Below are 288,358 nucleotides of genomic sequence, written 5' to 3'. Positions count from 1 at the left end.
TAAAGTTCTCTACTTAAGTCTCTGCATTTAGCTGTTCAGTGAGAAAAAAGATTGCTAAGAAAGACACAACATTTTTAAGGAGACCTGATGAAAGCGGCTTATATTACTTCCACACATATTCCTTTGGCCAGAACTCAGTTATATGGCCAACCCAACTGGCAAAGAAGGCTGGAAATGAAGAGGAACCACAGATATGGAGAACAATCCACTCTGCCAAAATAAGAACAGAAGCCATTTCTAAATATATAATCCAAAATATTCCTACAAGGTGCAAAGGTATATTTACTACAGCATTATTGGAGTAGAAGAAATTTGGAAATAACCTAATAATGCTTGAGCAAGTGAATGAGTAATTAAAATATGATATGTTTACAACATAGAATATTATGTAGAGCTAAAATGAATAAATTAGGGGCCACTAGGTAGCAGAGTCAGTTAAGCGTCCACCTCTTGGTTTCAGCTCAGGTCACTATCTCTTGGAAATAATGGTATTGAGCTCCAAGTGCTCAGTGCAGAGGCTGCTTCCTACTCTTTCTCCCTCCCTCTCTGCCCCTCCCTGCTTACACACTCTCTCAAAATAAATTGATAAAATATTTTTAAAAATGAATAAACTAAACATTTATAATATGGACATTGAAAATAAAACACAATGCAAAGCTAGATTTACTCTGACCCACTTTTTTTTTTTAGGATTTATTTATTTATTCAGAGAGACAGAGAGAGGCAGACACACAGGCAGAGGGAGAAGCAGGTTCCATGCAGGGAGCCCGATGTGGGACTCGATCCCAAGTCACCAGGATCACACCCCGGGCTGCAGGTGGAGCTAAACCGCTGTGCCCGCGGGGCTGCCCTCTGACCCACTTTCAATTAAATCATTTGTAAAAATTTTAAAAGAGAAAGCAATATTGGATTATGAATATTTTTTTTTAATTTTGCAATGATAAATATCAAATCAATTAAATCAAGGGCATCTAGTGAAGGAGAAGGCATTAGATGTTGGGAAGGAATCAAAAGAGGTTACAAATGTATCTGTAATGTCTTATACTTTACATTTAAATTCCTTAGAAGGAAACACGTAAATTCAATAAAACAAAATGAATTTAATATTGTTCAGTTCATTAAAACACAAAATATACCGAAAAGTCATATGTCCCTATAAAATATTTCAATCATTGTTTGCCTGATGAGTGGAACATTTAATTAGACTGTGATTCTACTACATTTTCCAAGTGGAATTACCATGAATTTTTTTTAAAAAGTACTTAAATACTTTTCTTCAATGCTTTGCTTCAAAAAGTATTTAAACATTAAATTGTCAGACACCAATTATTTATGTTTTTTTCAGCTTTGCATATCATCATGTTTAATATGATAAAATGTCAAACTACTTTCTAAATACAATTTATTACTAAAAACAAATTTTTAAAAATCTGACAAGATACAGTTATTTTCAAGAAGTTAAAGATAGAATGCGTAATATACATCAGCTGTTCCCAAAAAGTAACTTTTTCTCTATGGAGTTTGAGTCTTTACCTAAGAATTAAAGGAGTTGCTTCAGAAAAATCCATTTCTCTAATCAAGTATTTATGTTCTTCTGATTAACATCTTAACCTACATTGCTTTAAAGTTTGCTAAGAAGGGAAGAAAATTAAATATGTACTTTTTACTATTTAGCAGAAGCAAACTTTCTTTTAATGTTTGATCAGCATTTAAAAAATTAAGCTAATCTAAACAATTAGTCAAGGATTTCAATATACAGATTATGCTACCTTAAGTGTTTTCTTGAGCACATTTATGCCTCACCTCCCATTTCACTTCCTAGACGTTGAGTGCTGCATCCAAGGACTTTGGGACTGTAAGCCATATGGAGGTGGAGCCTTTCAGAAATAATTATGTGTAGATGAAGTTGTGAGGGTGGAGCATCCCCCCTGATGGAGTTAGTGTCCTTAAAGAAGAGCAAGAGACTAGAGCTCCTTCTCTTGGCCATGTGAGGACACAGCAAGAAGGCAGCCATTCACAAGCCAGGAAGTAGGCTCTCACCACCACCAGATCATGCTGGCACCTGCTTCCAGAGCTGTGAGAAATATATTGTTGTGTAAGCCAATCATTTATGGTATTTTGTTACACCAGCCTGAGCTAAGAAAGGGACCAAAAGTAAATGACTAGAAAAACCACTTTTTTTTTTTTTTTTTGCTAACAAGTAAAACTAATATATTGTAAAACACACTGCTAAAGAAAATGCAATTTGGTGCATTGGCAGAGTCCCAAATACTGTTCTATTTTAAGCAATAACTCAGTGAACCACCTTACCTGCAGGAAAAGAAAGAGACTCAAGTAAATTTTTGTGGTAACCATAATTATAGTATCCTGTTGTTAAAACTCAAAAAAAAAAAAAAAAGAAGAAAAAAAAAAAGAAGAAGAAATGAAGAAAAATAAGTAAACTACAAAATGCTATTACTGTATTCAGTCTCAGAATTTCAGCTACAGATTCAGTAGTGATAAGAGCATAACAGACAATTACTGAATAAAAGCAAATAGATTTCTTCTTAGGTTAATAGAAGTTTCAAATTAAATATAATTTTTTGTCAAGGCACATAAAAAATGTAGGAATTTTTCTTTGAGTAACCACATAAAATATATAACAAATTTTCTCCCTAGAATGAGCACTTATGTTAAGGGTAAGTGAGGGGATTATATGGGACAAAAAATAAGATAAGGCTTAGGAAGAGTAGAGACTCAAAGATGAGGTGATATCAGAAAAAAAAAAAAAAAAAAAGGTGAGAGCCATAAATAGGTGAGTTCCTGAGATAGGACAGAGGTGAGGCTTGGGAGTAACATGGAGTTCCTGAAGGTGAAGTTCAACTGTGATATGAAATTAGGAAAGTGGGGAAAACAAAAGGAAGCAGGAAGCTCAGCTAAGAGGCAGAAGTAGAGTCAGAAACACATTAATCTTTAATAATTGGTAAGGACACTGTGGTGAGTAGGCTTTGGGATGCACTAAGATAGCCCTCAGACCAGCAACCATGTCAAAATAGCTATGTCATGTATACTGCTCTTTGACTTTGCATCCTCACTTGGAGGCAGATTCTAGAATGTAACCTCACAGAGTCGGGGTAAAACAACACTGACTGTGGGTCTGTCTAAAATGGAATAGGCACAATCACTGATTACAATGAAAAATTCTGGAAAGATCACATAATGCAGAATCTAAGAATTCTGAAAAGTAGATAAAAGTACAAATATTTGGAGATTTGGGTACATGGGGAAGAATTCAAACTTGAAGTATCACTGGTAGGATAATGAGTTTCCTGTTTGGTTTTTCTCTCATTACCTCCTGACCTAGACTCTAGAGAGACTTGAATCTGAGAACTGCATACCTGGAAAAGATAGAAAGTTCTCCAAGAAGTAACCCTTATTTCTGGTCAAAGAACCAGAAATAAACTCCCATAGAAATAAGCATGGGAGAAATACTCATTTAATTGTTTTCTCTTTTTACTCTTTTAGACTTGTCCCAAGGCAAAGCTCAGGCATGAAGGTATACTTGTGTGGTGGCAGTGGAGGCTGTTCAGCTTCTTGAAACTGTCAGATAGACTGAGTTCCAGTCTGAATCTGAAGACCTGAGAACCAAGAGAGCCAATGTTGCAATTCCAGTCCAAAGATCAGCAGGTTTGAGACACAGGAAGAGCCAGGTTTCCCTAAAGGGGAAAAAAAAAAAAAAAAAAAAGCTGATGCATCAGTTTGAAATTCTTTAGACAAGAAGAATTCTCTTACTTGGAGGAGAGGCAGCCTTTGTTCTATTTGGGCCGTCAGCTGATTGGATGAGGCCCACTGCCATCATGAAGGACAATCTGCTTTACTCAGTCTATTCAACTTAAATGTTAATCTCAGCCAAAACCTCCCTCACAGAAAAACCAAGAATAATGTTTGACTAGATATCTGGACACACCCTGGCTCAGCCAAACTGACACATAAAATTAACCATCACAATGTAGACCACTGCTCCAGTCCCAGAGGAGCCTAGGAACATACAAATGAAGCAGGTGAGAACAGCACTGTGAAAGGTTTTGTGAACTAAAATGACACAGGTGTGCATAAGACCTGTAGTCTGAACTGAAAGGATTAATTGCCTGCCAAAGAAGGAAACGTTATTTTATAGAAGATTACAAAGGTGTCTGAGTTTCATCACATAATATTCACAATGTCCAACATTAAAACTTTTTAAATTAAAAGTTACTTGACATGTAAAGAACTGGGAAAATATCTCAAGGGAGTAACTGTCAAGGGAAATGGCAATCAGTAGACAGACATCAGGCCCAAAATAGCCCAGAGAGTGGAGTTATCCAACAAAGACTCTGAAGCAGCTGTTATACTCAAGTCCCATGAAGTAAGGGTAAAGCATTCTTCATACAAAGGTAAAAATAGTAGCCCTCAAGAAAGAAATAGAAACTATAGAAAATAACAAAATGGCAATTTATAATTGGAAAAAGATACAACGCTGGAAATTGAAAAAATTCATTGAGGGGGATCTATGGCACAATGGAGTTAACAGAGGAAGGAGTCAGTATCCTTAAAATATAGATCTATCTAAATCATTTAACCTGAAAGAAAAAAAGTTTGGGAACTAAAGGAAGGAGACTCAAAGACTTGAAAAATAATATCAAAAGACCAAACATGTATGCAGGCATCAGAGTCCTAGATGAAGAGAAAGAAATTAGAATGGAAAAATATATTTCATGAAATGACATCTAAAAACTCCCCAAATTTGGTCAAAGCCATAATCCTATGGATACAGGAAGCTTACCAAACCTCAAATAGATTAAATTCAAAGAAACAACACCAAGATATATCATGATTAAACTACCAAAAATCAAATACAAAGAGAAATATTTAAAGCAGACCCAAAACTGACACGTTAGAGAGAGAAATGAAGATTTGGAGACTACAAATTTCTCATTAGTCATCAAGCATGCAGAAGAGAGTGAAATCATATGTTTGAAGTGCTGAAAGGAAATAACTGTCATCCCAAAATGCTATACCCAGTGAGAATATCCTTCAGGAATAAAGGCAAAATAAAGACATCCTAAAACGAAGTAACACTTTGAGAGTTTGTTACCAATAAACTTGATCTGAAAGAAATGCTAATAGAAGTGTTCAAGTGGAAAAAAACTGGTGAAAGATAAAAAGTTGGAACTTCATGAATGAAAGAAACCAAAATGATAAATATGTGGATAAATGTACTAGGCTATTTTTTTCTCTTTGTGCTCTTTAAATTAGATATAGCTATTGAAAAAAAGCATTTCATTGTTTAATAAACTTTTTAATATTTTTAGATGCAGACATATGATAAGTACAACATAAGGATGATGATAAAGGACCCAGTAGTTTGGTAAGCTGCCAACATTTTTTGAAGTGAGAAAATACCTCTCAGCACACTGAAAGAAGTTCGTTCCTAAAACACCACTACAAAATCATACAAAAAGAGCCATAAATGTAGTCAAGTTTTTCAACATTTACTACAAATGTTGTAGTCAAGTTTTTCAACAACCTGATTATGACAAACCCATTAACAAAACAATTCCCAAAACAATGACTCTCAAATTTATGTGAGAAGGCAAAAGAACGAGAAGAGCAAAAACAATTTTGAAAAAGAGCAAAGTTGGGCTACTCACACTACTGAATTTTAGGACTTGATATAAAGTCAGAGTAATCAAAGAAGCATAGGAGTACAAAAGGGCAAATATACTGATCAATGGGGCATAATAGCAAATCCAATAATTCATCCATACAACTAGAGTCCATTGACTTTTGACAAAGTTTCAAAGATGAATCAAAGGAAAAAGGATAGTCTTTGCAAGAAAAACATGCTAGCAAGAAAACATTGGACACTGACAAACCAAACCAAATGAAACCAAACCAAACAAAAATAACAACAATGAAACAAAACCCCAAATCTTTTGACCTGTATACCTCACGCCTTATATAAAAAATTAAACAAATGGCTCATCAAACTAAATATAAAACATACAATGATAAAACCTTTGGAAGAAAACTGGAGAAAAATCACTATTACTATCATTAGGTAAGAGTTCTCAGATGCAAAATCCAAAGCATTACTTATCAACAAAACTTTGAAAAATTGGATTTTAGCATGCTCACAAACTTTTGATCTGTGCATGTCATTGTTAAGAACATGAAAAGACAAGCTACAGACTGAGAGAAATATTTTCAAATTACATTTCTGAAAAGGATATAAATCCAGAGTATGTAGAGAGCTCGTAAAACTCAACAATAAGAAAAAATTCAAACAAAATGTGAAAGTATTTTAACATACACTTCACCACAAGATATAAGTGAATGACAGATAAGTACATGAAAATATATCAGTTTTATTAGTCCTTAAAAAAAACACAGATTAAAATTACACCCAAAAGAAAGATGAAAATTAAAAATGACAATACAAAGTGCAAACAAGGATCTTGAGCAAATGGACTTCCATTTGGCAAATTTAACACATGATCTGTGCATATATATGATCGGGTAACCCCAGTGTTAGTTACTTACATTAAGGAAATGAAAACATGCTTATACAAAACTATATATTCAAGATCATAGCAGCATTACTTATCACCCCATTTGGAAACATCCCAAATATCCTTCAGTGGATTAATGGGTAAACAAAGCTTGGTGCATTCGTAAATGGAGGACTACTCAATAAAGAGAAACAAACTATTGTTCCACACAACAACACAGATGTGAAATAAGCCAGACTTAACAAGTTATATACTGTAGGATTTTATTCTGGAAAAGTAAATATCTAATGATGAAGAGCAGATCAATGGTTTCCAGGAGGTAAGGGATGCAGGTAAAATTTGAAGGCAAAAGACTGCATGAAACAATTTTTTTTATTTGAAAGAACTATTTTGTATCTTTTTTTTTTTTTAACTATTTTGTATCTTGATTGTATTTGTGGTTACCTGACTCTATGCTTTTGTTAAATTTCATAAAACATCAAAAACTCAACAGTATGTGAATTTAAAAAAAACTTAAATAAAATGCTGGTCATTAATAATACATTTCAGCTTTTACCCACTAACCTCATACCAGTGCCATTTTTCACACTTGATTATATATCTGTGGGACTCTAATCTCTTTGGGCGACAATGCTGAGTAAAGAAGTTTTACACACACTAGCATTTCTCTCTACATATTAGAAAATGGAATCATTAAAAACAAAGCTCCCTTATAAGGCTCACATACCTGAGTTTGGAGGAATAAAACCTGACTCTTAAGCATGATAGCACTGTTATTTCCAATCTATTTCTAATCTACTATAATCTAGAGCATGCCAGAATGCAATGCTTATTAACAGGCTGTTGTTAAAATATGTATTTTTTAAAGATTTTATTTATTTATTCATGACACACACACACACAGAGATTAAGAGAGAGAGAGAGAGAGAGAGGCAGAGACACAGGCAGAGGGAGAAGCAGGCTCCATGCAGGGAGCCCAATGAGGGACTCGATCCCAGGTCTCCAGGATCATGCCTGGGCCAAAAGCAGGTGCTAAACCGCAGAGCCACCCTGAGATCCCCCTGTTAAAATATTTAAAACTTTCCTAGCTGTTGGCAAATAGCATCTGCTCCTAACTCTGCAAGTGCCCACCATCACCCTAGTCATCTAGCCACTTCTTCAGATTCTCCCTACAATCCAGCAACTAAGAAGTTAATGTCTGGCAAGGCTCAGTCTACTTTGGTCAGCACCCAAGCCAAGCCAGGTGTTAATTATTCTCATAATGACTCCTGGCTCAGCCTCTGTTACGTGCACCTTAAATGTCCTGAAACATGATGGGTCCTTATATATTCAGCAAACCTCATCCTCTACTGGACACGGTGCAAAACAATGTTAACAGATGAAGCAAGTTGAAGTCAGAATCTGCTCTAACCCTGAAAGAAACACCAACCTCCCTGTAACAGTTTGGTTATGGTGATGTCCTGAGAGACAGGTGCCCAGGAAATTCTCAGGTTACTGCTCTATCAAATTCAATATTATGCTGAGGACGACAGCCTTATTCTTTGTCTCTAACCCACACGCCTGTCAAGTATTCACTATTCAACCAATGCCTATTTGGATGAATTAATTGAAAAACATTGAATAGAAATATTTGTAATTTTGAAAATATAAAAACACTCTAATTGAAACATTAAAAAATAGCAGAAGCACATTGATCATTCAAAATATGCAGATACGAGATGCCTGGGTGGCTCAGTGGTTGAGTGCCTGCCTGCCTGGGGTCTGATCCTGGAGTCCCGGGATGGAGTCCCACATTGGGATCCCTGCATGGAGCCTGCTTCTCTTTCTGCCTATGTCTCTGCCTCTCTCTCTGTGTGTCTCTCATGAATTAATAAATTTTAAAAATCTAAAAAGAATTAAAAATTAAAAAAACAAAATATGAAGACATATAATATTTTATTATGTTAATATTATCTAAAATACCAAGAAATAAGTGTATTTGTTGTGCTACTAATAAAAATTGTAGAATACATTATTTTTAGTCTGTATCTTAAATCTACCTCAGTGGAATAAAAGCTGTGGTATAGGAGAATTTTACAGCTATATTCTCATGTTCACATGTGGTATTTATATATAGAAAATCTATTTGTTGTTTAGGATCTTTTAACAGCTCTGTATAATTGATAGACAAAGAACTGCACATATTTAATATGGATGACTTTGATGAATGTGGACATTTGCAAACATCTATGATACAATCATTAGAATCAAGGTAACGGACATAGCCAACATTTTCCAGAAGTTTCCTTGTATCCTTTTGTATTTTGTTTTGAATTTTATCTCTGTGTGTGGTAAGAATACTTAAGATGAGGGTCTTAAATTTTAAAGTGCACAATATTGTATTGCTAACTATAGGCACTATGTTGTACAGCAGATCTTTGGAACTTATTCATCTAGCATAGCTGAATCTTTATAATCATTAGGATTTTAAATGAATGCTCAATTTATTTGTTATAAATTCAAAAATTTAATTTTCCTTGAGCCTGGAGTATACTATGCAAATAGTATTCAATTTATAAGCCTATTAAATTTGAACAGTTAATTTCAATAGTGTCCTTGCTTAATATTTATCAATTTAAGTTAAATGGGCTAAATTCCCTTAATTAATTGTTTCTACTTATAGCTAATTTACATTTCCTCCAACTTGGCTTTCCAAGCAAAATTTCTCAATATTAAAAAAAAATCACATTAAGTCTCATAAATTAAAAGTAAATCAACTCTAAAATTCCAATTCTTCCATTGTTCCAGTATCACTTACAAATTTAGTACAATTCTTATACACCTTTCAACTAAACGTCACAAACTTAAAGTCAGTCAGAGTTTACATTAGAACTGTAAACCTAATATATTAGACATCTTGTTAAGCCCATTATCTCACCCATTTTAAGTGCCAAATATATGCAAATTATTTCCAGACTTAGAGTAGAATTATTAATGCCACAGATTTTTGAGATTTTTATTAACTGGATTTATTTCTAGTACTTTCCCTGGTTTGACATTCATACACCCACTAAGCAAACATTGTTATCGTTTCAAATAAATTGATGATACCATCCTAACAATTGGGAGTTATCCTCATAATTTGGCTGAATGCATGTAATAGCCATATATTTTCAGGAAAGTAGTGAGGTTAAATAAAGGGGTTTTATCCAGAGTTTCTTATGGCCCATCAATGTTTGCTTCTGTAGTTGCTGTGAAAACATAAGATTTATTTTTTATTTTTTATTTTTATAATAAATTTATTTTTTATTGGTGTTCAACTTACCAACATACAGAATAACACCCAGTGCTCATCCCGTCAAGTGCCCCCCTCAGTGCCCATCACCCATTCACCCCCACCCCCCGCCCTCCTCCCCTTCCACCACCCCTAGTTCATTTCCCAGAGTTAGGGGTCTTTATGTTCTGTCTCCCTTTCTGATATTTCCTACCCATTTCTTCTCCCTTCCCTTCTATTCCCTTTCACTATTATTTATATTCCCCAAATGAATGAGAAAACATAAGATTTAATTTAGGTTCTTCAAAGGGAGTTCTTTTTGTAAATCATCTTCTTGTTCAATTTTTACTATAATCTGATTCTTTTTTCTGACTTTTATAACTAGAAATCTGTGACCTCCTTACTCAGAGTGTTGAAAACTTCTTTCAATCATTCTCTAAGCACACAGCCAAATATGGTGCTGGCATAAAGATAGACATATAGATCAAGAAATAGAATTGAAGGCCAAGAAAAAAGCCATACATCTATGGTCAAGAGAATTTCAACAAGGATGCCAAGACCATGCAATGGGGAGAGTGATCTTTTCAACAAACTGTGTGAGAAAAATTAGACAATCATATCTAAAAGAATGAAGGTAGATTCCCTACTTCACATAGTATTCAAAAACTAGCTCAAATTTATCAATAACCTAAATGAAAACATAGACATAAATCTTCCTGACCTTGGATTATGCAATAGTTTCTTTAAACAACATCAAAAGCACAAGCAACCAAAGGAAAAATAAAGTAGTTTTCATCAAAATGTAAAACTTTTGTGCCTCATGGAATACTATCAAAAAAAGTGAAAAGAAAACTGAATGGGTGACATTTGTAACATTTGTAAGTCATATGCCTCATAAAGTACTTGGATCTAGAATATAGAAAGAATACTTTACAACTCAAAAATAAAAAGACAAATAACCGAACGAAAAAGTGGACAGAGAATCTGAATAGGCATTTTTATTAAAGATATACAAATGGTAATAAGTATATGGAAAGATGCTTGACATTACTAGGCATTAGGGGAATGCAAATTGAAACCACTGTGAGATACCACCTTACATCCACAGCACTGACTTTAATCAAAATGACATACATTAAGTGTTGGTAAGGATATTGAGAAATTGGTAACTTCCTGCATTGTTGATAAGAATGTAAAATTGTACAGCTACCTTGATATGGCACTTCCTCCAAAAGTTAAACATTAGGATTACTGTAGGACCCAGTGACTCCATTTCTAAGTATCTACCCAAGAGACTGAGAATGTATGTCCACACAGAAACGTGTGCACATACATTCTCTGCAAAATTACTTTTAAAAACAAAAAGAGGAGCAGCTGGGTGGCTCGGTGGTTGAGCGTATTCCTTTGGCTCAGGTCATGATCCTGGGGTCCTGGGATCAAGCTCCCATTCAGACTCCCTGCAGGGAGTCTGCTTCTCCCTCTGCCTACGTCTCTGCCTCTCTGTGTGTCTCTCATAAATAAATAAATAAATAAATAAATAAATAAATAAATAAATAAATAAAATCTTTTTTTTTTAAAGCAAAAAGGTGTAAACAACTCAAATGTCCATCAGCATATGAATGGCTAAAACAAAATGTGCTAGACCCATGAAACACAATAATACTTGGCAATAAAGAGAAGTATTGGTGCATGTTACAGCCCAAGTGAACTTTGAAAACTTTATGCTGGTGAAAAAAAATATACAAAAATGTATATATTATATGATTCCATTTATATGAAATGTCCAGAATAGGGAAATCCACAGAGACAGAAAATAGATTTGTGATTGCCAGGGATGTGGGGAGAAGGTGGGGTGTGATTCCTCATGGATACAGAGGGTCTTTTTGGGGTTATAGAATGTTTTGAAATTAAATAGATAGTGGTGTTGGTTGTCAAACATTGTCAATATAAGGAAAAAACATTAAATTGTATACCTTAAAAGGGTGAATTTTATGGAAATGAAAAAGAAAAAGAAACTAGACTGAAGAAGTTTGAAGACAAAAGGATAACAGAAGCCAACACTGCTTGAGTGGATTAAGGTGACCAGGAGCAGAGCTATCCATAGCAGAAGACAACTATTATATCTTCTCTACTTCTTGGAAGTATTGAGCTTCGGTATTATGGAAATGGAAACCTCTAGTTAAATAAGCATCCCTCTGGTTGTCTGTACAAGGAAAACTGAGGTCCAAAGCAAATCTAGGTTCAGCACACTACAGTTAGCAAGTTAGCACTGAATTTTGCCCCTTTAGAATCAAACTGCTGTGACCTTAAAAATATTTGGGTAGGAGTGATTTTTTTAAAAAGATTTTATTTATTTATTCATGACAGACATAGAGAGAAGCAGAGATAGAGATAGAGACAGAGACAAGCAGGCTCCTTGCAGGGAGCCCAATGCAGGACTCCATCCCTGGACCCCAGGATCACGACCTGAGCTGAAGGCAGACGCTCAACTGCTGAGCCATCCAGGCATCCTCGAGTGATTTGGAATTACACCCAAACATATTGTCATCAAGCCAGACAAGAACTATAGCACCTTATATCTTAAATGGTTAAGTTTAAGTTATATGGTAAATATTAAAATAATTGCATTTTTTTTCTGTGCACTAGTGATCTAGTAACTGTAATTGCAGGCTTTACTTATTTCTTGACATTTCAATGGCCCAAAGTATAGTAACTTTTTCTTTTAGTTGTCAAAGATATGCATTAATGTCTATCTTCACTCAAATGTATTCAGACAATAAAGCATTTCTACTAGCCAAGACTTTATTTTTTTTGTAACATCATGTAAATGTGGTTTATAGGCTTTTAATCAACCAGAATATTCTATCCTTGTCTTAAGTCTGGGATGTAAAACTCAGACACTTACAAGAAATAGGGATGTACTAGTAGGGTTAAAAAGAGAGAGAGAGAAAGAGTGACAAAGAGAGTAGGCATATATTAAAGGTAGAGAAAAATGGGGTCTGTGATAGAAGGGAGACTCAGGCCCATCCAGGGGAAACTCCTTTACCCAGGTGCAGCTAAATAAAATAAATGTTGTTTAGTATAACCAGATTTCCAATTTTTTTAAGGAGGGAGGAGAGGAAATCTAGAATTATAGAGTTTTATATAAAAAAATCTTGATTTTTTTAATATTGGATATAGCTTTTGGAAATTGAGCTAAGAACCATAACTGTCACATCTCATTTTTTTTATTTCAAAAAATATTTATTTTATTTAAAGCTCTTATCCTTTCTTGGAGAAAACTGACATTTGTCTCTAGTGCTACAGATTCTAGATTTCCATATTTTCAAGTTAGACTTCAAAGACCTCTGGTCACAGTACACCATTTTTTCAAATCTATGTCATCTAACTCTCTGGATGACTGCTCAGTTGTTTATCAGATCAGGATCAGGCTTTCTATAGCCTGTGTGATTAAATTTATCTGAACCAGATAGTGCCAATTGGTTGTTGTACTTTAAAGTGAATTCCTTTTTAATCAAAACGGCAAGGGTTTAAAATATTTAAGGGGTAAGTTGTTACCATCACTTTGAATTTCCAACTGTTTATTAGTAATTTCCATCTGGATATCTATGAAGTATCCCAAAATCAAAATGTGTCAGGAGTAATTAATGTTTTCATCATCATGTTCCCCATTTTTGTTTGACTCAACACCATCTTCATAACCCCCTTTCACTTGCCTTACCTACAGTGCAACCAGTTAGGTCTCATTTAAGCAGCATGCTGAAATATCTCTCATGTCCACCAACTCTTCTCCATTGTCAGTACTATCACAATCCAAGCCTTTTTACCTTAAATGTCAACAATTATAATAACCTTCACAACCTTCTTTCCAGGCCCGTATCCAACTATTATTTTGGGAAGACTAGTGTTCCTGAATCATCACACTGATTGGTTTACTCCCCTATTCTAAAAATTTAGGGCAGCCTGGGTGGCTCAGCACCTTCAGCCCAGGAAGTGATCCTGGAGACCCAGGATCGAGTCCCATGTCAAGCTCCTTGCAGGGAGCCTGCTTCCTCTCTCTGCCTGTGTCTCTGCCTCTCTGTGTCTTCCATGAATGAATGAATAAATAAAATCTTTAAAAAATATATAAATAAAAAATAAAAAAATAAAATAAAAATCCAAATACTCTTCTTGCTCATAAAACATTCTAAATTCTATAGGGAGGGAAGAAATTGACATTCTGTGGGTGTGGATGATAAAATAACCTCTGGAGTCTAATAGACATGAGTTCAAATTCTGGTTTCACATTTACTAGAATGTGCCGATCGAGTTACATTCTATAATCTCAAACTCCGTAACTATAGATATACTCCACACTTATCTCATAAGAGGTTGTGGTAAGGATCAAATCATGTAACCTTTGTGAATTAATAAACATATCTCAGATTCTTAGGATGGTGCCTCCAGTAAGAAATCAGATATGGAATCTTACCTTGTTCCTTGGCTCAGTAGGGATGAGAGTTGGTTCTTCCTGGTTCTAGAGCACAAAGGTCAGAATTATGAACAAACATCTACTGAAGACCAAGCAACAAGATTGTGGATAAAGTGGAACTCACCAGCACAACAATGTGGATGTCCCTCCTCACCGCATCTGGCAAACTTCAAGAACCACAAAGCAGTGACCTCTTGCTCTGAGCATGCTCGCAATTCATGCTCCAGAGGAGACAGTTCCTTTGTGTAAGCCACTCACCTGGGAAACATACATTTTAAAAGTAGGAATAACTTCATAAGGACACTAACAGGAACAATGAAAACAATAAATATGTCAGTAGAAGATGGAGTCCTGAGATGTTGGCAAGGATTTTTGAGTTTAGCCTTTTCCCAATTTCTTAGTCTTTTATCTCTACTACACATTAAACTTACTACTTCACAACTTTTTCCTTAGTTTGCCCAACATATGGATGGAAAACTAAAATAGCAGTTTATTTTCTGCAGTTTCTATGTTGGAAACTTTCAGTAGGTGTTGGAATCTGCATTTGCATTTGCTGCACCAACAATTTAAGATTACTTTTCCACAGTTCTGTGCTGGCAAACAAATGCAATGTGGTAATAATAATGTCAAATAATGTCTAGTTGTTAATGTCCCTCGTATTATGTTTTGGTGCAAGTAGAAGTTATGTTCTGTTCTCCTGCTCTGAGAAATAGGTGAATAGCCTGTGTGACTTTGGAGAAGATACCATGGCAGAGGAGTTTGCATCTGTCTCAGCTTTCTTATGAAAACTAGCCAAGCTTTTACAGATGTGGCTCGTGGCCATGTGACAATGATCATCAGGTCCAACATGTTGCTTGCCTCAAACTAGGTTTCCTGGAAACAGACCCTGAGACAAGAACTATGCACAAACGGATTATTGGGGGTTGCTCTTGGATGATAGCTACAAGAAAGTAAGAAAGGTAAGACTGGGTAGAGGGTAAAGCTGACTTGAACTTCTGTTGCAACCCAGGCCTTAGCCAATTCTGTGGGGAGATCTGAGGCTGAGATAGAGCCTTAGTATTGACTCAATGTCAATACTAAAAGAAAATCTGGCTGGATCTTTTATATCTTTGCACTGGCCAGTCACTACCAGCAAGCTATCTCCTGAGAGAAACTATAGCTCTGAGACAGCTCTTTATGGCTGAGGGAAACTCCCAGTTAGGGATGGAGCTGCATCAGGTGTTAATATTTCCAGATGTTGGCGGAGGGTAGGTGGGGGGGAGGGAAATGAATGTGTCATCTCTGAAGAAAAAATCTGGTAGTTACTATAAATCTCCAGAGAAATTAAACCGTATGCCATAGACTCATTAGGTCTTTTCTACTGAGCTAACCAGTCATGATACTTGATCATATCATAGAGGGAATGAAGTTAACCAGCTTATTTTAATACTCAGAGCACCACTTAATCTAGTTAAATTATACAATTCAGTAAGAAGAGAAAAACAGGAAGAAAATGAAATTCTTAAAATTTTATGGGCATAAGGTGTTAGGAAGTAACACCTATCTTACTTTAGATACTCTAAACACAGTATCACACAACACAACTTTGTTCGATAAAACAAGCAATCAACATGATTTAATCCAGAGTGCTTAGGCCTCGTTTCAAGTGCTGAAGAGTGACTTCAATACTTTGCTCTCTGGTATTGCAGTATCAACCCTAATTTGAAGCAGGTAAGTAACTAAGATTGCTCTTGAAGACATATCATTATTTCAGATGTTGGTAAGCAGTTTATTTGCATGAAAGAAGCTTCCAGATGAGTGTTCTCAGGAATAGACTGAAGGAAGCTGAATTTCTCACTAGTGGAAGTTATACTTCAGTGCCATTCTAGCAAAGGTTTCGGCTGATCCCAAGGAAGATGAGATGGGGCTCAGACGCTATTCAGAGATGTATTGAATTTGGTCAGAGGAGTAGTCCACAGTGTGGACTGTCCTCAGGGAGAAGAGATAACTTTGGGTGAGGTAGTTCCTTTAAGCCATGGGCAATAGCTGTGAGCCATCAGCAGGCAGTGCTTCTGGCAGCTGAGGGAATGAGTACCTTAGACTTGGAAGAAGAATCTGGATAAAACAGAACAGCATCTGCTATAGTCACACTTGTACCACTCAGATCTACTTGCTTCTTTCACCTCCCTAAGGATTTTTGGTTGGTTTCTTTTCCCAGAGAAACTTATAAGCATGCTAGTGATTCTGGTGCTTCAACTGATACCACTCACTCTCTCTTCTGCCCTTTTTAGGTTCCCCTCAACTTTAGCCAGTACTTCTGGTGCTCTAGGTGGTTTAACTAAGTGAGACAATTCAAACGTTCAATGACATGAGCTCCTGCTCATAATGACTACTGTATAACATTTTACCATCAAAATTTGTTAGGGAATTAACAAGATGTTCAAGTGGAGGACACAGGTGGAAATGGTAACATCTTTCTGTGTCACCTGATCTCTTGGGAAACAGCTCAAATAAACCAGGTGCCAACCATAGCTTGCAATTTGATGAAAGTCTTGTGATGTTCCTTGATGAAATCATTCCAGCTCTGAGAACTAGGACTACTAGACCTGCAAAGCCTAGAATTGAACGAATAGGAAACACAAATTCCTTACTTGGCTCTCTAGCAGTAATGGTAACTGGAATACATTAGGTAATGTCCATTAGGGGATAAAAATCACATAATAATTTAAACAAAAGTAAAAATAACTCTAACTAATAGAGGAGAAACAGACATAGAAAACAATCACTACCTGCAGGCATAATGCCTTTTCTAAAATACTGATGCCTGGAAACCTATCCTGAGGTCACAGAGTCTAAGGAATCTAGAGGTTATTTAAATCTTTAAATAAATATAGCATTTAATTAGTTACAATGTCCTCAAGACTCTGGTTAAATGATATTGCCTTCTACAGCTATTTTCCATATCTACTAAAGATAAGAATAGTAACCCACTTCATGCTACTACTTTAAAATCAGGCTTCTTATATAAGTAGCCTATACAAATCACTTGAAAGTAGAGCCATTCAAATAATACCTTGGGGCTATAGGGAAAAAAATACCTTAAAAAGTCTTTATGGATACTCTAGTTATTCATTGTTGCATAACAAACCATCTTAAAACTTGTTGCATTAAAATGACAATTTATTATTATGTTATGTTTCTGAGGCTTGCCTGGGCTCAGCATGGTGGTTCTCATTTGTGTCTGTCTTTCACACAGCTGTGGTCACATAGCAGATGAAGCTATGGTCAACTTAAAGGTATACTAGGCTGAAGGTCCAAGATGGTGCACTCCCAGATGTCTGCTTTTGCTGAATATCTTCTGTGAGCTTAACTGGAGTGGTTGACCAGAGATCCTACATACTGTCTCTTTATGAACTTGCATTTCTAACAATGGGGCAGATGGGCTCCTAGGGGGGAATGTTCCAAGAGGCAGGTAGCTGAAGTTGCCAGTCTTCATAAGGGCTATGTAAAAACTGCATAGTGTCACTTTATTCAATTCTTTTCCTTAACGAAATTTCAGGGTCTGCCCAGACATCACAGGAGGTAGAGAAGTAAACTCCATCTCTTAATAGGAAACAGCAAGTTCATGTCACTGAAGACCATGTGAATACAATCAGTAACAATCATTTATAATTCAATAAAATCTATGACGAATAATATTCAAATTTCATGATCTAATTTCATGCAAGAAGCAAATTTTATGACATTTTCAATCTGTTTGCTTAGAGAAACACTCTTCTGGTATGGATTTTGACATATTTCACAAGAATCATCAAATTAATTGGCAGTTAAATGGAAGTGTTGCCATCTAAGAATTTAATGAGCTATAGTTTCCTTTAAAATAAGCTTATTTCAATTGGAGTCCCTTATTTAGATTTTCTCCCTAGGAAATGTTCTCTGAAACAAGCTAGGCCCTGAAATGACTCTGAGAGGCAAACGGCTACATAAGCTGAACAAATTGTTCAATGAATAGATGATGGAAGAGTTTTGCCATCTTAGAGAAAGCAGATAGATCATTACAAAAGCAGCACATTGTGGTTAGAGAAGCAGGCTTTGCAGTCATTCAGAATTGGGCTTGATTGTCCTAAGACAATTACCTCTTTTGAAAAATGTGTATATTACTTCAACTTATCCTGGAAAGCAATAAATTACACCATTTTTATTCTTTACATCTTTTATTTGTAGGAGAGAAAAATTCACCACTTCAAAATGTGTCTCTTTGGCATGTGGATTATTTTAGGCTGATTATTTTTAAGAAAAAGAAGGCTGAGGAAGAACCTTTGACCTTCCTCATAATTGCCTAAAAGAATTTAGGTAGAGGATCTGCTCCAGAAAAGGAGATGTCACCACACATTACTATAGTACATCAAGAACTAGGTGTGGTGGATGGAGAGGAACTTAGCAAAGTCTATTTGTAAAAAAATTTATCTTTATGTACCATTGTTTCTGGATGGCCCAGCAAACATTTATTTACCAAACTTTTACTCTTTTGCATCTTTCTATGAATTGCTCTCCTTTTTGAAGTTCTAGGTCCCTACTCCCTTCTCCATAGTTCCAAATAACATTTCATTTTGCCTCTCTTTGGAATCTCTCATGTTTGGATTCCCTGTACACATACAATTACATTTTATTTACTCCAGTTAATCTAATCTATCTCATCCCAATTTAATTCTTAGATTACTCAGAAGAACCTTGAACAGTCTAGGAAATTTTTTCCTCCCAGACACAGTGTAATACTTTTTTTTCAAAAATTACATTATATTTTCCTCACTAAATCATCTTTAGTGAGGAAGTAGTTCATTCATACACAGAGCACCATTTTATCTATGCTCTATGAATCTTTTAAAAGCAGTTTACTTATGAAAACCATTTTCATGATTCTATGGAGAATTTTCATGCTATATTTCTAAAGAGTTTATTTAAAAGTGGAGAGAATAAATCACTGCATTTCTCTAACTAACACTAATATAATTATGAGATAGCATGTCCTACATCCTCTTTATTTCCAACACTGCATACTTTTTTTTTTTTTGGTATTTTTTTTCCTTTATTGGAGTTTGATCTGCCAACATAAGGTATAACAGCCAGTGCTCATCCCATCAAGTGCCCCCTTCAGTCTCCGTCACCCAGTCACCCCATCTCCCCGGCCACCTCCCCTCCCCTTCCACTACCCCTTTTTCTTTTCCCAGAGTTAGGAGTCTCTCATGTTTTGTCACCCTCTCTGATTTTTCCCACTCATCTTCTCTCCTTTCCCCTATAATCCCTTTCACTATTTCTTATATTCCCCATATGAATGAAGCCATTAATGTCTGTCCTTCTCTGATTGACTTACTGCACTCAGGATAATACCCTCCTGTTCCATCCACGTCAAAGCAAATGGTGGGTATTCATCGTTTCTAATGGCTGAGGAATATTCCATTGTATATAACGATAAAGAAGATGTGGTATACATACAATGGAATGTTACTCAATTTTGCATACTTCTTATAGCAGTACTCACAAGTACTTGGTAGGGAGTAGACATTATATAAGTATTTATTAATTTAATAAATTTTTAATACAAAACATTCATCACATCAAATTGTACACTTTAAGTGACCATTTTCTTGCTCCCAGTGAGGGACAGAATTATCCTGCTAAAAGAGTCATTACATCCAAATGATATTAATATCTTCTAATAATTCAAAGTTAATTTCATCTGTCATTAAGTTACTTTAATGGTTTTCAGTCACTAATTGCCTCACCCCTGTTTGGCTGTCATTCCTCAGCATTATCAATCAGGTATCTGACTTTACACTCAGACAGAAATAGCACTTGCTAAAATTGTGAATGGCATATCTTAGTGCTAATGAGGGTTTCATAGCCCTTTGGGGACAGCCAAATTTCAGTTCTTATTTCTGATGAAACTAATCACATGTGGTCTGACAAACTATATTTTGGGTTGAAGTAAGAATCAATGGTTTTATTTATGTAAGTTTTAGCAAAATCTCTTTCAGCGGATGGTAGACTAACGTTTAAGAAAACCCTATCCTAGGAATACTTGGTACAAAATTAATAAGGTGAAATTCAGGTAGCAGTATATGAATAATCCTACATTCAGATTCAAAATAAATCTTATAAGACTGAATGCCAGAGATCCTTTTTAAGATCAACTTATGTGGAAAAGCTATACAAAAACTTAGTTCCAGTCAAGATGATACAGACACATTAAAAACTGAATTTTCAGGCCATATACAAAGAAATATACTCTTGCTTGCCTTAAAAACTTAAGAAAGCTAACGGAACATTATAACATTATAACAATTTCATGAATCTATCTATCATCTATCTATCTATCTATCTATCTATCTATCTATCTATCTATCAACTATCTATCTTTGTTCTCATGCAAATGAGAACAAAATGAGAATGATAGAGCCAGCAGTAGGAGGGCTTCCTTTATGTTTCCGGTTGAATAGCTGATAACTGACCTGCCATGCTGCTATAAACAACTAATATATCTAACTGTACAGTTGACCCTTGAACAACACAGGGATTATGTGTTTTGAATCCTGCAGGGTCAAAAATACACATATAACTTTGACTCCCCAAAATGTAATTACTAATAACTTACTGTTGACCAGAAAGCTTACTGATAACCTAAAGAGTTGATCAACATATATTTTTATCTTATATGGTACTACATATTATATTCTTACAGTAAAGTAAGCTAGAAAAGATAAATCATAAGGAAGAGAAAATACATTTACAGTATTATACTATACTTATTGAAAAAAAACTTGGAACGTGTGGGTGGCCCAGTGGTTGAGCATCTGCCTTCGGCTCAGGGCATGATCCTGGTCTGGAATTGAGTCTCACATTGGGCTCCCTGTGAAGAGTCTGTTTCTCCCTCTGCCTATATCTCTGCCTCTTTCTCTGTGTCTCTCATGAATAATTAAATAATTGTTTTTTTAAAAAAAATTGCACATAAGTGCACCTTTGCAGTTCATACCTATGTTGTTCAAGGGTCAGCTGTATATATTTGTGATACCATTTCAATGTTTGAAGGCGCTGGACACCAATGAACACTGAGGTCCTTGAGAGAAGAGACACGCAACAAGTGATTCACATTCATTCTGCCTTTTTCCTTCAAGATATTTTTCAAAACTATGATGCAAGGAAATAGAACACAAACTAGAACACATACTGAGAATAGAAAAGTCTTTCTAGATTGAGAAAAAAAAAGAGAATAGAGTTTGAGTTGCCAAGGCACCTGCGGGCAGGTTACTAAAGACGGGGGACCTGCAGAAAATGAGCCCTGAATATTTTCCAAAACAGAATTCGCTTAGTTCTTTGGATCACTCCCACCTGCAAATGCACAGGAAAAGACTTCAGAGGGCTTAGTAGGGAAAAACCCCTGGGAAACTGGAGAGATGAAAACAGATTTCAGAGGTCTCAGCAGGATGGCTAGATACTGAAATTTGGATATAGCTCGATGGAGAGACTTTGGTGAACATTCTGGACTTCTAATTGAGACTCCAATGGAACAAGTAATGCCCTGCAAGTAAAGCCATCACCTAGGGGAGTAAAGTCTGTTGTGAACACATTAGGTGGAAAGCAAAAGCTGTAATCTCATACACTGAGCACTGAACATAGCAGCAAAGTGTCCCTGACCACAGGATCTAAGCAGGTTAGGCTGGGGTCCTTTGAAGAAATGCGTTATCATGGCTAGTGTGGTTTATGATACATTATTGGGCTTCCACAAAGGTAAAATAAGATTCAGTGCTGTCAGGCAGTCCACAGGGAACTTACGGTTTGGCAAGTATTTTGATAGAGGAAAGGTTTGAGACGTAAGTGGCTAGGATTTCAGAAAAATAGTACATTACTCTATAGAGTCCATAGGATAGATTAATCAGAGACATTTTTGCAAATCTTCCCTCAAGTTGTCAGTCACCTTAGTCATTTCTCTTCTGGTGGGAAGGGGTTCTGGGATAGGGGGAAGAAAAACTGGAACACCTAATAAAGTTGGGGTTCATTGTCTCCTCGTTCTTTTGGGCTGGGGTGACAAAATCTAAGGCACTGGTGAACTTGGGGGTAGTGGAGGCCAGCCTAGAGGGCGGGCAGCGTGGCCTTTCCAAATGGACACCCATGAAGCACAGGAGTGGATGGATGGTGTTAGATTCTGAGCATATATGCTATAGGCCTGGCTTCAGAATGGAATTACACATATGGGCTTTACTCCTAGTTGTCTGTTACTGGGCTTTGTGGAGACTCCATCCATAATGCATACAAATTCTGGGCACATTGAGGAGTTCATTGTAAGGACATTTCTGTGGATGGCAGTTTTACAATCTTGAGATTGCTTTATTAAAATTATAGTAGAATCATTAGCACACAAACCTGCCAGCCAGATGGGTCTGATTTGGTTACATTGGGAGGGCCATTCTCCCCGGAATATAATTTGAGGCATAATATAAGGAGGGAACAATTTATTTAAGCATCATTCCCATTGGCATCTAATGTAGAAGGAGGTGAGCTCTGGTGCAGTTTCCACACTTGGCGGTACTGTGGCTGAAATCCTTCTAATAGAGCCAGCCAACACTGGGTGCTTAGCCATCCTGCAGTGCACTTATATACCTGGCTGAGCTCCTCCAGCACATCTCCTGGGACTGGGTTAAACCCAAGGGGTCTACTAGCAACCCTATTAGTCCAGGTTGTATATAATAACAGCAGTAGTCCCAACAAAGAATAACATTTGCATTTAACTAACTTGCCAGGGCTACCTTCAGAGCAAGCAGCTGGATACTGACCAGGGGAGAAGTGTGGTCTTCAGAGCAAGAGGACATTTGCTTCCTTGTGTAGGGATCTGGCTACGTCTACTGATGGCAACACTGGATTCTGGGGTTCCTTTATTATATAGGGGAGGAAAAGTTATTTTCCCTCTACCCTTCTAGGCTCTTGGCTGAAACACCTTTGTAATAAAAGACAGATTAATAGAAGAAAAACAAAGTTAATAACATGCATATTTCCTGTATGCAAGGGAGATACTCAGAAAAACTTAGTAATTCCCCAAAATGGCTCAAGCCACCACCTTAAAGACCATCTCCGGCTAGAGGCTAAAGATGTTGGCGTTGGGAGCCAGTGATGGGAGGTTTCCAGGAAAACCACAGTAAATGAGGGTAAAGTTGTACAGATTTAAGTCTTTGCCTTCCCCAGTGATGATAGTTCTAAGAGTTTTAGTCAACTTCTTCTTCCTGGTACTGAGAAGATATACTTACAAATGGAGATTTCCCTCATAAATGTAAATTTCTCTTACAAAAAGGTAACTTCTCAGTTTTCAGAGCTTTTCCTGTGTCTACTATTTCTTGAAAATAATCAGCCTAAAATAACCCTTATGCCAAAGAAGCATATTTTGGGGTGGCAAACTACTTTCCTTCAGTGGATTTCATTTCCTAATGTGATTGGCATCCCTAGGCAGAGAGCTTCTTTCCCTCTCTGAGATCCACACAGTTCCATTAATGGGTCCTGGGGCTAGAATTCCAAACTCCTGCAAAATTTTTGATGAATTTGGTTTAATTAACCAGTCTTTATAACCCAGATAGTGAGGCAAAGCTTGTTGTCTTAGTTGTGCAGCTGGTATTGGGCAATTGTCGGAGCCAATACAATCTGTATACTCATGATTTCTAAGTAATTTGGTAACTGTCCCCTTATAAAGGGGTCATATTGCACGAGGACTCAAGTCATAAAAATCTGTTGAAATAGTTTCCTATTAATGCTATGCTAAATTACAACAAATTTAGTGGCTTAAAAATACACAAATTTCCTATCTTACAATTCTGTGGGTCAGAAGTCCTAAAATCAACAGGGCTAATGTGCTGAGTAGTGAACACAGCAGCAGAAGGTCCCCGACCATGGGATCTAAGCAGGTTCAAAAGCAAAAGCAAAAGCAATGAGCGGGGCTGTGTTCCCTCTGGAATCTCTAGGAGAGAGTCTATTTTCTCACCTTTTCCCAAGTTTGGAGGCTGTCTGCATTCCTTGGCTCATGATCCGTTCCTGTCAATACCAATTTCTGCTTTTACCTTGACATCTTTTACTCTGCCTCTAACTCGATTGCCTTGGTCTTTTAAGGACCCTTGTGATTATGATGGAGACACCTGTATAACCCAAGATCATCACCCTATCTCAGTATTCTGAATTTATTCACACCTGCAAAGTTCCTTTAACTTGTTCACACACCTACAGGTCCTGGAGAGCAGGACATTAAACTTTTATGGTGGGGGCAGGGCATCATTCAGCCTACCATACTTTGTAAGTTGAACAGCCACAAGAGACACAGATGATAGTGTAAAATAACAATCAGCAGGTTCTGAGTGTGGCAACATGGGAGTGTGCCACTAGGGTCTCCCTTCAAGAAAGAACTTGCAAGATGGGCCCTTAGCTGGCAGGCTCTAGTTATAGGTCCTTCTGCAGCCATCATGAGTTAGGGACAAATGGGGCTAGGCAGGGCTAGGTACAGGGGCACAATATCAAGCTCACAAAAATCCAAAAAATATGGAGATGAAAGTAAACCAGACTATCCAGTCCCAGGTGCCAAAGGTGGCGTCTTGTTATAATAGCTACTTGTGACCCACAAAGAATTACTGGACCCTGGTGAGAGAATATGAAAGACTACTAATTCTGGGAAATGAACAGGGGTAGTGGAAGGGGAGGTGGGCAGGGGAATGGCAGGACTGGGTGATGGGCACTGAGGGGGATACGTGACGGGATGAGCACTGGGTGTCATACTATATGCTGGCAAATCGAACTCCAATAAAAAATATATACTCACTAGATAGATAGATGATAGATAGATAGATAGATAGATAGATAGATAGATAGATGATAGAATTACTGGACCCTAAAAAGGAAGTAAGCCATGGAAAGTGTTATCACTAATCCTTACTCAATAATGGATATGTTCAAAGGATTTAGGTTCCCTGATTAGGCTCTCAATACAAGACCCTACAAGCCCTCAGTGGCAACCCTGTCAGGACCCCCCTCACTTCTTAGAGCTTTCTCTGTATGTTTACTTAATAAACTTCTGTCCCTTTACTCACTCTTCCGTGTCCCCGAGATTCATTCTTCGACTCCATGAGACAAGAACCAAGCTCTCCTGCATCAATCACAGCTTTTGAACAAATGTCGGTCTCCTCCTAGGCAACCTCCAGACAATGAGCACAGCAAGGATCCCACAGCCTGGCCCTTTCTGTCCCATTCGAGATTCTTCTACTAGGTAATCTGTCCTTGATTCCCTTTTCCACTGCCTAACCATGCCAGATCTGCACCACAGCCCACATTTCCTTGTCCACTTCTGCTTCCTCCCTCTTTCTTTTCACAGATGTTCAGATTGGCATCACAATCTGACGGCTTTTCCTGCCCCACTTTGCTCTCTTCCTCCATTATCTTTCCCAGACACACCTCCACTCATATATGCCTCACCCCATCCAAGTGTCTTCTTGCTCAGCTGGCACAAGTCCGGATACTAGGAGCCCCCCCTAGTATCATGTGGTTTAGAAGGAGAGTGAAGGAAGAGAAACTTCTAGAATGGAGTCACTTGGTAGATCTTCATGGAGGAACGTGTGTTTGGAGGCTATGTAGGATTTGCATAAGCAGCAGAGAGAAGATAGGGCAATTCTGGTGGAGGAGCACAAGAAAAAGTGGGGAAAACAAGGTATTCTTGGAGGACAGGAGCTAGGTCCTTCCTGACAAGTTCCTTTGCTGAAAGTTAGAAGTGGACAGACTCTCCAATAACCATTTATGTGAGTCCTGGTACCAGGGAGCATCATTGAGGGTTCATCCTAAGGTCTAAATACATTTATGTTATTTGTATTTATTGCAACGTTTTATTTTTTTATTTTTATTTATTTATTTATCTATCTATCTATCTATCTATTTATTATTGGTGTTCAATTTGAAAATTTTGTTAATTCAAAAGAGGAAGCACATCTGTTTGTTTTCAGGCAAAAGTAAGGCAACCTTTTTCTTAGCTGTTACCTTGAATGGAGTACATGATATAGTGTCCTTTGAACTCTCCCCTATAGAATCTTAGAGTGAGACTTCACTGTATAGATACACATTTCACTCTTGTAGGGCACAGGCAAGACATTATTATTTTCATCTCTTGATACCGAAGTAAGATCATGGTCGATCTAACCTCTAGGCTCTTTACCTGTGAGAGAGGAAAAACGTCATTTGGCTAGGAATTCACTTCTTGGATACCCCTTTTAAATTCATGGGTTAGGTTCACAGTTGCTTTATAGATGTGGTGGAAATAGACACTTCTGCTTGAGTCTGGCCTTTCCTATTCATGGATTCTTATGAGGCTATATTTTCAAATCAGTATGTTCCCTGCAGAAAGCATGATACCCTCACTCTTCTTTTTAATTACTTTTACTTTGTATTAGTGTCAAATGTTTGTCTTCTATTGTTCCCCGCAAGCACACCTGACCGCCCCCCCAAGTGTAAAATTATCTTCTCACCCCAGTAATTCCCATTTCTAGTGAAAAAGAGAAGGAACCCAGTGGCAATCAGGAAAAGTCTTGGTGAGTTACAGATTTCATTTTAACCTTAAGAACAAGCCTGAAAATTATTCTCCAAGTGGATAAATTGAGTCCCAAAATAGTAACACACTTGTGCTGACAGATGGAGCTGCGGATAGAGGAATGTGTACAGCAATTGCTGCCTGGAGCACTTCCATCTGTCACCAGGTCTCTGCTCTGTCTGTATATTTAAAACTACTCTGTCCACTAATAGGCAATTGTACATGCCTCCTTCACTCATTCTGCTATGATGCGGACTAAATTGTTCATAAGGATCTCTGAAGCTATAATAATTAAAACAATAGCCAGAGAGTTCTATATCTATGTACTAAAATGTTATCATTTAAAAATACCACCTCTTGTGGTTTCCCCCCAAATAACACATCTAGGAAAAAGGAAGCAGATGAGTGGAATGAGGAAGGGAAGGGGAAAGAGAGGAAAATCTCCCACTCAAGTGCCAACAAACTTGCTTTCTTTCCTAAAAAAAAAAAAAAAGATTATATATATATATATATATATATATATATATATATATGTGTGTGTATATACATATATATTTAAATATATATATATTTTTCCTCTTTCTCTTCCTATCTATAGAATTTCCTCTTTCTCTTCCTATGTATAGAAGAGTAGCCATGTGCATGTTAAGATTGAATTTATTGTTCTAGTTTGTAGGCAGCACAGTAAATATGAACCCAGAGTCTGCATCCAGACTTATCTAAATCCAAGAAGCTCTCCACTACTAGCTCTGAGAACTTGAGAAAATTTCTGAACCTTTCTGTGCCTCGCTTTTCTTACCTGTTAAAATGAAGACTACCAAGAACTATTTCATTGGTTTGATGAAAATTAAGTCAACATACATGATAAGCTCTGACAAACCTAGTCTTTTGCCACTAGTGCAGACCTGACTTGGCCTATAACCTTTACTGGGACATGATATAAGCACAGCAGAGGCTTCTAGTCCCTACAATCTCAGGTAGGCTCTCCTAGACCGCAGTAGGACATCTCTACCCAGCCACTGCCTTTCTGACCATTGGCCCTAAAGTAGCCAGTTAATCAGCAGAGCTCAGTGGCTCTGCTGTAACACAAAAGTTTCATGACGTTCTGGCCTTGAAAGACCTACCTCATTTCTCCCACCCTGAACTTTGTCCCCAGAGTCTAGAACCTCATTCTAGGCTCCAAAGTAAAACTGCTCCACTCAGGACTCAGGCTTTTATCACATAGTATTTATTTACTTGTTTAGAAACTGTAAAATGTATTAGCTCTTATTATTTGAAGATCTAGTGTAAAAAAAAATTACCAGAATCAACAAAATTAAATGTAACTGGAATAGATAGGTTTGAGTTTCTCACCTAGGAAACATGAAACACAAGTAGGTGATAGAGAAAACACTAAAGTATCTATGCAGTTCTCAACTTACTGAATCATATGTAAAGGAATAAACTCTATAGTAGCATTTTGTATTTAAGAAATATTTTTAGAAATAAATTTGATTTATTTATAATGAAGATTGGGTTTATTTCAGGAAAATAGTTTTTTAAAAATGTATTTATTTTAGGGACAGCGTGCACAAGGGGGGTGGGGTGGGACAGGAGGAAGAGAGAATGTCAAGTAGACTCAATGCTGACTGTGGAGCCCACCATAGGGCTCAGTCTCACACCCCTGAGATCACCACCTGAGCTGAAACCAAGAGTTAGATGCTTAACTGACTATGCCACTCCAGAGCCCCAAGAAAATATTTTAAGAGAAACATTTCCACTGATTTCTTCTAATGAATATTAGGTATTTTTTATATTTGAATTTTGATCACCTGGAATTTCTTTTAATGAATGGAATGCAATAGGAATTTTTTATTTTTATAAATGGCTAGTTATACCAATATTAATAGTTGATTAAATTCATGTTTCACCAATTATTTAACATATCAATCATTATATACAAAATTTTAATATATTCATATAATACTGAGAAGTCTTTAGTTACACTGATTTGTTTCTGTTTCTTCTTTCCAAGTGTCTTCATTAATGTAAAATTTTAATACATTTAATATCTAACCAAACCAGGGCCTTGTGTCTATGAATCGTTATTTTTAGAGCAATCCTAGACATTATTGAATGGTTCTTTTCAAAAAATTGTCCACCTTCAGTGTTATTTCCTAAAATCCCACAAAACAAAGTAATCTGTATTAATTGGAATGGCTTGAATTTCTAGGCTGATGTAGGGAAAACTGCATCTATACAGAAGAGAATTTTCTATTCTATGTTTTTCAGTGACTTCCATAATTCAGGTAAAAACGCCACTTAACTGAAGCCAAAGCAGGACCTCCCTGCATCCAATTCTGATTGTGTTTGGAGATGAACTGAGCAACAAGAGCCTGGAAATCTACCCATAGATCCATTCTGTGACGATTAGGTTAGTCAAGGAGTTCTCTAATAATACTTTTGGCCGTAAATGGTTTGCAAAATAATTTGTGAAAGTGTCTTGAGAAATATTTCAAAGACAAATTGTGGCATAGGAAGACATGCTTCTTTCATGTGTAAAGCAGTTACTCATTCCCATCCCTAAAGTGCAGGGAGCTCCTTCCTTCACAGTTGATTTGAATGTCACTGAACCATCCACACTTTGTCACTTGATTCCCATTAAGAACGATAGGCTTTTGTCAAGAGGATGTTTGCAGCTTGTCTGGGCAGGCAGCTGGAGGCCATGGAACTGCTCATAACTAAATGCCACTAAGGAATTAAGCTGATGCCCTGGCTGGCAGTAACTCTAGTCTGTAACTAGCTAAGCCAACCAGCCATAAGTACCTTCTATACAATTTCCTTCTCTAGGTGTTTTAAAACACCTAGAATTTTCTAAAATAAGATGGGTGCTGAACTCCTTTGATCCATATTCATGTTCATTCAGAAATGCAAAGCTCAGTAGATTCCATAGGATGTAGGGAAACATTTTTTTTTTAATGTCAGTCATTGGAATTTGAAAAGTAACACATGATTATTTTAATAATTTAAGCAGTAATTTGAACAATGCCTTAATAATTTGAACAATGAAGAAGCATCCGAATTAATGCAACCTTCTGAAGTAAGCATGGCTATACACTTGATTTAGATGTTTGAATTATATATATATATATATGTATATATATATATACATATATATATATATAAAATTATGGATACATAAATATATTTTCCTAGACCTTATGGGATGACTGCCTAGTTTCTCATCCCTGTGCTCATTTTTGCACAGAACAAAGGCAAGCACCTTCACCCACTACAGTACAGGGCCAGCACTGCACAACACCTTCATTGTGAAATCTTCTACAGTATTTTCAGAGTACTGAAAAAAGGTATGCATTCTCTTCTTTAAAAGAAATGACAAAAAAAAAAAAAAAAAGAAATTACATAGTCAGGGCACCTATAAGGCTCAGTCCGTTGAGCATCTGCCTCTTGATTTTAGCTCAGGTCATAATCTTGGGGCTTCACACTCAGCCTTGAATCTGCTTGTAGATGCTCTTCCTCTGTGCCTCCCCTTGCTCACTCTTTCTCTCAAATAAATAATATTTCTAGAAAGAAAGAAAGAAAGAAAGAAAGAAAGAAAGAAAGAAAGAACACAGTCAATCAACAACAGCTTTTCTTTATTGTAGAATCATACTTCCAAGTTGGGAAAATGCTGCAGAAGAGCAAAGGTGTAATCCCTGCCACTGAGAAACTGAGATTTTCCCACTTGGTTCCTCTCTGAGGAGCCTAGAAGTCCTGATGCAGTATATCTTAAATTTAATCAGCCCGCTTCCAACCCCTCTGTGTTTCCACTCACAGGAACCCATGACATTTATTGTGTCTCCCAATCAGATCATTTGACACTTGTTGGAACTGCTTGCGTTATCAATTTTGATGTTATTTACTATTCTGCATGTTTTGTCTCTTTAACTAGGATGCAAATTCCCTGAGAAAAGGGACTTTGTGTTTTACTTCTTTATATCTGTCAAAATGCCATTATTCTCATAATAAACACTTGATAAAAAGATGCATAAAGATAAGTGGTCTCAAATTTTCACACACACCCACACACACATGCACACACACACACACACAGACACACACATCTGCGTTTGAGTCCAACTTTCGCCAATTACAAAGCTGTGGAATGTCGACAATTTCGTCCTTGATAATATTGGAATAAAATACCCGCTTCACAGAACTGTTGTCAAGGCTAAATATTACCTGTAAACATTTCACTATGTATTATGTAAATGCCAGGCACAAAGATGGTTGATCAATATTTATTGAAAAAAACACAGAGATCTTGTTTTGTAATCATTAATGTAATAGAATGAGATTTGAAAGTGATTTTAGAGATTATCTATCCTAACCTTTTTGTACAGATGAGAAAACACACAGAAGTGATATATTTCAAGACTACACACTAGGGTGCTACTCTACATATTTAATAAAAATTTTGTTTAATAAAACCTCACACCTTCAAGCACAAGTATTGTTAGAATAATTAATATGCTTCAAGGAAATCTTTTATTCAAAATTAACCTGTAGTTAATTTTGTAGTTAATTTTATTCAAAATTAACCTGCAGTTGATGATTGTAATCATTTTAGTAATCTCCCTGGTTAAAAAAAAAAAATTGTCTTTGAGCTGTTACATAAATACATTAGGCTAGGAAATGTGAAGATACCTGATGGTGAGTTGAAAAACTGTGTTCTCATAACATCTAATTTATGCAGATTTAAACATGCATATTGTGAAATCAACCATATCTGCCTGATGTTGAGGTAGAAATACACGAATAGGATTAACAATGCCCTGTAGAATACCCAGCTCCTTGTTATATAATACTTATATAACTAATTAAAATACTGAAATTAAAAAAAAAAAAACAGTAAAGAAAACTAGTCCATTTCTTCTGAATCTGTAGCTGACATCCCTGGACGAGGCATGCAGGCCATGTATGGAGATGCTAAGCCCCTGAGAGGAGGGCAACTGCCCACCCATTTTGACAATTATCTTCGGTCTCTTGCTTACTCTGTATTTAAATCTGTGTGATTAAAGAGCAAGCCTGCCAATGGAAAACGGTGGGCCAGGATTTCTGACAACCCTGCATACAACCAGCCAGCACTGATCCTTTACGCCACCCATGCCTGTCAGCACTTTTGCACTTGCCAGGAGAAAGGCCAAGAAAACTGTACTTTAAATACCAAGCTCAGAAATCATTAGGCCATCAGCCCATTTTAATAAAGAATAAACATGTTTTTTTTTTTTTTTTCCCCCAGGGAAAAACAGAAGCCTCATTTTAGGATTTGTCTTTTAAAACTCCAGTGGAATCTTTACAGGGAATCTGTATTATATACTACCTGGTAATGCTGGCTTCTGAAATCCGTTGGAAAGTAGTTAATGAGAAACACACAACCATTTGAATAACCCTGCATAAACCATTTCTGTTCCCATAGCCAACCTTCCTGGACAGTTAGGCTATATTCTTTTAATTACGGGTTTCAACATTTTGAACACAAAAGAGACAAATGCAGTAAAAACCTCTAAAGGATGACCTTGGGGAAGAGCCTTCTAACTAAAATTTTACTTCCTATCCTAGCTTCCTGCTGCATGGCTACTGCTTTTGGCCTCTTCTCTTCTCTTCTCTTCTCTTCTCTTCTCTCTCTTCTCTCTCTTTTCTTTTTTTCTTTTCTTTTCTTTTCTTTTCTTTTCTTTTCTTTTCTTTTCTTTTCTTTTCTTTTCTTTTCTTTTCAAGATTCTATCTATTTATTCATGAGAGACACATAGACAGAGGGAGAAGCAGGATCCTCACAGGGAGCCCAATGCCGGGACTCAACCCCTGGGCCTGGGATCATGCCCTGAGCTGAAGGCAGATGCTCAGCCGCTTAGCCACCCAGGCATCCCAGCTTTTTTTTCTTCTCAATTCAACTTGAGTATATCTAAGTTATCTTTGGAGAAAAAAACACCCAAATGTTGAAATGAAATTGGATTAAAGGTATGAATAAATGATGCTCCATCCAACTCTCTCCCAGCCCCATTTCTGAAAGACAGTTGAGGCAGGAAAAGGGTGCATGGCATGCAGGTAATGGTTTTCCAGATGAGAGAAACAGCTTCTGAAAAGAGCTGCTGACAACCCCACGGCCTGATGTTGCATTGTCTGGCTCACTGTTTCTCTCAGACCTGTTGATAACATTTATTTTCCTCCCATAGAAAAGCCTTCTTTTCTCTGTTGAACTGAGGCTGAAATAGTCTCCAAAAAAGTGAGTAAAGGCAGCTGTACTTGGTTTCAATGCCATGACTTCACCTTCCCAGACAGGTGGTAGTTACTAACTGCTGCCATCTCTCTTGGCCTAGCCAAAGACGAATTCTAAGTTCAACAGCCAAATTTAATTGAAAAACACAGACTTCATTCTGAATTTGACAGATTTATTACATAAGCAGATGATCTTCCCTGTTGTAGTTAGAGCCATAAATATCCAGATGCTGATATTGTGAGACTTTCAAGTAGAAGCTTAGGGGGTTATTTCGCATGGAAATAGCAGCACACTGCTTCCTTTCTGCATTTTTTCACTGTATATGAATTATTCATAAGTATAAAATACCGAGAATTATTTTTCAGCATGAACACACACAAAAAAAGAGGGAGGAGAACGTATCATAAGCCACTGAATTTACATCTTTACAAATAGCTTGAGATCTCAAAGGATTCTTAAGTGAGAAAAGCAGGACAGTTTTAACATGATTTTTTACGGAATATTTCTACAGAAACTTCTGGGCAGCTCATCGATGTAAACAGACTCACAGAGGAAATTATTTCTTTGTACCAGAAGTAAGATCAGGCAAGTGTCAGAAAGCAAGACATGGCTTTTTATGTTTGTGTGGATGAAAGAAAGAGAAAACAAAAATGCAGCCTCTGAGTCCTGTCACTCATCATCAAAGCCAAATTCTTCTTCCTCTAGTTATTTCTTAAGGTTTTGGTGCCCATGGAAATATTAATATCTGGGAGGTCACATGAAAAATTCTTTCTTACCTGCCGAAGATCCTGCCTTGATACTTCTGGACCTGTGCCTGGCAATGTGTTCCACCGGGGCCTCAGATAATTTTGGGGCAATGGACCCCTGGACCAAATTCTCAACACCTCAAAAGCATAGTAAGAGCTTGAGACTTGAGTGCTGTATGCCACAATCTTTATTTTAACAAGATCTTTCTGGAGGTTAGCATAGATGGCACATTTAGGCAAAAGCCAGGATCAGCTTCAGCTAAAGTGAGGGGTGCTCAGCATCACAAAGTTCTCTGCTGGTTGCAGGGCCAGCAGTGTAATGGTGCTGGTGTGGGCTGGGGGGGAAGGTGTGTCATTGATGACAGCAATTGTGAAGTGAAATGCCACTCCTTTTACCTCTCGATACTCTGTCACTCTAGCCAGTGGCACATGTGGCCTTATGGGTAGAAATGCTTACAGTGGTACAAAAATTCTTTGTGAATGGAATTCGGCATAGCATTGTAAGGCTGTCTTTTACTTGGTGCCTCTGAAGTACGAAGGTCAAGGTCGTCAAGGTCTCAAGCCTTAAAATTTTCAATATTTGACAATTCAGAAGTCAATCAAAAATGAATTAGCATATTAAACACTTGGGAAAGTTATTTTGTAAGGTAGCAGTAAGGAACAGGCAGGGCTAGGTAAGGGGGCATGTGAACAGGTTCAAAGAAATCCCCAAAATGCGGAGGTATAAGGAAATTGGAGATAAGGGAATACTCCAGACCACCCTGCCCTAAGTGTCAGAGGGGGAGGTCTTATTTATGACAATCTCCTGTGGTCAACAGAAAATAACCAGACCCTAAAAAGAAGTAAGCCATAAATGTGTTATCACTAGTCCTTAACCAATGGTGCCACCAGGAGCGGAGTCAAAGAAATTTAAGTTCCCCGGTCAGCTCTCTATAAAAGACCAACCCTAAAAATCCAGAGTGGCAACCCTGTCAGGACCCGCCTCATTCCTGAGAGCTTTTCTGTATCCTTGCTTAATAAAATTCTATCATTTTACTCACTCTCCTTTGTCTTCGAGATTCATTGTTGGACTCCGTGAGACAAGACCTAGCTCTTCCGCTTCAGCAGGACCAACTTTCCTGGAGAGAGTAAAGAGTGGAGATACACTTATTTGTAGGCTTTAAGATTCTCTTTACAGACTTCTATTTGCTGCTCAGGCAGTGAGTATACCTACGAGGAGATGATACTTCCCAATTGCTGTCATCAATGACCACACATAGTACATACCATGCTATGTGAGAACGTGGTAAGTGCTATGGGAAAAATATAGCAGTTATGGAGCCTCCATTCAATCAATAATTGCCATTTGGCATTCTCAGTCAGGTACTGTGTTAATTATAAGGGATTCAATAGACTCTTGATCCCTAAGGAATGAGGGCCCCATGCTGTGACTTTCATACTCCAGGACTGGCCAAGATGAGGACTTGTGTGTTGCCCCTCAACCTTGCTTGGCCATGAAGAGTATTGCTCATAGAACATAGCACTATTTCCCACTGGGCTCCACAGTTTGTCTCAATACAATGTTCCAGGCAGTCTCCACTCATGAATCAGAGCAGGCCCTCAAGAGGAACCATGAATGGTGTAAAATTATAAATGTTACCTAACTACCCACTCAGCCCATCATGTTCCTCTTTATAGGAAGTGAGACTGTTTTGAAAAATTCTTGCTAGTTCTGAAATTTAGCATTTCTCAGGAAGCATATGAAAATATGTACCAAATGAATTGTATAGACACTAATATAGGACATCAGAATGGGGGGGGATACTCATTTGCAGTTTTAAAATTAGATTATCTCCTTTCACTTGTTCCAGTAATGTTTCCTAGAATACTCCTGCAAGATATTCCATGGAAAATGCCTAATTTTTGACTCATAGAGTTCCACCCGGCACTTTAGCATATAAGTGCTCAGGAAAAAACAAAAACAAAACCCCACGGTTATTTCTTGTTCTTCAACTGGGTCTCCTGAATACAACATAGATAAGATATGATTAAGAGGAAGACATCAGGAAAAACCAAAATACAACCCAGAGGTTCTCTAAGGGCATCTGGGAATAAAGACTTAGGAGAATAGCAGAGAAGATGTAATGTTTGGTCCTCTCAGCATTTTTGCCATAGTCTGTCCCTGTTAGGCTAATGTTTTGTTTTGTTTTTTCATGTTTCACTGATGAATTTTTATTAAAGTTGTACCATGTTCTCATACTAAATTTAAAAAATGTTCTTTTCTTAGTATTGTATTGTTACCCTTTAAAATACCTTGAAAAGCTTTCCGAGAATTATTTTGTTATGTATTAAATATTCTCCTAAAATCTCAGTCATTTCTTTCCTATCTCTCTGTCCTAGATTCTTGCCTTGCCATCACTACCACTTCTTTTGCATCTTTAATGCTTTATTCCAGAGAAGCATTAAAGGAACAAAAGGTTTTCCTAGATATACTATTTAAAAAAAATATTTGAAAAGGAAAAGCCACTGGCAATATTTGATATGATATTGAAGATTCTTATTAACAAGGCTTCCCTACAGAGTTACACATTTTTAGGTTAAAAAAATTAGAAAAAAATTTCAGGCCAAGATGTAATAACAGTGACTAGATTTATCCTTCTGCTTGAACCAGCTAAAATACTGGACAAAATATATAAAGCAACAGTTTCAAATATTGGTGTCGGGCAGAGTAGGACAGGGATCATGACAGGAAATGGATATGACCTATGATTGCCCCAGATTACTGTCAGGTCATAGCATGGGGCTGAAGGGCAAAGTGATCTCGGCCTAGTGGTTTCCCTGAGTTGAGCAGGGAAAGGCAGTCAAAGGAGACCAAGGTGCTGAGAAGCTGCCAGTGAGAGTACCTGAAAGAAGAGAACTTCACACAGTGAGAGAGGTCCAGAAGTTTTCCCCTTTAGTTTTCAGCTGAGTATGACCGAGTACATGCATGTGAGTGAAACCTCCTGTGGCCAGAGAAAGAGCCACTGGAGGATTATGGGAAACCAGAGCCAGAGATCACATCTGGTTGGAATAGTTAGCATCCCCATCAGCCAGAGTGGGAAAACTTCACAGTTTTCAGTGCATGAGCTCAGGAAAGTATCCACCAAACAATGGGGCGAAATTAGCTCCCAGATAAAGGCAACTCTAATGCCACTTGACAAAGCCTTTAAAGCAAAAGATTAAGTTATTTTCATGTAGCTTAATTGCAGAAGAGTTAATAAAGATTGAAGAATACTTAGAGAGGTACAAAACTATCCAGCAAACTATAAGGTAAAGTTCACAATGTCTGTGATCCAATAAAAAAGATCCTAGGCATACAGAGTACGAGGAGAAAAATCAATAAAAAATGATCCAAAAATGACACAGGTGAGAGAATTTAAAAAGTACATTAAAAATTATAATTAAGCTCTGACTTCAACTCAGGTCATGATCTCAGGGGCATCAGATGGTGCCCTGGTTGGGCTAACAGCTCAGTGGGGAGTCTGCTTCTTTCTCTCTCTCTCAAAAAATATATATATATATATTTTAAAAAGTTATAATAATTATATTCCATATATTAAAGAAAATAGACAAATTATGAGATGTATTAAATATAGACCTAGAGTATTTTTTGAATGTTTTTTTAATAAATTAATTTTTTATTGGTGTTCAATTTACCAACATACAGAATAACACCCAGTGCTCATCCCGTCAAGTGTCCCCCTCAGTGCCCGTCACCCACTCACCCCCACCTCCCACCCTCCTCCCCTTCCACCACCCCTAGTTCATTTCCCAGACTTAGGAGTCTTTATGCTCTGTCTCCCTTTCTGATATTTCCCACACATTTCTTCTCCCTTCCCTTATATTCCCTTTCACTATTATTTATATTCCCCAAATGAATGAGAACATATAATGTCTGTCCTTCTCCGATTGACTTATTTCACTCATCATAATACCCTCCAGTTCCATCCACGTTGAAGCAAATGGTGGGTATTTGTCCTTTCTAATGGCTGAGGAATATTCCATTGTCTACATAGACCACATCTTCTTTATCCATTCATCTTTTGATGGACACCAAGGCTCCTTCCACAGTTTGGCTATTGTGGACATTGCTGCTATAAACATCGGGGTGCAGGTGTCCCGGCGTTTCATGCATCTGAATCTTTGGGGTAAATCCCCAGCAGTGCAATTGCTGGGTCGTAGGGCAGGTCTATTTTTAACTCTTTGAGGAACCTCCACACAGTTTTCCAGAGTGGCTGCACCAGTTCACATTCCCACCAACAGTGTAAGAGGGTTCCCTTTTCTCCACATCCTCTCCAACATTTGTTGTTTCCTGCCTTGTTAATTTGCCCCATTCTCACTGGTGTGAGGTGGTATCTCATTGTGGTTTTGATTTGTATTTCCCTGATGGCAAGTGATGCAGAGCATTTTCTCATATGCATGTTGGCCATGTCTATGTCTTCCTCTGTGAGATTTCTGTTCATGTCTTTTGCCCATTTCATGATTGGATTGTTTGTTTCTTTGGTGTTGAGTTTAAGAAGTTCTTTATAGATCTTGGAAACTAGCCCTTTATCTGATACGTCATTTGCAAGTATCTTCTCCCATTCTGTAGGTTGTCTTTGAGTTTTGTTGACTGTATCCTTTGCTGTGCAAAAGCTTCTTATCTTGATGAAGTCCCAATAGTTCATTTTTGCTTTTGTTTCTTTTGCCTTTGTGGATGTATCTTGCAAGAAGTTACTGTGGCTGAGTGTTGCCTGTATTCTCCTCTAGGATTTTGATGGAATCTTGTCTCACATTTAGATCTTCCATCCATTTTGAGTTTATCTTTGTGTATGGTGCAAGAGAGTGGTCTAGTTTCATTCTTCTGCATGTGGATGTCCAATTTTCCCAGCACCATTTATTGAAGAGACTGTCTTTCTTCCAATGGATAGTCTTTCCTCCTTTATCGAATATTAGTTGACCATAAAGTTCAGGGTCCACTTCTGGGTTCTCTATTCTGTTCCATTGATCTATGTGTCTGTTTTTGTGCCAGTACCACACTGTCTTGATGACCACAGCTTTGTAGTACAACCTGAAATCTGGCATTGTGATGCCCCCAGATATGGTTTTCTTTTTTAAAATTCCCCTGGCTATTCTGGGTCTTTTCTGATTCCACACAAATCTTAAAATAATTTGTTCTAACTCTCTGAAGAAAGTTTTTATTTTGAGATATTTTGAATGTTTTTATTTTGAGATAATCTTAAATCTACATATAGTTGTAAAAAATAACACAGAAAGATCCCATGTAAACCTTACCAATTTACCCCAATGGTAACATATTCCAAAACTATAGGAAAATATCATAACCAAGACATTGAGACTAATGCAGTAATGATACAGAACATTTCTATCACCACAGGGTTCTGCATGTTGACCTGTTACAAGCCCACCCTCTTCCCTCCCCTAAACACCTTTTTTCAACCTACTAACCTACTAACTACACATGTATTCTTCATATCTATAATCCCATCATTTCAAGAATGTTATATAAACAGAATTATATAATTTTAACCTTTTAGAATTGGCTATTCTCACTAAGCCTAATTCTCTCAAAATTATCCAGGGTGTTGCTTATAGCATTAGTTCATTCCTATTCATTGCTGAGTTGTGTTTGATAGTATGAATGTGGGATGCCTGGGTGGCTCAGCAGTTGAGTGCCTGCCTTAGGTAGTGATACCTTAGGTAGGTACTTAGGTAGTGATTCCGGGATCCGGGATTGAGTCCACATTGGGCTCTGCGAGGAGCCTGCTTCTCCCTCTGCCTGTGTCTCTGCCTGTCTCTCTCTCTCTCTCAGTCTGTGTCTCTCATGAATATTTAAAGAAATCTTAAAAAAAAAAGATAGTATGAATGTTAGAACAGTTTAACCACTCATCACTGAGGAGCATCTTGATTGTTTTCAATGTGAGGTTGTTATGAATAAAACTGCCACAAACATTGATATAAGGATTTTGTATGAATATAAGTTTTAATTTCTCTGAGATAGAGGCCTAGCAGTGCAGTTTCAGAGTCAGATAGCCCAGATGCCTGTTGTATGTTTAGTTATTCTACAAGCTGCCAAACTGCTTCCTGAAGGAGGCAGTGCCATGTTATATTTCTACTAGCAATAGATGAGTGATCTAGTTCTTTCACAACCTTATCAACATTTGGAATTTTCATAGGAATTATATGAAGCCTGTATATCAGTTTGGAAAGAAAATTTTTGCCATGTTGAATCTTCCAATCCATGAATATGGTATGTCTCTTCATTTATTTAGATCTTTGGTTTCTTTCATCATGATTATACAGTTTTTAAGATTAAAATCCTATACATGTTTTCTTTTTAGATGTACACCTATGTATTTCATTTTTGTGTGATTTTAAATGGCTTTTTATATTTAATCTTAGTATCTGATTCACTACTAAAGTTTAGAAAAAATGATTTTTGTACATTCATTTTGAATCCTGTAAATTTGCTGAGCTTACTCAATAGTTGTAGGATATTTTTGAAAATTCCTTGGTATTTTCTATATAGGAAATCATGTCATCTTGAAATAGAAATAGTCTTATTTCTTCCTTTCTGATTTGTTTGCCATTTCCCTCCATCCCTTTTCTTGCTTAGTACAATGTAGGTTATTCATAGATTATCTTTATCAGTTGAGGAAGTCCTCTCTATTCCAATTTTTCTGAGAATATTTATCATGAATGTGTCAAATTTTGTGAAATACCTTTCCTGCATCATTAGATATGTCATGCAGTTTTTCTTCGTATGAGTGGTAAAGTGGCTGATTACACTGATTGACTTCCAAACACTGACTTAGTCTTGCATTACTAGAATAAATCTTAGTTGGCCATGCTGTTTAATTCTTTTTATATATTATTCAGTTCTGACAGCTTAGATTTTGATAAGGATTTTTCTATATTTTATACATGAGGTATATTAGTCCATGGTTGCCTTTTTGTAACATATTTTGTTTTGGAGCTTAATACTGGTTTCATAGAATAAAGAAATATTCACTCCTATTTTCTGGAAAAGATTGTATAGAGCTGACGTTAATTATTCTTTAAAAATTAAAGAGAATTATCCAAAGAAAACTTCAAGGTTTGAGGTTTCTTTTCTAGAAGTTTATTTTTATTGTTAATTCAATTTCTTGAATATTTATAGAGATGCCCAAATTATTTCATATTATTTCATAATAATATTTCATATTATTTCATATCATAGATGCCCAAATATTTCATTATTTCATGCCATATTTCATGAGTTGTGATCATTTGTATTTTTTGAGGAATCACTTAATTTCATCTAAATTATCAAGTTTACATGTACTGAGGTGTTTGTAATACTCCCTTATACTTAGAAAATATAATAACCACAAATAATACTAGAAAAATAAAGAAACTAATAATAATACATCTTCAAAATATCTAAACAAATACTTCACCAAAGAAGATCATTCGGTGGCAAATAAACACATGAAATGATGTTCAACATTCTTAGTCATTAAGGAAATGCAAATTTAAATCACGATGAGATGGCACTTAACCTTTAGTAGGTTGACTAAAATCAGTAACACTCACTACATCGGGGTCAGGTGAGTACAATGTACAATACAGCAAACATTAGTGAGGAGATGGAGGAGCTGAAGGGCTAGAACCCTCATTTACACCTAGTGAAAATGCAAGATGGTACAACTACTTTGGAAAACAGTTTGGAAGTTTCTTATAAATTTAAACTTTCATCTACCCAATGACCCAACCATTTTACTTCTAGTTATTTACCCATGAGAAATGAAAGGATATCTCCACACAAAACGTTGCACATAAATATTCATAGCTGCTTTGTGTGAAGCAACTCAAATATCCATCAGTAGGGGAATGGATAAACATAGTGTGATATGTATCTACACATTAGAATATTAGTCACAAAAAAATCCACTATTGGTCTATACATAAACACAAATGCATTTCAAAATAATTAAGCTGTAAAAGAAGCCAGCCTAAAAAAAAGCCACCCCCCAAAAAGTACATACTGCATTAATATCATTTATACTGTATTCTCTAAAATGCAATTTAATCTCTAGAGATTGAAAGTATATCAATGGTAGCTTGTGGATGGTAGTAGTGGGTAGGGGAGGTTAGGGATGGAGGGATTACAGAAAGATACAAGGAATTTGGGGTGATGACAATGTTCATTAACTTGATTATAATTATTTCCTATGTGTGAAAATATGTCAAACTTTATAAAACTACACTTTTTTTTAGAGGGGGAGAGGGGAAAGGGCAGATGGAGAGGGAGAGAGAGAGTCCCAAGCAGGATCCATGCCCAACACAGAACCCCACATCTGGCTCTCTATCCCAGGATCCTGAGATCATGACCTGAGCCAAAATTAAGAGTCAGACACTCAACAGACTGAACTGCACAGGCATCCCAAACTGTACACTTTCAATATGCATAATTTGTTCCATTTCAGTTATATCTCAATAAAGCTGTAAAAAAAAAAAAAACACTAGGAAAAAAAGAGTACTTCAATAAGTTTACATCAATTTGCCCTAGTAGTCCCTTCATAGCCAGGTTCTTTTCTCCATAGAAAATGTGTGTGAATTTGGAGCTACCAAAAGTTATTAATAAAAACAAAAGCACAAATAAAATGCAAGTGCTCATCTCTAAAGATCAACACCTTAGCCATTCTAAGACATCATGTAAATGACACCTAAAAGAGAGGCTGATCATACTTTTATCTGGTATTGTGATATTTGATTTGTGGGGTTTTTTTTCTTTTTTTTTAACTTGGGTAACAGAAAGAAACAAACATTCGGATGGACGGTCTTGAAGAAAAACTTTTCCTGAAGATGATATTTTTATAGTCTGGCATCATACTTTGACACATGCATTCTCTGTCAGCAACTTAACAAAGTTGGTAACATTCTTAACATGCGAAGAGTGCCCTGTCAATCAGTGCGTTAAAGTGTAGGGAAGCCTGAAAGATTTCAGATTAGATAAAAAAGCAACTGAACTCGTGAAAGCACTATCACATTTTTATTTCAAAGATCAGCCATGAGAAAAATTAATCTTTATCCAAAGAGTTCCTTTAACCAGGACCCGAAATGATATATATGTTTAAATATTCCATAAAACCTCTACATTTAAAGGCTGATGAAGATTCCATCTTACATTTCTATAGAGAATATTTTTCTTTAAAAAGAAAGTTCTTTTGAGATTAGATACCACATAGTTAACTGAAAACATGAATATGCATTTTGAGTACCCTTAAAGTAAATTATAGAATAAAAGCACTGTTAAATTTTCAGCATCAGGGCAGCCCCGGTGGTGCAGCAGTTTAGCGTGGCCTGCAGCCCAGGATGTGATCCTGGAGACCCAGGATCGAGTCCCACATCGGGCTCCCTGCATGGAGCCTGCTTCTCCCTCTGCCTGTGTCTCTGCCCCTCTCTTTCTCTCTGTGTCTCTCATGAATGAATAAATAAAATCTTAAAAATCATTTTTTGCAGCATTATTAGCCAATCTCAATACTATTCATTTATTTGAGGATAGAGTTTAGACTAAACTTCTATGGAATCCATGTATAATAAAGTAATTTTGGCTACTATACTGACCCCATGATCTCCCACAGTGCGTTTTATGCCTTCCCCTCAGTTATTAGCAGCTTTGTTTTCTTCCACAAACATTTTCATAAGTCCCTCCATTATGGCCCTCACGTAATGGCTTATCTCACTCCATATCCGGATGGTCTCCATATTGAGCTGGAGAAATACAATCCTAGCAACTTAAATGAATCTTAGTTCTTGAAGAAATGATTTTATGCATAACAGGGCTCCCATAATCCTTTCTCAAAGTATTAGCCCTATTCGTGTATCAGTGATTCACTGGGATTCTCAGTTTTTTAAATTTGTGTAAACAAAACAAAACAAGAGACTCCCAGCTGGTTCCATTGATAGAACCCTTGATCTTGGGGTTGCAAGTTTGAGCCTATGTCGGGTTTAGAAATGACTTAAACAAACAAACAAAAATAACAAAACAAAAACAAAAAACCCTTCTCTGACTTTTGATAGCTCTTTGCCCTAAGGCAACATTTCTCAAAGTATACTCTAATCATTTACATCAGACTTGATCATTGCTAATCAAAAAATGCTAATTTCTAGGTCTACCACAAGTCTCAAAACCATTGCTTATTTTTAAAATAGGGTATAGGTGATTATAGGGCCTGTTGAAGTCTGTAGTGCTAGGAAGCTGAATTAAGTTCCTCACATTCTCATTCCCACTTCATTCTACTGATGGCCACGTTTTATTAAGAGTATCTCTCGTCAGAGAGATCACTGTGTGTTTTCAGTGCCAAGGATATTAATCCAATTGAAAAATAAAACTTGAGGGGTGCCTGGGTGGCTCAGTCAGTTAAGTGTCTGCCTTTGGCTCAGGTTGTGATTCCAGGGATTGAGCCCCGCACTGGGCTCCTTGCTCAGCCTAGAGCCTGAAGAGCCTGCTTATCTCTTTCCCGCTGCCTGCTGTCCCCACTGCTCGTGTTCTCTCTCTCTCTCTGTCAAATAAATAAAATCTTAAAAAAAAAAGGAAGAAAAGAAAACTTGACAGGTGCCTAGGTGGCTCAGTTAGTTAAGCACCCAATTCTTGATCTCAGCTCAGGTCTTGATCTCAGGGTCATGAGTTCAAGTCCCACACTGGGTGCCATGCTGGGTGTGGAGTCTACTTAAAAAAAAAAAGGTAGGGATCCCTGGGTGGCGCAGGGGTTTGGCGCCTGCCTTTGGCCCAGGTTGCGATCCTGGAGACTCGGGATCGAATCCCATGTCGGGCTCCCGGTGCATGGAGCCTGCTTCTCCCTCTGCCTGTGTCTCTGCCTCTCTCTCTCTCTCTCTCTCTCTCTCTCTCTGTGACCATCATAAATAAAAAAATAAATAAATAAATAAATAAAGTAAAACATGGCAGCAAGGAAGGGAATCTATAGTTCACAACATAATTTTGAATGAAGTAAAACAAGAACATGACTCTTTTATGTCCATTACGTTGTTGACTGTGCCCTAGGTAAGTTGGAAATGATGGTAAACCTGTGCTGGACTATGAGTTGTCTCATGTATACAGTGCATAATGTAGAAAAGAAAAGAAAATGTGATAATGAGTGGAAAGACTTTCAACATTACAAATTTTCTAAGAATGAAATTTAAAAGTCTCCTTTTGGGGCAGCCTGGGTGGTTCAGTGGTATAGGACCACCTTAGGCTCAGGGCGTGATCCTGGAGACCCAGGATCAAGTCCCATGTCAGGCTCCTGGCATGGAGCCTGCTTCTCCCTCTGCCTGTATCTCTGCCTCTCTCTCTCTCTCTCTCTCTCTCTCTATCATGAATAAATAAATAAAATCTTAAAAAAATAAAAGTGTCCTTTTTCCTGTCTTATTCCAAAGATTAATAATTAATCTCCATGTTTTATTAAACACAAATACTAGTTCCTTCATATACATGGCAGATCTCTGCACTCAGCCACTTTAGTTAACTAAAGTTTGGACTATGGACCAAGATTATGACTCAGTCCCACCTCTTCCACTTCAAACCATATGAACTTGGGCTTTTGACTTCAATCGGTCTGGTTCTAACTTTGCACAATAGTAAAATAAGGGTGGATATTGTTTCCTAGACTCATGGTAAAGACAAAGGCAGGTTATTATATAAAAGCCAATCCCACAGCCTTTGGTGCATTGTAGACATCCATTTACTTTTAGTTCCTTGTAGAGTGACTCTGTCCTATGTTTGTGTGGCATCCTGTGATGACAATGGGGAGAACAACTTCATGACTGCTATTTTTATCCTTTATGAAAATCTATAGTTATGAACTAAATTTCAAAAGATAAATTGAGATAATGGATTTTTTTTCTCTCAGTAATGATGTTGAATATGCTACAGATAAATGCGAAGTGACAGCAAAACTGTGCTTGACTATTGGATGCTTCATGAGAATGACCCAGTGAATAATAGTGTCTCCTTAACTTGTGTTATCTATTCCGGGATCACAATTAGAGGTGAGGCTGAATATTTTAGTTGGTGAACTGGGAGCTATTCTGGACTCTTTCTGAGATTTAGTGAGTAAAGACACATTAAGATATGTTGTGGGTTTAATTCATGCTGCTACAGAGCCTAATTTCAAACTCCACCCAGAAATGAGAGTCTATCATTTATACCATAATTCTCATACGTGCTACCTAGAAGTAAAAACTTTTTCTTCTACTGAATAGGGAGAAAAATAACTTTTATTTTAATATCTGTGGTCCAAAATCTTTAAGCTTTGACTAGACATGATAGAAGAATGTACCATCTGGAAAGTGATTATACTAATTCAATTTTGTAAGCACCTAGTAAAATCTATCCTCTGTCTGTGAGGTACATTTATTATGTTTGCAACCTGAACAAACCCTCCCCTCCCTTAAAAAATGTAGAGGAGACAGTAGTCTCCTTTCCAGCTGGAACATGAGAAGGTGTCCTTACACCACCACTTTACAGTATTAACATAACCAGCTTTGCTTTAAAAAAATCTCAAATTCAAACGTACATCATTGGCTTTCATAATACTATCTCCATTGTTCTCAAATACTTTCCTCAAGTTTTGACAACTTCATGCCCCTTTCCTGTTCATGTTTTATTTTTCATCAGTCTCTTAAACACAATGCCTTGCCCAAATGTCATGACCATTACCTCTTTACACTGATGCCAGCTAAAATAATGTCTAAAAAAATAGCAAAATGAATATCACTCCCTAAAGTTAATATATTATTCTAGCTTTTTAAATGCTTCTCTAGTGTCTGATAGAGATTCTAAAGTTTGTCAATGTTTTGTCTTTTTTATCATACAAGTCACAACTCAGTTACTATACAAGTCACATACAGCATCAACCTGAAATCATTACAAAGTAAACTTGAACTCCTTTGACCAACTAAATATGCAACATGTAAGAATCACCCTGGATAGTTTTATTATTTACATTGTAGTCTACTCTGCAGAAAAAAGTTAAAGCAGGCCTGGGGCCGCTATCTTTAGAAGAGGCTGCTTTCAAGGTTGGCTCTTGGCTAACTCTTGGCTAGGCTTCTGGAACTTTCCCTAATTGATAGGGTTATTTTCTTATGACTGTACATACAACATGATTCGTGGTTAATGTTTGCTGGGAGTCTGAAATTTTGCTAGTTGCTAACAGAGAATGTGACATATGTGACCTGCCTCAACCATATATATATATGAATGTGCTCTGTGTGACCACTTATAAGAAAAAGAGGGAAGGGCACCTGGGTGGCTCAGTTGGTCAGGCCTCTGCCTTTAGCTCAGGTCATGATCCTGGAGTCCTAGGAATGGACCCTGCATTGGGTGCCCTGCTCAACAGCAATGGGCAGGGTGGCTGCTTCTCCCTCAGGGCCCCACTCCTCCACCACCACCACCCCAGCTCTCTCTATAAAATAAATACATAAAATCTTAAAAAAAAAAAAAAAAAAAAAGGAAAGAGAGAGCATGGGAAGGTGGATAGCCAGACTACTGTATTCTTTTCCCTTACAGATCCAGCTGTGCCTGTGTGCTGTGGTGTAATTACGACTGCGTGCTGAATCTCTGAGATTTTCTAGCAAATCACTGAACATATGGGTGGTCTTGGAAACCCCCCAAAAGAGTCACCTAATTACATAAAATACTACTTAGTATGAAATAAAGCAGGAAAAGTTGCCTCAATCCCTCAAGAAAGAACCATTAACTTCTTCTCTTTTCTCATAGCACATATGTTACTTCCCTGCTTAAAAATCTGCCATCACTATGCACTGTACTTGAGATCCTAATTCTTCATGAACATCTACCAGTTCCCTCCCTACCTCCTCTCAATTCCCTTGTTCCCTTGCTCACTGGAATTTGGCCATGTTCTCCACCCCAGAGAATCATGCATTATATTCACTCACAAAATGGGCCTGGTTTTCTCCTCCATTCTCCTGATGCCATTACAAATCCACTGTTCTGCCCCTAAAATGGACTTAATCTGAAGCACAATTAGAAAATGTGGGCATTGGATAATCTCCAAACCCGGTACTTTCCTCATAATTATTTATGAGCCAGAGGACGCCTAAAATTAAGTTTAGCTGGCAATTCCTTTATAGTAGTTGGTATGATGTCTGGCAAAAGGTTAATATACACAATTTTTTTTTATCACTTAAGGTGTGTTGACTGAAAATAAGGGTACTTTTGATTACCTATGATTAAAACCATAAGGATATTTATTATAATTTATCTCCCAAGAGCTCTGAGACTGTGGCTTCCAGGTCTGCTCAGGACCTCTGCAGTATCAGACCACTAAGGTGACATTTCCGCATTTCTCTTAGCCTTCTCTTTTTTAGCTGCAATTTGACAGCTGCTATCACAGACATCACACAACTAACTATATTCACACAGAAATCAGAGGTTAGGTGTTGTGTTAGTAATAAAATAGCTTTTTCTTCACAAGCTGGCTCTCTCTTTTATCGGGAAGCAGAATGCTTCCCGCAAGAGAACAGCTGGCTTCTCTTATAATGCATTATAGCCAGAAGTAGTTGGCATGCCATCCCCTGTATCAATCCTGGTGAAAATAAATAGCATTCACAAGACTGGCTCAGAGCAATCATAACTTGACCCCAATGACTGGAGGAAAGACTGGAACATGCGGCTACTAAATGAAGCAGGAATTACGTTAGCAGTAACTGTTGGGTAGGCCAGTGGTTCATCCAGAGTACTAATTAGAACACAGATCCAGAGGCCCAACATCCTGTTTCTGCTTCAGTAGGTCTAATATGGAACCTGAAAACCCACATTTCTAATGACCTCTTTAAAAAAAAAATAAGATTTTATTTATTTATTCATGAGAGACACACAGAGAAAGAGGCAGAGACATAGGCAGAGGGAGAAGCAGGCTCCCTGCGGGGAGCCTGATGCAGGACTTGATCCCAGGACCCCGGGATTATGACCTGAGCCAAAGGCAGATACTCATCAACTGAGCCACCCAGGCATCCATCTAATGACTTCTTAGGTGATACTGCTGCTCCTGTTCCGGGAAGCAAACATCAACCTCTATCACACAACTCCGTGAGTTCTAAGTGAAGTCCAGGGTTATCATGTTATTTACACACCTAGGTAAAGATTAGTGCTGATCTCATATACTGATGTGGACAAGTTTTAGTGCTGGTTTAGTACTCACCTACAACGATAGGCAAGAGTTAGTACTAGCCTCCCAATCAGAGTGGAAACATACACTGCATTGATTCCAGTTTTCAGTTTTAAAATCAGTTTTGTGATGTGCTTCATCATGTCAAACATAAAAGGGAATTACCATAAAATAACACAGCGTTATTTGTGCAAAACGAATCAACTCCTTAAATCGAAATGTGAGCCTGTCCAGATCACTCAAAATAATAGGAATTCTCTTTTGAAATTTAAATGTAACATAGTATTGTATTTTTCTCCAAACACCTGAATGCATAAAAATGGGAAGGATAATAATGTTTTACATTTTCTTTTTTTTTTTTTTAATTTGTATTTATTTATGATAGTCACAGAGAGAGAGGCAGAGACATAGGCAGAAGCAGGCTCCAAGCACCGGGAGACCGACATGGGATTCGACCCCGGGTCTCCAGGATCGTGCCCTGGGCCAAAGGCAGGCGCTAAATCGCTGCGCCACCCAGGGATCCCTGTTTTACATTTTCTAAAAATATTACATCCTAGGAAATAGAATCTTGGCATGGGTTAGTGTCAAACCAAATGGAGGGCTGGAAAATCAGCCTGGTGAATACACTTTTATTGGTAGAGTTTAAGGAAGTTGAGATCTTATGTCTAAGAGACTATAGAACATATGCAAAAAGAAGGATTTGGATACATTATGTAGAATAAGTTTTGTATTACGACAGGCAGATAAGAAGGGAGCAGGTCATATGATGAAGGAATGCCTATTAGTACTGTAAGCTAGCAATATAGACTTGTTGATGATCTATATGTTTCTAGTATGACCATGATGTCCAGTTGTAAGTTTGTAGACAATATATAGAAGCAAAAAGTTTTACCCATGTGAAATGTCTAAGGAATAAAGAAAGGTATAAGGAAAGAGATATTTCAATGGCCATAAGCTCAAATAGTATGGTAATGAGTATCATGCCCTGAAGTAGATGGGGAAGGCTCCACAGAGGAAAGTTATGCTTCAGGTGATTTATAATTAAGGGAAAAGGAAGGAATTTTAAGTTAGGATAACAGTGAGGGATAAGAATATGTTAAAAGAGAGAGAAGAGGAGAGAAAGAGAATAAGGAGGAAGTCTGGCTAATGCTAGGGCGAGAATTATAAACAATTAAGAGCATACTGGCTTTTGAGCTCATTTCCTTATCATGGTGAACTACAAAGCTGAGTAAACAAGCTTATGGCAAGAGCCTATTCAACTAAACTTTTTCACAGGGTAGATTTCTGAGGTTAGGACTTCAAGATTAAAGAGCTATTGAGTGTAAAAATAAGTTCTATATAAAATAGAGAAATGCTTTGCTGTGCCATAAGGGATTATCTTATAAACACACATCACATTTTACATGTGTGAGGAGCCAAAAAGGCCCATCTGTGCTCCAGATATTATTTAACCATCTAGAAAGAACTCAGGCTCTGCCTAAGCCCTATATTTGGATAAACACTCATGATCCCTCATAACTAATTGCTCTTTTGTCATGGATACTTCTATCGTCCTTTTTCTAAACCCCATATTTTTGTTAATTTTTGCTAGCACTTCCTACACATTGCCGGTGTTCTTTACGTAAGAAATCTGCGCTAATACCATAAAATTGCTTTGAGCATTATTTCAAAGATAAAGAATTTGGGGAGGAGTACAAATGAGGGAAGAAAGGCTTTCTCTTTCTACTTCATGCACTTCTGTTTTGTTTGAAGATTTTAACAAGTATTTACTATTTTTGATAAATGTCTAAACTAATAACTTTTTCTTGTGGTAAAATATATATAACATGAATTTATCAAGTAACCATTTTCAGTGTACGATTCACCGGCATTAAGTACATTCACTTTGTTGTGCAATCATCATGACTATGTACATCTAGAACTTTCTCATCATCCCAGACTGAAATCCATCAAACAATAACCCTCATCCCTTCTCTCAACAACTAGACACCATAATTGCATTTTCTGTCTGTATGGATTTGACCACTCTAAGTACCACATACGTGAAATCATACATTATTTGTCTTTTTCTGTCTGGCTTATTTCACTTAACGTAGTATTTTCAAGACTCATCCATGTTGGAGCATGTAACCGAGTTTCATCCTTTTTTTAAGGCTGAATATTCCACCATATGTCTATCCCACATTTTGTTTATCCATTCATCCATCAGTGGACACTTGACTTGCTTCCACTTTTTGACTATTATGAATAACACTGCTATGAACATGGGTATACAAATAAATGTTTATGGTCTTGCTTTTGATTCTTTTAAGTACATATCCAGAGGTAGAATTTCCGGATCATATGATAACTCTATATTTAAGTTTTTGAGGAACGTCTATACTGTTTTCCACATCATTTGACATCCCTACCAGCTAGGCACAGAGTTCCAGTTTTTCCATGCCCTTAATAATTCTTGTTATTTTCTGGTTTTGTTTCTTTGTTTTTAATATTAACCATTCTAATGGATGTGAAGTGGTATCTCATTGTGGTTTTGATTTCTATTTCCTTAGCAATTAGAGATGTTGAGCATCTCTTCATGTGCTCATAGAGCCATTTGTATATCTTCTTTGGAGACTTGTCTATTTAAATTCATTGCATATTTTAAAATTGGATTGTTAGTTATTTTGTTGGTTCTCATCCTTTTGTGTGTGGATATCCAGTTTTCCCAAAACTATTTGTTGGAAAGATTGCCTTTTCTCCTTGGAGTAGTCTTGGCACCCTTGTCAAAAATCATCAGACCTGTATGCAAAAGTTTATTTCTGCGCTCTCTGTCCTATTCCATTGATCTATAGGTATGCCTTTATGCCATTACCACAGTTCTTTTTTTTTTTTAATTTTTTTTTCATTTATTTATGATAGTCACACAGAGTGAGAGAGAGAGGCAGAGACATAGGCAGAGGGAGAAGCAGGCTCCATGCACCGGGAGCCCGACGTGGGATTCGATCCCGGATCTCCAGGATCACGCCCTGGGCCAAAGGCAGGTTCTAAACCGCTGCGCCACCCAGGGATCCCACCACAGTTCTGATTATGATAGCTTTGTTGTAATTTAGTAGTAAAAAACAAGAAATTTGAGTTCTCTTAATTTGTCCTTTTTCAAGACAGTTTTAAAAATTATGTACTTTTGCCACTTTGCTATTTGTTTTCAATATACCCCTATAGTTTTATTGCCCCTCATTTTCTGCATTACTTTCTTCTTAGCAATTATTTGATTTTTTATAGTGAAATTTTTAAATTCCCTTCACATTTTCTTCTTACATATATTCTCTAGCTATCTTCTTTGTGGTCACAACAGGAATTACACTCCTGTTTGAATTTACACCAACTTGATTTCAACCACATACAAAAACTCTGCTTCTTCACAGCTTTGTGACTTAATCCCTTTCAGTAACTAATATCATAAAATTCTACTGTTACACTTTGTATGTCCAAAATATGTAATAATTTTAATGCATCAGTCTCTTAAATCATGTAGAAAACAAAAAGTCAAGTTATAAAAACCAAGATTACAATAACATTAGTTGATCCTAATATTTATGCTGAGGATAAATCTGAGCATCGTTTATACATTTTATAATTTTATCAATTTTATAATTTAGAAAATTTTTGCATGAATATTTATATTAATTAAATACGAGATGGCAGCAGGAGCTTGTAGCTATTTATATATTTAATGTTTCACTTGAAATTATACATGTAATAGAAATAAAATTAAATTTTATTTAGAGTATTTCCATAGGCCATACTTTTATATAAATAATGGTTGGGCAAATCACTCTATTAAAAGAAACTGATATATCTTAGTTTTAAATCTCTTCTCAAAGGATAATTGATTTTTGTGTTTAAATTTCAAGAGCAATATTTAAAACCTGCAAAATGTTTTCAATTCTATGATAAATGTCTTCAATATGTTTTGAGGTCTTAGGAGCAAATAATAGAAAAATATATTAGATAAAAGTCATGAGGAAAATAAAAACACTGAAATACAGATATTAGAATTCAAGGTCAGAAGAGTTCTGCTTCAGGTGAATATATTTCTGCCTAAAAAAAAGTTGTTGTTGTTGTTGTTGTTTTTAATGAAGCTCCAGTTTTAATTATTTTGCACCTGTTAAAAAGCTAAAAACCTTGTTTCACAGTATTTTCACTGTATTTTAAAACAGGACAATATCTATAACTTAAAATGTTTTTATGAGTCTTCTGGTTGGAATATATTTATTTAAGTCATTTTTATTTCAGCAAACTACATGGTCTATGGCAAAATAGAGAACTGAATCCAAATTTTTAATTCAAGCATTCCTTACATAAGTATAATTGGAAGTGGACTAGAAAATAAAATCCTAATCTAAGATGAAAAAATATTTATTTTATATAAATTTATTAATATATATTAATATATTTATTTTTATACAAATTTATTCATATTTTATATAATGAATATTTATTTTTATATATAAAATAAATAGTTTCCTGAAGGGAAGTGCAAATAGAAATGATTCTATCACTGAATCAAAATTTTAAAAGTTAAAAAGCAGCTACCAAAGTTAAATAATTTTCAGATAATATTCTATTACATTAAGATTGTTAATTTAATAGAGTCTTATATTCCAAAAAACATAGAGCAAATATTAACGGCACATAGAAAAGGTTATTATCCAGATCATCATTTAAAGATAGTAGCGGTATGCCAGCCATAACCTCAACTGTTTTCCTTTCCACAGCTGAGGATTATGCGTGCAGGGAGAAATGCCTAAACATGGTTAAGGTTCTGGAACCAAATTACAATATGGGATGGGGAGGTTTCCACACACATCCAAGCAATTCTCTGGACACTAGCTGGAGAGCCTAAAATTCAACTCAATTCTAACAATATGTATTTAAAGATAATATCAGGTCCCAAAGATTAAGTGCTTAGTCCTATAGTACGGCCTCCCTGCTTCAGACACCAGTCAAATATCCAGGTTATCATCTGCACTTTTGTTTTTTTATGGAGGCTTCATTACATAGACATGATTGATTAAATGATTGGCCAATGGTGATTGATTGAAATCCAGCCCCTCTCCCCTCCGAGGAAGTCAGGAGGTGGGACTAAAAATTTCAGCCCTCTAATCAAAAGATTGATTCTCCTGAGAACCAAAAGGTGTGTTACAAAGTCATCATATTAACATCACAATAAGCACTTTTTTTTTTTCTCTCATCACTCAGGAAATTACAAAGATTTTAGGAGCTCTGTGCTGGAAATGGGACAAAGACCAAATATGTATTTCTTATTATAAACCACAATATTACAGTGGTACTGCATAGTACTTAAGAGCAATCACCTGGAGCCATTGCCAGGTGTAGGCCTTTCTTGGTCTAAGACCTCCATCAGATTTTGTAACAGCTATGTGCTTTAGCTTTCTTGTTTGTCAAATAAGCATAAAACTAGCACCTCAAAGGTGCTCAAAAATGGTAAGAATTCATTAGTCAATAAATGTAACATACTTAGAAGCGTGCATAGTATACATATTAATATTTTTAAAATGTAAGTTGTACTGATGATGATGATGCCCAAGGTAGGAGAGAAACATTTAAGAATGGAAGGGTATATACTATAATAGATTGAATTGTGTCCCCTAAAAATTTATATGTTGAAGTCCTAACTCCCACATGTCAGAATGTGACCTCATTTGGAAATAGGATCATTGCAGATAAAATTGATTCATTTGATAACTCGTACTGGTAGGGTTGGATCTACTCCAGTATGACTGTTATAATTTTGAGAAGGAGACACTTAGACAGACATGTATACAGGGAGAATGCCATGTAAAGATGAAGCAAGAGATTGAGTCCTATTCTGCAAGCCAATTTAGGCCAATGATTGCTAGCAAACCACCGGAAGCTAGGAGAGTCATGAAACAGATTCTCTCCCAAAGACCTTAGGTGTCATCAACTCTGACAACACCTTGATCTTAGACTTCTAGCCTCCAAAACAGAGAACAAATTTTTGTTGTTTAAGCCATATAGTTTGTGGTACTTTATTATGGTAGTTTTAGTAAACTAATGTATGGTTATGTTGTTGATAATATATAAATCCATCTATACTCTTGATTTTCTGAAGTAAAGGTACAGAGAAAAAAAGAAAAAATTTCCCTACTGTATTCTCCTATGTTTCACACACCATATTGTTTTGTGAACCTCACACAAGCTAGTGAGAAGGTCTCTAAGTGAACCCTTGAAAGAGACTGTGATTTCCAATAGGAAAGGAAGATTGGCCTTTGTCTATTGGTTGAAATCTATAGGGACTGCAGAAACTCACAGGGACACAGCAGTGGTGTGAGCCCTTCTGAGAAACCAACATAATATTTTCTGGAGGTTGAGGTTGCACATGAGCTCTAGACTGGTGCTTCCTTCTGTGGAGAATCCCATGATGTTTGGCTAGTTTGACTTGTGTTTTAGAGAGGCAGTGTACCACAGAGTTTAAAGGAAGCTGGCTCTGGAGTTGGAGTCCCAGGCCAAAATTAGAGATGTTACTTTCAGCAAGATACTTAACATTATTATATACCACCTTCCACATTGTGTCTCAGTGAGGATTATAATATTATAATATAATTATAATAATACTGCACTTCTTTGATAAGTTTGTTAGAGAAATTAATCATAATGTAAAATGCATATAACAGTGTCTGTGTGTAGGTAGCATTCAATACATGTTAATTATTATTACTATTATTATTATTCTATATTATTCTATATTCTATATATTCTATATATTCTACTATTCTATAATATAATTTTCTAAACAAGTCTTTATTCAAACAAAATGTGCAAGAATCTTGCAGTCAAAACTTGGTCAAATAATTTTCATGTAGATTATTTGTGTTTAATAATATTGGCTGAATAGAGATACAGTCTAATGTCAGAAAATATAGGATCTGCATAGTTTTAAAAGAGGTAAGTAAATACTCCTCAAAACCTCCTTCTCACTTCATCACATACATGTTTTTTTCCTAATATGATCTGGAGTCAGATCAAGGAGTTGGGACCCAACAGTGAACAATCAGGGAAGCAGTGCTATCCTTACAGCGAATGCCAATAGGTAGAGCCGTAAGAGATAGTTTGTAAGGAATTTAAGTCTAAGAATCTCATACTGAGTCACAATAAGGAGGGAGGTGGAAAGAGACACAGATTGAGGATGTTCCTTGGTATTGACAAAGCAGGGGCAAGCCCTTTTTAGATAAAAGCTATCACAATTAAAGCATACAAATCTTCCACAAATGAAGTTCAAGCCGTAAGTCTGCAAACATCAACAAGTACCAACAAAAACAAGCCACTGTACATGAGTGCCAACAGAAATATAAAATGATGCTCTTATTTCTTCAAGGATCATGGATATTGGAATTGCCAAGTTCAGCAATGGGTGCAAGTATTACAGAAATAAATGATTCAAAGATGAGCATGTAACAAGAAATCATCAAAAATAAATAGGAAGAGTTTTTAAAAAATAAAATCTAGTGAAACAAAACATCAAATTTTGAATTGAAGATTCAATAGATAGTACGAATATCAGCTTAGGCTTGAAACATTTAATTAGTTAGAAGATATAGAACTAGAAGATATATCAAAAATTACTCAGAAAGACAAATTCTGTATATTTTCTTTTATATGTGGTACCTAATCATTCTCAAAAAAAATGTTCATAAGAGAGAACAGATTAATGATTGCTAGAAGCAAGGAGTGGATTGGGAGAAATGGTGAAGGGGGAATTAGAGGTAAAAGAAAAAATAAACTCTTAGATGGAATAGATGGAAACTTAGGTACTGGGAACACACAGAAAACATTATACTTAAGGGTATAAAAGTAGATTCCCACCAAGATGGGGAAAAAATGGCTTTTATCTTCTTCCTCTGCTACTATCCTAAGACTATTATAAGACTGCTAAAAGTCTTACTAAATCAATAAATTTGGTACAAAAAAAAGTATAAAGATTTAAAGATTTGGTAGTTTGTGGTTTTCCAGAAATGCGTCCATTTCTTCTAGATTGTCTTATTTATTGGCATATAGCTGTTCACAATATGTTTTTAAAATTTTATTTCCCTGGTGTTGGTGGTGATCTCTCCTTTCTCATTCATGATTTTATTAATTTGAGTCTTCTCTCTCTTCTTTTTAATAAGGCTGGCTAATGGTTTATCTATCTTATTAATTCTTCAAAGAACCAACTCCTGGTTTTGTTAATCTGTTCCATCGTTCTTCTGGTCTCTATTTCATTGAGCTCTGCTCGAATCTTTAACTCTCTTCTGCTGAGTGTAGGAGCCTCGGTGTCCATCAAAAGATGAATGGATAAAGAAGCTGTGGTTTATGTATACAATGGAATATTCCTCAGCCATTAGAAATGACAAATACCCACCATTTGCTTCGACATGGATGGAACTGGAGGGTATTATGCTGAGTGAAATAAGTCATTCGGAGAAGGACAAACATTATATGGTCTCATTCATTTGGGGAATATAAAAAATAGTGAAAGCGAATAAAGGGGAAAGGAGAAAAAATGAGTGGGAAATATCAGAGAGGGAGACAGAACATGAGAGACTCCTAACTCTGGGAAACGAACAAGGGGTGGTGGAAAGGGAGGTGGGTGGAGGGTGGGGGTGACTGGGTGACAGGCACTGAGGGGGGCACTTGATGGGATGAGCACTGGGTGTTATGCTATATGTTGGCAAATTGAACTCCAATAAAATAAAAAAAAAAATTCAACTAAAGTTGAATTGAACTTCCAATCCGAATACAATTATTTGTTAACAATATCATTGTCTAGATAGAAAATGGAAGAAAGTCAAATGAGAAATTATCAGAAAGCATTAGATTCATACGAGATTAAAAAACACCAAAAACACCACCCAGGATCCCATTCATAACTGTCACACACAAAAGTTCTAAAATGCTTAAGCATAAATTTCAAAAACTTACAAGATATAAAGAGAATTATAAAAGTTTATTGAAGAACATAAAAGAAGACTAAAAGAAATGGAAAGACATTTAGCTGCTGAATGAGCTTTGTTACTGTATAAACTCCCTCAAATGAATCCATAAATTCAATTCAATCTTAATCAAAATGTTAGTTGAAATGTTTTTGGTAGAACTTGATAAATTCATTTTAAAGTTCATATGTAAGAACTATTTCTAGAATGGTAAATAAGAAACTGGTAACCTCAGTTGCCTCTCAAGGGAGAACTGAATTATTGACTATATGAGAGGAAGACTTATTTAGTCACTGTTTACCCTTCTGTGTTTTTGTATATAATGTGTATTTATTTCCCAGACAAAGAACTAAAGAAAATTAAAGTATAGGCTTCATGTGGGGCAAATCTATTTTTTAAAAGGATGTTTTTGAAAAAATGTAATAATGGCAAAAAGGAAAATATGTAATAAATAAATCCATAATAAAAGGGTTAATAAAAGCAAGAAATCATCCCCAAAAGTGAATATATCTGACCAGTCTCATTATTCTATATTATGACATAATAATATAAAAATATCAGTGCATTCAGGGAAAAAGTCTTGCCTTCCCAGCAAACCTACTTAAAATGATTTTCCTAGTCATTTGTCTGACTTTCTAATTGGAGGCCACATGGGTTTTGTTTTTTGGTGTTTGTTTGTTTGTTTGTCTTTCTCTTAAAAAAAATGTTTATTTATTTATTTATTTATTTAGTTAGTTAGTTAGTTATTTTATTGGAGTTCAATTTGCCAACATATAGCATATTACCCAGTGCTCATCCCGTCAAGTGCCCCCCTCAGTGCCTGTCACCCAGTCACCCCAAACCCCTGTCCATGTGGAGAAAGGGGAACCCTCTTGCACTGTTGGTGGGAATGTGAACTGGTACAGCCACTCTGGAAAACTCTGTGGTCGTTCCTCAAAGAGTTAAAAATAGAACTGCCCTATGACCCAGCAATTGCACTGCTGGGGAGGCCACATGGTTTTAAATGGCTGTTGGTTTAGTCAAAGTGTGCTGGCTCAAGGCTGGCATTATGAAGGATAACTTGAGGATATGTACATTGGGATGAAAGACAAATAGGTCAGAAAAACATGTGGTGTCTCACTGTGTTGGCCAGAAACATCTGTCACTAAAATAAGATAATGTGGTAAGATGGAGTTCCTCCAAAGTTAAAATTAAAACTTTCTATGATCTTAAACAGGAATGTGTTTGGCATGCAGTTGAAATGTCAGTCTTTTTTTGTTTTTTGAGCAAATTTATTTAATCTATATATCATTTCTGATTCAAGATCAATATTAAAAACTTGGACTGCAGGGAGAGAAAGGGAACAAGAGTCTAAGTATTTATGTTTTGAAGACACTAGTTAATCCACCCTCCTTCTGTTTCTCTCATAGTTGGGATCAATCATTTTTCCTCTGTTATTGCTCAGAAAATCATAGAGGAGTGTCCCTTATCTACTAGGTCTAGAATCATAGTTCTCCCTCTTCCAAAAAATATTTATTTTAATCAATTAGTGAACATCTAGGGAGATATTTTACTAGGCAAATAAAATAATAAAAAATATTATTAGTCTCAAAAAAGTACAAAATTTTGAATAGTCAACAGTAATCTTAATACAGAACAATTTTTTAATATAAATTCCTAAAATTAAGATTAAATTATTATTTAGATACATGATATACACATGTATCTAAATATCATATATATATATTTAAATTTATATATATAATTTTAATCTTTTGTTAATTATTCATGTATTGACTTGTTGAGTTTTTATGTGCTTGATGCTATATTATAAGGTCATCCAGAATCTGTGCTGGAAATCTCTATGGGAAATACATAAATTTCCTAACAGTTTCTTTAAAGGTAACAGATTACAAGCATTTATAAACTTCATAAGACAAAACACACAACCATGAAAATAGGTAACACATTTGAGAAATTATGTATATTTAGCACTCTATAAATGATGTGTTTCTTAAAAATAAAACAACACTTAGAAGTCATCATTATTAATCCCACTTTACAGATAAGTTAACCCAAGCTCAGAAAGATAGACAATTATGCTCACAGAGTTAATGAGTATAAAAATGTGGTTCAAACCAAGAGGGCCTTATTTCAAGGCCCATGGTATTTGCTCCAAAATTTAAAATGGTTGTCAACTTTATACATGCTTACCCAACACAAGTCTCTGGACGACTCATTTCCAACTTTGCTCATTCTCTGTTCCTTTCATTTATTTGTCCCATAAATAATTATTGAGCACTTTCTCTCTGTAGGTCACCATGTCATGGATTGAGAATAGAGAATCAAAAATTATAGAGTTTTTAGGATTAGAGAACATTTCTGGTCAATGGTTAGAAAATTGCTACAGGAGAGAGACACCTATAAATACAATTGCTCAAAGACAAGTGACTGTGGCTGCTCAATAGATGTCAGAGGACTGGTAGCAGGTATTCTCCAGGTAGTACAATCATCTGTGAATAATGGTTGTATATAACAACAAGTAAAAACTAACTGGTAAGAGCAGAAGGATAAGGAAGTTAGAATGGTTGGGTTTGGAATCAGAGCTCTGCCATTCATGAGCTGTGCAAACTTGGACAATTCGCCAAACCTTCTCATGTTTGTTTCCTCAATTGCAAAGGAGGAAAATAATACCCAACTTCTTGCAAAAATCATAAGAAAAAATATAAAGTGCCAGATACACAGAAGATACTCGTACACAACCTTTACTACTGTCATTTTCATTGTCTGTAAATTTTCCCATCACATACACCAAATTTACGCTGATGTAGAAGAGCATCATCTACTCTACTCTAAAGCAAATTATAACATAATAAATAGCAGTTACTAATTCAGAATTTTCATTTTGGAATTTAACTAAAAACGAATGTTTCTTGAAAATTATTTCTCTTTTACAAGCTGAAATGTACAATAAGTACATTCAAAGTTGGTTATCGTCCTTCAAAAAGTGTAAGAGCTCAAGTAAGCTGTCATCAGTCAGGTCCCATACAAGGCTCACCTCCAATCTGATGTGAAGCTGAGGCCTCCCTCTTTCCTCTTGCCAGAAATCTTTGCAATCGGCTTCTCATTTAAATAATCTACATACGTTTAAAACCTACTGTTGTCTGGTTCCTCATTCCCGGAGATTCTAATTAAATTGTCTGAGATGAAGCCTTAACATCAGGATTCTTAAAGCTCCCCAAGCAATTTTATGTTTAGTCAGGGTTGACTGCCACCACCTTGCCCATCCCTAAATAGTTTCATGATACACCTACCAACCATTGATTGATCAAAAATCTACGTGTAGGTTGGGATAGAAGAGAAAATCGATGAACTATATAATATAATTGAGGAAATTACCAGAATGCAGCACAAAGAGAGAAGGAAAAAAATGAATCCAAGATTAATAAACATGAAGGATAAAATAACAAAATCAACATGCTCTGTTTCCGAATAAGAAGGAAAAGATAATATGTAGATATCTATATGGCTAAGAATTGTTCATTCTTGAAAGAAGAATAAAAACCCTCAGTTTGAAGAAGCACATCAAATTGGAAGCAGGAAGATCCTCCAGAGGGCAGGTTGACATTCTGAGATACATTTATATCCAAGAGGGGTCAAGATCTAGATAATAAATGGAATGTATTTGTAATTTAGTTATAAATGCATGACATACCATTAAAATCAGTAATAAAAATGATAACGTCTGTGTCAGATGCTACATTACGCATTTATATTTTCACATCTAATAAAAATCCTATGGTAAAGTCATTATAAATTCCCATTCACATCTGAGAACACTGAGATAAGGAACATTAAATATAGGCTATAGAGGTTAAACATGGCAGAGGCATCATTTAAGCCCAGAAATATCTGGCTCCTGCAGCAAATGAGCCAAAGAATTAACTTTGCTCTGAATCAGAGAATGGACAATGTCCTTTGGGAGACCATCGGTCACATGAAACAAAAAGAAACTTTTTTTCTCATTAAGTCACCTGCGCAACTCTTTGGAAAGCAGTCAGAGAAGCAAGGTGCTACTCTTCTTGTCTCATACATGATTGCTTTAAAGCTTTTTTACAGCAGAACACACATTAGGCAGATAATTTCAGGATAGAGTAAAATTAAGATTGCATATTTTACTCTGCTTATTTACTAGAAGGTTACAGACCATTCAGGAAACACGCGTGTGTTTTATTATGACTTTTTTTATTTATTTTTATTTTATTTATTTTTTTATTATGACTTTTTGACAATTCTTTCAAAGAAAATGGCATGAAATAAAATGTTCTCTTTTTAATATATCAAAAAGAATTGAAAGTAAAGTGTGAACAAATATTCTCAATAACAAAAAAAAAGTAATTCAAAACATTACTAGGAGACTGGTTGTTGGGTTGTAGGAGTGGATCTGGGAATGGTTTTATTTAGTTTTGAGAATCCATTGCATCTAGATTCTTTGCATTTTTGTAGTCCTGAGAACTGGATTGCATGCATAGATGATTTTGTACATGTTGACATTTCCTGTCACTAGCAATTGCTAATAATGCATGCATCCAGAACGGACAAACAGATCAACCACAAGCAATGATAAGTATGAAAACTTTGCCCATAGTAGCCTAGCTATCTGTGAGATATTCCTCACAAAACTCTTTCTCATTTCCTTAGGTATGGAAGCAACCTGGTGCTTTCCCTGCCTCTTCATCACCTGTCCCAGGGCTGCTGCATTACACAGCTCAGTCTGGAGGAAGGAGGGGCATCATTCATAGTTGAGTTGTACTCCAGAAGTGCCATTTATATAGAAACCATAATGAGGAAGGTCCTTCCTGGGATTGTGCCACCTAAGGGCCCTGATCTGGCTACCTGCTTACCTTCCCTGCCTGTTCTGGTACTACACTGGCTCTTCAAACACTTGCCGCATTGGCCTCCTTTTGGTTATCCAAACGTGCCATGCTTACTTTGCCCCACAGGCTCTGCACTTCAGCTCCCTCCCTCATTCATACAACAAACATTTTAAAAGCGATTTCATCATATTCTGTTCTGTGCTGAGCACTATACAATAATCAGACATTGATAAGGTGGAGAAAAATTATTATTCATTTCTTTCTCATTGTCACCATAGAAAAACGGAACAGTTCAAATAAAGCAAACATCAAGCATACCATAAAATGGAATGCTGTGTTCTTTATTATATTTTCGTGTGTATTCACTGAAGAAGAAAAAGTGTGATCATCACACTCTTGATCATCAGAATCTTTAGTAAGAAATCCATCTTAAACTGGGTTAGCTGAAAAATGTAGTGGTGAAATGCTCAGATAATCTTTTGGGAAATCCAAAGATTGTATCTGGGACCCAATAAGACCTAGGAATCCAAATATTGTATCTTGAACTTTCCCCTTCATAGTTCTTTCCTTTTTATTATGAATTCCTCCTTGAGTTGACTGCTCTTTTCTTGTTGTATTATTCTTTTCTGCCTCAGGCAGCCTTTTGTGTTTTGCTTTGTTTTTTGGAGATTATGATCTGCATCTTCAGAGACCATGATCCAGAAAGAAGATAGAGCCAGTCTGTTGGCAAGCGTTTATCAAATGTATGGCTAGACTGCTTGGCTCAATCACTGAATGGAGGGGGATAAGATACCATGTCTAACCATGCCCAGACCATATGTGTACATCCCTAAACTGGAGGAGCCTTAAATCTCTGATTGACAGTTCTTCCAGAATAACTAAGGTAGAAGATAAGTGGCTTCCCTTCAGAAAGTGGATGTTTTATCAACAGTAGGAAAAGAAAAATGTGTACTGGATAATGAAAACTATATCTATCTGTCTTTATTCTGATCACCCTCAAAATGGAACCTAAGACAAGGAACTGGATGTGAATTATACCAGGAAACACAGATCAGGAAGTGTAGAAAATAGGAAAGTCGAGGAGAAAAGCCAGTAAAGAATAAATTAATGACCAGGTCCCTGCTAGAGTGATTGAGACTTCATCCCACTTAGAATCTACAGAAATCAAGTATATCTCAATATATCTGAGTATATCTGAGAATTGGCCACTAGAGGAAAGTGGGGATGATTACTCACTGATGACCATTCATTCCCCTTTGGCTGAAGTTTGTGCTGGTGGAGTGTTAACTCTTCATGTTTTCACTGGAATAAGAAAGCTCTCAAGTAGAGAAACAAGAGACATACTGGCCCTGCAGTAAGCAACTATTACATACCAGGAATGGTGCAGCAGGCAGCCAAGGGGATATGGGACGAGGTATCAATAGTGCTCACTGTGCTACCACAAACCACTACAAAATACAGAAAGAAGCATCCAAAGTAAAGCAGGGTGTGTGAAATTTTTAAATTTCTAATAAGATATAGGAAAAATAAAATGAGAACTTTTTAAATATTTTTCACTTGGTTCCTTCAGAAAAAAAAATAAATTCTCTTCTGTCCATTGTTTAAGAGAATAAGAAATAAACTAGTCTTCTCTAATACTTAATCTATGAACTAACACCGTGCCTTTACTTGGTCTCCTATGGTGAGCAAGGTCTACTGTGGGAGGAGAAAGGAATTACATGGAAATAGTTTGGCAAGGTGCCTGGTTGTTTCCTCCATGGACTGGACATTTGAAGTTATTGCAGTTTACATGTGCCCAGTTAAGAGAATTTACAGATAATATTATTAACTAAGTTGACACTCAAAAAATGGAAAGTGACTTATGGAGTTTGCTTTTTTTAAAAAAGCATCAGATGGATGATAATGATTATAATAATGTAACACAGAAAAACAAGGAAATGCAGAGGTGAGAATTCTCTCAAGTCAGAGAACATATGCTATAATACATATGGTTTCAATACCATGTAATTTATTTAGACATATTAAATGTGTTAGATTTTGAAATATTTTGCATGTGATTGAAAAAAAAGTGTGTATTTCATCTTTGCTCCTGGCCCTATTCTTTTTACATATATTAAATCAAATTTTCAAACCAGTTCAGATCAATTTTAACTTCCTTGGTTTTTTTACCCTTATTTCTGTTGCCACTGAGAGAAAGCTTTTTAAAATCTCCCATTAAGTTTGTGGAAAGATGTGTGCATATGTGTGTGTGTGTGTGTGTGTGTGTGTGTGTATTCAGGTTTTTAGCACATGGTATAAAATATGATTTGATCCCTACCACCTTTGACATGAAACTTAATTCACCTATTTGACTTCAAACATGTTAAATATTATATGAAATACAGTTATATTTATTTTTCATTTAATTCTACTTAAAATGATAGCTGGATAGTAGCTGGATACAGTGAATTCTCATAAAAAAAGAATGTTTCATCTTGGAAAACAAATCTCCTATAAATAGATGTTCTGAATATATTTTTGTATGTAATATAATTGTTGATTCATCAAGTCTCAGGAGCAGGTTTAAAATAATCACCTTCAACAAAATGAAAAATATCAAAGCACTTACATTAAAGAATTATTTGTGCATATTAAGCTTACAATTTGAAAAGTACATATGGATATAGCTTCTAGAAAGAAATGAAAAACACAAGTGAGAAAGAATAGGCTATAGAAAGAAGGAAAATATATTGGAGGATAGATAATTATTTTCTAATTATCCCAAAATATATTCAAAGATATTTAGCTTCAGCATAAAGAAATCAGTTTGCATTTAAATGTGAAAATCTAGGAAAGAAAATATATTTCTCTTTTTATACAAAATATTTGATGATTCCCAAAACAGGTGTATTCATTAACTATGAGACAAGACTAAATAGGCATTTAGTGGAACTGTGATGACACAGAATTGGCACTCAATAAACATTAGTTGAGTAAATGAAGAGCTGAATTGAAAGCAATCTAATGGCTGTGGTAAATAAAAATGCTCATAGGAAAATTGTGAAGGATCTGACTGCATGTAGATGAAAGTTCAAAATTTTAAATGCTGGCCTTCTGGTTTCTTTTTTAAGAAGATATTTTATTTATTTATTTATTTATTTATTTATTTATTTATTTATTTATTTAGAGAAAGCACACTTATACAAGGTAGGGAGGGGCAGAGGGAGAGAGAGAATCCCAAGTAGACTCTGCAGTGAGTAGGAAGCCCAAAATGGGGCTCTATTTCATATCCCTGAGATCATGACTTGAGCTGAAACCAAGAGTCAGATGCTCAACCCACTGAGCTACCCAGGAACTTCAACACTTTTGGTTTCAATACTTTACTCCATCTTCCTCAAATCATTAACATTCTCTGAAATTATTGTATTTGGACATTGCAACTACGCCTTACAAACTATCTTATTGTGTAATAAAAGTATTCAGATACTCCCAATATTTGTTTTTAAAAGGTTAATCGCTGCTTGAATGTCAAGAACAAAATCTTAAGCCCCCTGGTAGAAATATAGATGACTATCTGTTAGATCTCAGATGAGAAATATTTTTTTTATACAGAGACACAAAAAATGTTAGCTAAGTTGAAAAAAGCAATTGCTTATGTTAAAATTAGCTTTTGTTAATCGAAAATGCTTTAAAGAAAATGAAAACACAATTTATAAACTTATGCATACAACCAAGAGAGCAATACCTCCAAGAATATATAAAGAACTCCAAAACTCAATTTAAAAAGCATAAATGGGGGCACCTGGGTGCCTCAGTTGGTTAAGCATCTGCCTTTGGCTCAGATCATTGACCCTATAGTCCAGGGATTGAGCTCCACATCAGGTTCCCTGCTCAGCAGGGAGTCTCCTTCTCCCTCTGCCCCTCTCTCTTCCCATGCTGTCTCTCTTTCTCAAATAAATACATAAAATATTTTAAGAAATAAAAAAAAATAAAAAACATTGATGACCTGATAGAAAAGATTTTTAATGAGTGTTTCTTCAACAAATGGTGTTGGGAAGACTGGACAACCACGAGCAGAAAAATTAAACTGGACTACTTTCTTACACCATACACTAATATACATTCAAAATGGATGAAAGACATGAATGTGAGACAAGAACCCATCAGAATCCTAGAGGAGAACACAGGCAGCAACCTCTTTGACCTTAGCCACAACAACTTCTTGCTAGACACATCTCCGGAGGCAAGAGAAACAAAGGCAAAACTGAACTATTGGGACTTCATCAAGATAAGAAGCTTTTGTGCAGCAAAGGAAACCACCAACAAAACTAAAAGGCAACCCATGGAATGGGAGAAGATATTCACAAATGACATATCAGATAAAGGGCTAGTATCCAAAATCTATAAAGAACCTATCAAACTCAATAACCAAAAAACCCCCAGAAAATCCAGTGAAAAAAATGGGCGGAAGAAATGAACAGACATTTCTCCAAAGAAGACACACAAATGGCCAACAGACACATGAAAAAATGCTCAGCATCACTTGGCATCAGGGAAATACAAATCAAAACCACAATGAGATACCACCTCACACCAGTCAGAATAGCTAAAATTAACAACTCAGGAAACAATAGATGTTGGTGCAGATGTGGAGAAAGGGGAATCCACTTTCACTGTTGGTGGAAATGCAAACTGGGGCAGTCACTCTAGAAAACAGTATGGAGGCTCCTCAAGAAGTTAAAGCTAGAGCTATTCTATGACCCAGCAATTACACTAGGAGGTATTTATCCAAAGAATACAAAAATGTATCCAAAGAATACAAAAATACTGATTCAAAGGGGCACATGCACTCCAAAGTTTTTGGCAGCTATGTCCACAATAGCCAAGCAATGGAAAGAAGCCTTATTAGATATATATATATAATATATATACATATTATATACACAATGGAAATATTGTATATTATATATATACAATATAATATATAATATATTATATTACTATATATTATTATATATTATTATATATGATATACGATATATAAATTATATAAAATATATAAATAATATTTATATAATAATATATTATTATATATAGTTATATATATATATATATTATATATATAATGGAATACCAGTCAGCCACCAAAAAGAATGAAATCTTGCCATTTGCAATGACTTGGTGGAACTAGAGGGTATTATGCTAAGTGAAATAAGGCAGAGAAAGACAAATACCATATGATTTTACTGATCTGTGAAATTTAAGAAACAAAAAAATAGAGAAAGAGAAGGAAAAATAAAATAAAATACTAAAAACAGAGAGAAAAACAAACCAAAAGAGATTCTAAACTATAGGACACAAACTGGGGTTGCTGGAGGGGAAGTGTGTGGGAGCATGGGGTAAGTGGCTGATGGGCATTAAGGAGGGCACTTAATGTAATGAACACTGGGTGTTATACTCAAGTGATGCATCACTAAATTCTACCCCTGAAACTTAAAATACATCAAGTGTTAACTTAATTGAATTTAGATAAATTTTTTAAATGGAAAAAAATAAAATAAAAAATCAATTGAAAAAAAAAAGTCCCATTATGCCAAGAAACAAATGAACGGATGTTTAACATCATTAGTGGAAAAAAATATATAATCGCACTGACTGACTTGTAGTTATTTTACTAGATACAGGTCCATGCTGTTCAACTGGCAAATTTTAAGTCTGAAAAGAAACAAAATTTGAATTCTGTGTTTCAGAATGTACTATGCAATTCTATTAGAATGCTACCTGGTGCAAGCACTTTGGAAAACATTACAGCATCATATCTTGAAGTTGCACATTCATATACCTATGGGCTAGCAATTTCAGTTTTAGGAATATCCCAGAAGAAACTCTTACACAAGAACAAGAGTCAATACAAGAGTATTGATAATAACACTGTTCATAATGGCAAAAAAAAGAATCAGGAAACAACAAAAGTGTTCACCCTAAGATGGTGAGTGAATAAACTATTCACAAAATGGGATGCTATAGAATGGTCAAAATGAATGAACTGTATAACAACATGCAACAACATGAGGAATCTAGGAAAAATAAAAGTGAGTAAAAAAAAATGAATCCCAGAAGATCAAAAGATTTCATACTACATATTATGAAATGTAGTTTTTTAAGGTTAGTTTTTTAAGGAGTGCATATAGATGTAATCAAACTAGACAAAAATGGAAGCAAAAGGATGATGAAAATGACACACAGTCATAACCAGGGGATATATGAGGACCCAATTCTGTGCACCTCATTCCAAAGAAGTAGGAACGAGAAACCAAAGTTACGGTCCCTGTAGGGGCAGAGGGTACTAGGTCTGTAAACAAAGAAATAGAGTAGGCATGCCAAACTGAGGTCACCCGTACAATGCTGAGGATGGCTTTTCCAGATTCTCTGTAGTAATATGACCAGACAGCCTTTTGTTCGGAACCGGTGATGTACCAGGCACGCTGATGCACGTGTGTACACACCCTGTCTCATTTAATCCTTGTTATTAGATACATTTTCCATTGGAAAGGCAAGAAAACTGTTGTTCAAAGAGTTTACTTGTCTAAGGATCCAGAACAAAATGTAGCAGCGTTGGTATTGGAGGGGCAGGCATAATAGCCTGGACAAGCTTAGGCCTGCAGGGCAGGAGTCTTAATAAAGAGATTCCGGGGTGGGGGTGGGGGGGCTCTGCATTAATCAGAGTCCCAGCAAGAGACAGAAGGCATTTTCAGCTAAGACTATGGTTCAAACTTAATGAATGGGATATTAGCAGAGTTATGGGCAAGGTCAAGGGAACTAACAGGGCTACTAAGTTTCTCTGGCACCAACAAGCTCTACCACTGGGGGAAGGAAGGGAAAGAAACTCTGACAAGAGCGGAGCCTTGGAAGCGTGGGGCCACCTGGCTGGTGTTGTAGTCAAAGAGAGACAGCTACTGCCTCAGGCACAGACCTCTCCTGACAGCATCTCCTATTAGCTGAAGCTTCCTATAATATGAAACAAGGTCCAGGGATCTGGATCCAGTAGTATAGAGAGGTCAGTACTCTTGGGGCCCTGGTCTTGAGCTCCTGGAAGTGGATCTCATGAAGAGGGTATAACTAATGGAGAGTAACAGCCCAAGCACCTTTACAAAGCTGCCAGACTGACCATGGTTAGAGATTCCTTATTTGATAATTGTTACACAAACACATAATGTTTGCCCATAAATCAGTCATTGGCCGATCAAGCTTGCTCACTCTCTTTCTCCCAGACACACACCAATAGTATGGCTGGTCTACTGCTAGAAAGTATATACTCAGTTCGTGACACATATTTAAGCAATACTTTTTTCCCTTTCCCTTTTAATCATGACCCTAAAGAGTTCAAAAACTTCTTAAATTCTCTACTTATACTATACAACTACATGATGATTTAATAGCATGGCCCCAAGAATGGGAAGATTAACCTTTGTCTCAACATTATTGACGTATTTTAATTTTGACATTTATTTCTTGCTTTGGGAGGGGAGAGTAACTGATATGAAATTGGAAAAGATTTTGCAACTTGTGTAGCCATTCTATTAAATAATGATCATTTACATGAAAAGACTTCCTATTTTTCCATTCACTGGGTACAATCCTGCTCTGTTCTATCTTTCTTTTCCATCTCTTAATGATATCTCTAGCAGATCCTTAGCTTCTGGTCACATTAGGTTATGGTCATCTTATTTTTGTGATTATGCCAACTTTCAGATACACAAAGGTGCATTTATTCACTTATCTAAGTGAAACTTTCTTTGCACATTGAGTTCAGCCAGGTAATGGGCAGAGGCAGTGAAATACTTTGAGCAAGGAAATGGGAGCAGTCTTCTCAAGATGCAGGCAGTAATAAAACCAATGAAAGGACTATCACCATCGCTAGGCAAATTTAAACAATGTCAGCAGTGAAATAGTTCTCCCCCGCAAAAAAAAAACTTTTATATAATCCAACTTGTAAACAATTGTCAAGGTTACTGTTGAATTTTAATAACACAATCTCAATTTCAAATGAGAACATTTATCTTACTTTCCCCTTAATAAATGTAGTATTCTACATAGAAGCTAATTTGGGGAATTTGCAGTTAATGGACTTGACCCTGAACACACATAGCATCAGCCACACGTTAATTTCAAGAGTAAGTTAGCAAAGTTTTGGAATCATTTCAACTTGAGCACAGTTCATGTTACCAACCCTTACATATTCTTGGATGTAAACAGGCTGTAAGTAGCTGTAAACTTGTAAACAAGCAGGGGTAGCTGTATATAGATTTTCCTTTCTGAGTTATTATTTCTGATGTGATATTTTAGATGAGGCTAACAAATTGAGACACAAATTTGCAAAACAACTAGAATCAAACTTGAGGAATGTATAATGAATGATACACTGGGCTTTGAAACTGTTCCTTGTAGAGAATGTTGTTAACTATGAAAAACAAAGAGTAAAGAAATAGAATTTATATAGTGAAAAAAAGATTGAATTTTAAGGAATACCATGAGAAATGACAAAAGATGATGGCCTTGTAATGCCAGATACCAAAAAGACGGTATTTGAATGCTTTGATCATTTTCACCAAGAACTAGACACTAAATGAATCAAGTAAGGCTATTTAGCCATTTACTCTGAGCTTTGCAGAAGAAAAAAAATTGGAAATTTCTTCCAAATATAACAGAAGTCTGTGTTGAATTTTCTGGTGAAGATATTTTAGTGGAAATGTTTCAACTGTAGAGATATTTCATTGCCACTAGAATCAACTCTGAAGAAGTAAAGATCTAAATAGTATTGCAATTTCTGGAATTTATTATGAAATGGAATTTTTATGAATTTCTGCCAAACTTAACCTTATGTTTAAGACTTTTGTTAACTATTTTTAGATCTGTTGCTACATGTGAAAGAAACATTTCACAATTAAAATGAATAAAATTGTTCATCAATCAGATATGAGCATATTCAAAGAACACCTTTAATTGTAACTGAAATATTTGGAGAAAACTGAAATTATATCATTCATGGTTGTGATAGAACAATATATTGGTACAGGTTTTTTCTTTTAAAAATATAACAATGCAATTGAAAAGTATCAATCCATTACATTTTCCTCTTTTGTACCTTAACATTTGCTTTAATATTTTTAATATTCACTTTATTTTCATTTTAAATGAAAATAAAATCCTTTTATTCTTTTACTGGCATGATTATATATATGAAGTTCAATTAAAATTTTCACTATTTGCATTTCTTATCTTGCCATAATGATTTTTTTTCAAGACTACTACTGAAAATAATCATATATAGAGGATGGTGTTATAAAATGACCTGGCCCAAGTGTTCATATCAATTATATCACAGATAAGCGTATGTCTGTTCTTTCAGGAATTATTCCTCCTTGCTGTTTCTACTTCAATCCTTCTACTTCTAGTTCCTCCAAGGAATGAGAAAGAGGACTAAAGATAAGAACCAAACATTACTGACTGCATACCTGTCCTGCTGTTGGAATCCATGCTTGATGTTTGATGTCCTCTGGAAAATAATGACATTTTATGGTCTCCAGAACTTGGTTTCCTTTGGAGACCCTCTGAGAGCTCTACTAGGGACAATTCCCTGATGTAGCTGATGTGATTTTATCACTATCCATCCCAGCTATCCCAGCTTGTATTTTGAAATACAGCCCACACCCTTCCAGACAGCCATCTCTTTACATTGGCAGATCACTTCCTTGGGGGAAGGGAACATCTGTATTTCATTGTGTCCACCAAACCCAAGGAAAACCCATGAATTCTTGCCATCCCAAACAGCAGGAACAAGGGCTACCTGAATAACATCTGCTCCTTTCCCACTTAGAATTCTCTAGAGCAGCAGTCACCTGTGTTGCTGTTCACGCACACCACAGCTCCAGGATGTGCCCTAAATTCCACACACAGCACTTTGCCCCAGGGAAGCCCCAATGGGAAGAAGTGATTTCCGGTGGCATGAGTTTCTACATGGAGTGCAATGTTGGTCTCCCATTCTTGCTTACAATTCCAGTCTTGCTCGGTGTTTTATCGTTGTTACTGTTGTTGTTTTGGCTTTGGGAACTTAGCACTCAGAAGAGCAGAGAAGGGCTTTCCACAGGGACAAAAGCATCAGTGTGGACTCAGGCAGACTTGCAGGTTTTCTAGGCAGGAATGGAGAAGCCCCAGTTCCATTACTTCTGTTTTCCTCTGTGAAATAAAAAATGAGACTGTCTATGAGAGGTGCAAGAGAAGATGGGAAGGAAAAATAAAGTAAGATGAAAGCAGAGAGGGAGGCAAATCATAAAGGACTCTTAACTTTAGGAAACAAACTGAGTGCTGCTGGAGGGGAGGAGATAGGGGATGGGGTAACTGGGCGATGGGCGTTAAGGTGGGCACTTGATGTAATGAGAACTGGGTGTTATATGCAACTGATGAATCACTGAACTACCCCTGAAACTAATAATACAGTATATGTTAACTAAATTGAATTTAAATAGGATTTTTAAAAAAGAGAGAAAGAAGTTCTGAAAGTTTTTTTGTAAAATGTGTAAAAAGCTGGGAGAACAAGCTAATATAGGAGAGCATCTAATTATATAAATTGTTGAGCACAAAATCCTACCCATCAGGGAAGGGGACACACAGGATGAATGCACAGGACGACAAAGATCAACATCAATTATCCAGCATTGTCTGTGTAGACGGGCTAATCATTCATGTAACCACTTAAGGAATTCCTGAGATTTTTTTTCACTCAAATTATCCCCAGACACTTCATTTTTGAAATTAGAAACATAGGGGATCCCTGGGTGGCTCAGCAGTTTAGCGCCTGCTTTCGGCCCAGGGCGTGATCCTAGAAACTCAGGATTGAGTTCCGCATCGGGTTCCCAGCATGGAGCCTGCTTCTCCCTCTGCCTGTGTCTCTGTGTGTGTGTGTGTATCTCTCTCATAAATAAATAAAATCTTAAAAAAAAAAAAGAAATTAGAAACAGAACATGCTGAGAACAATAAAATGAAGCTATAGTGCACTTTAAACAACACAACATTCTTTTTCTTTCAACAATACTATGGCTTCTTACACATCTCTATATACATATATATGCCTATATGTCTTTATATATTAGACATATATATATATAGGTTTATATTATACATTTCTTTCTGTCTTTTTTTAGAGATTTTATTTATTTATTCATGAGAGACACAGAGAGAGAGGCAGAGACATAAGCAGAGGGAAAAGCAGGCTCCTCACAGGAAGCCTGATGTGAGATCAATCCCAGGATCCTGGGACCATGACCTGAGACAAAGGCAGGTGCTCAACCACTGAGCCATTTAGGTGCCCCCATTTATTTGTTTCTATGTATATATATATATGGTTGTCCTACATTGCATTTAAAAAATAAAGCTTCCAGGGCGCCTGGGTGACTCAGTCAGTTAAACAACTGGCTCTTGATTTCTGCTCAGGTCATGATCTCAGGGTGGTGAGATTGAGCCTTGGGCTCTGAGCTGGGTGTGGAGCCTGCTTGAGATTCTCTCTCTCCCTCTTCCTCTGCCCTTCCCACCCTTCCCGAACCCACTCGTGGGCATGGTCTCTGTCTCTGTCTCTCTCTCTCTCTCTGAAAAAAACTAAAAACCAAAAAATGAAAATTAAAGCCTCCAATATGTTTTAAGGAGCCTATTACATAGTTTAGAAACATTAGTTAAATGGATCTCAGGTAGATAATTGGAAGAAAAGTCTCTAGTTTTTCAATTCCAAGTGATCCATTTTCATGTAAACCTTCCATTCTACTGCCTCAGAGATATTTACAGGACACATGGTGATCTCTTCCTAAAAGCAGCACATCGCCTCTGCTATTTTTAGTTCCCTAATTCTCTTTTCAACTTCTCAGTCCACAGCTTGACACGTCTTTGGAAATGATCCCTTGGTGGGCTTAGTATATTCTATAAAGGAGCAAAAAAGACCTCTTTTCATGCTTCATGTGTGAGCTTCCCACACCTCACTTCGGAGCAACCACTTCGTGTGCTATAAATGCACATGATAGTCAATGTTTTCCTCATTTGCTTTTCATTAACGATCAGCACAGCATGTTTTCAAAAGGAGAGCTATCTTATTTTCACACATAAGGAAGGACACTCAGAACTTTGATGTTGCTTCCTTAAGTGACAAACGCCACTGTTAGAGAGACGTTATTTGTTCCTGGTTGACTTCTTATGGTTTGCAGGGATAATGTTCCTCTGTGAGTCATCTAAAATGCCTCACACATTACTTTCGTTTGACATCTCATGTAAAAGACTGTAATTCCCATTTTTACAGAGGAATAATTTGCAGAACAGCTTCCTAACAGTAGGTCAGCAGTTTCTGTGTAAACCTCCTGCCTATAGGTATGCTTTCTTTTACATTGGGCAGAAGCATCACTGCAATTACCTGTGGTTTCTCTTTCTAAAATTGTCTGTTATATGTGTTTCCAAACAGAAAAAGCTAAAAATGAGAGAACTGATCTTCCTTTAAGCAATGGCCTACAAGAGTTATTCAGTTGAAAGGAACAATGTAATGTGTAGCAGAATGAGGAAGTGTGGTGGGCCAGAAGTGGTGGGGAAAGGCTAAGGAACCCAGAGCAAACACATGGGAGATAGTACAAAAAGAGGTCTTGCTTCCCGGAGGCATTTAGGAGGAAAATGAGTCTTTGCACTTCCACTAGATGGCTTTGTTTTGCCACCTTCCACAAGTACACTTTGAAGCAAGGGGCTGGTCAGTGGACCACTGGACAATTTGAAAGGGGAGTGCCAGAAGAGAATTATGTCAGCCTGGTTCCATTGGGTCAACTATCACCCCAACATCCATGTCTCTATGTGGTCCCCAGAACCTATCTTTCACGTATTGAGCTCTAGTCCAGGAGGGTACAGAAAAAAAAAACTCAAAGATTAAAATCGACTTCTAATATTTTAGACCTTGATTTGAGAGGTGGTTGGATAGCTGTATATATTTGTCAAAACTCTTTGAATTTTACCCTTGAAAGGAGTGTCTAATTATTTGTGTACTCAAACTCAATAAAGGTAATGTTAAAAGTTAACAAAAAACCTATTAGCTATAAAAATAATAGATTTTATGGAATATGCTTGCAATACCATGTTATTTTATGACTTTTTATTAAGATATTATTTTATGTTTAGAGTAGAAAAGAGTTGCTTGGAATAATTATGCCTGAAAAAAAGTGCCATTATACTACTCTAGATTCCCTCACAACACGGAGAGCATACACAAAGTGCTCAATAAATATTTGTTGACTGAATAAATCAAAGAAGTGTAAATGAGTACCAGCTATTGCCAGGCACAAAAGTAAATATATGTAGTCATCAAATAAAGACTCTATGCAAAATAATAATAATAATAATAATAATAATAATAATAATACATGTATGCATAATTTAAAAAGGTAATTAGTCCTCTGAAAGGAATGTCACTTGAAGAACAACAACAAAATTCATTACCATGGAGAGAAACTGGATCTTCTTGGTTCTTGGGTAGAAACATAAGCTTTAGAGGAAATATAAGAGCAATTAAGACTGAGCTGTCCAAAATGAAAATTGATTATAAAGACCAGAAGGATCATTCATTTGTTCAATACTAGAGATAAAAATCTCTCTCTCTCTCTCTCTGTCTCCCCACAAGTACACATACACAAAAAGTTTATTTTCTCTGTATCTCTGAATGACATTGAGGAACACAGACAGGAAAAATCACTTAATCGAGAAAATATTAGTGAATTATTGATTTGAAACTTTTTGATTCCTCAGGGTCTTCAAATCTCATAAATATTGTCAATAGATTCCTTACAAATAAAACCTCTAGGAAAAGTTATCTTTCATTTCCACGAAAACACAAAGCATCTTTTTCTTTCCCGAGGAAAGAAAGAAGAGGCCTTCTGGGATGGAAGGAACAATTCTCTTGTACCTAATTTGTCCCAGTGTTGGGAATCTTGGCTAAGGGAGAACTGTGGGCCTGCTGGCTGTCACTGAATTCATGCCTGTTCTCCAAGTTCAGTTCAGTGGAGACGTTGGATGCAGAGAATGGCTTTCTTGAAGCCACCAGATGAGTTTCCAACAAGGAACTTGTGTAGATCTTGAAGCCACAGAAGAGTATTCTGGCTCACAGTAACAAATTCCAGGGGTCCATAAGCTCTTCTATTCAGTGATATTTCATAAACTTGCAAGAGTGTTACAATCACTCTAAATATTGCTACACCCAGACCAGTCACTCATTATGTCCTATCTTTGGTGCAGCCAATTAGTAGACCTGACTCCTCATGCCCACTGGGGACCCCAGGGCTAAAATGACTTTTCAAAATGTTTGATGAGGTTGCTAGATCTTTTCAATCTTCCTGATTGAAGATTTGTTTTTCTCACTAAAGATAATTTACCTGGTCCCCCTATCTCTTTACTACTGAATACAATTTAGAGGAACCCTTATTTACAGCTGCCTTTAAAAGTACATAAAATTGTGTATTAAAGGTTGCATTATATCAATCAAAAAATGTTTTCACAACCAATGATAACATTTATTCATTTCTTCTGATTTCTTTTTACATACACTAAGAAATTTCCCTATTACCAGAAGATGTAGCAGTGATGTCCATGGTTAGCTGTGATATGAGCAAAATTTTTATGTGGAGTACCAATATTTGCATGCTGGTCTTCTAACAATTGAGTGCAGGGTAAAAAGTTTTATCACTGTTGGCTCAACAGACTACCATCTGTGCTAAAAGCTATTTTATATTGGTCAGCAGGTTGTGTTCCTGAGACAACCTATTTATGTCATCACAAATGTTAGGAATATCACAGACAACTATTGAAAATCTGAAACTGAATGCAAGATGAGGGTATGTCATTTGGCCTATGAATCCACCTGCCTCATGAAAATCAGTTTCCTTTGTCCTCTTGTCCTTTAGCCGTAGAAGACAGTTTGATGCTCTGGTATTATTTCTTTGCCAGAAAAGAAACTAAACCTGGGATTTAACAGGTTGATCTCTGAAGCAAACCTGCATTGTAAATTAGGGGATGAAAGTGGTTTACAAATATGCTAGAGCTGACACTGCCTTTTTGGGTTCCTATCAGGGACACTGGGCCTTCTGTTATTCCATGGATGCATCTGTACATCTTCAGTAAACATAAAAGCCTGAGTTGAAATGTTCCTCAGTCAATGCTTAGACTAATAAGAGTTTCTCCTGGAACACATTAGAGTGACTTCTCCAGACCTTCATTCCCAAGTAACCCTACTTTTCATAGAGATCAACTCTGGTATTTTGTAAAAATCTGGTATGATTAGTCAGAGGACATTTTATAGAGTCAAGTGTGGTGATTTATAAGCAACTATTCACTTAAAGCCTTGTATTCATTCCCCTCCTCCAACAAGAGACAAAGTGGCAAAAACAAATGCTTATTGGCCATGTGTTTATCCTTTGGGAGTACATTTAGTTTGGTTAAATGTTCAAGAAGCTAAAAATGTCACAAAATGAAATGCTTTTACAAATTATGCTGGAAATCTTTCAAGAATAGGGTTTGGGCAAAGGCTTCTTATACTTCTAGATTTGAATGAATTAGGAAAACCTGCATGGGCTCATGAATCACATATAAGAATAGTATATTATACTCTTCTTCCCTGTGAAGTCCAGGTTTCTTTACAGTGGACCATGTGAATTTCAGAGTGGGCAACACAGCCTTCTACCATGAGTGGCTGAGAATAATACTCTCACTCAGGGTTATTCTGATTTTAAAGATTTTATTTATTTATTCATGAGAGACACACAGAAAGAGAGCCAGAGACACAGGCAGAGGGAGAAGCAGGCTCTTTGCAGGGAGCCTGATGAGGGACTTGATCCCAGGATCCCGGGATCATGCTCTGAGCCAAAGACAGACGCTCAACCGCTGAGCCACCCAAGCTTCCCTCCATCTGAACACTTGAGCTGTTTAATAAATAATGCCTCATTAATTTCCTTTGAAGGGAAATCATTTAAAGTAATTTGAGGGGGTGACTATTGTGATAATATTTTTGAGGGGGGAAGAGTTGAAGAATCAGCATTTTGCTGAGTGATTCTTGAGACTCTTTTTGTCTCCATGGTCCTTTCTAGTCATATATGTGCTGCTGAAGTGAGCACACCTTCTAGTCGATTCTTCTTATGTTGGATAGTCTGACAGTAACCAGACTCACCCTCTGCATCACAGGAATGCCTGTGAACTCTTTCACATCATCCTGTCACTGACCACTGAGTTGTAGAGTCCAGTGTCACAGAAACAGCATTACACATAAAGTGACTTATTTTCTTATGTCCACTGTTTCCCAGGTGCCAGAAAGCAGGTATTTCACTTAACCATGCTGATATTCAGTTTTCCTCTTCATTCCTTTTTCCTTTATCTATTAAATGCATATTCATTGAGTCTCTACTCCAGGCCAGGTACAATGCTAGGTACAATTAAACAGTGACCTTAAACAGATTATAGTTGCTGGCCTCCACGTCATCAATTTCTTTCCTCCCCATATGCTCAATCCTTTTTCCTATTGTAAGGAGGAGTTGATTTCCCCTCCCCTTGAATCTAGGTAGGCTCTGTGACCAATCAAATACAATGGACTTGATATGGTTCTAGATTCCAGGCTGGCTTTGAGAGACTACAGGTTTCCACTTCTTGTCTCTTAGTATGCTAGCTTGTGGAATCCTAAGCTCACCATGCAAGAATTCCAACTATCCTGAGGCTGCCATCCATGAAGAAGCCCAGAGCTAGCCATGTGGAGAAGCAATGGGAGGAGAGAGGGAGGGAAGGGAGTGCAGGCTTGGCTGGTCTCTCACTGTTTCAGCCCCAGAACCCTACTGTATAAAATCATGAAATGAGTCCAGTCTCACTTGACATTTAACTTCAACTATGTGAAGGATCCAAGGTGTCAATTTCTCAATGCAACCCATCAATTTTCCAAACTACAGAGAATAGGAAATAAATAGATCTTCTAAGAGACTAAACTTTAGGATGGTATTTACCTGACAATAGATACGGAATACATGCTCACTACCATCCTGGAGCTTAAAGTTTTGTGCAGACAGCAGAAGGCTAAGCAAATGATCACAAAATGAGTATAAAGTTACACTGTGGTGAATGTCATTGAGGGAGGATATAGGGGGCTGTGGACATATAAGAAGAGAACAGAACCACATTTGGGTTCAGGGAAAGCTTCCATGGGCAGTGATGTTTGGATTGCAATCCAAAAATTAGGTACTATTTTTTGGAGAGAAGAGGATCTTATTTGCATAAGGATAGGGCTCCATGCAAAGGGAGTAGTATGTGCAATGGCCCTGAATTGGGGAGGACCATGGTGCATTCAGTGGGCAGAAAGATGGCCAATGCAGCTGGGGGTCAGTGAGTGGCAGATGATAAAGTCAGCAAGAGAAGATGGGCCGATCATGCCACACCGTATATGGAGTTAGGAATGTTTTTACTGAAGTGGCAAGCATCTGAATCATTTTAACTGGGAGAGTAACAAAATTAGTTTGACCCTTCATCCAAAGACATACTTCCCCAACAGAGTTGCTGCTTGCTTCAAGTGTTATAACATGTGGAAGCATTTTAGAAAACCAAAATATATTTATGACAAAAGAGTTTTAGTGAGCTCACAAAGAAAAAGCCAGATATTAAAATCCAGAGGCAAACAGGATATTTTCAAGAAATATTCAAAATGAAGGAAAATCCCAGGATTTATCTATATAATAGAAGATCAGTACTCTACTGGAGAATATGATTAAAATGTAATAAAGGAAAAGAAAAGCAAAACTACAAGTAAAAACAGTTTAAGAATATTTTCTGTTTGGTATAGTATGATCAAAAGCATAAGGAATTAGAAGTCAGAAATTATGATTGGTCATGTTAACAATTATCCAAGTGATCTTGTGCCAGTCCTTAAACTCTACAGACATCATTTTCCCATCTGAAATAAAGAGATTATGATAACTTATCTTTTTCCAGTTCTGATTCAAATTATATCTACTGTCTATAAAATTATTACATATCTAAGAATGTGTGACTATATAAAGGGAAACTCCTTTATCATATTTTTTAGAATTTCTGACAAGTCTTGGGCCAAAGCTGTATATTCATGACATTCTTGTACTAGTTTATCACTCATAAATTATGTTTCTTTCAAAGACTAACTATTCTTAGCAAAGTTACCAGGTACTTGTTCTTTAATTTTCTAGGAAACACCTAAGAACAATTGATCACCCTGAGTCTTAACAGAATAAAATATTTATACTATAAAAGATTGATTTTTTTTTTTCCACTGAAACTAACTCATTGTCACATTCTGGGCTTAATTAAAAAAAACTTAAAGTAATTTATTGTTTCATATCTACTATCTTCTAGTCTCATACAACCTATTTATAGTTCTTTTCTTAAAGAAATATGAAAGTTATCAAGCTACATTATGTAGCTTAACATTTTGTGTGTCTATAATATCTCCACCTAAGGTGAAACTTCAGGCTCCATCCATCATTAGAACTTACATGAATATGTATGAATAAATAGAAATGAATTTCTGTAGCACCTTCTATGTTCAAATCTGCTAGCTAGATGAAAGTGGGATACATATGGATAATACTCGGTCTCTGTCTCAAGCAATTTGTAGTTCACTTCAAAAGCAAAACACCCATGCAAATAAGTATATGGTAAATTTGGTGGTATTAAACCATGAAAAGAATGAAGTGGACTTCCCAGCAAGATAGCATAGTAATGATAGACTTCCGAAGACCATTTCCTATATATCACTTCTAAGAAATATCTTCAGGTTAAAACAGCTGAGATTAAATTAAAGGAAGTCATCAAAGGGTATAAAACAATATATCAGGGTGGTTTTTTTTTTTTTTTTTTTTTTTTAATTTTTATTTATTTCTGATAGTCACAGAGAGAGAGAGAGAGAGGCAGAGACATAGGCAGAGGGAGAAGCAGGCTCCATGCACCGGGAGCCCGACATGGGATTCGATCCTGGGTCTCCAGGATCGCGCCCTGGGCCAAAGGCAGGCGCCAAACCGCTGCGCCACCCAGGGATCCCAACTACCTCGATTTTAAAGGAAAATGCCTTTTCATTTATAAAATATACATTTCTCGTATGTTGCATTATCGTTTGATGTCTTGATGATAAGGTTTCACCTTACTGTATTTTTAAAAGGTCAGGTATGATTTCCTTGTGTCTAGAAACGATGCTAATGTTGATGTTAAGGATCTGCTGCACACTCCTGGTTAACTTTCAGTCCCTTGTTTCTTATCTAATTAAAGATCAGCGTGAAAGCCTTTGGATGACACTTAGCTTTGTTCAAGACAGAGAGCAAGAGCAGTAATTCATAATGTCTCCTCTCAAATAAGACAGCAATTTCAAATATGTCATGTCAAGGTTTTAAATGGTTTTTACTAATGTGGTTTGTTTTGTAATACAATTGACATGTAACATTCTATTCATTCTAGGTATACAACATAATGATCTGATGTATGTATACACCAAAATAATTACCACCATAAGTCTAGTTAACATCTGTCACCACACGTAGTTAACGTTTTGTATGTGTGATGAGAACTCTTAAGATTTACTATCTTAGTAACTTTCAAATATATGATATAGCATTGTTAATCATAGTCATCATGCTGTGATTTCCTCGTGCTCATTTCAGCCCCAGAATTTATCTATCTTATAACTGTAAGTGTCTACCTTTTGCTGGTTGCTACTTCTGAGGCAAGATTGAAAGTGAGACTAAATAAAAATTGAGCGCTGACAGGTGACAGCAGTTTAGCAATGGGATTGCAGTAATGATTGTACAACAAAGCCGGTCTGGGGTAAGACAGTAGGAGTCAATCACAAAGACTCCAAGAAGAGTCCATCATGGCAGTTCAGGGCCACTGCATGACCCATGAGGAGCCATGCTCCCTGTGAACTTTGCAGCTAGCTTTACCTCTGTCTGTCCGGGAGCTTGATTCTTGAGGTGCTATGCTTTCTTCATCAATCCAAGCTGATTTTCACTCTTTCAATCCAGGCTAGGCATTTATCTTTCAATATGGGTTATTCCGATTATTGAGGTTAAGGATCATTTCTATGATCCTTATGAGTTTGAAAGCATATTCCATATTTCATACAATTCCTTTTAAGATCAGAAAAAAATATAGAAAGTCCTTGTGAAGGAATAGTTGACCAGCAGTAATGGCATAAAATCAATTTTCAATCAGCACTCCTGAAAATTAACTGTGTTTGCATTTATTAGTTCACAGTAGTTGCAATTTATTAGTTCCTTAAGTCCCTTGTTTGCATTAGTAAGTAATAAATTTACATTCTAGGTAATATTTGTATAAACTAAATGATTCATATATTTTAATCAAAGCAATTTTCTAAACTATTTTATTCAAAAAATTCAAAATGCTGATGAAAAGAGGAAAGAGTGGGAAACTCATTAGGGATAATGCCTTACTTATTAGCACAGAGATGGTATGACTCAAGAGCCATCATGGTGTATTTTGTCAATAAGCCCAATGTGAAAGACTTCTGAATAGCCCTGCCAATTGTTACTCAAGACGGTACCTTGTGTATTTAGTGGCACTTTCCAAATCTCAGGGGCTGCAGCTACATTTGGGGGAATTCCAGGAGGAGCTATAATCCAAGTTCCTTTCTAAAGGTGTTGAAGGAAAATGGACTGAAGCAAGTCTGTTTTCTGCATCGATGAGTCATAATTGATTTTAAATTCAATTTGGTCTTTTTTAGGTCCAGCACACAGCACTGAAATGTCTAAGGTATCTGGTATGCCCATGTGCTGAGAACTGAAGATTCTGATGGACAGGTCCTCTTGCTGTGTTTGGTGTCAGCTGCCCAAATGTGTACCATGAACTACTTGATGCCACCAACACCATCACTGTTTTAATATCAACAAAAACTAAAGATAGGACCCTGCGTGTTTTCCATCGCAGAGGAAGGCTATGATTGCCCCCTTTTGCTGTGATATGCTCTCACTTTCTTTTCTTTCCATTTTCCCAGATATTTGACGTATAAAATAAATTCTGATTGCAGGGCTTTCAGGAGTTAACAAATGAAACAAATCTTGTTATCAAGATGTCCGTCTAATTGGAAATACATAAGGCCCTAGTTCTTAAACTCCAAGACTTAGGACCAGGAAATGTAATGTAAACTTACGATGTTTTTCTTACAAACTTCAAAGATGGACTCAGGCTTCTTTTTTCCTTATATTGTACTCCTCTTTGTATTTATATGCATACCAATAATGACTTCTTTAGTTCTATTCCATTTTCTTTTGAAAATTTGTTTCAAGAGGTTTATCATTTGGATTACTTGCCTTCCCAAATTTCGTAAGCATGTGTCATGTTTTCTAACAACTAAAGAATGTATACAGAGGTCCCATTATTCTGAAATCTTTTTCTCATTTTGCGTGTTTAGAAACCACTTCTGTTATTAACTTTACAGAAAAAAGGTAATAACATTTGGTGTTCTCATTCTTCCCTTTGTTGCATCTTCACAAGAAGCATAGAGTTTGAATGCATTCTAGAATATTCTAATTCACAGTTGAAAAGCACCTTCATGTATTTGCTATTTCTACTATTGGTTTTGGTCTGTTTTATGTTTTATTCACTATGTATTCTTTCTAGAGGGCGTCTTAGAGTGTTAACTGTATCCTAAGGAATTGCAATTGAGTTCAAGAAAATTTTAAATCAATTGTTTTGGCCATCGACAAGAATTTAACAGTAATTTCCCATTCCTCTCATGGATCACCTTAGACTCCTTCAGCTATAAATAGCAAAAGGATTACTTGTGCTAAGCCAGTCTTTATGCTAGTCTAAGCAACTCACATCTTTCCAATGGCACCTCATCTTCTTTCACTCTCTAGTGCCCTCACCAATAGTTTCAAAACAAGTCAAAATCCTAAAGAAGGAAAACCTTTGAGTTTTTATAGAAGCTATTTCCTTCATTTGAAACTATCCATCGAGACCTCACCTTTTTTCTTTCAACTTAAACCAGTACCTGTTCGCTATTTTAAAAGATATTGTCCTGGTTGTTAATTGGCTGTTTTACAGAAGGGCAATTTGTTCTCCCTTGTTTTCTTGGTTCATCTTTTCCCTTCTTAGACTAGTGTGAGGATAGTATCACCATCTCCCTTGCACCACCCCCATTCTGCAGAGAACTCATTTCCTGCACACCCATCCCCTTATTTGTTGCTTTCATCTTTCAATTTCTAACGTGCCTGACATTCTTGAACATTCCAGGTCCCCCAAACAATTCCTTGTCTTAGCACACGTTGTTGCCTCTAACAAGAATGTTTCCATTGTCCATCCTTCCCACAATGCAATCACCTGGGAACACCCTACTTAATTCCACTTCCTCTGGGATGCTTTATTGTCTCTTTCAAGTAGAATTCATTGGGTTACCTTTCCCTCCTAACTCTTCCCTTTGTAAAATGGTTTGAAGCCTACCACCTTGTATTATGATGCAACTGCTTTCCTGATTTTTCCCCCTTCAGTGGGTGAAGGGTAGTTGGGAAGACATGCATTGAAGGACCCAATACTGTACTCTTGTCTATGTCCACACTGTATTAGTCAGGGTTCTCCTGAGAAACAGAACCAGTAGGATATATATATAAAGAGATTTATTCTAAGGAATTGGTTCCCATAACTGTGGAGGCTTGTAAGTCCCAAATCTTCAGCATGGGCCAGCAGGCTGGAGACCAGAAAGAGCCAATGTTCCAGGTCCAGTCTGGAGGCATCTTGCTAGGAGGAGGTCAATCTTTTCCTATTTAGGTCTTCCAATGATTAGAGGAGATCTACCTACATTATGGAGGGCAATATGCTTTACTCAAAATCCACTGATTTAAATGTTAGTCTCATCCCAAAATACCCTCATAAGAAACATCCAAATGTTTGATCACAATATCTGGGTCCCATGGCCCAACCAAGCTGACACATAAAATTAACCATCACAAAGATTTTTTAAAAAGATTTTATTTATTTATTTGAGAGAGAGAGAGAAAGAGAGGGAGAGAGAGAATAGTGAAGGGGGGAATGGAGGAAGAGAGCCAAGCCTACTCCATGCTGAGCACAATTCCCAGGATCCTGAGATCACGACCTGAGCTGAACTCAAGACTCAGATGATTAACCAACCGACCTCCAAGGTGCCCCCCATCACACAGATTATTTGCCTTTGTGCATGCACACCCTTGACATCTCTCTGTGCCCTGATATCCTCTTCATACAAGGACACCAATCAGACTGGATTAAGATACACCCTAATGACCTTTTTAGCCCTAATGAATTCTTGAACAGTCCTAGATCCTAGTCACCGTGATCCTAAAATGGATAGAAACCATCTAACATACCGAACAATGGCTTCCACATGTTCAAATCATTAAAGAACATTGTAGGTAAGGGGACTTCAAAGTCACTCCAATTTCCTCGTTTTACGTAGAATTAAATTGGAACAGGAAAAACTTAAGAAGAGGTCACCTGAGGCTACCCAGCCTTCTTTACTTACCTTTCCTGACATGACTAAGACACATTATAAAATGTAGTAAACTTCATATTTATCATAAAATCCCCAGACTGTGCATTTAGTTTTCTGGGGAGGAAAAAAAAGGAAAAAGAGAGAAAATTATGTGTAAAATCAAATATAGTTAATGGTGGTCCTCTAGAGTCCAGAACCAAAGAATTTTCTTTTTTTGTTTTGTTTTTACAAATATTCATGAGTTCAACTATGACTGAGCTGATTAACAATTCTAAAACTTTATCAGCTCATTCTTTGTGGGAGGATATAAAAGAAGCTAAGGGCAGAAGCTTATAGAAAAGAAATGCAGAAGAGCAGAATGATGGGAGAAAGAACCAGAACAAGAGAAGAAAAATGGGAAGACCGAATAGGGTTTATTCACTATATGCCTTAGGCTGAATGAAAAGAGTTTATGACAATGATGTACTATGCTATACACATTCATAAAGTAATTAAACCATCAAAACCTTTTCTTTGAGCAGAAAAACAGCCACAGCTCATTCTTCAAGCAATCCCAACCTTTCTGCTGCCATTTATTATACCATTTACTATTTAATCCTAATTCAAATCAGTTGTTCCTGTTCAGGCAGGAGCTCCTACAAGGAGCTTTGAGGGGAAGAGAAATCATACGCAGGCACTTGCTTTGTGGGGTTTTGAGAAAAATGAATGACAGGAAACCCACAGCCAGGGGAAAATACCAATCACAGGAACTTGAAATGTAGGTTGTAAAGAGGTAGTGGGAGGGGTTAAAGAATTCTCCTCTCTGCTCCTACTTGGAAAAAGATTATCTTTAATAATAATTATTGCAGTAGTTAGCATTCACTAAGCCTTTAGTATATGTCAGGCACTGTGGGAAATTCCATGTGGCATCTCACTGAATCTTCACAGAACTCCTATGAAGATGCCACAGGGAAATTAAAACCCATGTCAGGGGGTTGGCAATGGGAAACAGTGTCTCTGAAAAGAAAAGAAAGAGAATAAGCTTGTTACAGCTGAAGCCATATAACCAGCTGATTTGAGAAAAAGAGCTCCATGAACATTATAAAGAAGAAAGGACATTCCATTCTCTACTAAGCAAACGATTCACAAACAATGAGGGTTGCAAGGCATCCTGCTATGGGTCTCTAGGAAGAGACATTTCATGAAAGTCTATTATCCATATTGAGGTGGCCACTCTCAGACTTGTCATGAAATGTCACACTGTCCTGCCAACCCCAATGCACCTGTTAAAAACATGGTATATATTAAGCTTATTTTTTTCTTATCCCTTTTTCATCACAGTTTCTACCTTACAAGAGATCCTCTTTCTTCTGTGTTATTAGATCAAGTTAGTTTCTGAAGTCTGGCTCATTAGTTTTTATGTCCTCAATTCTTTGGTGGGGAGTGGGTTGGAAAACATAGGTTCTATAGATCATTCAAGCTTGTTTTAGTTGTTAGACTGAGAGCAGCATTTCTCTTGCAACTTTCTGCATCAGAAGCAGGAACCCTTTACCCCTCTATCATATCATCTTATAGTATAATTACCACGTATATTAGTATTTACTAAGTTTCTTTCTCTAGGTGGTGTATCATCTTTGCTATGTTTCAAATGTCTAGGAAGTGGGGTTCAGAAAATCTTTTTTTCTCTCTAGTGGAAATATTTGTATTTAAACCCTTATACTATCTTTTAATCTCCTTTTTCTCTTACATAATCTTTTACTATCCGATTTGTCCCTAATATGCTTTGACTCCCATCTATTAACTATCAAATAGTCAATTATCTTATTTTACTTCCCCCTTCAATTAACTTCTACTTCTATTTTTCAGTTGCATTCATTCCACTTCTTCAGAACATGTAAGGTTTATTTGGCTTCTCTCCACTCCTGTTGCCATCTTATTTCAGTCATAATTGTACAGCTAAATGCATTAAGTGTTTGAAGTTTCTCTGGTTTATCTCTTGATAAAAAGAAACCCATCATATAGTGGAACCCTTGAGAAAGGTCGCTGTATTTCATATTCCCTAAGTTATTGTATATTAAAACTGCTCTTCTGTGCCCTCGATATTTAAAGTACAGCTTGCCTGGAAAGTACATTCTTGGCCCACGCTCTTTTTGTGTTTCTTGAGAATGCTGCTCTACAGTCCCCTGGCTCTACATTCAGTTCTTAAGAAGTCAAATGCCAGCCTAATTTTCTGACATTTGTAGTCTTTTTGTTGTTGTTGTTGTTGTTGTTCTTGTTGTTGTTTTTGGTTGTGTGTGTGTGTGTGTGTGTGTGCGATTTATTGCCTGAAGACTCTGGGGTTAAAAAAAAAGGTCCTTGAGAACTAACAGTTTTGCTAAGAAAAGTCAGTTTATTGCCAAGCCAATTTTCTCAAATGAACTCTTTCTAGATCCTATTTCCAAAAATGTTTTGTTGGAGTATAAACTATATTAGAACATATTAGTTATGATGCTTTATATTTGTTTGCTCACTTTTCTTCTTCAAGGACTCCAATTTCATGTATGTTGGAATATCTTTTCCTGGCTTCCCTCATAATCACTTTTTCTCTGGTCTCTTATGTTGCTCCTTTTATCTAATTTTCATTCTCATGGCTCTTTTCCTAGTTTTCCTCAATATGCCTTATGAAATTTTCCTTGGTAGGGCACCTGGGTGGTTCAGTGATTGAGCATCTGCCTTTGGCTCAGGTCAGGATCCCAGGGTCTGGGATCAAGTCCCACATCAGGCTCCTCACAGGGAGCCTGCTTCTCCCTCTGCCTATGTCTCTGCCTCTCTCTGTGTGAATAAATAAATAAAATCTTTAAAATAATAATAAAGTAAATAAATACATTTCTCTGGGAATCTATTTTCCTTTGAGCCTCGTATATTTCTTTTTTAAAAATATTTATTTATTTATTTATTTATTTATTTATTTATTTATTTATGATAGACATAGAGAGAGAGAGAGAGGGAGAGAGACACAGGAGGAGGGAGAAGCAGGCTCCACACCGGGAGCCCGATGTGGGACTCGATTCCAGGACTCCAGGATCATGCCCTGGGCCAAAGGCAGGCGCTAAACTGCTGAGCCACCCAGGGATCCCCAAGCCTCATATATTTCTGAGATTGTTTTCTTTTTTTCTTTTTTCAAGTTCTTCCCAACTGCTGCACTAAGCATACTCTGAAACAAAGGGAAATGTAGAAGAAGGTCATCAGAGTTCAAAGAAATAGAGGACTTCAAAAATTGCACTTAAAATATTTTATTTTCACAATTTTGTCGAAAATCTGACTTAAACACATTACAAAGACCTCTGCAAGGATTCATAAAGGCTTGTCAGTCTGAGAGTTTCCAAAGCCTAAGATTTACTAGCATCACAGTAATTCCACCTCTGGTGACAATTGGACACCAACCTTATACAAAGTGCTTTGCAAATATCATTGCCTCTGATAATTTTATCTAATACCTACAGAGCAGTTCTTTAGGATAAATAGTGCTTTTAACACCCATTTGATGAGGAGGAAAATCAGGGGACAAATGAAAAATTCTGTACTAGAATACAGTCCTCCACCTCTAGAGGGTCTGTGTGTCCTCCTTCAGCCACTCATCTTTGATGTTCTCTGAATTATACACCAAGTGCTCTCGCTATATGCGCTTGCACCTCATCAGTTGTTTCTGCCTACTTTGCTTCCAACTCTACTTCCTTTCCATCAATCTCTTCTTTAAACTCTTTTCTAGACATGTGTGTTGAGCTACCTCTTTGAAGTCTCTAATCCTAGTTCAGTTTCCTACCTACTCATCCTGTTGCAATTCCTTGAAATAAGAGACACATGGGGCTTTTCCTACCTGCATAGCCCTCATAGCCATAGTAAATGTCTCCAGCACACTAACCCCAGAGCTATAAGAAATCATGGACACAGTGTTGGCATTATCAACAGTTTGGCATATCCCCCTCTCCTGAGCCTCCTGGCTCACTGACTACCCCCTATCCGTGAATATAAAGGACAAAGAAGAGAGAGAGTGAGGCTCAGGGATGCCCATTAGGCTGTTATCTTGAATTAGCAGGCTAGTAGGTAACCATGGTATCCTTTTCTGAGAGGTAGAAGGTTGGGAGGAGGTAGCCGTTTGAGGTTTGGGAATCTTTGGTGAAGCAGCCTTCTCTTTAAAATGGAACCATCAAAAATGGAGCTAAAAGTTAAGATAGGTATCTCGCAAGAATGAACACACAGCAAGATTTAATTTCATGCCTATTGGATGAAAAAAATTAAGCGTTGTATTTTAATGCCTTTAATAATCCTAGCAACCTAATTTGTTTTCAACCTGGGAGAGTATGGAAAGAGTTTTAGTAATAGGACTTTTATTAATAGATTTATTTGTATATACAGATGTTTATTGGATTATTGTTTGTTTTGGTTTGTTTGTTTGCACTTCAAACTAGGACACAAGCTCCATAGGGAAATGAATCATGACTTCCTTGTTCACTGGTGTATCCCCCATACCAAGTACAATGTATTTGCACATATTGGGCACTGGTAAACTCATATTGGATGAGAGACTAAAACAATAGCTTTAGCTATCAAATGCTGTAATGAATATAAAATATTATCAAAAAATGGATTGGATTCTGGATTATTTTAATATTGATATCATTAAGCATTTTTATTACTGAAATTAACATTTAAATTAAAAAATTCATCCCCAGCAATAAAGTTATCATTCTTTGCTATGGCTCCCTTTCCGCTTACATACGAATGTGCTATGAGAGAGGCTGCTCTAAGTGCTTAGTGGCTACAGTAATTTTAAAAATTCCTGTTCATTGCACATGGCTTAGAAAGTATGGCAAGGTAACAGGACTGTAGATGTGAAGAACAATAAGACAGCAAATTGTTCTTGCTGAATCTCGATGGCGGCAGCATCTTTGGCTAACATATATTAAACCACCTCTACTCTGCTTGAGGATGTTATTCAAGAAAGAATGAGCTGCATTGAAAAGATGTCACAAATCCACAATATCTGCAGCACCATTATTGTGTTTCTATGGGAAGCACTCGTACCTGGAGGAAATGCAGCCCTTGTAGTACATTAACGCAACAGCTTATGAGTTCTCCCAGGTAACGTAGAAGCTATTGTCGGGTGCCATGTTCTCCCTTTCCAGAACTTCGAGAAATACCTCAAATATGCAAATATGTATTTTAGTTCTATTTTTAAAATTATAATAAATTCTATAGTTATAGTTTTAAGTTTATTTTTATTTTTTCAATTATAATAAATTCTATGTAAATAAACTGTGGCAGAACCTATGACTATGCTGCTGCTGTGGCAAAAGGGACTTTACAGATAGGAGTTAATTAAGGACCTTGAGATGGAAAGATTATTCTGGATTATCTGGGTGGGCTCAAAATGTAATCCCTGGATTCTCAGGAGACAGAGGCAAGAAGGTCAAGGGGAGGAAAAGGTGATGTGACAGCAAAAGCAGACACTGGAGTCACGCGACCACAAACCAGGGAAAGCTGGCAACTTCTAATGTCTGGAAGAGACAGGGAATGGATTCAGATTCTCCCCTGGATCCTTGAGAAAGACAAGCCCTGCTGACATCATGACTTTAGACTCATGAGAATCTTAATCACATTTCTGGCCTTCAAAAGGCATTGAGTCAAAGACCTAACTAATGACAGAAGTAGGACATGCTAATGGGGAGCAAAGGCATGGAGATGCAAGAATTGCCAGAAGCTTCTTATTTTGTGTCATCTTGGTCTGCTGTGGTTGTTGACCAGGCCTCTTCTCAATTTGCTGCTTCCCAGGGGCCTCCTGCTTAGTTAGTTCATCTATAGCAGGAGGACACTGAACCATACACAGGTCATGCTTCCAGGAGGTGGCAACCACTAGTCTTGGGGTAGGGGTCAGACAACTCCTCAGTTTTAGAACTAAACTGTGTGGTTACTTAGCCTGTGTGTCTGAGGAGCAGAACTTGGTCATCCTATAAAGTAGATCCATAGTCTTTTACTTATTATTTTCTTTATGTTTGCATTAAAATGTTTATTGGTCTCTTCTGATTAACAAAGTAATATCAGTTAAGGAAAATGTTTCGAATGCACAGATCAATGCACAGAAGAAAATAGATTTCCTACAGTCCCACCATCCAGGAATAACTATCTTTAACATTTTAATAAAAATCAATTAGTTCTTTTTATCAAGTTCATATTTTTTTTTCTTTAAAAAGTAACAAGTTTTTCTACTTGGGATGTAGCAAGCCGAAAAGATCCTCCTTTTAAGGAGTGTGACTCTAAGGACAGTAAGTTAATGTGTTCAGCTATTTACTGATAAAGTGGAAGGTGGATGGAGATGTGTCTTGTTGAGTTTATCAACATCACCAATGCTGCTGCAGACAACAGGGAGGGATACTAAGAAGCTTTCAGAATAAGTGGCCACAGTGGGGCTCTCTGGGTACTTCTTCCCATTTCTTTGCTGCTTCTGAGTTCATTACTGACCCTTGACTTCCAAACTCCTTAAGCTGCTGGATAAACCTCACATCCCACTTCTCCCTTCCATATCTATATCCTTGAAGCTAAGTAGGTCCCTTGCTTAATGCCAATATGAGCAGATATTGGTCATTTCATGCACTCTTAGGAATCCGGCAGGTCCTGCACAATACCCCTAAAATTCTATGACTACCATTGAATCTTGGATCCGAAACTTCCAAATCCTTACATTCTAGTTCCTCAGACTTGTTCCAGAAATCTGAACCAAACCAACTGATTTCACATTAGAAGTACAGTGTCTGCCCACACCCTTAGGAGTTCAAATTCTGATGGCCACCATCTCAAACCATATGCTAATGGCACCTCCCTCTTGCTGCTCCCATAATTGGTAGAAGCCTACATTTTGGAGAGCCATGCCACAGGTACCAGAGTTGAAAAGCCTGGCAAACCTAAGAAAACGAAAAGGAAAATTTTAGTCAAACTAATATTTTGGAGAGTTCCATGATGCCATATTCTCCATTTGCTTTTTTAAAATCTAAATTTCCCAACTGTTTTACATGATGTACAAAAAGTTTCAAATATCTCACGTTAATTTATTTGAAACTTCATTGCTTCATTGTTTTGAAGGGTGCAGTGATTATTGCAATGGCAAAACACAAGAATGTTCTCTTGTGCTTTGTAAATTAAGACTGAATCTCAGTAATCAAATTTTTAGGGCTTTGAATGCACATAGATATTTTCCTTGTTTCTTTACAAGTACTGTACCCTAATGTGTGATGTGTACGTTATAGACTGAACCACTTCTCTGCAGCAGTGATCTTTTTCTCCTGATCCTTTAACTTTTTCTTTATTTTTAAGTGGGGAATATATATCATGCCTGTCACGTATCTTGGGGAAAAAAAACCCTCAGTGTTAATCAGTGATGGGTACAGTCAGTACAGAGAGTCATGAGGACATGAAGAAACTCACAGGAGAGTGGGAGGAGGAGAAGAAAATATTATGATGCTCACTTCTTAGATTTGGCTTTGCTTTTGTACACAACCTGAGAATGAATTGTGACATGCAAGCTTTAGACGGCCAAGTCCTACATGGGAAAGAGGGATAGCCAGCACAATGATGAAAATGTGCTACAAATTCCAGGAACAATTTCAGTAACTGTTGCTTCTGCCTATTGGCTAAGCTCTTTCCCCTACATCTCTGCACTTCTAGCTCTTTCTGACCTGGCATAAACTTAAATGTTCCCCTTTGAGAAATATGTTCCCCAAACATTCAGTAAAAGGTACCAAATTCATTCATACCCCAATTGCCAAAAAGCCTATGACTCTGTTACCTTACATGGTCAAAACCAGCTGACAGATGTGATGAGGTTGAAGACTTTGAGTTGAGGAAACTTATTCTGGATTATCAGGTGGCCCAGTCTAACCATGTGAGTTCTGGAAAATTGCTAGAATTATGGCCCAGAGAGATGGCATATAATAAGGATATGACCCATCAGCACTGGCTTTAAGATAGAGGGAGAGAGCCATAACCCATGAAATTTGGCAGCCTCTGGAATTGGGAACAGCCTTGAGTTTACAGCTAAAGGGAAAGGAGGCCCTTGGCCCCATGATGATAAAGAACTGAGTTCTACCAACAACCTCAATGGCCAGGAAATAGATTCTCCTCCAGAACCTCCAGAACAGAATGAAGCATGCAGGGCCCTTGATTTTAGCCTGATGAGACCAATATCTAATTCCTTTTTATTTTATTTTATTTATTTATTCATGAGAGACACAGAGAGAAAGAGAGGGGCAGAAACACAGGCAGAGGGAGAAGCGGGCTCCATGTAGGGAGCCCAATGTGGGACTTGATCCCTGGTCTTCAGGATCAAGCCCTAGGCTGAAGGCGGTGCTAAACCGCTGAGCCACCGAGGCTGCCCCAATACCTAATTTCTAACTGCCAGTACTGTAAGATAATATTTTTTAGTTATTGTAAGCCACTAAATTCATAGTAATTTGTTATGGCAGCACGAAAAACTGATCACAAAAGCTAGATCAGAAAAATATAATAGAGTGAAATGCAAGTAAAATTAGAGTACTAATGTGGTGGTGCAGTGTGCACACTTGACCTCTCACTCTGCCTCTCTGATGAGTCTTGTGATCTACAGGTTCATATACAGTGAAGCTGATCTTACAGAGACCTGTTCCAACAAAACAGTCCAAAATTATTTTGTTCAAGACTTACGGTAAAGTGGAAAGCCTTTAAAAGATATTCAAAAATGTTTCATTAGTTGGCAAAGTCATGATAGCACATCTCTTTTTTCCACTATGGCTGAGATGCCTTTGCACCAGTCTCTCTCCTTCCCTCCCCCCGACCCTCCTTCTCTCCCTTTTTCTGCTTCTACTTATCCCTAAATTGCCATTGATTATGATCACTTAGAAGGCAATCATTTTCTTTCTTCAGTGGAAACAGTAAAATCTAGAGAAAAAGCTCTAAATTTGTTTATAGGTTCTATACTAGTTACCCCATGGAATATGCCAGAAGATATTTTTAAAAATTCTTTTTATTTTTTAAATTAAACTTTTTATGTAATTGTCACTTCACATGTTGCTGTAAGAAAGAAAAGAGAGCCCATATACCCTTTATCAAATTGTTCATTCACACCTTAATACCCCATGGAGCTTTTTGGGTGCAATCTGGAACCAGCCAACATATACAGAGGACAAAGAGACTAAAGAAAGTAGCAGGCCATTCCAAATTGGTAGATGACATTTTTAATAAGCAAGGAACTCACTTATGAAGCTTGTCCTGCCTGGCTGCAGAAGGAGTAGATATCCAAACTCATCTCCAGAATCTTAAAAGTTTATATTGGGATCCCTGGGTGGCTCAGCAGTTGGGCATCTATCTGCCTTCTGCACAGGGCGTGATCCTGGAGACCCGGGATCAAGTCCCACATCGGGCTCCCTGCATGGAGCCTGCTTCTCCCTCTGCCTGTGTCTCTGCCTCTCTCTCTCTCTCTCTCTCTCTCTCTGTGTGTGTGTCTCTCATGAATAAATAAATAAAATCTTTAAAAAAAGTTTATATTGAGGTCCTAACAGGGTTCAGCACGTCCATCCAGATGGCCTCAACAACACATTCCAATCTCAAGGCTTGGTCCATGGGGGCACTTTCTAGCACAAGGAAGACAAAGTGCAATACATCGCAAGGGTGTGGAGAGAGTGAGGAGGCTCTTATTGCCTGGGTCCAGCTGGCAGATCAACCAACAGCCATATGCTCTCCATGACTTCCTCCAACGCCAATTTGCCCCAGTAGTAACATGTTGCAAGACCTAGCGTGCAGCATCACAACTAGGATATTCACCTATGTACAGGCAAGCTACACAATACTTCCATAACCACAAGGATCTCTCATGTTGTTGTTTTATATGTACACCCATTTCCCTCCTGCTCCCAGCCCCTCCCTGACAACTCTTCTCCATTTCTTTAATTTTGTTATTTCAAGTATGTCATATAAATACAATCATATGAAGCTGTAACATTGAAATTGCTTTTTTCCACTCAGTGTAATTCTCTGGAGAGTCACCTAGGCTTTGGCCTGTATTAATAGCTTGTTCTTCTTTTTATTTCTGAGTAGCATTCCATGGTATGGATGTACCTACTTGTTTAACCATTCACGCACTGAAGGATGCCTGTGTTGTTTCAAGTTTTTTATTATTATGAACAAACCTGCTATAAACATTCATGTAAGGATGCTGTATGAACATAAAACTTCATCTATCTCTGAGAAAAATACTCAAAGCGAAATTGCTGGGTCATGTGTCTCTAGCATACTTAGTTTTTAAAGAAACTGCCAAACTACTTCCAGAGTGATTTTTACATTTTCCATTCCTACCAGCAATGGATAAATGATGAGCGACTCATTTTCTCTGCAGCCTCACCAGCACTCGGTCTGTCAGTATTTTTTATTTTAGCCATTCTGATAGGTGTACAGTGAAATCTTGTTGTGGTTTTAATTTGCATTTCTCTAATGGATAATAAGGTTGAACATCTTTTCATGTGCTTGTCATCAGTAAATCCTGTTCAGTGAAATGTCTGTTTCTGTCTTTTGCCCAAGTTTTAGCAGAATTTTAGTTTATTTGTTAAGATTTTATTTATTTATATTTTTAAAGATTTTATTTATTTATTCATGAGAGAGAGAGAGAGAGAGAGAGAGAGAGGCAAAGACATAAGCAGTGGGAGAAGCAGGCTCCATGCAGGGAGCCTGATGTGGGACCCCATCCCGGGACTCTAGTATCATGCCCTGGGCCGAAGGCAGGTGCTAAACTGCTGAGCCACCCAGAGATCCCCAAGATTTTATTTATTCATATGAGACAGAGAGAGAGTGAAGGCAGAGGCAGAGGGAGAAGCAGACTCTTCGCTGAGCAGGGAGCCCGCTGACACGGGGCTCCATCCCAGGACCCTGAGATCATGACTTGAGCTGAAGGCAGAAACCTAACCAACTAAGCTACCCAGGCTCCTCTGTTTGTTTGTTTTATAGTTAACATTTGGGGGATTTTAAAAATATATTCTAGGGCAGCCCGGGTGGCTCAGCGGTTTAGCTGCCTTCAGCCCAGGGCTTGATCCTGGAGACCTGGGATCAAGTCCCACATCAGGCTCCCTGCATGGAGCCTGCTTCTTCCTCTGCCTGTGTCTCTGCCCCCCCCCCCCCTTTCTCTGTGTCTCTCATGAATAAATAAATAAAATTTAAAAATATATTCTAGATACTAGTCTTTTGTCAGATATCTGTTTTGCAAATATTTTCTCCCAGTGTATAGCATGTCTTCATTCTCTTACCAGGGTCTTTCTCAGAGCAAAACATTTTAAATTCAATGTGATTTGTCAAATTTTCTCTTTATAGATTGTGCATTTGCCAAGTCTAAGAACTTATCCTTAGCCCTAGATACCAAATGTTTAGTCCTATGTTTTGAACTAAAAGTGTTATGGTTTTAGTTATATTTTACATTTCAGTCTGAGATTCATTATAAGTTAGTTTTTGTATATGGTGTGAGACTTGGTCAAGGTCCATTTCTTTTTTTTTTTTTTTAACATAGGAAAGTTTAAATGTTCCAGCACTATTTGTTGAAAAGACTGTCTTTCTTCCATTGAATTGCTTTTGCAGCCTTGTTAAAAGTCAGTTGCACATACTCTTTCAGGGCTATTTCTGGTTTCTCGATTCTGTCCCATTGATCTATTATTCTTTCACCCATACCACATAGTCTTAATTCATGTAACAACATGCTAAGTCTTGAATTCCAGTGGATTGCTTTCTACTACAATTTTTTAGCCATCCTAGTTCCTTTGCCTTTCCTTGTAAAATTTTACAATAATCTTGTCTATATCTACAAAAAAAAAAAAAAAGAAAGAAAGAAAAAACAGAAAACTTGTTGGGATTTTTACAGGAACTGTGTTAAACCTATATACAAATTTGAGGAGAACTGACATTTTTACCATGTTGAGCCTTCTAATTCAAGAGCACAGTATGTCTCTTAATTTATTTAGAGTTTCTTTGACTTCTTTCTTCTGTATTTTGAATTTTCGGCTACAAGTCCTGTGTATGTTTAGTTAGATTTACAGCTCAGTGTTTCATTTCTTGAATAAATTTAAATGGCATTGTATTTTTAATTTCAATGCTCATATTCTCATAACCAGTGTATAGAAATGCATTTGATTTCTACATGTTGACCTTGTATCTGCAATCTTGTAATTCCTAAGCTCTAGGCTCTACATAGACAATTACATATTCTGAAGGCAGGAGCAGTTTTATTTCTTCCTTTTCACTGTGTATACTTTTTATTTCCTTTTTCTGCTGATTACAACCACCAGAGCTTTTAGCATTTATAGTTGAATAGAGTTGGCATCCTTGCCTTGTTTCTAGCCTTAGGGAGAAGTAATTTAGTCTCTCTCTCTCTCTCTCTCTCTCTCTCTATATATATATATATAATTATAATAAATTATTTATATATTATATATTTATTATAATTTATATATAAATTATAATAAATAATTTAGTCTTTATATATATGTAGCTATATATAGCTAACATATATCATATATATATATATATATACACACACACACACACACACATATATATGTTAGCTATAGGGTTTTGGTAGATGTTTTTAATCAAGTTGAGGAAGCCACCCTCTATTCCTGTTTTTCTAAGAGTTTTCCTTATTGTAAATGTCTGTTCAATTTTATTTGATACTTACCCTGCACTGATGATCTGATCATTTTTTATCTGTTAACATGGTAGTTTACATTGATTTTCCAATACTGAACTACACTTACATCCCTGAAATAAACTCTAGGTGGTCATGAGTATGTAATTCTTCTGTTTATATATGGCTGAGTTATGTTTAATAGTACTTTGGTAAAGATTTTTGCATCTGTATTCATGAGTAATGCTCATACATAGTTTTATTTTGGTCTCTCTAGTTTTGTTATCAAGGAATATGGATCTCAAAAAATAAATTGGGAGGCGCGTCTGGGTAACTCGGTTGATTAAGCCTCCAGTTCTTGATCTCAGCTTCACTCCTAATCTCATCTCAGGTTTTGATCTCAGGGTCAAGCCCCATGTTGGGTGTGGAGCCTACTTAAAATGAAAGAGAGAGAGAGAGAGAGAGAGAGAGAGAGAGAGAGAGAGAGGAAGGAAGGAAGGAAGGAAGGAAGGAAGGAAGGAAGGAAGGAGAAGAAAGAAAGAAAGAAAGAAAGAGAGAAAGAGAGAAAGAGAAAGAGAGAAAGAGAGAAAGAGAGAGAGAGAAAGAAAGAAGGAAGAAAGAAAGAAAGAAAGAAAGAAAGAAAGAAAGAAAGAAAGAAAGAAAGAAAGAAAGAAAGATTCACTTGTCTCCTATTTTCTGGAAGTGATTATGATGAATCAGTGTTAATGCTTTCTTTAAGTATTCACAGAATTCTCCAGTGAAACCATCTGGGCCTGGAGAGTGTTTTAGGAAAGGTTTTCTTTCATTGCAAATGTCCTTAATAATTACAGAGCTGTTCAAATGACTTGTTACCTATTGGGTCAATTTACATAGTGTCTTAGTTTCCTAGAACTTCCGTAACAAAATATCACTAATTGAGTGGCCTTGAACAGAAATGTATCATCTTATAGTTCCGGAAGCCAGAAGTCCAAAATTAAGGTGTGAAGAGTCCCTCTAAAACTTGTTAGAGAAGAATTCTTTCTCTGCTTTTCCAGTCTCTGGTAGCCCCAGGCAGGTCCTTGGTTTAGGGAAGTGTAATTCCAATATTTGCTTCCCTCATCACACAGTTTTCTCCCTGTGTCTCTTCATATCATCATCACTCCATGTGTGTGTGTGTCCAAATTTCCCATTTTGATAAGGACATCTGTCACATTGGATTAGGGCCCACCCCAATGACCTCATCTTAACTTGCTTAAATCTGCAATGGCTCTATTTCTCCATGTATTCACATTCTGAAGTTCTGTGGGCTAGGAATTCAACACATCTTTTTTTGGAGATCCCAACTCAACCCATAACAAGTACTTTGTGTATTTCAAGGAATTGGTTCTTTTAATCTAAGGTATCAAATTTACGTGTGCAGAGTTGTTCATAGCATTCTCTTTTTTGTCTTTTGAGGACTGGAGGATCTGAAGTCTATTTAATGACTAATATTGGTGATTTGTACCTTCTTGGCATTTTGTTCATCTTGTTAAAAGTTTATCAATTTCATTGATCTTTTTAAATATGCATCTCTGGGGATGCCTGGGTGGCTCAGTGGTTAAGAGTCTGACTTTGGCTCAGGGTGTGATCCTGGAGTCCTGGGATCTGTATCCCAGGGCTGTAATGGGCTCCGTGCATGGAGCCTCCTTCTCCCTCTGCCTATGTCTCTGCCTCTCTCTCTCTTTCTCTCTCTCTCTCTCTCTATGTTTCTCATGAATAAATAAATAAAATATTTAAAAAAATAAAAATAATAAATATGCATCTCTGTTTCACTCAATTTTTAATTGTTTTTCTGTTTCAATTTCATTGATTTCTGCTTCTATCTTTATTATTTACACCTTTTTTGATCAAAGTTTATCAAAGTTTATTCATCTCTTTTTTCTGCTAAGTGCTTGAGGTGGGGCCTTAGATTATTAATCTGGGAAATTTTCACTTTTCTGATATGTACATTTAGTGTGATAAATTTCCCCGTCTGATTATGTCCCGCATACTGTGATACGTTGTATTTTCATCTTCATAGAATTCATTGTGTGTTTAAAATTTTTGAGTATTCTTCTTTGACCTGTGGATTATTTATAAGTGTGTAGTTAATTTTTTAGGTTTGGAATATCTTTATTTTTTTTTTCTATTCTTGATTTCTTTTCTATTCTATTGCAGTTGGGGAACACACTGTATCTGATTTCAATTCATTTGAATTTGTTGAGTTTTGCTTTGTGCTTCAGGCTATAGTCTATCTTGTCATGTGTTCCATAGATCCTTAAAAAGTGTGTATTCTGCTATTTTTAGGTACAATATTCTATAAGTTCCATTAGATCCTATTGGTTTATGATGCCAAAGATCCTTCTATAAACTTGATGATTTTCTGTCTACTTTATCACTTGTTAAGAAAGAGTGGTTGTTGGAACACCTGGGTGGCTCAGTGGTTGAGCATCTGCCTTTGGCTCAGGTTGTGATCCCGGGGTCCCATGATCGAGTCCCGCATCAGGCTCCCTGCATTGAGCCTGCTTCTCCCTCTGCCTGTGTCTCTCTTCTCTCTCTATGTGTCTCTCATGAATAAATAAATAAAACCTTTAAAAAAAAAAAAAAGGAAAGAGTGGTTGAAGCTTGCAACTATAATTGTGGATTTGCCTATTTCTCCATTCTTTTTTTTTTTTTTAGTTTGTTGCTTCACATGTTTTGCAGCTCTGTTGTTCGATATGTATGTATTTAGTGTTGCTATGCCTTCTAGTAAGTTGACCTTTTTATCACTATATAATCTCCCTCTCTGTCTCTAGCAATTTTCTTTGCTCTGATGTCTATGGTATCTAATGCTAATATAGTCACTAACATTTTCTCTTGAATAATATTTGCATGATATATCTTTTTCCACATTTTTACTTTCAAACTTCTTATATAGTTATATTTTAATTCCTTGTAGACAGCATGTAATTGGCTGAGTTTTTAATCTACTCTGCCAATTTCTCTTTTAATTGTTGTGTTTAGACCATTTATAGTTAATGTTATCATCAATATACTAGGGCTTAAAATTGACATTATGGTTCTTTGTTTGTTTTATCTTTCTTCTGATTTCTTTTGCCTGCCTTCCTATGGTTACTTAACATCTTATTATTTTAATTTTATTCATACATAATGTTTTGAGCATGTTTATACAGCTTTTCTTAATGATTTCTGTATGTATTGCATGGTATATACATAATAATCATAGTCTCCTGTGTTGTCAATTTTCTAGTTTGAGTAAAATGTAGAAATCTAAGATCTCATGTGTCCCTTTATCTTCCCTCCTTTATAATATAATTGTCTGCAATGTTTTCTCTACATTTAGAAGCACATCTGATAGGCATCTGGGTGGCTTGTGGGTTAAACATCGGACTCCTGATTTTGGCTCAGGTCATGATTTCAGGGTTGCGGGATGGAGCCTCAAGTGAGGAGTCTACTAGAGATTCTCTCTCTCTCTCTGTCCCTCGCCCCACTTGCGCACCCCACCTCTCTCTCTCTCTCAAATAAATATAAATCCTTAAAAAAAAGAAGCACATCTGAAAAAGTTTATAATTTTTGCTTTACCTGTCAAATATAATTTGGAAAATTCAAGAGGAGAAAGAAATCCTTTTGTATTTATCATATTACTACTTATGGTGTTCTTCCTTCCTGGTGTTCTAAGATTCCATCCTTAAAATGTCCCTGCCATTTAGAAACCCCTTTCAGCCCTTCTTTCAGGGTAGGTCTATTGGTGGTGACAAATTATCTTAGTTTTCATTCATCTGAGAACGCTCTGGTTTCATCATAATTCCTGAAAAATATTTTCACTGGATAATGGATATTGTGTTGACAGTTCTTTTCCTCAGTATTTGAAAAATGCTGTGTCACTAACTTCTGGCCTCCATGGTTTCTGATAAGAAATTTGAATTGTTTTCCTCTGTGGGTAAAGTGATATTTCTCTATGACTGCTTTCAGTATTTTGTCTTTGTTTTTAATTTTCAGAAGTTTGAACTGTACCTTTGGGTGGATTTCTTTATGTTTATCATGTTTGGATTTTCCTCAGCTTCATGAACATACAACTTTATATCTCTTGCTAACTATAGGGATTTTTCAGCTGTTTTTCTTCATTCATTCCAGTGGCTCTGTTCTTTTTTTTTTTTTTTTTAAGTCTGCTTTCTGACTTTTGTTCAAATTAGATAATTTATATTTGTTTTACCTTTAGTTCACTAATTTCTCTCCTCTACGTACTTCACTGTGCTGTGAAATCATCCCATTAGTGTTTTATTTTGACTATTATATTTTTAGGTTTTAATATTTCCATTTGGTTTTCCTTTATGTATTTGCTTGCTAAGATTCTTTTTGGCTATCTATTTGCTTGCTAAGATTCTTTTTGGCTGTCCATTTTTTCATTTGTCTCACATGTGTTTGTAGTTGCTCACTGAAGCACTTTTATTTGGATATTTTAAATTATTTGTCAGTTAATTGCAGCATCTCTGTCATCTCAGTGTTGGCATCTATTGATTTTTTTTCATTCGGTTTGAAATCTTCCTGATTCTTAGTATGATGAATAATTTTCTACTAAAATCTGTGCATTTTGTTTTGCTTTGTTTTGTTTTAAAGATTTTATTTATTTATTTATTTATTTATTTATTTATTTATTATTTATTTAAGAGAGAGCACAAGCAGGGAGAGTGGCAGAGGGAGAGGCTCAGTGGGGAGCCTGATGTGGGGCTAGTCCCAGTACCCCAAGCTTATGACTTGAGCCGAAGGCAGACACCCAACTGACTGAGCCACACAGGTGCCCCCAAACCTGTGCATTTTGGATATTATGTTAGGAGACTCTGAATCCCACTTAAGGATTTGTTTTCATTAGGTTCTCTTGTTGTTGTTCTTGTAGGGCAAAGGGGGCTGGGTGGGAAGGTGGTGTGGCCTCATTTCTGCTAGATGGGGAAAGAAGTCTAGGTTCCCCTCTTGACTTTCTTTGACACCTGAGGGAGAGGGGTCTCCTCCTTGATGGAAGGTATGGATGAGGCTTTAGGCTTCTCACAAGCCCTGACCTTCCTTCACTAGACTGCTAGAAATACCTAGTTATTGCTTCCCAAATGGCTTCATTACTTCTGTGCCGTGGCGAAACTTCTGGCTCTCCACTCTGCCTCCTTTTACTCTCCCCTAGTACAGAATGGAAGGTGGTGGCCTCATTGCTGCTGTGCTGTGTGAACACACAGGCTTCACTGACACCAAGGTGGGGAGGGATGGATGTAGACGCCTGGATCCTTACTCAGCCTTCTCTAACACTGCTGGGCTGGGGGATTGGAGTGCTTCATTAGAGACTAGAAATAGTATAGTCTGGGTCTCCCACTTGTCCTTTGACAGAGTAAGTAAGGTGGAACCAGAGGACTTTTTTCTTTGGTGTTCTGCTAGAGCATAGCCATTGCTGTCTGTAAATTTTCTGTCTTGCTAGACTGTCTTTTTTTCTGGTCTTATAGTAGAAAGAGGAGGGTTTTTCTCTCTGCACCCACTGACATTTCCAGTTCACCAGTTATGTCTCACATATCCCAAGGCTGGTTTGCATCTCTCCCCGCCCCCCCCCACCCCATCCCCAGGCTGGGATATGTGAGGCATAAAGAAAACCCTGAAGTCACAACAATGTCAATCCTTGTGTCTCAAGGTCCCTACCTTGCCTGTCTTCTCCTGCTTGCCTTTTTGTCTTCTTATATTTGTTTTTAATCTCCAGTTTTTACTTGCACTTACCAGGAGAAATAGGGCAAAATACACATACTCCTCCTTCCCGTTTATGGAAGTTCTATGCTTTTCTCAAATATATATACATATATATTTCATGTAATGAAAAAGGACCAGAGTCAACAGTACCCTCTTAACAGTCATTTGCTACCCCCAACGTCTTTCTCCTTAAAACAAATGTCATTTTTACTCAAGGAGATACCGAAGCAGGCACTTGGGAATTTTCTGTGACACTTCTTCCTTCCAGGGGCTGGCCCCTGATGGATGGCCACTGTCATGGGTTTTGAGATCTCTGTGTGCACACAGCCTCTCTACCAGGCTAGGAATGAGTGAGTCACAATTAAGCAAAATGAGTTAGATGAATTGTGAGAACCAAACCCAGGAAAGGGAGTCCACGTAAAAGGCGAAGAGCAAGGGGAGCACGGCATTGCTCCGAGTTCTCAGCCATTACATTGCAGAAGGTAACAAAAATAACTCAAATCCAGAGGAGCAGCTGAAGGGCTGGTGCGCGACCAGTGGGGGGTGTGGGCATTGCCAGCAGAGCGCGAATGTGGGAAAGTGGGGGAACAACTTGCGGGCTGAGACCTGCTGCACCCCAGAGGTAGAGGGGAGGAGACGCGACGGCGGGGCGGGGCGGGGCGACAGCCCTGCGGTCCGAGTCCCCCCTGCTGGGCTCGCGGCGAGGCGGGGAGAGCGCAGAGGGAGCCTGGCCCGGGGCTTCGGTGCAGAAGGACGGAGCCGGGCCGGGGTGCAGCGCCGCCCCGGAGGGCGCGACCCGGAGGGGCCCTGCCGGCGGGCGCGGCGCTTCCCGGGCGGGGCGGAGCGAGTCCCGGACCGCGGCCCCCGCCTGCGCGCCTCTGTCCCCGCGCGCGCCCGCCCGTGCGCTCCGGGCCCGGCTCCCGGCGCCTGGGACTTGGTCCTGCGCCCGCCGACGATGGATGGCAACTCCCGGCTCTCCGTGCCCAGGTGAGCGCGCTGCCCCGTGCCCCACGCGGGGGCCCTAAACTCCGCCTTGGGCCTCGGGTCGCCCCCCGAACGGGCCCGCGGGGTGGGCGCAGGGTGTGCGCGAGGGTGGCCCGGGTCCCCTGCCCCGCGGGGCGCGGCCTGCACCCCGGGGCGGCTCGGGGCAGCTCGGGGCGCGGGGCCAGCTCGGGCAGCCTCCGGGGCGGGGGCTGGGGCTGGGGCTGGGGCTGGGATCGGAGCCCGCAGCCGCACTTTCCGCGGACGCAGCCTGCACGGGGTTCGCGCCCTTTGGAGAGACCCGCTCCAAGGTAGGGGTGAGAATGGGGGAGAGCAAGACTAGGGCAAAGTACCCCCGTCCCAGTGCATTGCGATCCGGGCGAGCCCCCGCGGGTGCCGGGGTGACGAGTGGGTGCGCAGGTGGGGGGCAGCGTCCCTAACCCCCGACGACACGGAGGCGGCGCCCCGCTGAGGCAGGGGACAGCGGGACCCGCTCCGCTGCAGCCCCACCCGCCTCAAGCGCCCCCACATCCTGGGCCGGTCTGGGCTGGCCGAGCGCGCCCCGTGCCTGCACCCCAGCCTGGGGTCCCCGCTCGGGGAGGGTCGGGAGCCGCGTGTTGCCCCGGGTGTGCGTCCCTTCCCGTCTCCCCCTGTGCCCCGATTCCGCGCCCTTTCACACTCGAGCCCTTTGCAAATTGGAGACACTGAGATTTTTTTTTATATTTCAGCCCCCATACACCGTTAGGGGGAAGTCGAGGTGGTTGTAGCGCCGGTTGTGCCCCCCCCAGCTGGGCAGGTGGCTTTTGTGCGGAGCGTCCCCGCAGAGGGCCGGCGGACACCCCAGGGCGGCCCGCACATCACCCCCCACACACACACCCAGGCGAGGGGCTTCGTGGTGCTCCTCCTGTCGCCCTCCCTTGCCCCCAGTCCCCTGTCCCCTGTCCCCAGGCACCGATCTAGGCAGCTTCCCGCCGAGATCATCGCGCCCAGGAATAGACATTTTTCAGCTCGCGTTCTTGGAGAGCAGCGAAACCCAACATCCCGGGGCGAGGGCACACATGGAGCTGATACTATAGAGCCAAGGAGCCAGGATGGGGGTGAGAGTGGAGTGGGGGTGGCCCAGGAGGACGAAACTGCTTTTCAAGCGCGTTGAAGGCTGCCATCTAGAGACCTGAAGCATTTATATTCTGTAATGAAAGAGCTTTCCCAGCTCCACAGGCAATTTCCTCTTTAAGCATCCCTTCTCGGTGGGGGTAGCAAAAGGCTCTGAAAAGGCCTGCGGTGGTTTCAAGGCCTGGCCTGAAGCTGCTGTCAAGGGGAAAACCTCTAGCCTTGTGGCCAAACACGGTCAAGCGACCACGAAGTCTTTCCATTCTGCCCTAATGCATGAAAAGGACAAGAGCCCCAGGAAGGTTTTGTTTTGTTTTGTTGTTAAACTTAAAATATATATATCTCCACTGATTTTTAGGTAAAAGTGTGAGGCACCTTGAAAGCATGAAGCCCCCTAGGACTTCACTTGCCATGCCCCCTATTCTACTGCCTAGAATTGAAACGGCAACTGTGATTCCAACATTCCCCTAGAGACACTTTTGATGAGAGATCTCTGGCCTTGCACACAGGTTTGCAGATCAATAGTGATGTGCCTGAATGGGGACTATATTCCTATTCAAAAGCTGGGACCTTTTCTAAAATATTAAAGTTCATGATGCCAGTAATTCCTTAAAATTATTTCTATGGCACTACTGTAAAAATGATTTTACAAAGAGCAAACCAGTTGCGATGGTATTGCTCTGTGTCATGTAGCATCCTACAAAATATTAATATAGGTTTAATATCAGCTGCCGCAAATTAAACGTTGAATTATTCAAATATTATTGTTTATTCACCAGACATCATATCACATCTCCACGAATCAGTGTAGTAATTCAGCTATTTTGTTAGCATCTTTACTCATATAAAACATATTCAGTTCACTCTAATAGAATAGCTAACTTGATCCTCTATTTCATTGAATACAAGAAACATAATATTTAATTGGAGACCATAGGTATTGATATGCAAAAAGTAAACTAGAATTACCAAGCAGTGTCTGGAAATATTATATTAGCCACACTACTTGTCCACAAAAGTTTGAATTTAAGGAATTGATGACTGGAAACTCTTCACAGGTTTTTTTTTTTTTCAAGAAAATGGCAATGATCAGGAAAAAAATCAAGTTGTTGTCAATCAATATGTGTGCTGTTTAAATCTGAAATATTTTCGGTATCTAATGTAATTAAGTGGGTGATTATAAATCACTGTTTCTCTTAAGAATTATAAAGCAATCAAAGACATTCTGTTTAGCACTTGGGTAGGAAGAACAAAATGATTTAGTAATACACTGAGGTAATCACAGAATTTTTGCATGTGTTGGCTTTTACATACAGTTTCTTAAATTTTTCAGGGAATCAAAAATACAAATTAAATTTTGTTCAAGCAATGTTCTGTAGCAGTCTTAAAATTGTTTTTGATTCATACACTTTAGATACTTTAAACCATGTTTTTTTTTTAAAAAAAGAATTGTTTATGCTTTGACTTGTTATACTATATTTCTTTACTTCCGTGAAACCTCCAATTAGTTGTTAATATTTTCATTTTTAAATGTACAAAAGCTATTTGGATGATGTTACAGAGTTCTTTAAATGACTGTTATTAATGTTGGAAGGTGTCTCCAGTAATGGGGCTGACCTATGGAAAGATGAAATGTTCCCATGTTAGTTGTATTATAAATCCAGAAGCCAAGTGTGTCCCGACTAGTAGTCTAGTTCAAGAAAAGAAAATAAATAAAAAAGGGGAAAAATTTTAGATTCTTTAGTCATCTACTTTACAAAAAAGTTTATTTGATTTGCTAAGGTACAAAACTAGATATTGTGAAAATAAGAGAAAATCCAAGGACTCTCACCCAGTGTGTTCCGTGGCTGTAGTGCATTGCACTGTAATATAGAAGCTACACCTGACAGAGTGAAGATCAGTGTCAATTATATTGATCACTAGTGTGTGTAAAATAAGGCTTATATTTTATGAAGTATTAACCTATACATTAACTTTTGTGATCATCACATCCCTGTGAGTTAATATTACAGATATAATTATCTCCACTTTTTAGTTAAAAAATTTGAAGGAAAAAGAAATAAAATGAGGAAAATGGTTAGATTTAGAAAACCACGCAATAGTCTGTAGCAGAGCTGGGTCAACCACAGAGTTCTTCTGGCTTCTGGTGAGGTTCTCTTTCCTGTATTGACGGAAAATCCATACTTTCAAATAGGGGAAGTTTGAACAAACACTGATATCATTAGGACACATGGGGGCAGCCTAAAAGCAAGATCATCTGTTAAAGCCAACCAATACTGAAAATATCATTTTTGTAGACAGAAATAATTTGTCACCTTGACCATAACTAAGGTTTGAATTTGAAGTTTAAGAAAGGGGCCATCTCATTTCCTGAATCACTTGTACTTTTTATACTGTATCACTTTGTTATTTTTGTTTTGCTTACTGGATTTCTATTTCAGTAATGTTTTTATCGGGCACTTTGAATGAGAAAATTATCAAAGATGAACCCTTGGAAAAAATAGGGTATTTTGATTTAGGTTTCCTGTGAGATTATTTTAATCCAACCTAAGGTTACCCTAGCAACATTTCACTAAAACCCACCAAAATCTCAAGGTTTTTCCTCTAAAAATGCTAGTTCTAGGGAAAAAAAAAAAAAACACACAACAGGATTTCCTTTTTTTTTTTTTAAGAAGCAAACCAGCTTATACTGTAAACTAGACTATGATCTTCTGTCAACAAGTTTTTATTGAAAGGTTATGTTTTCAAATTCATACAAAAGGAAAAATTCAAGAGTCCATTACATTTCTGTGTCCTATTTATCTGAAACTCTCAGAAAAGATTAATCTATCACTCTTAACAAATTGAGGAACAGAGACAAATAACAGACTGTCTTAAGTGTAAACTGAAGGCTGTTTTCTATCGTGACAACCATGCTCCCTTCAAGAGCAGTGCTGACATGACCATATTCTCCAACTCATAATTCACAAGGAAATACGGCCCAAGAGGTGCTGTTTCCTACTATAGAGAAAGAAACGGAGAATTAGTCAATCCTGGTGCCAAGGACCCTGAGAGCCACATTGCTGCAGGGTAACAGGATCTGGAGAAGAGATGGAAACTCTGAAGGCAATCAGATCTCTATCCATGTGGTCCCTTTAGTAAAATATGTATCTGATTCAAAATCATCAATGTTTTTAAGATTCATTGATTGATTGATTCATGAGAGACACACAGAGAGAGGCAGAGACACAGGCAGAGGGAGGAGCAGGCTCCATGCAGGGAGCCGGACGCGGGACTGGATCCCAGGACCCCAGGATCACACCCTGGGCTGAAGGCAGCGCTAAACCGCTGAGCCACCTGGGCTGCCCTAAATCATCGATTTTTAAATGAACTATTATATTAGAGCTTGTCTCGTTCACAAGGGGTTGCCTTTGTCTGATACTATTCATTTTCATGGTATTTTATTCTTTGCATGAGAGTAACAGCTACAGAGACTTGTAAAGAGAGAAAGAAGAAATAGTGATGTATTTGATGGCAGGAGACCTGGTGTTTAGTCCTGTTCTGAAGTTGTTGGCTGCGACTGCCTGGGCAGTGTGCTTGACCTGTGACTCCTGTGTCTTCTCCTGGATGTCATGACTTATATCCTGAATGTTCTGCTTTTTTAAGTCCCTTTTACTTCTAACCTGTAGTGCTGCAGACTTTATTGTAGCAGTGACTCTCAGTTGGGCATGATATGAGGATGAACGTCGTCTCATTCTCCTGAAAGAGAGATGAAGTTAAGGCATTTAAAAGAACTGAAGTGGGCACCTGGGTGGCTCAGTAAGTTAAGTGTCTGCCTTCGGCTCAGGTCGTGATCCCAGGGTCCTGGGATCGAGCCCCACATCAGGCTCCCTGCTCAGCAGGAAGTCTCCTTCTCCCTCTGCCTCTCACCCCACTTGTGCTCTCGCTCTCTCTCTCTCTTAAATAAATAAATAAAATCTTTTTTAAAAAGAAGAGAACTGAAGCAGCACTCGCCATCCAAAAGAAAGCACAGCTTAGAGAATGAGTTGGCTTTTTTTAAATGTCTCCCAAGGGGGAAAGCAGCATAATGCTCATAGAAGGCATAATAAAATCTTGTGGGTTTGTTGTTGTTGTTGTTTTTTTGTTTTTTTTTTTGTTTGTTTGTTTTTGTTTTTTAAGAACACAGGACAGTGATTAAGATCCTGGTTCTCCTACTTAGTAGTTATTGGTTATCCACATTGGGGCAAACATTATAAGAATTGAGATGGTATGTGTGAAATACAAGGATCATGAACCTTCATCTATTGCTGTTTATCATACTTAATAGACTCTTCTAAATACAACTGTTTCATGATGGATTTTTAAAAATCAATGCTGGTGAATAGCCCACATAACTCAGACACAAAGCACACTTTAGCTGACACTGGTGTGGCTGCTCCAGCTTTCTCTTGGCTTACCTTTTTCCATCCTTTTGCTCCTAACCTAAATTTTCATTTTGAAAGTTGTTTCTTACAAATGGGCTACTGCATTTTACTGTTTAAAAATCCTATCTGACAATCTCTCTTCATTGATATATTTAGGCGACTCACATTTATCATGATTCTAGACAGTTTGGATTAAAATTTACCAACTAACTAGCTATTCTCTATGCTTTATCTGTCATTTGTTCCTTTTTTCCTCTTTTCTGCCTTCCTTTGGGTTGATAACTTTTTAATGATTCTATTTTATATTTCTTTCAAAAATGTATGATTGCCTTATGGTTTAGAATTTATAGGGGTGCTTGGGTGGCTTAGTTGCTTAAGTATTGGACTCTTGATTTCTACTCAAACCATGATCTCAAGGTCATGGGATTTAGCCCCACATTGGGCTATGTGCTCAGCATGAAGTCTGCTTGGACTCTCTCTTCTTCTATTCTTCCCCTCCCTATGCATGTATGCTCTCTCTCTCTAAAATAAATAAATAAATCTTTTTGAAGAAGAATTTATATATATATATATATCATTATTATTCAGTATTTACCTTCAGATTATAATATGCCACTTCATACCCAGTGTAAGTCCCCCCCCCCTTTTTAAGATATTATTTATCTATTTGACAAAGAGAAAGAGGGCACAAGCAGGGGGAGTAGGAGAAAGAGAAGCAGGTTCCCTGATGAGCAGGGAGCTGGATGCAAGGCTTGATCCCAGAACCCTGGATTCATGACCTGAGCCACAGGCAGCTGATTAACCAACTGAGTCATCCCAGTGCCTCCCCCCACCCCCACAATGTAAGTTTCCTGCAGGTATATATCCAAATTCTCTTCTCTTTTGTGCTATTATCATATATTTTGTTTTTGTGTATTCTATAAACACTATTTATTGCTAATATGTTTGCTTTATAAAGTCAGGTATTTCTTAGAGCAATATAGTATTAAGAAAAAAAATAAATTTTATTTTACCCTCATATATTCATTTCTGACACTTGATCTGTGTAGAGCTAAGCTTCTGTCTAATATTATATTCCTTCTGTCCAAAAAATTTCTTTTAACATTTCCTATAAGGAATGTCTGCTGGCAATGAATTTTCTCAGCTTTTGTTTGCCTGAGAAAGTCTATTTTTCCTGTACTTTTTGAATCATATATTTTTTTTTTACTCTAGCTTTCTGGATTTGCAAGATATTTTTCCCCATTGTTTTAAAGTTGTCACTCCATTGTCTTTTGGCTTTGAAGGTTTGTGCTAGGAAATGGGTTTCATTATTATTTTTGCTCCTTTCTATGTTACATTTCCTTTTTCCCTGCTTATCTTCAAAATTTTCTTTTTATCTTTTATTTAGAGCAATTTAAATATGATATGCCAAGGTGTGTGTGTGTGTGTGTGTGTGTGTGTGTTGTATTTATCCTATACAGTGTTCTCTGAGCTTCTTGGATCTGTGGTTTAGTGTCTGTTATTAATTCTGAAAAAAACTAATCCATGATCTCTTAATATGTTTCCTACTCTGTTCTCATTCTCTCTTTTCCTTCTAGAATTCCAATTGTGCCTATATCAGAATATAGCTCCTGGATACTCTCTTATGGTTTTGTTTGGTTAATTATTTAGGGTTTTTTATTTTAATTTTTTCTCTTTTTGTTTCAATTTAATTAATTTGTATTGGCATACTTCAAGTTCATTGATTCTTTCCTCAGCTGAGTTGATTCTACTGAAGAATTTATTAGAGGCATTCTTCATTCCATTATAGTGCTTTGCATTTCTAACATTTCCTGTTTTTTCTTATAGTTTCACCTCTCTACAGAAATTACCCATGTAAGCATGCATGTAGTGTACCTTTTCCATCAGAGTCACTAAACTAATAATCATTATTTTGAATTCTTTGCCAGATAGTTTGAACATCTATGACACAATCAAGTCTGGTCCAGTTGCTTGTTTTGTCCCTTAGAAGTGTGTTTTTTTTTTTTTTCCTCCTTGCCTTTTCACATGACTTATAATTTTTTATTAAAAGCCTGATATCTTCTATAGGGTAATATAGCTTCCCTGAGTGGAAACTGGAAGTCAGTGAAATTATTTTATTCCTATTTTAAAGATAAAGAAATTTAGGCTTAGTAAGGTTAAATGACCTGCCCAAATCACTCAACTAGTAAGTAACAGAGTCAGAACTTGAACCTGCTTTTTAAATTGCAATGTTTGAATGTTGTTAAAATACATCACTGTCCTTTTCTATTTCCTAATACATGCACATTCCCACTCTTAGCCTCCAAGATATTCTTGAACTCTTCTAACAAAGTTACTGAAACATGTATAATGATGAGTAAGAAATGGTTCTTGTCCTTGATGAGTTTAGTATATAATTTCAACATGCCATTTTTTTTTTCTAAATATTTTGATTCAATCTTTCTCAAACTATGGCCTCTAAATTAGCAGCAACTATGAAGACAGATGCTGTAAGAGATTTTTGACACAACAGGAAAACAGAGGAAACCCAGCACATGGAATCAAGCACATGAATGAAAATGTTTGTGTCTGTTCTGAAAGAGATCTTGGAATCCAGGCACTGGAAGCTCTACTTGCATATCAAGCCACACTCTGAATGAAATGGAAGAGGTGACATATTTGGACCTATGATTTGAGAGAATTTCTCTCTAAAAAAATAATATGCAGACCAGTGTGCTTTTTATTCCTTTAATTTAAAATTAAAATTTATTCCTTTAATTTAAAATTAAAATTAAAATTACATGACCAAATTATTGAAATAGTTAACAGAACCTCTTAGAGTAGCCATGGTTTTAGAAGTATAAGTTAGTTTTAAAAAAACATAAAGGTATTATATTAGTTTTCTATTTTGCTATAACAAATTGCTACAAAATTAGTGACTTAGATCAACACAAATTTACTATCTTACAATCCTCTATGTTGGAAGTCTACCATGGGTCTCACTGGAATAAAATCAAGGTCTTGGCAGGTCTGTGTCCATTTCTGGAGGTTATATGGAGGAATCTGTTTCCTTACCTTTTCCAACTTACACAGAAAGCATTTGCTTGGTGATGCCTTTCCTCCATCTTCAAAGCCAGCAATGGTGGCTTGAGTTCTTCTTACATCACATCCTTCTGACTTCTGACCTCTTTTATTTATTTATTTATTTATTTATTTATTTATTTATTTATTTATTTATTTATGTATTATTTTTAAATTTTTTTCTGACCTCTTTTTATGCCTCCCTTTCGTATTTTTAAAAATTCTCGTGATTACATTGGACCCATCCAGATTATCCAGGATAATCTCCCAACATCAAGGTCAGCTGATTCCATCAGCTTAATTCCATCTTGAAATTGACTCTGCTTTGCCATATACCAACATATGCACAGGTTTGGGGATTTGAAAATGGATATCTTTGGGGGCCCTTTACCCTGTCTGCCACAGGCAGTAATTTAACTAAAAAATTCATCATGCTGGCTCTGAAATGGCACTTGAGATTCTACAAGGAGTACCTTCTCTCTCTCTTTTTCTCTCTTTCTCCTTGTTCTTAAATAAAGGGGAAAATTGACAGAATGATTTGTTTCTCCACTGTGATATGTGAGTTATTCACTGTAGCTGAGCTGACATAATGACCCAGCTCCTGAAGTTTATTTAAGAACATAAGATTGGGGGTGTCTGGGTTGCTCAGTTGGTTTAGTGCTCAACTCTTAGGCTCAGTTCATAATCTCAGGGTGTTAGATCAAGTCCCATGTTGGGCTCCATGCTTAGCAGGGAGTCTACTTGAGATTCTTTCTCTCTTTCTCATTCTCCATATACCCCTCCCCCTGCTCATGCTCTCTTTCTCTCTCTCTTTCAAATAAATAAATCTTAAAAAAAAAAAAAAAAAAAGAACATAAGACCAGTTAAGAGTGGACCTGGAGACCTTACAGAATTCACTCTTTGGCACATCTATTTGTTGTAATGGGCATTAATGATATTCAGCAAATATTTCTAACTGTGTTCCTAAGGATAGGGTAGGATCGAACTTGTTCATCTCTTTGGTACAAGGTGTGGCCATATGACTTGCTTGGGCCAATGCAAAGTGTGTAGAAGGGACATTTGTCTCTTCTAAGTGGAAGTACTAAAGAGGACATTTATGATTTGCTTTATTTCTCCTCTTTCTTACATAGTGAAGAACAGATTTCAAATAGTGGTTGCTCCATCAGCCTGAGTCTTAGAATGAGTACAACCTGAAGCAGAGCTCTCAGCCAATCCATGATGGACACATGATATGAGCAGGACACAGACCTTCATGATTTTAATTCTCTGGCATTTTGGAGCTTGAAACTGCAGTAAAACCTAGCCCAATGTGCCTGATCTCACAGAATTCTCTTTTTGCTCTGAAATTTCCAAAGATCTTCATCACTAACATGCAGGGATATGAAGATGGGGTTGGAAAAAGGGAGAGACGGAACTCACCTTAACCAGTTGAAGCAGTCAGGAAGCAGGCCCTATGTACCAGCTCCAGGTAATAACAATGGATACTGTGGTCTGTAGGTGTCTCCTCCTGAGGACTGGAATGTGAACTGGGAATCACATTCATCCTGACATAAATTCACACTTTCCCCATTTCATAGTCCCACAAAGCTGCTGCTATTTAGTGATATAATAGCATGCCATAAACACATTTAACCCATACATATTCAATGTTCATTTTTCTTTTTTTTATTCTTTCATTCTCCAACTCTCTTTCTCATTGTTAAAGACATGGTAAGAGGGGATCCCTGGATGGCTCAGTGGTTTAGTGCCTGCCTTTGGCCCAAGGCGTGGTCCTGGAGTCTCAGAATTGAGTCCCACATCAGGCTCCCTGCATGGAACCTGCTTCTCTCTTTGCCTCTCTCTCTCTCTGTGTCTCTCATGAATAAATAAATAAAATCTTAAAAAAAAAAAACCAACATGGTAAGCTTATATTTATTTTTATCACATATTATGCATTTCTATATAGTGTATACACATACACACAAATAACGTTATGAGACATTTTTTAAAAAGTCAACATGCTGTAGTTTATAAACTTCTTAAGGGATTTTCAAAAGCTATTTTGACTCCACATCATTTTCAAGATAGGCAATGACATTAGATCTCAAACCCCACATTAGATGCTTCCAATGTTGCATAGTGATTCTGGTAGCATGTCAACATAAGAAGAGGAAGATTGGAGAGTCAGATACCAAACAACAATTAGTGAGCAGACACTCACTCCTGACACCTTCAAGATTTTGGGTTAGAGTAAGACTGAGTTCCTGTCCTCCTTGCATATCACCTTGGGGGCAGGTGGCATTGCAGATGGAAGGAGACATACTAGGAAGTAGATAACCCAGGACATGTTGACTGTAGTTTCTTTTCATTTCCTGAGTGACTTTTCTCAGGTTAACCAACTGATCAGTTCTTTTATTTGATGGACATGATTGATAGATGACCCCTAACTTCTCTAAACAATTTTTAAAAACAACTTTTTGAAACAATTTCTCCCTAGTAAGAAACTTACATATAAAATATGTCTTTTGGAAGATCAAGTGTTTTCTCTCTGTGCTGGAAAAATGGGAACCCATCAAACATGGGATATTAGAGCTACAGGGAAGTTTGGTAAAAGTGATCTTGTTCAACACCCTTCCTTAACAGATAAAGAAATTGAAGTCACAAAAAGTTAAATGAATTACTCAAATCACACAAATATTTAGAGATAGGGCCAAGAATAAAACCCTGACCTCTTGATTCCTGTACTTCCCATTGCATGGGATTTGTTTAAAATAATCCTGACAGTAAGCTCTAAAACATAGAAACTCTTGGTATTTTCTGGTGCAGCAGAACTTGTCTGTTACCCACATCTAAATACCTTCTTTACTTTTCCTCTAGAAGTATACTATCTCTATAACTGCCCATGTCTACATTTTACTTCAGCTGCCAGAAATCGCAGAAACAAATTTGAAGTTCAATTATAACAACCATGTAGGAGTTCATTACCTGAATATCTGTGCTGTTTTTAACAATGATACTGATCTTTTGTTATAATTTCTATTTTACTTATCCCTGAGTTTTTAACTTATGTTCTATTATTTTATTGCATATATCTGTTCCTTTAGTTACACTGTGATTCTTAGTGGAACAGATGGAATATCCATTATTAGATGACTCACACAATCAATCATTTTCTTTATAAGTAATGCAAAAGAATAGTTTTCCTATGTATTGGAGAAATTAAATTGATCTGTGGCAAATTAGAACTCATATAAAATAATGGTCTATTTATATTTAATTAGACTTCTTTTAATGATAGCCTGGTTGTATCTGAAAAATTAGAAGCAGTTCCTTTAAAATGACTCTAACATTATTAATATTAAATTAAAGTCAACTGCTTCAGAAGCTTATAATAAAATAAAATGCTAAGGTTTTGTGAGATGTATTTTTTATTTGTTAAACATGTTATACATACATTTTAAAAATATGTGCATATGTAATGGATATGAATTTGTATCAAGTATTAGTTTCTAAAAGTACCCTGTTTAGTTTGTAATTTTATATTTCAGCATGCTTTGTTTAGGTATTAAAATGCATTAAGTAAAAGGAGAGGAATTTTTAAATATTTAATTTTGCTTCCAAAGATACAAGGAGAATTGATAATTTCTTCTTTATACTTTAGTATTAACATAAGTTAAGTAATACACCCAAATGCTTTTTGTCCTAAAAATCTATAATTTTTAACATAATAATAAGAACATAAGAAAGCAATACACACAATTGCTTTTTGTCCTAAAAATCTATAGTTTTTAACATAATAGTAAGAACATAAAAATTCAAGAAGTAACTTTTGATAGACTATGCCTATGAATAGATTTATTCATTCATTTATAGTTTGAGTAGTCAGTACTTCCACTTAATATATGCAGAGAAATAAAGAATTTATCTCACTAATTTAAACCAAAAATAAAATTCAGGTAAAAAATAAAGGACCAGTTGAAGTCATTTTTTTCTATGTAAAATCTTGGCCTCACATAATGTGCTCTTTGCTGACTCATGCACTCATTATAACCTGAAGATTTTTAATTTCTACTTTTTTTTCCTGAATGAATTAACAGTGCTTCAAAATAGCAATTAAAAAGGTACATACACTTCACCTGTCTAATTATCAACAGGTCAGTGATCTGACCTGGCATTCTGTTAAACCATCAGCCTCCTTTTCTTGCAAAGGTGGAAAAAAAGGTGGTGACTTCATTGGAATCTTGTCATTTACAAAATGAGCTACAGTTGCATCATATGAATCATTATTAAAAACAGTGTCCAAGAAGGCGATTCAGTATCCAGAGAACATGTTATCCAGAGGAGCTGTCATCCCAGACTTAATCAGACCAGCCCTTGTAGATCACCACTACCCTTTGTGAAGGCGAAAGCATATCAACAAAATATTGATGATGGCATTTTTCTTAGTTTTCCCACTGGGTCTAAGATATTTTCCATAGGATGGATGAGGGCATATATAAACAGGGAGGCAAAAGCATGAAGATCTAATCCAAGTTTTAACCTTGAAGATCATATGTGACTTGTATGGTTGTTTGGGAGAGGGGGGAAAAATAGTGGGGAGGACTTACTTGCTTCGTTGAGAGGAGGGAATGAAACTCAGAATGAAACCGAATGACTTGAATGCCATCTTCTCTCTGTGAGGATGAGAGGAACCTGGAAAAGGGAACATGAAGTAAATTCACTACAAAGAAGAATAAATGTCATTAAATAGTGCAGACAATTAATGTATTTGACTGGAAATTTATCTTTAAATGAAATTTATCTTTAAAAATTATAGAATTTTTAAAAATTAGTTTATTTTATCATTATCTGAAAAATAACATGAATTGTGTAATAAATAAATAATAGATTAGGTGTTGACTGGATTGGAGGATCATAATTTTCCCTTCAGAATTGTTAACATGGCACTTTTGGTCACAATATCATAAACAGTGTTAGTACTATATTCGTCAGCCTCATCCATTTTGCCAATGCTCCCTTTAATTCTTTGATTCTCAAATCAACCTCTTGTGAAAATATCTGTCACATCATCACCCTCACTGATTTTCTCTCCTTCCACTGTTAACTGATCTCACTCTGCCAGGTGCTCATTTGGAGTTGGTTTCACTTGTGATGAAGAGTTCTCCAATATCATTTTATTCTTCTTTCTGAATCCCTGCATCTTTTGCAAAATTTATTTCAATCGATTAGCATTTTATTTAGATAAAAGTCACAACCTCTGAAATCATCAACAGAAAACAACCACCAAAAGTTGTTGATGCACTGCACAGAGAAAAACACTCAAGTGGGAAGGATCTTCACTGGAGACTAATTGTTAGTTAGCAGTTGGTCCATTTGCTTTCTTATACAATCTTGAAACTGCAGGGACTGGCTAATGAATAACAAGGACACCTGATCTTTGGGGGGGATAAGCTCCAGTGACTTTAAGTTTACTAGATTTTCTCTAGGGAATGGCACTGCTGGAAACCTTTTCCATTTTCACAAACATTATCTGTAGATGAGCAAATTATCTAATGAAACCATCCAAGTGCAATTGAATATTTCAAAAACTCAATCTTCTGGAAATCTCCACTGTAGTAAAGATTAAAGAAGTCTTTCCGTTTCCAAAATATCTCACAATTGTTAGTTGATTTTTAATGCAGTAGTAATTTAGATCTAATGTATGAGAAAACACCAAGGAAGGTGAATAAATTAAATATACATTTTACCTGATAATCCTTGAGCTAAGTTTATCTGTGAGCACAGGGATCCCTGGGTGGCGCAGTGGTTTAGCGCCTGCCTTTGGCCCAGGGTGCGATCCTGGAGACCCGGGATCGAATCCCACGTCAGGCTCCCGGTGCATGGAGCCTGCTTCTCCCTCTGCCTATGTCTCTGCCTCTCTCTCTCTCTGTGTGACTATCACAAATAAATAAAAATTAAAAAAAAAAGACTAATTTATCTGTGAGCACAGAGAACATAGATGCTAATATCTCATATGCAAGACCAGAAAAGTCCACATAAAGGAAGAGGTACTGAGTCCAGGACACTAGATCCAAACATTTATTTCCTTAGAAATATGCAAAAATTTAGAATATGTAGAAAGGTACAGTTAAAAAACATTTATTGTCCCATCAAGATATCTTTGGTATATAAAAATCTACTCTTAACCAAAAAAATACATCAAAGCGTTTACCTGAGAAGGTTCACATAGTTCTAACTAAAGATGATTTGAATGTCATGGTCACAGAGAAGATGGACGTGATTAATACAACATTCCACATCTCTTGCTTCTTACCCCACAGATTCCACTGACAACATCACCTCTCAGATACATTCAGAACACTAAACTAAGCTGAAATTACTCCTCTTTAATCTGTATTTTGGCTCATTTCTGTCTTCCTCAAAGTGATGAAGGTTTTACAATAAAGCCCTTATCTGGCAGCTGAGGGTAGGAAATGCTGGGTTCCTCTGCTCCCTTCCCTAATGAACTAGATGCTCACAGTTTAGCTCTTAGCACCCAAGATATTCCAAGTAGTAGACAACAAACAATAGATCAGTCTGGAGGGAGATTTTAAAGACACATTTTACAGAAATCGTTTCCACAGATATATAGTGATGATGGCATTGAAGCAAAGTACATGGTTCCCTGTGGTGAGAAATGAAGATGGAGGGGAAGCCAGGGGCTAGATGAGGGAAGCACTCACAGCCCATCCACCAAAATGGCTCTGACATTTCCCTCGTCTCTTATTTTGACTAAACTTTAGAAAACATCATATTCCTGACTTCAGTTGCAGGCTTCCCATTTCTTAGAACATTTTATTTAGAAAACTTGTGCTTGTAAATGATTTCTCTGCTAAGATAGAAATCCTTTGAAAAGACTTTGTGTGTGTGTGTGTGTGTGTGTGTGTGTGTGTTTAACAACCCAGGAATGTCTTTGTTAAGGACCTGGAAACCTCTCTTTGAAATGTTTAGATAGGAGATAGCACCCAGATCTCACAGTTTCTGTAAGAGGAAAAGAGCCTAGCTTCTGTAGGCACCTTTACTCTAAGTTATAAAACTGTCTCCTGCCATGAATATATGACGTTTACTTTTCCTTTGATAAGACCAATTAACACCACCATCACCTCTGCTCTTAAAAACATTCACTCTTTATTGGAAGGGAGTTGAATTTAGACTGCATTCTTGCTCTCTCTGTTTCCTTTTGCCATAGACCTGAATAGTCTTCCTTCCCTGGTTACCTTTGTCTGGTACAGTTTTTGCTTTGACATCATGTTTAGGAATGTGGACCATGTCTAAGTTGGTTAGTAGGACAGTGGTGGAAGAGCTCAAACCTAGGGGTCCCACAACCTAGACTGGAATTCTGACTCCACCGCTCCACAAGGCAGTTAGTGGACAATTTATACAATAAATAGGAAGTTGTTTGATTGGGTGATCAACACTGAACATTAGCACTGATTAAATTCGCTAGATAAGTGCTGGGTTTTCCCTGTTGCTTGGCTTTAGTGCAAAGAAATGCACCTGTGAGCATAGTGTCCATTCTGCTGCATTATTCCTGACTTTTTGCAAGCACATGGGTTATAATTAGCTTCGCTAAGCTTGGCATGCTATTTTGCCCGTGGCATTTCCACGTCAGTCTTGTGCATTCTGAACCAGGTGAATAATTATAGATTAATAAATAACATTATTAAAACTTTGGTTCCTTGTTTTTCTTGGTAACGTTACTTTCAAGAATCATAATTATTCAACCTATACAGAACACTGCTCTTCTGTGGCCATCCAAATAATCTAAATAATCCGCGAAAATATTTCAACCTAAGGGTTTGTTTTTCAAGACTCTCCAAAGAAGGCTTTCCTAGCAATTGTAAAGCAGCCCAACTCTTCCAAATTCCAGTGGTCTCTGGGGGCTATCGCTGCCCTTAAGGACATGTACTGCTCTCTAACTTTCTTCTGTTGCCTTTCTACCAAAATAATGCCTCCTTTACTCCCATATAATAGGCCAAACTAATAGAAACACCTGCAAGGAGGTAAATAGACTCTGAATTCCTCTGAAAGTAATTTCTATAAAAAACAAATAGAAAAGGGGAATAACAGGTGTTCCATTGTTAATTATCCAGCTGCCTTATTCTATTCTCATAGAGTCCTGCTTTCTTTGAGCCTATGAGTAGAGAACTCTAGAATACTCAGATACATATTTAATCTTTCAGATCTTTTGGATATTTCATTTCCATGATATTCAATACACAAGTAGTTGAAAATTTTAATTTACTTTGGGTACTATGTAGACTGCAGTGTAATGGAAAAGAATCCAAGGCATAGAATTGGAAGATGTGGGTGTAAGATGTCCTTCAATGTAATATGTGATTTTGGCCCAATTATTTAACTACCTTGAACTTGTATATTAATGCTTTTTGACCCAATTCTCATCTTGCAGAGAAAACTAAGCAACATATGTGAAAATATTCACTTCATAAGAGTAATATTCAAGTATTATTTTCCTTAATCTTTTATTTATCCTACTTTTATATATTACTTTTTTGTTTCTCTCCATCAATGCAACATAAATGCCATGAAGGCAGGGTTTTTGTTTTATTCACTGCAATGTCTTGAGCACTTCCTACAATGCTTGGTGCTCAGTAGCTATTTGTTGAAGGAAATTAAAAAAAAAAGTGTGCATGCAGATTTCTATTTGGTTTTATGATTGCTTAGGAAGGCTTCTGCTCTTTCTGCTTACAGAGTGGCTATTAGAACTTAACACATTGTTAGAAAGAAATCCCATTTTGATTGAGCATTTCAGGATAAATTAAATGGTGTGTGTTTCTAGAAGATCTTACCTAAGAAAATGAGAAGCTCAGAGGTGAATCTGAATCACTGGCTAAAAGGTTTGGGATCTATGACTATTTATTGATGTTAGCCTTTACACTTGTAACTTTTTTTTTCAGAGGGGTAAACTTCATTCCATCTACAGTGGAAAAGAGCCATTCAGGCAATCCTACAGTACACCTCAAGAACACTGATAGAAGTAAAGCTTCCTTGTTGCTCTTTGTAGGTCTATTGCAATCAAGATGTGGCTACATTTGAGACCTGCACATCAAATTCTCTGAGAAATCATAATGTAGACACTGTGAAGGTATACATAATAGATAGTAATCTTACATTGAAATAGGTCTTGAAGGGGAAATAAAAAGTCTTGTTCTCTTAGTTGGCATATTTTAGCTTAAATCTTTCACAAGGGAAGACCTTTCTAATGGGGATGATCTCCTATCTAGGACACATTCGTTTCCACTTTGCTGAGAAACAGTCTAATAAGCTGGATGGTCTGCTGCATTCTTTCCCTGAGCTACAATTAACAGCAGCTCCTAAACTTTGAGTCTTTGCCTTCCCTGTTTTCCAGTGCCACTCAGATGTTCTATTTCTTGTTTGCAACTATAATTTGCCATTAAATATTAAATTATAGGATTTATCTCAGATATATGTTTATTGTATTTTGAAAACTTTGAAAATAAGAGAGTGAGTGTTGTAAGGCACCAAGCAGCCTGGAAGTCTCTTTACATAATCTCCCTAGCTAGATTTGCTCACTGCTCTCAGTTCACTTTTCTCAGTGGCATCTAATGAGGCAACAGCATCAACCTGCTGTGACAATGGCTATATCATCCTGCTAATGATGAAACACATTCATCTGCTCAGCCTCAGTAAAATTCTGTGCTCCATGTCCCCTAGAAAGGATGAAATGTGATTTCCAAGAAGAAGTCAAAGTGTTTTGAATCTTGACTATTTGGGAATCTGTGGAGTTATACAATCTGAAATGCTTATTTTTATTCATTTTATGGTATTTTTATTAAATGACCTTTTCGGTTGCTATGACTCATATATGACATAAAACTTGAGGTTCTCATTAATAATAGTTGCATATAGATTCTAACTAATCATCTGTGGTCTGATTGCTATATTCTCATGTCTACCTTTAGAAAGCAAAGAATTCTTACCCTTGTCAAATTTTATCTCAGAAATAGCTACCACTGAATGAGTGACAAGAGTGTTCATTGTTAACCTTCCAACAGAGATGCTGGTCTCAGCTCTAAGCCTTAATTTCACCTCCTGAAAGCAGAAGGTTTGGGCATAGTTAGCTTTAAGGATGAAATAAGAAACTGTTTTAAACTTTAGTAATTGAGATTCACCTGTGTGAAAAAAGACAGTTGAACAGTTTGATAATGCCTCATGGTACCTAGGAAAGACATTTGTGATTAGGAATATGATTTACACAAAAAAGGAAGAATGTTGCTATACCATTAAAAAAATGTTTTCTTACGTGGGTTAAATAGATGGGTTTCTCTTTTCATGAGAAAAGAGAAAATAGATGTTTGATTCTTTCCTCCATTTTTGCACTTCATTCTAAAACCTGATCATTTTTAAGTTGCTTTTTTAAAAGAAATTAAACCAGAGTGGAATTATAGAAAAATTGATCATTCTACCTGTCTCTCTAACATATTGGATTGTGCCACTCAACTTCTATTAGGGTAAAAATGCCTTGTGGAGAAAGCAATTTTGATCTGGCAGGGAGAGGTAGCATGCATCCTATCTGAATTCCGTATGTGAATCACTTAAGCTTTTTCTGCAAAATGAAATCTATGAACACAATGACAATATATTGTTATAATGAATTTATAACACAAAAATGTTTTGATGATTATCAGTAAGCTCACATATTATGCTTTCTGTGCCTGGGCATTTTGATATATTTTGTAGAATTAAACTTACTTTATAAAGTATGCTTGCTTTCCAAGAAAAGAGATTGTGTGTTTATATATATCTGTATATAAAGACCATACTTTTCAATCTTGAAAGCAAGACTCTTATCCTGCCAAGTATGTGTTTTTGAAGTACAGTTCTGCAAATGATTTGAAATCAGGTCCTTCTTGAAAAATATGTCATTTTCACTATACATTAATTTCATAAAAAATGAAGATGGTTTTATTTGACTTCTAAGGGGGTGAGATATAATAAGAATTATTGATTGCCATCGTTGTTTCTGTTTTTGCTACAGCATGCTACTACTACATGAAATGTCTGAGTGACTAGATATCTTTAGGCCACTTAATTATCTACTTCGTTCTCCATCTAACTGTTTCTATCCTAATGAAAAGGTTTTCAGGAGATGGGTCAGTTGTTTTTAACCCACACTTTTCTCATCCTTGAAGTCTGTTGGTACTATTTTCCTCTTCTGTGTGACTTTCCCCACATCATCAGATAACTTTTAAAGGCCTATGAGTTTTAATTCCAGGAATATAACAAAGCTATTCATCAATCCTCTTGCTGAAAATGACTGCATTTATTTATTTTAAAGATTTTATTTATTCATAAGAGACACACAGAGAGAAACAGAGACCTAGGCAGAGGGAGAAGCAGACTCCCTATTAGGAGCCCTGTGTGGGACTCGATTCCAGGACTCTGGGATCATGCCCTGAGCTGAAGGCAAATGCTCAACTGCTGAGCCACTCAGGTGTCCCCAAAATTATGCCATTTATAATAAAACATTTTAAAATTTATGAAAAAAAGTGAAGGGTTGATATGATAATAAGGAATTATTAGGTAAATATCAACAGGCCATCAAAGAAAAACAAAATCTTAAGAGTGGCTGGAAAAAGATACATTACCTTTAAAAACTAAAAATTGGATTGACAGCTCATGTCACAAAAGCAACAGTGAGAATCCAAAGATAATGAGGTCGTATCTTCACAGTATAAAGGAAAATAATTGCCAGTTTAGAATTCTGTGCTTTGTGAAAATATCTTGCAAGAAAAAAATAAAGTTGTTTTTTTTTTTACAGCCCCAAACTGGGAATATTACTAAAGAAAATCATAAAAGATTTTAAAGACATCAGTGGTTACATTAAAAGTAATTGTACTAAATGCTTCAAACAAAATGCAAAATTATCTTTTGGATTTTGTAAAATCAAAGAAAGTAAGACATATTTGAAACATAAATTACTAAAAGGCTGGAAAAAATACACAATTCAATAGCTAACTTAAGCTTTGTCTTTATCAGACAAAATGACCTTTAAAACAAAAAAGCATTGCCAGAAGCTAAGCATGTCACTTTATGATGGAAAAGGGTTGAATAATCAGCAAGACATACCTAAATTTTAAATTTGTATGCACATAACAAACTGTCCTTAAAATTAAAACAAAAAATGGACATATAAAAAGAGTTTATCCAAAAATATCAGTATGAATTTAGAAGATCTGACTATCACAACCAACTTAATGTACATACCTGAACTATGACAACCCAAACCTGCAGATTACATACAACACTGACAGAAATTGGCCACATAACTGGGTTATAAAGCAATTCTTAACAAATACCAAAGATCAGTGTTATGCACACCATGGTATGAGTAAAATGCAATTCTATAAGTTGATAATGAAAAGATAAATTGAAATTTTCCATATAAGTAGAAATAAAATCACCAAAATTATAATGAAAATTAGAAAATCTTTGAATTGAAGGATAATAAACATACCACATTTCAAAACTTGTAGAGTGCCAGTAAAGCTATCATAAGAGCTATCATATGACCTTAAAGAAAAAGAAAAAAGTAGGGCTAAAAAAAAAAAAAAGTAGGGATAGAAAAAAAAAAAAGAAAAAGTAGGGATACGTAGGTGGCTCGGTGGTTAAGTGCCTGCCTTCAGCTCAGGGTGTGATCCTGGAGTCCCAGGATCGAGTCCCAGGATTGAGTCCCACGTCGGGCTCCCTGCGTGAAGCCTGTTTCTCCCTCTGCCTGTCTCTGCCTCTCTCTCTCTCCCTCTTTCTCTCTCTGTCGCTGTCTCTCATGAATAAATAAATAAAATTTAAAAAAAATATATATATATACAATGGAAAGTAAACATATTTAAAAGCTAAATCAAAAGATTGTTCTTGGAAAAGACAAAAATCCCTGACATGTTTAACTTCAAAAGGGGATAGATGAAGCAAGAAAAAGCAATTTTAGGGATCACAAAAAATAATTACTATAAATACTATAGACAAAATTATAGTAATAGTATAAAGCATCACATCAAAACATATATATATACATATATATATGCAACTTGTATTAAAATGGTAATTTTGAATGAAAGTAGGACCTACCAAAGTAACTGTAGAAAATAAAAGGAACCATGACAAACATTAAAGATACCGACACTGTAGTCAAAATCCTGCTAACAGGAAAACTACACTACCAGACAAACTCACTGGAATAGTTAATTCCTATAGCAGTCGAACTCTTCCAGCAAGCAGAAGAAGAGAAGTACCCTCAAACTCTTTTATGAAGTTGGCATGACCTTGATACCAATCTGACAAAGGAAGAAAGGAAATACAGTCAATTTCATTCATGATCATAGAGGGACAAATGCTCCCAAACAAAATATTAGCAAGCCTACGTCCCACAACATATAAAAAGGATAATACATTGTCATCAAATTGGGTTGATCTCAGGAATTCACGCCTGATTTAATATTACAAATCAATTATAATTCATAAAATTAACAATCTAGAGGAGGAGAGCAATATAGTTATATCAATAAATGTAAAAAGACATTTGATAAAATGTAATATTCTTTTATGATTAATAGGATAAAAACACTAGAAAAATATAAATAGACAAGAACTTCCTTAATAAAAATGTACCGGAAATATAATACACAGTGGTGTAACTTTAAGGATTTTTGCATTACTCTCTTCAACATTTGACTGAAGATCTTAGCCAATGCAGAAAGACAATAACGAGAAACAAAAAGTAAAAGGTATGACAAAGAAGAAACCAAAACTCTTGGTATTTGCAGTTCATTTGACTGTGTGCACAGAAAACCCCCAAAATATGCAGATAAATTATTAGGATTAATAAATGAGTTTAGCATGTTTGCTGAATATCAATCAAAGCACACACATAAAGTACATTTTTTCATATAAGCCTCAAACAAAGTGAAATTTAAAAAGGAAATTTAGGAATGTCTAGATACCAGTGGTTGAACGTCTGCCTTTGGCTCAGTCATGATCCCAGAGTTTTGGGACGGAGGCCTGCATTGGGTTCCCTGTAGAGAGCTTGCTTCTCCCTCTGCCTATGTCTATGCCTTTCTCTGTGTCTCTCATGAATAAATAAATAAAATCTTTAAAAAATAAAATAAAAAGTAAATTTATATGCTGTCAATAAATATGATGTTTTTAGGACTAAGTCTAAAGAAAGCAGACAAGACCTTTCCAGAGAAAATTATCACCCTTAGAGAATGGAGATTGGAGGTCTCCTTATATGATATTTTACTGCTTTAGTCTTCTCTGGCATCTTTAGCCACACAATAAAATTTTGTTGAATTCTAATCATGTACTGGTAACTATCAGCCATCTATCAGCCATTGAGATGCAAAGATAATTTCACTGACTCCTTACTCTCCTTTTGCTCTTATATATCTACATTTACAGATGTAGATATATTATTACTTTTTCATAGTTAGAGTGACTTTCTAGCTTTTGAGATTTGAAATAATACAATTTGATCTGAATGGAAAAAAAGGACTAGAGTGTAAGCATCACTCAAGCATCGTATAGAAACTTAATTACAAGGCATTCAATTTCCATAAACACTTTTAGCCTGCTTTTCTCTTCATATTGATCTTAATATTAAAGTAGTAAACTTGAGAAGCACCGTGGTTGCCTATAAACTAGGTTGGATGGATCTGAAATTCTTGTCTACAAAATGGCAATTTCTTTTTGATGCATCAAAGATGTGAAGCCCAATCATAGATACACATCCAGCACATTACCTAAGACAGGGGCTATCTGAAAATATGTGTGAACTGTTTTCTGAGTTTTTTGTTTGTTTCATTTTGTGTTTAATTGTTCCAACCTCATCATCTAGCTACTTTTGTTCTTTTTAAAGACAGCCTGCTTGAGTGTGCCTTTTTTCTTGAATGACACTAAAACCTCTGTTTTTTTTCCCCCCACCTTGTTCCTCTCCTGCCTCCTCTCCAAATCTGCTGGTGTTTGTAACTCCTTTATTGTGGGTGTGGTCCTCTCCATCAGCCATGTGGGTAGTTGAACCAAAGTCACCTACCAACCTCTCTGCTGCCTTGTCCACCAGGAGACACTCCCAGGAATCCAGGTTGGTTGTGGGGTGTGGGGTCCAGGGGATGGATGCAGCCAAGTCATAACCAGGGCCTCTTCTTTCATTCCAGCACCCCATAGGTTCCCCTGGGTTCCCAACTCTCAGATTTTGACCCTGACTTTCCAGGCTTTCTGGTTTATGACACTATTTCTGCCAAGCTCCAAGCTGCTGTGCATATTACCTCTTTCTTACCATCAAATTTTACCCTTTCTATTCCCCATCCTTTTGGAGTCCTGCTACCTCTTTTCATTTAAATTACTCTAAGGCATTTGTTGGGACTCCAGCATCAAGATTCAGTGGGTGGTAGAAATTTTTAATTAGGCAGGGGCCTCATTCCTGAAATCACAAGAGGACATTGTTTGTCTATTCCACTTTCATGGAGGCCTGGGGCTGGCAGTGCGTTTGGCTGAAGCTCCCCTCTTTCTCTCAATGGGACTAACCATCCAACCTGGTGCAGCAGTCAGAAACATCCCCTCTTTTGATCCTCACCCCTTGTCTGCAGTCCTCTTCTCTGGGGCCAAAGGTCCCCATAAAATGTGAGCATCCTAAAGAAAATAGTTCTTAAGAAAGTTAGCATGTGACAAGAGCAAGTGGTACTATGTGAAGACAGCAGGGCACCTGGGAGAGCACAGACCAGGGATCTGGCTCACCTGGGTTTGGATCTCAAATTGTGCCTCTTAATTAGCTGTGTAACTCTGAGCAAATTCTAAATTTCTGAGTCTCAGTTTTATGAATATAATAGGCTAACATAACAGCACCTCCCTCATCCTGATGCTGTGAGGCTATGAAGTGACAAAGCTAAAGGTCCTGTCATAACAACTGGGTAGAGTGAATGTCAATCAAGTATACCTGTTAATATTGGCTGAGATTTTCTCCCTTCAATAGCAGCAAATCATGAAAACTAAATAGTACTGGTTCCATTTGACAGATGAAGAAACTGAGGCTCAGGGAGGTTAAATAACTATTCTAAGGTCAAAGTAGTAAAAGTGACATTTGGGACCCAAATTCAGGTCTTCTGACTTCCACCATATAGTCATATTTTCACTATATCACATGACATAAGAAATTTCTTAGTTTTGGCATATTTATATTAACTGCTAGTCTTCTCATCTGGTATATTTAATGTGTGGACGTTGTCTCATCTTTTCATTTATTGTTGTGGTTTAAAATATCGCTATTATAATTTACATGAGTTTCATCCTAACAAAAACCACGACATTTGCCTTATGGTTTATATGGATTATTTCTAGCTATCTGATAGTTTCGCTAACATTTGTATTTCAGGAATGTAGACTATCACAGACAAAAGCATGTAGTGAAAACTTAGAGACTGTCTTACCTTTATCTGACAAAGAAAAACTGCTAATATTTTTAAGTGGTGCCATTTATTGACCCTACCATATTTACTGAGCACTGACCAATTGTCAGGTGTTGTGCTAAGCTTTCTGTGAGGTTCCATAGTGAATTAGATGGTCTTTTTTGCCTCAAGAACTAGATAACAAATTTGGAAAGAAACTCTAGCCATTTTAATTGATCCTGAGCCAGACTGTAAAACCCCTCTTCATTTGATATAAAATACAAATTTGCCTTAAAATGGAAATTGATACATATTAACACTGATAGGCAAAGATCTCTTCCTTGAATTGTGATTTCCACAGGTATTTTGACATGAAAAACCAACCCAGATCCCCGTATTAGTGGAGTTCATTGCCTATGGCTGGGGGTGGGGTGGCAGGGAGGAGAGACACATAACAAATAATAAACAGTAAATAAATACATTCTGTTTTTTTGTTAGATGATAACTGATCCTGAGAAAAACAGAGCAGGATAGAGAGATTGGGAAGCCAGAGATAGCTCTGGGTGGCAATTGTAAACACAATGGTCAGGGGAAGTCGTATCCAGAAGAGGCCTTCAAGAAAGACCTGAAGGAGATAATAAAGTTAAGAGTGCATCTCTCCAAGAAAAGAGCATTCCGGGCTAGGGAAGACATCAAGACAGCAGTGCAAGTGGAGAGAGAGGGAAAGCATAGAAGACAGGAGGTCCCAGAGGTGACAGGGAGTTTAGGCATTAGGGTCTCACAGCCCATGGCAATGACTTACAGCTTTCCTGGAAGTGAAAGGCAAAGCTACTGCAAAGTTTAAGCACAGAAATGACCCAGAATAACATTTTGTGTTCAACTGTGTTCATTTAATGGAGCAACATTTTCCTGCACCATTTTTCTTGGGAGGGAGAAGAGACATTATCTTAATGTCTGCATACTAAACCCATCAGGGTATCTATTGATGAAGATACTACTTATTTTCGGCTTTTTAAATTAATAACATTGAGTTGAATATCTAAGTAAACACTTTATCTTGCTATCTTTGCTCTAGAATAGATTTCTATAAAGGGCATTCTTTATGGGTGTGCAGGTATGCAAGGGTAGAAATCATGAAAAACATACCCAGATTGTTTTCCTTAGCAGTCATTTGAGTTTATATATTCTCAGAAGCAATATGCATTATATCACACATTGGTATTTTTTTAAAAGATTTTATTTATTTGAAAAAGAGAAAGTGGCGGGGGTGAGGGCAGAGGGAGGGAGAAGCAGACTCCCCACTAAGCAGGGAGTTTAATGTGGGGCCTGATCTCAGGACTCTGAGACCATGACCTGAGTTGAAGGCAGGTGTTCAACTAACGGAGCCACCCAGATGCCCTTATATCACACATTGTTTTAATCAACAGAATAATATATCAATTTTCCTAATTTAAGGAAAATTAGTCAAAATTCAATCACTCATTTGTCAAGAGATTCCTTAAAACCTACACTTGACTCAACAATCACTAGACACATCAGAATGACACATACCTGTTCTCCATATACAGTTATATATTTTCTTATCTTTACTATATTAAGCCCCTTTACTTCATTATTCCATTTTCATACACTGACTTTTTCTTAAGATTTGTTCTTTATTTGAGAGAGACAAAGCATTGAGAGGGACATGAAGAGGGAGAGAGAATCTCAAGTGACTCTGCACTCAGTGCAGAGCTCTACAAGGTGTCAGGATCCATCTCATTTCTGAGATCACGAACTGAGCAGAAACCCAGAGTTGGACACTCAACTGGCTGTGCCACCCAGACACTCCTTAATATAACTGACTTTAAATATAAATGACCAGCATACATGGTTCGAGTCAGGATCCCATCCCTCTAGTAATAGTTGTTTAATTCAGTTTCGTGATGTGATGATGTTTGTGATAACTTAAGCAGGGCTCACTCCATTGAAACCTAACTCCCAGTATCTTCAGAAGAAAGGGTTTCCCAAACAAATTAAGAGGGCAAACAGAAATACAGAGGGGAAAATATAAAATGCTAGAAAAATTGCTTTTAATGAATTTATTAAGGTAATATTTTTTTTTCATCTAAAGTAACACTTTAGCAATACAGCTACTTTTCTCTAGAAATGTTTTCAATTCAGATTTTCACCAGTATTAGACTAGTCTTCTCTGAGCTTTTCAGCTTTGTTTCAATTTTCTGGATGTTTTCCCATGTTGGTAGATATAAAACTGCCTGCACGGGTCACATCTTTGTACAGTTTTAGACTACTTGATTGAATTCTGTGTTTTTTTTTTTTTTGATTTGAAAAAGCCTTAATTATTCTTCATTTTATAATCTTGTGATAATAGTTAAAAGTCAACATAAGTATGAAAATCATTACTGTATATATTTTCAAACCCAAGTCTGAGAATAGAAAAGAGAAATGTCACTATAAGGAGTATTTATGCATTTATACAAAAGGCCTGCAGATGTATTTAATTTAATATAAAAAAGTGTATTGAGGGGTGTCTGGGTGGCACGGTTAGTTAAGCCTCCAACTCTTGGTTTTAGCTCAGGTCCTAATCTCAGGATTGTGAGATTGAGCCTTGCATTGGGCTCCCTGCTCAGAGTGGAGTCTGCTTTATTTATTTTTGTTAATATTTTATTTATTTATTCATGAGAGACAGAGAGAGAGAGAGAGAGAGAGAGGCAGAGACACAGGCAGAGGGAGAAGCAGGCCCCCTCGCAGGGAGCCCAATGCAGGACCTGATCCCGGGACCCCAGGATCACACCCTGGGCCGAAGGCAGGCGCTAAACCGCTGAGCCACCCAGGGATCCCCTGGAGTCTGCTTCAGACTCTCTTTCCCTCTCCCTGTGCCCCTGCCTGCTGTGCACAGACACACACTCTCTCTCCCTCTCTCAAATAAATAAATAAATCATTACAAAAAATATACTGGTGACAAAGCTTCTCTTGTAATCTGCATTTTATGAATGAGGAAACCAAGGCTTAGAGAGGTTTCAGTAACATGTCCTATTCTTGTTTCCTTTTTTTAGAGAAGGAGGGGGGAGATGTAGGAGGGGCAGAGAGAATCTTAAGCAGGGTTTCCACCCAGTGCAGAGCCTGATGCAGGGCTCAATGTCACAACCCTGAGATCATGATCAGAACCGAAATAAAAAATCAGACACTCAACCAACTGAGCCATCTAGGCATCCTGCCAATTCCATCTAGCTAGTAAGTGGTAGAGTGGCAGCTGGAATCTGGGTTTCTCAAATGCCAAGGCACTGGGCTTTGGCTGCGTGAAGACTCATTTGGATGTCATGGTCATAGAAGCAAAGGATTAGATAGAATATGAGAGGTCACAGAAGGAAAGAACATGATATACTGCTAAGAGAAGCCAGTGAAATCTCAGATCAGTTATTTACAAGTAAATAACTGGATTCTATTATATTAACCTCTAATCCTTGATTTCTCATCTATAAAAGGGGTATAATTAAAAGACTATGTAAAATATTTCTTAGAGCTCTAAGCACCCATTGTGCATGAAACGATAGTAATTGTTTTTAAAAGCAAAATAGGGAAGATTTTATAATAGCACTTGGCCAGCTGGTTTGGTGGAAGAACAGAAATACTTGAGACCTGGGATGGTTACTGTAGCATATATTCTGAATGTATCTGAAAAGTCTAGATGCAGCAGAATCCAGTGACATATATAAAATGTTTTGACCATGGAAGCAAATAAAATTTAAAACTTTTTTTTAGAAACAAAGCACTTAGGGATAAATACTTCAACAGGAAGCATCTAATAGTCTTTGCATACAAATACATATTCATGAAACACTAACTTAGCAACAGCGATATGTACTTTTTCCGTCACATTAAAATAGTCTTTGCAAACACCATTTGCAGGATATTTGTCTTGCAAAATTTCCCTATAGCCCTCATTAACAAAAGAGAAAAAAAAAAGATTCTAAGCTATCATGCTATTTTATTTGATTCTCTTTTCTGAACAAGAAGATACAGTTTTAAAATGAGTTCTTGGGGTTTTGGTGGAGCTTGAGATTGCGAAGCAGCTTTTTAAGCTTTTTAAGGTCCCAAGCTAAAAACCTCATAGTAGTGATTTAAAATCATGAAGACATTATTTGCTATCACCTCTTTTCTTAGAGACAATATATGGATTTGCAAAGCACAGCATTTGGCACACAGGAAACTTCAGTATATTTATTTTCTGTTACACATATTTATTACCAGTAGCACTATATTGAACAGTATATGCCTTTTCCTATATAAATAAGTTCACTATCTGATTATCTTTTCCACTGTAATTTGCTTATTTTGCACAGTATCCATATATGATGAGGTTTATGTTTCACTGGATATATCTGATAGATTCAAGAGTTGCCTGAATGAAGTCGCTTTTGAGTTATTTTCAATATAATTTCTCAGGATAAAAGATTTCAAGGCAGCCCTGGTGGCACAGCGGTTTAGTGCCGCCTGCAGCCCAGGGCGTGATCGGGAGACCTGGGATCGCGTCCCACGTCAGGCTCCCTACATGGAGCCTGCTTCTCCCTCTGCCTGTGTCTCTGCCTCTCTCTGTGTGTCTCTATGAATAAATACAATAAAAAAATCTTAAAAAAAAAAAGATTTCTTCCCAACTAGTACTGAAAATAGAGAAATCGCTAGCCATTGGTGTTTACGAATTGTATCCCTAATGAATTAGCTATGCTATAATCATATGTCTTTTTTGTTTATTTTTTTTAAAGATTTGATTTATTTATTTGAGAAAGAGAGAGAGAGTGCATGCACAGGTGTGCCTGCAGGTGAGAGGGAGAGAGAGAGAGAGAGATTGAGAATGAGCAGGGGTGAGAAGCATACTTCTGGCTGAGCAGGGGGTTCAATGGGGCTTGATCCTGGAATTCTGGGATCATGACTTGAGCCAAAGGCAGATGCTTAACTGACTGAGTCACCTGGTCACCCCTGTTTATGTTTTTGGGTTTTTTTTTTTTTAAAGATTTTTTTTTTAATTTATTCACGAGAGACACAGAGATAGGCAGAAACATAGGTGGAGGGAGAAGCAGGCTCCATTCAGGGAGCCCGATGTGGGATTTGATCCTAGGATTCCGGGATCATGCCCTGAACCAAAGGCAGATGCTCAACCATGAGCCACCCAGGCATCCCATGTTTTTTTAAATTATGGGATTAAATCAGAGTATAGCTAATTTGAAGCCACTATTTCTGCTAAGAATAAGCTACTTGATTTATGATTAATAATGAATGACTTGTTTATATTCTATTTATTGTCTTTTGATAGTACCCAGACTTAGGTGTGCAACAAGTTTCACTGATCTGAGGACACAAATGATAGTGAAGTGTGTCAATGATCTTATTCCAAAAAGAAGTAATCTCCATTCTTAGATAATCTATCGCAGTTTTTTGTTACATTGTTAAAATGTTCTTTCTTTGAAGAATTATGGTGAAAGCAGAGGTAGGAGTTAGTTTTAAATGTTTTTATTGGGAAAATAAAAGAATGGCCATTTATAATCTTATTTCTGTTTTTATTATTATTTTACTGGTCCAGAAGATGGGAAAGTCTGGAATTCACCATTCTATAGTTACTCAGTTGTCTTTAAATATTGAAACAGGACACTTAACAGTGTTTCTAAATATTTTCAAAATTTGGATAGTTGTTTCCTCTGATTAGCATACTGAAGTCTTACAGAATTAATGAGTGCCATTAGGTCTTTCAGTGACTAATGAACTGTGACATATTTCATTTGTATGAATGGCATGATAAGAAAATCATGCTCTTGTGTCTCCAACCGAGAAAAGAAAAACATGAGTATAGAAACAAAAAAGAAAAGAAAAGAAAAGAAAAGAAAAGAAAAGAAAGGAAAGAAAGAAAGAAAGAAAGAAAGAAAGAAAGAAAGAAAAAGAAAAAAAGGAACTTCATACTTAAGAGATAAAAGCAGAGAAGGAGCAGAAGAGTACACATTATAAACAAAACCTTTTGCACCAAACACTTGCTGAAAATGTGATTTTATTTGAGCTACTGCAGTAGGGGAGAAAGAAATCAGTATAGAACTGAGCTCAATTCCAAATACAACAGGAACAAAGGGGATTTATAGCCAGTAGGCAGAGTGAGGGCCTGGTCAGTATACTAAGTGGACATGACTGAAGACAGGGGATCCTTGCTAAAATGGCCTAACAGTGTTCTTGCTAAGGCCAACCAGCATAGCTATCAAGGGTGAGGGATGAGGATAGATGTCAATGGTGGAGGGATTCCCACTAAATGGACTTAGCAGGATTCTTTGCTAGAAACTGGGCTCGAGGACCAAGGGTAGGGCTGCAGTTCAAGGTCAAGATCTGGTTGAAAGAATGCTTGGAGGCTAACTAAAGATTGGTTAAAGAGAGAGCCTTTGTCAATAGATGAAGACAAGAGAAACGAACACACCATGCGATTTTTAAAAACACATCAGTTTTTGAAAGACTGACCTAAACCTCTGAGCTTCACATAACATGTTAGCCCTTTGGGCTGAGAGTAAAATAAGGACATTCACTTGAGTGCGGTTCCGTTTTGAACCACGTGAAGTTGTTTTTTAACTTCCTCTAAACTCTCAGTTGTGGTATGTCATTAAATTGAACTTAATGAGACCATCTCAATTCCTTCTTAAAGATCTCCTCTGATAGATGTAAGTTTTTATTTTTTTCTCCAGTGTTGAGATGCAAGGATTTAGTATAAAGCTCAAGAGTAAATATCCTTAATAGGATAGAGATAATCCTAGGAATGGTAATTACTCCATTTTACTGAAAACATTCAATAAGTGGGCAGGAGATAAGAATGAATTTTACCTTTTAGAATCTGCTAAGTTTAACTTTACACTTTGTTTACTTGACATTTAAGCAACAATAGCAGCAGGATCCCATTTCATTAGAGCTATCCTGGGAAATTCTTTAAATGATCTCCTCAGATGCAGCTGATCCCACCATCTGTCACCACTGCAGAAAATTTAGCATTGATTTCAAACACTCTTTTGTGCATAATTTTTTGATGTCAACCAGGATGCTCAAAAAGACAAGAACAAACATTAATAAGTACTAATTCAGCATCTACCACTGCCTGGTTCTACATCCTAACAGGTCCCTGTTTTTTCAGTATTTACAAGCTCAAAGGGAAGATAGACAAATATTACAAAATTATTTGCCATTTGCCAAGTGCGGTAATAGGACATGATACAGGGTGCTGTTGAAACACACAGGAAGAGTGTCTGTCCCACTTCTTGCGCTAGGGTAAGATTGGGAATTGGGGAGTGGTGAGAGTGTGAGTGTGTTTGTGTGTGCATGAGGCATTGGAAATACATGGGAGATGAGACGTGGCCTCCTTGGGGGGGAAGGAAGGTGCAAGAAGTGATTTATAAATGGAGACCCAAGAGGTAGAGTAGATATTATTCAGAAGGAAGGAAGGGGACTGGAATGGGTGTTCTTAAAAGAAGAAACACCATGTGCAAGGATTCAAGGGCAAATGGGAATAAGTACTTAATTTAACATGTCAGAGAAATGCTTCTCAAATTTTAATGGGCATGTGAATCCCTCAAGTTGGATGTTAAAATGCAGATTCTGATTCAGTAGCTCTAGGGAGAGACTTGAATTCTGGGACATCTAACAAGCTCCTAAGCAATATCAATGCTGCTGGTTCACAGACCAAACTTTGAGTAGCAACATACAGACAACTTGACTTCCAGTAACTGGACACTTCTCTCTCCAGAGAAGTCACTGAATATTCCCGAAGCCATTGTCACTACTGATGGTGACCTACTTATTCACACTGTGTGAATCCTTAATGATGGCACTGTGGTGGCAACTCAGCACGTCATTCACATACTACATTTTCTGCAAGGGAGCCTACTTCTCTTCCCATAATATTTTTAAAGTCACTACTTCAAATTCTGCTTTTGTACCTTCTTTTCCTTCTGTTCGTTTCTCTTGATCCTCTTGATCTACTTCCTCATTGAAACACGTTTAGCAGTTTCAGCATGAAACCAGCCTGAAAGGATGTGCTTAAGAAATATTGTCAACATTTGTCACAATCAAAGAAAACGTCCCAGGGAAGAACTTACAGCCTTCCCCATTAGGAACAACTTAAAGGCTGTACTGTATCTTGACAGCAGTTCTTTTAATGTCAATTTGAACTCATTTTAATAAACGCATGAGTCTCATGTAACTGTCTCTGCCTCATCCTGTAAGAGCCAATGTTCTGCTTCTCCAGAGACCAGGGACAGCATCTTTGCAGATACTCTAAAAATTCCATCTCCATCCCAAAGGCATGGGAACAGATTGGGCTAGGTTAAAGTCACTTACAGGGAATTCACACCCAGGTCACAAGTTTTAAAAGAGAAGCCTCTCTACATATAGGTTTGTACATTAAGCATCATCAAATTGATTTATAATGTGTTTCTGGGGACTAGAAGTGGCTTTTGCTTTGAATATTGGTGCACTAGAACTGCATCTCCCTTGTCAGGTAATGCACTGATTTTAATGCACTGATTTTACTCCTAGTAATGTGAGTCTAATATATTGTTTAATCCTCATAATAATAAGTAAATACATATATACATACACACATATATATTCACATATATATTTAAGATCAATTTCTGTATTAGTGCTATATAGACTTAGCATTAGGACAAATGGAGTGAACCTTACAGGCAAGCAACACTTTTTTTTTCCAAATTTTTCTTTCAAATTTTTATTTAAATTCTAGTTAGTTAATATACAGTTTAATACTGGTTTCAGGAGTAGAATTTAGTGATTCATCACTTGCATATAACACACAGTGCCCAACCTAACAAGTGCCCTCCTTAATTCCCATCACCCATGTAGCCCCTCCCCTGACTACTTCCCCTCCATCAACCCTCAATTTATTCTCTATTTTTAAGAGTCTTTTATGGTTTGCTTCCCTCTCTCTTTTTGTTTTCCTCCTTCCCACATGTTCATCTGTTTTGTTTCTGAAATTCCACATATGAGTGAAATCATTTGTCTTTCTCTGGCTGACTTATTTTGCTTAGCATAATACATTCCAGCTCTATTCACACTGCTGCAAATGGCAAGATTTTATTCTTTTGATGGCTGAGTAGTAGTCCATTTCAAAATCCTTCTTCACCACCAAAACCACAATGAGATACCACCTCACACCAGTGAGAATGGGGAAAATTAACAAAGCAGGAAACCACAAATGTTGGAGAGGATGTGGAGAAAGGGGAACCCTCCTGCACTGTTGGTGGGAATGTGAACTGGTGCAGCCACTCTGGAAAACTGTGTGGAGGTTCCTCAAAGAGTTAAAAATAGATCTGCCCTATGACCCAGCAATTGCACTTCTGGCGATTTACCCCAAAGATACAGATGCAGTGAAACGTCGGACACCTGCACCCCAATGTTTATAGCAACAATGTCCACAAAAGCCAAACTGTGGAAGGAGCCTCGGTGTCCATAGAAAGATGAATGGATAAAGAAGATGTGGTCTATGTATACAATGGAATATTCCTCAGCCATTAGAAACGACAAATACCCACCATTTGCTTCGACGTGGATGGAACTGGAGGGTATTATGCTGAGTGAAATAAGTCAATGGGAGAAGGACAGACATTATATGGTCTCATTCATTTGGGGAATATAAATAATAGTGAAAGGGAATAAAGGGGAAAGGAGAAAAAATGAGTGGGAAATATCAGAAAGGGAGACAGAGCATGAAAGACTCCTAACTCTGGGAAATGAACTAGGGGTGGTGGAAGGGGAGGTGGGCGGGGGATGGGGGTGACTGGGTGATGGGCACTGAGGTGGGCACTTGATGGGATGAGCATTGGGTGTTATTCTATATGTTGGCAAATTGAACACCAATAAAAAATAAATTTATAAAAGAAATCCTTCTTCACCTTTATCTCCAACTGGGATCTCAAAATCATCTTAAAGGCCGATGGGCTTTCATACCAAAGTATATGTGGGTAGACTTGTCATTTCTTCCTTCCACTAAACCAATTTAGCAGTTCTTAAACTTTTTTTATGCATTAAAAATTACTGTAGCACCTTGTCTATTTGCAGTCATATACAGTGTGCTTTATGGGGAAATGAGGAATTTCCATAGGTGTTCTTTTACTTTTTTCTGTGTTCCTATTAACTCTTACTTTGTACCTAACTAACTCTCCCCAAACAGATGTAATTCCCCTTTAGAGCAATCAGAGATTATCGAAGCCCCTTTTCTACACTGTTTTATATCAGCTATGTCTCAATCTTACTTCTCAACCTGCTTCCTTCTCACTCCTAAGGTTGCTAATCCTGTAAAGAGAAATGGGAGCGGTCCTAACCCTGGAAAATACAATTTCCTTGACTCATGAGCCAAGTTATTGCAGATCCAAGTTAGCTTGGTTTATGGTTTGGAACCTAACAACGATAAATATTTGATATTTGGGTAAAAACCCAATTCTCCTATGGCCAGGAAAGCATTCAGAGGGGCATCTGCAATTGAGTGTAAGGTACAGTTACATTTAAGTGGTAGCTAAAAAGTTGCAGGCCCCACATTGTGAGATACCTATAAAAATAGGGCTGAAACCTCGTGCTTTCCATGATACTATATGAGTAATTTCTAGAGCCAGAAAGGACCACAGACTTTACTGCCAACATTCATTTATAAATTAACTAGGCAGCAGAATAGTGAGGGATCTGGAGCCAAACCTCCTTTCCTTCTTCATTCCTCTATCTTTTCCCAGTTAAACAAAGATAACATGACTGCTCTCCTTTCATTTAAGTTAAGCTCATTCTAGTCCTCAATGTGTCAATTACTCAGAAAATAATACATGAATATTTAAAACAAAACAGATTTTACTTGAATTATTCTGTGTAATTTTTACCTGAATCTGTGATCTGTTACATACACCATTAGCCGTCATTAAAAAAAAGCCATTCATAGTAATTAATAATGGAAATGCTAACAGACTACATTTATGTATTTCCATTTAATTGCAATATAATGGAAGTTGACTAATTTAGAACTTAAAACATGGAGTTATATATTAGTTAAAAAAGCATTAACTGACCTTCTATTTGCTGTTTCTTTGAAGAGATTTTGTTTAAGTGTTGGCTTGATAATTACATAAAGAATTACAAGATCACATTCCAAAAACATGTATTTTGAGGAGTTGTACATATTCTATGTGATCAAGAACAACAAAAATAAAATACATAGACTTCAGATACCCATACATTTTTTTTAAAAGATTTTATTTATTCATGAGAGACATGGAGAGAGACAGAGAGAGGCAGAGACACAGGAAGAGGGAGAAGCAGGCTCCATGCAGGGAGCCTGACATGGGACTCGATCCTGGGTCTCCAGGATCACACCATGGGCTTAAGGTGGTGCTAAACCACTGAGCTACCCAGGCTGCCCCCATACATTTTTTTTAAAAATTCTGAAGTTTTCTTGTTTTCAGAAGAGAAATATTTAGGAATCAATAAGATCCAGAGGGCTTTTTATATTTCAGTTAGGTTGAATTCAAAATCTCCCAGTTATATCATGAAAAGCAAGAGTGATAATGATTTCAATTAGACGTAAGGCTTGGAAGGGAGTTAAGTCTAGAATTTTGGAGACAGAGAAGTTAAGGTAATGCTTCCAGGTACAGAGACAGAAAGAGATGACACCTTTTCTGAAGTCTATGTTCTGTTCTTCCCCGTCACTGTCCTTCCTCCTGATTAAAAGTATGTTTTTTCACTTGTTTTAAGAAATAAGATGAGTATTTTACATTTTTAATTCTGAGCAGAATTAATGTGGCATTCTAAAAGCATTATTTGGGTAAAGCATTATTTGGGTTTTAAAACTGCTTGCTTAAGAAAAACTGGCAGAGCTGGAAGTCAGGCAGATGCACTGTGTCCATGTAAGCACCGTGAGAAGTCACTGGCTTGCAGTTTCCTGTTCCCAAGAGAATAGTTCATAATGACTTCACCAATTGCATGAGTGAAGCCAACAAAGACATGTCATCAGGATTTGCAGAGTTCCGTACCATCAGAAAAGAGGGTTTTGATAAGCCACAACATGTTACTTCTGTTCCATGGAGATGACTCACTGGAATGTGTTTTCTTTTGTATTTTGGGGACAAGCAGCAATTTGGAGTCACCACTGATGTACGAGGTTTCAGCGCCACAGCAGGGCAGCGCCAGCGGCAGCTTGAGAGGCAGCCTGGGTAGCTCCATCACAGCGTGTAAGAAGGTAACCTTGCCTACCACTACTCTCTTTTCCCTGATTGAACTTGAACACTAGTGTCATTTGAGTTTCTAAGTACCTGTTCTAAAGCAGAAAAAACAAAACAGCAAAAACGAACAACGGAATGGCCCACGGTTTGCTTGCCTGGTTAACCTCTGATGCCACTAAAAATGTAATTCATGAAAATGATCAGAAAACTCAAGCAGTTCAGATCGGTATGACTTGAAAATGATAAGCCTGAAGTGCTTTTCCATCAGCGCTTCCACTTCTTCCACTGCCTCTTTGCAAACTTGGCCGTGGGTAATAGCTTCTCGGATCTCCTTTCTTCTGTATCTAAGAAACATTCATGGCTGTTTTCCTTCTGATATTTTCTTAAAAAGGAAGGTGCGCTTGGCTTAATTTATTATGAGAAGCAGAACTGCATTTCCTAGAATGTAGACATTAGAGCTAATAAACAAATTTTGCTTTAACACACTTGCTGAAAGGTGTCATTTGAACAGCATAAATTCATCTACTTCATTTTTCAAACCCATCAACTTAAGGCCCAGAAACTTAAAACAAAATGTCTGATTTCCCACCTAAAGCCTTTGTCACTATTTGCTGCAGAATTCCAGAAGAGAATGTGTTTTCTCTCATCCAATCTTAGAAAATATCACACTGGATTATTTCATTAATTGTTTGAAAAAAAGTTAAATTATAAAAATTACTTATAGGTGTAAATCAAGATAAATTCCATTACTAAATATATTTTTAGTATGTGTATATATAATTTATGTATACATAGTGTTTTTTATGTATGCCTATATGTATTTATTGATTGATTACTACACCCAGTAGTAATTACTACACCCAATTAAGCAGCCTTATTTATTTTCTGCTTGTGTGATATTTATATCATTTTCAAGTACTAATGAAAATGACACATACCTGTGTTAGAGAACATATATTGATTATAGAAAAGTAGCATTAAACATAATTTTATAGGGTGCCTGGGTGGCTCAGTTGGTTGAGTGTCTGCTTTTGGCTCAGGTCATGATCCTGGAGTCCCAGGATCAAGCCCTGAGTTGGGATCCCTGCTCAATGGAGAGCCTGCTTCTCCCTCTCCCTCTGCCTCTCCCCCTGCTCATGCATTCTCTCAAATAAAGAAATAAAATCTTTTTTTAAAAAAGGCATAATTTTACAAAAGTATTTGCATTCATACATTCAAAATCAAACATAAAAATAAACCAGTTGGGGCAGCCAGGGTGGCTCAGCAGTTTAGCACTGCCTTCAGCCCAGGGCCTGATCCTGGAGACCCGGAATTGAGTCCCATGTCAGGCTCCTTGCGTGGAGCCTGCTTCTCCTTCTGCCTGTGTCTCTGCCTCTCTCTCTCTCTCTCTGTGTGTCTCATGAATAAACAAATAAAATCTATAAATAAATAAATAAATAAATAAATAAATAAATAAACCAGTCTAATCAGTTAAAGTCTCTAATTATCCTGTGTTATATGATCTATTATTCTTTCTCCTCCTCTACAATTCTTATAGAAGAGTCAGTGATATGAAGGTCTGTTTTTAATGCAGAAAACTGAGGTTCTATAATTCAAAATAATTTTGAGTTACGTATAAGAGAGGTAAAGCTGCAGATCTTCAGGTCTTGCAGTATGTTCTATTCAACTTTGAAATTCCAAATTATAGTCTTCACTAGATGCTACACATTTCACAAAGCTAAATGATTTTTCATTTATTCTAATTTTTAAATAACTCTATTTCTATTGATTAGAGTCCACATGGTACTTAAGTTAAGGATTGAAACCAGACTGCCGGAATTTGACATCCAGTTCAATCATTACTAGTTGTGTTATCTCCAGCAAATTATCTTACCTCTTCATGCCTCAATTTGCTCATCTGAAAAAAGGTGATAGGTGAGGATCAGTGAGTTAATAGACATGAAATGTTTAAAAAGGTGCCTGGCATACTATAAGCATTTGAAATAAAGATTATCTACGAGTAACATTATTCTACAGAATAATTTTTCAATAAGTACATGGTGCCAGAAAATAATTCAATATATGCATTGCCATGCTGAGAGAGTTAGTACTTTATGATCTCTTATCCCAGCTACATTTTTTTTTTTTTTCTGGGAAAAGAAGTCATCATTTTCATTTCTTAAAAATTGTGTCTGGAAGTTACTGAATAGAGTCTTTGGTGCTCATGTCTACTCAAAAAATTAAGACTCAAACTCAATCATTTATTATAGGTATAAATATATTATATCTGTGTGAATATATATTAATTTAAAATTTTAAACATAATCGTACTCATACTCCAACCATTTCTAAAGCTATTAATAGGTTGAACCATATATAATGTCCTTTTCTACAGATTAAAAATTATTAATTATAGGCAATTTCATATGGTGAAAAAAAGATTTGAATGAGTTAAGAGATTATCCAACCAAATTTAGGAAGGCCTGCTACAAATTAACACAGCAGAATTTAACACCTTTGTGTCCTGGAGTATTTTTCTAATTTTCAGAATGCATTCTTTTCCTTTTTTTTTTTTTAAGATTTTATTTATTTATTCATGAGAGACACAGAGAGGGGTGGTGGTCAGAGACACAGGCAGAGGGAGAAGCAGGCTCGATGCAGGGAGCCCGACGTGGGACTCGATCCTGGGTCTCCAGGATCACGCCCTGGGCTGAAATGAAGGCGGCGCTAAACTGCTGAGCCACCTGGGCTGCCCCATTCTTTTCCTTTTAAATATTCTCTTAAACTTACATAATAATTGCATTTAAAGACAGTTTAGTAGCCATATAGCCAGAAGTTATATTCCAAGTGAGCTCTAATTGTTTTCCTTTTCTTCAAAAGAGTAGCTCACTATTGTTTTCTTTTTTATACTTAGAACATGGGCCCTCATTAAAAAGATACTGAATACTGAATGATTTCATGCCTTCATTTTATCATTATATATTATTGCAAACTGACTTAAGTGATTATTGATCAATTTGAAAACAAAATCTTGTTAATCACAGATAATGGACCTGGGCAAGTGAGAATCTATAAATGCACATATAATGTGTATTCAAAGAGACAAAAAAGACAAGGACAACTCTACCTTAGAGACAAAAAGACAAGGACAACTCTACCTTAGAAACATCAAGGCTGCCCAGCTGAATCACTATGGCTCACAGTCAATCAAACTTCAGTGAGGGTACCATGGATAATTGAAATCTGTTGGTAATTCCCAAAACTGATTTTATGTAATAGTCTCATCTTCTTCCCCATCAAAGCTTCTTATCAGAACTGACATATTGCTAAATTAACTGGTGGAAGAAATAAAACAAGGGTCTAGAAGATAATCAGCCTCTGAAAAATTGTAGATTGACTGAATTTCTCTCATGTGTGTCACATCGAATCTCTAAGGGTTTCAGAAATCCTATCTACATGCAATTGCTTCAGTTCCTCTTTGCTGTTGGGGAAATATAGTCTCTAGGAGCCTCAGCTGTGAGAAAGCCATAGCATCAGGAAAAAAGATTTGAGTGGACTAAATTTGAAGGAGGAACTCCTTAAGGAACTGCCCTTCCCCAGAGCTAAGATGGCCATACCACCCAGTCGTGGTTTACATATATTATCTTCTCATTTTGTCAATAGACCTCCCTTTGCTCTCAAACATATCCCAGTATGCACAGTAATTTATATGATTGTAGAACCAGCTCAAGCTTCAGAATGATCCTTTATCTTTCCTTATCCCCTTCTTCTAAATGCTAGGAAAGTTATCAGATAAATTCTCACTGAGGTATTAGTAATTGTGTACGTTAATATTATTGTAACTTAACTACTACTGCCACTGAACTAGTTCTATCGTCCCCTCCCCTAACTGATGCTGATAATTGAGCCTAATGAACCTGGACTTGAGTTCAGAATTCTACTCATCTGGAAGCTCCAAGCAGACAGTTTATCAATTCATCCAAGTCATAATATGAAATAGCCTCTATGTCACCATAATTTACTGAGTTTTGAACTCAGGGAAATTTTAATATGTACAATGTGATACTTCAAAGTCATGCATTTAAAATGATGGAATTTCAAAATATTAAAGGGAAAAAATGGAACAGAAAGAGTAGCTGATGGAGAGTGAATAATACTAGAGCCCTCCGTGGTACCTCTTGAATCTTATCTCACATAGATCTTATCTAATGTTCCCACTTCTCCTAGAACCAGTTCTTCTTATAAGACAAATGCAACCACCATTATTAAACTGAATTATAGGAATTTTCCATCCAATGAGCTAAATGATTATAAATGTTATCATTTTATATCTGTTAGACACTAACTGAAAAGCCTTTATATTCTCTTCAAAATGCATCAACATTTGTTAACTCTAGGAGGCAGTAGGATGCCATGTAGCAAAGCTGGACTTGGAATCCAAGGATCTGAGTTGGATTCCAGGTTTCTCTTTTACTGTGTGATCTTAGGCCAGTGACATAACGTCTCTGACTCAGATATCTTAGGGTTGGTGTGATGTTTATATGCAAAAAGGTTAGTATAAGTTCTTTATTTTTTTAATATTATTTATTTATTTATTTATTTATTCATTTATTTATTTATTTATTTGAAAGAGTGTGTGTGTAATTGTAGGGGAGGTACAGAGGGAGAGGGAGAGGGAGACCCTTCAAGCAGACTCCCACTGGATACAGAGCCCAATCCAGGACTCGATATCTTGACCCATGCCATGAGATCATAACCTGAGCCAAAACCAAGAGTCCAATGCTTACCTGACTGAGCCACCCAGACACCCTGCTTTATCTAAGTTCTTAGCACACACAGCTGATGCTCAATAAATATTAGTTGATTCCAAATAAGCAATCTTTACACCGGGAAAATTTTATTTAAATAGATTTTAAAAAACTAATCTGAGGTAGCATGCACTGTCCTCTCATTATGTTGAATCTCTGTTAGATTTTTTTCTGCTTTGGAAGCATTATACTCTGTGTCACATATCCACAGTAGCTGGATGTTTCCAGGCCTTGCTTCACTTCATGGGCCTGAAGATCTGTTCTCTGGGGTAGAGTAGAATCAAGACTCTGAATAGGATTTGTATGATGAAAGAATCATGGGGGAAAAAATCAACACCCCAAATATCCTTCTCTTTTTATGTCATGTTAATTAAATCTGCATTAAATCTGGATTTATCAAAGGCAGTGACTGCACAGACTTCAGTTTCCCGGAGATAGAGTTTGATCTTAATATGATATCTGATCATCTCTTTGAAGCTTCAGAGCATTCTTTGCCATGACTAGCCTCCTTTAAACGAGTTAAATTTGTTGTCAACAGTGGCATAGAAACCTCTGAAGAATTGGCAGAATGGATGTCCCTGGATGCTTCATATTATTCTGTAAAATACCCTTTCATCTAAGCTCATATCATTTTGAATTGCATGTAATTAACAAAAGCAATTCAATTAATGTGTGCAGGCACAGACATATAAATTGGGAGGCTTTTTCAGAATCTGATCTATATCTCTAAAGATGTTTTTATTAGTCAGAATTGTATTGCTCTGGGCCAAACACCCTATTAGTACTTCTAGGAAGCATGTGATAGGAAATAGCTGTCATAGTCTGTGTTTATAGAAGCTGATTCCTTACAGGAAGGAAGGGCTTTAAAACATGTAAATATATAAGTAAAATTAAAACAAAATAAGCATAATTGGGTATATTCACCTTTCTATAGAAGGAAAATGCTAGGCTTTCCCCCTGGAATATACAGCGCTCACAGCTTTATAAACACTCTCTTCTGATGAAGCAACCTGGCTGTGGTCTTCAGACCTAGCTCCTTATAACAGAATGGCCAATCTAAATTTTGTCAAATGGCTAGATGTCCTGTTTGATTGCCATTATGCAGGACTAATCAGAAGCATTGAAGAAATAAGGAGATTTTATTTTATTTTATTTTTTAAAAGATTTTAGCTAGTCATTCATGAGACACACAGAGAAAGAGGCAGAGACAAAGGCAGGGGGAGAAGCAGGCTCCCCAGGGGGAGCCTGATGTGGGACTCAATCTCAGGACGCCGGGGATCACGACCTGAGCCAGGCAGACGCTCAACCACTGAAGCTACCCAGGTGCCCTGGAATAGGGAGATTTTAAAGAAAATGGAGAATTGTCTTACTAAAAGTAGTATTTGAAGAAAGCTAATTTAATAGTTCCAAAGAATTCCTTAAAGCAAAGGGAGACTGGAATCTGGGATGCCAAGAGGGGCACACTTGATGTGGACAGGGGAGCAGGGAGAGGAGAGACGGAACCTGCATCCAGGCAGTGGGAGGAGAGACACACACATGTGGAAGTCAAGATCAAGACTCCCTGGCACTGAGAGTTAAACCAGGAACTCTGTCTATTTGAGCCAGAACATCCATGAGAGGTGATACCATTAAGGTCACTGGGAAGAGGAGAAAGGAGATCAAGTAGCAAAAGAAGTCCATCCATTCAGATTCAGCCAGTTGTATCTACAGAGCCAGCCACGAAATTCCCTCTGGGGGTCAATTCCCTGACCACTTAAGGAAACTTATTTATCTGCTGATCATATTGACATCTGGGGGGGGGCGGGTGCATAGTTGCCCTGAGACCAGAATGCAGATAACAAGGGTGTTGGTGGGACTGATTCCCTCTGCCTTCAGCAAAGACGGGTCAGAATCCTGTGCACCTCTTGGCATTCAAGCAGCCTGATCCACACTGAGATAAAGAGGTGGGGCTTCATGTACTACGTGGTGAGTTCATTCTTTGGAAAATGCCAATTCAGTAATCCTATGTGGGAGACTTTGTTTAAAACTATCAATTATGGCTTGTATTGCAGTTCGAATGTGATTTAGCCTCTTATTCCAAAACCAGTATGTTTGAAGACTTCTATTTGGGACTCCACACCACCTGTCTGCCTCTCTACAGTTCCGTTCTGTGAGCATCCTTTTTGCTATGTGTGAAGAACTCCTGGAAGGATCTTGCAGTGCCTTTTCTTTTCCTTCTTCTTCTTCTTCTTCTTCTTTTTTTTTTAACGAAAAAGTAGGACTCTGAAAACCCAAAATAGCTTAGAACATTTTGTGGAGTTGAGGGTGATACTGCATGATGGGAACTAGGCAAGTGATCTTTTTGTCTGAATTCTTGCAATTTCCCCAAACCTTTATATTATGTATTAAATATCTCTATACAAATGGGATGGGTCTAACATTTAAAAAAATATCTAATATGGCAGTAAAAATTCTTCTCCTTTCTATTTTTGAGTGTTTTTTAAATTTTTATTATTTATTTATTTATTTATTTATTTATTTATTTATAGATTTTACTTATTTATTCATGCGAGACAGAGCAGGGGCACTGCAGAGGGAGAAGCAGGCTCCAAACAGGGAGCCCAGTCTGGGACTCCATCCCAGGTCTCCCAGGATCAGGCCCTGGGCTGAAAGTGGCACTAAACCACTGAGCCACCTGGGCTGCCCTATTTTTGAGTGTTTTAAAAACGACCTGACACCCCTGCTCCCTACCACTTACCTTAAGACTTGCTTGCTTTCCTTTCCACCTCCCAAATAAGCAGCCCTCTGGACTTTGGAATCTGGAGGAGACGGTGCATTTCCTACCAGCCCTAAGAGCTTCCACTTTTCCTGTATCATGCCAGGTTTGCCTTCTGATTGAAATGCCCAGTCATCACTTCTGCCAATGTCAGAGCAGGAAGGAAGGATAGGGCTCGGATAAATTTGAACAAACCTTGGAGGGGGCCCTTTGGCTCATGAATCCCTGAGAATGAGCCCCCTCATATGTGTACTCACTTTTAGGAGGCTCATCTCCGTGTTTTGGGGATTAGATCCACCTTGAAAGATTCATACGAGGGCTCATACCTTAAGGCTTGCTCACTTTCCTTTCCACCTCCCAAATAAGCAGCCCTCTGGACTTTGGAATCTGGAGTAGACAGTGCATTCCAACAAGCAGGTGTCTCCCTTAGCAAGTTATGTGTACATCTGCTTACATCTTAAAAGGTAAATGTATCCAGTAGCTTCTTCCAAACAAGAGTCAAGAAATGAGAATTGCCACTTTTTTTATAATTGCCAAAGGCATGCATCAAACCTCAAATAATACTATGGCCACTAAATCCTCTGTCCCTTTGACCACTGGTACATTTTGCATTACCTACACTTGGAAACCTACAAAATAATCCAGAATCAATGGTAAGCCTTGATGCATATCATATATTTTTCGACATGTGTGTTCTTCTTGTATTTTCCTTCTCCTAACATTAAAAATCACATTCCCCTTACTGATCATATCAACATCACAGCATTATACTGCTTCTAAATAGCAATTAAGTAGCAATCAGCTGTCCTCTATTTATATGTCTAATTTTATTCTGTTTAAAACATTGCTGACCATTCATAAATTATACTATATTTGCATTTCCTGAGCATATCTGTTTCTGTAACTCTTGCATTTTATGCTTGAAACTCAAACTCGGTTATCACTTTCATGCAAAAAAAAAAAAAAAAAAAAGCTCTGATCAACTTTCAAAGCATTCTTCAGCCAGCTGACATCTGTGTGATATGATAGAAGTAAACAAGTATGGCTTGATATTTCTGAATTGTCCTCTGTACTCTTATACCATTCTGTGACTCCACTGAAATACAATGTTGTTTCCAGGAAACAAATAATTGTGTGGCCCAAGAAAATCAGAGAGATAACAACAGAAACCATCACTGAAGTTGAGTCTAGTTCATTTCTTGCCACATTAGGATACGCTCTGGCCCAAGTCATTACTGAGTCTCTAAATTACATACACGGGGTTATTAGTTTCAAAGAAGAGATGCCTTTTGCTAATGAAAAATCTCCATTTTATACTCCGGTAGGTGCATTCCTTTGTCAAAGGCCCATGACATTTGTCAGAGACGGATGCTCCATGAATCAGTATGTTCCGTGTTTATTTATCAGAGGCAAGTTTAGTGAGACAGGTACCGATTGCTAAAAGCATTCCATAGATAAGGACTCTCCTGGTGTAAAAATACAGCTTATCTGAAGGCTGGTCATTAATAGGCTTATGATGAGGTATGACAATGTTGCCTTCTTTCTTATATGGGGGGTATTCCTTCCCACCCCAGGCACGGTAAAGACAGAGAATGAGGTACAGACCCTGCGCTTGCCATTTTCTTTTCAAATCTCCTCCAACTAAGCCTCTGATCTGGTGCTTTCTAGGTACTCTTCTTCTCAGTAATGGAGAACTGTTTTGTTCCAGGGCCTTAAAAACTCCCTTATTTTCCAATAGTTTAAAAATAATTGTTGACCAAGAAGAGGCTGTCAGGCAACCAAAAGATTTATTTGGGGTCTTAGTTGGAGAGTGAACTAAAGTTGAAAGTGTGCTCTGAATTGTACGTGGGGAGTACAGACATATAAAGGCAAAACTCACCAAATTACATAACTTATTTTGAAGGAATTATGATTAGTGTTTACAGAGTTAAGCCAACCGACTAATACAGGATTGGCCATGTAGCCACTAGGTGTTTCATTACTTTAGTCCAAAGTAGAAGAATGTATTTCAAGAGGTGGTCCAGTCACAATTGTTCATGATGTTCCCAGAATTGAAACAGGAGATGTACATTGGCCCTACTTACTCAGTGCCTTCCCTATCCTGTTTTGAAATGACACTCTGAACAATGCTTACTTCACTTTGGAATATCCTTTCACATAATCAATTACAAGATTTCCAAATTGGAGCATATGTCAATAGTAAGAGGCAAGAATGCTTCACGTCCAACCAAACAGATAATCATATTACAAAATGTGTCCAATGAATAATCAAACATGCTTTGGATTGCAGTTTCTCCTTTTTTTGTCAAAGGACACTAAATAGACAAGAACTCAGGCAGACAGCCACTAGAATCATTATTAAAAGGAAAATGTTGGGGATCCCTGGGTGGCTCGGCGGTTTAGCACCTGCTTTCAGCCCATGGCGTTATCCTGGAGTCCGGGGGTTGAGTCCCATGTCGGGCTCCCTGCATGGAGCCTGCTTCTCCCTCTGCCTGTGTCTTTGTCTCTCTTTCTCTCTCTCTCTCTCTCTCTCATAAATAAATAAATAAATAAATAAATAAATAAATAAATCAATAAATCTTTAGAAAAATAAATAAAAGAAAAATGTTACCTTAACATTTTTTAAGATTTTATTTACTTATTCATGAAAGACACACAAAGTGAGGCAGAGACATTGGCAGAGGGAAAAGCAGGCTCCCTAGGGTCACCACCTGAGCCAAAGGCAGACACTCAACCACTGAGCCACCCAGGTGCCCTGTTATCTTGATATTTAATTAACATAAATTCCACACACGAGTGAAATCATATGGTATTTGTCTTGGACTGACTTATAAAGTTTCCTATACCACCTATTACCCGCATTCTTAGGTACTTACCCAAGCAAAGCAAAATCTTAATTTCTAACAAAAACCTGTAGGGGTATGTTTATAGCAGCTTTATTCATATTTACCCAAAACTAGAAACAATCCAAACGTTCTTCACCTGATAAATGTTTTTTTTTTTTTAAATCAGTATACATCTATATAGTGGAACACCACTTGACCATAAAAGAAGAAAAAGGGCTAAACACACAACAATGTACATGAACGTCAAACACATTATGCCAAGTGAAAGAAACAGGTCACAAAAGGTTACATGCTAAATGATTCCACATATGACATTCTAGAAAAGGGAACATTTTGGACATAGAAATCAAAGCCATGGTTTCCAGGGGCTAAGACTTAGGAGGCATTTGACTAAAAGTATCAGGAGGGAATTTCTTTCTTTTTTTTGGGGGGGGGGGCGGTGGGTGATGCTGAACAGTTGTTCTACATCTTGACTAGAATGGTGGTTACACAATTATGTGTAGTTTTTTAATTCATAGAACGTTACACAAAAAAGGTAAATTTTATAGGATCATGATATCTCTATGAAGAGTTGCTTGCAGTAGAGATGCCATTAATGACACCATGGAGCACATAGGTGACAGCATCTATGAGTAGCTGCCTTCATCCTAATCAGATGTTTATCATCTCTCCTACTTAATATGCAAATCTGACTGACCTGCTCACATTATGGTCTTCTTGTGTAAGAGACATTGAATTAAGTTTCTTAGAAAGTCTAGAACACCAGTGGGGGCCTGGAGATTCTTCTCTGAATGATGCCCATGGCTCTTCCAGTGAGCTTCCCTTGCTCCCTTTATTTTATAGCTCTTGCTTTTTCTTTCTTTCATGAAAATTGTGTGTCACCTTGAAAGAATGATTTTTTGGACAGTGTTTCCAAACTTTTTTCATATTATGACTCTTTTTAAAAATAATATTTGTTTAAAACTCTTAAGTAAGCAGATGACCAGGGGTGCTCACCCTGGAATGGCCACCCCAGGCCCTGTCCAGCCTGAAGACAGCTGAAAGCATCAATGTCTAAAAATCCCAGCATACTTCACTTCTCTGAGTCTAGTTGTTTGGAGGGGCAGGTAAATCTCTGCTTTTGAAGAAAAATGAGTCCTTTTGTTCTGATGACATTATTCAGTTAATTTTAAGCAGTGTTCCATCATTAATCACAATGCATACATTAAGCAAATACAGCATTCTGTGTGTGAAATTTTCCTCTCCTAAAAGCTTTGGGGCTGCTTTACATCTTTACACTTACAATCATCAGAAAATGAAATTTGATAATGTTTTGATAGCAGAGCACTATAAAAATGCAGATCTTGCTCTAACTTAAGATTCTTTGTTACCTTTGCATAAAATCCTTGAGAGAAATAAAAGTCTTGCAGAAATGTAAAATATCATCATGTGCCCTAGATTTAACTCTTAAATTTTCTTCATATTCAATATATCCCTCACAAGTTTTCTTTATGAAGCACAATCACTGGAAAAGAAAATTACAAATCTACATCACACCAAATACAAAAAGTTTTGGTGCCAAACAACAATCAGTTGCTTCGTACCAACTATATGTCAAGAGATAAGTGTGAAAGATAAATTAAATAAGATACTCATACATTATATCATAATAGGAAGGAAAAGACACGCATGCACATTCTAAAATTCTGAGGTAGAAATATTGTTTTCATTATAGAGATTTCACCAGGAGAGAGACACACTTGCTAGGGGGGAGGGGAGCCGTGATTCAATTAGTTCATGATGGTTAGGGAAGAACATTGATGGGAAAAGTTCAGGGGGCAGATGAAAAGATATCAGGAAAACAACATGCATCATAAATATTTCTCTTTAGTAAACTGGTGGACTGTAGCAGAGTGTACGTGCAGGGAAATAATTGGACACAAAGCTTGGACAACAGTTACGTTGGGCCTAGTGCAATATTTTAAACATTGAAGCTTAATAAATGTCCGTGAAATGATTAACAGGTGGGAGCTGAATTAGCATCTGTCTTGAATGTGAGGCCATAAAATGTTGGGCTCACTGATAGAAATATTGCCCTTCTTTCCTATTTTCCAGGGCCTAACCTAGTGGCTGATAGGACTAGCTGGTAAAACACTGGTATATACTGGCTCAATTAATCGACTACTCTGAAGGTCATGGAATAGAATTACATAACATCAGTAATTTACAGCTATTAACCTTTCTGTGAATACTTAAAAATCAGATGCTGTGTAAATTTATTATTTCTAATGTCTACTAAAAATCCCTCATTGTAAGTGGCAATGTTGACCTTATCTTGTAGATGGGAAAACCGAATCTCAAAGAGGTTAAATGACTTGCCTTAGGTTGCACAGTTAATTAATGGAAAAATTGGAATTTGTAGCCAGGTTTGTCTTGAAATATTGCACATTTATCTTTTGGTTTCATTGAGCTAGGTGGATTTGGGAAGCAAAGAATGAGAGAGTGAGGGAGATAGAAGAGGCAGACAATTAAAATATGAACTGTCCAGGCCCCAGCCTTACCTAAATGCCCGTCCCAAATATCATCCCTGTTCCCTTTATGCTCTGTAAATGTGCCATGTTGAATTGCTCCACACTACCCACTACAATTTATAACGCAATGTGTTTTTCAGTGCTCCTTTATTTACTATTTGGCTCCCATGCTATATTTTAAGTTCCATAAATACGGAGATCAAGTCTATATTATTCACTTTTGTATCACCCAGGGATTAAACTAGTCCATGGTATGCAGTCACATGTGGAGAGAATTAAAGAAAAAAAACCAAACTTCGGAGAGAAGAATATAAGGACAAGAAACAGACAAAACAGTATTCCAGATGGCACCGGCATTCCAAGCCAGGGTAGCTAGGAGAATTGTTCTGCCATCAACTGTAAACAGGGGAGTTAGGGAGGGAGTCAAGTTTCTTTTAGAGACTGAAATTAGGGAAGCAGGTAGCTTGGGCTTAGAAATCAAGAGTTCATGGTGACAGCAGGATACCTAAGAGTAATAACTAACAGAAAAGTGAAAAACCAAGCTCTAGAGAAAGGTCCAAGCTGAAGCTGTCAACCATTGAGTCATCCCTCCAGGTGGAAATTAATGCCCCAGAAGTCAGTAGGTTTTCTGAGGAAAATGACCCAAGGAGGTGGATAGAGCATCACCCTGAGGATAGGACAGAGAGCATATTCCCAGTTAGGGCATCAGAGGAGGAAAAACTATTTAGAAAGAGAGACGTATCCTCCCTCCTACAACTCGCCAAGATCCTCTGACCACATGGAAGTATCTTGAAAACTGTGGTCAAGTGTAGAGTCTCCCGCCAGCCTTGCCACAGGTAAAAGCACCTACTCCTCTTGGGTGATACCCCTCCCTGGACTGCCATTGATCAAAGCACCTGCCTTCTTTATCAGAGTTCTATGAACACTTCTTCTCCCCTATTATAGTTTAATTTCCAAAAGGACAGTGATCATTTTTGTTCATCTTAATATTCCAAGTGTCAAATGAACATTCATTGACCAAAAATTGACTAAAAGAGATTAGAGAAGGAGGAGGAAAACGAGAGTGGTACATCATAAATAATGAATAATAAAAATTGTCAACTGTTGTGCAAAGATCAAGAGAATGCTCGATGGAAAATCTTGTCTAAATTGCACTGCATTCTCTTGACAACAGCTATCCTGTACCACTTGCCTACTCTGAAGAGATTAGCCCTTTACAAACATTTTCTTTTCAGAGTTCACTGATTTATTTATTTTTATTTAAAATCAGTGAGCCAACCTATCGTACATCATTAGTTTCAGATGTAGGGTTCAGTAATTCCTCAGTTGCATACAACACCCAGTGCTCATCACATCACGTGCCCTCCTTAATGCCCGTTACCCAGTTACTTCATCACCCCACCCACCTCCCTTCCAGCCACCCTCAGTTTCTTCCCCATAGTTAAGAGTCTCTCATGGTTCTTATTTGAACCTTAGAATGACTTTCTGAAGGGGCTGCAATTGTTCCCATGTAATAGGTGCAGAAACTAAGTCCCAAAGCAGTTAGAGGACTTGCCCAAGTTTACTCAGTAAGTGATGAGGTGACATAGAATTTCAGTTCTGCCTCTAAACCTCTGTGACTAACCAACTGTAAGGTACTGTCTTCTTCAACCTAGGTTACTTTTTGAAAAAAAAAAAAAAAAAAAAAAAAAGATTTAAGGCATTGCTTAGATGTGTCCAGGTTACTGAGAGTTTATTTCTCCCTCCCCATTCCATGTTGAAAGTATATTTCTGTAACTTGGATCTCTCTATGAAAAAGAGAAATCACTGTAAAATAGAACACACAGATCTTTCTTCATTGTTTAGGACATGCATTTTTTTTTAAGAGAAACTGTGTCATTATTATTTCGAGTTTGTGAACACATAGCACATTCATTATTAGCTCTTCATCTGAAATAAGTAAACCTGCAACTAAAAATAGCAGATAAATAAATGAGCCATTGAGAACCTGGTGAGTTTTTCTCTTTCCCCCCTCAGACAAGTGACTCTCTCAGCAGGGTGATTATATTCATAAGGATTCAAAATCATTAAATTTTCAAGTACATATTCTTCCTTCTAGTATGCCTGTGTCTCTAATGGTTTGTCTAAACCATTAAACCAAAAGCTCTTCACAAGTTAAAATTGCCTAACATGATGCTAAGTGGTTTATTGGAGGCTGAATTTTTATTCTGTTTGCTTATTTGGCTTTTCATGTATTTGGGAGAGAAGAAAGCAGAGGGAGGGCAAGCAGGAGGAGGAGGGGGGAGAGTTACATGCTTCTCAGTGTAAAAGGGGCCTTCAGATCACATGAGTGAATTGTTTACAGAAACTGAGGCTGGAAGCTAATGGGTGACTTGACCACATAGACAGTAGACTCAGGACTGGGACCCAAACCTCTGTATCACTCAGACCGGGCCCTGAGAGAGAGAGAGATGAATCAATGCATGGATTGGGGTTCCTTAGAACCCAAAGACAAGAAATTATGTAATTTTACCAACCTGCAACGGAGTACTGGATAATGGGGGCTTTGGGGTCAGAGAGCCCAGCTCAAATCCTAGTTCTCCACCAACTAGGCAAATTATGGATGCCCCTAAGCCTAGGAAAGGAGAATAATCATTGCTGTGATAACTTAACATAACTGTGATAACTGTGAGAACTTGCTATGAGTTCTCTTGTTTTAAGCACATTACATATATGGGCCTTAAATTCTACCTTGTATGTCTAGAGGTTTAATTCAGATAATATATATTAGAGCATTAGCCCAGAGCATTCAGAGTACCTATAGTATTTTTTGGTCAATAGTTAAAGAATATAGGTATTAATAATCTCTAAATATTAATGAAATGTAAGGGGCAACTTTCTTTTAATTACTAACATAACCAGGTGAACTATTTTTTTCATTATAATGAATAAAATACAAATTTTAAGGTTACATAGTGAGTGAATACTCTCATCAAAATTCTCTTCAAAACATTTCTCCTAAGACATTGAAAGATTTAGGTTTAATTTTAAATTCCACTTCTTTTATCTGTCATTTCTATTTCCTCTGAAACAAATATGTATCATAGAGAAGACACTCATTATCCCAGGGATATGGAATAGCCAAACAGGAAGTCTTTCTAGCATTTTCCACTGAGCAAGCATTTTCCACCAAAAAGCTGTTGACTTTTCTCACTGCTAGGATAGGACAAAACAAGGTCTTTGTATATTTTCAGTTATTATTTACTTTAAAAATAGGTGCAAAAAATACCTCTAAAGTAGAAGACTTGACAGATTCATCATTCTGCCCTCATTTCTCTGTTGGAGAAGTTAAATGTAGGAGAATTCCAGCAAGTTAGCCAGCTCTTATCTCCATCGGCCTCATCATGGTCATGTTTTTCACAGATGTGGGCATCTGATGGTGGGAAGTGTCAGGCTGAGGCTTTGGATGCCTCTGTCTCTGCCTCTCATTATTTCACCAGGAAAACATGCCAACCCAGTCACCATTTTTCGGAAACACCCAAGTGACTTGTGTCTGAACTCTGTCCTCTTCCTAAGGCTGACCTTGGACAAGAATAGTCCATATGCTCTGATAAGTGACAGTTGCTTTCTTTAATTGACATATTTGTTGCAACCATAAATGCTATGTGCTTTGAATATATTAGAAAATAGAAGACATCTATTGGCTACTTTTTGAGGAGTGAGTTTTGCAATGACTAAGAAGTGATTGTAGTCAGTGTTTATTACACACACTGCAAAGTATTATTAATCGTTAAATTCATTTGATGCCTCCATTTTAAATCTCTAATGTTCTTATGGTTCAAAGTGAATGAAAGCTTTACTGATGGGTGTTCTAAATTTTAAAAATCACACAGGCGAGAAGCAGAAGCATGACAATATGAGTTTCAGTGTTAATACAAATAGATATAAAATCATGCTTTCCTTTGAGAAATTAAAATACTGCCATACTTGCCAAATGGATTAATTTCATGATTATAATTTACATCACAAAATGTTTCTTCTCCTTAAAGAAAAATGTCACCTCATAATTTCATTCATGGAAAATAGCTTTAAAATGGAGGTCCTTAGGGTGTGTGGGTGGCTCAGTTGGCTGAGTGTGTGACTTGATTTCAGCTCAGGTCATGATCTCAGGGTCATGAATTGGAGCTCCATATTGCTCCGTGCTGGCCATAGAGCCTGCTTAAGATTTTCTCTGTTCCTCTACCTCTGCCCCTTCTGCTTATGCTCTCTCTCTCTCTCTCTGTCTTAAAAAAAATAATAAAAATAAAAATGAAAGTCTGTAAGAAGGTATAGTTACATTAACAAAAATGAGATGCACATAATTTTTGAGAAACATGCCCCAAATTAGAGTCATTTTGTATGGGTTATGGAAGACAGCATAATTAAATTATTTCACTTAAAGGCCTTGGTAACTCCAAAACCAAATCCTAAGTCAGTTTCTGAGCAGTTTGGGGAAGAAACTCAAATTTTTCTGAGCCTCAAGATCTTCACCTTCAAAATAACAATTTCTGTGAAGATCCTTATCTTTAAAATAACTTCTACCTTAGAGTGTTGCAATAAAGATGAAATTAAAAGGTAAAAAAAGAAAAGAAAAATTTAGCACATTTTCCAGCACATTCTAAGCACACAAAAAATAGTAACTGCAACTATTAATACTACAAAATGCAGAACTAAAATCACACCTCAGATTAGAATATTTGCTAAAGACAATTTGTCTTCACAGATCTGAAATGCTTTCAATTCACTAATTTCAAGTGAAGGCATCCAATTTTCCATTTCCCTTTGTAGTTCATTTCAAATAGTAACAGTGAAAAGCATGTATTAGGAGGATAACCTGCCATCTGCATGCCACAGTGTATGACACGTGTCATCTCCCTGAGTACTCAGTGATCCCACCAGTGAGCTTTATTTTCTCCATCCACAAGTGTGGAAACTGAAACTCGGAATTGAAGTCAGCTGCCCAAGGTTATTCTGCCTCTGATGACTAAGCTAGGATTTCAACTCAGACCACTGATGTCCATGCTCTTGAACTCTATTCCATGCTGGCAGTGGAAGTGATTAGCAGTAAGGAGTAGAGTGGGCCAAGAGCCTTTTTCTACTTTAAATAAAGTGAGTCTAGATGAATAGTTCAACATTGGGCATCAACTGTAAGATGGGGAAAATCTTACACACTGTTTGGGTAGAGTTAAGACACATTAGAATTTGAATTGTTTGGTTATTCATGAGATTGCATCTTCAAAATGTCTTGTCTCAGAAATATAATTTTGGGGGGCTCTGGGGGGCTCAGTGGGTTAAGCATCTGACTTTGGCTTAGGTCATGATCTCAGGGTCCTGGGATTGAGCCCCTGCCTCGGGCTCCCAGCTCAGTGAGGAGCCTACTTCTCCCTCTTGCCTTCCACCCCCACTCCTACAGGTGCGCATTCACTCTCACACCCTTTCTCTCTCAAATAAATAAATAAATAAATAAATTTTTTAAAAGTAAAGAAATTTAAAAGTAAACAAATTTTCTTCCTTGGTTTAAAAACCAAGCCCAGAAGCATGTGATTTATAAATCTTGGTTTTGTTGATTCACATATTCAGATTTGTTCTGCTTTACTGTTTCAACATGGAAAATGTTTATCATGATGAGCTTTACTTATTCCTAATAACTTGGTATAGTACTTTAGATATTTAACAAGAATTGAACCCCATTTCACAGACATGTTAGCAAAACTGAAGCTGAAGGATCGTCATTTCAGTAGCAACATTGCACCAGAGAAAAACATCACATTTTTTAAGATTGAAAATATTCATAGAGTGAGCAAGAGCCCTAGCACTAAAATGCACTTTGATCCCCATTGCCAATTGAACCACACCCCAGAATCATCATTTGAGGTTTCCACACAGACATCATGGAAGTTTCCAGATGTTAGATTTGATAACAGAAGAAACATCAGGATTAATATTAGTGTACTCCTCTAAAACCAACTCCTGGTTGAGTATTTTACACATTCAAGAGGTGTTATTATCATTTCAGTTTTTTTTTTTTTTTCCAGTATTCAGATGCTCTGAGGTAAAGAAAACACCTACAGATTCTTCAGAAAAGAGCTGCTTGTTGAAATAGAAAGCCTGGCCGTGTAACACTGAGAAGGTTTTCTTGATTCCCTTCAGGTTCTTTGCAGCAACAGCCTGCTTGAGTCTACAGACTACTGGTTGCAGAATCAAAGGACACCTTGCCAGATTGGTTTTGTGGAAGACAAGTCTGAAAACTGCGCTTCTGTAAGTAAACATAACTCTCAGGATATAATCTGACAAAGCAGAGACTCCGGCATGTGTGCTCATGCTAAAGATGGAGGTTTCATAATTCTTTAAATACAAGGTTAGGAAAGTATCTTTTTTTTTTTTTTTTTTTTTTTGGAAAGTATCATTTTGAACATGCATAACTGGTTTATATGGACCATTAACAAAATAGCATGCCGAGCTCATGTTTCTACTCTCCCTTTGCTCATTTCAGTGGGTAAATTAACCTGATCAATTCCCTTTAAAGGAAAAATGATGTTTGTATTTTCAAGACTGAGAAAAAGATTCAGAAATAGAACCGTATGATGAAAAAAAAAAAGAATCATATGATGAGAAATAAGAGACCATTCAAGAGCTCTCTTGTATTCTTTTCAATATATTTTATAACTGCTGCTAGTAGGTATTTTCCAACAGGAAAATTGTGTACAAATTTTCTACCATTCTTATAAGTTATGGTCATCATCTGAAAACCTTTCAACCTAAGAAATCCACAGGCATACATTTTAATATACTGGAGCTGAGCTTCACGTACAAAACCTTTTTTAAGGAAGAGATGTTCTTATAAACAAAATTCTTATCTTAATATGTGGATATGTATTACTGATATGAGAAAATCAACAATATGATTTTTCTTCCTGTTGACATATGCTCCATCCTGTATGTTCTACAAAGCGATATGTTTCATTTTAATTGAAATCACCTAGCCCTTTGGGGGTCATAATTACAGAGATTGGGGAAGAGTATTTCCAAAGCGGAGAGAAATGTAATTCTCATGACTAAACTGAGAACTTCAGCTCTGAGCTATTCTTGGCAGTAAGGTGAATGCCAGCGTTTCTGTTAAAAGAAAAAAATAAAACAAAAAAAGAAGGAAGCTGAAAATGGGATGAAGAAGCTTTTTATATATATAATGGGCAGAACCAGAACTGGCAGACAGAGGATATAAAACATTTCACACTGCAGAGTCCCATCGCACAAGGAAAGCAGAGTCCATTCAACAGACTTATTTCAATTTCCTTGTTTAGGCAAATGATTTTAATCCTGCTACTTTTAGGACTTTTAATCCTTTATCCAGATAACTGATTGATGTCTAAAAATCTTTGGGAAAAACAAAAAGGATTAGGTGGCAAGTAATTTAATAGTGATACCTTTTTTCCAAATTCATTTCTGAGGTGAGTTAGAAAATGCAAGCATTTGTGGATAGATATTTCTAATCACATAGCTATCCACTGTGAAAGGGAGAGAAATGCAGCATAAAAGCTCTCTAGCTACATTCTGGAAAAAGTTGTCGTCCAAGCATCTCCTGTATTAAGAAGTCTCCCACTTGGAGGGGCGCCTGGGTGTCTCAGTTGGTTAAGTGACTTTTAATTTCAGCTCTGGAAAAAATTAAAAAAATAAATAAATAAAATAAAAAAAAATAATTTCAGCTCTGGTCATGATCTCAGGGTTTCTGGGATTGAGCCCCACATTGGGCTCTACAGTCAGCAGGGCATCTGCTTGAGATCCTCTCCCTCTGCCCCTCCTCACCTATGCTCTGTCTCTGTCTCTCTCTCTCTCTCTCAAATAAATAAATAAAACCTTAAAAAAAAGTCTTACACTTGGAGAAGGCATGAATGTTGGGGCCCTAAAAATTGTGTGGTGGAGGGCAAAGAGGTCTTCTCTAACCTTTATATTTTTGGAATCTGGATTGCAGATCTGCAATTAGAAATGCTAAATTTATAACCAGATTTAAGATTACCATTGGATCTCCCTAAGTAAAGAGAACTCTCCTCCTACTCCCCACCAATCCCAATAGACTCAAATTTGGACTTAAAACCATATGACTTCTTTCCTTAATTCTTTGTCCCTTTATAGTGTCAGATGACATCATTCAGGTTGATTCATCCTGCCTTTACAGTTCTTTCTATTCTTTCCAAAAGGGGAAAAGCCTAAACACAAATAAAAGGCATACTGGAAGATTTGTTTTCCCACACTGTTTATAAAAATTGTCCATGATTCTAAAGCTAAAGAAATTTCAAAATCCTTATGGCAAAGTATCCTTAATCTCTCAAAAATATAACCTCTAATCCCCTTTTCTTCATGTACGAGTCCTTTCTCTCTTTCTGACTTGGCACGGATTTCTAGGGCGAGAAGAAGAAACAGAGTCCAGTGTTAGGCATTGCTGAAGGGAAGCAATTATTTAGAGAGTAAATAAAGGTGAGCCATGGAGATATCTGACCAGGACCAGGACCTTTTGATCACGTCAACCATACATAAGGAGTGGCCAAAATGGTCAGGATAATACCTATTGTTGTTTGTTTTTTAGGGTTTTATTAATTCATGTACTTAATTGCTTCTTAAAAACAAATTCTCGGGGATCCCTGGGTGGCTCAGTAGTTTAGCACCTGCCTTTGGCCTAGGGTGTGATCCTGGAGTCCCAGAATCCAGTCCCACATCGGGCTCCCTGCATGGAGCTTGCTTCTCCCTCTGCCTGTGTCTCTGCCTCTCTCTCTCTCTCTCTCTCTCTCTCTCTCTCTGTGTGTGTGTGTCTCATGAATAAATAAATAAAATCTTTAAAAAATAAAAATAAAAACAAATTCTCCATAGCAGGATGAACATGAAAGCTGTAATTTAAAGGAAAACTTACTGCATTTTAAAATAGTATCTTCATGCAAGTTTCATTTAAAAATTCAGTGGAGTAAAATCATACCAAATTAAAATCTCTTTTCACATAATCACAACAGAATCCGAGGAACCTGTAGCAATGTTGGCTTATATTTTATTGCTTTGTACTTTTTGTACTCTGTTTATAGGTCTGTGTTAATCATTGGTTCTTTAATGTATTTCTTCCCAGTCAAAATTAGCAGCCAACTTTTACAGATCCAATTTTGATTGGCTTAGTACCCAATATACTGACTCCAAACGTCGAGACTTGCAGTTTCTTAGAACTAAGACCCTTAGAGTACCAACATTTTCTGAATTCAAGAGGTCCACTTAAAATTTTTATTGAGAAACAAACTCAGATTTGGAAAACATTCAGGGTATTGTGCACATGGGTCAGTATGACTGTTGTCAAGCATCAAGAGATGAGTTTTTCTAGTTATTATCTTAATAGAGAATTGCACTCATCTCATAGCTAATATGAAGAGCCTTCATGAAGAGTAGCTTGAAGCAGTCAAATAATATGGGGCACACCAAAGAGGAACATCTTGCCAGGAAGCCTGGCTCAAGGAGCCCCCTAAAAGTTTTCCACCAGGTATCAATTATAAGCAATGTGTTTATGTTTTCTTAGAGTTCTCCTACATAGTTTCATTTTCTTTCTGATTTGTGATTCCAAAAAAAAAAAAAAAAAAAAAATCACTAACCTTGGCTTTCAGGGTTTTTTTTTTTTTAAACTTGATTATTTTTTTAAGATTTATTTATTTATTTGAGAGAGAGAGAGAGCAAGAGGAGAGAGTGGGACAAGCAGACCCTGAGCTGCTTGCAGAGCTCAACCTTGATCTCATGACCTGGAAATCATGACCTGAACCAAAGTCAAGAGCTGGAAGCTAAACCAACTGAGCCACCCAGGTGCCCCTGACCTGATTATTTAAAAGAAAGAAATGTGGAAAGGGATAATGGAATTGGAAGCCAATTTTCAAACCCAACAGCTGAGGCATTATCTTAATAGAGGTCCTTAACACAAGGAATAGAAATTGGATTTTCAAGACTCTTGACTTTTTTTTTTAAGATTTTTTATTTATTTATCCATGAGAAACACAGAGAGAGAGGCAGAGACAAACGCAGAGGGAGAAGCAGGCTTCCTGCTGGGAGCCTGATGTGGCCCACGACCCTGGCATCAGGCCCTTAGCTGAAGGCAGATGCTCAACCACTGAGCCACCCAGGCATCCTGACCCTTGACTTTTTTTAAAATTAAAAATTAATTTAGTTACTTTTTAATCTGCTATTACTCTTTGCTATTTACTCAAAAAAATTTGTTTTTCAAAAATCCACTTTTGTTTTAATGCTTCATTAAAATTACCTTGACAATTCACATTACTTCTATTTACAGCTACTGTCAGACTCTTTTCTTACTAATCATTTTAAGACTTGGCTATCACCCTGCAAATAAATTACATCCTCTAGTATGCATCTTAATTGACAAATCATGGTATTTGAAAATGTGTTACATTTGCCTTAAATTTTTAAATAAACAAATTAAATTCTCAGGCTTCAACATCCCACACATGACACTGCAAAACTAAGAAGAGATCTGACAGCCGTTCAGTGAGTCTCTGACATCAATGCAATTTGGTGGCAACAATGACATGATTTTTTGTATGCTCTTTATTTTATATTCTTTCTCCAAATATTTATATACCTAGTCTATTATGAAATTAAAAAATATAAATTAGAGAACTCTCTGCTTGATATATTGATCTATGGAAAAATCTAGACTTACATGATCAAGGAAAAATACAATTATAGAACAATGAACAATGATCTAGTCCAGATATTGACCAAACTTTCAAGCAACTTTTAATATTTTTTTTCCTTTAAAAATCAAGCTTGGAACTTATTTTTTAAATTCTTTAACTTTGGACTTACAGCAAAATTGCCTGAATTCCTAAAATTCCTAGATTCCCCATATACTAACTTTTTATTGCATTTGCTTATCCTTCCCTGTGTGTGTGTGTGTGCAACTGTGTGTAAGTGTACATATAGGATTTTTTTTCTAAAAGTTTTGAGAATGAGCTGCAGACATGATGCCCCTTTATCTCTGTATACTTCAGTGTGGGAAACAAATATTTAAAACCAGAATTGAACCCAGAGCTGAAACGAAGAGGGAATTTTTATTTTTATTTTTATTTATTTTTATTTTTTATTTTTTTGAAGAGGGAATTTTTAGAGTTTATTTTAATTGAAAATAGAATTCATATTCTATCACTTATGTTGTAGGTAAACTGCTGCATAATAAAAATTAAGATCCTTGACTTTTTTTATTGGCTCAAGGAATTACAGTGTACGTCTAAATATCACTCTAATAAGTGGAATGAAACTTCCAATAATTCATTATATGAAAAGGAATTAAGAGGGAAATCCAGGTGGTTATTTGTATGACTATTTAAGCTTGATGCAACTGCAGAAACCAATTTTTAAATGCTTTTGCTTCAGTGAACATTGAAACAAAATGAAAAGCCAAATAACGACTGTGTAACTGTATATATGTATATAATAGCCTCACAGTATTAATTGCAATGCATAAAGAGTGGCCACAATTCATTATGAAAAAGTGAAATTTCCAATAGCAAAGTTGGCAAAAGGCCAAACATAAGAAATTCATTGAAGGGGTAAATGGGTGGTTCAGTTAAGCCTCTTCCTTTGGTTCAGGTCATAATCCCAGGACTATGGGATGGAGCCCTGAGTCAGGCTCCTCCTCCTCCTTCTGCACCTCTCTCCTACTTGTTCTCTCTCTCTCTCTCTAATAAATAAATAAAATCTTAAAGAAATTCACTGAATAATACAATTTTTAATTTAGACTTGAAAAAATAATTAACTGCTCTGATAATCGAGGAAAATAAATTCCAACTATTACAGAATATTTCCAGTAAAGTGGTTAAGATTGTAAAAATTATGATACCCAGTGTTGGTGTAAGTAAGAAGACACTCTCAAACAGCTGACATTAAGGAGTAGGAATTGACAAGTTAGTATAATCTTTCTGGAGAAAAGCTTTGTAATGTGCATTGTCCAAAACATTTTAAATATTCATGACTGTTGATCCACTTCTGGAAGTATATTCTAAAGAAATGGCCAGAGTTACGAGCAGACTAATATAAAATATAGAGAATGCACAAAATAATGTACACAAGGCAACACATGAGATTGATTTAGAACATGAACTCTGGAGTCAGGCTGCTTCAATTTGAATCCCATCTCTCCTTTCTAACTACATAGTCTTGAGAAGCTGTTTAGTCTCTATGTCTCAAATTTCTCATTTGTCAATTTGTCAATTGTTACAGTATTTATCTCATGGGTTGTAAAGATTAGATGCATTAACATGTCTAAGTTTTTTTTTATGTCTAAGGTTTTAGAACAATGCCTGCACATAGTAAACATTATTAAACATTATTAAGTAACGTTATTAAGTAAACATTATTAAGTATTCTATGAACTTAACTGCATGTGATGGCAAAAAAGAAAGACCTTGCATGGCTCACAATATAATACAGGCATGGTTAAATACATGTTGGACATTTATGCCATGAAGATTAATGCATTCTTTACAAACCAGGTTTGGAAAATAAAAATATTTTGGCACAAGGAAATAAAGGCTCACAATATAATTATGCATAAAAATAGAGTCCAAAATTGTACATAATTTATTTTAAATAGGACAGGTTAATCAGTTGGATGAAGGAAAGAGAGAAATCAAGAATAAGTCCTGTGGTTTGGGCTTAAGCTCCTAGATGGATGGAAGTTTCATTTACTGTGATGGTGAGGACTAAAGGAGAGGGAAGCAAGTTGGAGGTGGGAGGAGGAGGATGGTGTTGAATGTCTTAGTCATCCAAGTGGCAATGTCAAGTTGGCAGATGGATGTACAAATCGGAGTTGTTGGCAAGATCAAGTTGAGAGAGGAGAGATTTAAGGCCCTTCACGGTGACCGTCAGAGTTGGGAAGACCAGCCAAACCAGGGAGGGTGTGTAGGTAGAAAAGAGCGTTTGTTACTGGTCATGGGGTATTCTGATAAGTGCTCATCCGTTGATCTTCATGTCTCAGGCTTTCCCCAAGAGCGTTTGTAACTGGGCATGGGGTATTCTGATAAGTGCTCATCCGTTGATCCTCGTGTCTCAGGCTTGCCCCAAAAGCAAAAGTTTATTATTTAAGCATGTAAACCTGAGTTTCAAATACATAATGGAGCATCTTATGTGTCCTGATATCTTTGCACTTAAAGTACAATCAGAGGAATAGACCTGAGTGTACTTTTAAACCTGGGGTGTTCATACCATTTTTCAACTGTTTTTTAAAAATTCATTTTGACAGAAGAATGCATTATTAAAATAGCTCAGAATAGCTTTTAGTTTCGAATTTCATACAATTCCTGCTATTATAGCAATTTTCCTCTGAGTGGAAAGTCTATCAATAGGGAAAAACTGAAAACAATAAACAATGTTCCTCGTTAAATACCTTTCAGCTTCAGGGATATTGACTACATAATTTCTACTTCCTTTTAGTAGAATTGTTTGTTTGGACCAACATGTCTTTCTTAATCAGTTCTTCCAAAATCCCAAGAAAACTAGTTAGAAGTAATAGTGTGTGTGTGTGTGTGTGTGTGTGTGTGTGTGTATTACAGTTTAGCATCTCAGGTTTTTAAAAAAAATAAAGAAAGAAAAAGAAGAAGTTTTAAAAGTGGACCTGGCTAATGACCACCATAGGATGTCTGGTTTTTAGTTCAGAGCCTCTGGAATACTATTTCTCTCTTTTGTAACAATGACCACAAGCTCAACCTAGAGATTTATTAGGAAATGAGAAAATGCTAAATGAAGAATTTCTGCTCTTCCATACTTGAATATTTCACTCTTATGAAGACCAGAGGCAGCCCTTACTTTACATTTCAGAGAGTACTGAGCACATTGGTTGGTCCATAAAGTCTGTAATGTCAAGATTGAAATGGATTATCTGGAGGCATTCAGTGTACTTGCTGGAACCATCTGAAGTGGAAAGTCTGAAGCCAGAAGGCATGAAGGAAAGTGTGCCCCTGCTAAATTGTGCCTTGGGTTTGTTTAATATGATCATTCAGCAGACAGCCTAAGTCAGTAGTGGCTCAAGTGGTTTTATTAGGCACCCAAGGATGAATTCTTCTAAAGCAGGATCTATCAACCTTTGACTCTATTGTTGAATTAGGCTGGATGATTCTTTATTATAGGGATGCTTTCCTGTGCATTGTAGGGTATTTAGCAGCATCTCTGGCCTCCACCCAGTAGATGCCAGTAGGATCTACTCTCCAGAGCAACCAAAAATGCTTCCAGATGTTGCCAATCTCTCCTGGCCGGGGGTGGTGGGTGAGGGGCAAAACCATACCCAGTTGCAATTGCTGCTCAAGAGTTTCTAAAACTATAACTCCTCATCTCTCCTGAAGTATCTACCATTCATATGCTTCAGCTCAAGCTACCCCTCATGCCTGCACAGACATGGAAGGCAAGCACAGCCTCCACTTCTCCCAAGTGATCCCAGCCCACTTGCTACCTCCATCAGTGACCATACATACTGGAAGGAAGGACTGAAAATAAAAGTTCATGAGACAGTCAAAAGCAGTTCAAAATACCTACCTGTAGGTCAAGGTCAATTAATTTATGGCCACTGCCTCTACCACACATAGAATCCAGTACCTCTGGAACATCCCAGGCAACCAATTTCTAGATTGAGATATATTACATTTATATAAATAAATAAATTTATTTATCAAATTTCTTTTATCAAATATGATGCAGTTATATAACAGATCATTGGAAAGCAACAAGAACGAAAAGCACTCTAATTCTAGTACCTAATGGATCTACTCTTTGTACTCAGGTTATTTCCTTCCACCCTTCCTCCCATAAACCAGAAAGAACAGACATGTGAACTCATCTCAATTCCAAATGAGAATATGGGCCCTGGGCTGAAGGGCTCCTCGTTTTTTAAGAAGAGTCAGAAATTTTGTTTTCTACATGAAATGTGATTTCTAAAAATTGGCCAGTAATAAAATTTTCTTTCAACATTGTATAAACAAAACAGAGCACATCTATGGGATGGAATTAGCTGGTAGGACTTCCAGTTTCTGACATCTGCCCCTTCATCTTGTGCACACCTGGTGTCATTCTTGTTATCTTCCAATTTCTATTTGCATTTTGAATTCAAGACTTCTGTCACTAAACAATCCCTCAAATGCTTTCCAGCTAAAAAATTCTGTTAGTGTAGGGCCAAGTATGTTATTAGAGCCCCCTTTCTCATTACCTGAATAAGCTTGTCCAGATTTTTACTACTCTCCACAAATAGACATCATCTTCCGTGGCTTTACTCTCTGAAGATGATTTGGAAAATAGAGTCTTAACTAACCTGGAAAATAAAGGACATTGGATATAAACTATGCCAACTTCTTTTCCTTTATTCATATGGTGCATATATACATGTGTGTACATATATATTCATGCATACATATAATATATAATACATATTTTATATTTTATATAATATTTTTAATAGTATCATAATGGATATATTTCTGTTGAAAGTGTTGTTCTGGTAAGTAAACAATTCACTTCACAATGAGTCAACCAAAAAGTATTGTCCACAAGATAAAAAACTAACACCATAGGTGTATTTGGGCTGAAGCATCCACTTCAAGACCTTCCACCATCTGTCCTGTCCATATTTGTCTGTTAATCAGCCATTACTCCTTGCTACCACTCTTTCCCCAAGTCCATTGGAATACTTGTTGTTCTTCAAACATCAGTGTGCCTTTGCTCAACTATTTCCTTGTCCCAGGCTACCCTGGAACCAGCTGGCTGCCTCAAGAATTCTTACATACTTGTTTGGTCCAACTATGTTCATACAAAACAGTTGTTTCAACTTTTAAGCATTGCTTATTCATGACAATTCAGGAAAAAATATCATATTCGTTTTTTTCCAATTAATTCCTGAGAAACTCACTGAAATTTCCTGCACTCCTTACTTTATTTGGAACTGATAGCTAATTTGTCAATTACTTCAATGTTGCATTCCTTCAAAATTGCTTTGTCTTAAAGAGAACATGTGGTCATCATTCTTAATAAAAGTACTCTTCACAGCTGTATCCTTAAATACTTAACTTACATATGCTTTTCCATTGTTACATAGTCCTATGTTACTCCACAGCTTCTTTAAAAAGCACATATCAAAACACGTGAAAAACACTTTTCCTTGACCCTCTCTCCCTGTGAAAACATTCATCATATGTTCCTCCTTCTCTTGATCACCAAACTTAAAAACTAATAAAAAGTATGCTGTCTCTGCTACCTGGCTACTATCTGGCTGTCTCACCATTTGCTGAAATTGTTCTTATTAGTGTCACCAAATCCACTATGTGTTTTCACTGTTTATATTGCCTCATTCTTAGTAGAACTAACTGTGCCCATACTCCCACTCAGCTTCTGAAGACTAGCTCTTTTCTCCATGGCTCCAAAACATTATTCTTCTAATTGTTTTCCTGCCTCTGGGATCATTATTTCTTTGTCTTATTCCTGGACTTTTGCTCTCCATGACCCGGCATTTTGTGGTAGCATTTTCCAAAGGTCCATGTAAAAGCCTGGTCCCGTCTTGCTGATTGTGTTCACAGGAACATTCATTCATACCTCATGGCTTTAGCCATATCTACTTGCCAATGGCTGCCATCTCTGTACTGTAGACTTATTTCTAGGTACTTGCTGGATATACCCACCTGAACATCCCAGAAATAACCCAAATTTAATATAGCTGGTGGTAAATATGCAAAAATTTGTCTGACTTCCAAATTTTCAATTTCTGTTGATGGTTTGTAATCTACATATTTCCCCTTGCTATGCTCCTTAGGATCACACTCATTTTATCTTTCCCTTTACTTTTCATCTCTGATGGGTTACCAAAAGCTTTTTTGATTTGTCAATTCTGGCTGTGCATTTCCAGTCTCACTATCCCTATTTTATTGCCTCATGCCCCTATATATTTCTTCTAAAGATTTAATGTACAAAAATCAAAAGCAAACATAGAGAAGGGGGGAAAAAAGCAAGAAGACCCTAAGGTCCTGTTATCTTTTTCTCCAGAAATCTTTTGCAGCAACAGATTCCTAGATTTATTTTAAGGTTCTGACGGTAGGAATAATTACATTCCCAGTCCCCACTACCACCCTCAGCATCACAGAATTCCTCCAGGGGCTGAATCAGTTCAGTGTCTAATTCAAGACCTAGCTCTAGTTTGCAATTGGACTGAATATGAATTCCAAAGGAGCTGATTCACCATGGCTATCCTAATTTTTAAAGTGCTACACTAAACGACAGGCCAGTGAAGAAACACTTTGACATTGGTGCACTTTGACATTGGAAACACTCACAATATTTATTTGCCAGAGCCTCCTGGTAGCACCAAAATATAATATTAACTGGAGAACATGTTTACACCACATGCTAAGCAAACAGAATGATTCTCTGTTCTGTCAAACTAAGTAGCTAAGCTTCCATTTGTGATGTCTAAGAAGCCAAAAGCTGAAATAAAACTAAGAAGATATATTGCCCATCCCTCTCACTTTTCAGGTGAGAAGAAAAAAATGCAATAAAGGGAAGGGATTGCTCGGGGCTAAGGAGTAGATTAGTAGCAAGGCCAGGTCTAAAGCTCAAACCCACCAGCTGTTAAAGCAGAGAGTATACTTTTTCAGTATTCTGGTAGGCCCCCACCTCTGTAAAATATTATGATAATTGTATCAAAATTTCATAAAAAGTACAATTCCTTCATTATAGGATTACGTTTATTTGAGGCATAAGAGCTTTGTATTAGTGATCCAAGCTGAAGACCCTTGGAACTATTGAAAAGTTCCAAGAAGTTTTGGTTGTTTTTAGTAAATTTAGATATTTAGCTTTTTGGCTGTTTTTAGTAAATTTAAGAATGTCACATGTTCGTGGATAAATTATTGTCAGATTATATTTGGTTACATCAACCATAGCTATAAATGACATTAAGATCTGATATGTCTGTACCATCAAGCCAAAACACATAGCCCTTGGTCATCTCAAGTGGCGATGCCTGTACTTACCCATCCAGCTGGCATTTATTAGGTTTACTATGTGCAAACTACCTATCAGAACCTCTGAGGGGTATAAAAATACAAGCAAAGGATCTCTGCATCTTAAGAAGCTCAGAAAAATGGGCATTTTAAACAGTAGAGCAGCTCTGAATACTGATCCCTCCTTTACTCTCCTGGGCTTGTTTGGTTGCTATTTGATTTTTTAAAATTTGATTTTGATTAGGCTAAGTCGTTTTAGTGAAATCTATTTCCCCATTATAGTGTGAAGCCTTTGGTGTCACTCCTCAGAGATTCATAGACGTCGGCCTGTGCACAGTCACCTAGGATGACATTGGTTTTAGCAAGTCTCTCTTTGGCTGTCTTTCTCTGATCTTTCTTTTGAGTTTCCTGGTTCATTTGATATTATACCCCTGCCTGTTTGACTTTACTATTTTACCAGCTGACTGCTCTACTGCTTTTAACAATGCCTTAGAGTAGAAGTTGCTCAGCAGTCTGATCCAATTAAATTTAAGCAGCCACAATTTTTGAGACCAGTTTTGAGTTTTATTTTGACCCCATGAGGGCTCCTCCTAGCTATTTCTCTTTCTGGTTCTCCCTAGTAAACTAGCTGGCCTATGGTTTAACTTGTTGCTCTTAATTAAGAGGAGCTACTGTTTTCAAGAATGCCCTTATCTTGAACTTCCACAGATTCCATTTCAGATAATCTCAGTTCCTTTAGGGAGAGTTTCTGAGCTCTCTTTTTCTATAGAGGACATCTCCTTCAGGGCAAACTCTCTGAGTACTGGATGGGGCAGTAGCCTTTAGAGCTCTTGGTTTGCCTTCTCCACTTGGAACTTCTGCTCCTCCAGCAGGCCCTTGGCTTCTTTTTCCAGCCCCTTACTTTGTAACATGGAATTTGGTGACCCAGGCAGGATCTATAGCTCTAGAGACAGGGGCTTCGTGTCTCCAGTTAAAGGTAGCTTAATGTCCTTCAGCATTCAGACTTGTTGAAGGTAGAGTTGATATTGTCTTTATGAAAGCTAAGGCATTTTAGTTTGTCCCTGGAGAACATCTCATTAATTTTTTTAAAATTTTTATTATTTTGTTATTGAAGTAGAGTTGACACACAATGTTACGTTAGCTTCAGGTGCACAACTTAGTCATTTGACAACTATAAACTTTATGCTGTGTTCACAAGTATAGTGACACCTGAGAGCATCTCATTTTTGTGTAAAGTGAACAAGTGAATTCTTGTCAAGAGAGCCAAGATTTTCTTCAGGGGAAGAAAGAAGTTGGAGTTTCTTGTAATACCTGGAGTCCAACTTCAGACGATGTTTTTGTTAATTTTATTCTGAAAATACCTAACAAAAGTCACTTGAGCAGTCATTAAGAACCTGTTAAACAGCACTGGATTTTTGTTTTGTTTTTAATTTTAGGGAATATAATTTCAAAGTGAACCCACAAAATAAATGTTGCTAAAATGTCCCCCTAGATATTACATGAATTGATTTGCAATCTAGTTGTTGGCTGGAAGGTACTTAAATATTAAAGGAAATCTGGCAAATGGTGATAAATGTCAAATAGCTAAAACTGAGTCATTATTTTTGGTACTAACTGCATAGAAGACCCAATTGCCTACTTTTTTTTTTTTCCCAATTGCCTACTTATGCCATTTCTTCCTATAAAATTGTGTTATCAACCTAAGAGACTTCAGTCATGTGTTCTTGAAACATACTAAAATTTTTGTTTATTTTTAACCAGAAATTCATGGATAGATTTATCTGCAGCAAAGAGAATTCTCTGGTCACTGCAGTTTTTGTCTAAGAGCATTGATAAGTAATATGAGGTAGGTGCAGGCTTAAAAAAAAAAACAAACTGATACGAAAATTAAGGGTTGCACTTCATTTATCACCACGAATTCCCAAGTGACCTGGTCGATGTGAGCTCAAAAGTTTCCTACAGTTTTAAGATTCTTTTCAAATGTTATTCATTGTTCTTGACCGGGAAGTATTGGAAAAAAGTGACATTTTGCTTAATTAATGAGAGCAGCATAATGTTTCTGCCTATTTTACTTTATTTTATTTTTTTACACTGACCTTCAGCATATTTTGTTAACTCAGCAGGTTGCTGTGGCTCTGATGCTTCATCTGTGAAAACACCTTCTGTTTGAATTACCTAAGAGGCAAAAGAAACAGGGGTGTATTTTTGGTTTACCTTAATAACTGCAAAGGGAATTCATCAATCAATGCCACAGGCATAAAGGTATTCTTATGACAACTCAATTTTATTGACTATTTTTCTTCCTTCAGTAAGCCTGTCTGTGAAGATGTCCTTTCTCCTCTGTCCATCATAACCCTTTCTTAGTCATCATCTAGGCAGAAAGCCCTTTGATCTAAAGAGAAGTGATTTGAGAGAAGAAAAGCACAGAACTGAACTCATGCCCTGTTCATGTGCCTGGAAACTGAAGGAGGAATTAATTTGCTTAAGCAAAGTCCACTAGAGTTACAGTTTTTGAAAGCGCTTTTTGAAATTAATCAAGGGTGAACATTTTAGAGATTGCCTAAAACAAAGCTTCACAAGGCATTTAAGTTGGTGCAGAAATAATGGATTCTTGTGGTGCATGAAGGTTTATGTCAGCTCACTTGTTTGAAAACAAAACCATACAAAAACGTGACTAATTTATAATAGACAGTATTTATGTAGGAATATATAAAAATGTGAAATGAATGACCCTAATGTTTTCTTAGTGTGTTGATAATTGTAGGGAAAATTCATGCAAACTTTAAGTTACTTTCTTTTTTAAAAAAGATTTTATTTATTTATTCACGAGAGACACAGAGAGAGAGGCAGAGTCAGAGGCAGAGGGAGAAGCAGGCTCCATGCAGGGAGCCCGATGTGGGACTTGAACCTGGGACTCCAGGATCATGACCTGAGCCAAAGGCAGATGCTCAACCGCTGAGCCACTCAGGGGTCCCTTTAAGCTACTTTCAAATCTATGTAGTCATTTGTTTACTTTTCCATTTATAGGGCTACTCTGTTATGAATATTATGTCTTTTTTTTTTTTTTTAAGAAACAAAATATTTTTTTTACTGTAAATTATTTGCAAATGTTCATGAATATTATGTCTTGTTTAAGCTTTTTCTTTCTTTCTTTTTTTTTTTTTTTTTTTAATTTAATACTGAGGGCACCTGGGTAGCTCGGTCAGTAAAGCGTTTGCCCTTGGCTCAAATCATGATCCTGAGGTCCTGGGATTGAGTCCTGCCTCAGGCTCTCTGCTTGTGGGGAGTCTGGTTTTTTTTTTTTTCCCTTTCCCTCTGCCCCTCCCTCCCATCTCTCTCAAATAAATAAATAAAATCTTAAAAAATTAATACTAACTAGTTAATAACACACACTGCCCTTCAAGATGAAATGGGCAGGGTTTTACCAGCCAATCCTCTGAGAGGCAGGTGAAGGAAGGTTTCCTAGCCGGTGTTGCATTCTATAGGCTACATCTGGTGGGTACCATGTATTAAGGTGACAGGACACTATGTATTGTTTTAGGGCTTAGGCATGTGTAGGAAGAATAAAAAGAAGACAATAAACCCAATTATTATTATTTTTTCCTTTGGAGAGATAAATATCCTATAATAATGATAGAAATATTGAATCTGTTACCTATACTGAGTTCTGTGCAAAGTAATGAGTTTTCTAATAAAAGTATTCCAAAATGGGATGATCGTAGAGCCACCGCACAATAAAGATGATTCAAGCATCTGGTAAATGACCTGTATGCTCTTCCATCCCAGAGTTATATGACTTTGTGAAACTTTTCAATAAAAAAGATCTGATATTTATCGAATACTTCTGGTCTGCCAGGAAGCTCTGCTGAGAACATTAGGTGGATTCATTAATTCATATAACATTTCTACAGAATAGGGAGTATTATTTTCTCCAGGCGAGGCTGACGTGGGTGGTGTCTGTGAGTCACATAGCCAGTAACTGGTAGAGCCAGGAATAAGATACAGGCAATCTAACCAAGAGCCCCGTCTTCCAGCACTTTCTGCATAGTCTCCGTACTGTTTTAAGCCATTCCTAGCCCTCTCATTTCATGGCAACTGAACAATCTGTTCCATTTTATACAGAGACAGAGGGCCTCTAAAAGTGATTGTTTAGTGATTCCATAAATTTGCATCTCTTTTATTGCTACCGTTTTAGGTTCCTATCAAATAATTTTTCTGTTCACTTATCACCTTAGTAATGAGAACTTTATAATTCTTTAGTTTACAAAGTATTTCCACTAGTGATACTATTTCATTGAGTGTTTTCAGAAACCCTACGAAGTAGCTGGAATAGGTATTGTCAGAGAAGAGATGCACATAGGTGTTAAAAAGTTTAATGCTACTCCAGGATGATGGAGTTGGTGCCTGAAGTTAGTTTTTCTAATTACATTTGCCAAGGAACTTCTCCCTGGCCATGTCACTTGCCATTAAAGGATTAATTGGGAAAATAAAGTCCTATGACTTCCTATTTTTTTTTATTTTCTAAAGCAGCAGTTAGCAAAATATAGTCTGACTCACTTCCTGTTTTAGTAAATAAAGTTTTATGGAGACTCAGTCACACCCATGCACTTATTATTCTATGGCTGTTTCTCCACCACAGAAGAGTTGAGTAAATGCAACAAAGACTTTATGGCCTGTATACCTAAAATATTTACTCTGTGGCCTTTTACAGAAAAAGTTTGCCAACCTGTATGCTAGAACAAAGAGCTAACACTTTGAAAGATAAATATGACTTCTCTGTATCATCAGTTTAGTATGGATAAAAACAAGACTATTTCTGTTCTATCTAAAGAAACACCCAGGTCTTTTTTGCATCAGGTATTTGAAGGAATTTCTTTTCCACCATCCAGGCTTTAATTTTTTTTTATCTCTGCTTCCTATTACATAAACCCATGATACGATTTGAAATCTTGATCAACATGATTTTGTCATAATTTCCCACAAACTCTTTTATTCTCGTTTCACATTAATGAAGTCTTTGTTTTGCCTCTTACTTTTTTTCCCCTCTCAGCTTCTTCTAACTTAACTACTCAAAGTGTCCTAAGAAATTACATGTTTCATAGCATTTTCTCCTGACTTGCATCTGAGAATTAGACAGATATACTGAGTTTTCTTTTTTCACTGAAGAGTAATTGGGCATCTTTGGAGAGAACAATATTGCTTCCTGCATAAACCTAGCCTTTGTTTTTCTCAAAGCTGTAATTACTAACAGTATTTTTAGTCCTGTAAACCCTAATTTGCCATCCCATTTTACTGTAGCCTGTTAATCACAACCTACCAAAAATTGCAAAAGCCATGCTCACAGTCATTGAAAAATCTTTGATGTGTGATTTGCAATTCAGAGAGAGGATCAAACACTGGTCAGCTCTTTAGAAAAGGGAAGTAAGTCCTTGGTAATTCAAAGGGGGTGGGGTCAGAGGATAGGTTTCCTCATTTCTGGGCCTCAGATTTCAAGAAGTTAACAGGGGCACATACACATACACCTGGGTTCTAAGTCATTATTAATTTTGAGAAACAGAACATCTTTGTATATCAAAATTCAATGTGCTAAAAAGTTACTACACACATGGCACAAGAGAAAAACATAGGTGTTATAAAAATCCTTTCAAGGATGCCTGGGTGGCTCAGTGGTTGAGTGCCTGCCTTAGGTTCAGGTCATGATCCTGGGTCCAGGAATCGAGTCCCACATCAGGCTCCCTGCAAGTCCATTTCTCTCTCTGCCTGTGTCTCTGCCTCTTTCTCTCTCTCTCTGTGTCTCTCATGAATAAATAAATAAATATAATCTTCGAAAAAAAGCCTTTCATCTTTGAAACCCATTTTTGTGATCATTTTCTGTAATTTTAATTTACTTCCACAATTATGTTCTTCCGGCCTCAATAGGCATCATGCTACTTCCTGGAACTACAATGGGGACTGGACATCAAATTTTGGAGCCAAAATTTTCTTGGCTTTGAAATAGGATGACCTCATATTTTCTGTGATAACATTGGTTATATTCTTATGCTGAACAGAAACTTGATTGGCAGGAATACATGTTGAGAGAGATTGCCTGAAGGGGAGGTAAAGAGAAAGAAGGAGGGAGAGGGGGGGAGAGGGAGGAAAAGAAGAAAAGAAGCCAGATGTGCTCAAAAAATAGTCATATTCTATTGGAGGAATACTTCTGAAGACTTCAGTAATTCAAGATTATTTTTCACATAGGTTTTAATGTAAAGTACACATGATGGTGGGATTATCTCAGTTAACTCCCATTACAGAACAGTTTTGCATTTAAATACACTTTTTAATTACAGTATATATTTACAGTAATTTTTCAAATTGCTTATACCTCTTATCAAATTATCACAAAATACAACCTGCTTTAATGCAGACAATTGCTTGGGTTAAGGTCATAGGAACACATTATGGGAACTTTGACCTTGAGGTTAGTATCTAGAAGTTTATCTTTGCTCACCTGTATGGCAATTTTTCCAAACTGAACATTGAAACAGCTTTGATTTTTTTTTTTTTTATTTTGTCTCATATTTCAGAGTGGTTCTCCTACAATAACCATAGGGAGTCATTGGGAATGATTCTTGGTTTTCCTCATAGCATCATAGCACTGCTAACTTCAGATTCAAAGTCCTTGATTTTATGCTCTTTAAAAAAAAAAAGATTTTAAATGCTAATAGGAGTTACTACTAAAGGAACGTTGAGCAAACTTACTCACAGAGGGCCTGAGACTTGTAAAATTTCAATCTTTAATGGCCTGAGGTCAGTAGTTTTGTCTCTTAACAGAGAGAGTGGAGTGAGCAGGTGGCAGTTAGAGTTCACAGTACACCAGAAATTATGTGATTGCTGATGTGCTGATTTAATTTGGAGAGCATTGTGGTATAGCTGAAAATCTGGGCAATACATTCACATGTGAAGATCTCAGGGGGGGTCAGGCTTTTGTTTCTGTCACCATGTTTTAGTTCTCTCTCTGTGTTGAGCAGTAAATTAATAATGCTTTTTTTTTTTTTTTTCAAGACTACCCATCTAATATTTCTAGGTATGCTCCCTTGGTAGCACTACTTGTGAGTCAGTTGAATCAGAATTGGAAAGATTCCTACATCCCCTTTGCCCCTATGTACCACCTACATACTCATACATATGCACACAATTAGCAGTTATTTTGGACTGGCTCTGCCCAGTATATTAGAAGGCATGTCTAACTTTTAGGAACCTCAGTGCCATTGGTCTTGCTTTATCCACCCTGAGTATCTGGAGCTGTATGAACCAACATTCAGTTAGAGAGAAGGCCTTATCCCAATTCACTAACTCATGTAGAGCATTCCCAACCAGACCAGCACCCTCCTCACATTGCAAGGAAGGAAAGACCATTGCTCTGCCACAAATGATCTCTTAGATGATGAGTTAATTATTCTGCCCCTCTGTATGTAAAGTAAACTTTGACTAGATTTTCCTAAAGTTCTTTTTCATCTCTGAAAGTTCATGATTCTCCAATTATCTGTCAGTTAATATGGATGCACAATCACCCCAGATCTTAGTAGCATAAAACAAATTTTCAATACGCTCATAAATTTGGTTTGTCAAGAATTCAGACAGGGCACAAAAAGGGTGGTTTCTTTCTGCCCTATATAGTCTGGGATTCAGCAGGAAGACTAGAAGCCTGGATCCAGTGGCCATCAAATAAGTTGGCCAGAAGGCTGGAGATCAAAATCATCTAAAACCTCACTCTTTCACATGTCTCACATCTGGGCTGAAAGACTCAAATGGCTAGGATCTCAAATAGCTGGGCTTTGCTATGGTTATCTCTTTATTGAAATGTGGTTTTTAATTTCTTTGTTTGTCCAAGTGCTTTTTCCAGGATGAGGTTTTCAGAGTAGCCAGACTTGTTACATGGTGGTTCATGGTTCTCAAGGCATGTATCCCAGGAGCCAGATGGAAGCAGTAATGCCTTTTTTGGGCTATTTTCAGATATCACTAGGGTTGCTTCTACTGTGAGAAGCAACAAAAAAAGCAGAAAAAAAAAACAAAAAAAAAAAACAAACCGGTGAGAAGAGATTTAAGAAAAAAAGGAAGAAATGACCCCACCATTCACTGGAGGAATATTTGTATTGTGTTGGTATAACCACCTCTGGAAAATACAGTATCATGCCATGGAAAAATATTTTTCAATATGTTTAATCTATTATAGATAGAAATAATATGCTATACTTCTCACCTTCTTGAATTCTAGTATTATGAAAACACTGATATCTAATGATATGCTGCCTACAAATGACTCATTTTAGCTTTAAGGAGATACAAAAGGCTAAGATAGAAGGGATGGAAAAAAGATATTCATAGCAAATGGTAAACAAAGGAAAGAAAAGGTAGCTATACTTAAATACTTAAAAAAAGAATTTAAGCTAAAAATGGTTACAAGAGACAAAGGAGATCATTATATAATGATAAAGGAGTTAAATCATCAAGGACATGTAACAATTTTAAATATTTGTGTATGCAGCATTAGACAGTCTAAATATATAAAGCAAATACTTATCAAATTAAAAGGAGAAATAAACGGCAATACAATAATATATGGAGATTTGATACTCCATTCTTCACAAGGGATGGATCATCCAGACCGAGAATCCATAGGAACAACAGATTTAAAAGCCTACATCACCACACTGAGATGAAAAAGATCTACAATATTGTCCAGGATTACCTCATCAAGGATGGCAAACTGATCAAGAGCAATGCTTCTATTGATTATATCCCTCTGACAAGAGCATCAACCTTTGTGCACTTGGTGAAATGACCAATGTCCTCATCATGCTGAAAGGCTATGTGTTGGAAACCAAGATATAAGTGCTTGCTCTCTGAAAGTCCTTTGCAGGCCCTGGAGAAGGTTGACGTTAAGTTCTTTGACACCACCTCCAAGTTTGGCCATGGCCGATTCCAGACTGTGGAGGGAAAAAAAGTATTCACAGGACAACTTAAGAAAAAATGAATTGCAAAGGAAGAAGGAGCTTCATGTCAGGAGCAAATTGTGCAGCTGGTAAAATCTTAATAAAAATTATTTTCCAGTGGAGAGAAAAAAAAAAGAAAACAACAAATTTTAGAAACATCATAGACCAAATGGGCCTAACAAACATGTACAGAACATTCCATCCGACACCAGTAGAACACACACTTCTTTTTTTTTTTTTAATTTTTTAAATTTTTATTTATTTATGATAGTCACAGAGAGAGAGAGAGAGGCAGAGACATAGGCAGAGGGAGAAGCAGGCTCCATGCACCGGGAGCCCGACGTGGGATTCGATCCCGGGTCTCCAGGATCGCGCCCTGGGCCAAAGGCAGGCGCTAAACCGCTGCGCCACCCAGGGATCCCTGAACACACACTTCTTAAGAACACATGCACCATTTTCTAGGATAGATCATATGTTAGGCCATAAAACAAGTTGCAGCAAGCTCAAGAAGATAGAAATTCTATCAAGTATCTTTTCTGACTATGATGGTATGAAACTAGAAATCGGTAAAAACAAGAAAGCTGAAAAAAATAACAAATACATGGAAATTAAGTAATATATTCCTGAATGACCGATAGATCAAAGAAGAAATCAAGAATGAAATTAAAAAATATATATATTTGGGACAGAAAAACAACATACCAAAACATATAGCATACAGAAAAAAAGAATCCTGAGAAGAAAGTTTATAGTATAGTAATTGCATCAAGAACAAAGAGAGATTTCAAATAAACAGCCTAACATTACATCTCAGCAACTAGAAAAAGAACCAAGTAAGTCCAAAGTTAGCAGAAAGAAGGAAATAATAAAGATTAGAGCAGAAATAAATGATAAGAAAAATAGGAAAGCAACAGAAAAGATTAACAAAACTGAGAGTTCTTTGTAAAGATAGACAAAACTGACAAACATCTAGGTAGAGGCAACCAGGAAAAAAGGAGGAGTCAAATAAAGTTAGAAGTAAAAGAGGAGACATTAAAATGATATCACAGAAATACAAAGGATCATAAGATGCTACTATGAACAACTTTATACCAAGAAATTGGGCAAACTTGAAGAAATGGATAAATTCCTAGAAACATATTACCTATGAAGAGTGAATTATGAAAAAATGGAAAACCTGAACAGACCAGTAATGAGTAAGGAAATTGAATCAGTAGTCAAAAATCACCCAACATAGAAAAGCAAAGGAACAAATGGTTTCACTGGTGAATTCAACTAAGCATTTGAAGATTTAATGCCAACTCTTCTCAAACTTTACCAAAGTTTGGTAAAGTGTTCTCAAACTTTACCAAAAAATTGAAGAGGAGAGAACACTCTCATATTCAATTTATGAGGCTAGCATTCAACTGATACCAAAGCCGAATAAAGACATTACAAGAAAAGAAAACTACAGACCAATTCCCTGATGAATATGGATGCAAAAATTCTCCAAAAACACTAGGATACAAAATTCAGCTCCACACTAAAAAGATCGTACACTCTAATCAAGTGAGATTCATACCTGAGATGCAAATCAATGTTGTGATACATTACATTAATAGAATGAAAGATAAAAATCATATAATTAACTCAATAGATACAGAAAAAGCATTTGAAAAAATTGAAATTCTTTCATGATAAAAAGTCTCAAAAAATTGGGTATAGAGAGAATGTATTTCTATGTAATTAAAGTCATTATGTGACAGGCTCACAGCTAACATCATACTCAACATTGAAAGTTTGGAAGCCTGACTTCTAATATCTAGAACAAATCAAGGGTGCCTACTCTCACCGCTCCTCTTCAACATAGTACTAGAAGTCCTAGCCAGAGTAATCAGACAAGAAAAAGAAATTAAAGGCATTTGATTTAGGGAAAAAAAAGAACAAAATTTGTCTGTTTGCAGATGACATCATATTATACATAGAAAACCCTAAAAACTTCACAAAAAAAAAAAAAAACTGGAAGCACCAATAAACAAATTCAGTAAATTTGAAGAATACAAAATCAACATTCAAAAATCAGTTGCATTTCTATACACTAAGAGTGAACTATCAGAAAAATAAAACAATCCCGTTTACAGTAGCATCGAAAACAACACAGTACTTAGAAATAAATTTCATCAAGGAGGTGAAAGATCTATACAATGAAAGCTATAAGGCATTTATGAAAGAAATTGAAGAAAACAAATAAATGGAAAGATATCCCACATTCATTGATTGGAAGAATTAATATTGTTAAAATATTCATACTACCCAAAGCTATCTATGGATTGAGTGCAATTCCTCTTAAAATCCCAATGGTTTTTTTTTTTTTTTTCACAGAAAAAGGAAGAACAGTCCTAAAATTCAAATGAAACCCTGATTAGAAGGCCCCTAATAGACTAAGCAATTGTGAAAAAGAAGAATAAAACTGGAGGCATCATACATTCTGATCTCAAAAGATACTAAAAAGCTGTAATAATAAAAAAAAGCACGGCATTGGCCCAAATGCATAGACTAATGCAACAGAGTATATAGCCCATAAGTAAGCCCACACATAAGTGGTCAACTAATATTTTACCAAGAAGCCAAGAATATACAATGGGAAAAAGAGAGTCTCTTCAGTAAATGGTGTTGGAAAACTGAGTATCCACATGTAAAAGAATGAAATTGGACCCTTATCTTATACCACTCACAAAAATTACCTCAAAATAGATGAAAAACTTAAACATAAAACCCAAAATTTAAACATAAAACCCAAAACTGGGGATCCCTGGGTGGCTCAGTGGTTTGGCGCCTGCCTTTGGCCAGAGGCACGGTCCTGGAATCCCGGGATCGAGTCCCACATCGGGCTCCCAGCATGGAGCCTGCTTGTCCCTCTGCCTGTGTCTCTGCCTTTCTCTCTCTCTCTCTCTCTCTCTCTCTCTCTGTATCTATCATAAATAAATAAATAAATAAATAAATAAATAAATAAATAAATCTTAAAAAAAAACAAATCTATGTAACTGCTAGAAGAAAACATAGGGAAAAAGCTTCTTGATGTTGACCTTGGAAATGATTTTTTTGGATATCACACCCAAAGCACAAGTAAAAAAAGTAAAAAAAAAAAAAAAAAAAAAAAAAAAAAGTGGTACTGCATCAAACAAAAAAGTGTCCTGCACAACAAAATAAATGACCAACAAAATGAAAAGGCAACCTAAAAAATAAGAGAAAATATTTTCAAATTACATCTAATAAGAGGTTAATAACAAAAATATATTAGGAACTCATACAACTCAATAGCAAAAAACAAAATAATCTGGCTAAAAAATGGTCAAAGACCTAAATAGACAATTATCCAAAGAATACATACAAATGGCCATCAAATATATGAAAAGGTGCTCAATATCATTCATCATCAGTAAAAATCAAAACAGCAAAGAGAAATTAACACATACTTGTCAGAATGTCTATAAATTGAAAAGACAAGACATCGCAAATGTTAGAATAGCAAGAAAGGGAAACTTATGTGCTCTGTTGATAGGAATGTAAATTACCAGTCATTATTGAAAACAGTATGGAGGTTCCTCAAAAATCAAATGTAGAACTACCATATGACTTAATAATCCCACTCTGAATATACATCCAAAGGAAATGAAATCAGTGCCTGGAAAAGACACTTGCACCTCATTTGGTTTTTTGTTGTTTTTGTTTTTAAGATTTTATTTATTTACCTGATAGAGAGCACAAAGGGAGAAGGAGAAGCAGATCCCTGCTGAGCAAGGAGCCCAATGTAGGGCTCCATCCCAGAACCCTGGGATCATGACGCAAGCCAAAGGCAGATGTTTCCCCACCTGAGCCACCCAGGTGCCCCTGCACCTCATGTTCATTGCAACGTTATTGATAATAGTCAAGACACGGAAATAATCTGTGTGTCCATCACAGATGAATGGCTAAAGAAACAATATATCTCTATATATCCATAGCCATATACCACATATATGAATATACACATTGTATATGCATACACACAATAGAATATTACTCAACCAAAAAAAAAGAAATTTTGCCATTTGCAACAAAATAAATGAAATTTGAAGGCATTATGCTAAATAAGTCAGAGAAAGTCAAAAACTGTATGATCTCACTTATATATAGAATCAACAACAACAAATTATGGAAACAGAACACATTGATAGTTGCTAGAGGTAAGTATAGGAATTGGATTAAGGTAGTCAAAGAATACAAACTTTTAGTTACAAGATGAATAAATTCTCAGGATCTATCGTACAGCATGGTGAATATAGTTAGCAATACCGTATTATATAATTGAAAGTTGCTAATCTCTTTTGGAAACACCCTCACAAACACATCCAAAAATAATGTTTAACTAGCTATCATGGCTCAGTCAAGTTGACCATAAATGAACCATCACACTGCTGTTGAAGTTTCTTTGGCTGCTTAGCATATAAAATCCTTTCTTGTATTTAGGGAATTTATTTATGTTTTAATTATTTTAGAAGCTGAAAAAGACAGATAGGTGCTCACCCTCCAGCTAGCACATGGGTTACTGACTTAAGCTTGACCACTCACTGCTCTGACGGGGACAGGAAGTGGGGGTCTTTCAGAACTCATTCCCTGCTGGTGGCACTCAATATTAAGTAGCAGCAGTGCAAGTCACAGCTGACTAATATGACAGTGGCCTTCGCACCTAATCTATCTTCCAGTGGTCTGACCTGGAGTGGATCCAGCCACATAGCTTCTTGTGGCTTCTATATGTTTTCCAGGCTTAAATCATTGGAACTACTTCCCTCTGTTTTGTAAGTCACTCAATATCCATGCAGTAAATTTATCTTCTGTTTTTGTTAGCCAAAATCCATTTCAATTGCTTATACACAAGAATTCCAATAGTTATAATAATGAAACATTAAGAAATTATTTTAAATAAATTTAATAAATGTTAATAGAGCACTTTCTATATACTAGGTACAATACAAGGAGCTGGCAATTTAATGATGAATACAAATCAGAATATTCCTGGAATGGGGTGGCTTCATAAGTCCCACGTCATTTTCTCACCCAGCTCTCTCTCTCCTACCCAACTGCCTTTCTTGAGTAGACTCTGGGGCTCCTAGACTGGGTGGGCTTGGACAGTACAGAGCACTTAAGTAAACCTACTCACAACACAAAAATAAATTCTTTGCACTGAAAACGATTATTTTAAAACTAAAGATTTCAAGAAATAGGTTGAATGGAAGACAGTCACTATAGAGATTCAAATTTGTAATCCAGGAGATAAAGCAAAAGAAACATCTCAAACCACTAGTTTTAGGAAATAAAAGCATTCAATAGTGAGAAGACTGATGTAGGAAATTGAAGGAGAGTAACAACCTTCCAAAGAAGAAAAAGAAATGTTAAGGAAATGAAAGGAAAATGATAATCAAATAATTTAAAAGAAAATGTTTACCTGAACTTAAAAAAGACTTGAGTCTGCAGATTGCAATGGTTCACCAAGTTCCTGGAAAGATTAATGAAAGGCCAAATGGCAAAGTAAATGCATGGGGATTGAATTATTCCATTCAAAACACGGACTGAAAAGAAAAGGAAAACAAAACAAAACAGGGACGACCCATAAGCTTCTTCAAGAAAATAGATTCCAATTTTATGCTTCTTAGTAATAAGAAGGCACTTGTATTACGCATGGATGAAGGAAAATTATGTTCTCCAATATTGCTAATGGCATCTAAATTATTCCAATGTGTTTAGATAAGAAGTGAAAATATTTATTAACATTTAAATGACGTGTGTGTCCTTCAACCCAGATATCTCACTCTTGGTATGAATCCGTTAAAGTAACTGAAAATGAGAATCTCTATATGGCAACAACAGAAATAAACAAACCAACAGACCTGGAAGTAAAGTGACTCCCTTTGATAAGAGAATGTTTGGATAAATTACACTCTGTTGGCCCACACAATAGAATGCAGTTAATATAAAGAAGGCACTGTGGGCAGCCCCGGGGGCTCAGTGGTTTAGCGCCGCCTTCAGCCCAGGGCCTGATCCTGGAGACCCAGGATCGAGTCCCACGTCAAGCTCTCTGCATGGAGCCTGCTTCTTCCTCTCCCTGTGTCTCTGCCTTTCTCTCTCTCTCTCTCTGTGTGTGTGTGTGTGTCTCTCATGAATAAATAAATAAAACCTTTAAAAAAAAATGAAGGCACTGAAGATGTAACACTTGGAAGGATTACCAAAATACACTGATGAATGGGAGAAATCAAATATAAAGAAAGGTAATAAATATAATGAGAATAGGATGTCATTTTTATAAAACGATGTCCAAATCACCTGTATGTATATGTACACACACAAACACATGCACATACACACAAATACATATACCAAGTTCCTACCACAAATTGGGGTGTGGAAGGAATAGGCATTTCACATGAAAAGATGGATAAAGGAGTAGAGCAGATTAAGTAAAAAGGAAAAGAATAAAGACTTCCTTTTTGCTCAGTAATTCCCCCCAAATACATTCTCACATCTTGTGGATAGAAAACCAATCATGTATTATATTATGATCCCATCTCATTGAAAACTATAGTGCATGCACGTAAAATTAGAATGACTATATAATTAGATATACGGGTGTCTATGTGAACAGCATGTTGTAACACATAGTAAATTCTATTACTAGAAAACAAAATCCTTATATCTATATGTACATACATGTATATGTCGATAGAGCTATATATCTACATAGATACAGATTGGTTTGGAGACATGTGAAAGGACATACATTAAGCTGTTAAAATTTATGACTGCACTGAAATAAATATTGGAGTGGGAGATAGTGAGAGGGAGTGTCTTGACTTATTTTTTGTTTCACTTATTATAATGATAGTATTATCTGTAAAAAAATAAATATAAACATTTTTACAACAAATTAAATAAAGCTAGATAAGCCACATCTACAAGTCACTCTGTGGAAATGGGGGGAAGGTTGACATCCTTTCAGCTCCACCTCAGGGTGATGTGTTAGCGGCAAAGATACTAATGAAGGGAGGTGGGATCACAGGTGACGGAAGAGTTATTTCAGGTCAGAGAAGGTGATGGGAAAAAGCTAAACATACAAAGTAGGTTCCAGAAGAGACGTGATTATGTTTTTAAATTGTAGTGTGAAAAATAGGGGAATGTTAACTGGATGAAAAAGATAAGGAAGAGAATTCTAGGCAGGTGCAGAAACATGACCAAAGGCAAATACATATGATTATAAACTAGGTTTAATACTTCTGTTAAAGAAAGATCCTAACGCATCTTTGAAAGAAAGGACTATAAGAGTTACATGGTTTTAAGATCAGAACTCACCACTTCAGAGCTGTTTGGTGATTAATTATCATCAAAAATGAAACTCTGTAATATTAAAATCCAAAGGAATAAAGTATGAAATAAATGCCTAAAGTGAGAGGAAATGTTTGTAACTCCAAATAATAACAAAGATCTTTTAAGGATCACTAAAGAACCCTGGAATGTAAGATTTTAACATGCTCAAAATATTAGTGCTGATCTACTTTAATGTGCTTTAGTTAACACTTTCAAAGTTTATTTTGTCCCAAGGACAAATGCAGATTTCCATCTCCATCTATATTTAACAACTCAAGCTGAAATTTATGACCATGGATGTATACTTGTAAATAATTCATATGAAGTCATTTATGGGCCTGGCATCATGGTCTTTTTTTTTTTTTTTTAAGCAGCAAAAAAAAAAAAAAAAAAAAAAAAATTTCAAGTGAAGTCTCACCTGTCCCCCAGTATATAAACAGAAAAAAAAAAAAAAAAACAGAAATGTAGAAATGGCCACATGAAGTGAAGTCCTGGGGCCCTGACTGGAATCAAATTCACTCACAGCTCTGAACCACAGGCCCCTGAAAACATGACTGAATGACAATCTGTCTCTCTGACCATTTGTCTGTCTGTCTGGTTGACTCAGCCCTCAAGAAGGCCTATCAATCACCAAGTCAAGATGATTGTACTGGAGCATATGAAAGCTCACCTTTCCCAGATTTCTAGCTCCATGTGTGTAGTTCATATATATTTTTATGCTTTGCAGATTTCTAGCTTGATATTGATCTTTTATCAATTTTATTTCATTGGGTGATTTTAAGAATAAATCATTTTTGACTGTGATTGGGAACCCCCACCAGTATTGCCAACAGGTACCAACCAGTGAGTCTCTGAGATTCAAATTACTTAGACTCAGTAATGTACAAACAAAAAAACCAAATGCTCCTGCCATTCAGTTCTTTTACTCCTATGCTGAAAGAGAGAAGCAAAATAGCCTCTTGCTTGACATCCTCACACAATGAAAAAAGCCAAGGCTGTTGAGTCTTTCAACAAAACATTCAGTGGTTTGTGCTTTTCGACTCACATCGATGGTGCTGAATTTTCACATCAGATGAAGGACAATCTTGGATATGTTTTGCAGTAAGGAGTAAACACAATGAAGCAAGATAGATGGATAAAGAAATGAAAAGAAACCTAATAGGACAGTATGTCAAAAACACATTTACGGTCTCTAAAATATTATTTCTTTGGTTTACTGGCTTTTTTATAATGGGTCTAAAAACAATGGGTGAATTTTAAGAGATTATCTGCTCCAGTAAGTTTGTGCTATGAGAATTTATTATGGAAGAGTGAAGCTCCTGTTGCTTCACACAACTCGACTAACTGAGAAATATGTTCCCTCTCTTGTGGACACTGAAATGATTGTGATTCGTCACCATTTGAGCAATTTGCAACCTGAAAATGTGCACTCATCCCAGCGCTGGGCTCTGGCTCCACGGCCCCCATACGGAGCTGTTCTGCTCTCTGTTCTCTCCCGAAGGTGCACCCACAGATTCAAACAGCTTAACTGTAGCTTGAAAGGAGGCAGAAGGTAATTGGATAAGGTTTAAAAAAAAAAAAAAAGGATAAATTTCATAGAGGCACAAATTGCCATTTTATCGAAAATGAATTACTTTGTGTCACATTGAGACCCAAAGGAGAAGAGACAAGAATGGGAGGAGCAGGAAGGGTGTAGCTGTGGCTGACCATGAGGTCAGAGGTGGACCCTGGCATCACCAACCTTTGAAGTTTCTGAACACAAGCGTATTTCAACCATAGAATAGATCATGTTTTACTGGGAAATCAGTTAAAGGCAAAATCCAAGGGAAAACATGAGAAAAATGTTTGCCATTGTAATGTGATTGCCATTGGAGCCTCTCTGGCTCTTATTCATTTGTCTAATTATTAGGAAAAGTTAGGCGTATTCTTTTTTTCTTTTCTTTTTCTTTCTTTTTTTTTTTTCTTTCTGGGACTGCTACAGTTTTGTTCTTGGCCTCTGAGGGCATCTTTAAGTTCCACTGTGAAAGATGCCCTTCCAGCCTGAACCATGGGGGGCCCAGTGGGGTAAAGGATGCCATCTGAAGTGTTACTCCACTCTTCCTTAGCCCCTCGCACGTGAATTGTACCAGCACATGCACAGTTGCACAAAGTCTGCACAAAGTCTGCACATATGATTCTCACTACTCCAAATCCTCTGCTCCCCACTTGGGTGGCTGAGAGCTCTTCATTGTTCATGCCTTCAGTGTGGTCAACAACTATTTCTCCCTGAAAGGTTTCTGGAAGCTTGAGGGCTGAACTGTCTTGTACCCCCATGGACCCTGGTACTACTGTTCCTGGAGATTAGTTAACTCATGACAAAAACTTTGTTGAGTGCAGGCAGGGAAGCCATCTCTATCTACAGCCTCAGGTTGGTTTGCTCAGCCTGAGGTAGCTTTGCCACAGGTCCAAAGAGCACCCCTTCTTCAGATCAACATACTATGTCTCTCCAGAAAACTGTGATAATAACCCTACAATGCTACTGTGAGTAGAAAGTAAATGCTCCCCACCCCAGAGTTATAATGGCACGCACTTGTGCTACCATAAGAAGCAGCCTTACATAGAGTGGGAACCAAAGCCTGGGGCAGAAAGGGGGAGGGAGGGAGACACAATGAAATAAATGAACAGAATTATCTTTTGACCTCATTTCTTTCTTTACCTGTTACCCTTCTCTGTACTTTCATGTCAAAACTTTTTGACATCAGTTAGGCTTTTCTCTTCAGCCCTCAGAACTCCACTGAAATTGCTCTTGCCAAATCTGTCAAGGACCAGTTAAGGGCCTTGATCCCATCCTTATCTTTCTTGACCTGTTGGCAATGCTGATGCCTCCTTCCCTGAATACATGTCTATCAAGGGCTGTGAAAGAGCTGAGATTTTACCCTGGGCTCAAGCTAATAATCTAGTCTGTTACTGTTGAACCAATGCTGAGAAAAGACATGACACTGCTGGGTCAGAGCAAAAGGACTTTTCTACTCAAACCCAGCAATGGTCAGGGTCATTGTACCTCTGTCATTTTCTCCTGCTTTCTAAGAACCACAGGGGCCGACAATGGTGGATCCCAGGTATAGGCCGTGCACACTATGAGTTTGCATCACAATCAAAGAATGATGAGCTTGGAAAAATCGTTGCTTTTATGGTAAGCCATAAATGAGCCTATTCTTTCATCAGTAAAGAGGGGAGAAGTTGCCATATCGTTTTTTTTTTTTTTTAATTCCTTTTTTTGGTAAATTTGACATTACAATTTATAAATTTAAGGTATATAGTATGTTACTTTGATACACTTCTGTATTGTAATGTGATTGCCATTGAAACAATAATTATCACATCATTATAGTACAATATTATTGGCTTTATTGTACTGTGCATTAGATCCCTGTGGCTTATTTACTAATTGTTATAAGTTTGTACCTTTAAATACCATTAATTAACCTTATCTACCCACTCCCATCCCCTGGTAATCACCATTTTACTGTTTTTTTTTTTTTTAATGGGCTTGACTTTTTTTTTTTTTTTTTTTTTGGGCTTGACTTTTTTAGATTCCATACAGATTCCATACATATATACTTGTCTTTGTCTTTCTAACTTAATCTCACTTAGCATAATGTGCTCAAGGCTTATCCATTTTTGTCACAAATGGCAGGGTGTCTTCTTTTCTCATGGGTGAATAATATTCCATTATAAATTGTAATTATGTTAGTTTTTGTGAATACTGCTGCAATAAATATGGGTGTGCATGTATCTTTTCAGCATCCTATTTTCATTTCCTTTAGGTATGTACCAGAAGTGGAGTTGCTAAATCATATGGTAGATCTATTTTCAATTTTTTGAGGAACCTCCATCCTGTTTTCTATAGTGGTTGGACTAATTAACATTTCTACAGTGTATAATGGATCCCTTTTCAAGCACATCCTTAACAGCATCCATTGTGTCTTGTTTTGATGATTATCATTCTAACAGGTGTGAGGTGATATTTCACTGTGGTTTTGATTTGCATTCCCCTGATGATTGATGATGTCGAGCATCTTTTAATGTACCTAATTTTCCTCTTTGGAAAAATGTCTATGTAGTTCTTCTGCCCATTTTTAATTGGATTGTTTGCCTTTGGGTATGTCAGTTCATTATACATTTTGGCTATTAACCCCTTATCTATTATATGGTTTGCAAAAATTTTCTCCCATTCTGTAGGCTGCCATTTCATTTTGTCAATTGTTTCTTTGGCTCTGTAAAACCTTTTGAGTTTGACATAGTCTCATTTGTTGATTTCTACTTTGGTTGTTTGTCTTTTTGGCATTTGTCCACAAACATCATTGCCAAGAAAATACCAATGAGTTTCTTCCATTTTTTTCCTAGGCTTTTATGGTACAAGCTCTTATGTTTAAAGTCTTTGATACATTTTGGGTTAATTTTTGTGAGTGATATGAAATAGAGGTCTGATTTTATTGTTCTGCATGTGCTTCTCCAGTTTTCCCAGGGCCATTTGCTGAAGAGACTGTCCTAACACCATTAGGTATTCTTAACTTCCTTGTTGAATAATAATTGGCTGTAAATACCAGGATTTCATAATGGGCTCTTCAATGTGTTCTGTTGGTCTATGTGTCTATTTTTGTGCCAGTGCCATACTGTTTTTGTTACTATGGCCTTAGACTATAGTTTAAAATCAGGAAGTGCAGAACCACAGAGAATCGGAGTAGCCAAAGCAATCTTGACCAAAAAAATACCTCCTCCTTTAAGTTTTCTTTCTGCAAACTCAAGGCTAAGAAACGGCCCTGGTGAAAAGTAGTCAGGCATACCCAGCATACCCAGCAAGAACATACAAGGGTGTTTTTGGCATACCCAGCAAGAACATACAAGGATGCACAGGGCTCATAGTGGACTGCCTCTACCAGCATTGTGTTCTCTCAAGTTTTGCAGCACCACACTTGCCTGGTTTCTTGTCTACTTCGCTGGCTACATGTGTCCTTTGTTAGTTCTCTTACTCTGGCCCTCTGTCAGAACTTAAAGAGTTCTGTTTCCTCTTTTCTTCTTCTTCTACATTCTCTTTCCCTTCATGATATCATGCTTTAATATCTGTATTAGGAACACAAAATCAAATGCCTATGGGGCAAGGCAGGTAACATAAATGAGTGACACACAGGAATAAAGCCAGCATGTGCCAGAAATATAATTATCTGTCATTCATTTTTACTAAATGGAGACAAAAATACCTAACATAATACAAACATGATTGACACTGAAAATAGTACTGTGAAGTAAAAAAATTTAAAACTCTGTATTGTAAAAATAGAAATATCCTGTTATTACAATTTTATATGGTAACTCATTAGAACTTGATCTGAAACTAAAAATCTGAAACTTTTTCTCTATACGAAACGTCGATGGTGGGTTTTATATTTCAATCTGCAATGTGTTAAACCAAGTTCAGCCATGATTCCTCTGGCTGTGTGATATTTCCTTTTATTATACTCCATAATGGAAAGTGGCTATGCCCAAACACAGGTACTACTATGGCTGAATAGACTGGTGCTTCTTATATTTAAGGTAGCTTATCTGGGAGAGTGAGGATTATTGTATTCCAATGTTATCATTTTTAGGTGTTAGTTATGATTCTGTATTTCAGTAATCTCCATTGGTAGCTCTTCCTTCACAATTTCAATATTAAGAGACAGAAATTGAGCAATGTTAATTAATTTCACTTGAAGTTTAATATTGACCAGATAAAGCTTTTTAAATATCAACCTTCAAAACCATAGTAAGGGCAATGGGGTTCAGCTTCATTTGGGAAACTGAATTTAGCATATAAGAGTGGACAAGGTTACTTCTTCCTAAATTACATCTCTAAATATATAATTTTAGGATTACTGGACCAATGAAATTATGCATTCTGATAACTGTTCAGTGGTTAGATGAGTTGTCCTGGCAACTGAAGTGGCCAGATCTTTAACGCAATGATGGATGCCTGAATAAGTCGATGGTTTTCAACAGCTAACATCCTCTTCAGTGCTTTGTGATACTGAAAGCACCAGCACTGCGTGATATTTCATTTCCATGCATCCAGCAATCTTTGGAGTACATAGTACTCAGGCTGTTGGTGTACATTAAGTTCATGGAGTTAATTTCTATGTTCATAACATTGTCCAGTTTTAACTTTTTAACCAAAACAGACAAAACCAGTTCATAATGTACCACATGAACTAAAATTCTACATTCTTGAAAAATGTTGCCATTGTGTCCATTAGCTGCATAATTCTTCCAGCTTTAACACCAACCAGAGTAGCAACACCACCTCTTACTAATTTTGACCAGTTGACAAAAGCTACTTGACCTCTCTCAGTAAACAAGGTAAAGCACTTCTTAACATTATGCCATCAGGAGCACTATAGCCAAAAGTTCTGGGTTAAATCAGAATTATCATCAACACCAGGAATAAATATAATGGTACTACATAGGCAGAAAGATGATAGATAGTAGATAGATGGTTAGATAAACAGAAATCAATCTGTGCTTTTAGCAGATGGCACAAATAATTTTCCATGTAAATTATATAGTAAAATTTCAGCAGTAGCTTCAACATGCCAAGGAACATTACTTCCAGCTAGAATTTTGTTTGTAAAAGCTTGTTTCTGTTCAGAGCACATAATTTCTGCAGCACTCAGTAGACTTTATTTAATAAATCTGCCATCTGTAAAAAGCAATTGTCCAGGCAAGTTTTTTTCCCTAATACATAACTAATTCTGCAGAAGCATCACATATTTTACTCATATCCAAAACGAATGCTTTTAAAATTTTAATACCTTTTTACAGATCACCAGTTGTTTCATCATGCATCTTTTCTTTATATCTGTAGAGTTCTTGATGACAGATGGTTTCATAATATTATTTTATGGCTGTTTCTTTTAAAAACAGATATACTTTCATATTAAACATGTGGTTCCAGTGCTCACTTCCACAAAGAAATGGCTTTTCTACTATTTTCTTAAAATTCAGTCTTGGCACTTTTATTTTCCTATTTTTAATAAAGAGATGGGTACAGAGACATATTTTTATATTATTAAAGAAATTACGATGCAAAAACCAATGACAGATGACAGTTGCCATGAGACCTCAGTGTCCAAGATGCAAGGGGAGGTGATGGAGACTGGTGAGCAGGGGAGCACACGCCACTTGAAAGGGTCTGGGGAATTGTTGCCGTATGGAAATGAAGGTTTATTGTCCCAGATCTTTTATAAAAAGGCTAGAAATCCAGATTTTTAAATGTGAAATTGTACAATTTTTAATTTTTTTAATTTTTAAATTTTTGTAATTTAAATTAAATTGAGTTACCATCTAGTGTATTATTAGTTTCAGAGGTAGAATTTAGTGATTTATCAGGTGCATATAACACCCATGCTCATAACACCACATGCCCTCCTTAATGCCCATCACCCTGTTGCCCCATCCCCCCAACCCTCTCCCCTCCAGCAGCCCTCAGTTTGTTTCCTATAGTTAAGCGTCTGTTCTGGTTTTCATACCTCTCTGTTTTTGTCTTATTTTGTTATTTAACATTACCTTGATTTCCCTTGAAACACTATCTGTTCCACACTGAACACATTTTCAGGCTGCAAATTGGCGACTTTTGGACTCTAACTGCCAGTTTGCAACCTCTGAATGGATCTGGAAGGGGTTGGATGTATCATCATTCATTCATCACCATTGCATCAGGTCCAGTAAGGCTGCAGTGTAGGTTCAATCACCACTAGATCCATTCATTTTTCAAGGAATAGAAGTGTTTGTTGGTTTGTTTTGCTGTAAGTGGCCACAGCTAATGCTGCTTACCAAGGAAATTCATTCCTTGGATATTCTGAGTATAAATACTTGAGCTCAAATATCATAGCTCTATCACCAAGCAACAATCCTTGTTTGAGTCTTATATTATAAACTTTTACTAGCTAGCTTATGGATAAAATTGAGAGTCCACCTAGTAGTAGTAATGTAGTAACAATAAACAATAGTAATAATAATATAATAATAATCTAGTTGACTTAAGCTCTCATCCCTGATCCTGCTATCCCTAGGTATGCATACCGACAGGCCACAGAGTCCACTCTGCCTGCTGCTTTATCCCTATTATTATGTTGCCATGGAGAAAGATTAATAATAGGAAAAAAATATCCACACTTACTATATTTGAAGCACACATATGAAAATGGAGATTTTTTTCTTTTTTTATTCAAGTTTTTATTTAAATTCCAGTCCGTTGAAATGCAGTATAATATTAGTTTCAGGTGTAGGATTTAGTGATTCGTCACTTACATATAACATCCAATACTCCAAAGATTGGCCCCAGTGTGATTCATGGAGCTTTTGTCACCAGCTTTAGCCTGTGCTCTGCTGCTAGAGGTGAGGCCTCCACTTTCCTCTCTCGTGGGCTGCTCTTGGTAATGTCTCTCCTCGTGGTCCTTTCTCAATCACCCACCAAACTCAAAGTATCTGAGCCCTCACACCCTCTCCCTGGGGGACACTCAATCTTCCAAGTTCTGCCACCTATCTTAGCTCCCACTTTAGGGTTTTTGTGGATTTATCCAAATCACCTATTGAACCCGACATTAGATACCTCTTAGAGCGAAAAATCCTCAACAATCATCATGGATTCAGCTGCAAAAATATTAAAGCCCTGAGAGCAAATATCACACAGAGTAGTGTTTAGAATAAGTCATTTTTGCAATTAAAATCATTAATTCAGCCTTTTTCCAGCCCCTGATAACAATGTCTGAAGTTCTAATTATGCAAGATGAATAAGTTTTAGAGATCTGTTATACAACATAGTGCCTATAGTTCACAATGCTGTTGTACACTTAAAATTGTGTTAAGAATATAGATCGCCTGGTAATTCTCACCACAATTAAAAAAATAAAATGAAATGAACAAAATCATTAGTTCACAGAAGTCCATCACTTATAGATCTATACAATCCTACGGTATGGTGAACGTTTACTTTACACTTCACCCCACTGTATGCCCCAGAAATGCATTCTGCAGGAAGAATAATTCCAAGGAATAACCTGGAATGTGAAATAGTTTGGATAGTACAGATCCACTTCCACTGAAAGTAGATTAGAAGAAACAAATAAATATTGGAGATTGTACCACGAGTAACTATCTTTCAAGCTTTGTTCCAATTCCAAATTTAATGAAAAACTTGAGAAATAGATTTAGGTCCTATCTTTTGACCCAATTAATGTGAGAACCCCAGAATGCCTGTGAACATCTTGACATATGTGGATTAGCGCTGCTTTTTGGAAAGACAACTTCCAAGTTCCCCTTGTACTCTGAAATCATGACAACAGCTCTGGTTCTACACTAGGGTTCCCAGTGTCCAGCTTTCATTATGGCCCATAAGCTATAAATGAAGGGTTTGGAGCCCAGAGTAGAAATGGGTTGCTGATGCAAACCATAGCAAATTCCTTCAAATGTGATGATTGACCTTTGCCCCTAAGTATGAGGTCCTTATTTCAATAAGGAACACATTGTATCTAGCAAAATAGACAAGTGGACTGGAATTTAATCTTCACTCTTATATACAGTATTTGCCTGACTTTGCAGGATTTACTTAACCTATTTAAGTCCCAATTCTTCAGCTCGAAGACAGAAATCACAATAACTACATTTTTGGGCTTCTGGAGGACAAGCTAAGATAAAGCATAGCACAGTGCCTAGCATACGCTAACACAACCAGTACGTGTTATTACAACTACTACCTTCCCTTCTAGACATTGGGTCTTTGGGTTGGTATTATTATGTCCCTTGATGACTCTTACTTTATTTTTTTCCCCTTGATGACTTTTAGTGTAGAGTTTTACAATTGCAGTTACCTTTTCTGTGCCTTGGTTTCCTGGGAATAATTAGAGTAATTACTGCACAGGATTGCTATGAAGAGTAAGTAAAATAATGACACAAAGTGTTTTGAATAGTGTTCGACTCAATAAATGTTAATTATTATCTTCAGTCTCACTCAGTAATCATTTTAGAAATCAAGCTTGTTAGTTTTAATTATTTACCTGTGGCAGCTTCCTCCTACTTTCATTAATCTTTCCCCTTTCATAAAATTCTAACTCCTCTGTGGTGAAGACTCATTTGCAAAGCAAAAATATAGAGAAAAATAGATTGCATATGGTTTTGGTGGTGTTTCTCTGAAAAATGATGGAGGAGGGGAGAAAGAGAATGTGAACATAGTACTGGCTCACATCTTCTGCAACTAATCAACCCAGATAGTTAGAGAAAGCAAGTTGCCATTGCTAACTGAACATAAAAAGTTCACAAAGATCACATTCAAGACATGGTTTCCTATGAGACACATATGTAGCTGCTAAATAGCTGCTTAGGGCACCCAAATTAAAAGCCATTTAGCTGTTTAGTTTTTTAGGCTGTATAGCTGAAAGTCTCCTTGCCGGCTACAAGAACCACAGAGGCAGCAAGCTGTGGACTGTGTGATTAACTTAAAATCATATATTTTCTTTTTTTTTAAGATTTTATTTATTTATTCATGAGAGATACAGAGAGAGAGAGAGAGAGGCAGAGACACAGGCAGAGGGAGAAGCAGGCTCCAAGCAGGGAGCCCGACGTGGGACTCGATCCTGGGTCTCCAGGGTCACACCCTGGACTAACGGCAGCGCTAAACCGCTAAGCCACCAGGGCTGCACAGTGAAATATCAAATATATGATGAAAATCATATATTTCATCATAACTTGGAAATTTTAACGTGACACAATCTGACAAGATATATGAAAAAGATGCATGTAGATCTACACACGACATCAGAGCATTTCCTACCCAACTAAAATACAGGTATCAAATGATTTTTGGAGGGAGTTTATAAAGAAAAAAAAAGGTGTTTTTAATGTAGTAGAAGCTTCAAGAAAAAAAAAATTCTACGTGTCAAATCCGAAGAGTGAATGTTTGTCTTAATATTAGTATATTCTTTTCCTCTCAACTGGTTTACTGTATCTGAAACAAATTTGTCTGTGGTCTGCTCATCTCTTGCCTGATATGTGCAGATTTCTGCCTGCCAGAATAACACCTCTCATTTTTCTGGTCCACTTTAAACCCGCTGAAAATTTTTATTTTTCCATTTCTAAATAATGATTCTTTCACTGCTTAGTTGATGCAATCAAGCAAAACAATTCAAGATTACTCTTTTTATTTTATTTTACGTGTTCATGGCTTAAACCACAGAAATTTAGTTTTTCACAGTTCTGGTGGCTAGAAAGCTGAGCATTAAGGTCCAACAGGGTTCCATTTCTGGTTGAGAACTCTCTCCCTGGCTCGTAGACAGCCACCTTCTTGCTGTGCCTGCACACAGTGGAAGAGATCTCTCTCTTTTTTCCTTTTTTTTTTTTTTTTTGTATATACTTGTATTCTTGTTTCTTCACATATATCATAGTATTGTGTGTATAATGTCTTGTTTCTTGCTTCCTACATTTAATATAATATAGATTCCCTTCAATATTGGTACATACTAAGCTACCTCATTATTTTTTACAATGGTAAAATTGCATAGCATTCCATGTGAATATAACATGATTTTATTTAAACAATCTCCATTTGAAGGACAGTAATTTCAAATCTAATTTTTAAAATGGAATTGTGAATGATTTTAATTCCATTTTACAACTTTTTAAAATAATTTTAAAAATATTTTAGTCCAGAAATATTTTTTCTAATACAATACTAACAGGCATTATTTCTGATTATAACAGTACAATCATTTTGTGTGTGTGTGTGTGTGCACATGCATGATGAGAACACTTAATACGTACCTTCTTAGGAAATTTCAAGTATATAATGTAATATTGTTAACTATATTCACATTATTGCACAGTAGATATGCAGAACGTTTTCATCTTTCATAACTGAAGCTTTTGTACCTTAATATCTCCTTCAGTTCCTTCTCGTTCTAGCCCCCCAAACCACCATTCTACAATCTGGTTCTGTGAGTTTGACTATTATTTTTTTTCAAGATTTTATTTATTTATTCATGAGAGACACAGAGAGAGAGAGTGTGTGTGAAAGAGAGAGAGAGAGAGAGAGGCAGAGACACAGGCAGAGGGAGAAGCAGGCTCCATGCAGGGAGCCCGACATGGGACTCCATCCCGGGTCTCCAGGATCAGGCCCTGGGCTGAAGGCAGTGCTAAACCGCTGAGCCACCAGGGCTGCCCAAGTTTGACTATTTTTTTAAATTTTATTTATTTATTCATAAGAGACACAGAGAGAGAGAGGCAGAGACATAGGCAGAGGGAGAAGCAGGCTCCATGCAGGAAGCCTGATGCAGGACTCAATCCCAGGACTCTGGGATCACACCCTGAGCCAAAGGCAGACGCTCAACCACTGAGCCACCCAGGCGCCCCTGAGTTTGACTATTTTAGGTACCCCATATAATGTATTTAAAGGTACCCCATTATGTCGGTACCCCATTTTAAAGGTACCCCATTATGTCGTATTTGTCTTTCAGCATCTGGCTTATTTTGCTGATCACAGTGTCCTAAAAGTTAGCCCATATTATTGAAAATGGCAGGATTCCCTTTTTTATGGCTGGATAATATTCTAATACAGGTATACATCACCTTTTCTTGGTAATTCATCCATAGATGGGCATTTAGATTGTTTGTCTATCTTGCTATTGTGAATAATAATGCAGTGAACATAGCGGTGCAGCTATTCTTTGAAATCTTTTACTTCCTTTAGACAAATTATCCAGAAGTGGGATTGCTATATCATAAGGTAGTTCTATTTTTAACTTTTGAGGAAACTCCATACTGCCTCCATAATCGTTGTACCAATTTACATTCCCACCAACAGTGTAAGAGGTTCCCTTTTCTATATCCTTGCTAATACTTATCTTTTGCCTTTTTGATAATAGCAATTCTGGCAGGTATGAGGTAGTATCTCATTGTTATTCTGATTTGCATTTCCCTGATAATCAATAAAGCTAAGCAAATGGCTGTATTTGCTTTGTCCATTTGTATGTCTTCTTTGAGACCTATTTAGGTCTTTAAGTTGATTTTTACCTGTAGTCTGAGGTAACTGTCCAGTTATATCCTTCTACAAGTAGATATACAGTTTTCCTTTCCTTTCCCTATTATGCCTTCTTGGCACCCCCATCAAATATCAGTTAACTATAGATACATAGATTTATTTGGGGCTGTTTTCTTCTATTGGTCTATATGTCTCTTTTGATGCCAGTGCCATACTTTTGGATTATGGTAGCTTTGTAATATATTTTAAAAATCCGGAAATGTGATGCCACTGGCTTTGTTCTTCTTTCTCACTATTGCTTTTCCTATTCAGGGTCTTTTATGGCTCCATATGAATTTAAGACTTTTTTTTTTCTATTTATGTGAGGAATGCCATTGGGATTTTTAATAAGAGATTGCATTGAATCTGTAGATCATTTTGCATAGTATGGACACTTTAATAATATTAATTCCTAAACCTTAAATTCACAAAAATGAGATATCTTTCTATTTACCTGTATCTTTAATTATTTTCATCAGTGTTTTATAACTTTTAGTATACAAGTTTTTCACACCTTTAGTTAAGCATATTCCTAAGTATTTTGTTATTTTTCTTACCGCAGCAAATGAGAATTTTAAAAATTCCTTTCAAATACTTTGGTGATTTGTATATAGAAACATAATTGATATCCTACAACTTTATTGAATTCACTTATTAGTTATAACGGTTTTGCTGTTGAACCTTTAGGGATGTCTCCATATATGATCATGTCATTTGCAACAGATCATTTTACTTCTTTTACAATTTGGATGCCTTTTATTTCATTATCTAATTGCACTAGTAAGGACTCCCAGTACTATGCTAAATAGAAGTGGTGAGGGTGGGCACTGTTGTCTTGTACTGGATTATAAAAGGAAGATTTCTATTTTCCCCCATTGATTACGATGTCAGCTGTGGGCTTTTTGTATATGGCCTTCATTGTGTTGAGGTATGTTTCTCCTCTACCTATTTCAATATGCCAACCTGGGGAATGGGGAGAAGCAGGTAAAATGTTCCTAACAACTTTGTATGCAGCTATCCTTGGCTTTTAAGCTCCACAGGATGGCTACAGATTCTTACGTGTACTCTAGAGTTCTCTCAGAGCTATTTTCATTACTGAGCAGTTACTGAATGGTGGTTTTGTTGTGGAACAAGGGCTGGGGCCTCTTAGTCTGCCATCTTGCTGATATCACTCCTTTTAAATATCAAAGTAAATTTTATCCCTGAGCCATGATTTTAGAAGATCAGGAGTGAATTGCCAGTCTTGGTGAAGTGAAGAAATGTTGTGGTGGATTCTTTTTGTTGTTTTGCTTTGTTTGCCCTAATTCATGTTAAGCCACTCCTTGTTACACAGTTTTACTAGACAGAGGCCATGAATTCTGTGTTGAATAAAGATCTAAAAAATTTATTCAGTCATTTCCACACAAATGAGTATGCCCATAATCTTAAAAACACTTGATCTTTATGGAAGTTTAGACACATCCTTTTGATACTATTTAATTTGTTCATTTAATTTTCACACTCTTTTCTCACAGGGCAGGCATGGTTCACAGAACAAACTGTAGCATTACAATTGTCTTCAAATTTCTTTTTTTAATGATTATTAACTGTGTGACCATGGGAAATTAATTTCTCTACCCCTGGTTATCCTCATCTATAAGTAAGTGTAGAGTCAGTGCCACATCTGGTTGTTATGACATAAGCTAAAGTATGTATAAGCACTTAGCGTTGACTTCAATACATTGTGAAGATTATTACTGCTGTTACTAGAATAATCAGTATAAATAGCACTGAGATTAGTAAAACACAGTCACTAAAGGAAGGAGTCCTGCATTCTTTATGTGTTTATCCTGCATAACACCTAGTAGAGAACCTTAACTATAGGCTGTGCTACCTATTGATCTATACGGATAAGATAAATTTATCATCAAGTCTAAATAGCATCTAAACAGATACTTTTTGCTGTAATTTAAGTTTTACATCACCTGGAAACTAGAATATGGAATAAGGTACCAAATATTAAAATCATGTCTTGAAATCTATCTTTCAGGTTCTATTTTTCAGGAAGAGAAATTTCCTCTCCCTCTCCCTCTTCCTTTCTCACTCTCCTGTTAGAACAATCTTTGCAGTCACTGGCTAGACTCTTTACCCAGCACATGCAGTTTCTCCTTTCTTCTACAAGACCATTACTGCAATTCAGCCTTGCCACTTGTAGAAATCTATTTAGAAAATGGTTGTGGAGACCATTTTTCATAAGCACATGAAAACATTACAAAAATGTATAAGCGGGGAATGAAAACTATTATAGCCACTCTGGAAAATAGTCTGGCAGCTTTGTAGAAGCTAAACATCCACTTATCACCCAACTCAGCAATTGCACTCCTAGGTATTTGCCCAAGTGGAATGAAATCTGTCAGTGGTGATGAGATAAACAGGTGAATGGATGGGAATCTGAGTGGCTCAGGCGGTTAAGTAACTGACTCTTAGTTGCAGCTCAGGTCATGATCTCAGGGTCATGAGATCGAGTCCCACACGGGGCTCCATGCTCAGCAGGGATTTACTTGAGATTCTCTCTCTCTCTCTCTCTCTCTCTCTGCCCCTGTCTCTCCCCCTATGTGTGCACTTTCTCAAAATAAATAAATAAAATATTTTTAAAAAAACAACACATGAATGGACATACAAATAACGGAACACGATGCAGCAAGAAAGAACAACAAACAGCTGATACACACAACATGGATAAATCTCAAATGCATTTTGTCAAGTGAAAGAACTCAGTCTTAAATGGCTACATACTATACAAATTCTACTTATATTCTACATGTAGATATACAGTAGATATGTAGATATTTTGGAGAAGGCAAAACTATAGAGGCAGAGAACAGGTCAGGAATGCAGGGTTTAAAGGTAGGAGAGGTTTTTTGTCTATAAAGGGGCAGCAAAAGGGAGTTCTTGGGGGTGTAGAAACTGTTCTGTACCTTGTAACACTTACAGGAATCCATGCATGTATCAAACCTCATAGAATTGTACACCTCCAAAACTGAGCTTTATTGTATGTAAATTTTACTATGTATATTTTTTTAATGAAAATGAATAAGCAAACATTTCTTTATTTTTTTTGAGCAAACACTTTTAATAAGGAGTTATAAACTACTAAAAGCAGACCCTCCTACCTATTAACATGATTAGTACAGTGTTATGTAGCAGCAGTTAAGAACAAATGCATAGGGGAACACAGGACTTCAGAATCCTACAAGTGAAGGCACTGAAGAAGACAGCGTATGAGTTGAGGTCCTAATGGATGCACTGAGGACGCGGTGAGGAGCACTGCATAGACAACAGGCCCCTTCCCAGTTTCAAAATGTGAGCAGAGGTGTAGAAGCAGGAAAGCCCTGAGCATGTTCAGGGAATTCCATTGGTATCATTTGGTTGGAGTTTAAAGAGTAGAGTTGACAAGCAGAGTGCATTAAACTGGTAATGTCTACCTTACCCCGGGGGGGCAGGGAGGATTAAATGACATTATGTGATATAATGTGTGTAAAATGGTAGAATGCACATGAGGATTCACGTATCCAAAGTGTAACATAATGCACGTCTAATGATATAATGCATGTATGAGCACTTAGCACGTGGAATGACTCACACCCCTTGCTATGGTTTCTCTAGACATGTAAGGAAAATGGAAGCTTTTTAGGCTGGGGAGCAGCAGGACACAGAATGGGGTAGAATGGAGACAGTTGGAATTGGGGATGTCCCTTGAAGACTTTTGTTCCTGGTCACAGAGAATGAGATCCTGGATCAGGCAGTGGCAGCAGGAACAAAGCAGATAAAGGCCTCTTTCTGCAGCTCTGTTGACGTACAAGGATCTGAGATGAAATGAGACAATTTTTTAATCTGATGTTAGAATTCCAAAAGGGCAAAATCCAGGTAAAAGCCACTGCCCACAGAGAGGTCTTTATAAGACAGAAGCCTGAAGTTATGGATTAAATGTTTGTGTCCCTGTAGAATTCACGTGCTGAAACCCTACCCCACAGTGTGACGGTATTAGGAAGTGGCATATAGGTGGGTAATTAGAATTAGATGGAGCCATTAAAGTGGAGCCCTCATGAACGTGATCAGTGCTTTTATGAGTCACGGTAGAGCTTGCTTCTCTGCTCTGCTCTCCACCACACAAGGGCAGAGTGAGAATTGGGCAATCTGCTGCTGGATCCTAACCACTGTGGCACACTTATCTCGGACATCCAACCTCCAGAGCTGTGAGGAAGAAATATCTGTTGTTTATGATCTACCCACTTTATGGCTTTTGTTACAGCTTCCCAAGCTGAGTAGGACACGTGATGATGTCGTCCTTCCCTCATCTGGAGGGTCTTCTCCTCCCTGGTTTTCCATTGCAGTCAGGATAAAGAGAACATCTGTAAACTCCCCTCCAAAGTCTGTTATAATCTGAAACCTTCTCATCCCTCTGGCTCCAATGTCCATCTGTTAATCCCTTACCCTCCAACCATCTTCCTTTCAATTTCCTAAGTGCACTCACTGCTTATTCCTCCACCGAGAGCTCTTCCCTACCTTGCTGCCTTTCCACCCATCCTCCATCCATGCCTCCACCTCACCTCTAACACTTTCAAACCTTCTTTCAAACTCCACCTCCTCAGCAAAGCTTCTCCTCCTCCATTATCAATTCAATGTTCTCTGGAGGCCATGGGCTCTCCCTTGTAGTGGTGATTACACAGCTCTTATTCTCCTCTTTTCCCAAGGAATCAATGAAATAAGCCCTAAGGTTTGAACTTCAAATCAGCATGTGAAAACGGAGAATACCAGGTGAGGATATAATTCAACAGGGATGGCCTTCCTTGGGTTTTCTCTCTGCACTTGAGAAGTTTCTTGCCTACTATCTCAGTGAAAATATTGAAAGTTCAGTGCTCTCATGTCAAGGTATTTTGAGTTCACGACGGTAGGAGTTATATGAATAAAAAGTCTATATAATATTATTTATTACATAATGCATGATTTTTAGCATATTTTTTCAGCAGTACGCTCTTTTAAGATATTTTAGAATACTTGTAGAAAGTGTCAGAACATCTTCTGCAACTATGATATGTAAGATAATCATAAAGGTAACAACATAATCAAGTCAATTTTGACCTTATTTATGCCTCCTTTCTTAATTGTGCAGTGGCTTCTGAAAACACGTGCTCAAGTTGTCAAATGCCGATGCTTGATGCAACTACCTTAGTCCACTGAGCAAGTTAAGTGTGCCTCCTTGAGCACTGATGATTTGCAACTTTATTTTTTTTCTAATCATGAGGACCATCTAAACTACTCTCAGAAATCCTGCCAGAGCAATCCACCTTAAAATATCCCTGAACACAAACATATACAGCCAGTCAAAGGAAAAAAGCCCTTTCCCATATAAGCCACAGGAAGTGTGGACGTGATTCTGCTTATTCATACATCAAAAGCTGTCTGATAATTGACTTAAAATCACATTTGTTGATACTTCATGAGCAGACTTTTAACTACTGTACTTATTCCCTGGAAAGATGGTGTCCTCTGGCTCATGTCCATATATAACACTTCATGAAGAGCAAAGATATTATCATTTTGCTTATTTAATTTAGTTCCTTGTTCATATTTAAAATAAAAAAGGGGCAGCCCGGGTGGCTCAGCGGTTTAGCGCTGCCTTCAGTCCAGGGTGTGATTCTGGAGACCCGGGATCGAGTCTCACATCGGGCTCCTGCATGGAGCCTGCTTCTCCTTTTGCCTGTGTCTCTGCCTCTCTCTCTTTCTCTCTCTCTCTCTCTCTTTCTCTCTGTTTCTCGTGAATAAATAAATAAAATCTTTAAAAATAAATAAAATGAAAAAGAAATTCTTTTAAGATGCCCACAAGTCTGAAAGAATGAGAATTGCTGACTTAGTGCCTAGAGAATATAGGCCCTGCCAGACCATGCTAAAATTCATGACAACATTGCTTCCAATCAAATCAGGCAGGAAGCAATAGTCCAAAACAACACAGGTTGAAGCCAAAACGGGGCATTTGATATGGCCAATTCAAGATGATTATATCTTCCTCTATGACCTGGTCATTCTTCATTAATTTAGCAGCTATTTACTGAACATTTGCAGTGCCAGACACTTTGATGGATGTCAGGTACACACTGAGAGACAGCAATCCTACTCTATATGAATCTACCTTCTAATTGAGGAAAAAGACAGGAAATAATTAAAGAAATAAAGCTTATACAAACTGTGATAACTGCCATGAAGAAATGCATGGTGCCGTAAGAGACTATAGCAGGATGATTTAAGAGATCACTTTAAGGAGGTAGCACCTAAAAGGAGGTCTGAAGGATGAGAAGAAATAAACACACTCCCGTTTTGTACCCCCTCCCATTCTATACTATCCTTCAAGATTGAATTTGGAGACCATGTGTGCAAAAAATAAAAATCCATTCAGCGGGCAGCACTAGAGCTATCTCATCAAACTCACATGGACTATTCCTCACATCTGGGGGCTCCTTGGCTGTTGAAGATACTGGCAACAGTGTGGCCCAAGGAACTGGAGTAGCAATTTGGAATCCTGGGGTGTCTAAGGACTGTGCTTAAGTCCTTAAGTACTACTGTTGGCATTTTCAAGAGACAGAGGTTTGCCATAAAGCACAGCTTTCAAGGGATTTCAGATAGCAACCTCATCTTCCACTGGGAGCCCTAATGCCATCAGCTGTTACCAATGTGCATATAGCACTCCCTGAAGAAAAGTCCTGCAGCTCCTATCAGCCTCTGGGCTGGCACTCTCAACCTGAGATTCTGCTGCCACCACAGCAGAGCAATCCACCTGGGAAGTAGTAAGAGAACCAATGCCATAACAATGAACCCTCTTCAGTGCGGGGGGGGGGGGGGGGAGAAAAAAAAATCCCAGGAGTCAGCAGATGGCGCTGTAAACTGTTTGACATTTCATAGTCATCCTATCACTTTGTTTTCCATTCAGCTTTTCTTTGTTGTTTTCTGTTTGATTTTGTTTCAGGTGTAGACTTTAGTGATCCATCACTCTTACATATAACACTCAGTGCTCATCACAACAGTGCCCTCTTTAATACCTTTTTAACCCATTCCCCTGCCCACCTTCCCTCCAGGAACCCTCAGTTTGTCCTCTATAGTTAAGAGTCTGTTTCTTGGTTTCCCCCAGCCATGTTCATTTGTTTTGCTTATTAAATTCCACATAAGAGTGAAATCATACAGTGTTTGTTTTTCTCTGATTGACTTATATTGCTTAGCATAATACCCTCTAGTTCTATCCACATCATTGCAAATGGCAAGATTTCATTTTTGGATGGCTGAGTAATATTCCATAATATGCATATAACGCACCTTCTTATGGACATTTGGGTTCTTCCATAATTGGCTATTGTTGGTAATGCTACCGTAAACATTGGGGTACAAGTATCCCTTCAAATCAGTATTTTCATATCCTTTTGGTAAATGCTTAGTAGTGCAATTGCTGGATATAGGGTAGTTCTATTTCCAACTTTTTGAAGAACCTTCATACTGCTTTCCAGAGTAACTGCACAAGTTTGCATTCCTACCAACAGTGTAAAAGTGTTCCCCCTTTTCTTCATCCTTGCCAACACCTGTTGTTTTCTGTGTTGTTATTTTAACCATTCTGACTACTGCTAGGTGATATCTCATCATGGTTTTGATTTGTATTTCCCTGATGGTGAGTGACGTTGAGCATCTTTTCATGTATCTGTTAGCGATCTGCATGTATTCTTTGGATAAATGTTTATTCTTCTGCCCATTTCTTAACTGGATTATTTGTTTTGTGGGTGTTGAGTTTTATAAGTTCTTTAAGGATTTTGGATACTCGCCTTTTATCAGATAGGTCATTTGCAAATATCTTCTTCCATGCAGTAGGTTGCCTTTTAGTTTTGTTGATTGTTTCTTTCACTGTGCAGAAGCTTTTTATCTTGATGAAGTCCCTATAGTTAATCTTTGCTTTTGTTTCCCTTTGATTCAAGAAACATTTCTAGTAAGAAGTTACTATGAAAGGGCCTTAAAATAGAGTTGTTCATTGAAACTTTGTGTTAAGAAGAGCTAGAACTCTAAACTCCTCCTAATCCTATAGGAGACCATCATCCCATCCTTCTCAACAAGAGGTTTTGTTCATTGCACTCTTAGCACTTCACACAGTAGGTGCACGTAGAATACTTAGGCCATGATTTTTCAGTAAATCAGCAGAATTGAAGATTTTTTCCATAGTGACACTAAGCCAGTCCTCAGAGAAAGATAAGGGAAAATCACAGTACTAAAAACTGAGTGTAAGTGAAAGTCCATATGCTAAGTGATAAGACATTCCTTCCAACTCTTACACCACCAAGATCCCAAAATGCAAGAAGCCAGACTTTTAACTACAATACCCTAAGCAATAAATTGGAGAATTCCTCTTTGGATAAACAGATGGATTGCAAGGAAGAGAAACCTTTACATATTGATAGCAAAGGATTCTTCCAAAGTTATGGCTTGGCTCCCATACAATCAACCTACAGAGAAATCCATTCATTAACAAACACTCAGTGGCTTCCAGTGACGTTTAGTTAATCACTCCTAAATATAAATGGGCAATGAAAGATAGAGACTTGAAAAAAGCCTCTAACATAAAAGATAAAAATAAAACAGATAAATAGGACTCAAAAGAAAGAGATAAACATATAGGGAACAAAAATAATTCCTCCACAAATAAATATCTAGAATGTTTACTATCAGAGAAATAAGTAAAACAATGCATCCATAAAATAAGAATAGGATTTATTATTTTATTTTATTTAAGGATGCTACTTATTTATTTGAGAGAGAGAGAAAGAGAGAGAGCACAAGCAGTAGGAGGGGAAGAGGGATGGAGAGAAGCAGAGTCCCCACTGAGCAGGAAGCTCAACGTGGGGCTCAATCCTGGGACCCTGAAATCATGACCTGAGCTGAAGGCAGATGCTTAACCAACTAAGCCATTCAGGCATCCCCAGTCCTTACTCTTTTAAGCAATTATAAAGGGGGAGGGAGTTTTGAAATTAAAATTGTGAGAGATGAAATTTTAAAATTCCACAAATGTATTGGAATATAAAGTCAAGGGAATTTTCAGAAATATAACAAAAAATGCAAGCAAAGAGGAAATAATAAAAAGTCTAAGGAGCAATTCAAGAAATCCAATATCTAACTAATATAAATGGCAGAGTAAAAACAGAAAATGAAGGAGACAAAATTATCAAAAACACAATAAAATTTCTCAGATCTGAAAGAGTGTTTTGTTCAACAGAGCTCAGAAAATAGGCCAAAACCAGTAGGGGAAAGAATCCACAGTAAGTCTTAGCATCATGAAATTTTATAATACCAGGGATAAAGAGGATTATCACAGCTTCAAATAAGAAAAATAAGCCATTAACACAAGAAAAAGAATTAGAACAGCACATTGCTGTTTGACAGCATTGCTGGAAGCTAGAAGACATCAGAGCAATGTCTTCATATTTTTTAGTGAAAGGGCTTTCAACCTAGAATTCTATACCCAGTCAACCTATCAATCAAAAGTGAGGATTAAAATAAGACTTTTCCAAAATGAACAATGCCTAAAGCTATCTTCCATGCACCCTTCCTAAAAAAGCTACTTGACAGTATGCACTTTCAAAACAAGAGAGCAAATAAAAAAAATAAATAAATAAATAAGACATTGAGTATTGAAAACAGAAAATCCAAAATAGGTGAGGCTGGAAAGTCCCAGGAGGACAGCTGTGCATGAGACCTGAAGGACAACCAGCCTAGATGAGACTAGGAGGGTAGGGGACTTGGTAAACCGTCTAAGCCCTATTGTTTTTAATGATAAGAAAAGCATTATCCTTAAACTTTTTGTAAATCTATTAGAATTTTAAGGAAGGTTACTATTTGTGAAACAGAAAACTAATCAGAAAAAATAGGTGTAAGAACTGACCTTTGTTGTATAAGAATCAACAACAGTGTTTGAGGAGTATGCAAATATATACTTCACATGTGCCTTCAGGTTGTTGTGGGTTTTGCAGGCTGGGCTTCACTGGATCTAGGTATTATTTGTGTCCTTAATACTCTTTGCACCAGTGGACTAGCCTCAGAATAAGTTCCTATAAGGAATATGATTAAAAAAAAAAAAAAAAAGGAATATGATAGACACAAAGAGGACTGCCCTGTCACACAAGGACATTTCAAGCACTGGTTTGCAGTACATCCGCTAACCTCTCATTGGCCAAAGCAAGTCACATGGCCAAATTCAAAAGTAATGAGCAGAGAAGTTGAGTCATCCTATGGAGTTGGGAAAAGATGAATATCAGCTGAACAATAATTCAATCTACCATGTAAGGCAAGAATTAGATCTAGTAAGAACAATTTTATTATAAAAGGAAAATCACAGCATACAATGTGATTCCTGCTGAACAATAATTACTTGGTTACAAGGCAAACATGAAATACTGATTTGGCAAAAAATGTGATAGAAAGATATGGAGAAGAGAGAAGGAGGGAGAATGGAGTGGGGATAATAGCCTGAGTGTTGAAACCTCATCTATAGTGAGGAGACAATGTCTGACATTTGTGATCACTAAAAAGCAATATACTTGAAGAAATTGAAGATGGAGTTTGGAAAATGTCACCCGCAATTTATAAGAGGGGCACAGAAGAAAGCAGATATTTTTCATTAGAAGACTATTAAAAAACCATGTATAGGGCAGCCCGGTGACTCAGCGGCTTAGCTCCGCCTTCAGCCCAGGGTGTGATTCTGGAGACCCAGGATCTGAGTCCCACATCCGGCTCCCTGCAGGGAGCCTCCTTCTCCCTCTGCCTGTGTCTCTGCTTCTTTTTTTCTCTGTGTCTCTCATGAATAAATAAATAAAATCTGAGAAAAAAAACCTTCGTATATATTTTAAAAAGTTAAAGAATTCTGGGGCACCTAAGCGGCACAGTTAGGCATCTGACTTTTGGTTTTGGCCCAGGTCTAATCTCAGGGTTGTGAGATTGAGCCCTGCATCAGGCTCTGCACTTAGTATAGAGTCTGCTTGAAATTCTTTCTCCCTCTGTCCCTCCCACTCATTCTCTCTCTCTCACAATAAATACATCTTAAAAAATAAATAAAAATAAAAGGTTAAATAATTTTAGATACATAGTGATAATAGCAAAGCGAAAATATTCATTAAGCATTTCCTCGGCTAGGCTTTAAAAGCCCTACATCTTAAAAAACCTGATGAGATGGATATTGTGTTCTCCTTATTTTATGGATGAGGATACAGAGTCTTTTAAGAGATTGCTCAGGAGGGGAAAAGCTGGGATTGGAGTCCAGCTCTCATCCACCATCCTACACTCCACCTCCTGGCTCGGGCTGTATGAGGACTTCAGCAAGGAAACAGTAGTGCATGATAGAGAATTTGAGGTCTAAGAGTAATAAGGAGAAAGTAGGGGAGGAGCTGAGCTGGAGGGAAGAGAATGAAGAGCATAGAATGATGGTAAAGGGGTAAAAATCCCCTACACACACACAATCCTTCTTCACCAAAATATATTTACATCATCTACTAAAAGGGCTAGTGTGAATATTTTTTTTTCTGTTCAAACCAAAGAAATGACTGAGTTTCACACCAGAGTTGATCTCCAGCAAGCTGGCCAACCTTGTAGGAATTTCCAGAGGATGCACCACTTTTGCACCAGTGAATTGAAACATTAAAGGTAATTGAAGGAGATTTCAAGGGACATCTGTCCTCAGCTGACACTCCTCATGCTCAGCTGACAATGAGGCAAAAATAAGATAGAGGTGTGATCACTTTCCTGTTACTTCCTAGTGCAGAATCCTATCAAGACAATGGAACCTTCATCTACCATTTTGCCAGCTTCGTCTTCTAGCATATCTACCTTTTCATTTTGTTGTCTAATGTGTTCAAAGCTCCATCTGGTCTTTCCAAACCTCCACATCTCAAAGCCCAATCTTCTTCCTTGTCTAGATTTCATTATCATTTTAGCTTGTACCTCTGTTGTAGCATCCATTCTTCTGTCTTCATTTACAGTGACTTGATTTCTAGTAAGTAAATACTTCAGTCCACCAGATCACAAGAAATGGAAAGATCTCTGCCCCACCTGTTTATCATTATATGTCAGTACTTACTCCAACAAACAGAGAGGTTTCCCTTTAAATTTTCTTTAAATGAATAAATGAGTGAATAGAATGAGTAAGTACATGCAGGAAGGAAGGAACTAGCTTTGGAATTTGGCATGCTTTGCTTACCTGGGATTTCGTTTTCCTACAGATGAAATGAAAGAGTTGAACCAGATGATTTTTTAAAAAGATATTATTTATTGGGATGCCTGGGTAGCTCAGCAGTTGAGCATCTGCCTTTGGCTCAGAGCATGATTCTGGGGTCCCAGGATCCAGTTCCACATCAGGCTCCCTGCATGAACCCTGCTTCTCCCTCCACCTCTCTCTCTCTCTCTGTGTCTCTCATGAATAAATAAATTACATCTTTTTAAAAAAAATAAAGATGTTATTTATTTATTGAGAGAGAGAGAAAGAGAGCAGAGAGGGGCAGAGGGAGAAGGAGATAGAGAATCCTGAGTAGACTGCACTAAGTGTGGAGTCTGATGTGGGGTTCAATCCGACGCCCCTGAGATCATGACTTGAGCCAAAATCTATCGGACACTAAACAACTGAGCCACCCAGGTGCCCCCAGGTGATTTTTAAATGTATTTTCTGTTCTAAAGTGCTGTAGTCTGTATTGCAATAAAAACACTAAAAACACATTCTCCTATATGTATTTGCAGTTACATTTTAGAAAGTTACTTGTTTTGATTGTTCTCTTATGACTGACTCCTCCTACTGAAATAAAAATATATTTGACCAAGCTATTTGAAGCATAAAAATGTTTCTTATGTATTACTCTGCTTCCCTTCAAGTGGGAAGGGAAAATGTTAGCTGGCCACAGACATGGTATGATGAGGTTTGGGCATTACAAAGGATTAAACTTCACGGCCTCATGGCCCAAGCTGGCCTCGTCCAGACTGTACTGTCTCTCTTAACACAGACAGAAGGGTCTTTCGGAGGCTTTCCGAATTACTTCTGCAATTCACAGTATTCTTCAGTTGAAAGCTGGAATTTAAACCTCATACAGGAAACTATAATGACATTTATTTTTTAACTCTCTTTTTCTGTAAATGATGAGGTCAGATTAATGGACATTTTCATGATTGAAGTCAGAAACATTGAAACATAAAACTTAAAAAAAAAAAAAAAGCCAGCTGCCTGCCTTATTGTTGTCCATGATTTTTGGAGTGGTTATAGAATATAAAGTGTTTGCAGAGTTTCTGAGTCACCTATTTTGAATTCTTGATTCCAAAATCAGAATTGAAGTGCAGAGGTTTATTTGCCATTTTTCTTACCAGCTTGAATTAGCTGTTTCTCCAGAAGTCATTTCCTTAAACAAATAAAGTTCAAGGAAGCACACTGGACAAAGAAGCAGAAATCAAGATATATGTCAGTTTTACCAAGACACACACACACACACACACCAGCACACTCACAGTATTCCTCATGCAGAAAGTCTTTTGGAACATGAATATTTTAGTAATTAATCAGAATCATCAAAAAAAATCAGAATCATCGTCAAAGGAAACAAACATGAAAGGCTAGTATTTTATCCTTTTACTATGATAGATGTTCTCTCTCATATGTTTTGTTTCTCTTTAATTATTTTATCTAATTATTCATTGTGTGTGAACTGCAGTCTTCTGAATTCCAATTTTCAAAGGCTTAACTTTAATAGTCATTTAATTGAAAAGCAAGCTACTTCTGAGGACTTGCCAATCTGTTAGAATATTTTAAATTGAGTCTGTAAAGGGCCCTCGGGATCCAAGCTATGGGGCACTAATTGGGATACATGCCTTGGGCTAATGGCTTCATATATAGACCTAGAGCTGACCAAATAGACTGAGCCCAGTGAATTAGAAGTGACAGCTGCTTTCTGGTGCCATTCATCAAGTAGATAGTCAATCTAGATCTGTTCAAAGGAAGGGAAAGTACCTCTCTTCCCTTACCAGCTGGGTTGTAGGACTAAATTCTCTAGAGAGTCATTCTACTTCCCTTCATCACATCATCCAGGATGTGTGTTTAGAAGTTGCTTTTGAGTTTTTGGGTTTTGCACTTTTTATCTATACTGATGGACTACAGCACTACCTAATTATTGGAAAGGCACAAAGTGTTTGCTCAAGTATACCTGAGGCATCTGGAGAGGTGAAGTTCGGAGTTATTTATGGGTTTGGTTGTCAAAAATATGAGATGTGCTACTTAGATGTCTAGTTTAGATCAGTCATTTGCATTTTAAAATTAGATTCGCTATCATTTATTTCTAGTAGTTTTAAGCACTTAAATTGCTTTTCATCTCCTCTAAAATAATTGAGCTAGTCAGACTGCAAACATGCATGCCTACACTTTTACTTTTTTGTGCAAATGTATATGACTTTAAGAAGAGGAGAAAGGCAATTACTGGAAGTTTATTACTTTTTTAAAAAGCTATTATTTATTTATTCATGAGAGACACAGAGAGAGAGGCAGAGACACAGGCAGAGGGAGAAGCAGACTCTCTGCAGGGAGCCCGATGTGGGACTCGGTCCCTGATCTCCAGGATCACACCCTGGACTGAAGGCAGCACTAAACTGCTAAGCCACCGGGGCTGCCCTATTTTATTACTTTAAAGGTGAAAATTATAAGTAACCTTTAATGAAAGCCCACTTGAAGAGTTAAAACATAAATTACTACAATTTTTTGTCTGTTTCTAATTTTATTTAAATTTTAGTTAGTTAGCATATAGTGTAATATTGATTTCAGGAGTAGAATTTAACGATACCTTGCTTATGTGCAACATCCAGTGCTCATCACAAGAAATGCCCTCCTAATATCCATCGCCTATTTAGCCCATGCCTGTCCATCCACCTCCCTCAACCCTCAATTTGTTCTATATTGTTAAGAGTCTCTTATGGCTTGCTTCCCTCTCTTCTTTCTCCTCCCCATATGTTCATCTGTTTTATTTCTTAAATTACACATATGAGTGAAATCATATGCCATTTGTCTTTCTCTGACTTATTTCACTTAGCATCATCTGCTCTAGCTCCATTCACATTGTTGCAAATGGAAGGATTTCATTCTTTTGGCCAGCTGTAATATTCCATTGTGTATACATACCACATCCCTTTATCAGTTGATGGACATTTGGGCTCTTTTCCATAGTTTGGCTATTGTTGGTAATGCTGCTATAAATGTCAGGGTGAATGTACCTTTGGAATCTATAATTTTGTATCCTTTGGGTAAATACTTACTAGTGCAATAGCTGGGTCATTGGATAGTTCTATTTTTAACTCTTTGAGGAACCTCCATACTATTTCCCAGAGTGGTTGCACCATTTGCCTTCCCACCAACAGTGTATGAGGGCTCCCCTTTTTCTGTGCCCTCACCAACACATCACTTCTTATGTTGTTCATTTTAGCCTTTCTAACATGTGTGAGGTGGTATCTCATCATGGTTTTGATTTGTATTTCCCTGATAATGAGTGGTTGAGCATCTTTTCATGTGTCTGTTACCCATCTGTATGTCTTATTTAGAAAAATATCTGTTCATGTCTTCTGTCCATTTCTAACTGGGTTATCTGTTTTGGGGGTGTTGAGTTTTATGAGTCCTTCTTTTAAAAAAAGGATTTATTTATTCATTTTAAAGAGAAAGAGAGACAAGGAGAGAGCACACACATGAGGAGCAGGGAGAGGGAGACAGAATCTCAAGCAGATTCTGCACTGAGCACAGAGCCAGGCATGGGGCTCAATCTCACAAGCCTGAGATCATGACCTGAGCCAAAACCAAGGGTTGAAGCTTAATTAATTGTGCCACTCAGGTGCCCCTGATAAGTTCTTTATAGATTTTGGATACTAACCCTATATCAGATATCTCATTTGTAAATATCTTCTTTTCTGTAGGCTATCTTTTAGTTTTGTTGATAGTTTCCTTCACTGTTCATAAGCTTCTTATCTTGATGAGATCCCAGTAGTTCATTTTTGCTTTCATTTCCCTTGCCTCCGGAGATGTGTCTAGTAAGGAGTCGCTATGGCCGATGTCAAAGAGGTTACTGCCTGTGTTCTCCTCTAGGATTTTGATGGTTTCTATCTCACATTTAGGTCTTTCATCCATTTTAAATTTATTTTATGAAAAATTCTATGCCAACAAACTGGGCAATCTGGAAGAAATGAATAAATTCCTAGAAACAAGCACATGATAAAAACTGAAACAGGAAGAAACAGAAAATTTGAGCAGATCCATAACCAGCAAATAAATTGAATCAGTAATCAAAAATCTCCCAACAAACAAAAGCCCAGAGCCAGATGGCTACCCAGGAGATTTCTACCAGACATTTAAGGAAGAGTTAATATCTATTCTTCTCAAACTGTTCCAAAAAATGGAAATGGAAGGAAAACTCCCAAAGTCATTCTCAACATTACCCTGATTCTAAAACCAAAGACCCCACTAAAAAAGAGAATTACAGGCCAATATCCTTGATGAACATGGTTCCAACATTCTCAACAAGATACTAGCAAATCAAGTCCAACAGTATATTAAAAGAATTATTCACCATGAGCAAATGGGATGTATTCCTGGGCTGCAGGGCTGGTTCAGTATTGACAAATCAATCAACGTGATCCACCAGGTTAATACAAGAAAAGATAAGAACCATATGATCCTATCAAGTGAAGGAGAAAAAAAGAAAAAGCATTTGACAAAATACAACATCTGGTGTTTTTTGTTTTTTTTTTTTAAGATTTATTTATTTAAAAAAAGATTTATTTATTTATTTGAGGGCAGCCCGGGTGGCTCAGCAGTTTAGCGCCACCTTCAGCCCGGGGCCTGATCCTGGAGACCCGGGATCGAGTCCCACATCGAGCTCCCTGCGTGGAGCCTGCTTCTCCCTCTGCCTGTGTCTCTGCCTCTGTGTGTGTGTGTGTGTGTGTGTGTGTGTGTGTGTGTGTGTCTCATGAATAAATAAATAAAATCTTTAAAAATTTTATTTATTTATTTGAGAGAGAAAGAGAAAGTGCATGTGAGCGGGGGAGGGGCAGAGAGGGAGGAAGAGAGAATCCTCAGACTCCCTGCTGAGCAATGCCCACACTTGGCTCAGTCCCAGGACCCCACGATCATGATATGAGCTGAAAATGAGAGTTGAATGCTCAACCAACTTATCAACCAGGCACCCATACAACATCCATTCTTAATAAAAAATCGTCAGCAAAGTAGGCATAAGTGAGACATATCTCAACATCATAAAGGCAATATACAAAAGACCCACAGCTAATATCATCCTCAATGGGGAAAAACTGAAAACTTTACCCTTATAATCAGGAACAAGACAGGGATGGTCACTCTCCCTATTGTTATTTTACATCTTACTGGAAGTCTTAGCCTCATCAATCAGAAAACAAAAAGAAATAAAAGGCATCTAAATTGTCAAGGAAGAAGTCAAATTTTCACTCTCTATAGATGACATGATATTCTATTTAGAAAACCCAAAAAACACCACCAAAAACTTGTTAGAACTAATACATGAAGTCAGCAAAGTCACAGAATATAAAATCAACATATAGAAATCTGTTGCATTTCTATACACCAATGATGAAGCAGCAGAAAAAAGAAGTCAAGGAATCAATCCCATTCAGAATTGCACCAAAAAGAGTAAGATAACTAGGAATAAACCTAACCAAAGGAGTAAAAGATCTGTACTCTGAAAACTATTAAACACTTACGAAAGAAATTGAAGGGGACACAAAGAAATGGAAAAACATTCCATGCTCATGGACTGGAAGAACAAACACTGTTAAAATGTCTATACTAAAAAAAAAAAAAATGTCTATACTATTCAAAGCAATATACATATTTAATGCAATCCCTATCAAAATACCATGAGCACTTTCACAGAGTTAAACAAGCAATCCCAAAATTTGTTTGGAACCACAAAAGACCCCAAATAGCCAAAGCAAACCTGAAAAAGAAAAGCAAAGCTGGTTAGCACATACAGAAGAATGAAACCGGATGACTTTCTTTCACCAAAAATTTCTACAAAATTTAAAACCATGAAATATTTACATTCATGTCATTATATTACATTACATTTACATTTATATAAACTGATAAGCTTTCACTTACTGTATTAAGAAATTGGGGGTGCTCACGTGGCTCCACAAGTTAAGCATCTATCTGCCTTTGGCTCAGGTCATGATTCCAGAGTCCTGGGATCAAGCTCCGAATTGGGCTTCCTGTTCAGGTGGGGAGCCTGCTTCTCCTTCTCCCTCTGGTCCTCCCCTGGCTCATTCTCTCTCTCTTTCTTTCTCTCTCTCTCTCTCTCTCTCTATCATAAATAAAATCCTTTAAAAAAAAAGAAATTGGAATTATGCATTGGATCCTAGTGGTTCCTTTGTATAGATAAAAGTTGGTGTTTCCTCATCCTGATTCAAGATCTTTGAATAAAAGAGACGCTGTTGTGTCTAGGTCTGTAAGTTCTCTCAAATAGCACCATTCATATTTAAGGACTTAAATGATAATAATTAGACAGTGGTTGATGTTTTTAACTTGCCTACATTTCTGCTTGAATTTTTTTTTTTTTTTACTTCCATGTATGCACTTGGCTCCCTTCTTTATGTCCATTGGAATCATCCACTGGCTTTATGGTGTGTGATACCAGGCAGCACTCATACCCATGGTGTGCATTTAGATCATTTAAGTCATTACTTCTCTTGGGAACAAGAAGGACATCATTTCTTAATTAAATCTTTTATAGCCCTAACACTTAAGGTGGCTATCGGTATTTATATTTACCCCAAACATAAGTAATGAAGATTTAAAAAAAATGATTTAATGTTTTTCATCAATAAATAATGTGTACATAATTAAATGGGAACAAAGATTTATACCAAGTAAATAAGATATGGGTAGAAGTGGGAGTAGCTACATGCAAGGACCTAAATTTTAATCACTTTATGATCTCAGAAATAGCTGCACTTTTTAAATATTCTACCTCAAGTTATTAAATTGGGCCTTGTGAAATTGACATTTTTGTGCAAACTATGAACAGCAACTTCAAATAATTCAGCCTTATGGACAATAACCCAGAAATCATAAAATGTCACCCAGTATTCTCTGATGTTCTTTACTTTATATTTCATTTAGTCTTTCTAGAAATTCTGTAAAGTATTTTACTATCTCCCCCTTAGACTAGGATCTAGCAAGCACAGAGCTGGACTTTGAAGCTCAGCTTGTGTGTAGGCAAAGCACAACCCCCTGCCTCTTCTGCCTTAAAGACGAAAAAAATGTTTCAGCCATATAAGGCTAGCATATTCTCCCAAGGGCCAGCTAAAGAGTCGACATAGATAAGTCATTTTCCATGTCTGGAATTCTCTCCATTGTTCTTTGGTAAAACTTACAGAACTTTAAAACTCTGAACAATGATGTGTCCTCTACGTGGAAACCACAGTTATTTAAAAATATTTGAAAACGAGGTGGGTTTTTCATACATAGCCTACTTGCTTCTCCAGTTCTTGATTGTTAGTTCTTTTATCATACTTTGGGGATCTGGATTATTCCTGGCTTCCATAATTCAGGAACAGCCCTGTTTCCTCTGTCATGCTTTCATTTGAGCATACTTATCCAGATTAAGGATAGTTAATGGTTTGAACTGAAATCATCCAAGAGTGGTATGAGCTTATTAAAAAAAAAAAAAAACAGTGTAAGTACAATGAATTTTGAGGGATAATATGTATAAAATCATCATATTTAACTTGATAATGGAAAAGAATTTCATGTTTTGGCCATGAGTGATTTAGGATCAGCAAATAGATCATCTCAACTACCACCTCCTGAGGTCCATCTCATCTATCAGAAGATATGAATTCTCTGCCTCCTCCCCCCTGCTCAATAGATGCTCTACATACCCCCAGAAAAAATATTTTCCCTATTAAACTTGTTAATAGATTTCTGTGGCTTACTTGCAGTAGTCAAAGTGAAGAGTTGAAAAGTCATCTTGATTCGAAAATAAATCAAAGGTTTGATGATGAATAGAGAGTCCCTCACCATCATCCGTGACATCTGTAATGATTCATCTGCTTGATATTTGATCAACATTTGGCTTTTCTTTGCTTGTACTATTCCAGAGCATGACTCCCGAGAGCTCAGAAATTTATCTCAGCTCTTTATGTATTAGAAATCTAAAGAGAAAAGTAAGACAGGTGGAACCAAGTCTATCATGTACTCATTTTCCCTTCAATTTAACATACAAACAAGGTAAAACTACCAGATAAATTCTGTTCCAAGGGAAATTTGACTCATCTCTGTCCCCACCATCCTTGGGCACCATTTTTCCTTAAAACTACCCCTTTCAGTGGAAGAAGAGGACAAGAGAAAGCTCTCATCACCGAAGAGATGAGAGATGACAAAATTATGGTCAAAAAGTGTGTGTGTGTGTGTGTGTGTGTGTGTGTGTGCGCGCGCGCGCGTGCACACAGATTCCAGAGGGGAGGTAAGTAGAGGATCTGTGAAATAGGTGAAGGTGATTGAAAGGTACAAACTTCCAGTTATAAAATAAATAAGTCACTATGTGAAAAGCACAAATAGGAAATATAGTCAATAATATTGTAATAAGGGGGACCTGGGTGGCTCAGCAGTTCAACTTCTGCCTTTGGCTCAGGTCATGATCCCCGGGGTCCCGGGATCAAGTCCCACAGTGGGCTCCCCACAGGGATCCTGCTTCTCCCTCTGCCTATGTCTCTGCCTCTTTCTCTGTATCTCTCATGAATAAATAATATCTTTTAAAAAATAATATTGTATAAGTTGGGTGGTGACGGACAGTGACTGCACCTAGCATGCTGAGCATAGCATTGTCATGTCTAGAATTGTGGAATCAAAACATTGTAGAAAATTTTATCAGGGATCCCTGGGTGGCTCAGTGGTTTAGCACCTGCTGTCGGCCCAGGGCGTGATCCTGGAGTCCCGGGATTGAGTCCCACATTGGGCTCCCTGCTTGGAGCCTACTTCTCCCTCTGCCTCTGTCTCTGCCTCTCTCTTTCTGTGTCTCTCATGAATAAATAAGTAAAACCTTAAAAAAATTATCATTCACCCAAAAACATATCAAATGACTGACTCTGGTTATATGAAATGTCCAAAATAGGCCAATGTGTAGAGATAGAAAGATGAGTGATTGCCTAGGGCTAGGAGGAGGATTTTGGGGGGAGAAATGGATATTCATTGCCAATAAATGCATTTCCTTTTGTGGATGAAGAAATATCCTAAAGTTGGTTGTGATGGTTGCACAATTCTGTGAATATAATACAAACCATTAAAGTATATTTTAAATAGGTAAGTCACATGGTATGTGAATTATATCTCAGGAAAGCACATCTTTAAAATGGAAATATAAAATAAATATAGTGTGTTCTTTAACTGGTAAATGTATATCAGATATTGTATATAAGTATATCCTTTTGTTCCCAAAGAAATGTCTTTGGAAACAACAAAAATAGTGGGAAAATGAATAATTTTCTTGAGTAGCATACTTAGGTTAGCAATAAAATTGGCTTTATGTATGGCTAGTTAAAATACCTGTCATTGTTTAGGAATTCTTATATCTTTTACTCAGTCTCTCATCGCAAACTGCTTGAATAGTTGCCTTCAAAACAGCAATTCAAAGATATTTTTTAAAATATTGACAGGTTAGAGTCGCCTAGGTGACTTAGTGGTTGAGCGTCTGCTCAGGTCATGATCCCAGAGTCCTGGGATGGAGTCCCACATCGGGTTCCCCAAAGGGAACCTGCTTGTCCCTCTACCTGTGTCTCTGTCTCTCTCTCTGTGTCTCTCGTGAATAAATAAAATCTTGTTTAAAAAGAAAATAAAATATTGACAGTTTAAAAAGCAGAAATTGGACAGTCTCCAGTGAAAGTAAAGCTCTAGATTTCATTTTGTGCAATTACCACAATCATTTTAAAGCAATAATAACTGGACACAAGTGCAGTTATCATTCCAAATGTTGTGTGTCTGACAGCATTATGGCATAACAACATTGATGCATAAATCGCCATGTTAGTTATCATTGGTCTAAAATACTAACAAAGGGGAAATCCCATATTCTTTCAGAGATAATTTTGGTCCGGGGTCCTGAATCTAATAGGAGCCTTTTGGTTGGGGTAAGAAAAGAGGCAATTTTTTCTTCAGATTTCTCAATCAGCATTTTGATACCATCAAATTAAGAGATCCCATCCTCTCTGCATGGCCAGATGGCTGCACTGTTAGAAGCTGCCGCAGGAAGGGATGAGCTTCCTCTAAGATAAAACTTAAGTATATAATTGATCATAGTCAACATTCAGATGCTCAGATTTTAAAGGCAATTTGACATCATGTTTTTTATTAACATTTTCTAAGCAGGACCTCCATAGAGGATGATTGCCTTGCCTTCACAGGCGGTAGCTGACTTCAGGAGAGATGAGAAGGTACCCAGCAGAAGTCAGAGGCCCCACCCTCTGGACCACACACCTGCTGACATGCCACCCCTGGCTTAGCGATTTACCCCTCCTGGATGCATAATGCAATGGCATTTCTCAACTATCACATTAATTATCTGAAGAGTCCATAAAAAAAATAAAACTGTCCACACACAATGAGAGTTGGTCCCTGACAGTCATCATCAGTTCTTTTTCTGTGTTTTTTTTTTCTAGGAGTTTTTTTTTTATTTTTATTTATTTATGATAGTCAGAGAGAGAGAGAGAGAGAGAGAGGCAGAGACATAGGCAGAGGGAGAAGCAGGCTCCATACACCAGGAGCCTGACGTGGGATTCGATCCCAGGTTTCCAGGATCACGCCCTGGGCCAAAGGCAGGCACTAAACCACTGCGCCACCCAGGGATCCCTTTTCCTGTGGTTTTAATTCAAAATGTCAAACCTGAGTTTTGTATATGACATACAGTATTGTTTCTGTCTTATATGTTTTTGTCTCACCTAAAATGGCTTTTGTCTGACTTCTACAATAAATACATAATAAATATTTAAAACCAAGTACAATTAATGCACAAAAGGTGCTATGAATTACAATCCCTGTTTTAAATTATTTATTTTTTGTTTTACTACATTTTCTTTTTTTTTTAAGATTTTATTTATTTATTCATGAGAGACGCAGAGAGAGAGAGAGAGAAGCAGAGACACAGGCAGAGGGAGAAGAAGCAGGCTCCATGCAGGGAACCCGATGTGGGACTCAATCCCAGGTCTCCAAGATCATGCCCGGGGCTGAAGGTGACACTAAACCACTGAGCCACACAGGCTGCCCTTCTTTTTTTTAATTTAAATTCAATTAGCCAAAATATATTACATACCTAGTTTCCAATGTCATATTCAGTGATTCATCAGTTATGTATAACACCCAGTACTCATCACATCAATTCTCTCCTTAATGCCTGTCACCCAGTTACCCCATTCCTCCTCCCTCGTCCCCCTTGGCAACCCTCTATTCGCTTCCTTTTTTTAAAGATTTTATTTATTTATTCATCAGAGACACAGAAAGAGGCAGAGACATAGGCAGAGGGAGAAAGAGGCTCCATGCAGGGAGCCTACTGCAGGACTCAATCCCAGGACTCAGGGATCACGACCTGTGCCGGAGGGCAGAGGCTCAACCACGGAGCCACCCAGGTGCCCCTCAATTTTTTTCCTAGAGTTAAGTGTCTCTCATGGTTTTTCTCCCTCTCTGATGACTTCCCATTCAGTTTTTCCTCCCTTCCCCATGGATCCTCTGCACAATTTATTATATTAAATTTTAATGTTAACCTTTTTCTCACAATTTCTTGCACCAAAATACATCTCTCTTTTTTTTTTAAGACTTGTTTATTTATTTGAGAGAGAACGCATGGGGGTAGGGAGAAGAAGAGAATCTTAAGCAGACTCCATGCTAAATGGGGAGCCTGATGGGGCCTCGATCTCAGGACCCTGAGATCATGACCTGAGCTGAAACCTAGAGTCAGATGCCTAACCAACTGTACCACCCAGGCACTCCTACATCAGAATATATCTTATATCAGTATTTACTAAAATTCCATAGTGAAATTTTATTTTTAAACATGCTTACATGATTCTCTATTTATGAAAAGGAACTTATATGAAATAATTGATATTGCTTGACTAGATAACCCATAATACTAAACAGAGAAAACAGCATTATCACCTATGAACATTAAAATAGTTAGGATGTACAAGTAACTTTGGAAGAGTATTCCGTTAGATAGCATAAACACCAAAATCATAAAGTGACATCATGTTCTCAATTATACTTATTCTTCCAACATTTTATTTTAAAACTGTAATAATGACAGAAGAGAGGCATTTGCATTTGAAAGGTCCATACAACCTCATAATTTGCTTTGTTAAGAAGGCAAGAAAAGAAGTGTCTGTGTTCTCCCAGTGATGGTTTGTGTTTCCATCTGCCACGGCTGAGTATGTCTGCAGTTGGTCTAAACAAGGACACGTGCAGACACAACATGAAATGTAGGTTCCGAGAAGAGAAAGAAGCTTCCATTGCAAGAAAAGTGTTAATGCCTTTTACATGTGTTTATTACCAATTGTAGTTCTCAACATTTAAGGTTTTTTTTTGTTTTGTTTTGTTTTAGCAAATCCTTATTCACAGAACAAAGAAGCCAATCTAAGTACTTTAAATAGTACCAACTTCTGGATTAACATTAGCTTGGTTAATTCTATAACTTCTCCATCTATTCCCTTATATCCTTACTGGAAGAAAACTTTGTTTATTGACAACATTGGAATTCACGACGTAAATAAGGAAAACAATTATTACAGGGATGACACCTGTGATAACTGAGACAGTGCTTCCACTCCATGGGTGCATGTGCCTTTATCAGCATTTATTGAGCACCTACCAAGTGTCAGGCTTTGCTAAATACTAAGAATTCAGGGCTTGCCTTCATGAATAAATAATCTAGGGAAGGCTGAAGGGAAATGAACTATGTGCAAGAGATTATTAAGTAAACTCACATACTTAAAAAATATTTCCTCGGATCATTTGGTATATTTGGATTTGGACACTTGGGCATTTTACAGATCACTCCAGTGTGACATGAAGTGTCAACACAGAGAATTCACATCTTACTCCCAATTGGTTGCTATCTCTGACATACAGCCTCAACCTCCCTGCCCACGGAGTTCTCTCCAGAACCTGAGGGACCCCTCTTGACACACAGCCCATAGAACCATAGTGTGGAGTCTCCCCGGCTTTCATATTTTTGACATGGAACACTCACTCTAAACCCCTAGAAGTGTATTTTCAACTTCCATTACTAAAAGTTTCCTTTTAACCCCCTATGGTAACACAGGGAGCAGCCTCACCTGTTCAGCAGCACAAACCTCTCACCCCACACCCACCATGCCCCAGCTGTTCTGAGCACATGCCTTTTCTCATTTTTGGATTTCAGTGTTGGTAGATGCCTCAATCTCAAAAAACCCTCAGGTCTTTCTCAACCCTTATTGCACAGAGAGCAGAGCATAAAATTATGATTTCTTCTTTACTTCAACTCTTTAAAAAGTTTGCAGAATTATGCCCAGAGTCTTCATAGTGTAGAAAGAAAGGCATTGTGCTCACCAACTTTGGCCTCACTTCTGGAATTTCTCTAGGACGTGACTCTTGCCTTGGACTTCACAGCCTTTATCTTCTCCTTCTCTTCACTTTAATTAATTCAGAGCCTCTTACTGTCACTCAACAGGTGCTTATCAGAGGGATTTCATCTATTCATTGTTTGTGCCATTTTAGATATGTCCTGCCTCCTCCACCTTGAGTCCAGCCTTCTCTGCAATGCCATTTGTGATTGACCTCGTTCTCCCACCTTCCTTCTCCAGCACGTAGGCCTGTCACTTCTGTAATACTTAATATTGTGCTTCATAGATTTAAGAAATGTGTTCTGCCTCCAGACCGTAACTCCGTGAGAGTAAGAACAATACCTGGTATTGTTTGTCTTCTCAGAACCCAGCATCAGAACCATACGTCTCAGAAACATGGAGCTCTTTGTTCTATCAACTTCCACAAACCTCTCACCCCACACCCACCATTCCCCAGCTGTTCTGGGCACTAGCTTTTCTCATTTTTGGACTTCAGTGTTGGTGGGTGCCTCAATCTCAATAAGATCTCAAGGTCACAAAGAGTGGACAATAAAGAGAGCGATACCATTACATGGACCATTTTAGCAGGATGTGGATTTACTGTAAAATCATCAAAGCTGAAAATTCAGGGCTCATCTGGTGCCCAGGCCACTCTCCCAGGAGCTCACATGGTTATATATTTTTGAGAAATTTTCAAAAGGAAGCTATTTTAACTACAGTTATCTCTTTCCAATTAGATTCCCACTATATCTTATTATGTTGAGAGTCATTGGAGTGACCCACAAACATGTGTGGGGTCTGGCTTGGAAATTGAGTGTGGTTGTGTTTACATGAGATAACTTTATGTGGCTTGAGGTCACTTTAGTGTATAATTAAAGCCATTGCTAGCCATGCCTGTGGAGTGATGGCTCTCAGGAATATTTTTACCATTGACAGTGGGAACTCTGCCAGAGATTGAGACATGAAGGTATCAGGTCAGAAGTGGTTTCACAATATAAGGTATGTCCTACTGTTTCCAACACTAGAAATATGTAGAGAGTGGAGAGAAAACAAGATCTATGTGCCAGAAACTAGTCTGTGGAGAATTCTCCCAATCAGACATGTGAACTTATAAACACAAGACTGGGTTCTCATTGATGCCTGGTCAACAAAGAAGTTCTCTCCTGCAGTAAATTTACTTGATAGCTTTGAAAATTATAATTGCACCATATGCTTTTTGAATTTTTTAATGGGAATCAAACAAAAGAGAATTTATCCAAATTCTCACGGTTGTAGAGCACGAACTTGTAATAATATTAAGAGTGAGTATGCCTATAACAACTCATATATGAAAGAAATTTTGGAGTGGTTTCCCACTGAATTTGACAACAACTTGGGAAGTGTACAAGATATTATCAATAAAAGTTTGTGAAGCTGAAAAAATCCACTGAAAATATTAAGACTGAATTATCTTTCTGTTTTGTTTAAATAAAATATTATAAAACATCTGCCATATGAAAAGCTGATCAAAGAGTATGGAGCCAAAAGTGTAGGGAATGAGTATTGTGGAGATGTATTGAGCAGGGGATTAAATATCATTTTTCTGTAAGTTGTCACATTTGTGATATTTGTCACCCTTTTTAAATTTGAGACTTGTTGTGATTTCTTTTCTTCTCCTAAATAAATGAATATTCACCTTTACATCTAATTTAGAATTTCAGTTCAGTTTGCTTTTCCTTTTCTTAAAAAAGTTCTTCAAAAATTGTATATACATCAGGTTCTAAAAATCTGGATCATCCTCTACCACCAAGATATGGAAAGATACATGTGCCAAAGATGAGCAAGTGATGGTTTATGCCTGATTTTGTTCTAGTCTTGACCTAGCTAGCAAGTGTGGAGAATTTCCTCCAAACGTAGCCAGTTTCACATCACAGCCCAGAATGAATCAAGAGAAGAAAGTTCATCTCAGAGAACAAAAGACCATATCTGAGGACAGAGAAGTAATTACTATAGATGCGTTTTCTTGGTCTCTGCATTATCCTCCCCCCCACCCCCCCCGTAATAGAAGATAAGAGCCTTGGGTGCCAGGTTAAGATAATGCACCTTTCTTTAAGGTGAATGGAAAACTGTCTAATCAGTTAGTAAATGCAGTCCCAGCTGCACGTTATTCAGAGCCCCTGAACATGAACAGATACTGAACCAGTTTTCCAAGGGCAAAGTTCCAATTATTGTATGAATATTCACAAACTGCTCTGAAACATGAACTCCTTCCAAGCACCATCTACTATCCCTGCCTCTCTTTTGTGCTACCCCTGAAGGAACTCATGCCTGGTTCCTAGTTAGCCATCCTATTAAACCAATGGAGGAGAGCCTCTGAGTGAGAGTGTGAATGGCAGTTCTTCCCACAAATGCCTATCAGGTTATTCTTAACAAGCACATACTGTAACCTAGAGATATGCTGCAAGGATATGGTGAGTTCAGAAAACCAGAGAATATTCCATTGAAGGGAATAAATCAGTAGTGAGCTTTACACTTTTGCAATATATAACTAGTGTAGTTCTTAAAGGCTCACCCCAAATCTTCCAATAATGTTTTTTGACCTCAAAAAGAGAAAGGATGGATTCTGAGAAACCATAACCCCAAACAACTGAAATTGAAAGGCCCCATATGCTTCTAAGCACTTACATAAGTCCAGACATCTGACTAAATATCCAAATAATGTTATCAGCTTTATATGAGCAAATCAACTTGAGTAAAAAGCTTGAACCACTATGTACACCTGAAACTGATGTAACATTGTGTGTCACCTGTACTCAATAAATAAATAAGTAAATAAATAAGATTTAAATTAAGTTAAATTATTCATTAAAGGGGAAAGGAAAATAATATATCTCACTTCTTTATGTTTTAAGTTTTCTTCTCCCTATCTCCATGCGAATGTCCATAGTAGATTTTTTTCTGTGGGCTGTGTTTGAAATTTAAACTACAATTTTCTTCTTCTTGTTCTGAATTATTTTTTAATATTGTTGCTCTTGGTTTCATACTCTAGCTTATTCAGACATTTATCTAAGATGGCTAAAAAGAGGCAAAGTATACAATGGGATTAAATAAATTAATGAAAACCATGAAACAAAGAGAAGCCATTTATCATGCACTGGTTCGAAAATGAGAGAAGAAGGGAGAAATGAGAAAAAAAAGATAAATGGAGATAAATGTTTATTGCAATTAAAATCAGAGGTTTAGAGTACATAGTATCTTTTCTCCTATTTTTGAGATTGGATAACCCTTTATAAGTCTGAAGATTTTGTTGGGACTTACATTGACTTGAATACAGAGAGATCATTCTTTTTGTGGGGCCATGAACAGAAGAGGGCGTGCGGTGGGGTCAGAGGAATTGTGACTAGGGTGTGAGTGTTTTGCACAGAAGCCCAAAGGTACAGCGGCTGTTTCTGGGCCAGACCAACTGTACGAAACTTGCAGGACCCTCAAATATTTTGCCCCAAATGGGTTCCATGCTTTCTTCTAAAAGAACTGCCAGGTTTTTCACTTATTTGGCTGTTTTGGGGCTTTTTCCTAGGTTTGCTTCGTGAACCTGGATGTGAACAAGGATGCATGCAGCACAGAGCACCTGCAGCAGGTAACCCTGGGAACACGAGCTCTCCAGGAGCTCATAACAAAGGCTTGCTGGGCCAACCAGAGAGCCGACATGACTTCACCTATAAATGGCACTCATTCAATTAGAGACTCTTTGGTTGGGTGGCTTCACCACAACCCATTTCCTGACCCTTTCCCTGCTACCTCCCATGCAGGTTGCCTTCGTTGTATTCATGAAATTGGCTTTCCCAAGATAACTGGGCTGCTCTCTGAACAGGTGCTTTCCCCTACCCCCAGGCCCTGCTAGATGCTTTCTCCACCCCCACCTCCTTTGCTCTCAAACACCCTGCCTGAGATGACATTTCCAAAGTTTTTCCAAACCTGCTTGATACCAGCCAGCCCTTCTCTGTGGCTCTCAGGTCTGGTCCCTCCTGCTGCTTTGATCAAACGTTTTGTCTCTAACTTGGGTTTCCTAGTCTTAAACTCAACTGGGGCTCAAACTCTTGGCATTCTGCAGCAGCTACATATTCCAACTCACAAGATTGAGAGGATCCTGATGTAAATCCTTGACAGCATGCAAGTACTTGAAGGTCCCCTCAGTCCTTTGGAACTAGAGGCAATAGGGGGTCTGATAGGAAGAATTGGTGTGATGTGGTTATCCTTTCAATGCCCAAAGTTGAAGATGGTTTGACCTCACTATTTGGTAGTTATACCAAATAGTGGTATTATAAGTGGTGTGATAACACACCATTTGCAGCTTTGCAATCAGAACAGTCGGCCTGTGATTACTGTTATTCCTGTAATGTTTTTTTCTTGACAATGCTGCACCTGGGTTGGAAGCTTCTCAGACCTAATTGCCCACACAGATTATCCGTAATAGATTTCCACAGAGCTTCAAATATCATTCATCTGTGTAGTACTGGAGGGATTTGGGAGGAAAAATTGTACATATGCTTTCATTTAATGGACTTACGGTGCAGACAGAGTTTGTCAAAGAGACAGCAGGAGAGACCAAAGCAAGTTGGCATCTTGGACTGTGTGTTTGAAGATTTATATGAGTGATTTGAGACAGTCTTCTGCTACGGCTAAGAGTAGAAACTTAGCACTGATTTAGCTATATGAGCGTGTGTAAACTAATCTCTGGACCTCAGACTACTTATGTGTAAAAAGGGAAGTAATAATGTTACCTAATCCATATGGGGGTGTTGTGGGAATTAAGTGTACTAAGATGTAACTTGTACAGTCTTTAGCATAGCACCTAGTACATAGAGTGAAATGAATATTGGAAATTATTATTATTGATACTATGATTATTGACTCTGTTAGAATAGATGATTATAGTCAATAAGTCTCTTATTCCAACTATGAAGAGGATAAAAATCCTACTATGTATACCTGTGCTGTAATAGTAATTAAATGTCTACTTTGGAAAATTTAGAACTAAAAAGTTTTTAAAGCTTTATGGTTAAGTAATTTTCTATTCCAATCTAAACCTTTGTGCATCAATTTCATACAACCTCTTCTAGTAATAATCTTAGTATATTATCTAATCTATCATTTGTATAAGTTATATATTATTTTTGCAAGTGAATAGTTTTGGGGTAGTGCTTTGGAGGTGAAAAGAAATCACCTAAACAAACTAATCTCTTCCTCCACAGAAATTGGTCAATGTTTCACCAGATCTTCCAAAACTCATCAGCTCCATGAACGTCCAACAGCCAAAAGAAAATGAAATTGTCCTTCTAAGTGGGTTAACATCTGGAAATATCCAGGCAGATTTTGAAGTTTCACAGGTAAGAGATGTAAGCTCTTGATAAGATATTCATTAGTGATAGGTTATCTATGGTCAACTCTTGGCACAAGTCGTTATGAACTTCAAATAGATGCTACAAGTAAGCTCCCATAGCAAAAGACTTCAAAATCTCTTTGTAATCAAAAAGTCCTCATTTGTATTTCTTCTGAATATGCCACTCAAGAGTTTGGCAGAGCTTCTTTTACCTCAACTCCTAACATTTATTATCTTCTCAAGTTCATGATGCTAACTTGCACTTAAACTAGAGCAGACACATTGGGCACAGAATGACTAGTTATCTTGGTTTTCTTCAAATCTATTAAATAATAAAAAAAAAACCAGACTCATTTTATGTTTCTCAAACAATACCAAAATTCTAATTCATACCGTATGGTCCCAGAATCCTAGCTCCTTCTTTCTTCTTATATTTATTTCTTAGGATATACCAAATGAGCCAGGCTAATAAATACAGGATAGCAACCCCATGGACAGAAAATGAGTTTCCTCGAAAGGCTAAAGTGAGTTAGTGAGTGAGTCCTTAAAGAGTAAAATTCCTAGAAGAAATGAACATTATTGGGATGCCTGCGTGGCTCAGTGGTTGTGTGTCTTCCTTTGGCTCAGAGTGTCATCCCAGGGTCCCTAGATTGAGTTCCGCATCATGTTCCCCACAGGGAGCCTCCCTATCTCTGAGTCTCTCATGAATAAATAAATAAAATCTAAAAAAAAAGAAAGAAAGAAATGAACGTTACTAAAAATAAAGCAGGAATTCAGATAATATTACTCTCATTCAGTGCACTGATCTTCATTGCTATTAGATGAGTCGTTATAACATTATTTGAAGACAAGTTTTTACAACTATAAATTGTTTAGTTGATTTGCAGAAACAAATATAAGATTTCTAAAGGCATACTATATCGAAGATTGTGGATATTCCCAAATAAGTCATGCTGATAGTGACACATAATACAGCTACAGATTAAAATGTTGCACATTTGTTTTCCTTCAATTGTTCTTTCTTGGGTTCTAGTTTTTATGGAAAATTTTAAAATATTCTTTTATTTTTTAGTCCTTCCAAATGTCAAAAAACTCAGATACCTACCGACTATTTCTTGCATCTACTCCAGATGCTTTGTAAAAATTTGCACACAGCCTATTACAACTTGGTAATCAAGACCAGAAAAGGGGGGGATCCCTGGATGGCTCAGCAGTTTAGCACCTGCCTTCGGCCCAGGGTCAAAGTGGAGTGGTCCTGGAGTCCTGGGATCGAGTCCCACATCGGTCTCCCTGCATGGAGCCTGCTTCTCTCTCTGCCTATGTCTCTGCTTCTCTCTGTGTGTGTCTCTTATGAATAAATAAATAAAATCTTAAAAAAAAGAAAACCAAAATCCTCATTAAAAAAAAAAAAAGAAAAAGACTAGAAAAGGGGCACCCAGGTGGTGCAATCAGGCCTCTAACTCTTGGTTTCAATTCAGGCCATGATCTCTGGTGTGGTGATCTTGGTGTCATGGGATGAAGCCCCACTGTGCCCTTTCTTGGCTTCGTGCTCAGTGTAGAGTCTGATTGGGATTCTCCTCCTCTCCCTCTGCCCCTCCTGCTCATTCTCTCTCTCTGTCTCTCTCTCTCTCTCTCTCTCTAATAAATACTTTTTTAAAAGACAGGAACAAAATTTCTCCTGGTCAATCTAATAACACATTTTCTTAGTGAGAAAGAAAAGAGAAAACAGAAATGGTTCTAGTGCTTTCTCTGTATACTGGGCAAAGGTATGATGACCAATAGGAATTTTCAAATCTGAGTTTTAAAATAGTATATCTGCACCAGTCCTATTAGGATTTTAATTAAATATGACAGAAAATTAGATTATGCATAAAAATAGTATAGCTAATAGGTAGATTGTTAGTGGGACTTGAACAGTGTCATCAGGACATGGATTTTTCCTCTTTTGGGCTTTCTCTCTCCTTCCCCTGCTATCAGACAGTCTCTTCCCAGGAAAAGTCACTATCCCTTTGGGTTCAAGTTAAGCAAAAGTGAGTTGTCTCCTCCAGATGGCTCCCAGCAAAAGTCTAATTGTGTTCTATTGGTTCCCATGTGCCATATGTCCATTTCTGAACCAATCACAATGGCCTGAGGAATGCAGTGTTCCAACCGGCAGGCTAGGTCACCTGCTTGGATCACCTCGGAGTTTGAGGTCAATTAACTCCATGTAAATCACTTGGATTGTGAGTGAGCCAAAACATGATGCCCCACAGGGTATGAGAACCAGAAGAAGACTGAGTGATGTTTTGTTTCCCAAAATAAACACAGATGTTAATTGGGGTCAGGGAAAGTCAGATTGCCCAGGACTCATTAAATATCATCCATCAAAAACATGCTTAACATCCTGCATGCTTTTCCTAAGAGCTATCAAGAATTGTCTGTGAGCTGTAACACTCTTAAACATTTCATTCTTCTCTGTCCCAAGAGTCCCCACCACTTCTTACATTACCACTTCACCCTTCTGCAGTCTCCCAAAGCCCTACCTCATTTTCTAGGTACCACAATCCATGTTTTTTTTTTAATCCATGTGTTTTAAAAGAGCAGTAATTTTGGGGCAGTGTATCAATATTGAATCCCATGTTAGCCAGCCATACCCAGTACCTAATTGTTCACGGATAGTCTCAGTGTGGCTGTCCTGCCTCATGAGAGTTAGTTACCTGTTAATCCACAAGTTAAAATGGAGCTATTGGCCAGGGAATCTTGAGCTGGGTTCTTAGGAGAAGTCTAGATCAACCCCCAGGGCAGAGCTATTGTTCCCAGTGACCCTGTGAAGAAGGGAATCAACAAACCACTTGGCACCTTTATGCCAGGAAATTACAACACAGAAGATTTTCAGTAGTCCAGATGACAAGTGACCTCGCTTCTCTCAACTATAATTTCCTATTCTGTAAAATGGATATTTAAAAAATATATCTTTTCTTCATTCTCAGAGACTAGTCATAATGATTTAATAAAATAATATGAAGGCACCTTGAAAAGGACTATTCAAATACAAAGTGGTGTGTTTTCTTTCCATGTCCAAAAAACTGAAGGAAGGTAAAGTAGAAGGAAAATGTTATTTAAAGCAAAATAAGGCATGCCTGGGTGACTCAGTTCGTTCAGTTCTGACTCTTGATTTCGGCTCAGGTGAATCTCCCAGGGTTGTGGGATCAAGCCCCGGGGGCTCTGCACTGGGCGTGAAGCCTGCTTAAGATTCTTTCTCTCTCCCTCTCCATCTTTCCCTCCCCCCTTTCATCCCAAATAAAAAGGTGATAGAGCAAAATAAGACACCAAGGTAGGGGCGGCCTGGGTGGCGCAGCGGTTTAGCGCTGCCTTCAGCCTGGGGTGTGATCCTGGAGACCAGGGATCGAGTCCCTCATTGGGCTCCCTGCATGGAGCCTGCTTCTCCCTCTGCCTGTGTCTCTTTCTCTGTGTCTCTCATGAATAAATAAATAAAATCTTAAAAAAAAAAAAAAAGACACCAGGGTAGACTACTGGGCACACCAAGAATAAGCATCCATTTACAAACTGGCTAGGCTCATCCGGGGAAGAGAAGTACAAGGATATTGTCACAAGGATAATGTATGTAGAGAGTGCCCCTTCTGCCTCCTGATGAGTTTCATTATCTATGAACAGTTTTCTCTTTATTTATTCATGCCTTCATCTTTCCAACTCAGCAAATGACCCTACTGCTTTCTTTATATTGCTACATTATTTTGCAGTTAAATTGTACGACTCGGAAAAAATGTAAGGAAATAATCATAATGTACCTCTGTTATTCCTGTGTAAATATTGTAAATATAGTAAACCTTTGTTGAATGAATGAATATACTATATACTATAAGTCTAGCATTTTTCTTCATGCTGAGGATACGGTAGTAAATAAGTTGGACATCTTGCTTTTAGAGAGCAACTTACTGAGTCTAGCATTCTCTTTGACCTTATTTCTTATGGATATTATTAAATATATATGAACACATGCACAACTATCCATACATATGTGTCTCAAAAGACTAACGAATAGTGGGGTGCCTGGGTGGCTCAGTTGGTTAAGTGTCCCACCCTTGATTTCAGCTCAGGTCATGGTCTCTCAGTGTTTTGAGATGGAGCCCTGTGTCCGGCTCCATTCCGAGTATGGAGCTGCTTAGGATTCACTCTCTCTCCCTCTCCTTCTATCTCTCCCCCCTCACATGCTCTCTCTCTCTCTGAAAAGAGAAACTAATGCATACATACCAGTGAACATCAAGTGAGAAGTTGGCATAACAGTTACATTTTCCTTCTCCAAACAATTCTTAGTAGAGCCTTAGTGTAAGATTTTAAAATATCTTAAGAAAAATCATCATGAGGACAGCCAGCGGACAAGTAAAATACTAAGTGAAAAATACAAGTAAAATCAATTATTTTTCTTTCTTTTTTTCTGTTACCAACCCCTTATTTATTTATTTATTTATTTATTTATTTATTTATTTAATAAATTTATTTTTATTGGTGTTCAATTTGTCAACATACAGGATAACACCCAGTGCTCATCCCGTCAAGTGCCCCCCTCAATGCCCGCCACCCAGTCACCCCCACCCCCTGCCCACCTCCCCTTCCACCACCCCTAGTTCATTTCCCAGAGTTAGGAGTCTTTCATGTTCTGTCTCCCTTTCTGATATTTCCCACTCATTTTTTCTCCTTTCCCCTTTATTCCCTTTCACTATTTTTTATTTATTATATGAATGAGACCATATAATGTTTGTCCTTCTCCGATTGACTTATTTCACTCAATATAATACCCTCCAGTTCCATCCATGTCGAAGCAAATGGTGGGTATTTGTCGTTTCTAACGGCTGAGGAATATTCCATTGTGCATCGAAAGATAAATGGATAAAGAAGATGTGGTTTATGTATTCAATTATTTTTCTACAGAAGAAAATTTTTTCTGAGAGGCTTATTATGTACAATAATAAGATCTACACCTATGTCTGTCCTTTCTATGAGGGGAACACGTAATTTTATTGGGCATGCATGAGTTTGAGGAGGTTCAGGTGCAAACCATCCTTTTCAAATTGCACATCCTTGGTTGATATTGGAGTTTTGCTGATTAGACCAGGAAGCCATGGAGAGAATTGGAAAGGACACAGGAATTGGAGCCCAATGGGCCTGGATTTCACTGCTGGCTCTTGCATTTTATATTTGTGTAGCCTTCAAAGGAGCCTTTCTGTGCCTCATTTCTCCTCTAGAAGATAGTAATGGCATCCCCAACTTCATAGAAATAATGTTTGCATTAAAGGTAATAAGCTATTCAAAGCACCTAATAGACTACAATAAAAATTATATAATAATACCTACCATTATTTTACAGGCTGCATTGTTTGGCCTTCATTTACCTAAGACTCCTAGGATGCTTATTTACTTTCAAGAACATTGTTCAGAAAATATATTTTCTCTTTATGAATGCAATAACCATGGAACATTGCACATTTAACACAGTCCTTTCTCTAAGTTTATTTTCAGGTATTACTTAACTGGTCATGTTGATTTGTTAATATCTCTTTTGAATCCTGCCACAATATATAAAACCCTAGGTCATATATATTTAATCTGAATGATATGAAATGGCCAATATGCAACCATTTTTACCGATAAGTATGGCGACTTCATTATTTTTATTCATGCCTGATCCACTGGTAGTATACTGTGCCCCACATCCCAGTCCCCACCCCCTATCTTTATTTTTTTTAAAGATCTTATTTATTTATTAATGAGAGACGCAGAGAGAGAGAGAGGCAGAGACACAGGCAGAGGGAGAAGCAGGCTCCATGAAGGGAGCCCGATGTGGGACTCGATCCCGGGTCTCCAGGATCATGCCCTAGACTGAAGGCAGTGCTAAACCGCTGAGCCCCCCGGGCCGCCCCCCACCCCCCATCTTATTCATGTTTGTACCTCCCAGCATACCTTGCATAAAATAGACACCCAGAAAGTATCTTGTAAATTTCAAGTAAGTGTATTATGTCTGAATTCAGTGGAAATAAAATTAATCAAGCCAGCTACTGTTACTCTACAGCAGTAGTTCCTCATTATTGTGGGAGATTTCAGACCCTTTGTGAATTTCATTAAAAAGCTGTAAAATCGGGGGCAGCCCGGGTGGCTCAGCAGTTTAGCGTCACCTTCAGCCCAGGGCATGATCCTGAGATCCGAGGATCGAGTCCCGCATCCTGCTTCCTGCGTGGAGCCTGCTTCTCCCTCTGCCTGTGTCTTTGCCTCTCTCTGTGTGTCTCTCATGAATAAATGAATAAAATCTTTATTTTAATAAAGCTATAAAATCAGCACTTCTCAAATATTAATTCATGTGGAATCACAAAGAGATTTTTATTGAAAATTCAGATTCTGATTCAGTAGATATGAGATGGATCCTGAGATTACCCATTTCTAACAAGCTGCCAGGTGATGCCAAGGCTGCTAGTCTACAACCACACTTTGAAAAGCAGGGTTATGAACCCCCTTCCTCGAGAAACAGACCTAATTACCTAAGCATGTAGATCAATTCTGTTTCTGAGCCCCCTGGACCCCTTGGAGAATGATTGGACTTTTCATTTTATAATCACCAGTCCTGGAATTACTCTAATTATAATATTCAACTAAAAAGATTAATAAATGATATTTATGGAACAAAAAGATATACTACTTTCAGAAATACAATATGGATGTGGACATGTGTGTATTTCTATGCATTACACATACCCCTTACACACACATATATTCAGAACTCAAGGATTCCAAAATGTAAGTTAAGTAGGATTAGACCCAATTAACTCTAATTGCAGATAAGCATAGGATTTAAATAATCCTTTTTATAAACTAAATGTTTAGACATAAACTATTTCCCCCAAACATTTCAAATTCCACTTGGATATAAATGTGTTTAGCTTTCTCCTCCCCAATAGCTCTTGTTTCCAGTCAAATAATTTTCTGTTAAAACTTACTACAAATCAGCGTATTGTTCCTTTTATAAAAATAATAAAAATCTCGAGATGCACAAGATATGTTTACTAGTAATAGGTGCACGAGCAATCGAAACTTTTATTGCTTTCTAATGGACAACAATATGAATAGAGAAAATGTGTAGTGGAGAACAGGGAGATGGTCTGTAAACTCTAGAACAGAACAGAATTAATAGGTCTCACAGGGACAACATCTAACGATTTGAGCCTTTGTATCACTGCTTTCCTATATGCTGATCTTCTAGAGATAATTAGTGCTCTTCCAGTGGATTTCTTTATATCTCATTGTGTCTGCTTCTTCAGATGAACAATACGCATTAGAAATTCCAACTGTAGTTAATAGAAACACTGAAATACTGGCAGAGGTTTTACTGAACATCACCAAGGCAGAAAAAGATACTGGTCTGAGAATCCCTGAGAAACCAGGGTTCTGTTTCATCAAGAAGCACGCCCCAGACAGCCTTAAGGTTCCCCTCGGCTTAACTCGACTTTAGGCTTCATTCTGACTCTAGGCACTAACTGCCCTTTCCTTAGAACATTTACTTTAGAAAACATCTTTATGAATTATTTCTCTGCCCCTTTGCGATGTAAATCACTTTAAAGGCCTCATGACAGTTTTAGAGCCTGGGAGCATCTTTTTCAAAGACCTAAGAGCCATCTCTGAAATAAGATCATCAAAGAAGACGGTGTCCCTTCTTCTGTGGAAGGATGGGAGATGGAGATCTGCTTCAGGAGGAGCCAGAGCAAAACTACCTCCTGCCATGCAGATGCAAAAACATTTACTTTTCCTTTGGCTAGAACCAGTTAGCAAGCACAGATGACCCACAGCCCTCTGACACCAGCCCCTAAAAGCCCTAGTGCCTTCTATTTCTGTGGAGCTGTGGTCCAGCTCACTTCTGGGGCCCCTCTTTCCTATTTTAAGAACTCTGATGAAGGTCTTCCTTAACTTGTTTAACTTTGCCCACTGCCACTTTTGCTTTGACAGGAGACCCCAGAAATATGTGATACAACTGGCCTAGTTTCCCCTAAGTCAGACTTTCTCCTAGGTACCCTGTGTGCCTGAATATCACTTGAATTTTTTTTCAAGCAATTCATCAATCTAAGCCCAGAAGATATTCCAAATATTTTAAATGTCCCCTACTCCTTGTAACAAGGAAGACTGGTGGAAGAAGAAAGGTCAGAAGTGATGATTTTTTTTATTCTCTATTTCAATAAATGCCTTCTTTTCTCTCGACATTCAGTGTCCTTGGCTGCCAGATATCTGCTTGGTCCAGTGTGCGAGAGGGAACAGGGCAAACAGTACCAATTGCATCATCTTTGAGATCAACAAATTTTTGATTGGTCTGGAACTGGTGCAGGAGCGGCAGCTCCACCTGGAAACAAACGTCCTGAAAGTGGAGGATGACACGAACTGTTCCCTGTCTTCCATCGAGGAGGACTTTCTCACCGCCTCTGAGCACTTGGAGGAGGAAAGTGAGGTGGAAGATTTGAGGAACGGTGAGAACTGCCCCGTAAAACAAATGTGCATCCTGAAATTAGTCACCCTATGAAAATGAGTGAGATTTCAGCCACGTCCATTTGGCTGATGCATCAGAATCTTCACCTACCGAGTTTCTAGTGAGGCCACTGACTCATGCGCTTAGATTAAATGGTTGGATGGCTCCATTTTCCTAAAGATGCCTTAGGGATGCTGATGGACATCCTCTTGCCTGCCAAGAGCCTAAGACTATCGTAGGGAGGGAAGTTATCTTCCCTGAGACTACCACAAAGCCACCTATTAGTTGAAGCCAACTTAAACTGGCCTGAATCCTAGCACAGCCTCTTTGAGACTGTGAAGCCTGGGTCAGTTCCTAGTCCTTCTGAGCCCCCGTTCCCTTATCCATTATTTGGGAGTAGAATAGTGCCTCTAGCACTGTTACATTTATTATATTCAGCTATATCTATGATATTTACCTGGTTATGTTAAAGGCAGAAGGAAATAACCCAGGGGAGTACTTAGCACTTAGCACTTATTCACAGCTTTGGTTTACTGATCCATAGAGCTCAGTGAACAATGTGTTCGTCCTCCCCACTCCTAGCCAAAGACAAAGGGATACAGCAGATGCTGTTGGCACTACCTGAGACAAGTCCTACCCAAACTTCAGAGCAAGTGTTTGCCACAAGGCTTACTATGGAGGTGGCTTTAAACATCCTTCCTCCTTCTGTATGCTCTGGGAAGCTCTTAGATACAACTGTCTGGGTTACTCCTCCTGTGGAGAAAGGTGATAAGGGCACCTGGGTGGCTCAGTTGGTTAAGCATGTGCCTTCAGCTCAGGTCATGATCTCGGGAGCCTGGGGATGGAGCCTCTGCATTGGGCTCCCTGCTCTGCGGGCAGTCTGCTCCTCCCTCTCTTTCAGCCCCTGCCCCACTCTCACTCATGCTCTCTCGAGCTCTCTGCTCTCTCTCTCAAATAAATAAATAAATAAAATCTTTCAAAAAAATAAAGAAAGATGATCAGCACTCAGTTCTCCAGGGTTTTCTCCTCCCACTCTAGTACTAACATCTTTATTCCACACTGAAAGCTATTTTGGAGTGGGATTCCATAATGAAACACAAAAGCCTTTTCAGATCCATTTGTCTCAAAGGAATGTTCTAAATGCTGGGTGTTTCGCAGGGGGAGGAGGGAAATCTGATGCTTTAAAGCATTTTTAGAAAGTAATTATTATTTTACACTCACGAGATCCTGCTATCCAAAAAGTAATAGTGGGCCCTCGTTTTGTCTTCACTAGGTTATGAAAACATAAGTGTCTCAGCTAATGTTTTGGAAAATAAAAAAACAAAGGAAGCCACTCAGGAAGAATGGAATTACAACAAGGAAAAGTTACTTTATGCTTTGGAAGACAAATATATTGGCAAATATCATCCGACGTTGATGAAAGCAGAAGGATCTCTGGAAAAAGTAGAAGACACCACTTTGCAGAGCCTGGGCACATCAGCTGAGCCATTGGGACAGAAAGGTGAAGCTGTGTGGAATGAGAGGCCAGCCCCAAATTATTATTATTCGGAAAATGTTAAAGGTCACGTGGAAAAATCTCAGGCACCACATACTCCCGGGGATGCTTATTTCTCCAGGATAGTTAAGAACAGTGGGCCTCCTGTATATGAGCATGACAACAGCTTACACCCAGGGGACCATGAAGATGGCACAAACCCCCTTCCTCCCAAACAAGATGGAGAAGCCACAACTGGCGAGTATGCTACAAATTTAGCAGAATCCGTGCTGCAAGATGCATTTATTCGGTTGTCCCAGTGTCAGCCTACACCTCCCCAGGAATCGGCAGTCAGTGTTTCTGTCGGAAATGCTGTGCTACCCAGTGGCTGTTCCACAAAAGGTATGGTGGTCCCTCGGTCATGGAATGAGCTCCCCAAAATTGTCATTGTTCAGAGTCCAGATGGCAGTGACGTCGCCCCAGAGGCAGCCATCACCTCATGGTCTGACATGGAAGTCTCTGTTGAAACCTCAGGTGTCTTCTCTGGAGAGAACTCCAGCAGACACCCTCAGAGTGCTCTAGAAGTTGCCTTGGCCTGTGCGGCCACTGTAATTGGAACCATTTCCAGTCCACAGGCCACAGAAAGGCTCAAAATGGAGCAAGAATTTTTGGTTTCAACGCATCCACTGGGAGGCAGTGAACCACTGCAAACTCAAATATCCCAAGTACTCAAGGAGCCTTCCATCAGCGAATACTCCTTTCCATCTGCTTTGTGTGGCATGACTCAGGTGGCGAGTGCCATTGCTGTTTGTGGCCTGGGTGAAACAGGAGAGGCCAAGGCTCCCAGTGGCCTCTCGGGTACAGCTGAGCCCTGTGCAGTAGTTCCCACACCTTGCAATCTGGCAACAGGGAGTAGCATGGAGCTGGGAAATGAGGCCATTGCACGAGCATTGCTCAAGGAGGCCGCTCTGCTTTTAACAAGGCCAGAATCTTGCAGCAGCGTAGGAGACCTCATGGAATCAATGAGCGAGAGAATCATTGAGGCTGCTTCAAAGCCTCAGACCTTGTGCTCAGAAAACGTCCTCAGGAATGAAGTAGCACAGACCCTGTCCAGTGTTATTCTGAAGCATTCCATTGATGAAGCTCGCCAGAAAAGCAAAATAATTGATCCCAACGATACTAGGCATTCTCCAGAGACTCTTGACACCTGGATGGAAAGTACAAATCAACTGCTCTTCAGTGTGCTTTGCTTCACATTCAAGAAGATGAGCCATTTTGTACAGCTTGGTGAGTGCCCCGCCGTCCTTGCTAATGAGACCAGCAACTGGAAGGAACCAGAATTAGGCTACTGGCCGCCTGACCAGGCTGCCAGTCAAGCATGGACCAAAGCCACTGAATATTCCAGCAGCCATCCTCTTAGCAGTCCACGCAAAACTAGTCTTGTTATCAATGATCTCGGGGATGAAGTTCATCTCAAGCCAGATAGCAAGGGCCCGGCGAAGCCAGGCCTCTTCAAGAACCCCATGCTGCAGTCTGAATTGCCCTGTAGTCCCAGAGTGCCTGACTCTTTGGCTGCTAAAACAGCCCCCAAAGAAATATACCTAAAAAGAGCAGCGGGAGAAGATCCAGGCAACCCTCATCCTGCGCGAAGGCGCAATGAGAAGGAGTACAGAAGCCCTGCAGAAGGAGAAAGGGCGCCGGCGGGGGCCCAGGGCTGCAGAGGCCCCCAGGATGCAGAGGACAGCGCAGGTGCCGACACCCAGGAGAAGTCTAACCGTGTGTTGCCCCTGAACAGTGAAGGTCAAGTGAACCTGTCTTGGTTAGGGAATGATGCGCTGCTTCCTGCCCAACCCGTGCTGCAGGCAACACGTGCAGAACTCTACTGCATCACAGACTTTGCGGAAGAATTAGCCGAGATGATTGTCTCCATGGCAACCGAAATCGCAGCAATTTGCCTTGACAACTCAAATGGAAAACAACCCTGGTTTTGTGCATGGAAGAGAGGGAATGAGTTTCTGGTTACCCCCAACGTATCCTGCCGGTCCCTGAAGAGGAAGAAGGAAAGCCAGCCCGGCGGGGCCACCGTGAGGAAGCACAAGCCACCCCGGCTCAGCGAGATCAAGAGGAAAACGGATGAGCACCCGGAGCTTAAGGAGAAGCTGATGAACAGGGTCGTGGACGAGTCGATGAACCTCGAGGACGTCCCAGATTCTGTCAATATTTTTGCGAACGAAGTGGCCGCCAAGATCATGAACCTAACGGACTTCTCCATGGTAGATGGTGTCTGGCAAGCCCAGAGCCACCCCCGCACCCGGTTACTCAGCGGAGACAGGTGGAGCCGACTGAAGGCCTCCAGCTGTGAAAGCATTCCAGAGGAGGACTCTAACGCCAGGGCTTATGTAAATAGCCTGGGTTTCATGAGTACCCTAAGTCAGCCAGTGAGCAGGGCCAGCTCTGTCTCCAAGCAGTCCAGCTGTGAGAGCATCACTGAGGAGTTTTCCAGGTTCATGGTGAACCAGATGGAAAATGAAGGAAGAGGGTTTGAGTTACTGCTGGATTACTATGCGGGCAAGAATGCCACCAGCATCCTGAACTCAGCCATGCACCAGGCCTGCCATAAAAATGACCACCTCAGTGTGAGGCCGAGCTGTCCCTCGAAGCAGTCCAGCACCGAGAGCATAACCGAGGAGTTTTATAGGTACATGCTGAGGGACATTGAAAGAGAAAGCAGGGACAGCGCCTCCTCCAGACGAAGCAGCCAAGATTGGACAGTTGGCTTACTGTCACCCTCTCTGCGATCCCCATTGTGTTACAGACAGTCATCTGTGCCCGATAGCCGATCCCTGGGTGCCAGGCTGACGGTGAACCCACCCATCAAAGCCAACTCTTTAGATGGCTTCGCTCAAAACAGCCAGCAAGATTTCCTAAGTGTACATCCAGTCAGTAGCACTTCCTCCTCGGGTCTCTGCAAATCTGACTCTTGCTTGTATCGCAGAGGCGGAACTGACCACATCACCAACATGTTAATTCATGAGACCTGGGCAAACTCCATCAAGGCCCTCATGCAGAAGAACAAAATTCTAGTGGACGATGCCGAGGCAGCCGATGCTGAGCCCGTTCCTGGGGGCTCTCCCATGCAAGTGGAGAAATGTGCAAACAGATCGGCTTTGAGCAGAGTGCAAGGTGGGCCAGTTCTTCTTGTTCAGGAGTCTGTTGATACCCCCAGGAAAAACTCCATTACCGACAGCAAACATCCCCCAGTATCATCTAAGAGCAAAGCTGCTCCTCTGACAAACCACAACAGTTTAGATTCTAAGAAAGAATCTTCTTCGTGCCATGGATCTGTGCCTGTCAGCCACACCAAGCGGTCACTTTGCTCAAGGGAAGTGCCTTTAATTCAGATTGAAACAGATCAGAGAGAAGAGTGTGTTGGAGAACCTGAACATTCCCCTTCCAAAAGCAGCCCCCTAGAGGAAGCAGAGGAGCATTTGAAAGATGAAAAAGTCCCAGAGGTGGCGAGGGGTGGAGACACTGCTGAGAGTGCCTGCCAAAGTCCTAGGTGAGTGAATGACCTCTTAGACCAGATAGCGCATGGGACTGGAGTTTACATCTTAATTAGTATGTATTCTAAATCCTGGGGACTTTATTGATGCCAAAATTGAAATCCTGAGACAGTAAATGACCTCCCTGGGTTAATAGGCACTTCTAATAGAAAGTTGGAAGTGATTTTTTTTAAAACTCCTAAAATAAATTGAGTTCATCCTATATAAGAGAGAAAATAAAGTTTCATTTTCCCCATGAAAATTAGTATCCCATGCTGTGTTACCTTTTAAAATTCAGCCAAGAAAATTTTCAAGCTAAAAGGAAAATCACATCAACTTACCCATTTGAAAAAAAGCTAAATATAAATCAATTTTAATGTGGAATCTGACATTATTTTGCTATCATTTTTCTCTATCACCTCTCCTTTCAAGTTTTTCTGTTTTGTTTTGTCCTAAAGATCTTTGCGAGGACACCATGTCCCATAAATGCTGGACCTTTAGGTACATGGTAGAATCATAGCAGTGTTGCAAAGAAAAATTAGAATTTTGGTATCTCAGTAGTTCCTTTCCAGAAAATTGCAATGTAAGTGACAACGCATTTTGAATTTGAGACAAAGGAATTATTTCTTCCCAGGTGCTTATGGAAGAGTTAATCCTTTTATAACTCCTCTTTTCTGTAGAAAATTCATAATATCCTTGAATATTAGACCATTGTATCATTTAAAAATTATTATTGAAGTTTAGTTGACATATCATATTAGTTTCAAGTGTACAATACAGTGATTCAACTGTTCTACTATACATTACACAGTGCTCACAAATGTAGTCACCATCTGTCACCATACAACATTATATTATTGACTATAATTATTGCTGTACTTTTCATCTCCATGACTTACTTATTTTATACAATTGCCTCTTTTTTAAACATTTGTCATCTCTACTTAAATAAGATAGAAAAAAAAAAACAGAAATGAAGCTACTAGCCTTGGAAAACATAAGTTGGAGAAATAACCCGTTTTGTCTTTTCAGGGACATATGCCTATTGTACAAAGAGCCTGTTATTTTTAAGTGTTTAGGTGCAATAGACAAGTTGAACACAGCCTTCATCAAATTTCAGCTGCTCTAGAAAATCCCTAATACTTTCCCACCCCATCAGGGTGCTCCCTATCATTATACAGCATCGTTACAACGTGTGGATGGTGGTGGGCAAGGTGCACCTGAATATTTCCTTCTTAGCCACTTAGTGCTGAGAGCTTGCCAACTGAATTAAGTCCTGGGAGAATTCAAGGGGAAGAAAAACATGAAAACTTACAAGCAAAAGAACAAAATTAAGCAAAATGAAATACAGGCCAAGCTGACCAAACAGTACTTACAAAGTCTTATAGGAGTACCATACCTCACTTTAGTATGCACCACCTCCAGGAAGTATGGAGAATTACAAGTTTTTAAAAGTGATCAAAGAGTTGAAGAAACAAAATAACCAAGTGTAATTCTTTAGAATTACCTTAACATGAGATATATGAAAATGGAAAAGTTTTATTTTAGATTCCAGGTGTCTGACTTAGACTCTTCTTCAATGTCATCATAAATCAGCTGCGATTTTTAGCTGAAGAAAGTTACCTAGTTAGGGAGCACTTATGAACTAGTAGTTCAACAAGATTCATGGCTGCAGCAGGTTCAAATCAAATAATGAGTGCCACTGAAGTGAAATAACATTCATTGTACAATTTTGAGTAAAATATCACTGATCTTATGTTTAAATTCCAGGTACAACCTGAGAGTTTCCCAAAACTTGGGGAAATATGCATGAATAAAGCCTCCCACTGATTTAGATTTATATTCCATATAACAACCCAAGGGCATATTCTCTCAACTCATGATATGGACTTCTGATTTAGTTTTCCAACAACCAAAGAAAAAAGAATGTAGAATCATCAGCCTTAGAAATTCAAGAGCTGAATCTGCTTCCAGAACATAAGGACTTTGAATGTATTTTTCTTTGTGGAGCAATATAAAGAGTTGTTATAGAACATGAACTCCACTAACTAACCCTGAGCAAGTTCCCTAATCTCTCAATGTTAGTTTACTCACCTCAGTGCCTGCCCCATTAGAAGCAACTCAATAAACATTTACTTTATGGTTGTTGTTGTTGTTGTTCAGGGTTAGGGTATATGATTGCCTTTATTCCAAGAGATTTTTTTTTTCCAAAGAGAATCCTGTTATGAACTGTGTGAAAATTTTGTTAAAATAGGATTACTAAGATTTACAAGGGGGAAATTAGTTATATTTAGGTCACATTTTCTAAGCTCAGGGTTGTTATTAGGGGATTTGATATGTCAAAATACAGAACTCAGTTCCCTGTGAAAGAATTCCTATCTACTTAACACACAGATGGAAGGAGGTAACAGAGATACTCTTGATTCTGTTTCATCATGGGGAGATGTCATGTCCTGAGGATATTTTTGGGCTACTCTCTGAAGGACATTTTCATAATTCTGCTAAAAACTTCACAAAAGCCCAACATACTGAAATAAAAATCACTTTCTTACTTTTTTTTTATTTGATAAAAGAGTAACGATTTCAGAATTCATTTGAAAGCCACACCCAGATGGGTAATGGATAACACCCGGAATAATCCCTCAGTTGTAAAGAAGGAAAATGATTGAGGACAGCCCAATTCTTGATTTCTGATAAAATAGTATCCTATTGGTGGGCAGCAATGTGTTTTTAACTCAGCTGCCCTCTCTGAAATTATTGAAGAGCAATTATATAACTTGTTGATAATTTGAAGTCACAAGGTATAAACACCCAGCTGAGAATTCTAAGCATTCATATGTTGCCCTCATTGGCATAATCTAGTTTTTTTAGAAATACATTATGTTGTCTTTTTATTACTTTTTGCTTCAAGAAAACAATTATTCATCCAACAAATATTTGCATGTCCGTTCTGTGCTATAGACTGTCCTTGGGGCTAAAAACACAATAGAAAATGGAGATTTTGTACCTGCTGTCATAACTCCTACACACTCAGTGGGAGAGACAGACAATAAGCATGGAAAAACCCTTTGGGAAAAGATAATTACAGTGTGTTATGAGAGAAAAATAAAAAGAATAATATGAAGAACAACTGATTGGGGAATGTGGTTACTTAAGATAGAATGTAGGCATTTGGATGAGACATGTAAAAAATTGAAGTGGAAGATATGCATTTGCATTTAAGCAGTACTGGTGGTCTGGCTAGCCTAAAAAATCCTCCCTCCACAGACCACCTAGAAATCTCAGATTAAATATAGTAAATATTCTTTTGAATACAGGGCTGACCTTAACAGTATTAATAAATAATGATGATGAAAATCTCAGAGGCAGAAAAATGAGAGGATATAGAAACAAAAGTACTAGGCTAAAGCTAAATCTGTGCTTGCTCTTGAGGCCTTGCCAGTCTCCCTAACCTACAAGCTCGTTTTCTAAAGGCTAGTGAAAACCAGGAAATAAGACTGGATCCATGAATGGTGAAGACTTAGAAATGGCACCAATCTCCATGCCCTAAAGAATTACATCCTCAGAAAAAGTACAAACTTAGTAAAAAGTTTCACTCATCGTCAAAGGAGTTGATAAGAAAATGTATCTTTGGAGGTTAGGGCTCTAGGTAGAAGGGGGTAAGTCCCCTAAAAATTTATAACCACAGCTTCCCTAATGCATATGTGAGGGTCCAATTTACCACATAGTTGGTCCAGAAAACCCCAAAGCAAGATAAACAAAAAGAAAACCACACCAAGGCACATCATAATCAAATTATTAGAAACCAAAATCAAAGAAGTAATCCTAAAAGCAGCTCAGAGGGAAAAACAACTTACATACAGAGGAACATAAATAAGAACTTCAGGTTTCTCATCAGAAAAAAATGAAAGCTAAAAGACGAGGAATGACCTCTTTCCTGTAGTGAAGGAAAAAAATTGCCAACTTAGTATTCTTCACTTAGCCAAAAAATAAAGGCTACCCATGGATAAGAAGACTCAATATTGTCAAGATGTCAGTTCTTCCTACCTTGATTTATAAATTCAGTGCAATCCCATTTAAAGCCCCAGCTTGTTATTTTGTGGATATCAACAAAATAACCCCAAAGTTTATACAAAGAGACAAAATACCCAGAATAGCCAAGACAATATTAAAGGAGAAGAACAAAGTCAGGATGCCACTACCTGCTTTAAGACTTAGTACAAAGCTACAGTAATCAAGACAGTGTAGCATTGGGGAAAAAATGAACAAATGGATCAGTGGATCAGAACAGAAATCCTAGAAATAGATCTACACAAATATAGTCAACTGATATTTGGCAAAGAATCAAAGGCAATGCAGTGGAAAAATGATAGTCTTTTCAAGAAATAGATGCAGCAACTTGATATTCACATGCCAAAAAAATAATAATCTAGAAACAAAACTTTTCAAAACAACTCAAAATAAATTTTATATCTAAATATAAAATTTAATAAAACTGTAAAACATGACATACAAGAACATTCAGGTGACCATGACTTTTTAGATAGAATGTCAAAGACGTGATTCATGAGAAAAATAATGGACAAACTGGACTTCATTAAAATTAAAAACTGTTGCTCTCTGGAAGACACTTGTCAAGAGGACCAGAAGATAACCTGAAGCCTGGGATAAAATATTCCCAAAGACATATCTGATAAAGGACTGTTATCCAAAATATACAAAGAACTCTTAAAACTCAATAATAAGAAAACAAACAGCCTGATTTTAGAAGTGGGCAAAAGGCTTCAACAGATACCTCATCGAAGAAGATATACAGAAGGCAAATAAGCATGTGAAGAGCTGCTGAATATCATGTTATTAGGAAATTTCAAATTAAAACAATGAAGAAATGCCACTACACACCTATTAGAAAGGCCAAAACCAAAAAATGGGCAACACAAAATGCTGAAGATATGGAACAACAAGAATTCATATTTATTGCTGGTAGAAAAGCAAAGATGGCACAACTGCTTTGAAATATAGTTTGGCATCTTGTTACAAAAATAAAGATACACTTGCCATATGATCCAACCGTCATGCCCCTTGGTGTTTATCAAAATGAGTTGAAAATTTATGTCTACACAAAACACCTGCACACAAGATTTTATAGCACCTTTATTCATAATTCCACAAATATTAAGCATGTGAGTAAACAGAAAACACTTTTTGTACTTTTAAAATTTCCTTAAAAGATAATTATTTAAAACAAAAAAAATGTTTTATGACATACACAAAACTAAAATATATGTTGGTTATGATACAAAGGATGTGAGATAGAAATGGAAGTATACTGTTGTAAAAATCTTCTATTTATTGTAGCTTTGTGTAATGTAATCTGAAGCTTTGTATAATGTATCACTTGGGTGATAAAATGGGTGCAAACGATGAACCCTGGAGTAACTACTAAAAATCTAAAACAAAGAGCTATGCTAAGAAACTAATAGTGGAGATAAAATGGAATGCTAAAAATTGTTCAATTAATCTGGAGAAATGCAGGAAAAGAGGAGAACAGCAACAAAGACCAGATGAGATTCATAGAAAATAATTATTAAGATGATATATTTAAACACAATCCTATTGATAACTGCACTAATTCTTAATGGTCTAAATACTTCAGTTAAAAGACAGAGATTGTCATACTATTAAAGCAAACTCTTACTGTAAAGGATCTATGAGAAATGTGCTTCAAATATAAAGATGTACATAGGTAAAAAGTAAAAGAATGGGAAAAGAAATATCAAAAGAAATATGGAATAGCTATATTAATATCAGACTGAGTAGACTTCTTGAGGACAAGGAATTTTATCAAGGATAAAGAGGGATATTTTATGATAGAGGGCAAGATTTATCAAGAAAACAGTTATTGTAAATATGTAGTCACCTAAATAACAAAAATGCAAACTGTGTGTTTGAAATGAAATCTGCTACAGCTGGAACTGGAAGGTGAAATACACAAATCCACAATCAGAGTTGAAAATTTCATACCCTTTTATCAGTAACTGGTAAAAGAGTAGACAGAAAGTCAGTAAGAACATACAAGACTTGAGCAATCTTCTCAATCAAGTTCACCTGATTAACAGTTATTAAACGCTCCACCAACAGTAGCAGAATATACATTTTTTCAAATATACTTAAAATATTAACCAGGGTAGGCTATGAGGCCATATAATAAGCATTAATAAATTGAAAATAACAACCTAAAATATTATGGAGTATGTTCTCTGATCACAGTGAAATTAAAATCAATAACAAAAAAATCTAGGAAATCTCTCCAAATATTTGGAAATTAAAAACACACTTCTAAATTATTCATCAAAGAATAAATCACAAGGGAAATTAGAATAAACTTTAAAGTGAATGGAAATGAAAACACAATATATCAAAATTTGCAGGAATTACTTTAAAAAAAAAAAAAGAAGAAGAATTTTGTCTAACAACAGTGATCTGAACTTCCACCTTAGGAAACCAAGAAAAGTTGGTCAAATTAAATCCAAGGTAATATAAGGAAGGAAATAAATAATAAAAATAAGAGCAAAGACCAACAATTAACAGAAATAGACAAAAATAGAGAAAATTCAATGAAACCAAAAGGGTTTTTAAAAAGATTGGTGAAAAAGACATGTTTATGCATTTAAAATTAAAATAAAATATTTAAAATGTGTATGTTTAACAAAAATAAATTCAAAATGGATGAAACACCTAAATGTGAGACAGAAACCATCAACATCCTAGAGGGTCTAAGAACACAGGTAGAAATCTCTTTGACCTCAGCAACAGCAACTTCCTACTAGACATGTTTTCAGAGACAAGGGAAACAAAAGCAAAAATGAACTATTGGGACCTCATGAAGATAAAAACTTCTGCACAGCAAAGGAAATAATCAACAAAGCTAAAAGGCAGCCTATAGAATGGGAGAAGATATTTGCAAATGACATATCTGATAAAGTGTTGGTATATGAAATCTACAAAGAACCTATCAAACTCAACACCTCCCCCCCCATAAAAACAAATAATCCAGTTAAGAAATGGGCAGGAGGCAAGAATAGACACTGTTCCAAAGAAGGCACACAGATGGCTAACAGATCCATGAAAAGGTGCTCAACATCACTCATCATCGGGGAAATACAAATAAAATCCATGATGAGATATCACCTCACACCTGTCAGAATGGCTAAAATTAACAACATAAGAAACAACAGGTGAGGATGCAGAGAAGGAGGAACCCTCTCGCACTGTTGATGGGAATGGAAACTGGTGTAGTCACTCTGGAGAATGTATGGAGGTTCTTCAAAACATTACAAATAGAACTACACTATGATCCAGCAATTGCCCCACTAGGTACTTAGCCAAAGGATACACAAATACAGAATCAAAGGGTACATGCAACCCGACATTTATAACAACATTATCAACAATAGCCAAATGGAGAGAGTCAAAATATCCATCAACTGGTGAATGGATAAAGATGTGGTATATATATACATACAATGGAACATTACTCAGCCATAAGAAAGAATGAAATCTTGCCATTTGCAATGACATAAATGGGTATTATGGTAAGTGAAATAAGTTGTCAGAGAAAGACAAATACCATATAGTTTCATTCATAAGTTCAATTTAAGAAACAAAACAGGTGAATATTTGAGAACAGGGTGGGGGAAGGAGAGAGGGAAACAATAGGAGACTCTAAAAACAGAAAACAAATTGTTGATGGAGGGAGGGAAGATGGGAGATGGGCTTACATGGGTGCTCGGGATTAAAGGGGCCACTTGTTGCAATGAGCACTGAGTGTTGTATGTAAGTGATGAATCACTGAATTCTACTCCAGAAACCAATATTGCACTGTATGTTAGCAAACTAAAATTTAAGTTTAAAGAATGTGTATGTGTGTCATTATTTCCCCTTCAATGAACTTCATGTAACTAAACAACTGGATGACCCATTGCGAAGAAGGCTTTTACTGTACTTCTATATTTATTTTTATTATTGCTGTCTACCTATGGCAAATGATTTCCATTTTCCATTTACAGTGATGACTCAAAATTTCTTTTTAAAATAAACATTTAGGTTACCTTAACTGGTTTTTACAATTTTTATTATTGACATATAATACAAGGGGAATGCAGGTGTGGCAAAAATCATGACAGCAGTCTGCTAGTAAATTAAGGTAGGGGAACATTAGGCTAGATGATTTCTGAAGTCCCTGCTAACTCAGAAATTCTACAATTGATTTGATGTCATATCAAAAATGGTCCTCTAAAGCTCTGCATGTGAACTATGAAATCAGAAATGGAAAAAGGCCATCTACATAAATCTGCATAACACATCTGTGCATTATTCATAAATAAATGAGCAAAGCTATACATTTATCTCAAAAGAAAATGAAAACCAGTGTTTTAGATAATCATTACTCATTTTGAGTTCCCAGTTATGTGACACAGAATCTGAGATTTACTGTAAATAGAGCATGAAATTAGATAAAATAAAATATGCTGACAGACTCATTTTTAACCTGAATGTTCTATGTCAATCACTGAGATTTAACTTCTGCTTTAGTGAGAAATATACTGGAATGAATTTTTCTAGGAGTGTAAGGTCCTAATTTAGTAAAAAAATTAGTCCAGGAGATTTCTTCTTCTAAAAACAAATGGTTTTAGAAGCCTCCCTTTTGTGCTCTGAACTTGGCTTATTTATCTCTTTTTTTAGGAGTATGTGTATTGTTTCCAGTTATCTTCAATAAACTTTTCTTTCATTTGAATTTAACTAAATTCATCTAATGTCTTTTTGGTTGCAGCTCATTTTCTCCCTGCTCGACCTGGAAAAATCTCAACATTTTAGAAAGGAAAATCAGGTTACTAAGAACCTTTTCTTCATCAAGCCTTAGTAGCACAGCCTACTAGAAACAGCCACCCCTTAATATTGTACCTATCCAGAATGCTGTGGGAAGGAGTCTTACAGGCAAGGATTCCAAAGCTTTGGTGAAATTTTCTGGGTAACCAGTTCACATATCAAAGGAGATTTGTCATCAAACCCCAAAATTTGTACATTTGAAACTCTACTTTCTGTATTAGAACTCATTTAAAATTTTTTTCAAGGATAACCATTTTTGGAGAAAGGATAATGGTACTAATCCTAAGACTGAAGAGAATTACCTAGACTTTTCTGCAGCCAGTGTACTACTTTGAATGAAGGAGACTGAGTGCCTTGGGTTGCATCCCTGGGAACAGACTTTTAGAGGAAGAGTTTCAGGCAGATAATCTAGTAGGGAGTGCTCTCTAGACATATGTGTGCATACATCTATAAGGAAGTAGGAAAGGCAAGATTGTATGGAGAGAAGGTGCCCCCAAGTTTGTTTGCAACTGAGGCCTCAGCAATCCTACAGGAGCCCCTGAAGAGGGAATGGACTGTCAGGTTTGGTGCCAAGTAAGACAAGAACTGGCCTTTTGTGTCTTTGTCTCAGCTGGTTGTTGGGATGCTCAATGAGAGAGGGTACAACCTGGGCCAGGCTATTCTCTGCCTGCTGGTAATTCCCAGTGTGCACTGGCAGCGGCCAATATTCTCTGCAGTCAGTGTGCAATGGCCAAGAAAAGCATTCTAATATCCACTACATCAGACTATTGCATTTTTCGTTGTCACCCGAGAGATACACTCTTGCTCCTTGCTCACAGTTATTAATGTCCTTTTCTCTTATACTATTAATTTTTGATGACTCTGTCGGTAATATCAGGAGAAAGGCTGTGTGAATATGTTCACATTTCTGTACATTTGGCTTTCTGAACAGAGTATTGGCACCTGGTTCGAAGGATGATTGAATGCTAACCCTAAAGATACTTTTAGAGAGATACAGAGATTTACATTTCTGGAGCTATTTGTTAACAATCCAAGTGAAGTAGAGACCATTCCCTCCCCCCTGCAGAGAGCATTTGGATTTGTTTTAAGTGATTTATCTCTGTCTCTCTTCCTCCCTCCCTCTCTCACTTTCTCTCTCTCTCTCCACCAGCCTGTCTCTCTCCTTTCTCTCTCTCCCTGGTGAAGAAAAGGGCAAATGTGCCAGCAGCAGCTCCTCCTACATGAGCTCTAAGATTCATAACTTTGAGGTTTCCCTTCTATGTTGCAAACCTCACTACATGATTCTCCAGCATTTGTTTTGTTTTTAGATTCCACATAAAAGTAAAATCATATGGTATTTATCTTTCTCTGTTTGACTTATTTCACTTAACGTCATACCCCTCAGTTCCACCCATGTTGTCACAAGTGGCAGGATTGCAGTGTTTTTAATGGCTGAATAATATTCCATTGTATATATTTATTATATATTCTTTATCCACTCATCTGATAGACATTTAGATTGTTTCCATATCTTGGCTATTGTAAATAGTGCTGCAATAAACATAGACACACATATGTCCTTTCAAATTAGTGTGTTCGGTTTTGGGACATAAATTCCTAGAAATGGAATTTCTGGATCATATGATTGAAAGAAGAGAAGTAGCTGGGGTTCAACTATTAGGAGGCCAATACAATATAGTCCAGCCAAACAGTAATGGAGTAATGCCCATGAGTCTCAAAACTTGAGGTCTAAGTCTGGTACCAACTCTTGTTGCAACCTTGGACAAATCATTTAACCTCACTGGGCTCCTGCACCCTAATCTACAGGAAATCTAGGAGGTTCCTTCCAAATCTAAATTTGAGCAATTTAGAAAGACCTAAATTAATATAATTTCATGAGCAGAGAGACAAAAAGGTCAATGGAAATAAAAAGCACAGGAAGAGGATGGGAGGGCAATTAGAATTTAAGATATGTTGATTTCAAAATGTTAATGAGAGAGATTAAATAAATTCAGAAGACCAGCTGAAAAGAGAGCCCCAGAAGCAGGAAGAGGAACCCTGGCTGGAGTTCAGATTTAGAAGCTGTTTTCATAGGCAGGAAAGTAGATGAAATTGTTAGGGACAGACTGGAAAGGAGGGCAGTGAGCCCATCATAGCTGGCGAGGGTGGCACTGAGACAACACAGGGAACCAGACTCTAGGCAAGGCATGACCAGAGAGTCAGAAAGTCCTGGGAGACCAGGGAGCAAAACAAAGGCTGCAAGGAGAAAATCGTGTCAGATCAAGGGTTAAATGCTTTGGAGAGCGACTTGACCTAAAAAACACACTCATCCAGAAAGGCAGTGCTGATATAAATCAGAGGTTTCGAAGGGAGATGTAGTCTAAAAGGGTAGCCACAAATGCAAAATGTGTTCAGAGCCATTTATAGGCAATATGGCTTGGTAAACCTCCAGAACTAGGTGAGTGTTTTTCTTCCAGCATGGTCCACATGCCACTTGCATTAAAATTAACCTGGAGTGGTTGTTTAAAATGCAGGTTTCCTGGTCTCCCTGCAGAACCAATGACTCATAATCTCTGGAGAGGATGCGCTGGGTGTCTTCATTAGAAATGCTACTTCCCCTCCTTTATTCTTATGTATACAGCCCAGGGTGCTTCAACATGTTTTTGAAATGAATGGTGGGAGTCAGTAGAAAGACAAAATGAAGATATGGGGAAACTGATGGATTAGCAATCTTGAAAAGGCAAAAATGGAGTTAGGGCACTAGGAGAAGAGGTAGCCTGAAAGAAAGATGCCACCGGCCTCCAAGGCTATCCTGTTCACTATGGCAAAGACTTAGGTTCAACAGAGCAGCTAACAAGGTCCTCCCTCTCCCCTGCCCCATGAAAAGTTCTGCTTGGGCCTCCACTCTTGGTAATGATATCTTGCCACCTACAGTGACAATCTTGATGCCAGCGATGTACCAGGGGCTGAAGTCTCGGCGGAAGGCAGAGCCCCCGATGAGTTCCCCAACCTTTCCGGCAGCAGTGGGGAGAGCACAGACAGCTGGTCCCAGCTCGCCAATGAGGAGGACAATCCAGATGACACAAGTAGTTTTCTGCAGCTCAGTGAGCGATCCATGAGGTACTTGCTCTTTCCTTGACTTTCCAGGGAAACAGGTCTCAACACAGATTCTAAAAATACTTTCTAAACGGTTCTCTGTACAGGGTCCCTAAGAGAGTAAAAAGAGCCCTCAGCTCCTGCTAGGTTAAGGTGCTTGCCTGTTGTGATTTGTGCCAAGGGGTTTCTTACTATCCAGCTGTGATTTTACTTACCTTGGCCAAGGTTAAGAGTCAGCTGTAGTCCTTTCTCTGTAAGCCCCAGCTAGTGTGTTCGATAACAACTGGGGATTTTTAAAGAGCTGCTGTTACACCTGGTGTGTTTGATACTTTCTCTCTGGTTCATTTGTATTTCAGATGCAACTCAGGCTGGGTTTACATGAGGCAAGTGTTTCCACATTGTGTTGTGTTGTTTGGCCTAATTGTTTCTCCCCTTTCTCTCCCCTGCCCTGTGTATTGTTGTTCTGGGAAAGCAAGAGAGGAATTAATGAAAGATCAGATTTGGAATGACCCAAGCCCAACAAGAGACATAAACTAAACACGACCCCTCTGTGAGGTGGAAATGAAAAGGATCTCCACATCTCTAACCCAAGTCTCATTTGATACTGGGCAAAATCTGTAGACTTTCTAGAAAGGCCAGTGGGAGAATGGGATTCATATGTATCTGGTATAATAGCTCCTTGGCAGCCTTATATCTGGCAGTTCAGTCTGTTTAGACTTAGGAAAATTTCACAGTGTTAAATATTTTGTCTAAAATACCCAAAACTGGTGGGAAATATTACAGTATAGAGATAAAAAGCAAAGAGAATTTAAATCTCTAGACTTAGCAGAAGTTTATAGGGTTAATTGCCTTCAGTGCAATGTTCAAGTCATCAGATCTCAATCAGTGAATACATTCAGTGCCCCACAGGAAACCCAAAGCAGGAATTTGAAATTGAAGGAGTCCAGTTTGTTATTCATAGTACTCCCTAGGGAAGACTGTCCTATTGCACGACACACCAGCAATCACCCTTTGGAAATCTGACTTGGAAGAGATGTCACTGGGAAATAGTGGGAGTATGAGGAAACTCGACGGGTTTGCTGAAATTGGAGGCATTCCATCCTGCAAGTACAGACAGAGCCTAAAAATTGGCTCAAGTCTACTATGTTTCAGCAAATAAATTCAAGCTAGTAACTAGACCATATGTTGATTGTGTAACCTATGAAAGTGATACATCAGCCCTCCTTCTCCATGATACACAAGGTATCAGGTGCCACTTCTCAAAGATTTTATGATGAAGGATCTGATAAAACTTTGGCACCACCAAATTTGTAAATTCTGCAGTCCTACAGGAAAATAATGTGCCAGGTGCATATTCTATGGAATGTCCCTCAGAAAAAAATCCCTTGAATGGCAGAGGGAGAACATGTGTCTACTGGTTTCTGTCAGAAGTCAAGAAGTAGGCAGATGAGCATATTGGTATCTCCACCAGACAGCATTCTCAGCATTCTCTTAGTTGCCATGGGTGGGTATACCAAGGAGTCTCTTGCTGCTGACAGAAACATCCTCACTCTAGTTATAATGAGGAAGACAAAAGTCATGCTGACTGTCACCCACTAAGTATGACACCAGTGCAGAAATTCAAAAACAGTGATGATGATGATGATGATGATGATGATGATTGGCTTGAGCCAAAAATGTCTTTTATTATGTCTTCCTCTAATTTGTCCAGCAATAAATATTAATTTAGGACTCCCCCAACAATATTCTTCTGGGGACCAAAAGAAGGACCTCTTAGAAAGAATGATGGAACATCAGTGTTGGCAGTGTGGCCAGGTGGTGCGACGGGCATTAATATGTAAACTTTTGCTTTGTCAGCAATGGCAACAGTAGTGCCACTAGCAGTCTTGGCACTATGGACCTGGACATTTATCAGGAAAGCATGCCATCTTCTCCCATGATTAAGTAAGTAGCCACTGAGATGCAGTGATTGTGAGACCACTACTCTAATTCCATCTGGCAATCCATTCTGATCATTCAGATTGTGCCCAACCACCGAATCATTGTGTCTATACTGCCGTGGTTCCATGTCACTGGAGCAAGAATGAGGGCTTAGGACAATCCTACCCTACCACCACTGTTTCTGGATTTCAAATCTGCCTTCTGTGATAAAATCATGTCAGAAAAAGTTTATCCAAATAATCAGAAAAGAGAAGCAAAAATCCTTTAAAACCATACCATGCCAAACCCACAAAGATTGTTGTTGAATAGAATAGAATATGAATGGCTTTTCCTTTAGTTGTAGACATTAGTAAATGTGCCTAATACCAAACGGTCCCACAATGTGGATATGTCATTGCCACGCAGTGACTCTGCTTCCCAAAACCTCAGGACCTTCCCAAAGACCAAGGAGAAATAACATTTAGAGGAGCACTACATGTGCAACACAAAATACGGTGCAGAAGAGGAGGGCAACATGAGGTCAGAGCTACATCCATAATTTGTGATTATTCTGGAAGAGTAAATAAACTGAAATCTAGTTTTGGCCATTACGACTCAGCTTACTGTTGGGAGTTTTCTGAAATCTCGAAAGATAAAAATGAAATATAAGACCAATGTTGCTCCCTCATCTCCTTCCTCAGCTAGTCTCTATAGCTAAGTCATTTTTGCTTCACTATGAAATCAGCTATCCTGCCTACAAGAGTATAGCTCAGTGACTGAAGGTTGCCATGCATCCTTGGTTGTCCCATGCTGCCATTAGTCACAAGTAGAGATGAACAGACACACGATCTTGGGTTTGTTTTGTTTTGCATTTTAAAAGTAGAACCAAACTACAAGCAAAAAATTACTTTGGTGTAAATTTATTTTTCTCCTTCAGGAAACATTGGTTTATCTTCCTTTTTCCATCTTTCTCAAGGGTAGAGCCTAGGACCCCACAGATTATATGCATTCTGGGAAAACCAAAATGACCACCACCCATAGCACCGTCCGGCAGCTCCACGATAGCAGAAGCTGCCCCTACCCTGTGTCATCTCACTTATATCACTTGCAGAGACCTAGGGGAGACTCAAGACCCTTGGGAAGCTGGCCATTCTCTGAGAAATCATTTCATATGTGTGGCAGGACAACTACGCTCCCTCTCAACATCAGCAATACAGTGGAATTTATAGCCAGTAAACTTTTGCAGTAACAGAGAATATAAGGAAGAATACTCTATATAAAAATAGGCATTTTTAAGAGCTCCTGTCTAATTTCCAGCCCATATTAAAGTATAGGACAACCTTGGGCTTCCCAAAAAGGCCACCTCCTTTCAGCTGTTGGGACACGTGCTCTCATTTTGGAAGTGTTTACTGAGTCCTGCTGTTGCATCAAGGCTTCTGAACAAGTACTCACTGTATGAAAACACCTCAAACATTGAACATGGCTGTATCTCATAAAATCCTTCAGTTATGTCTCTAGTTCTCTCTTCTTTTTTAAAGATTTCATTTATTTATTCATTCAGGAGAGACACATAGAGGGAGGCAGAGACATAGACGAGGGAGAAGCAGGCTCCTCGCGGGAAGCATGATGCAGGACTTGATCCCAGGACCCCGGGATCATGCCCTGAGCTGAAGGCAGATGCTCAACCCCTGAGCCACTCAGGTGTCCCTCATGTCTCTAGTTCTTCATCACCTCCAGCCTACTCCATCTTCCTGATAGAAAAAGAAAAAATTCTATTTTAACTGAAGTATTTTATTGTAAAATTTAAGTTCTGCCATTCATTGGTTGTTCTGTCCCTTTTTTCAGGTCAAAGAACCACAAACATTAGAAAAATATTTTCCTAGACTAAAAGGCAGCTTTGTTGCTGTCATAGTAGAGGGGGAAAAAAATCATTGTGTTAGGGTGGAAACATATAGTCCTTTAAATGACAAGTCAAATAGAGAAGAAGTATAAGTCCCCAGATCAGATCTAGTTGCCTACACGGTATTTCCCTGATTGTTGAAACCACTGAAGGTTTATGGAAGAAAAGGCGAGGAGAAGAGAAAGATGCATTGCTTAGAATCTCCCACACCAGTTATCCCAACTGAAAAATTTGTAGTTTATCTGGCCTTTTTTAAGGGCCAGAGCTATTTATTGCAGACTCAATAATCCAATGTAATGGGCACATTGGTATTTCCCCAGTGTTAACTTCCCTCTATGAAAACAATAAACCTAGAACAAATTTCAGAAGCTTTTAGATCAATAAGACCCATTGCCTCATCATCCATTTACAACTTATTCTTCTTAAACATTACCAACCATATATTGTTGTTTTCTCCCAAAGTGAATTGGTGGAAGAAAAGGAGATTCTTAAAGGACAGTCAGAAAACGTAGAGGGTAAGTCATGTTCCCGTAAGTTTGACACACAATTTGCCTGTCATCTCCCTGTGGAAAGCGTGGTAAGTTTGGGCTGTGTCTCTGTTCAGAAGGTGCCTCTGGAGCGCCAATGGGAGTAGCCAGCTCCCAGGGGAGCCTGCTGGTGATCAACTTTGACCTGGAGCCAGAATGTCCTGATGCTGAGCTTCGAGCCACTCTGCAGTGGATAGCAGCCTCTGAACTTGGGATCCCCACCATCTACTTTAAGAAATCTCAGGAAAACAGAATCGAAAAGGTACCCCCCGTCCTGTACTTGGATGTGGATGAATTGTTGTGCTTCTTATCACTGCTGGAAACTGGATAAATCCCCAGTCAAGTCATTTAAATTTGAACCCTTTGTTCTTTTCACCTTAAAATTGTGACTAGATTTTTGAAACCTTCCACCCACATATATATATTCATGATAACTGTTTCTTTGGCCTCAGTTTTCTCAGCTAGAGAAAGTGAAGTGAAGAGATGGGAACTTTTTCAGAGTCTAGTGTTTTGTTTGTTTCTGTTATGGTGTTTCTTTGCTCTGGAACAATTTCCTCATAACACCCATTTAAATAAAAAGAAACTAAATATACAAGAAACTAAAGTGAGGCCATACTTCTGTTGAAAACACACTGTGGCATGGTGTCAACGAGAGGCATGTGTCTATTGAACAGGTTGGCGTTGGACAGACTTCCTTGTCATCACTCTCCACCTACTAGAAATATAAAGTCGGAGAATAGAGCCTTTGCCAACATCTAAATTAATAGCAACTATCACTCTAACTCCCTAGCTCTAAAGCTGCCCACTAACTGTTGTAGAATCTCAATTAAGATTAAAGCACAAATCCATCTGCCAATGTCTTCAAGCTCAATTTCCCATAATTTAAAAGTATGCTCCTTCTGAAAATGTTCAAGTTAATAATAGTGCTATAATATGAGTTTCCTATTGCTGTGTAACCAACTACCACAAATTTACTAGGTTAAAACAATACCACCTAACTCTGTTGCCAGAAGTTGGGTGAACTCTACTTTGCTCTCTGCTTAGGGACTTGTCAGGCAGAAATCAAGATAGCAGCCTGGCTGGGCACTCATCAGAGACTGGGTTGGGGTGAGGAGGAAACAGTCTTCCAAATTTATTCAGGTTGTTGTCCTAATTCCGTCTGTTGTGGTTGTAGGACTGATGCCCCATTTCTTTGCTGTTCCACTTCTAGAAACTTCCAGTATTCCTTGTCACACGGACCCCTTCATGTTCTCATGCAATCAATCTCTCTTATTTCTTCTTGACACCAACCAGAGAAAACTCTGTTTTTAAAAGGTTTATGCAATTAGATCAGTTTTACCAGGTAGTCTCCATTCTGACTAATTCAGTATTAACTAAGAATCCCTTTTGCCATGTATAGTAACATAGTAGAGGCATAATTTTCTCATCCTATTCATGGTACTGAAGATCAGGACGGAAATCATGGAAACTGTTTTAGGATCCTGCCTATCACTGCCACAGTGCATTTTTTAATGTCTTATTATCACAAAGTACATCCCCATATGCATTACACTTGTTTCTCAGCAACCCTATGAGAAGAGCCAATGGCTGTTATTATCCCTTTTTAATGAGCAAGTCAGGACTCAGAATGGCCCTTGAGTGAGTCCCCAGTTAGTGACGGCTGAGCCGTCCTGGAAACTTCTCAGTAGTGTCTCTCTCGGGTTAAATTGCCTTGAAATTATGATCTGGATTTTTTTTTAAATATGTACTTGCATTTTAATTCTCATTGTCAAAATCTAGCAGCCTGAAAGATCCTTTGCCATCTTGCCCATGCACATGGTAATTAGAACAGCTTCCCCATTTCTGTGTCACCAGCCAATGGCATTAGCTCCTGGAAAAAACTGAGAAGGAGACCTAATTGATACTGCCTTCTCTCACATCAGCCTCTCTCTCCAACAGGCAATTTATATTTCTCTTCATGTCTAGTATTTCCTACCATTCCATGGCATCTGAATCTAGATACTATCCTGTACTGTCATACCTTTGTTGGCAAGGTAATGAGTGGTTCACTATTTGATAAATTCTCCTTCCACCTTACCACCCAGGCTGTCTAGTGCAAAAAGTGGAGTGAAAGAGCACTCCACATTGGGTCCCTCCTTCTTCCATACACAATCCTAAAGACTCCCTGCCATGGGGAGGAGAACAAGAACATTCTCAGGCAAAGTGCATCCTCAGATTCATGGAAAAGTGAAGGGCAGGCTGGTTTCCAACTTTATCTCCAGAACATTACTTGGTGCATTTTTGGATGGTCTCTTAATGAAGTAGATTTTTATAAAATCCACCATTTTGAAGAAACAGCATAGTACTCTATGAGAATATATGTCTCATAAGTCCTCATTATGTGAAAGGACAAAGAGTGTGTCACTAACCTGATTATTAACTTGATTAGGTAAATCAGGCCCTGACTTGATGTTTATTAATCCTACCTAATTTTCAGTTCTTGGAGGGGATGACTATCTTTACTTACAGCTAGCTGTTTTTTTCTGAGAAAATAAACGCTCCACTAATGTTATCAAGAAAAACATGAAGTAGTGTTTTACTCATTCAATTTAGCATCAGGTCAAGGAGTTTATTTCTAAGTAATGTAACTTTAGGGACAAAACATCCTAATTTTTTTTTTTCAGTCAATGAAGGTTCTCTGCACAGAGTGGCTTGTTCACAAATGGGCAGTATTTATTGTCTCAAAGAGAACTGGTCAGAAAAAGCAAACCCATATGCAAAATTTTGACATCCTTTCTTTTATCAATACTGCATTTGGAAGCCTCATTCTGGTTGTCTTTAGTAATTGGTTAGTTTTTTTCAAGTAGTGTGGAAGAGAGATTGTGGTCTTCCATAAGGCTTTGTCACACAAGGGCAGCAGAGTCTCTCATGCTCCTCCTCAGTGTGGAGAGGACTAAAAGAAACATCTCTGTTAAGTTCAGAAATCCCATTTCTCACCATCACTTAGAGTATTAAACATTACTCACAGATCTATGTGCTGAGTCTCCATTTGTGTGCATTCAGAATTTTTTCAATAAATTCATGTAGTTAACAATTTTCCAACAAGGGTGTTCCCCAGTCATCGACCCCCCTGCCTTATGACAGTACAGGCATGAGCTAAAGAGGAGAAGGTATCATGAGTAAATACTGAAGCAGCTCATCTTTCCCACCATCGACCTTGGAGTTGAAGGGCACTTAATTAATAATAATTAATTATTATAATTATAATAATAATTATACCTTATAATGCATTTCAGCCCCATTTCAACTCCAAAGGCAAATTCCAGATATTTGGGGGGCCCAGGGTAGTGTCACTTTTTTCTGGTAAACTGACACTTTCATTTTTAAGCTTTTTCCTTCATGGCATTTTTTTTGAAAGTCATACACTCAGAATATTCATCAAATATTTATTGAGCATGAACAACGCATCAGGCACTGTTCTAGGCTCTGGGAATATAGGGAACAAAAGAGACAAAATTTCCGACCCACGGGATGTTCCATCTAGTCAAGAGAGACCCAGAGTAAGGTGAATGTAAATCAGGAGAGGCTCAGATTGTAAAGCAAAATCTTGAAATATGATGGAAATTTATTTTAGAAACGGGAGATGACAAACACATTGGAAATAGGATTTCCCACACCTCAACTATAAGCCAAATGCACAGAATTACCTGGGACAGTTATTTACAATTCATATGTCTACGCACTTCCTTAGCCCCATCACATTCACTGCTGCCCAGAAATATACATTTTTTAGCAACTTCCCTCAAGCGAAGTCATGTTGATGAGTACTAAAGTTTGAGGCTCTCTCCTATAAGAAATACCCTGAAGGAGTGTCTGAACTTGAGGTGGACTTTAAGTATCCTAAATTCCAGGGCAAAGATTGCTAAGAGTCTTAATGCCTGATGTTCTAAAACAGTTTGTAAACATCATTCACAATGTCTGACACTCTGTGCAACTGATGAATCGCTAAATTCGACTCCTGAAACTAATAATGCAATATATGTTAACTAAATTGAATTTAAATAAGAATTTTTTAAAATTTTAATTTAATTCAAGGCGAAAAAAATCATGAAGGTAATTGGTTTTTAAAAAATGACATAAATCAGCCAATTATTCTGCCTTTTGGATACAAAGTATCATTACCCTCTAGCTCTTTTTCTAAATATAACGAGCTTCTGTGAGCCAGAATGGCCTGATGACTAGCTTCACCGTATATCAGTGCCTTTCTCATCTTTATGCATGTGAGAATTAGTCCTTTTTCTTGGAGGCAATGCAAAGAATGCAAAGAAGGAAAAGAGAAAACAGGTGTACAGATACCTTCCCAGGAAAGTGAGAGTCAGAAGAGACATGACCTCACCTTTAATTTCTCTTTCCATTCTACATGCAAAGTGGTGGAAAGACAATAAGAGAAGGAAAGGAAGGAAAAATAAGGAAGAATTCTATACTGCCTTAACTCAGACTCCCTTAACAAAATACCATAGAGTGGCTTATTCAAGACATTTATTGCTTACAGTTCTGGAGGCTGTGAAGTTCAGGATCGAGGTGCCAGCAGATTCCATTCCTGGTGAGGGCCCTCTCCCTCCCTCTGTCCTCCTATGGTAGAAAGAGAGAGCTCTGGTGTTTCTTTTTTTTTTTTTTTTTTTTTTTTTTAATAAGGGCATAAATCTTACCACGGGAGCCCCATCCACATGACCTCAAGTAAACCTAATTATCACCCAAAGGCCTCACCTCCCAGTACCATCACATTGGGGTTTAGGGTTTCAATATCTGAATTTGGTGGAGAACACCAACATTAAGTGCAAAACAGATACTAACGTGTCCGTTTATAAACATAAGAAATTGTCTTGAATCAAACCCTTTAGTCAAGGTTCTCAAACTCAGTGTGTGCTAGAATCACCTGGGGAGATTTATAGACCCAGATGCTCTGGCCAATTAAATCAGAATCTCCTCTTGGTATGAAGTTCAGGCATTGGAGTTTTCTAAAGGTCTCTGGTGGTTCCAGGGTACAGGCAATGCTGATAATCACGGCTCTACAGGCTAGAATTGCAGGGACAATGTAAAAACCAACTCACTTGTGCTTAGTAAAATGGAATGTCGCCTTGGAGCAAAAGAAGGTAGTTACTTTCAGAAATCCAAATTGAGTGTTTTTTTAAAAAAATATCACAGCTTGCAACAACTCCCAGAGATCCTACCATTGGATTTTGTGAACAACTGATCTAATTTAGTAAATGTGCCTGAGAATATAAAAGTCCTCTACCAGGTAACATTCTTCTTCAAATGAGTCTGTCAATGATATACCATCACAGCATGTAAATCCTTCTAGTTGCCTAAGACAAAATATTTGCTCAAGGAAATGCCAACTGTGATCTATAGGAAGGGAGCTTAATTGTTATTGATTGTGAAAAGGCAGGAAGTGAAAATATTTGGGTTTTGTTTTTCAGTGCATTGGAATGAAAAACTCAGGTCCCTGCCATACTAAAGCTGATTATAAAATTACGAGAGCAAAAACATGGACAGACACAATGAAAGATCTAAGGCCAGCTGCTAAATTGAATGTGGTTTTCAAGGCTATAAAGCAACAAGCTGGGAATGTCCTTTCCTGGCTTCTTCACAATCTTAGCTGCATTTTTATTTAGAAATTTCTTTCAGTCAAGGAAGAAAAGAAAGTGTAAGACCTTCTTGCTCATCAGACCTACAGATGTTTCAAGGTCTTCATGTCTGAGATTAAGTCATCACAGCCACAGAATAGGCTATATTTAGTGGGGCCAGATCATTTTTAAAAGCTGCTTTATTGGGATATCAGACTGGATTTAGAAATCATGAGACAGATTCCAGCCTGTGACTATTCCACAAACTACTGGCAGAGTGGCTAGCTACTGGTGACCCACGTTGGGTCAGTCAACATCATCCTGTGGTTGTCAACACAGTGGGAGACCCACCTTCAGCAAGTCTTAAATAGTTGGAAAGAAGCTTTGTAATTGAGCTTCCAAAAAGGTCTGAGGCTGAGAGCCTTCTAGGAAGGGCTTAGCAAATATTGACATCTGGCCCAGAGCTTTGATGGTCAATTAGAAAAATGACTCAGGGATAAAAGTTGAGAACAAAATGGTAGCCCAGTGAGCCAGACTTTATAGAAAGAAAAAAAGGATCTGAGGGTAATTTTATATTTCTGTGTATTTTATGGTGATCTTTATATATGATCAGTATTTTACTGCATCTTTATAAGACATGTTGAGGGAGAAGAGACACCCTTAAGGTGTCTGGCTGAAAGCCATTGGTGACACTTGAGGGAAATCTTGAAGAGAAGTCACCAACCTATGAGCCTCTCACAATGAGACCTCAGAAACTTGAAGTTCAAGCTTTCTTCCCTAGTAACACCTACTTTCTAGACTTCCAGTAAGAGCTGGAAAAGTCTGATTTGTCAAATCATGCAAAGACACCCTAGCCTTTCTCTCTTTTTCTCTGATGCTTCATGTTTTTACTGTTCATCCAACAGAAAGTACACCTTGGATTCATTCATACACACCAAGATATAAGTGACAGCTCACAAAGTTATTTTTATGCATCTCCATTCATTACTAATAGCTGCTAGGAATGTTCCCCTATCTGAGGGTATTTGCATTTTAAGCAGTCTTAACCTAAAAGATTAAGCTCTAAAATTTCAGGAATCTGACAGACAGGAAAATAGACAGAAGTTGCAAGGAGTCCCAAATGGCAAGTAGTGTCTGAAATGTTATCACGGAGACCAAGGGAACTGAATGAAGCTAACCTTCCACTGCTGCTCTAGTGAACAGTAAATAGAGGTCCTGGCTATCCTATCCCGCAACACACATGCCATTGTCAGTCACAGGGCAATGAGACAGATGGCCCACAATGAGCTTTTACTCTGCTTCTGGCACACTCCCATTGCCCCAATCTAGGCTCTTTTCAGCCTTTGCCTAGAGCCACAGCCTGTAGCCATTTTGGTGGAGCATCCTCTCAACGGAAAAGTATTGATTAAACAACCTCAAGATATGCATGTTTATTTTAAAATTATATATGTGTAAATACATTACATATAACTTTAAAATGAATACTTAGATGAGGCCCCCCCCCCACTAATGATTCTGGATGCCATTCCATATTTCAGCTCACCTTCTTGGTCATTTTGAATGTATTTGACTCCCATTTGGTCATTTGTTCTTCTTTCACTCAGCAAACATTTATTGGACACCTATCAAGTACAGGAAAAGGTAGTAAGATACGACTTAGATGTTGTCCTTCCCTGGGGGATTATGGTCTTAGTTGCCATTGGCCTCCTATCTGTCTCTCTCTTTTTTTTTTTTTTACATCATCCTAAATATCATGATCATGTGTTCATCTCTCGAGACCTCAGTTTTCATCTGTAAATGCCTGCTTCACTGAGTTGTTGACAGAATTGGATGAGATTACCTGCGCAAGTGTATTTCCTACAGGTTTTGGCTCTTAATAATTGTCCATTTTTTAAAAGAAGTATCTTCCTGAGGATGTTGAGAGGCCTTCACCCTGGGCTTCATCCCACAGTGGCATGAAGGGAATGATCTACAATGATTTCCCACCTTCCAACACTTCAGGTCACAATTCACCTGACGCCAAAAATATTGTCTCTAAGTTGTGGCCAATTGAAGCTTCTACCAATAATGGGGTGACAAATCTAGGGTGTTTCTTCAATCTTTCCTTTTCCTTTTGCAATGGAAAGCCAATGTCTCTTGAGATGTGATGGGGGGAGGGGATTTTTCAAGATGGAGTGAGGAGCTAGTAAGTGACCATACCCAAAAGTTTAGCACTGGATTTATTTAGCATAAATGTATACATCCAATGAGAGACTATTTGGAGACAGGTAGAAGGTTCTAGGAGCTATGCTGTACAGTCCTGTCAGAGAGAGTCCAATCCAGAGAAGATATCTAAGGAAACTCTTGAAATATCTAAAAGACAGACTCTTGAAAGAAGAATTCCATCTAGTCTCCAGCAATCAATGGATGACAACTGCTCTGAAGAAGAAAATTCTAGTTCATTGAAAGAACTCTCTAATGAACTTGTCTAAAAGAAAAATAGACTGTTGCGGAAAATAGTCCCCTCTCACTAGAGATTAAAAATATAGCCTAGAGAGCTGTTGGCTTTGGAAGAATGATTGAATGAGATGACTTGAAGGCTCATCTGTGATGTGTGAGTCCTAACTCTGTGCTTTATTTTAGTTTCTAGATGTTGTGCGACTGGTTCAGCAGAAGTCCTGGAAAGTGGGAGATATCTTCCATGCGGTTGTTCAGTACTGCAAAATGCATGAGGAGCAGAAGGAGGGGACCCCAAGTCTCTTTGACTGGCTCTTGGAACTGGGATAAGGCAGCTATGTCCTTAAAGTATTCCTTTCCTTTATTCCAGCTTAGATTACAGTGGTTTGCTCTAAATACTCTCAACTTTCTCAAACATCCCATCACATTAGCAGAGCTATAAAAAATCTGCCGTTTCAAGTCTACTGCACATGGAAAAAATCTGAGGAAAAGCAAAAATAGGTCTGTACAAATCCATACAACCTATGAGTGAGTTCAAAAGAGCTTGTATTAGAATGGCTGGAAAAAGAGAAATTTTAATGGGCCCTAAACTAAAAGCTTACAACTAGGCCCAAAATTCAGGAAAGCTGCTCTTAAATATTTTTAATAATACAAAATGTTATGTAATGTCTCCAATTATGTGCAACTAGAAGCAAAGTCACTAGTCAAAATAATTTTGTAAACTATGACGTAACCATTATTTTACTCTTTTGAGCTGATGAAGGGGCTGTCAGCCCAGGTCAATACTTAAGATATGGACGAGAAGTTTCCAGAATTTTGATACAAAGGATTTTCACTATCAGACCAATATCAGTGGATATTAACAGAAGTACAAGAGTATTATTGTTGTTCTCTACTGAGGTGATTTCATTTATTCACTGTAACTCACTGATAAATACTCCGCAGCTCCCCAACAGTATCTTTGTTCCCAGCCAGCAAGAAAACTGTTGTTTTTCAGTTGATAGTGTAAAAGACTGAAGATTGTCTTGTTTCCATCTCTGTATTACTTGGGTAACATGCTCACAGACTTCTGACCATGAGAAAAAACTTTCTTACAAAAAAAAAAAGTCTTTTGAGATAAAATCTGCTTGTGTATTAAATTATATAAAATATAAACTTTCATTTTATTTTTATTGTAAATTATGAAAAGATTATTATCTTAAATAATATATTGAGTTATCTTAGAGGTTCATAACACATGAGGGGATTGTTGTCTTAAGTTATACCTTGACACTTGAGCTCAGTGCTTTTATTATAAATGGGTTGGCACTGCGATGACAAACCTGCTCCCTGGGTGACATTTATAATGATGGATGCAGGATTTGACATAACCCACTAGGATCATCCACTCTTCCTGATTCAAAGATACTGGCATTTAATTTGGGAAGAATAAAACCTTATTACATTAAGTATTTTAATAACAGAGATTTACTCTTCTGAAAAAAAATAAAAGTATCTAACTGCTCTCCCTTTAACTAAGTGAGGTGCGCTGGCTTTTATTTTCTTGACCAAAGAAGGAGTTTATTTAAGATTTCCTGAAATACCCTGCTTTTACTCTATTTTTAAAAATTGCAAAGTAATATTAAATGTGAACAAGGCCCCATGCCATCAATGTTGGCCTTATGTGTCATCCACATCTTGAAATGTCAAGGAAGCTTCTTTGTAAGCCATACCTCCCTCTTCACCACACACCAAGGAATCCTTCCCAGTACTCATTAGACATTTCTTATATTAATAGTCCAAATTTAGGATCTATGTTTAATTTGTCACATTAACAAAATGTCAAATTTTGAAATGTATCCATTATCTCAAACTGAAAGTTCTTTGTGCTACTAAATGGAAAAGGATATATTTATTTTTTAAACAATCCCAGAATATTGTGTGTAGACTCTTGTTGTGCTCTATTGAATGTTTACCTATCCTACAAAGCACAAATACTGAATTGTAACCCTGTGATAAAGTTATACGTGTTGTACCTACTGTTGCAAACTAATCAATAAATTTTTGTTGCCGAATTGTTGATCCTTTTTTTCTCCAAAAGTTGTAAGTGCCTCATAGAAAACAAGAGCCACTGTGATTGGATGAAGGTAGATTATCCTTTGGACAAGTTTTACTGTGACACTTTTGACTTTCAAATAAGCTGATATTCTTTGACTAGTTAGCATCAGTGATATTCATGTAAATTAGCATTTCTCAACCTTGGCACTATTGACATTTGGGGTAAATAATTCTTTGTTGTAAGAGGTTGCGCTATGCCTTCATGGGTTCAGCAGCACCCGTGGCTCTTATCCACTAGATGACAGTAACCACTTCCTCCTGTTATGACAATCAAAAATGTCTCCCAACCTATTGCCAAACATCCCCTGGGTGAGACATCAGTTAGGGGCTGCTGGCATAAATAATGCACTGAAGGGGCAGAGGCAGAGGCTCGACCAGGTGTTCTGGTTAAGGAAGAGGAGCCTGCAGACTCTATTCTAGGGAATCCCAGTAGGAATCTGGGATTCCCGTCCCACTTTCCAAGGCCCATGGGCTGTGGCCTCTACAGCACGTCTGGGGGATGGGAGAAAGAAGCATGAGGAAAACAAGGCTTGGGGATAAACTGACCTAGACTCGAGTAAACTAGACGTAAAGTTATCAGGCTTAGAGGTAAATGGATCAGTGCTCTTTGAATTCAGGAAATAAATTATTAGAATTTGTGTAAATAAGGCACTGAGACTTCTGAGCACTTTATATGATAATAAAAGAGCCTTCTAATAAGAAGGCATAAATATGCTTATGCAAAGGATCGTCCAGTCAGCCAGAGGGTAATATCAAATAAAAATAAACTCTGGACATTGGCAAGGAGAGACTTTATTTGAAAGGCTTATAATAACAAGGAGAAAGGGGCTGTTGCAATGGGTCACAGGGGTCATGGTAACAGTGAGAGTGCTCCCAGTGGGAGACCTGTCAGCATCTCAGGGCAAAGGGAAAAGGGGTTTTCTTTTACAGTGAGAGTAAACATGAAAGAGCCAGGTGTGGGTGGACCAGTGGGATGGACCAGCCACGTTGGTGAAGGTGGCGTGGTGGGAAAGCCCCTTGTATCCTGAGCTCAACCTGTTCTCAGGAGGGGCTTCTTTTTTTCTTTTAAGATCTATTTATTTTAGAGAGAGAGAGAAAGAGAGAGATTGAGAGGGAGGGAGGGAGGGACAGAAGGAGTCCTTTTTTAAAAATAATAAATTTATTTTTTATTGGTGTTCAATTTGCCAACATACATAACACCCAGTGCTCATCCCGTCAAGTGCCCCCCTCAGTGCCCATCACCCAGTCACCCCCACCCCCCACCCTCCTCCCCTTCCACCACCCCTAGTTCATTTCCCAGACTTAGGAGTCTTTATGTTCTGTCTCCCTTTCTGATATTTCCCACACATTTCTTCTCCCTTCCCTTCTATTCCCTTTCACTATTTATATTCCCCAAATGAATGAGACCATATAATGTCTGTCCTTCTCCGATTGACTTACTTCACTCAGCATAATACCCTCCAGTTCCATCCATGTTGAAGCAAATGGTGGGTATTTGTCTTTTCTAATGGCTGAGGAATATTCCATTGTATACATAGACCACATCTTCTTTGTCCATTCATCTTTCGATGGACACCGAGGCTCCTTCCACAGTTTGGCTATCGTGGCCATTGCTGCTAGAAACATCGGGGCGCGGGTGTCCCGGCGTTTCATTGCATCTGTATCTTTGGGGTAAATCCCCAACAGTGCAATTGCTGGGTCGTAGGGCAGTTCTATTTTTAACTCTTTGAGGAGCCTCCCCACAGTTTTCCAGAGTGGCTGCATCAGTTCACATTCCCACCAACAGTGTAAGAGGGTTCCCCTTTCTCCACATCCTCTCCAACATTTGTGGTTTCCTGCCTTGTTAATTTTCCCCATTCTCACTGGTGTGAGGTGGTATCTCATTGTGGTTTTGATTTGTATTTCCCTGATGGCAAGTGATGCAGAGCATTTTCTCATGTGCATGTTGGCCATGTCTATGTCTTCCTCTGTGAGATTTCTGTTCATGTCTTTTGCCCATTTCATGATTAGCCTCAGCCAATCAGACAACAGAAAGACATAAAAGGCATTCAAATTGGCAAAGAAGAAATCAAACTCTCCCTCTTTGCCAATGACATGATACTCTACATAGAAAACCCAAAAGCCTCCACCCCAAGATTGCTAGAACTCCTACAGCAATTTGGTAGCATGGCAGGATACAAAATCAATGCCCAGAAGTCAGTGGCATTTCTATACACTAACAATGAGACTGAAGAAAGAGAAATTAAGGAGTCAATCCCATTTACAATTGCACCCAAAAGCATAAGATACCTAGGAATAAACCTAACCAAAGTGGTAAAGGATCTATACCCTAAAAATTATAGAACACTTCTGAAAGAAATTGAGGAAGACACAAAGAGATGGAAAAATATTCCATGCTCAAGGATTGGCAGAATTAATATTGTGAAAATATCAATGTTACCCAGGGCAATATACACGTTTAATGCAATCCCTATCAAAATACCATGGACTTTCTTCAGAGAGTTAGAACAAATTATTTTAAGATTTGTGTGGAATCAGAAAAGACCCTGAATAGCCAGGGGAATTTTAAAAAAGAAAACCATAGCTGGGGGCATCACAATGCCAGATTTCAGGTTGTACTACAAAGCTGTGGTCATCAAGACAGTGTGGTACTGGCACAAAAACAGACACATAGATCAGTGGAACAGAATAGAGAACCCAGAAGTGGACCCTCAACTTTATGGCCACCTAATATTTGATAAAGGAGGAAAGACTATCCACTGGAAGAAAGACAGTCTCTTCAATAAATGGTGCTGGGAAAATTGGACATCCACATGCAGAGGAGTGAGAGTCTTAAGCCGACTCTGCACTAAGTGCAGAGCCTGACCCGGGGATCGATTTGAAGACCCTGAAATCACGACCCTGAGATGATGACCATGAGTCAACGACTTGAGCTGAAACCCAGAGCCAGCTGCTTAACCTACTGTGCCACCCAGGTGCCCCCTCAGGAGGGGCTTCTTAAAGAGGGCTATAGACTGGATCAGGCTGCGGATGGGTAATGTTCTGGGGTCTAGAGAAAGGACAGAAGCCTAATGGAATCCTTTTTAAAGATTTTATTTATTTATTCATGAGAGACACACAGAGAGAGAAGCAGAGACACAGGCAGAGGGAGGAGGAGACTCCATGCAGGGAGCCCAGCTTAATGGAATTTGGTGAACGTCTTGCTCCAGTTGATCGCAGTGGGTACGAGCAACTCGGCTAATCATTTATGAGGAAAGAATGAGAATTTGGAGGGTTCGGTCCTGTCTGAGGTACATAAGGGAGTACCCAGGAGTCCAAGGCTCAGAGCTTAGCTCTTAGGAACTGGCCAAAGGCACACCCCAAACACGGGCCTCTTTTCAGGATCTGCAGGGTTTGAGCAAGCCAGACCTCCTTGACGCCCTCTCCTGGGCTGGCACCCTTTCCTATGCCTCCTTCTAGCAAGGTAAGTGCAATCCCTGAATCTCTGTGCATCGATGACTGTAAGCTCCTGGAGGGTGGCGCCACCTGTGACTCCTCCATGGCTCCCGCCCTAGTCCCCCACACAAAGCCTTGTCCCCTGGGAAAGCTAAGAGGCCGTGGGTAACTTTGGTTTCTAATTAACCGTGTTCCACCACTCATTCCAGAAACACACAATTCTACTGTAATGTTCTTCTTAGCTTATCAGAGACTGCTACCTGGTATATTATGCTTCTTGAGGGTGTGTGTGTGTGAAATTACTTTAGGATTCAAGCAAGTGAAACTTTCTATAAAAATTTGCCTTTTATTATCATTGCCTAGGAACATTCGATCACAGAACTGAGAATGTTTTCATGCTTTGGGGATGAATTTCAGTGATATTCAGGACATTATCAGCAGGACTTGGAGGCCAAATGACTATAGACATGTTTGAATGCAGTGGACAGGGGAGAAAACATCTGAGCTGCCCTTCCATCAGCAAAAATTGTACTTGAGAAAAGCCAACAGAAAGCAATCCACCGGTATTGTTGAGAGAATCTTTGACCATCTACATTTTCCATTTCCTGTAATAATTCCCTTAAAAATGCCCCTCATTGGGTGCCTGGGTGGCTCAGAGGTTGAGTGTCTGTCTTTGGCTCAGATCATGATCCCAGGGTCCTGGGATCGAGTCCCACCTTGAACTCCCTGCAGGGAGCCTGCCTCTCCCTCTGCCTTTGTCTCTGTCCCTTATGAATAAATAAATAAAATATTTTTTAAAATGCCCCTTGTTAAAGCCCCATATCCAGTTTCACATGCTGCTTTTCAGTTTTCACATCTCCTTATTTCCTTCCTTTCTGTCCTTCGGCGATGGCCTTCCAGTAAATTCTTATCAACGAATATTTATTTGGCTCTGGAAGATTCTCACTACTTGGTTGAACTTTGTCCCATTTACTGCTTCAATAGCTGCTGTACCTCTTTCCAGCGCAGAATGGGGCAGGGACTCCAGCTCCTACCACGAGGCACGAAGCACCACAGACTGTTTCCTGGCAGATTGTGTGGTCTCTGGGCTGAACACTTGACCCAAGTCTTTTTTAAAAATTTGTATTATTTATTATAAAAACTATTTAAATATTTGTATTATTTATTATTATTATTATTATTATGTCCAACTATAGTTGACATACGAGGTTATAGCAGGCTCAGATGCCCCACATGGTGATTCAACAACTCTATACATTACCCAACGCTCCCCACGAGGAGTGTAGCCACCATCTGTCACTGCACAGTGTTACCACAATATTATTGACCATTCCGTATGCTGTAGATCTCATCCCCATGAACTTAGTTAGTTTATAACCAGAGGTTTGTACCTCTTGATTCCCTTCCCCTTTCCACCCATTCCTCCCTCTGGCAACCACTTGTTTGTTTTCTGTGTTTATGTGTCTGTTTCTGTTTGTTTGTTTTGCTTTGTTTTTTTTTTTTTTTAGTATGGTATTTGTCTTTCTAGTCTGTCTTCTTTCACTTAGCGTTGTTCCTTCTTAGTTCATCCTTGCTCCCACAAGTGATGAGATCCCATTCTTTTTAATGGGTGAGTAATATTCCATACATATATATTCCATATATATATGTATATATGCAAGAGTTTGCATATATATAATGCAAGAGTTTGGTATATATATAAATATACCACAGTCTCTTTACCCATTCATTTATCAATGGACACTTAGATTGCTTCCATATCCTGGCTATTATTATAAATTATGTTACTGTAATAAACACAGAGGTGCATATATCTTTTCAAAGTATGATTTCATTTTCTTTGTGTAAATGCCCAATAGAGAAATTACTGGATCATGTGGTATTTCTATTGGTAATTTTTTGAGTATTCTCCATACTGTTTTCTGTAGGGACTGCACCAATTTACATTCCCACCAACAGTGCACAAGGGTTTCATTTTCTCCACATCCTTGCCAGTACTGGTTATTTCTTGTTTTGTTTTGTTTTGTTTTTATATTTTTCTGGCCCAAATCTTCATAGACATAAAGCACATCCCTCTTTTGTCACATCACAAACAACAGCATGCAGCACAGATAAGGTAGGAGAGTTTTGCTTCTTATGGAGGAAAGCAGGATGGATCGCCATTTGTTGAAATAGAATGAAGGTAGGTAAAACCAGGACACCCTCTAGTTTTAAGTGTACTGGATTCTCCTTCATGGACACATGTGCCATGATTGAAGATTCTCTGGCCTACTCTTTCAAGCACTAAGCCAATTATTTCAAGTCTAGCATCATTTTTAGTGATAAAGGTAGTCGGCCATATGTCGACCTTTTACAAAAGCCTTTAGAAATGGCTAATAATGCCTTACTCAATTAGATCAGTATCTCTTTCTTCATTCATTCAATATCAAGATCTTCTTTTAAAATTTAAGTGCAAGGATATATAGAAAAAAGCAATCATTTCCAGCCCTAGCTATATGTGTCCTCCAGCACATGACTAAGTTTTTCTCTGAAGCATTTTGCTTTGTTTACCTTTTTAATGTAACAGATAAAAGTATGCAGATAATATGACATATGAAATAATTTCCAAGGTGCCTGGGTGGCTCAGTCAGTGAAGAGTCTACCTTCAGCTCAAGTCATGATCCCAGGGTCCTGGGATCGAGTTCCATGTTGGGCTCTCTGCTGAGAGAGGAATCTGGTTCTCCCTCTCTGCCCCTCTCCCTATTCTCTCTCTAAAATAAGTAAATATTTAAAACAATAAGCTAATAGAAAAAAATCAGATTTGTGGTTACCAGAGGTAGAGGCTGAAAGGAGGGGACAATTGGAGGAAGAGGACCAAAAGGTACAAAACTCCAGTTATAAGATAAATAAGTAGTAGAGATGGAATGTCCAGCATGATGACTATAGCTAACACCACTTACGGTATCCAGGAAGTTTGCTGAGAAAGTAGATCCCCAGAGCTTGCATTACAAGGAAAAACACTCCCTCCCCTTTTTGTGTGTATTTTAAATGATGGATGATAACTAAATTTATGTGATAATTATTTCATAATATATGTAAGTTGAATCATTATGCTCTACACCTTTTGCTGTTGTCAACTATTACTTAATACAACTAGGGAGCAGAGATAGTTGAAACTATCAATAACAATAGTTAAGAAAGTAAATTTCATATCATTTCTTTTTACCATAAAAAAATCCACTCAAAAACACACCAATTATAACAAAGTTGCCAGAGATACCTCTGAAGAAACAGGAAGCTGTAGGTTCTTATGCCCTTAATGATGTGTTACTGTCTGGCTAAGCATTTCTTGACAGTCCAGTAACTAATGTGTAGAAAAAAAAAGCCAAGAAAAGGAATTCAGTAGGATGCCTGGTGTTCTGATAGGCATTCGTATTTAGCCTTTTCATTCCCTGAACATTTATGTGGCACAAGCATGACAAGCACTGTTTAAGATGACCCAAGAAAATGCGACAAGAAAACAGAGAGTGTGCTTGGCATTTTAGAATTTCCATTCTAGTGAGGGATACAGATGCTGAGCCATAACAAAAGTACAATATAGGAAATAAGTGTAATTGACCACAGAGCAGTAGAGAACAGTGCTGGGGAAAGAAAAAACATAATTAAAAAGCAAGGTGAGAAATCAAAACCACAATGAGATACCACCTCACACCAGTGAGAATGGGGAAAATTAACAAGGCAGGAAACAACAAATGTTGGAGAGGATGTGGAGAAAAGGGAACCCTCTTACACTGTTGGTGGGAATGTGAACTGGTGCAGCCACTCTGGAAAACTGTGTGGAGGTTCCTCAAACAGTTAAAAATAGACCTGCCCTACGACCCAGCAATTGCACTGTTGGGGATTTACCCCAAAGATACAAATGCAATGAAACGCCGGGACACCTGCACCCCGATGTTTCTAGCAGCAATGGCCACGATAGCCAAACTGTGGAAGGAGCCTCGGTGTCCAACGAAAGATGAATGGATAAAGAAGATGTGGTTTATGTATACAATGGAATATTACTCAGCTATTAGAAATGACAAATACCCACCATTTGCTTCAATGTGGATGGAACTGGAGGGTATTATGCTGAGTGAAGTAAGTCAATTGGAGAAGGACAAACATTATATGTTCTCATTCATTTGGGGAATATAAATAATAGTGAAAGGGAATATAAGGGAAGGGGGAAGAAATGTGTGGGAAATACCAGAAAGGGAGACAGAACGTAAAGACTGCTAACTCTGGGAAACGAACTAGGGGTGGTAGAAGGGGAGGAGGGCGGGGGGTGGGAGTGAATGGGTGACGGGCACTGGGGGTTATTCTGTATGTTAGTAAATTGAACACCAATAAAAAATAAATTAAAAAAAAACTCAAAAAAAAAAAAAAAAAGCAAGGTGAGGTGAAAGAGGGCTGGGCAGTATTCATTTGGATCATATCTAACCCTAGTGGTTCCCAGGTCTTCTCTAGATAAATTTGAAAGTTTTTAAAGAAGTCAAAAATTGTTACTTGCAATGGACCTGACCACTTGTTAGTCAATATAAACGTGTGATTTGGGGTTTGAAGCAAGAAGGCATCTGCAATGTCAGCTGCTGTCTATAAGTCCACAACTGAGAGCTTGAACTGGCTTGTTACCATGGCAACATTGACACATGCCTCCAGTGGGCAACCATGGGAGCAGGAGTTGAAGAGTTAACTATTCCAAAGAGCAGTCTGCAGGGAGTCAATGTATCCCTGTTCTTTGGCAGTATTTCCTTTCACTTGTATGTCTCTCGGGCTATGTATTTTTCCACCCGCAACTAAAATCCCAAAATATTCCCTCGGGACATTTTCTAGACTATCATCAACTCCTGATGTCACTGCATGTGGCATTTTCTTGCCCTGCATGAACACACAGGTTGGTGACACATGAGCACACTCTTGCCGAGGGCATGGAGTCCTGTCTTTTAGAATGTCAAGGGCAATACTGTTGTCATCAGAACTCCTCTGATTGATGAACAAATAACATACAAAAATAACTGAATTCGTTCCTGGAAGAAAATGAATTCTCCCAACTCAACATGGAGGTTTTGTCAAACCTTTGAGCTGAAAGACAGTGACATCTGCTAATGAGTGTCTGACACAAGTCCAAGCACGGCCAACTTCTAATGATCCTGAAAAATGGAAGACAGCCTTGTCAAGAAGCTCCCTGGTGTTAATTAGCCAACATTTTACTAATGATTTCTCCTTCTGTGATCCTTGTTCAGGTCCATATAACTCATTCAAGTAGAAAAAATTATGGGCCCAATTTTGTAGGCAAGGAAATTGAGATTCAAAATGGCAAGAGGGCCTAATTAAGATATCAAGAATAAGAAAAATAACAACCATCATCACTGACATTTATTGACCTCTTGCTCTCTATATGCCAGAAACTATGTTAAGTGTTCTACACGTATTAATCTATTTAAGCTCCACAACAACCATAGGAGGTAGGTATTATTGTTATGATTTCATTATTGAAGAATCTGGAACATGGCAAGAATAAATAGATCACTTAATGTCACAGAGGTAGAAACAGCCAGAGCAGGATTTATTTTAAATTGGCATAAATTGGAGGCATGGAAAGTGAGAGAGGCCAAAGGACAGACAACACAGAGGGAAAAAGGAGCAGAATTACAAACCACAAATCATTTCTTATCAGTTCAATCATATATTTTCCCAGTTACCAACCATCAGTCTCCCAAAATAGAGAGAGAACAATAAACAAAATCCCTGTGTTCTTTTGGTGGCAAATAAGGCTCAGAAGTGGAGTTGACTATTTATAAGGCTGAGAGAACTATTTGAGAATATCTCCACGCAGGATACTTCGAGATCATTCATAATAGCTGACACCAGATAAATTCTTCATGTAAATGCAAAATGTAAAGCTCCCCTCAATCTGGATGAACACTGGTTATATTTTCCAAAACTTTAAAATCACAATAACATTTTCTTCACCAAGAAAAAAAAATGTGTTTGGCTTCTCTCATGAAAAATGCTTCTAGAAGCATTTTTCAAATGTTGCATTATAATTAACCCTTCAAAATGTTATAGTATTAAACACTCTTAACCAATAATAAATTCTGCACCATTTCTCTATTTGAAATGAAATTTAAACAACCTGCTATAGGACAGAGTCGTTCAATAGAAGACGGAGGAAGCACATGCCAGCCAAATATTCAGAATGGGAAGAATAAACATCTCAGACACACTGGGAGGTGAATTTTAAATTCTGTTTTTACAGCTTGACTCCAGGAGGCAGCAAGAAAAAAAAAAGAAAAAATTAAAAGGAGGGTATTTCCAAAGTAACAAATTGCCAACATTGACTCATGATGGGTCTGGAAGGTAGAACAATGGGGAAAGGGTAGGGATGATGAAGTGACCATAGCACATAGGTCTTCAAGTCACATGTTGGAAGTCTTGTCCCTGTCTCGGCATGACTGACTCCCACCGACTATGGCTAATGGAGGAAATCCTTCCTTGGCATGGAGCAGCCCAAAGGAAATCGGCCAACTCTACCCAGGGCCATGTGGGTCATTACTAAGGGTAGAAGCAGATGCTTATCGCCTAGGGTGGCCCTCATGCAGTAGAGTCTGTGGCCTCATCACAACATCCTGTGTCCCTCTCCTCCTTACCTGATTTCACGTACCTCACCTTCCTCCCCCCAACCCATGTGATGCAAAACCTATTCCATCTCAGGGATGAATGCAGGCTAGACAAAGCCCATCGGACAGAGACCAGTCTTCTGTTATTGGAACAATGATCAGCTCAGGGGTGGACATGGACCTGAATTTGCCCAAACTGAAGGGAAGGCATTATACAGCGGGCTGTCTCTCTCCAATCCCCAACAAAAATTAACCAGGAAAGCATGTCCCAGGCTGCTTTGAGCAGTCGGCTTGCAAAAGTAAATGGTTTAATAAATCTGAATTGCATGAGGCAAACAAAAACATGATACATTTTTAAATTTAACTATTAGGCCAACTGTGTTTGGTCAAATTTCTTTTTGCCACCTGATTATGCATCTAGGGCAGACCCCATAGTTTCTGATTGCTTTCATGACTAAAATCTGCAGCCAGTCTAATTCAATTTACAGTCTGGTTCTTACGTGTGATGTAAAGCTCTTGTTCCCTTTTGCTGAGCACCAGCCAGGCTGTGGCCCGAGGAACTTGAAGGGAAGAAGGACAGTGTCTGCTATTTTTGTCTTTTTTCTGCCTTTCCTGGTTCTCTCTCTCAGTGTTGGGCACTGGAGAGCAAGAAGGGAAGCAGGGCAAGTGTTTCTTTATCTAGAAGCGGAACTGCAATTCTCTATTGACCACTATTGCTTCTCTCATTAATACCACCCAATACCATCCCGTTGACAATGCCGCCTTTGAGGCAGGAGCCCAAATATCTGCTCTCCCCATGGAATACATGTGTGAACATTTTGGAGGGCCTCGTGTGATCATTCAATTTGCTGAAGAGGGAGACACAACTCCAGCTCTGCCTCTTCTTCCTGCAGCCCCATGACCCACCCCGCCACCGATGTTCCCTACCCTCCCTCTTTCTCTTCCCTTCCCCCATCCAAATCTCTTACTTCTGGTTCCCAGCACCCAATAGACAATGCTCTTGAACAGACCCCAGGCAAAATAGCTCAAGCGTAGTTGCCTAACACAACACTTACAGTAAACCAAGGCAAACTCATCATATCAAACAGTGAGAACCTTATCTGCACGAACCGGTCCCTTTCCCCTTCATCTCAGCCAGTGCCTTCTCTCTGGAATTTTCTTCTCTGCTCAGATGTGCCTAAAGTAAAATAATCAAGTCTTCTGCCTAAACAGGCAGCCAATCAAAAAAGTAAACAAACCAGAATCCCTTCCTTAAGGGATGATCTTGGTGTTCCCTCCTTTGATTTCAAGAAGAGAAGGAAAAATACCCTCCATCCAAGGAGGAGAAGGAAAAAGGCAGAAGTTGATGACACATTAGTCATGCAGCTAGGATGATGGCTGAAATAGCTTAAGAAATATAGATCTGAGGCTATGTTTTCCCATTTCTAGAGGTCAGTTTTGGCCAAATAAACAATGACACCTGAGAAAGAGTTTCAAAACTGACCAAATAAGTGGGATGTGTGTGTTTCTTTCCTTTTCCTTTCCTTCTATATCAACCTGTTGGAGTTCGAAACTGAGAAAGCAGCACCAGCCACATGATTTGTTGGACTGATGCCTCAGTCCAAATGCAGCACCTCTTGTTCAAAAAAGTTTTCAGAATTTCAAGAGAGTGACAGCAGAGCAATTAATCAAGCACAAGGCCTTTCTCAGGGCAAGGCCAAGTGTGCTGGCCAGGTTACATGAGCCAGTGGATCCAGAAGGCTGAGCATCAGCCCAAAGAAGACTATTCTTGAGCCTTAGTGTCTTGAAATTTATCTTGTTCAGTTTTGGATTTGCCTGGAACCCATCACCTTTTCCTCCTTTTTTTACCTCTTCTTTTTGGAACGAGAATGTCTATTTTATGCCTGTGCTACCATTGTATTTTGGAAGTACATAATTCCTCTGGTTTTGCAGGTTCACAGATGGAGAGGACTTTGAATCAAAATGAATCTTTCCTCAAGTTTCACCCACCTCTGATTTATATTTATATTTAGTTGAGATTTTGGACTTCAGACTTTAGAGTTGATGCTGAAATGCATTAAGAATTTGGTGGCTGGGACGCCTGGGTGGCTCAGCGGTTGAGCATCTGCTTTTGGCTCAAGGCATGATCCTGGGATCTGGGATTGAGTCCCCATGGGCTTCTTCGCAGGGAGCCTGCCTCTCCCTCTGCCTATGTCTCTGCCTGTCTCTGAGTGTCTCTCATTAATAAATAAATAAAATCTTTTTTTTAAAAAAAAAAAAAAGAACTTGGTGGCTGTTGGCATGGAATGAATGTATTTTTGATGTGAGAGAGACATAGATTTGGGAGGGCTAGTTGCAGAATTATGTACTGATTACGTGGGTCATCTCAAAATTCCTATGTTGTAGCCTAAATTCCCTACTGTGATGGTATTTGGAGGGAGGATCTTTGGGAGCTAATTAAGTCATGAGGGTGGATCCTTCATGAATGGGATTAGTGCCATTATAAGAAGAGACATGATAAAGATTCTCTCTCCTTCTTTCTTTCTATTCTCCAACACATGAGTATATAACAAGTAGATGGCCATCTGCAAACCAGGAAGCATGACCTCAACAGACATCAAATCTGCTGGTGCCCTGATAGCAGGCTTCCCAGCCTCCAGAGCTGTAGGAAACAAGTGTTTGTTGTTTAAGTCCCTAGTCATTGTATTCTATTATATCAGCCATAACTAAGGCAACTCCAGAGAACCTCAATGCCCCCTTCTGTCTTTCTATGATCACACACACATTCTGAGACAGAGAGATAGTACTGGTCAGGATTAAAGTTACAGTGAGAAAGTTTGAGAGGTCTACTGGAGAATAAGGACTTTGAGGTTTCACATAATCTGTGCCTTGAAGCCCAGATCAAATTTGAAAAAGCATAAGTTGAAGAGGTGTTGCAAAAATAATTAAGAGTGTAGGCAATGGGATGGATCTCAAAGCCAAGGCAATATAGGACACAGAGCATGGAAAATGGGAAGATTTACCATTCAAAAGTGGTTGGAGGGCAGCTTGGATGGCTCAGCAGTTTAGTGCCACCTTCAGCCCAGGGCCTGATCCTGGAGACCCGGGATCAAGTCCCACGTTGGGCTCCCTGCATGGAGCCTGCTTCTCCCTCTGCCTGTGTCTCTGCCTCTCTCACTCTCTCTCTCTCTCTCTCTCTTTCTCTCCCTGTCTTTCATGAATAAATGAATAAAATCTTTTTTAAAAAAGTGGTTGGAGCCAAAATGTAGAAGTCCTTGAAAGAAGATGTAGAGTCTATTCAAGCAATGTGATATTTTATGCACATTTACTTTGAAAGTAAGTTACTTGTGTTTTATATTAGTCTAGTATTTTGAATCTAGACAAGCTATTACTATCATTCCAGATGTATGGAGTAGCTTCATATACAATGTAGATTCTGTGATTTAAGTCATAGTTTAATAAGTGAGAGACTACTGGTATTGTCTGTTTTACTAATGATAAGGAGACAAAGGAATGCAGAATTTGAGATAAGGGAATCTAGTCTTGTGGTTCATTTGCCACTGAACATCTGTTATCTTCTGAGGAAATTATTAACCTTTCTGAGCTTCAGTTTGTTCATCTGTAAAATGAGCTTTTACCTTCTGTTCCAAGTTATTATAAGTATTTGGTTGGACAACATTTGCAAACATGTTTTATAAACAGCAAGACCCTATCCAAGGTATAGTGTTAATGTGATTCCTGAATCCTTGACTATATTTTGGAAAGGTCACTCCAATTGATGCCTGCTTGAAAAATGACATACAAGTCTGCAGAGGTAGAGTTAGAACAGGCTAGAGTATTTATAAATCTAGTTTTCATCTAGTCAAAGCATATTTGACAAGTGAGTCTCAGGGGAAGTTCTCAAGTGTCAAGTTCGTGGACCCATGAATAGAGCCTATAATTGAGGGTAGTCAACGCAGC

General features: G+C 37.7%; 1 protein-coding gene and 2 long non-coding RNA genes across 6 annotated transcripts; 1 reads left to right on the top strand and 2 right to left on the bottom strand.

The window, feature by feature from the left end:
* Window positions 1-105,692: 105,692 nt before the first annotated feature.
* On the top strand, window positions 105,693-274,303 carry SPHKAP (SPHK1 interactor, AKAP domain containing). 3 transcript variants are annotated; one of them, XM_077869098.1, is made up of 13 exons: window positions 105,693-105,745; window positions 129,367-129,445; window positions 142,893-142,998; window positions 162,048-162,155; window positions 232,578-232,637; window positions 234,253-234,387; window positions 242,626-242,881; window positions 244,154-247,913; window positions 259,699-259,884; window positions 261,718-261,804; window positions 264,143-264,195; window positions 264,285-264,469; window positions 272,436-274,303. In XM_077869098.1, exons 1-13 carry the CDS (start codon window positions 105,718-105,720, stop codon window positions 272,577-272,579), a joined length of 5,187 nt encoding a protein of 1,728 aa, XP_077725224.1. In that variant the 5' UTR covers window positions 105,693-105,717; the 3' UTR covers window positions 272,580-274,303. The 3 variants fall into 3 exon arrangements, with proteins under 3 accessions (XP_077725224.1, XP_077725225.1, XP_077725226.1); XM_077869099.1 differs by lacking the exon at window positions 261,718-261,804 and having other exon boundaries at window positions 105,694-105,745; XM_077869100.1 differs by lacking the exons at window positions 105,693-105,745; window positions 129,367-129,445; window positions 142,893-142,998 and adding an exon at window positions 260,217-260,243 and having other exon boundaries at window positions 161,990-162,155.
* Window positions 109,571-118,986, bottom strand: LOC144296535 (uncharacterized). The gene is made up of 3 exons (XR_013363633.1): window positions 118,899-118,986; window positions 115,732-115,826; window positions 109,571-110,587 (listed from the first exon to the last, which is right to left on the bottom strand). It is a non-coding gene; the product is annotated as an uncharacterized LOC144296535 (long non-coding RNA).
* Window positions 158,395-176,183, bottom strand: LOC144296145 (uncharacterized). Of its 2 annotated transcripts, none has more exons than XR_013363301.1 (4): window positions 175,999-176,180; window positions 171,127-171,228; window positions 170,460-170,546; window positions 158,395-158,493 (listed from the first exon to the last, which is right to left on the bottom strand). It is a non-coding gene; the product is annotated as an uncharacterized LOC144296145 (long non-coding RNA). The 2 variants fall into 2 exon arrangements; XR_013363302.1 differs by lacking the exon at window positions 158,395-158,493 and adding an exon at window positions 162,655-163,549 and having other exon boundaries at window positions 175,999-176,183.
* Window positions 274,304-288,358: the final 14,055 nt, after the last annotated feature.

The sequence above is a fragment of the Canis aureus genome, chromosome 24, assembly GCF_053574225.1.
Source record: "Canis aureus isolate CA01 chromosome 24, VMU_Caureus_v.1.0, whole genome shotgun sequence".
In the NCBI taxonomy this organism is placed as follows: domain Eukaryota; kingdom Metazoa; phylum Chordata; class Mammalia; order Carnivora; family Canidae; genus Canis; species Canis aureus.
This window is presented reverse-complemented; position numbering and strand designations above follow the sequence as displayed.

Coding starts and splice junctions, on each gene's coding strand:
- SPHKAP (XM_077869098.1), top strand. CDS start 105,718: ATGGCAACTCCCGGCTCTCCGTGCCCAG. Junction 105,746..129,366: donor TCCCGGCTCTCCGTGCCCAG/GTGAGCGCGCTG, acceptor CCTCTCCATCAG/CCATGTGGGTAGTTGAACCA. Junction 264,470..272,435: donor AGGAAAACAGAATCGAAAAG/GTACCCCCCGTC, acceptor GCTTTATTTTAG/TTTCTAGATGTTGTGCGACT.